At 41.5% G+C, this 288,358-nt stretch overlaps 1 protein-coding gene across 2 annotated transcripts; it reads left to right on the top strand.

The window, feature by feature from the left end:
* The first annotated feature begins 62,162 nt into the window (after window positions 1-62,162).
* Window positions 62,163-268,441, top strand: FBXL7 (F-box and leucine rich repeat protein 7). 2 transcript variants are annotated; one of them, XM_068396451.1, is made up of 4 exons: window positions 62,163-62,764; window positions 112,080-112,169; window positions 251,692-252,303; window positions 265,375-268,441. In XM_068396451.1, the coding sequence occupies exons 1-4, from the start codon at window positions 62,728-62,730 to the stop codon at window positions 266,109-266,111; spliced, it is 1,476 nt and encodes a 491-aa protein (XP_068252552.1). In that variant the 5' UTR covers window positions 62,163-62,727; the 3' UTR covers window positions 266,112-268,441. The 2 variants fall into 2 exon arrangements, with proteins under 2 accessions (XP_068252552.1, XP_068252553.1); XM_068396452.1 differs by lacking the exons at window positions 62,163-62,764; window positions 112,080-112,169 and adding an exon at window positions 120,906-120,928.
* Window positions 268,442-288,358: the final 19,917 nt, after the last annotated feature.

The raw sequence follows: 288,358 nt of genomic DNA, 5'->3' as shown, positions 1-288,358 counted from the left end.
AAGGGTCTTCCACTTCTGAAATATTTCTTCCCTATGTCCCATGCAATGCCTATGTTGCCATAAATCGGCAGTGTATGCCCTCTGTGTCTGTTGCTCTATGCACCTAGCCTCTAGGTAAAGGAGTTGGGGCTATTCTTGACAATTTTCACTATTTACCTCTTCAAGTATACTTCCAAATTGTCTCCATCTTTCTTCAAAGACATTTCTTTAATCTCACCACTTGTGATTACTTTAGCCTCTTCACCTTTTCTTTTCCTCTCTGATGATGGTCCTGCCAGTGGCCTCCAGCTGTACCCATTCAGCCCATGAAATTTCTAGTTTAGATGACAATGTGGCTCTTGAGATTGTTTTGGAAAGGGATTTATTCTCAGATGTTCAGTGTTTCCACAGTATGAATGTACATATTGTCAAGAATTAGAACAAGATTTTCTTGTGAATAATCGTATGCTTGCAAAATGCTTTCTCTCTGTATGTTTGCAATACGCCCTTTTACTTCTTCTCTTCAACCCCTGAAACCTCTGGGAACTGGATACTGAGCAAAATGACAAGGTATATGGACTGCCCTAAAGGGTACTTTCATTGTAAGCTTTTGGTGCATAGGTAAACCCATGCACTCAATTTAAGCACATACTATTTTATATAGTAGTCTAGAGTTTGGGAAATAATTCTGGCTTTGGTGATGTAATTATGAGGTCTGAAAGGGACCAGATATGGTCCTCTGGTCCTGACATGAGTTTGCACTGCTGGTGTTTCAGAAGAAAAAACTCCCTAGGTAACTCTGTTAGTGACACTCATGTTAGTCCCTTAGTTAATTACTTCTCAAAGCTGAACCACACTTAGTCATATCTTCAAAGCATAATTTATTTTGCTTTATAAAGTCTTTTCCATCATCTAGGAAAGCCAACTTGAATCTTACAACTAAGGTACTGAAATTACTTGCCTTTTGCATTTTATTTTAAAAATGACATTTCCTTTCAATGTGAACTTTCAGTTTCCTTTAACAGTGGAAACACCAGCATCTCATAAAGGTTAACGCTTGTCAGTCTGTAAATGAAATCAAGCTCCATTATTATATTATCTATAACTGTGAAAGGGAAAATAATTCACTGTGATTGTTTCTCTCATATACTACGATTACTGTGAATGTAGTCCATAAACAGTCTCCATATGGCATCAGATATTTTCACCCATGTCCTGCAGTCTGTAAGTCATTTTTCCAGGTGATGTCTATTTTAAAATTATATATAATTTTCATTATTACAGCCACAGTATAGGTACTTCTTTAAATGAACATTTTAAAAGTGAATGGACCATAACCATTTTTATAGATCCTTTTTCTAGTGGCATGTATGTTCACATTTGGACACTAAATAATAGTTTCACAGACTGACAGGGTCTTTGACATTGTGAAATATATAAAGCTACAGAGTTATGATATGAAATTTTAGGACACTAACCCAAAACAGTAGGCTGAAAGTTAAGGGGAAAATGAGCATGTAGATGCAGAAAGGTTTTTCCTCAGCTGTGACTATTACGAGTTCCTTAAGAGAGAGATCTCTTAGGCTCAAAGTAACACAGTGCTCCCCAGTCTCCTTCACGATTGAATTTTGGACTCAAGAAAAGCTAACCTTCAGATATCCTTTTTTTTGAGGCTTTTAAAAAACTACTGTTTTCTGATGTGTGCCTCAATTAAAGTTTTTTTTTTCACATTTAAAAAACATACAATGCTGTTCAATGTGAAAAGCTTGGTCCCTTAGCTTTGAAGCTTTCCAAGCTTCCCCATAATCTGCTGTAATTTAAGACCATAAAAATGGAGATTTTAAGAGGCTATTTCTCTTTTAAAATGTTTAGCTATTTCTGTTCATCCTGCTTGAATTCGAAATCACTTAAGATAAATTCCTGAGTGTTTTCAGAAATTTTAATGTCTTAAGACGAAGGCTAATCTGTATACGAAAAGCTGATGCACGCTGTGAGCTGCTGTTCTCTCACTTATCTCCCTTATGCCTTCTCCCCCTCGCAGCAGCCTCTCCGGTGCTCCTGGCAAGCTGGTGACAAGTACCTTAAGATGCTAGATTTTTAGAGCATGCTTAATTTTTCTTTCTTCTCAGGTGAATTGCTTCACATATAGGATGTTTGCTGGTATTGCAATATCATTCAGAGAAAGGAAAGAAATCAGTTAAACTAATGAAGTAAGGTTGGTCAGAGCAACAGCTCTGAAGACAAACAGTGGAAAAGAATTGCCTTTTCCAGGGTATCCTAGATGCTGAATGCGGGCTGTAGTGCTGTTGCCAAGCTTTTGACATCTTTCAAAATTGTAATGATAAGTTTAAACCCCTACTGGTATCCTTTTGGGGAAAAGCTGTCAATGAAATGTAAGCTACCAATCCAAAATAATGGTATATTTTGAACCTGGGAGTCAAGTTAAATTAATGTCACCTCTCAAAGACAAATATGATAGTCTGTGCTGTTGCTCAGTTTTTCAACTGAGGCATCTGTTGCTTAATTACATTTGACTTGTATGCATAAATAACTTTGCGAAGTTAATACATTATTTTCTAATAAGTATCTGGACACTTTCCCGTTTAACACTAGTCAGTGTTCTCATAATGCCCCTTTCCTCTCCATTCTCCCTCCTCACCTTCAACTCCCCCCTGCCATCCAAAATGCCCCAGACTATTGTTCAGTGAGGAAAGGCATCTGTGTATCCACAGGCGTCAAGATTAAGGAAATAGCTTCCAGATCTAACGCCCTGCAGGGCTGGTGCTCAGCTGACAAATAGAAAGCTGCCAGTTCAGCGTTTCAGCCCAGATTCAGAAGACATGGATGTGCCTTGTTATGGTGTTCTATTGCAAACTTTTACAGTAGTGATGGAGTTACACCAGCTAAATGGGAGGAGTACTAATTTTAAAGATGACCAGCATTTGCCATACGATCACACAACAGTTGAGGTTGGGAGGGACCAACCAGACCAACTAGTCCACCCCCCTTCTCAGAGCAGTGCCAACAAGAGTAGTCTGGACCATGTCCATGAAGTTTTGAGTATCTCCAAGGACGGAGACTCCTGCAAACAAAGCAACCTTGTATGAGCAAGTGTACTGGGTTTATGGCGAGGTTTTGGTGTGTGGGGAGTGCAGCTGGGGGGCTGCCTGGGCGGCCCCCCATGAGGAGTGGCCGGGGCTGCCCTGCGCCGGACACAGCCGGTTCCAGCCAGCTCCAGCGGCCCCAGTGCAGGGCACAGCTGAGCCCCTCAGCCTCAGGCGGGTGCCTCGGGGAAAGCCTGTGTCAGAAAGGGCAAAACGCTGCCCGGCAGCCAGGGCTGAGGGGAACAGGGTGAGAAACAGCCCTGTGAGCCCCGAGGGGAGAGCAGGAGGAGGGGAGGGGGGGCTCCGGGCACCCTAGCAGGGATGCCCCTGCGGTCCCGGGAGAAATTTCCACTCCCCACCGTGTGTTACTTTCTATATTTTGTAGAATATAGTGAAAGGATTAACTTTTTTTTCCAGGTCTGTATAAGGCCTACGTTCTTCTTAGACATGAACTCCACAGATCCTTATTTTCTCTCTTCAGTGGATATCCTGTCTAGAAAACTGAATATTTGGCCTAAATATGTCAGCGAAGGAGTAAGCTGTGCCACCTGAGTAGCTGTGGACAGTAATTCCCGACCTTGCTTTGTAACCTGCATTCCTGTGCAGAAATGCAGAGCTACCAACTTCAGTGGTTTTTGTGCTGCATGATGACGGATCAGGCCAACCACACCTTTTCTCACGGTCTCTTTAAAATGTATAAATACATTTATATCATGCTGTCTGATTTTTTGCCTTTTCTGAGAAATTAGTTGAAAGCTGAAAACAATGGTAACAGGTAACCTGTGGAGGAGAAAGGGCTTTCTGTCTAAAAACAGAAAACACGAATGCTAATTTTGACCCTAAGGTACATTTTCTGGCAAAGTAGCTGTTTAGCTCAAACGCTGTTTTGTTTTTCTTTAGTAGGAGTACCTAGACATCTTAATCCCATCCTTCATACTGTCAAAGAATACCTGGAAGAAGCCTAATAAACATGGAAATACTTCAAACATTTTATTTTTTGGAATAAGTGTGTTAATTTTAGAAAACATTTAGGCCAACTTTGGAGCAGGCACTATTGTGAAGAAATCATCACTATAAATTGTCTTCTGCAAGGGGAAAAGAGACATAAACATGAATTTTTTTTTTTCCAAATATGTGCTATGTCTGTGTCATTCCCATGTCACCTTTAACTGTTGGAGGTTTAAGAAAGAAGATAGCTGATTACTGCTAAAGTTCTGTGAGGAAAAACGACAGTTTCACAGGGCTGTATTTCCATGATTTAAGTTGGCATTTTGCACTTAAGTCTTTGTGACAACTATGCTTTCCCCACTACCCTGTCTTCTGAACTTTGAGCAACGGAAAGCCCTGTGCAAACTGAGATGAGGCTGCCCATCTGTGCAGACGTGATTGTGCCCTGTGGTGCGGGAGCTGGTCCCTTTCTCCAGCTGGTTGTGGTATGGAGCTGCAGTCAAGAGAAGCAGGCCTTGGTTGGCTCCTGAGCAATGTGCCATCTTTTCTCCTGCTTCAAGGCTCACAGATGTAGTTGGCCAGCAGGCTGATCAACTGCATCCAGCCCATGTCTTTGAGGAGCGGAAGAGAATGTATGCACCATATTTTTTGTGATGAAATATAGCAGGTAAAGAATTATTAATTATATTATTACACTGTCAGTTACTGTGATAACAAAATATTTTTGTGAACTTTTCAAACATGCTCTCATGTGTGCAGGTGTGGTTTTTTTAGTTTCTTCTTCTAGTTTTAGGTATTTGCTTACAGCACAAGGAATGCCATGTGGCTTTTGCATCAGGTGGCTGCGGTCCTAGTTGTCTCAGTCCTGGCAGAATATGAACCTATTTGAACAAACAAACCCCTCCTAGCTTGAGATCGACTTAGTTTAGGTCCTGCAGGTCCAGCCAGCTCTCTCTGTGCATCAGTGCAGGATTTATGACCAGAAGTCTATCATCTAAAACATCACATGACTTCTACCCTGGATTGTGAACTGTAACTGCCACCACCTGCTTCCCCACCCACACAGACTTAGTGAACTTGGATGTACAGTTGATGGATAGAAAACGCTTAGTTTCAAAAATATAAATCTGCATACAAATACTGAATGCAATAAAAAATTCCAAAACAAGATGTATTTCCAGCCTCCTTTGCTCGGGGTGAAGTGGATGTGTGAAGCCCTTGGCACAGAGTTGATATTTTTATCTGTCATGTCTCACACAACCTGATAGCCTCACTCATGCAGTAAGGTAGGTGTAATCTAGTAGTAGAGGTTGATTTCACTCCACACACACTCATGCTCCTGACTGGAAGTCTGAGAGAACCCACATGCCACTCGTGAGCTAAAATGCATGTCCTGCATTATTTGTTGCTCAAGGCAAGAAACCTTTACAGTCTTCCAGTTGCTTCGTGTCCAAGTCCAAACCAGCTGCTACAGTCAAAAAAATTGGTATCTGGGTAAAGTAAAGGTAAATGTGTTTCATAGTGAAAGTTGAAGAAGATTAAACGGGAAGTTCCTCACCACAATTGTTTTTTTGCCTGTTCTTCCACCTTCTTGCCTCTTTCCTCCTGCCAGCTCATTTCGGTCCTATTGTCCCATTGTTCAAACTTGGGTATTGTCCTTCTCCGTAGCCCTAACTCCAATGTCAGAACTCCCTTCAGTTCCCTTTCAACTACTGACCATGAGCCTCACATATGTAAAATGAATTAAGTCTTATCCTTTTTAGAAAAAAATAAAGGCATGTTTCTTTTTTATTAAAATAACCAATAAAAGGTAGAAAAACTGCCTGTTCTCAGACCAGACTACTTATTTCTGTTGCTGTTTCTATGATTTCCATTGCTCACCCACCACAAAGATACTGCTTTTTTCTCCCCCACCCCCCACCTTTTCCTGTGCAGAATGCCAAGCACACAGGAAGGAAGGAGAGGGAGAAATAGTAATAGTATTAACTAGGATCCAAACAGAATAAATTTCTGAGTAGTGCTGGCACCTCCCTTCCAGTATGCTTGAGCAAGTGGGGCAAATGCTTTGCAGATGACAAAAATTCAAAGAGAGTTATGTACACACAGATCTGAGTTAACCTAAATGTCTTATCATGTCTCAACTTAAACCTGTAATAAGTTGCACTAAAGTTACAGGAACTGCTCATATGCATAAAGCTTGGATAAAGTTCACTTGCTGAATTAAGGGTCCAAGTTGTCTTCCCTATTGTATAATAGTTTTTGAAGTAAAACAATAGTCTTTGTAAATGATAAAATGAAAAAACCCAAGAGGGAAACTTAGCAGGAACAATGAGTACTTTATATCTTCCGCCCTGCCCCCTTCCCCCCCGCCCCCCCCGCCTTCTCCCTTCCCTTAGATTTGGCAGGACCCTTCAGGAATGGAAAACATACCTTAACATTAACCAGCATACACGAAAGCGATTCCTCAAAATTTCTGTTGTTAGTGATCTTAGAGCCAAACTTTGAAAGGGCCTTAAACTCATGCATGCGTATGATGTTCATGGTCACTTTCCTGATGTTTATCTTTCAGTGTTTTTAATGAGCCCACAGTGCAGGCAAGATGCTGCTAGGAAAAAAAAACAGTTGTACATATAAATGACTTGGATAACCATGCAGCTGCAAAGATTATTCTTTCTTATGTGCCTTTGCTCGCGTGAAACTGAAGAACTTCAAAAATGTGACCTTGAAGGATATTTTTAAAGCAAAAGCAGCTATTCAACTTGGATCCAGTTGTATATGGATAGTTATATAGATACATGGCCTGATGGTTATCTGACGCAGGTTTTATTGCCAAGGGACACATTCCATTGTTCATAATGCACATTAGTATAAGTCTACTATGCCTACCTTTGGATTTGCTGCAGTGCTTGAGAGCCCTTGTCATGGATGAGGAGTCTGTTGTGTTAGGCTCTGCACAAATGGAGAATAAGTAGATGGTCCCTGCTCCCAAGAGCAACTCTCCACAACCTATTTGGATGCCTGACAGGGTACATTTTTTTTCTCAGCTGCACCTCAGACTCGGGAGTTTTTTTCTCAAACATCAGCTAAGTATAACGCTTTCATTTTGCATTGATGACAATACAGTGTTCAAGAGGTTTTTCATGTTGTAAACCCAAACCTTGATCTTAGTAATAAAAGTCTTTCATAATATTTTAATCTCTGACATCAAAAAAACTTGTAGGAAAATTCCATTTATGTAAAATGGTTAAGCGGTGTTGCTGTTGTTTCTGTCTGTTAGTATGTGCGACGGTGTTGAATGAAGCATGGAGTGAGTTTCTTTTGCTTTTGTGATTAGATTGTTAGAGCCTAAACTTGGTATGTTCATCAGACTTAAAATTATCAGAGGTGAGCGTATGGATAGCTAAATGGTGTCAGTGCTCATATCTACTGTACAATAAAAATGAAGTGTGAAGAGGCACTAATGACAATCTGTGGAGTACTTGAGTTAAGGAAAGAAGGAAGGTGCATACAGGGAAAATAACTTATTGCTCAAAAGCGGTGAGGTTGGTGACTTCACAACCTCTATGAGCAATCTGTTCCACTCCTTCACTGTTGTCATATGCAGTTTGCAGTTCTCTTGTTTCAGTTTATGCTCATTGCTTCCCATCCTCCCACTGTGCACCACTGTGAAGTGCCTGACTCCGTATTCTCAATGACCTCCTTGTATGTATTGCAAAATTGCTACTAGGTCCCTCCAACGCCCTTCTGTTCTCCAGGCTGAAAAAGCCCTGGTCCCTCAGCCCTCCTCACAGGACAATGTTCCAGCCCCCAAACACTGAACTCACTTCAGTTTATCAATGTCCATCCTGTATCAGGGGCCCAAAATCAGACACAGCTTTCTAAATAAAATCTTACAAATGCCGAGCAGAGGGAGACAATCCCTCCCGTTGATGTCCTGGCTGTGCCCCTGTGAACACCTCCCAGGGTGCTGTTGGCCATCCCCTGTAGGCAGGGCGCACTGCTGGCTCATGCTCAGCTTGTGTCTGCCACGGCCCCCAGGTCCCTTCCTGCAGAGCTGCTCCCAGCCAGGCACGACCAGACTGTGTCCTTGCACCAGCGCTTCCTGCGCACAGGCAGCGCTTGTCTGTCCATGTTTTAGTAACCTAACCAATAAATCAAATTTGAATAGTCTCTTAGTGCAATTTGCATGCAATTGCTGTATCATTCCTGTAACATTAGCTAATCACACCGTGATGACTGTGTGTGTATTAAAATGCTATATATGAAAGTACAGAGATTTTACAGTGTCATCCTAGCTATGTTGTGCTACTTAATTAACATTGATCAAGCCTTCAAATCCAGATCCAAAAGCTAAAAAAACCTAAGTAGGAGTCAGGAAAGTGAGACAGTGAGGTGAGACAATGTTGAAACACAGATGCAGATTTGCAGCTGTCCGTACCCAAGGTCAGCATAGACCTTGCTGACCAGACAAATGCAAGCTATGTATCTGGAAATGCAAAAGGAGGTGGGATTACATTCATGGCCCAGCTTCCCTTTTTGCTGATGCATTTTTAGCTGTTTGATCAAAGAGGATGTCTCTTGAATGCCATATATCAGTATGCATCAGTTCATTACTGTAGCCTAAGGTGCGTCAAGCCACAGAAAAGTAATGAGCAGAGATAGTGAAGTTCCGTAAAACCTGCTATAGACATGAATCTAGCTTTATCTCCTTCAAAACCTCTTCTAGGACTTTTTTTTCTTTAATCAGTCTCCAGATCCTGTTAAACAGGAACAAAAAGAGGAAGAGGAAGTACACGGTATCTGCTTTCTACAAAGCAGACTGTATTTATTTGTTTAAGTGAAGCAGAATCTCAATGTCTTCAGTCTTTCTTAAAAGCAGATTTAAGCAAATCATCCAGGCAGGCAGCCAGCCAGGCAGAGTGTTCATTTTTAGGCACTGACTCAAAGACAGTGTCAAGACATATTAAGCTGGGTGCCTAAAAATAATATAGATGAGATTAAAAAAAGAATGCTAAAAGATCATCTTGCCACAAGTTGTGGCTGATTATTTGATACAGGATGAAGAGAAATTGCATTGTAAGCCATAAAAGGGCGATGAAAAATGCTTTGAAATATTAAGCTCATACAGTATTTAGAGCTGAATGCCATCTGATTGCTACTTCTCAGACACTTCACTATCATGAGTCACCTGAATCTAGTCTACAAAGAAGCTGATTCAAACCACCACCTTACCAGAAAAAAACGTAGTTTCTTAATTATTTACTTGTATGGAAAACTTGCTTAAATGATTGTATATCTCAGTAGGAGATTGCTTTATATTACCAGGATGGAACAACTACGTTGATTTCCCCCTTTGTTTTAATATGTGTGTGCAGAAGTGCAAATTAAGCATCTCACCCACAAAATATCATTTATATGGTGAATAACTGAGTTTGTTCTTAACTTTGGACACTGCGACAGGTTTTCTTCTGCTTTGAGAAACGCAACAATCATAGGTAAAGTTTAACAGTTTTCATGGCAAGATGAAATAAGTTTTCTTTTCCTTTTTACTCAGCACGTTGTCACTAATAACATAGTACTTATACCGGCTGAATATACCTTTCATCTAACGTACTTTGCAAGGCGTACTAGGATCCACAGAGGTTAGTCTCGGTAGATGGTGCTGTTGGGTCTTAAACTACTGCCTAGGACGAGATGCAAACGCTGGCCTAGGCAGTAGAGGCACAGTAAAGGTTCTGCCTCTGGGGCGGTTACAGGTAGCGTTAAAGAGGGTTGCTTTTCGTTTGTTTGTTTTTTTTTTTTTAAATTAAGAATGGGCAGGAATGATTTGGTGAGGTTTTGTGTGGCTGTAAAACCTATACCAAAAGAAAAAAAGCTACAAAGTAGATCCTACAGTTTAAGGGCGAAACGGACTGTGCAGGATGAATTAACTGAGCTACTGAGTCAGGAAAGAAAACTTCAGGTGTCTACTGAATTATTAGTGCTTATGGCCTTTAATTGCCCGTAAAAAGATACGACTGTGTCTTATCTGATATTGCACTTTTCCTCAATGTATTTGAATGACAACTCTTGCACGGGTTACATAAAAAGGGAAGTTTCACAGAAGGGTTCTTCTATTAGGTGCATGAAAAGAGCACTGTGCTGCACAGGAGTACTCTGTTGTTGCTTCAGTATCTGACATGCAGAAATCAAACCAGCAGATTTTCTTTTAGACCTGGAAAAAAAGCCTGAAGGCATGTGTGTCTGCAAACATGAGATTATATTTTTTCCCTTAGCTTTTCTTAGAAGCATTTCCTCACTGGGATCTCTGGATTTCAATAGTGCAACAGACTAGTGTGGTACAGTCTGAGAGCAGGTCTGGTCACTTTTGTTGTTCCCCAAAGCTATTTTTGGCTTTTGCACAGTAGATAGCAATTCCTGGATCCCAGTTCTGCTGAGCCAGCTGGGCTCTTATAGCCTGTTTACAGTTGGGAGCTGTACTGCTGAGAGACTGAGGACAGTAAGAAATATAGGCTCTCTCAGGGTAGTAGGAGGTAAGGCAGCCATAAGACAGTGGTAAATAAGGGCAGCTTTAACTTACAGTCCAAGTCTGGGCCAGTCTTAGCCATGTAAGTAGCCTACATGATGGATAAACTGAGGGGATTTGATCGGTTTAATGAGCAACATCGTCTTTTTTAAACAAATCGATGTAATTAAAGTAGCAGACTGCTGCCCCAAAGCATGCTCCCAGATGGCAGCACAATCTTTAGGCAGAGTTTCCTTCTGCTTTTTGTAGGCAATCCCTGGAGCAAAAGAAGTCAAGTTACTGTGGTGACTTAATGCAGGATAGGTGAAGATCACAAACACAAAAGCATCTCTTTTGTTGAATGCCTCCTGGACACATCTCTTCCATCCTCAGGAGCTGATAAAGTCTAGCTGAGCTGAGCTGTCTTAGATACTTGTTTTATTCCTCAAGAGCATAAAATAGTTATTTTTATATCACATCTGTCTGGCTACCACACCCTGTCATGAAATCCTCTCTTTGCTATGTGCTATTAAGCACACTCAATCTCTTAAACACTTTTTTAAGGCCAGAGAAGACAGTTCTGTTACAGAGAGAACATTTCACTGAAAACTGTGGACGTAGCTGGTACCCTCAAACTGTAAGCAGAATTCTGTTGTGATGCATAAGAATTTGCACTGGAGAAGTGATGACATGAGATGATGTTTTGCTCTTATTACATAGTTAACATATCATTGACTCTTATAAAACCACAAACAAATGTATAGGTTGTGGCAGGAGAAGTATGTGGACATGCAGTCATGGTATTAACCTGAACACTTTATTTCTTAAGTAGTTTACATTTTTATGGAGAAAAGCTGCTTTACAACCCATTTAGATGAAGATTAACTTATTTAATGTTTAGCTTCATTCCCAGTAGAACAGTGACTGAAATCTATTCAGTCTGAGAGAAATGCAAGAGCATTGTAAGTGTTTTGACTTAATTTGAATATTGCTAATTATAAGGGACAGAGACTCTTGAAAATTAGTCCAAACAGTCAGCTGTTTACATAATACTTGAGTCACTTGGTTGGACTGACATCTCCTTATCTTCACATGCACAAGACGATTCCAGCCTTCTCCAAAGTGGTCTTAGGAGCCTGGATCCCAGCCTCAAAGCTCTATAAAAGACTGAGTATGCTTAATTAAGTGTCTGCTGAAATGAGACTAGCCACAAACATTACAGAATTTATAAACAGATGATTGAATCTGAGTCTGGGTGTAGCAAATCTCAAAGCCTCAAAGCAGATTCTGAGCTGTATTACATCCACAAGTCTTATAGAAAGCCCAGTGACATAAAGCACAGTTTGCAAGTAAATCAAGTTTGCAGAGTCTTAGAGCCATTGGTAAAGCTGGCAACCCTCATTTTTCTGGTCAATATATTGCTTTCTGTAAGATTCAATGCATGTCCCAAATATCTATGACTGATCACCTCAGATAGGGAACCAGACTATTCCACCTTTAAGCAAATAATCACTGTGCCCAAGAATGGCTTTCTAGATGGATGCTTTGCTCCTAAGTGTCCTTGCATGCTGTTCTGGCTCATGCCTACGCTTGTGATTGATTGCTCTGGTTGCCCCCCTCAGCCACAGACACAGAAGTTGAGTAGGACAGATGAAATCACTTGAACTAATGTAATTTTCATTTTTGTTTGCTAAATGTAGGATGACCTTCTTCCTCCATTTAAATCTCTTCAATTCTAGAGTATTTCTGCAGAGTCCTGGGGTTTTTTGATAGAAACTGCTAAGTCTCATGCTGGGAGATACTGATAAGGACCAACTCCATCAAATGTCAGATGAAGGCAACCTCATCTGCAGCAGTTACACTGCCCAGATGTTGTGACGTCCAAGAGGAAATCAGAAAGATGCAGATGTCTGCCTGCAGGAGGTTATGCCACTATTAGGAGCCACCAGCTCCTAGAGTAGGTTTCTCCTGTCAAATACCTTGTTTGCTCCACTAGAAGCCACCAGCAGTGACAGTCTGAGCTCCACTCTGAGACTTCCCACAGTATGCTTCTGTCTAATAACCCAGCCCAGCTGAAATATTTCTGAGGAGTCCCAACCATCCTGTGACAGTTCTTGTTTCTTACATAAGGAAAAAAACGCCAAGACTGGAAAACTTTATGAATTTCTGCTGAGCCAGTTGATAACTTAGGAAGCATTTCCTTGGGATGTCACCTTTTTTTGTCAGTTGTGTTCAGCATCTGTTGCGCTGTTGCTACCATGATGGCTGTGATGAGAAGACGAATGTCAGAGTTCCTTTCGTGAGTGTCCACTGTGACCACTGCAGACAACACTGGGACGAGCAACTGAACCTGTGCTTTGAGTTACCTAGGAAGATTTGTAGTATATATGATTATTTAAATGCCTAAGGAATTATTGTGTAAGGCAAGCAGCAGCACTGAGGTATTTTAACCTCAATTTACTTCTAAACCATTTAATGAATTTGGCACCCTGTCCTCTTTTTGTTTTATTGCTCGGGAGTGTTAGAGAACACGTGTTTGGTGTCCTACACTAACGAAGGGAGCCCCATAAATAGTTGAAGGCAATCCCCATTTATGCTTCTACAATGTATTTGTACAAAGATGAGCAGTGTCATCTCATTCAATGAAAGGCCACAGATCTTTGTCTATCTATCTTCCCTGCCCAAAACATTCTTTTGTCCCTGTACTGGTGTTCCTGTTAGGTCCCAGATCTGCAATTGGGTACTTGCAACTGCTCCTTTCTGCCTCTTTTCCCAGAGGAGAGATGAGTAAAAGGGGGGGAAAGAGAGGAAAAGGTATGGGTGTACCCAAGAGGTGGCTGTAATAGTACAGGCTGAGAATCTTCAGAAGTGTCCGAGACACACATATTCATTCAGTACCCTCAGGAATCACTGATGTTCATAAATCTAAATAACTATTCACTTCCTCTTTATCCTGTTCATTTTTCAAGGCTAATCTGCTGTGCTATCTATTTGTAAAAGGAGCAGCCTGGACACTACTTTATTTTGATAGCAAATCTTCCAAAAGAAATCTTTTTAACTCAAAAAAAACATAAAAAGTGGGGGGAACAAAGCTAGGTGTCTCTCTCAAGCAAGTTGAATCTGTTGAGGCAGTAGATAAAGTAATCATTTGACTTCTGTCTTCCTTTTGTGCCTACCGCAGGGAGGCAGCTGTTGAGTTTGCTTGGCCCTGCCATCCCTGTGGCATAGGCTGGCATGCTCAGGTGTGATCTCCTTAGTCCCCAGCAGGTGATTCATTCTGGTGGCTGATCTATGACAGGCTGCTGGGCAGGCGAGATGATTTAAATCCTGAGAGATTGAAGGGAAGGTATAATTCAGGCCATATGTCAGGGCTGTGTGTGTGGAAGCGGGTGGGTGAGGGATCACGGTGGAAGTGGAGAAATAAGCACTGAGTCAGCAGCAGAGATTATTGAAATTTATCCAAAACATATTGCCTAAGGTTTTGGTAGTGCCTCCAGTATTACTAATGACGAGGCTGGGAGGTTCGGAGTTCCACTGATTGGCAGTTGTGCCCTCGGAGAGGGACATGGGGAAACTTTCTCATCTGTCAGGATCTCATTATTTGCAATGGAGTCTGACAGCTCTAAGGTTACATGTGTATAAATCAGTCAGGCAGAAGAGGAAGCAGACAGTGGCACAGGGCGAGAATTGCCATCCCGGAGCCTGAGCAGCACGGCCACTGCCGCTGCCATGTGCTGAGCAAGCACATACCTCTCCCGAGACCCTTCTGTCCCTGCTCCCACTCCCTGCTGCCAGCACTGGAGAATTCCTCCTCAGAGCTGCCACCCTCCTCCTTCCTCCAACTCCTGAGAGAGGCTGAGGCAGCCAGCAGTGCTTACCTGTCCCCTTTCTGATCTGCGTGGAATTGAGATCACAGCCACATTAATTTCCTACATCATCATGTCATTGCTTCCTCTCCTCCCAGTACTGGGAATGGCTGGGCTAGAAGGTAGGAATCACACTGGCCTCTAAAGAGGGATTCTCAATGCAAGAACAAGGTAACTTTTTTAGGAACAAAAAGAATCCCAGAAAACTAGCCCAGGCAGCACTGGGAGTTGGAGCTGAGGTTACCAGGATCTCATGACAGGCTCTCCTGCCAACATCTTCACTTGGGTGTCAGCTGGACCTAAAAGCAGACTTGGTTTCTCTTATATTTGTTTAATCAGACTTGGAAGAGATAATCCAGATATGTATCAACTTCTAAATGTTTTTTCTCATTCTCAGCTTGTGAGTGATGTGGATTCAGGTTTCTTGTTTGGATTCAGATACTATAGTGAGTTAGACATGCCATAAACTGCAGGGACTTTCTGAGGTGACTGATACAGTTTACTTATCAGGCAATATATGATACTTCTGCCAGGTCTTTAACCTGGGTTTCAAAGCATCAGTTTCTAGCTACATGGAGAGCATACACAATACCTTCTCAGAAATTAGGCAGGATCTGAGATTCTTTTTTAAGGGATGAAAGTGATGTAGGGAAGCAGAAGAGATGGCAGAGGAAAACTATTTGGTATCTCCTATTACTAAGCTGGGAAAAGCTTCTCCAAAGAGATACTAAACCTCCACTTATTTAGAAAGTTTTTAAATGAATCACTGCAGAAGATGTTGGGGGAGGAGAAATAGCCATGATTTCTGAAACTTTCTGTAACATGACTTGTCGATTCCCCCTGCAGGTTGGTCTAAGGTGAGGCACAGAGCAGTGTGTCAGTTCACTTGAAATCGTATATCCACTTTGGAAGTTTCAGATTGCGATCTGTGGACAGGGCGTGTGACTCTCCCATGTGGGTAAATAAAAAAAAAAAAGCTAGAAACATTAGGTGCTATCTTCAGCAATAATACTGTAAAACACAACCTCTAGCATACACTGTGGGTAGACCTCTTAAGAAGAAAACAACTCCTCTGGATGACCACCTCAGAAGCTCTGGAAGTGCAGAAAGTATTCTGATTTTGCATAACTTTACCCAGGAAGAGAGAGCTTGGCTTTGTTATGTACTTTTCCTCTCTCTTCCCTTACCTCCCTCCTTTTCCCTTCCTCCTCCTTCTCCCCCCTCCCCCCTTTAGCAGTAACTAATCTAGGTACATTACTCATTGGGATGGTGTTCTGTTTTTTCCTGCTTATAAGCCAAAAGCATGTAACACTTGTCTTTGCCAGCCTTGGGGTTCATAAAGTGCCAGAAAAAATTAGGAGTTTAGTAGCTTCTCTTTTTTTCTTTTTTTAATGCACAAAGAGTAAGAGCTTTTGTGTCTGTGCACACCCATGTAGCTCTGTCCTATTGCTTCAGTGGACAACTACTATCTCCTTGGTATATCAGGGACTTAGCAAATGGAGATGAGACCAACAGACCTGGCATCATCTGCCCCCCACCTCTTCCCTGACATTTTTGTGCTTGCAATGCTTTTCCTTCCAAACGAGAAGCCATGGATCTGTTCAGCATCACCTCTTTTATTAGCCTCTATAAAAGAGGTTGAGAAGATTTCATTACAAGCAGGAGGGAGAGGCACTAGGGGAGGGAATGGTAAAGAGGTCTAGGCAGGAGAAGTGGAGCAGGGATGGCAGGAGCTTAGGCCTTGTGTGTTGGGTTGGGCTGGGGTTGGGACGGTGACTCTCCAGCTCCTGGCACAGGGCTGTTTTGGCTAGTTCCCCTGAGCAGGTACCATGCTCTTTGACGCCCGTGCTAAGGGCAGTCATGCAAGAATCACATGCAATGTGAATGCATTGCTTTTCTGGGAGAAACAGCCAAGTTCTCAGCTTTTCCCAATCCTCAGTATAGCTTTGACTCCTTCCACACCATTATCTAAATGTCTTTTATCCTCCTTGCCACTGTGCTGTGATCGGGCTTTCTCAGCACGTTGCTTAACTGGTCATTACTTACTTTTCCCAGCACCAGACAATGTCCACATTCTCCTCTCACTGTTTCTACTGCCCAGCATCCTGCTACGTGAAGTCATGCACATTATATATCTCACCTTCCCACTTTCGCTCCTAACTTCTCTTGTAGCTGTGGTCAAAGACCCAGATCTGTTCATACCCCTCTCTCTTCTCTGCTGTGGGGGCATTTTCCGTCTTTTCTCAGGTTTTGCGGTGAGCAGTCAAGAACACTGCTGTAGAGGACCTGGATGGCTGCAGAAAATGTTATTTGCATCAGTTTATTCTCACTGGGGAAACCTGCAAGTTGTGAAATATAGATAAGCCTGTTGGCTGAGGGCTGAAGTGAACACTTTGCCCAAATAGCAGAGGGCAAAGAAACCTAAAAAAGGAGTGTTCAGTCTCCATCTCAGGGCATGAGGAGGAGACAAGGAAGACCAGTGGGCAACACTGAAACATATTGGGGTTGCATGCACTGCTAAGTTTGAGAGGAGTTTCTGCTGAAAAGGGAGGAGAGACAGGCTGTAGCAGTATGTGGAAGTACAAGCCAATTAACCTTAAATGTGCCTGAGATAAGCCCGTCCCCTGGCGTGCAGGAGTTGCTTCCAGTGTTGGAGTGCAAAGGTTAAAATAGAGAAGAGCACGAGATGTCTTTCTGTAAGTGTTTGGCAAGCTCTGGCACAGAAAAAGCTTCTTACGAGTTTCCTGGCAGCCGAGAAACAAAAGCATCTGCTGAAGAATCACCTTAAGGGAGATTCCTGGCGGACAATATTTAGCTCTCTGTGTTATCTGCACTTTCTAAGGAGCTGAAATAACAAACTGAGCATAGCGGCAGGGAAGTTATCACTGTTGTTAGAAAGAGGGGTGGATTGATGCATGATTGGCAGAGGGAGGAACAGTTCATGGCAGGTAGCAGGACCTGCTACAGGAAAATATCATGGCTACTGATCCTCTGGGCTGACACTGGCCCTTGCTACTCATCCAGGATGGCAACTAGGTGGCTTTAGCAGTTCTCTTCAGCAGAAAAAAAAATGTAAATTGTCATTACAGTTATACTTCAGGCATTTTCCCCCTTCCCCAGAGGAGGGTCAAGCCAGTATTCTTTTAAAAACTCCTTTAAATGTAAACCATATCCTTGTTGTTTCCAGTTGCATTCTGGCAGGAAGGTCACACATGCATGTAACTTTGCAACAGTGTCCAAAGATTTCACGTGCCAAAACCCTCTCGCTGCACAAGTGAAAGGGAGGCGCTTGCACTGTGCAGTAAGTCCATAATGAGAGAGGTGTGTGTGCAGAGTGGGGGGTGTAGTTGAGGAAATTACAAAATATTTCTGAGTTAAGTATGTTTATGAAACATTTCAGTCAGGACCAGTTATACAGCAGTGATCCCCAACCACATTCAACCCTTTTCATAGCACTGCCTTCTCCTTTCTTCTGTCTCCCATCTTGACAGTAAACCCCAGAATATTGTTGCTGCCCCTGCCTTCCTCCACTGCTGTCAGTTTGAGAAAGTGCCAGTGGAAAGGCTTAGATAACCAGCCAAGCAAAGCATATTAGTTCAAGCCAGAGAGGTTATTTTCATCTGGCGTTCAAGCCAGAGAGGTTATTTTAATTGGGACCCAGTATTAGAGATAAAATTATTTTTTTCCTAGAAAGTGTGTTAAATTTGAGATCAACACTAAGACTGATTAAATTTAATCTGGACTCAGATTTAACTTTCTATCACTCAACAGTGGCTTCCACAACACAGAAGAAAAAAAATAAAGCAGACAGTGAAATGAGAGAAAAAGCCTGGTTTTAGAAGTGCTAAGTTACCCAGACAATTCCTGGTACACTTAGTTTGGACGCTAAAGCTTCCTGAACATCAGACCCATAGAGTACAGAGTACGTCTACATTACTTGCAGTATCAAATGAAAAAATCTAGAGTTCTTCTTCTCTTGCTGTTTTTTTTTTCTATTACTTCATTGTAGATGATTAAAACCTACTGACAGTATCTCCTCTCCCCCCTTTTTTATTAATTCATGATGAATTCTGTTTTCTGGCTGACATCAGTACCCTGTCATAGTTCGAAACTCTTCCAGTGCTTCGTTGGCTTGTTGCTTGCTTGCTGAAAAAAGTGTTTATATCAGGATTTTTGGAAAGCAACAAAATGTGATGTTATGGAGTGGAGGGAGTTATTTTGTTTTGTTTTGTTTCTACAGAACTTGAACTTTGAGATATTTGCATTGTCTAATATCTGACTCTTATTAGAAAGAAAAAATAATACAAATTGTTCTGGTCTGCTTTTTCTATTCGTTCTTTTGTTATACCTTTGACAGTGTAGTAATCTCAGTAGGATGTTGCATTCTGTGCACACACTGGGGTCAGATGTCTGGCAGACTTGCCAGAGGGTTCAGTCTCTTTGAGAAAACTCTCAGATATTGCCATGTTCCATTTTTGTTTCCCCACTTGAGTTTCATGCACATCTCAGTCACCTGCTGCTGCATGCAAGTCCTCTCTGATTATTATGTTTGACCTTAACTATGCCTAAGTTTGAGAATTCAAGCCTTATGTAAAAAATCTTTCTACTAGAACAAGGATGACCTCTATTTTGTGAACACCATGAAAGCATTAAAAATTAACAAATCAGCTACCTACAAAAACAGAGACCATTCTAAATCTCATCTTTCCCTACAATGACATGTTTGTTTAAAGACATCAAATGTCAAACTGGTGATGGTTTTGCATGCAGAGCAAGGGAATATAGTTATTGTCAGAGACAGATGAAAAGTTTTAAGACATGAAATGATGATTTTCACTTACATACTGCTCCCAGTGCCAAAGAGGAGGTTATTCTTTACCAAAAAAAATTAAGCAACTGCTGATTGACGGTTCCATCTGTTAAAAGATGTTCCCTCTACAGTGGTGTTTGTTTACACTAAAAAAGTGACTGTATATATCATTAACTTACACTAATCATGTACAGTCCAAGAAAATTTCCAGAAAGCCAACAAAAACTGTGGTTATGACAATCCATGACTTACTGCACCGATTTACATTTTGGTCTGTTGCACATAGTGCCTAACAAGAGTTCACTTGGAGAAAACATGTTCTGAATAACGCTGTTAATAAATCAGGGTCTTTTGCTTCATATGTCATATAAGAGTTTGGCTCCTCAAACGAAAAAGTAGGATAATGGGGAGTCCTGCCTAGTTTATAACACCTTTCTCCTTTCTGAGTATGTTGTCAAAGTTCTTGAGCATCCTAACTCCTTATGGATTTGATGTTATTTGGCACCTAACTAAAAGCAACTTGCTCACTGGATAGCCAACTTAACTTAGAATGCGTTACCTTCTGTCATATTATCTGCCACATGCTGAGGTTGGTAGTTGGCTGTATGGATAACCAGAAAATTTGGACTTTCAGGTCTTTCAAGATTCTCTTTCTGAGATGTTCTTGTAAACAGCTACTTTCATCTTTGGGTTTTCAAATGGAGGGTCACAGAATCACAGAATGGTTAAGGGTTGGAAGGGACCTCTGGAGATCATCTAGTCCAACCCCCTGCCAGAGCAGGTTCACCTAGAGCATGTTGCACAGGGTTGCACTTCACTGAATATCTATCTTCCTTTTTCTTTCTTTGCTTAACAGAATGCTATCCCTGTTTTACTGTGTCCAGCTGGCACATCCTCAGCATGCTGATTTCATTTATAAAATCACTACCCATTGTAGAAGCCAGATGTAGCTAAATAGCAGTGTTTTGCTCATCGTATCACACTGCTGGCTGAACTGTTCAAAGGGCCATTCCTGCAAACAGTGCAGTGAGTATTTCTAGACTAGGGAGAGAAGACATGAAGTGCTGCATCTGTGATGTGCTTGAGAGTGGGATTGTGCTTTGACAGGGCATCTGTCATCCCATGGCTCTAGGATTTGAGATAGTTCTTCAAACATATTGTTACTGGGGTTCACTTAAGCTGTAGCAAGTTCCAAGCCAGTAGCAAATGAACAGGCTTACAGGCAGCCTCTCTGCCCAGCCTCAAACTTGCAGGTACAAATCTGTACCTCGGGAGCAGACTTTCTTCCTGAAGGCTATGGAGAGCTTCCTTTCAAAAATTGTGGAGTAGCCATCAATGAAGATCCCCAAAAACTTATTTCATAGATTCAAACTGCGATACTAGCAACTCAGACCTGACTGATGATAGCAAAAATACATTGAGTGAAGTACCAGTTGCATTAGATACACCAATGTGATTACAAACATTGTTCATGTTGTCCTAGGACATGAAAGATGGAAGGGAAGGGTGATTGTCACTAGATTTCAGGAAACCTGACTGCTAGATTGTTGTATTTATCCCTTGCCTACCTCAGCTTTCACAAGTAGGGTTTCTGGCTATTCTTCATACTGTTATTTTATTGAGAATGAAATGAGATTATACAGACAGCAGGATGCACATAATCTAAATGAGAATAAGAATAGTTGGAAAGAAAACAACTGGTAAGTATAAAGATAAAACAGTCTCAAGTAAGTCTTCCACATGAGAAACTTTGCTTTGTGTATAAAATGACAGTCATTCATTTCTTCCATCCAGAAAGAGCCTGTCACCTAAACAGTATAGAGGAAATAATGGCTACAGGCAAGAGCATGGGATCGATTATGAAAAGGCTTGATTTTTATTCTTGGCCTTTCTGAGCTGCTTTGGACAAGTCACCTCCTCACTGTTTCAATCCCTTCACATTTTAATCATATGTAAGCATTCGAGATTGCTGCCTGTCTTCGTTAAACTTATCCTCTATATTTTGAAGGTGGTCATGTCTCTTTCTTCCCTGTCTAAACAGTCTCATGCCTTTGATCTTTTTTCATAGGTCCTACTTTCTAACTGCTGGATCATCTTTATTGCCCTTCTCTGGACTCCTCCAACCAATCCATAAAGATCTGCCACTGCAGTGGCTATAACTGGGCATGTTACACCAGCACAGGCCTTCTCCCTCTGAAGATGGACAAGTGCTTTCTACGGATGCTGAAGTGCAGCAACTAGGGAAAAAGGAAAGACTGTGAGAAGGTACTCTAAGATCCTGTGAAAGTCTTGGTGACCAGATGCTAATGTTAAATCATCAGTTGTAAGCATTGCTATCATCTCATTTGAGCCTTATTTGTCCAGCTACAAGCACCCTTCATAAACTTCCTTTTGCCTTGTTGTCATCTTAATATGATGTTCTATATTTGACTTTTTTTGGAAACACGTGCAAAAACTAAATTAATAAAACTCTTTTGGCTGTATTAGGATCTAATGAGATTGTATTACCTTATCTTGTACAGAAACAGTTCATCTTATAGTGGCCTCCCATGTGGCAGCTCCTGGAACTGTAAGGGAACAGATACCAGTGGAAATGCTAGTCAACTGTAGTGCCCATAGCAGTGCTTGGCTGCTTAAGGTGCCCCATGCATGCTGTTGCCCTCAACACTACAAGTATTACCATTCATTCTACAATTTGTTGATGTTTCTCTTTTACCAGATTGTCCTATCTCTTGTATCCCCTGTACCATATTAAACCGGCCAGGCATCAGAGTCATTGATGTTTTCTTGAATTTCATCTTTGAGATGTTACACATAGTTTTGCCCTTGCCAAAAAAAAAAAAAAGAAAAATTGATCTGAAATTTTCTATCTTGGTGCTTTGTGCTGCATTGTTTCAGGGCTAGCAAAAACTTTAATCGTATCTCAAAAAAGAAGTTATGAGAATAAACAAATTATGAAGAATAAACATTGTAGTACTTTAAAATGATGGTGAGGTTGGTTTTGTGGGTTTTTGGTTTTTATTCAGGTGGCATCTGCCACCTCTGGAAAAGCATGTAGCAGGCTTAAGCCTTGGAGAAAAATGTCTGCTTGCTCTTGGTGGAGCCTGGAGTTGTTCTGCACTGCCTTTTTGGACTGGGTGAATCTCAGCTGGATGGCAAAAGGCCACATTTTCCTCTGCTTTTAGTGTGGATCCAAGCAGCACTGCCTCGAACATGGCCAGTGGGGAGAGACAGGGAGTAGAAAGAAGTTCCTGGTGCTGGAGAAGGGAGCAGGTCTGGCTCAGCAAGCAAATGGGGAGCCAGACCTGTGGAGGGGGCATCAATAGAAACACAAGTTACAGTTCGTCTGTGGGGGCAGGATGGCAGCTGGTGAAGAAAAGGATAGGGGCTGGAGGGCAGGGAGCTCTGAGGAGGGAGAAGGAACTGAAGAAGGTTTCATTGGCTGCAGTAGGGACATAGCATTAGAAAACAGAGCACCAAGGTGCTCTTTCCTGCTCTCCTCCCTCCCTTCCCCATTTTCTTGAATTCATCACCCAAAAACTTAATTCAGCATCAGCTGGTGTGAGGTCTGGGTAAGTGGCATCCCTGCCTTTCCCTAAACTGCTTGGGCCGGTGTCCTTAACTAAGTCTGTATCCTAGTGCATTACGGGACAAATCAAGGTTATATATGAAGCTTGAACTCAGTGTGAGCTTCTTGATAAACAACAGCAAAACTTTTCATTGCTTAGCTTTAGCAAGTTTCGCATTTATCATAGAATCGTCTTGGTTGGAAAAGACCTTTAAGATCATTGAGTCTAACCCTTAAACTAGCACTGCCAAGTCCATCACTAAACCATGTCCCAAAGTGCCACATCTACATGTTTTTTTTAAATACCTCCAGGGATGGTAACTTCACCAGTTCCCTGGGCAGCCTGTGCCAATGGTTGACACCCCTTTTGGTGAAGAAATTTTTTCTGATATCCAATCTAAACCTCTGCCAGTGCAACTTAAGGCTGTTTCCTCTCGTCCTATCACTTATGACTTGGGAGAAGAGACTGACACCCACCCTGCTACAACCTCCTTTCAGGTAGTTGTAGAGAGCGATAAGGTCTCCCCTCAGCCTCCTTTTCTCCAGGCTAAACAACCCCAGTTCCCTCAGCTGCTCCTCATAAGACTTGTGCTCTAGACCCTTCACCAGCTTTGTTGCCCTTCTTTGAACATGCTCCAGCACCTCAATGTCTTTCTTGTAGTGAGGGGCCCAAAACTGAACACAGTATTCGAGGTGCAGCCTCACCAGTGCCAAGTACATGGGAACGATCACTTCCCTTGTCCTGCTGGACACACTATTTCTGATACAAGCCAGGATGCTGCTGGCCGCCTTGGCCTCCTGGGCACACTGCTGGCTCATATTCAGCTGGCTGCCAACCAGCTGGCTGAATATGAGGTATTATAAGGTATTTAAGTGCAGAGTATACATCTGGTAGAAAAATAACTATTTTCATGTTGTGAGTACTTATTTTTTTCATTTGGGATACTTTTTATATCTATCATCTGAGTAAGATACTCTAGTCTTCAGTCCTTACTGAGAGAGAGAATCCAGAATTTCACAGTGTAAAGAGGCGTCACTAACTTAAGGTTTGCATTTCAAGGTTTAGCTTTACCACAAAGTACTGTATATTCTTTTCTGGGAATCTACATTCTTGTTCATATATACAATATGCATCCTCTGTTCCTTAAAAATAAATCTTAACTAGTTATGGTCATGAGATAAACGCTAACATTTGAATCACCTGACTTTGAAAATGACTGGTAGCACATTTTATACTCGAGTACATAGGTATGAAACAACACCATTTGGAATAATGAAGTTAAATGATAGCCCAACTGAAAAATCATCATCTGTTTTTTTGACAGATTTTCTGTGTTGGGAGAATGATTAGTGAATGAAGGGAAAGGAAGGTGGCAAAGATCAAGACAAGTAATTTATCATACTGTTCTTAGTTTTCCTACCTTTTACATAAGTGCTGTACATATTCACATATCGATGATATGGAGGAGCTTCCTTCGTTAGTGACAGTCCAATACATCCACAGCTAGACAGGGACAAAACTTGGGATGCCAGTTATACTTCCTCAGGGAGAAGGAATGTAATTTCAGAGAAAGCAAGGCAGGAGGACATCAGCATATACCCCAGCAGAAAACTGATATGTTTCTGAGAACAAAACCACTTGTAACTTTTAATATTGAGGCTGCCAAATACAGTGGGATGTTAGCTGCTTTTGATGCAGCAGTCAAAGGGTCAAATTCTTTCCCCTGCTGCTCGAGTGTAGCTCTGTGGCAGTCTGCTGGGCTCCGCCAGTGAAACTGAAGAGGAGGATTTGGCTTGCGGCCTGGTTTTAATCTGCACGTATGGTATCAATTTTGGAAGCATTTTCTGGTTGTCCTTGCAGTTATAAAAGGGTAGAAAAATACATTTATTCTCTTCCTTAGTTAAAAAACAGACTTCTGTTAACTCATTTTTGTTAATTCACTACCTAAAAAGTGCAATACTTATCTTCCTCTTCAGTTTTGCCATAGGATTGGCCTTTCTATTAATGGGCTTCTCTGCTCTCTCTTCTAAGGGAAAGGCTGCTCTGGAGAAACCAGCTTGCCCCAGTGGATCCCAGTTCTCTCCTGCACCCATAGCTGGGTCCATCAGAACACTAACCCACTGATCCACCTTCTGACCATAGGCACTGGCGTCTCCTGCCCATTAGCCTTCTTCCTCATCTCGCTTTTTGTTAGCAAGTTCATCTAGTTGTTTGCTTGGAGATGAGGAGTATTATGGAGCATGGGATGCTGGCAATAACTCTGTACACTTCCAACTGGCTGCTGCAAAGGGAGTATCTCTTCACGCTCACTGAAATATTCAGCTTTTGTCATGAGCGCAGTAGCTGTCAGCCATTGATAAGTATCTGGTCCTGTTAACAAGTTCTGACCCTCTCAGAGCTCCACCTCAAGCACTGTCATACCTTTCCTAATTACTGGTTTACTATAAGACTTTCCTGAGGTGGTTTCAGGACACATTCCTTGCTTTTGGTCCCTTCTGCAATGTTTTCTGTCACCCCTTTCTTTGGCGTAGACGCTGCTTCCTCCTGCTTCTGAGAAAGACCAGCAGCTCCTGGCTGTCCCCAGGGCACAGAACTGCAAAGAAACTGCCTGTAGCAAGGATCTCAGCTTTCCTGTGTAACTGCAGACAGCATTCATATTTTCTTCAGAATCTGAGGAAACTTACACATGAGAGGCAATTAAGCTCTTCCAGTCATATTCTATCTTTTTTGCTGCTTTCTCACCTAATTTTTAGTTTTTCATTACTCCAAATTGCTTCTTCCTTTGTCTGTCTTTCCACTCCCTTTTTGCACTCTCTTTTTTTACCTCTTTCATCCAGCTTCATCCGCACTCAGCACCCAAGATCAAAATTCCCATGTGGCTGTACAGACCTATTACTTTTTGACTCTTTTAATAGGCCTAAAAAATCTTCTCTAGCATAAAATACTTTCATAAACAGCATAAGATGACCATTTAAGAAGCAACTGAACAACAGTGGCAGGCTGCATGTGATAAACTTACCTTTAGTTAGGCTACTAGGAAATAAAATGACTGGAAAACACAAAAAGTGAGAAAATTCTGAAGTAGGGAGATAAGCCAAGGTTGTTGGGTACAGAGTCATAAGGGCAGCCCTATCATACACCAGCCAGCAGATAACACTTGCCACCTTGAATTTCTGCTGACAGGTCTCCGTGTGTGCTGATACTGTTATTGTAGGCTAACAAATCATTGGAAGTTCTCATTATTTCCAGCAAAGTAGCACTGCAATTGCTTCCAGCAATTTCCTTAGACTCATTGACTGTAATACCAGTAGTTCATAATGATTAAAATAGGAAGCAAAGCGGGAAGTTCATGATGCTTTCTAGACCATGGTACTGCTCGGGTACTTTACATGGAATATGTATCATCTGTGTTGTGCTGTTTTAGATTCCTCTCTTATGAAAGACAGATCACTATCTGCTGAACTAACTGAAATTACCTTCTAATGTATCATGAAAGCAAGCTTTAAAACCTGCAGACTAGTATAGCCATGTCTATATTTCAAGAAATGAGAATGCCTGAAACAGATTCTCTTTTAATAAGAGGAAAATGTTTGACTATCCAAAATCATCAGGTGTATGATTAACATGGACTTATCTTCATTTGGCTGTTTTGAACGTTGGAGATGAGAAATGTCTTATTTTGGAAATACATTCCAAATATTCAAAGTGATTATGAAACTAACTCAGGTTCTTTACTTTTCACCTGCAATATCGGGGTTTTTTAATGACCAAGTCAGTCAGGCAACCGCTAGAATAAAGGTTTCTTTATCCATCAAATTTATTGTGGCTATCTACTACCAATCACTATGACGGTTCCAGTTCGCTTAAGTCTTGGGCTTTGTGCAGTAGTTTGGTCGTGACTGTAAGTATGGAGCTATTTCCACAGTTTTCATGTTTAAATTTGGATAGTGGTAGCAACAGTGGGAAATCCTAGCTAATCAAGCCATTGAACACAAGCATGCCAGATGCCTTCTGTGTCTGGGTTTTATCACTGCACCATAAGACAAACTCTTGCCATTGCGTGCATCGCAAATTTAGATCTGCATAATCCAATTGACAATAATTTCTGAGTAACATTGGGACAAGTTTATGATATGTCCAGAACCTCAGGCTATGTTGTACTGCACAGCACATTGTCAGTTTTAAAACTCTGATTTGCTAAGTCTCTGTATAACAACTCTTGCATCACTAGTGGGTTAACAAGGCTATTGAAAAGTTTTCCTGAGGTTTAAAGATTTTTATGCAAGGGAAATGATGACAGCATATTTAAAATTTTATCCTACAAATGACCGAGTTCCAGGGCCAACCAAAATGTAAAGAAACCCATAGAAAATAAACTTAGGTAATGCCTTCACACATTCAGGACTAGATTAATCAGGCAAAAATTATTTGAATGGATTTGTCCAATGAAAGTGACATTTCTGTACACAGTATGCTTTGACCTCATTTTCTCTTGCACCATTGAATAGATTACAAAAAAGCCCACAACTGTGCTAAACAAACATGGTTGTTTGGTTGTACCAAGTTTTTGTTCCAGCAGTGGAATTCATTAAAACAGCATGTTCTGTATATTGCCAGCAGGTGATCAGTGCTCGCTTGAGTCAGATTCCTGACCTTTATTTTCTCTCTACAAGTCTGCTAGATTGTCTCATTTTGGGGACTGTTAAGATATCTAGCATTGCTAATGTATCTAGCATTATTTTTCTCATAGTGGCGAATACCTTCACAGGAGTGCTCATTGGTCTTCTTTAGTAATTATCAACTCGTTTATTTTATATACAGTCAGATGCTTAATTGTAAATAGCTGCTGAACAGTATGAAATAAAAAGTTTTTTTCCCCTCACCTAAAGAAAACTTAAATGCTTTTTGGAAACCTCTTTAGGATTTGAGGTAAGCTTTTTTCTTTGATGGGATTGTTGGGGGGTCATCTCAAGCAGCTACTCAACTGTATATGTTCCCAGTGAATTATGTGGACTTGTAATTCTCTGGTCTGATATTCTGGTTGCTTTTATAGGTGTAACTGAGGTTAAATTATTCTACAGTGCTACCCCACCAACATCTCCAACAAAATGCCCCCCTACACTCTACTCAAGTTGGAAAATGGTAATCAGTCCACAGAGGTCCAGCTCAGCATGTCTCAAATGTCTATGCTTAAGTGCTATATTTCACCCTCTGTTTTGGTTTTGGCACTGATCATAAGCACCTCGGTTCACAAAAGTCTAAACGTCAGGCCAATTCCTATGTTAGGGTCCCTGTCTAGGATCAAGAAATTATACCTTTTTTACCTGCCTTCCTAATTTTGTAGATGTTCTTAGCACAAATCTAACCCACGCAGGTCAACAAATGCAAGTGGTTGCTGTTCTCTCAGTGCTGAGCTGGAAAGTGGAGCAAGATAGTGAGTAGAACATTTCTCCTCTCAGGAAGTGGAAAACTCTGATTCAACTCTTCTTGGCCCGAGGGGGTCTGAAATCTGCATTTCCCAAGTAATCTGCCAATTGTTTTAGCAGTCAGGAATGCTGCAGAGTGACAATTCTGACGTCTTCAGTCAACACTGAACACCAAATTATCTGAGCCGCAGAGTAAGCATGGCTAGCTGTGGATGAGATGGACATTCACCTGGATGAGGGGAGTTGTGTGTCTGGCTTCCTACTCCTGGAACCACTTGCTATTTTGTTTAATGTGCCACCTCTGCTGTTCTGCTCCTGCTAGGCACCTCCCTCAGAAGCGACCTGTGGTCAGTTCTTGGGAAGAGGCAGCCATCTACTTCTAATGCCAAGCTATCTGAGCAGCAGAGAGCAGTCCATTTGACCTCCTTCTGCTCCCCCTCTTTATTAGTTCTTTCCATAAGTACTCCTTTTATCAGGTAGTTTTAAGTGACCTCAACTCAATGTCGGATTTCAGGCAGCTTCTGACTTAGAGGCTGACTAGTTTGGTTTCCTTTGTCAGATCTTTAACTCTTGCAGTGTGCTGTAAAAGGAGCCTTAATATCCGAGTTAGATTTTGCATCCCTCCTCGAAAACCAGGCACTTACAAGTTAGGGACTGTCATGGTCAACTCTGGCATTTACATTGTTTTGGGTTTCACCTTTCCTGCCTATTCCTGTAAAGGCTTGTGGATAGTCTTGAACGCTGGGCTATCCTGTGGAAGTAAGAGCCTGTGCTGAAAGCAAATGTACTCATTCCAGGACATAAATTTAACAACCTGCCCTTCCCACCACCAGTACTCTTAGAAAGTTTTGAGGCCTTGGAAGCATAAAAGAATGTCTCCTGTTATGAGTGTGCACTGACTCCATGGAAGCCAGATAACTTACAGCAAAAAGATCTGTTCCCAGAGCTTACTGTTAATAATAACAAACTTAATCATATATTCTCAATTGATCGCCACAGTCTGCAGAAAGCGATGAAACAAACGTGTCCAAAGCCTTTGCCTGTTTGTGCTGTTTTGACCAAACAAAAATCTTGTACATAAAACAATACCCAAATATGTGTTGTTTAACCTGAACTTTTTAATGAGCCCTGTCTCCTATTGCTCAGACTTTGGCTTTCCCACAGTAGATAACTACACAAATATCCTTTATGTCCTGGATGCACCAAAACAGCTTTGCTACAATAAATAATTTTACTTAAATGATCAACAGAGTGTGAAGAAGAAAATACAGAGGGTTTTGTATGAATAAGTGAAGAAGGGGATGTATCTGTAACAAGATCTGATAGATAATTTGCAGTGTGCTTGGTATGTGTCACGTGTGTTTAGAATTCACCTAAGAAGAAAGAGCTGCTCAAATGAAAAAAATGTTCATGAGGAAAACTAGTAACTTGTTTTTGAAACATACATTAGACGTTACTGATCTCACTGTGCTTGGATGAAAATTTCTTCAAGCTGGAAAACAGTGGTACCGCAACTGAGTTACCTCGGACCTATCATCCTGGGAACAAAGAGCATTTTTTTTCCTGTTTCCAAGTTGCAAATATTTTGCAATTGATTAGAGTCAGTGAGGAGGCTACAAGAACCTCACCAACAGATAAGTCTTTTAGCTGTTCTCTTTCCTGTTCGCAGAGAAAGGTGATCCTGTCAACCTGGCAATGAAAAAGAGACAAACTTCGTGCAAAGGAATTTTGCACAAGAACAGTGAATATAAGTGAGGACCCAATGGTGAAATGCCAAGATGTATATAAGTAAGTGTGCTAACTCCACTGTTATTACGGTAAGCAGGATTTTATAGCATCTAGATCCACAGCATTGTAAATACACACCAGACTCCCCTGAACGAAAGTGTGGTATTGATTTTGGTGTACTCTGCTGCGCTGTTAGGGTCCTTAACGACATGCTGTTATTTCAAACAGCATGACAAAAACTTACTAAAAGAATCTATTTTTCCTCAGTAACAAGAGGCGAAGCAAAATTTTAGATGATCCCAAACAGTCTCTGATGAGAATCTCTCTTAATGCTTCTTTTGATCTCTAGTGCTTTTGCTCCAAAGTAAAGCATCTAGGTAAAAATAAAATCCTATTAATTGTTTCATATGAAAGTGTTTCTCTTCTAGACAAATTTTAAACATTTTGTCTCATCATTAAAAAGGACTTTGCCACTGACCATACTGAGATAGGGTTTCCTAGTAACACCTAGGGGCCTCTGGAACACTGGGTCAAGGTAAAAACCCAATTTTGGGTTTTGAAAAACGAAGGTAAGGTACCACAACAATGATGTGGCCCCATATTTCTTTCCTCCGTTCTCTCCCATCCTGCCCATTTGAGCTGGCAACAAAAGGAATATCAAGTCTGTCTGCACTGGGTGATGCAAAGATGAAGTTGGACACCTTGGACTTGTTATGAGTTTGGTATAAAGTTGTTACATGTTCACAATCCCTTTCTTCAGGGTGACCTTTCTATACAGCTCCTATGTGCATCAAAAGACTGTGTGTTACCTGTTGAGATCATCTGCTTTACAATGCCAGTAGTATTGCATGAGGTTATTTGACTATGGAGAGTGTTAGTAGTGAAATGAGTTTGGAAGTTTAATGTTGGGTAAGGGAATACAGAATGTTAAATAACAACATGTGCCTAGGAATGTAGCTATACAATTAAAGGATCTAGCTTTTTCAGGCATTTGTTGTAGCACAGTGAATGAAGTTCATTTCAATGTGATTTCAAAAGTAAATAAGCAGGTATGTGCATTACAGGAGTAACTCAAAGAAGATGGTTTGAGTTTTGAGACCATTCACCTCAGCAATGCTTCAAGAGTGCAGAATACCACTTGGTAATTTAAACTTTGCCTTGGTAAGGATCTATGACATTGGCATTTCTTAGAGACAATTGTTTTCTTTTCATAGAAGAGAAACACTTACAATACAATTAGAAGACTCGGATCTATCCATTACTGAGATCATGCTGTGTCCTTGAGACTTGTGATAGAATCATAGAATAACATAATGGTTTGGGTTGGAAGGTACCTTTAAAGGTCATCTAGTCCAACACCCCTGAAATGACCAGGTACATCTTCAACTAGATCAGGCTGCTCAAAGCCCCGTCTAACCTGACCTTGAATGTTTCCAGGGTGATACAAGTTGTGATGCAGTTCTGCAGTGCTTCTTCACTCTCCTGTGCCTTCTGCTATGTGGTGTGCATTTGTAAGCCCATGAGAGGAGTCAGGCACAGTCTCTAGCTTTTACACTTAAATTTCATAAAGATTATAGTAACTTTACTTTGAAAGAAGATGATTATGGCTGGTGCCTTCCCTTTTCCAATGCACTTTTGTTATTTTCCCCTTTCCCAGTACCACTTTCCAAATAAATCTTTTCCCTTACTTTTCATCAATCATTATGTAGAACATTGTTCTTCTATCCCTCAGGACCCATGCACTAATGTTAATCATATACAAACTATTTCACACAGCTATATTGTAAAGAGACTAAGTAGTATGCATGTCAGGAAGTGACAGACAGTGTTAATGTTCAGTTACTTGCCTATACAAGGTTATTGAATTAACCTAGAGGTGATTAATGGTACTAGTGACCTCATTAAAGGTAATTGAAGGAGAATCTGGTGTTTCAGTGTTAAAGATCTACAGAAATACAGTTTTAATAAAAGCAATTGCAACTGCAAGTAACTTTCAAATTAAAAAAAAATACGAAAGGTTATCTGTATGCAGAATTATTTGGTCAAGTTTCTTACTGGCTAAGTAATCCATCCTGCAGGTCTTTGAAAAGAAATTAAAGGAACAGCTTGATAAAAGTTTTAGGAGTGCAGTAAATACATTTTAGCGCTGGGCTCAAGACGTGTGTGGAGCTCCAGAAGAAGCCACCCATACTGACCCCTCAGAATGGCAAATGTGGGACCTATGGCCAACTGAGCCAAGGAGAGTTGTGTGCTCTGCTGGCATTAGTATAGACCTCTCATACAGCATGTCTGTGCACGTGCTCTTGCTGTGCAGGGTGAAATCTGCCATGACAAAGGCTCTGTCAGTCTGCTAAGACTTGTGTTCCTCATATGTTCTCACTGATGAGCTGTAAATATCCTCCAAGCTAGTTGTACAGTATAAGTACTATAGTTACGGTGGTCAGGTTTCTGTTAAAAGTACTGTGTAAAAGAGCTGGGAAATGTGAAACATATGAAAAAGTTGTAAAACAAAGATGAGATATAATGGCTGATCTCATGATAACTTCAGAAATTGTCAGTGCCATGAAGTGATGTGTTAGTCTATGGCTTTAGGAGAAAACACAAATGCAAAACAGGTTTTCCGTTTTTCTCTATTCAGCTAATGAGAATTTGACCAGGGTATAGGCATTTCATCTTATACTGACCTGCTATTTTCACTCATTTTGGAAAACAATTGAGACTTGGTTATTTTGTTTAATGGCTTTTGTAACCCAACACGTACATCTCATTTAGCAACTTGCTGGATCGCTGCATCCCTCATGGCAATACAGTCCCTGCTATACACTGAAGCAGGCCCCTGCTCTGTCTTGACTTGATCCAAGATTCCTGCTTTGGCCACATCTCATTCCCTCTGCCCCTGGGTCAAAATTTCCTGTGCAGCATTCCCTCCAGTGGGCTGGACGACAGTGTAATTATGTACTGCAGCTCATCTGAGATCAGCTTGTCTTTCCCTCTTCCTAAGGGTAGGAATAATGGCTGCTTTACCTAAGAGGGTGATAGGAACAGACAGTGGCTTCAGCCTCCTTGTCTTTCTCTGTGTAGCCACAGGGCAGAAAGAGGACTCTAAATCTTTCAAAGTTTTATGGGAGAACTGAAGGTCTCAAATACTTCCCTGTGCACACAAGAAGAGAACATGCAGCTAAAATGTGTGATGGTAAACCCCTTAATTCACCATGTTAATGCCATTTATTCCTAGCATTGTAATTTTCCCTTTATCTTTTTACCTTCTTCCTATCCCTCCCCCTGCCAGCTGTGAACCACAGACAATGTATTTCAGAAGTTTGACTTTATCATATTATGGAGTGTGTGCCACAACTGAAAATGCAGCTTCTCCTGAAATATCAGTTCTTGTGGCAAAGTGAGTGAAGCCTCATTAGGTCAAATGACCCATTCAAGGTATCTGGGTGCTATTTTCAGTTTTGAATGAGCCAAGATCAGTTATCATAAAATATTCTGAACAGGGACTTTTGATTTGCTTAAAAGTGGCACAGGAGTATCCAAACCAACAAGAGGGGTTGCCATGAAAGGCATGTTAAAATGGGTGGACCACTAATCAAAAGATAAATAAAATTATTAGAAAAATATGGTTTTGAAAGTGTATCACTTTCAGTAGTGCTTTTTCCCAGATCTCTATTTTCTTGTTCTGTAAGGCATAACAAGAAATAAATATCCTAAAACACAGGCCCTTCTGCAGCCTCAAGAAAGGCAACTAATGTGAAAGAACAGTAACCCCAGCTCTGGGTTTTTTTTTTTGTTGTTTAAAGCCCTACATAAATCAAGAGGAGGCACACAAAGGGAAGACTGTTTGGTTTCAGCGACTGGTCTTGATTTTCTGCTTAGGATAATCAGGATCAGGAATCCATCTCTAATTAAAGGCAAACAGAAAATATGCAGGATTTTCACATACATTCTTTTCATACTCATAGTTTAACGTGTTATGTATACAGTATTCTTTTCCTTTAATTTGACTCTCTCAAATTATGTGCAGACAGCTTCAGCTGCAGGGAAAGGTGGGAGTATTTAGGATATCTAGCATTTAACTGTTTCACTTCTACTACAGAAAGACCTGTTTCTTTATCAGAGGTATTCAGTAGAACAGTGATTCTGTGTGATTCTGTTGTGTGGGGGTTTTGGGGGGGGTGTCTGTTTTTGTTTTTTAAATGAGTAGATCCTGGTGAAGATGTTAGTCTGGCTTCTTTGAAGAAAGGCATGCTTTTAGTTTTAATAAACATAGTGCTTTTTCCTTGTCTGCTTCTGTTGTAGTTCTGGTTCTTTTTTGCAGAGATTTTCCATGGAAATGTCACTCAAGTGAATGAAATTTAAGCAGGATGTGGGTTTTGTCACTTTGATGGTGATGTAGTTTCCCAGATGTAAGTTTTTCATTAAGAAATTAATATTGGCAGATTGGGTATTACAGTAAACTGAACAAGCTTGAGTATGTGGTAGGACCACATAATTTTGCATGGTGATGTTCAAGTTCCCCTCTCTTCCCGCACAGTGAAGTCTGGGGTTGATTTACATGAATTCTTAGATTTCTAGCAGCAGCACCCCATAAGTTGAACTATTCCTCATGCTTTTGGCTCCCTTTCTGAGACATATTGCTGACACTTCCATCACTGAGTTAGTATAGCCCAATGAATCAATGTCTGATGTCTAGTTCTTAATAGAGGGAAAGGTTTCTGATGATATATGTGACTGCATTTAATTCTGTGGCAATAAGATGGATGAAGATTAAAGTTTGGCTGAGGTAGTTCCAGCCTGAGATCCTCTTCACCTAACACTTGGAGAACACTTACTCACACAACTTGACTTTGTCCATTAAACGTGCTTTGCACAATTAAAGAAACGGCATGTCGAACAGGATGCTGAGAGCCAGCACAGCCTTCTGCTAGGCCATTAGTCCATAGTGGTTTAATTTGTAAGCTCCTAGGAGAGGCAATACTGAGGTGATTTCCAATCAAGCAAAAGATTCAACATCTCCAGCAAAACAGTTTTCTGAGGAGAAAAAAAAAAAAAATCATTAAGAGCCAATATTCTTGAATAAAAGAGTGAATGCCCTTCTTCCCTGATGTAATAATAGTAATAGCTGTGTAAGGAATACTGGATCTTTTTTTTTGTAATGACTATTTATTTCTGTGGGCTGTTAATCCAGTAGTCAGAGGCTTCCTGTAAATCGTTTATATGAACGTGAGTATTTTGGGGGTATGTATTTTTTAACACGTTTATTTAAAATAATAAAAGCAAAAATGCACTGCTTACTTGGTTAGTCACCAGTGCATCGTTTGGTTCTGCTTTTTCCTTCTGTTCTGTTCACATGGACTCCACCATTTACTCCTCTGAAAAAAGTGAACAGCAAGAGAAGGCTGAAAATAGAGAGGTGGCAGCTAGGTCTAAAATAATTCATACGGACATCACTGCAGCGGGAAGTTTAGTTTCACCAAAATGCAAATAAACCACCCATTCTTCCTGCAAGGCTGTCAGATTGCATCTCATCCACAAGACCAAGTACCTTTTGCTTTCTGACTGTTCTCAGCCCTGCAGCTGTTGCAGCACGCACCCATTCTTACTCACTTACTGTGACTCTCCACGATCTGCTTTCTCTGAGGCACTGGCAGCCTGTGGGTCTTGCCTGTAGCCAGGACCTTGCTGCAAGTCCTTCTCTCATTTTGCTGCACCATAGTCTGCTTTCTTCTGGGCACGATGGACTCCCTGCAGGCTTCGGTTGGAGGCACCAACTCATGAACAGGGATGACTTCAGCTGAAGTCTGATGCTGTTCCCGCTCTGGTGTTTGCCTAACCTCACTGTATGGATGGTTTACCTTTTTGTAAGGCAGCTCCTGCATTGCCACAGATCATAACAGAATAATATTTTAGTGGCACGAGAATGACCTCATGAGTAACTCAGCCTGCATGGGTGGTGGGTGTCAGCGACCGTGCTTGCAGGGCTAGCCTACGCTGTGCTTGCTTACAGGCCAAAAACCTCATGGGTGTTCAGACTAATGGAGGTGACTAAACGTGACACTAGCTTTAGTTAGAATGAATTCTAACTTTATTTGGCTCTTTTAGGGGTGCATTTTATAGCTAGTGCTTTTTGTTATAGTACTCATCAATAAGAAATTAAATTGGCAAGTAGGTAGAATTGAGCCTCTTAAGGATTTTTACTTCTTAAAGTTTACTCTACGTTTCTGATTTACATATTTTAAAAAAAAGCCTTCTAACAATTAACATTACTTTTTTTCTTATAAGGAATCCTATTAATATCTCACTCTTCTTACAGATTTACCATAGTGGAAAAGTTTAATCCAAAAATATGTAAGAAACCTTTTTAACTGTAACTTTAAACTTGGCAGTGAACAACTACTGTAATTTTAAAGTAGCTGTTTTGTATTTTGGTAAAGTTTGTTGCAGCTTTTCCAGCTGAAGAATATTTTTACTTTTTACTTTTCCTGTTTTCAAAGAATGTAGAATATTGTGAACAGTCCATTTTTTTCTGTTTATATATTACAAGAAATATTATCTTAATTACTCAAAGAGTAATTTAAAAAACAGGCCTCGTGTTTTATATTATAACTTTTTTAAGATATCCTTATTTGGATTATTTTCTTCTTTTGGATTATTTTGCTTTCTTTTCTTTTTTTTTTTTTTGGTAGTTTTTGACTCTAAGAGTGTTCTCTGAGCTACTTAAAAACATTTCTTCCATGCTTGTTCCTACCTTCCAGACAATTGTCAAGTTTCCTAGAAATATTATCATCCCAGTGCCTTTGTTGTGTTAATTGCTGGATTTGGGAATTTAAGCTTCAAGCGTTCTTATCTAAAGTCACTTAGTATGAGATAGACCAACTTTTCTTTCCAGTCTCGAGTCTCCTTCTATTGCATGTTGCTTGATTTGTCCGATCTGCTTATGTAACTGGGATCACCATTCAGTCTTGAGTAGCTAAACTCCTCATGAAATCCAAGACTTCTGAGTATTTCCAAAGAAGAAAGAGGTAGTTATGTATGAACTGTATACTCTTGAGTGCATGCAAACTGTTTTTTTAGTATGAGCACATGTAGGGATAAGCGTTGTCCTGTACAAAGGACCCCCACTGCCTGACCTGCACTTTTACTGAAGTCCAAGAAGGAAAGAAAAGTTTGTGGAATTTACAAACCCTGTGGAGTTTCAGTCTGTTGATAAAGCAAAGAAGAAACAAAAGTGAACTGCGTCAATTTTGAGTCATCTGCTAACTGACTATAAATCTACAACAGTCTATTTATCACTTCCACCAAGGCTACAGCAATTCAAATGCCAAGAGAACACAGCTGCCTGTGCCTGTACGCATTGCCTATAGATGGGTCAAAAGCTGAACATAAATCAAAAATATCAGGCTGCTGCATAAAAGGCAAAGCCCACACTCTGAGGAAGAAATAGAGCAGTAGCTTCATGCGAAGTACCCCCCCAGCACTGCGCAGGATGATCACGTTCAGGTAAGGTTTTAAATTGGATATTGTGCCTAGTTCTGGGCACTGCGCTTAGAGATGCTTACAGACTAAGGAGAGAAAATCCAAGACCGCTTGGGAGGATGATCAGGGCTCTTAACAACATTTCTCTCAAGGAAGGATGTAGAAGTGTTTTTTTTTCATATCAGAGATGGGAAGACTGAGGGGGAGGTATGATAACTGTGCTCACATATGTGAGCACTTCATGTCTGCGGTGGGTGGAGCAAAATCTGGTGAGGTGCAGCAAGGAAGATTCAAGTTTGATATTAGGAAAAAGTTGCTCACGATAAACATATGGAAGTACTGGAGAAGTTGTCTTCATCACCAAAAGTCTTTGCAACTGGATTGGATGAGCATGGGCCAGGAACAGTTTTGTAATCCCTGTCTTTCCCCAGTGACCTGAAACTTTTACCAGCCTTGAGCTTTCTGTTGGAAGACAATCTAAGTTCCTTCTTTCCTGTACCTGAAGAATATAGGAAGTTTTTTTTCCAAAACCTTGCAGTGACATATTAAGGTGTATTAAACAATGCAATGGGATTGCCTAAAAACAATGGTACCTACTTAAGCACCCAGTCCTACTGTAATTTGTTAACTGTGCCAGGTTGCTTTTTTGTGGCACGTTCTAAATTTTACAAGAATTTTATAAATTTCTTATCTAAAGGTATACAATTACCGAAGTTTTAGCAACATCTTCTGAGAGGCTTGGAGTAGGGACAGCCACCCTTAATAAGAAGAAATGTGTCCCTGGGTGTTGGTGTAGCTTTTCAGGGCATGCCAGTCCTGAGATAGCCTGTGAGGCCAGTCACTTTGCCTCCACCAACCCATCTGAAATAATAAAGCAGTTACAGAGAGCTCTTGACTGTTGAGTCTGAGTTTTTGTATTCCCTTGTGCTTTTCTAACTGTTTGAATTCAGACTTGTTCTTTTATTTTTCAAGGCAAAAGAGCACACATACTTCAAATTAATAATGATGCAATAATAAAGCTGAGTTGCACTGTTCCAATAAACATGGGGTGCAAGAGTGCAGGGTTAGGAGTCCTGGGGTATTTGGAGAGCACTCTTTTACTAAACTGCAGGGGCCTCATTGTAGGCTGATAACTCGGGGTGCCAGGTCAGTGGTGAGATATCTTCTTTAAGTGTTAGCCAGAATTTGTTGGCAGGCAGCAGGGATGCGGATAGAGGACTCAAAGGTCAGATGTTGTTCCAAGTTTGTCACAAGTATGCACTAGGGAACAGCAGTGTGGGGGTGGACAGGGCTGAGACGTTAGATTTAAACAGGAGACTGGTGCCCAACACCACCATCATTGCAGACAGGAGTGTGGATAAAAGGACACAAAACTACAATGCTCTTTTTCTTCAGACTTCTGAAATAACGAAATAACTGTAGGGCTGCCCATAATATACCAATGTTAACCCAGCTCTTTCCAGTACAGAAAACACGATCGCATACTTCAATAGTGTCTGCTAAATGTCATGGAGATTCCTGATGATGCAGTTGCAAGCAGGACAGATTTTAACTGCCTATGAAGAAGGACATAAATTCTCTAAATGCTCTACAAAATCAGACCAACCACCTTGCCCAGTACACTTTCTCTTCAGCAGCATGAATAACTGTACTTGCTACTTAGTGAGACCATGAAAGCTTAGTCATTTCCTCTGGTCCATTCCCATTGCATTGGCCCAGATTCACCACTGTTGCATTAGGGATGTTACAGGGTGCATTCCCTCCTGTTCCCTTTCTGTTTATGGAGCTACTGTCTATAAATTTGTGTAATCCTTTCTGAATCCGCCAATGCTGTCTCCACGATCTTCTGTGGCAGCAAGTTCTACAAGACTGACATGAGGTGTAGTGTAATATTTCATGAGAGACACTCCTGAGCCTGCCTTTCTGATTTTCTTTCTAGAAAGTTTTGGTTCCTGCACCTTGGTCACTTCAAAAGTACAGCTTTGAAGCATGTGGAGCTGGGGGTGGAGTTTTCCTTCTGCCCTTCCATTTGCACATATTTGTAGACTTTCTGCTGTCTGTCAGTGGGACTGCATGGAGGCAAAAGCATCCTTTTATCCCCTTTTTTCCATGTGATGTATCCTTAAGATGGTGTCAATATCTCACCATGTAGTAACAAAACTAGCCAAAGTATTAAATAAAACTGATGCACTCCTGTCACGGTTTAAAGCTGGGCTGGCTATTAAACCTGTGGCAGATGCTGTCTGTTAACCCTCCCCCCCCCCAACCCGAGGGGAAAGGGAAAAGGGAGAGAGACTTATGGGTTGGAAAGTTAAAACAGTTTTAATAAACTATAGTAATGAAAAAGAGTATAATAACAATAATAATAGAAATAATCAAATATATACAAATATATACAAAACCAAGACTGAGAGCTTGGAAATCCTCCTCAGGCAGAGTTGCTCCCCCCAGCACGGGCAGAGGGGAAAATGCAGTAGCTCTCCCCAGCATGGGCAGAGGGGAAAATGCAGTAGCTCCACCCAGCATGGGCAGAGGGCAAAATGCAATAGCTCCCCTGCCATCACACCTGCAGGCTTTTAACTGGAGAATTGGCAAAGCTGGTACCAATCAGTGGAAGACAGGAGGGCCCCTCCCTCCTGGGCCCCACCTCCAGGAGGCAGTGGGTTAGTGATAAATAGGAAAGTGAGAATGACGTGTATGGGATGGAATACCTCGTTGGTCAATCTTGGGTCACCTGCCCTGTCTGCTCCCCCCTGCAGCTGCGACCCCCCTTTGGCTCTTCACTCGTAAGCAGTGAGGAATGTAGCAGTGACCTTGGTTTCTCTAAGACTAATTGGCCTGGTTTGGGCCAAACCAGGACATTCCACCCCTTATTCCATACCATTCACGTCATACTCAGATCACCACTACCTTTTCATTTTCAAATATATATACACATATCACTAGTTTATGATTCATCTCTATACAAAAAGTTCATTAAGTTCATTTGGTTCAGGATTGTGGGTTTCCATCTGGTTAGCAGTCTCTCAGCAGTCTCTCTGGCTAGCAGTCTCTCTTTTGTCATGGTTCGTGCCCACGGGTTGCAGGTTAAAGATGTCAGACTCGAGGAGGTTACTGGACGCCACTTGATGAAGCTCCGGTCTCATCACCACTGTCTTAACCTGAAAGACACTTATGCAGCAACAACATACAGTTCAGAATTAAGTAGTCTCACCCAGAATCAGATCACCTTCAGGGACACATCGGACTTCACCATCTTGCAACATCACCCACCAAGTACATCCAGGTCCCTGAGCAAAAGCAATCCCACGAATGGGTTTACCTTTGCCCGTTACAGGAAGAATCCAGACAGTTTTTCCCAATAGATTCCTTTCATGCACCACAGGGACTTTATCTCCTTCTACTGTATGTAGAAGGTCTGACTGAGCAGGGCCAGCTCGATTGATAGATCCCCTGGTGTTAACTAACCAGGTAGCTTGTGCCAGATGTTCATCCCAGTTTTTAAAGGTTCCACCCCCCATTGCTTTCAGGGTAGTTTTTAACAGCCCATTATACCGTTCAATTTTCCCAGAGGCTGGTGCATGATAGGGGATGTGATATACCCATTCAATGCCATGCTCTTTGGCCCAGTTGTCTATGAGACTGTTTTTGAAATGAGTCCCATTGTCCGACTCAATTCTCTCTGGCGTGCCGTGTCGCCACAAGATTTGCTTTTCGAGGCCCAGAATAGTGTTCCGGGCAGTGGCATGGGGCACAGAGTATGCTTCCAACCATCCGGTGGTCGCCTCCACCATGGTAAGCACATAGCGTTTACCCTGGCGGGTTTGAGGGAGTGTGATATAGTCAATTTGCCAGGCCTCCCCATATTTATATTTCAACCACCGCCCCCCATACCACAAAGGTTTTAACCGTTTGGCTTGCTTAATTGTGGCTCATGTTTCACAATCATGGATAACCTGTGCAATAGGGTCCATGGTTAAGTCCACCCCTCGGTCACGAGCCCATCTGTATGTTGCATCTCTCCCTTGATGACCTGAAGTGTCATGAGCCCACCGAGCTAAAAATAGTTCACCTTTATGTTCCCAGTCCAAATCTATCTGGAACACTTTAGCAGCTTGATCCGCTTGTTGGTTGTTTCGATGTTCCTCAGTTGCCCGACTTTTAGGTACGTGAGCATCTACATGACGTACCTTCACGACTAGTTTCTCTAGCCGAGCAGCAATATCTTGCCACAATTCAGCAGCCCAAATAGGTTTACCTTTGCGCTGCCAGTTGCTTCGCTTCCACTGCTTTAACCGCCCCCACAAGGCATTTGCTACCATCCATGAGTCAGTATAAAGATACAGCCTTGGCCACTTTTCTCGTTCAGCAATGCCTAAAGCCAGCTGGATGGCTTTTACCTCTACGAATTGACTTGATTCACCTTGTCCTTCTGTGGCTTCTGTGACTCGTCGTATGGGACTCCATACAGCAGCTTTCCACTTCCGATGCTTTCCTACAAGACGGCAGGATCCATCGGTGAACAGGGCATACTGCTTCTCATCCTCTGGTAGTTCATTATATGGTGGGGCTTCTTCAGCACGTGTCACCTCCTTTTCTGGTGGCATTCCGAAGTCTTTGCCTTCTGGCCGGTCCATGATCACTTCTAAGATTCCTGGGCGATTAGGGTTTCCTATTCGAGCCCTCTGTGTAATTAATGCAATCCATTTACTCCACGTCGCATCAGTTGCATGATGGGTAGTGGGAACCTTACCCTTGAACATCCAGCCTAGTACTGGTAATCGAGGTGCTAGGAGAAGTTGTGCTTCAGTACCAATTACCTCTGAAGCAGCTCTAATTCCTTCATACGCTGCCAGTATCTCTTTTTCAGTTGGAGTGTAATTGGCCTCGGAGTCCTTGTATCCTCGACTCCAAAATCCTAGGGGTCGACCTCGAGTCTCCCCTGGCACTTTCTGCCAGAGGCTCCAGGTAGGACCATTGTCCCCAGCTGAGGTGTAGAGCACATTTTTAACATCTTGTCCCGTACGGACTGGTCCAAGGGCTACTGCATGCACAATCTCTTGTTTAATCTGTTCAAAAGCCTGTCGTTGTTCAGGGCCCCACTGAAAATCATTCTTCTTTCTGGTCACTTGATAAAGAGGGCGTACAATCTGGCTGTAATCTGGAATATGCATTCTCCAGAAACCCACAACGCCTAAGAAGGCTTGTGTTTCCTTTTTGTTAGTTGGTGGGGACATAGCTGTTATTTTGTTGATCACCTCTATCGGGATCTGGCGACGCCCATCTTGCCATTTAATCCCTAAAAACTGGATCTCCCGGGCAGGTCCCTTGACCTTGCTTCTTTTTATGGCAAAACCAGCTTGCAGAAGAATTTGGATTATTTTCTCTCCTTTGTCAAAAACTTCTGCTGCTGTATCACCCCACACAATGATGTCATCAGTGTATTGCAAATGTTCTGGAGCTCCACCCTTTTCTAGTGCAGTCTGGATCAGTCCATGGCAAATAGTAGGACTGTGTTTCCACCCCTGGGGCAGTCGATTCCAGGTATACTGGATACCTCTCCAGGTAAAAGCAAACTGCGGCCTGCACTTTGGTGCCAAGGGAATAGAGAAAAATGCATTAGCAATGTCTATGGTGGCATACCACTTGGCTGCCTTTGACTCCAGTTCATATTCACAGAATCACAGAATCACAGAATCACAGAATGTCAGAATGTCAGAATGTCAGAATGTCAGAATGTCAGAATGTCAGAATGTCAGAATGTCAGAATGTCAGAATGTCAGAATGTCAGAATGTCAGAATGTCAGAATGTCAGAATGTCAGAATGTCAGAATGTCAGAATGTCAGAATGTCAGGGATTGGAAGGGACCTCGAAAGATCATCTAGTCCAATCCCCCTGCCGGGGCAGGATTGCCTAGACCATATTGAAGTTCTAGCATGTCTGGCACAGCAGCACTCAGCGGTGGCGTAACTTCATTTAGGCCACGATAGTCCACAGTTAATCTCCATTCTCCATCAGACTTTCGCACTGGCCATATAGGACTATTAAAGGGTGAGCGAGTCTTGCCAATCACTCCTTGATTTTCTAATTGTCTAATCAGTTTATGAATGGGGATCAGGGAGTCTCGATTGGTGCGATATTGTCGTCGGTGCACCATGGTAGTAGCAATTGGCACCTGTTGTTCTTCAACCTTCAGCAACCCCACAACAGAAGGATCTTCTGAGAGACCAGGCAAGGTAAACAGCTGTTTAATGTCCTCAGTCTCTACAGCTGCTATACCAAAGGCCCATCTATACCCTTTTGGGTCCTTAAAATACCCTTTCTTGAGGTAGTCTATGCCAAGGATGCACGGAGCATCTGGGCCAGTCACAATGGGGTGCTTTTTCCATTCATTTTTAGTTAGGCTCACTTCGGCCTCCAATACAGATAACACTTGAGATCCTCCTGTTACTCCTGAAATACTGATAGGTTCTGCCCCTTTATGATCCGATGGCATTAGGGTGCACTGTGCACTAGTGTCTACCAGGGCTCGATACCTTTGTGGTTTTAATGTGCCAGGCCATCGAATCCACACAGTCCAATAAATCCGGTTGTCCCTCTCCTCCACCTGGCTGGAGGCAGGGCCCCCCTAATTAAGAAATGGATTCGTGCTGCTCACAGGGACTGGACCTTCATTTCTCCTATTCACACTTGGGAAAAAGTGATTTGAGGCCCATCTCCCCTGACTGGGGTCCTGCTCACTGGTAACTGGAGCAGCCATCCTCCTAGAAAAATTCTCTCTGGTATTTCTTTTAGCTTGCAAGTCACGTACTCGTGCCTGTAGGGTACTGGTAGGTTGTCCATGCCATCTGCTCATGTCCTCCCCATAACCACGCAGGGCAAACCACAGGATACCTCGTGATGTGTTCCTTTTCCTTTGAGCTGGTCCTGTAGGAGAACGTTTTCTCTTAACAGCTGCAACGCGCGCCTGTGTAGGTAGAGAGTCAAGTTTATTCTCGATCCTGGACAGTTTGTCTGACAGTTGTTTAAATGAGTCCTTGTTTTCCTTAGTCAGTTTTTCCACAGCCGAGACACGGGCCTGCAGTGGGGAAGAAATACTATCTTCATACTGTCGCATACAGTTAGCCATTTCGCCCACAGTAGAACGTGCCATATCATCTTCTCCCCATACTAATATTGACAATGTATGGGTATATGTCGGTGGAGCATTCTTCACAACCTTCCGGAACATGGATCGGTTGCATTCCACTTCATCAGGATCTACAGGATCTACAATGTCCCGTGGGTGTCTATAAATGATCTCTTGCACAGCTAGTTCTCTAAGGTAGTTAATACCTTTTTCTATGGTGGTCCATTTGCTTAGGTGGCTCATAACATCATCTTTATAGGGATACCTGCTCTTTACAGCTGACAAGAGTCGCCTCCAGAGACTGATAGTGTTTGACTTTCTTGCGAGCGCCTTATCAATACCACCATCTCTGGACAGGGATCCCAGCTGTCTGGCTTCTCTGCCATCTAATTGCATGCTCTCTGCCCCATTATCCCAGCATCGGAGCAACCAGGTAATAATAGGTTCACCGTCATAACGGCTGAAGTCTTTCCTTATATTTCTCAGGTCCTTCAGGGATAAGGAGTGGTAGGTTATCTCTACGTCCGAGTCCTCTTGTGATAGTTCTGCTTTAGAAGGACCTTTCTTCTGTGATGGGTCTGCTTTAAAAGGATGATTGAGGAAACCCCCATCTGTGTCAGGCCCTAACTCTGCCTGAGAAGGGCCCTCACCTGGGTCATATGATGGCTCTGCCTTAGAAGGCTCTGAGTCATCATCCTTCTCTTCACGAGCTGATTTCTTTTGGTATTTCTTCCTGGTTACAGGAGCAATTGGTACAGATTCGATAGATGCTGGAGTCTGAGTAGATGCAGTGACTGTCGTGGGAGTGCTGAGAGTCTGAGTAGCTGCAGTGGCCATCTTGGGGCGTGTAGCAGCTGTGGTACAGGCTGCCAAGGTTTCAGTGGGTTTAGTGGCTGTAGCGGCAGTACACGCTGTAGGGTCTGAGGTGGCTGCATAACACCTACAACTGTCCCTGCACTGATATTTAATCTTATCCCACATCAGGAACACATTCAGGACAACCAAAAATAAAAACATACCACCTAGACAGCACCATCCTAATTTCGCAAAATCTAGTGGAATCAGCTTGGCAGAAAAGGAGAAGGTACTATTTCCCGAAGTAAAACTGGAAGTGTAATCATTAACAGAATTAGCTAAAGGACGCCTGGAGCATGCAGATGAAGTTGCTGCTACTGATTCGCGATTAAAGCTGCCCATCATTGTGTCATAGAGATAAGAGATCGGAATATTAACTGCCCAGTTCATCACAGCATAAATCAGTATCAAACCCCATACCAAAACAATACATTTCGACCAGTGCCCACTGCTAAACTACATGCAAACATTCATAAGAAGCAAGCAATAACACAGTGCCCACGGCAGGTAAGGCATCATTGCAATACTCAATTGTGAAAGAAACTCTATAAAAAGACGAGATAACACAGCATTCAAAAATGACATCACCATCTTCACTATCTGTTTTAACCTTCCAACCCCTCGTAAATCTCAAAGGAAGAAATCTGATGTTCTCTTAGCTGAGCTCTCTGGGTCTCCTCCCACCAGAGCCAGGATTCATCTTATCAGAGCAACCTGTTGGAGCTTCTCTCGAGCCCCTGTTCAGGCACCAATAAATCTGTCACAGTTTAAAGCTGGGCTGGCTATTAAACCTGTGGCAGATGCTGTCTGTTAACCCTCCCCCCCCCCCCAACCCGAGGGGAAAGGGAAAAGGGAGAGAGACTTATGGGTTGGAAAGTTAAAACAGTTTTAATAAACTATAATAATGAAAAAGAGTTTAATAACAATAATAATAGAAATAATCAAATATATACAAATATATACAAAACCAAGACTGAGAGCTTGGAAATCCTCCTCAGGCAGAGTAGCTCCACCCAGCATGGGCAGAGGGCAAAATGCAATAGCTCCCCTGCCATCACACCTGCAGGCTTTTAACTGGAGAATTGGCAAAGCTGGTACCAATCAGTGGAAGACAGGAGGGCCCCTCCCTCCTGGGCCCCACCTCCAGGAGGCAGTGGGTTAGTGATAAATAGGAAAGTGAGAATGACGTGTATGGGATGGAATACCTCGTTGGTCAATCTTGGGTCACCTGCCCTGTCTGCTCCCCCCTGCAGCTGCGACCCCCCTTTGGCTCTTCACTCGTAAGCAGTGAGGAATGTAGCAGTGACCTTGGTTTCTCTAAGACTAATTGGCCTGGTTTGGGCCAAACCAGGACAACTCCCATCTTCATCTCTTTAGATGTCTGGGTTTTAGTGTTTAAGCAACAAGTGTGTGTATAGCTAATTCAGGTCAGGATCACATCCTTCTGCAGGAAGATGGGTGGTGTAGGAGTAGCTATATAATAGGGAAGAAACCATGGAGAGTACTCCTCCTGGTATGTCTATACTTTTTGAAGAGGAAGTGTTTGATTCAGTGTTCACAACACAGGTTGAGGATTATCCTCCGTAGAGGCATACTCTTGGTCTCTCTCCCGTGAGTGAAGTCAGTCCTATGGAAACCCTGCCTCTGCCACTGCCCTGAGCATCCTCTGTCTGTGGCGGAGGAGCTACTGGTAGAGCAGCCACTGGAGCTTCCTGTGGCTCTCCCAGATCCCCCTCTCAGTAGGATTTGAGCGCACAGAGATTTCTGCTGATAAAAGGCCAGTATAGCCCACGGCTTCCAGAGTTTTCCAGGTAGCTCTTGAATGTTCACAGTATGACTTTCCATGCAAAATGTTAAGTCAGTCTTTCTTCCCCTGTAGTGCTTATTGACACAGAAATGCACTCTGCAGCCCTTCAGCAATGCTGAATTGTGTGGCGTGGGAGTGAAAGAAAAGGAAAAAGCCTTTGACCTTGTTAACTGAGAAAACTGAATTTTCTGTGGCTAGCAATATTATGACATCTTCATGTCATTTTTACAGTACTTTTCTGACTCTAACCATACTGTAAACTATGGCCAGAGGTGCATTTTCAAAGCTCAGATCTGGAGGTTCTAAACATTTACTTTATTGAATTTTAGACACTGTAGCTCACCGGGTATTACTGCAGCCAGAAAGGAGGTTAAATCTAGATGGAAATAGAATAAAACTCAACATTTGTATATTTTCTGTAATAGCCTCTATTTGACTAATCTGAACAGGTTCACACCTGGGGTCAGGGAAGCAGGCTATTCCTTTTTTTTTTCCCCCAATCATTGACAGCTCTTCAGCAGTTTTCAAGAAGCAGTTGACAAAAGAAAAAAGATATTATAATATATAATAGTAGAATATTAATTAAAAAAATTATTGCTGATCTTTCAATATGGATTTATCTTTTTTGCCTATAGATGAAAATCTCTCAGAAGCCTGGAGGGTAACAGGACCTGAGATGGAACATCTTAACTTAATTCCTTCAGGTGCAGTATCATACAATTGGGGAAAATTTTTTTAAGTATTTTTTAAAGTTTTGAAAGTTGGGGGAGGAACATACATAGCTTCAAACAGATACAGAAAAATTCTAAAAGACGTGTTTTTGTGTTTGTCATATACATACAGATATACTTATGCATATACACAAACCCACATTTCATCTAACCTTCTCATTGATAATTGCCGAAGGCCAAAAGAGTAAAATCTTCATTTCCTGCACCTCAGAAAGCAACCTCCTCCTTTCAGATGACTTTAGCAGGAGAGAGCACAGTTAGTGAAACAGAGCACTGCTGGGTTAAAAATGCTGCCAATACAGATGACAGCAGCACTTTTTCTCAGTGGAAATGCTTTGTAGCTTGAGTCATGCCTTGCCCCTTCAGACATGCTCGGTACAGCTCCCCCGTCCCCCACCTCCTTCTCACAGCCTTCCTAAAATGCCTTTCCCTCAACAGGGAGGGTTCCTATGTTGAGGGTAAACATATAGCTCCACCTATTTCCTTTTTTTTTTACTTCATTTCAGGTTTTCAATACTGTTTAAGCATAAGATACAACATATTGCAGAAATGGCAATTCATCCAACACTTCTTTAAAAGTTGAGATATTCAGAAGCAAACTTAATGCTTTCTTTTGCCCATATTCCTACTGCACAAGTCCACATAGGATGCAGTAAGTTGTAGTTGATGGCATATTGAATTATTTTAACAAAATCATTTCAGAGGATTCCTTCTCTCCACTTCTCAAATTCTTCGAACTTATCAGGAGTGTCAGAGAAAAGAAGTGTGTGATACCAGTTGCATTGCTTATTTATGGGCTCACTGTTTTTATTTTTATTTTTATTTGCTCTCTCCTAACTCCTTGCTGAAATAGCAGAAACATCTGTCTGTCTTCCTTCACTAAGGAGAATAATTTATGAGTCCCAGATTTACCAACAGTATCAGTTACATCCAGCAGACCTCGCTCTTGGTCTTATTAATTACTTTCCATCTGCTTTTCCCTCAGGCATCTTGGTTAGCAGAAAAATGCTGACAATCAACAGTAATGGCTTCTTAAGTTAGTTATTTATTAAGGCAAGCCTTTTGCAGATACAGTTTCAATAAATACATGGGTTTTGGGGTTTGTTTGTAGAAAGAGTCACCTTTGAATTTGGACCTAGTTGAAAAATAAAAATGCAACAATTCTGGAAGCTGGGGACAGTATGGGAGGGGGGAGTGGTTTGCTTTTTTAATTTTTTTATTTTCTTTTAAACTGACTGATGGTCTTAGCCTCTGCTTTAAATTTTTAAGCTGAAAGAAGCACCATTTGGATTCTGTAGTTCTGTGCTTAACTCATGGAAAAAGTAGAGCTCCAGAAGTTGCTGTTAGGAGCAGTTACTGTGGGCAGAAGGGGATGGCCCTACTAGGGCTTGGGGGTTTTGCTCCTGTCTATTTTTTTTGGTTAAGTGAACATTTTATATTCTTCTTTTCCCATGACTTTTCCCCTTTTGGCTAGGTTGCTCCCTCGGTCTCCTACTGGGAAAGCAGCACTGAACTTGCTGTGCTGAAAAGATGATTAATGACAGGCAAAACTGTATACAACATGCAGTTTATTTGGGGGGGAGGAGCATGCAGTGAAATGCTGCATTGGAGAATTCTGGGCAAATGGTGTGTGAAATTGTTGACAAATTGCCCTCATTAAGCTCACTAAATGAATTCTTTCATGAGAACATTGGCTTGATATCCCCATGTATAATGTAACTTCTACTTGAAATTGCGTGTGCTGCTATTCTTATCTTCTAAACCCTTGTAACAGCTTTAATGTCCTGATAAAGCCAACCATTGTAGCTGTCTTCACTGCTTAGTACATGGGATGTGAAGGAAAATTGCTGAGGGTGACTTCCATGAGTGGTTCCGAATTATTCATTAATTTATTTATTATAATGAACCATTCTGCACCTGGTCACCAGAGTTCATAAATGCCAAGAAATGGATTTAGAAATGCCTTAAGTTCTTCTTTAATTTGATCCCTGTCAATGAAAGGGGCAGTAAAAGGACAACAGTCACAGAGGCCTCAATTTTAGAAAATGCAACTCTGGATACTGTTTGGGGTTGTTGATGGAAGAAAACCTTCAGAAAAAAATGTCTTAAAGGTGATGGTATTTCATGATCCAGCATGTTCACTTGGCTTTCAAGTAAGGTCAGTGTGCCCCTACCAAGTTGAATTCTGGCCATTAGCCCAAATATGCCCCACTGGGCAAATAATGAAGTGTGAAGTCATCACAGGGAGAACTGTGTAGACTACTGAGACCTTCAAATATGAAGGTCAGGCCATGGCCTAGCATCAAGACTTGTGCCACACACAGTGTGTGTTTGTTACCAGGTTTTATTACAGTAAGAGGGAAAAGTATCCACGCAAAAAGCTACCAGTGTGAACTGTGTACCTTTGATTAAGCAGTTGCTTTAGCTGCTGCAAAGGAGCAGGAGATGACAGTCAATCCATACTAAAAGCTGATCCATACAATGAAAAGTTGAAAAATCCCTATCCTACACCAAAAGTGTAGCGTACACAAAATTACATGAGTATAGATGCAGGGTTGTCCTTGTGTTGAAGACTGCTGGTAATTTTGAACAGGAATCATAGGATAGGAAGAAAAATGTGGCATGAATATATTGTCAACCATTGATCCACTTAGGGTAAAACCACATGTGGCTGGTGCTTCTTCTACCTTTTACTGCAAGGAGAGCCTTGCAGTAGAGGCTGGAAAAAGATGTCATACAGGAAGAAGAGGAAAAGCACACCACGCAAACAAGAGAAAGGGAGACTGTTTTTCCCTGATCTTCCTTCTCTATGATAGAGTGTGACTTCTCAACTCATACTCTTGCACAGCCCCAGTAAGACCTTTCCTATCATTATGGCTAGGTAAGCATGGGTGCAGGAACATCTGGGAAATTTGAGAGAGATTTTTTTATTTGTAACTTGGCTTTCCAGTATGGGAAAGGTTGGGAATGACTGAATTACATCGATCTCCACTGTTGTGAGCTGCACTAGAAAACTGCAGAAGCAGCTGCAGGCAGGGAAGGGTTTGTGTGGGTGCTCTGTAGTTGGCCTCAGGCAAAGCCTGGGGTGTACCTTAGGGTACCTTTCTGGGCTGTTAAGCTCTCCTTGCTGGCTTTGAACTAAAGCATTTTGAGGAGAGCACCTATGATCCCTTTTAACAGTAACACTGAGGGTTTGAATACACCTATGGTAGGTGACTGGTACAAGCACTTGGTAACATAAACATCTGCCTACATTTTAGTTCAGATAAATAAAATAAAGCCACTTAGCTCTGCCAAGCGTCATAAAGCAGGTTATTTGGTTTATTTTCTTATTTGAGGATGAATGTGAACACATCTTCCCCACTACCACAAACTTATGCAGTCCAGTTTCCCTTATTTAGGGAAATCTCAGATGAGCTCCTAGAAACTGCTTTACATTAAGATTCTGGCTCATGTTCCTTCAACAAAGGGTTGTGGGAGTTTAATATTCCACTGTCCTTCGCCTATTTGTAATGTCCATCTGTTGCCCCAGAACCTGGTGTGAAGCAGGAGTTTTTTGCCCAGACTCCAGTCATTCCAGTGTGCTAACAGAACCTGCATTTATTTATGGTTTCAGTGAATACCTGGCACCTTGACCAGATGTGGCTGAGGAGTAGCACTCAGATTTTAAGCCATTTTTGGCTACAAAGCAGTGACTTCTGACATATGAGAACACACAACTTGAGATGGTAAAAATCGAGTACTGACAGAGTAAAATCTGCCAGACGAAATCTGTTAAAGGTTTTTAAAACTGTTCATGTCAGTTTATGTGGTGGTTGGAAGATGACAACTTTGAAAGCAGGCAGTCTTAATTTAGGCTATTAATTTTGATATTCCTTTTAATTTAAGCTATTAATTTTGATATTCCTTTAAGCAGTATAACATTAGATTTTGACATATAAAGAAAAAGCAGTGGTGTGGAAAAAAAACTTTTAAAGAGAAGGTATCCAGGGCCTTAGGGATACAAAATATTTCAATATAGGATCTAAAGTTTCATGTCACCTTCTCCTGTACTGATTGCTATCACCATCTGCTTGATCTATTTGATCTTCTGCCCAAGGGAAAGGGATGAGTTAGTTACTTGATCCCAACTCCTGTAATCTGCCAGTTAATATGAAGGCCTCCTCTTCATTTCTTTCTATCAGATCCTGAAGAAATGATCTACGCTTGTCTGTCGCACTCTTTGCACTGTCATCAAGTGTCTCTGAGCCAAGTTTCATAGTAATGAAATGGGCAGATTCCTCCTGGAGCCTTCAGTGAGGGGCATGTTGTGTGGTGAAGGGCAGAGTCTCACAGAACAGAAGTAGCAATGAAAATCAAATTGAAAAAGTAATGCTTCAGCTGTTGGCTCACTTTTTAATAAGATCCCTATAATATTTCTCTTAACTATGAAGGACATATGCAAGTGATTTAATATGTATGAGCAAAAATATTTAGAATAATTGATCTGAATGTTAGAAATGAAGCAATGACACTTTGTTTCCCAGAAGCAATTGACTGATTTAATTAAGCCAGAAACTAGCCTGTTAAATGATGGCTCATAAAATTTCTGGAAATATAAAGTACATGCTAATTGTGTTGGCTTTACACATGGACACTGTCCTTATGGCAAATTTCCAAATTAGTCATGGACATACGGGACAAGGCAGGCTGTCTGTGGCAGGTTGAAAGCTGGAGGTGACAGGGGGCCTTTTCACTGAACCTGATGCACTGCATGCTAGAGCCACTCCACCGGAACATTTGCCGTAGGCGGAGAAAACTTGCTCCATTATTACGTGAAAAACCTCTTAGCAGAGCACACAAAAAAGCCTGTCCTGTTGTGCAAGGGGAAGCATACGTGCTATTCATGGGCTGATGCTTGAACTGTTCCTTTGCATTGGGACAGCTGCCATCAGTGTCCTCTGTGGATTCACGTCTGGTGTTCACGCCTTAGCTTTGTTTCAGCAGGTAAACACTGATGTTGACATAGACGTGCTTTTCCTGCACTGTAGCACAGTAGTCCAGCTTACAGTATTGAAGTATTGAAAAAGCTTCTTGTGCATGCTTCTTCAAGCACCCATTTTTCTTGGAGTGCCACACTGTTTACAAACCAAGTTCTGATTCTTGGTTAAAAGAGTGCTGGATGTGGTGACAGAGTGGCATTAGCATTACTGACAACAGAGACGCCATTTGTTGACTTTACCTTCATAGCGCAGTGGGCTCAAGCTGCCTCAGAGGAAACCTAGTTCAGCTCCACCTGTGAGTAGGGTCACCTAGTGGCTGGGCAAGATACGATTCTGCCAGGACTGTGAGGAGATCTAGGGCCATCAAAGAGACTTTTTTTTCCCCCCGGTAAGCCTTGTGCAGAGCTATCCATGAATTCTTCACTGAAAACCTGGGGAATTCAAAGGAGGATCCAAAGGAAGTCCAGGCTGGCTGTGCGGAGAGTGACACCACCAAGGAAAAATGAAGAATTTTGGTTGCAGGCTGGACAACTCAAGTGTGATATCTCAGAAAGCTCTGAAATACAACAAAACTTTCCGATAGGCACTTGGTGAAACTCCCTTTCGTGTTGCTAAATAGTGCTACCTCTCCTTATGAAAGGAAGAAAGAACTGGGAGATGGCCCATCAGGGCTGAACAATTCAAGAGCCACTGCCTGTGAATTCGCTTAGCATGTTTTGGATTAACATCAGTCTGAGGCATAAGAATGGAACTGGTGGTGGCATAGGTGAGAAACTAGGAGAAGAAAGCAGTTGGTTCAGGGAACGCTGATAAAGACTGAATATAGAGGGAAGTTAGTGGAGATTAGTGCTGAGGAGAAAAATTTTGTGGAAATGTGAGAGGTTACTAGTTACCACCTTGGGAGGGGAGACAGTAGAGGAAGGAAGCAGGAAGGGAAGACCAGAAGGGTGGAAGGGACCTTTGTTGAGTGATGTATCTGGGATAAATGGGGCCCAAGAAGCTGAGACTACAGATAGCCAGATGTGAAGAAAGGATGTGAAATGAGGCGTCGGTGTGCATGTGGTGTGGCACTGTTTGTATGGGTAGTGGACCAAGGTCAAAGCAGAAGGAACAGCGCTTATAGAGATGTAATGGTCAGAAGAAGTTCAGCCTAATGCAGCGTCCTTCATTCATCACCCCGTGATCCCATAGCACCTGCTGCTTCTTAGGAGAAGATACACATCGCTGAAAAAATGCTTTATCTTTCCCCAGTGTTCATTCCTGGCGGCTGTTTCTAGACAGGGGTTTCCAGAGTCTGTCCACATCCCTGTTCAGGGAGTGTCCACGGTGTGAGTGTCCACTACGCGCAACCCAGGCACAAATCTCCCCCTGCTCTGTTTTTAACAGAAAGGAAACCTGGCCACACCAGCTGCACAGTGTGCTGCAGCCAGCATCCTGAGAAGAAGGACAGAATAGACACAACCACGGTGCTTGGAAAATCTTACGTTACCATCAGTGCTTCTCTTAGCTCAACTAACACCAGTCTGTTTAGCAGAGCTTAGGCTTCCAACCCTGCAAATGATCGCTATAGATGTCAATGAGATGAGGCAATGTGTCTTCTGAAGTTCATTCTTTGCTTAGTTCTTGGAGAATGCACCAGCCAACCCTGTGTTTTAAACCAAACAAAACTCTCCTACATTAAAATTGTTGGGTCAGACATAAGCTACGAAACGTCAGAATCGATTTTGCCTCTACAGCCCTACTATGTCTCAGTGTGCTTATGCATTATAATGACATAATTTACATAACCGCAAACTGCTTCTGCAAATGAAGTGGTTTTGCAGCGTTGGCTGTAGGCCCCAGCCTTGTTTGTTGTGAAAGGTGTACCACTTGGGGAGGTCCCAGTTGACTGGAAGTTAGCAAATGTGATGCCCATCTACAAGAAGAGCCAGAAGGAGGATCCAAGGAACTACAGGCCTGTCAGTCTGACCTCAGTGCTAGGGAAGGTTATGCAGCAAATAATCTTGAGAGCCATCACACGGCATGTACAGGATAACCAGGTAATTAGGCCCAGTCAACATGGGTTTCTGAAAGGCAGGTCCTGATTGACTAACCTGATGCTTCTATGACAATGTGTCCTGCTTAGTGGATGATGGAAAGGCTGTGGATGTTGTCTACCTAGACTTTAGTAAAGCCTTTGATACCATTTCCCACAGCATTCTCCTGGAGAAACTGGCTGCTCATGGCTTGGATGGGCGTATGCTTTGCTGGGTAAAAAACTGGCTGGATGGCCGGGCCCAAAGAGTTGTGGTGAATGAAGTTAAATCCAGTTGGCGGCCGGTCACAAGTGATGTTCCCCAGGGCTCAGGACTGGGGCTAGTTCTCCTTAATATCTTTATCAGTGATCTGGACAAGGGGTTGAGTGCACCCTCAGTAAGTTTACAGGCTCTGCAGAGGGATCTAGATGGCCTGGATTGATGGACCGAGGCCAATTGTATGAGATTCAACAAGGCCAAGTGTCAGGTCCTGCACTTGGGGCACAACAATCCCATGCAGCACTACAGGCTTGGGGAAGAGTGTCTGGAAAGCTGCCCAGTGGAAAAGGACCTGGGGGTGTTGGTTGATAGCTGGCTGAATATGAGCCAGCAGTGTGCCCAGGAGGCCAAGGCGGCCAGCAGCATCCTGGCTTGTATCAGAAATAGTGTGTCCAGCAGGACAAGGGAAGTGATCGTTCCCATGTACTTGGCACTGGTGAGGCTGCACCTCGAATACTGTGTTCAGTTTTGGGCCCCTCACTACAAGAAAGACATTGAGGTGCTGGAGCGAGTCCAGAGAAGGGCAACGAAGCTGGTGAAGGGTCTAGAGCACAAGTCTTATGAGGAGCAGCTGAGGGAACTGGGGTTGTTTAGCCTGGAGAAAAGGAGGCTGAGGGGAGACCTTATCGCTCTCTACAACTACCTGAAAGGAGGTTGTAGCAGGGTGGGTGTCAGTCTCTTCTCCCAAGTCACAAGTGATGAGAGGAAACAGCTTCAAGTTGCACCAAGGGAGGTTTAGATTGGATATCAGGAAAAATTTCTTCACCGAGAGGGTTGTCAAGCATGTTTCAACGCAGTCTGAGCTTTATTGCTTTTGTTGTTGGAAGAAGGGAAAAATCAGGTCCAAGTGACGATTTTTTCCTGTAAAACTGAAAAAAATCAGCAAAAATGTCTTAAAATCTCAGGTTGGTTAAAATCTGTTTGTTTAAGATTTGAATTAGCTGAACTTCTGAAAGAAGTTTCAGATAAAACTGGATCTGTATTTGATAGAACTGCCTGTACTTCATCTGTTCTGCAATCCATCAGCACCTATCGTAAGACAAACTCATTAAAGTCCAAAGTGTCCTAGAACTTGAGCACCACCTTGATTTAATGCATTTTAACCAGACCTGTTGAAGACATTGTGGGACCAGAGCCTTTGCTTGGCTGGAGCAGCCTGACCTCATGCGAGGGGATGCTATGAGAGTTCTCATCCAGCAGAACAGACTCTGCTAAAAGCTACCCCTTCAAATACAATCATCTGAGCTGTCCTTAGATCCTGCAGATTTATAGCCATGTAGATCAAGTCAATCATAATTATACTAAGGCTACTAATGATAAAATGGCACATACTATCAGGTTATACGATGATTGGCTATAACTTTTATCTATAATGAAGATAATCTACATTTTTTTTTTCCTTTAGGAGGTAGGTATTATTAACAGATCATTTTGTAGTCAATAAAACAATATGCTTTTGATAACTGCTTTAAGTTGCCAGCAACATATTAGTCAAATTTCTTTTGGATTCTTTTTCACTTTAGAATGCCCAAAAGCAGTCAACACAGATATTATCATGGAGCATTCACAAAATATATGCATCCATATGAACATGGTGATGTAAAAGCAGAATTAATTAGAAAAATATTACTTGGCTTCTGCTGTCCTTAAAAGGATACTATTTTTTTCCATCATTTTATTTAAATATAAAGTGTGAAAACAAATGCTTAAAATGACTCAAGTATGAAAAATCAAAGCTTCCTATACCAAATAGGAAACTAGTCTTAGTTCTGTTGCTGGAATTTGAAGGCCTGGGATACAAATGTCTTTTAAACTGAAGTTTGACATAAAGCTATTTGGAAGTTACTGGAAGTTTTTGATTTTTGTTTATTATTATTTCAAAGAGGAAAGCTTAGACTAAAATTAAAGGGAAAGAAACACCAAAAACAACTGTGGCAAAAATTCCACAGCTAAAATATTTAGTCTTGGAATTGCTGTGATGATGCCTTATGGAAATAGTTCAGTTGCTTTCAAATTTTTAATTTTTTTTTCTTTATCCAGAACCCTTTGTTTGGCTACTTCTTCCAAAATCACTGTGGTTTTATTCATGGAACAGAAAAATGGTGCATCATGAGACACGTAATGCACCACAGAGGGAGGCCCATAATGAATAGAGATGTATTACAAACACTCCCAGGAACTACTGTAGCGACACATCCAAATAGAAACGTTTTGGCCCATAGCTTGCTTGTTCTTCCTCAGCCCTAATCATTTCTAAGTTCCTCTCGCTAAGACAGGATATAAGTCTAAGAAAAATGCATTGATGTCTCCCCATGAAGAAGTAAATAGCAATATAGGGAGGCACGTCTCGTATAACAATGAATCTTTCCCAGTCTTGCAAAACCAGTAGTTGATAGTACTCCATCTCCTCCCCTCTTAGGTGGGTTCATACTGCTTAGATTAAGAGGCAAGAAACCTGAAAGTTATTCTTGTCCTTACAGAAAGCACTTCATCTCCTTTGGATCGTTGAAAAGACAGCAGAACTGATGTGTTTTCAGATTCTTTGTACCGTTTTGAAGACTAGGGTATCCTAAAGGGTTATTGCAAACAGTTGCACAAAGGAATTATATGATGTGGTTCAGGGAGCTTAACTCATTCACAGACAAGAGATTCCTACCAGTCCTTTGTATTTATACACAAATATACCGTATTTGTAGTTCAAGCTGAAACCTCAACAGAAGCTGCTCACATGTAAGGTACTGACCAACTGGAAGACAAGGAAGAAAAAAAGAAAAAGGCTACTACATAACTTTGCCAAGAATGGGTGAAACATCTCTGAAACTGCTAAAAGAAAATATCTTCTTTGGTCTCATCCACAGACATCGTAACGTACTAAGTCCCAAACCATATGGCTATGCATAACAGGCCTCCCAGACTCCCACAGTGAATCCCACAATGAACCAAGTGTTTGGTAAATACTGAATGGCTATACGGTGACTCAGTCCTAGTTGAGACTTGTAGGTCCTCTTTGAACTAGCATTTCCCAACTTCTCTGGTCACGTGGACACTTTTGGGTTTATGAAGCCCCAAGACTGACTGTCCTAAATGCCTTGCACAAAAGGGTTACCCATTGTCAGCACAATCGTCTGTGACAAATATGTTTCTGCTGAGAGTTTTATGTCTTTGCACCAAAATGCGTTTGGTCCTTTACTGCTTCTCCATATGCCCTCCATCTCATTCTGCTCTAGGAAGAGTGTAACAGGGGTATGCAGCAGAAATATTCAATCCTTCATCTAAAAGCTGAATTCAGACCTCCTAAACAAAGATGTTCTTTCCTCTCTGTTTTTTTTGTTTTGTTTTGGTTTGGTTTGGTTTGGTTTGTTTTTTTTTTTGTTTTGTTTTTTTTTGTTTGTTTGTTTGTTTTGTTTTGTTTTTGTTTTTTTTTGTTTGGTGAGGTTTTTTTCCTTTCCTTTTGGTTCTGGTCATGTTGGAATATTCCTGGGATTTATGCCATAAACTTGATGGAGTGGTAACTTGTCTAATATCTTTATTATTTAGAGGGCTCCCTCGACAGCTGAACTTCATGTCTCACAAAGCACCAGCCTATATACTATTCTTAAAAATGCTCCTTGATAAAGGGATTCATTTCAGTTGTGGCATGTAAAATTTTGAGTTTGGAGGGAAACTGCCATATTCCTTCTCATGTTCCTTCTGAATCCTGTAAAATTATTTACGTACAGCTCTGCACTTGGATCTATGTGAGATTATGTTTCTAATTGGTCTAAGAAATTTCTCTCTTACAAGCAAGAAAGACTGCTGCAACAAACGCACAGCCTTCTAAGAGTTAGGAGTGGGATCGCTGGCCTTCCTCGCCCTATGACCCACACAGGTCAGGAAAGCTTTCAAGTGGCTCACTGCCACGGGATGCAGAGCACACGAGGTGACATGAGGAGCTGAGAGGTTACCTAGGGAGTCATTTGCAGTGGCTACTCCCATCCCTGTATTTCAGGCTAAGATTAAGCGCAGCTGGGCTGCACGTGGAGCAGGGACACGCGTTGGTTTCAGCTCGCGTGTGCTCTCACACAGCTGGGGACAAGCACAGCCCGCAGTACCTGCTGGGGGGAGGATGGTACGGCTGGGCATAGCAGCCACAGCTGCCCATCACTGTGTCAGAGGTGAGGGCTTGAGTGACAAAGGTAGGCTGCTGTGCCATAGAAAGGCCCAGCTTTTTTCTTTAACATCCTACTTTCCAAGGTGAGTACCCAGCAAGGGTTTGGGAGTGGGTTTTTCAAACCCTACAAGCAGATTGCTTCTCCCCCACCCCCTGAACAGGTTACTCTCAAAAAGAAAATAGAGGATGTTAAAAGCAGACACTTGTGTCAAAGCCTGCCTGCCTTGGCTCAGTACAAAATTTGCTTAATATCAGTGGTTAGAAGTTAACCTTTGATTACAGAAAACTACATTTTTCAACTAATTCATATTTTCTTTCAAAAAACCTATGATGGTCATTTGATGAGTCTGACCCCAGAAGGCAATATTTTTGTAGACCTTCAGTGATTTTTGAGAATTGAAGGGTGTGTGTAGTCATCTTGAATCAGGAACAAACTTTTCACAAGGAGAAGCATTAATGACCAGTATCTGATGGGACTAGAGCCTTATTAACATTGCCCAATTATTTGTCAGTCAGCTGTGCTGCTGGTACTCATTTCAGCTTCAGACAATTAGCCCACCTCTTAATGAAAATGCACATTTTTTTCTTTTTAAGTTAACCTCCCATCCCCAAAACTTCAGGTTTTAGAAACTTTCTCTGTAGTGCTGTCGGTGTTGATGCTTTTGCCTCTGCAGTTTCATATGCCATTTGCATATGTTGACAAAGATGTAATCTGCTCAGAATTATCTGTACATGCAGTAATTGTCTAGTGTGTGGTGTGATATATTTAGGAAGACCGGCTTTTTTGTACATAAGATCATAGTGTGGTGCAGGGAAAACTGCTCAACTCATGGTTTAAATCAAATCAGGATTAAAGCAGTTTTGTCTTTCTAGTGACAACATGTAATGACCTGGCAATCAGTGAACTATGTGCTGAGGATCAGTGTCAGCAGTAACACATAAACCACAATAGTAGATACTTGCAAAATGTTAGTAAACAGCTATAAACTTCTAAAGACCCTTCTATAACTAATTCTAAGGAGTCCTAGTCTCACACACGCACGGCTGTGGGCTCATAGCTCCCCAGCCTGCGTGGGTGACAAGCACACACTCCTCTTTTGGGGTGTGTGTCCCCCTACTCACACACACCTCCTGCAGGTACTTGCGTAACCCACATTTTAGGTGTATTTACGCGTACCTGTGCTGCTCCCTACAACTGCCTCACATACATGCCATGAATACACCCGCACACCTGCAGTGTGGGTCCCTGTTTGTCACACACTGAGCTGCCACCAGGCAGAGAGCCGGTGCCATCAGGCTGAGGCAGAGGCGAGATGTCGTTGGGGTGACTTTTGGCAGTGTCAAACCAGGCTGGACTGCTGCTCTGTGCCTGCTCCAAGGCCTCTCTCCACCTATCCTGAGCTTTCATTCCCCTTTTTCACTTCTTTTCAATCTGACTCCGTTCCAAAAATCTTTTGGTAACCCCTGATTACCACTTAATCTGGGTAATAATTGTCTTGAGCAAACTTCATTGTTATTTTTATTGTTTTATTGCTAGCTCTTTGGGCGCAAGCGTCCTCTCAGGACTGTCAGTTTTGGCTGTTAACCTGTTCCCACACGCAGTGTACCCTCACACCCATTCGAGAGCATCCCTTGTTATGCAGCCCCTTTTGCTAGGCAGAGGCACTGCGAACTCTGCTGCGGTACCGAAAAATGTGATTCCCAATTCTGTGGTTAGGGTGGGCTGCCCTCGGGAAAGGCCCTTATCCCCTCAGTGCTGTCCCTTACACCGCTGAGCATACTCCACCGTTTCAGATATGTAGTTAGATGACATTGGTAATGGTGGGTGAGATCTAATTAACTTTGTATAAATAGATGTATCCCGTTCTGTGGAGGTCATGACAGCCCTCATGTTTGAGCTGAATGGGCATATATTGCTTCTGATTTCCTGGCAGTCCCTGTGGTCTGTGAGGGTTACAGAGTCTGTCTTTTGGGATGAAAGAAGCAGCAGCTGTTTTTTAAGAAAGCTGAATTGAATAGAAGCATCTCATCTCAAAGCACCAGCCCTATAGGATACGTGAAGAACTAATTTGGGGATGTTAAAGAGTTGGGTTTTTTAGTTCGATGTGGTGTCAAAGGCCAGGAGTGAGTCACTGAAGTGGAGTGTTTGTGGGAAGACTCTTGGCAAAGGGGAAAACGGCTCGAACTCCGGAGAAGCCGGGAACGACAGGTAAACAGAGCGCCTGTGTGGCTTCCTCGTACACACGGCGACTTTCTGACAACTTCTGCGGGTTGCACAGCGTTGGAGGGTGCCAGGAAGGTGCCCGAGCGGCAGGCTCTAACCTTCCAGAACAGCTTCCAGTCCCGCCGCGGCCGGTCCCCTGCGGGCCGTGCCGCACAGCCCCTCCGCAGCGCCCGCTGCCTTCACGGCGGGCTTCGGGGCTCGGCCGGGCGGCCCGGAGAGGGGCCGGCAAACCTTCCCGTCGGGGCACGGCCGGGGGCGAGCTGAGGGGGGCCGGAGGGCGGTGGGGCTGGGGCAGAGCCCTGCAAGGAGAAGGGCAGGAAAGCCGGGCTGGGCGGCCCCCGGGGCGCTCCGCTGGGGCAGCGCCGGCGGGGGCGGCCCGCGGAAGGGGGGGGAGTCGCAGGGGGAGCCCTCGGGCCGGGCGCTGTGTCTTTAAAGGCCGGGGCCGGCTCTCGGGTCCATCCTCCCTCCCTCCATCCCTCCCCCCGGCCCGGCAGTGCTGGGCGCCGGGAGGAGGCGCCTGCCTCTAACAAAAGTCTGCGGCGGCGGCGGCTCTGCCTTTCCTCCCTCCGCGGGCAACAAGTGACTGGCGGCGGCTTCCCGGGGGGAGCGGCAAGAGCGGGGCTGCGAGGAGGAGGAGGAGGAGGAGGAAGAAGAAGAAGAAGAAGAAGAAGAAGAAGAAGAAGAAGAAGAAGAAGAAGAAGAAGAAGAAGAAGAAGAAGAAGAAGAAGCAGAGTGGCGCTGAAGCACCGGAGGAGCCCCAGCGCCGGCCGCGGGGCGGTGGAGCCTGCGCCCGGGGGCCGTCCCGCCCGTCCTGCCTGTGGATTATAACTGGAGCCGCCTCCCCTGCCCTGCCACCCCAGCTGGAAACCGGGGTGGGGAAAGTGCCCCGATACATCCCTTTTTTTTTTTTTTTTTTTTTTTTTTGAGGTGGGAAGGGAGGGTGTCGGCCGCCCGAGAAGAAGCGGAGGGAGTTGCAGGGCTGCTTTGGACATGTAACGCCGTAAAAACTCCCAAGGTTCCACCCCACCGCCACCACCGCAGCCTGATTCCACTCCATCATCCGCGGCCGCTCGGCGCCCCGCGGTAGAGAGATGCTGCGCGGCGGCGTGGGGAAGCGGCGACGAGCATGAAGCCGGCAGGATGGGTGCGAACAATGGCAAGCAGTACGGCAGCGAGGGTGAGTTGGGGGGGAAAGAGGGGTGCTGGGGAAGCAGCGGGGTCCCCCCTGTCCAGGGCGCGGGGGGGTGCCCGGGCGAGAGGCGCCGCGGAGGGGAGTCCGCCGCGGCGCCTCTCGCCCGGGCACCCCCCGCCGCCGGGAACCAGGACACGACCCTCGGGCTTCCAGTGCGCTGAGACTCTTAAAATACTCTTAATTAGACTTTTTTTTTTTTTTTTTTTAAAAAAAAAAATGAGTGGGAGGTAACTGCTGTCTCAATTCGTGTTGTAGCTCAGGGGTTATGGCAGCATAACTTCGCTAAAAAACTTTTAGAGTGCTCTTTGTAATCCTTTTCTACTTGTCTTTCTATCCCAGGATCCTTATATTATGCAGTATGGTATATGACTGCTTCCTGTCTGAACAGAAAAAAAAGAATAAAAAAAAATTAACCCCAGGAAAGGAGGGGGGAGAGTTAATGTTCTCCAGCTGTTATCCAGAGATTGTACTCCTGCAATTTCGCTTCAGTGAAACTTTAGTGGGTTTGGTTTTAGATATACAGGGCCTGGTTCATTCTTGTGGAAACCTATTAGTCTCGCTGGAGTTGCATCAGGGATGAATTTCAGCTGCTTTGCTGCTGGTGTGAAGGACTACTGGAACAGTCAGCTGGTGTCAGGCAAACCAATGGCAAGTACAGAAAGTTTGTCTTCCTGCCAGCTAGTTTTAAGCTTTCTTTAACTTTTAACTGTCTTGTATATGTCTTGCCCTCGTAGTATTTAGGCAACTATATAGGATATATGTCTTCCCATGGTCTCGGGCAACTATATAGGATCACTACATTCCCTCCCCACCCTTTTTATTTGTTGAGGGTTTGTGGGTGGAGCGATGGAGATCCTACGGTCGTACGGTCCGCTCGATCCTTTGGGAGTCCAGGAGGCAACTGCCAAAGAATACACTTCTCTCGCTCCAAAATATGCATGAAGATTGTGAAAAGGATAGGGGAAAAACACCGCTTCTTGAACAGATTCTGCAGTTCCTTTCATTTATTGCCGAATGATCTCTGCTTTCGTAAGAGTTGAAGTCAGCAGCTTTAATCTAAAGATATTCTCACTGTAGTGGTGTTTAGCTTACTTGATACCATCACTAGAATGACTTATGCATAAATGATATGAACCTGCAAGTTGCAATGAAAGCCTCTTTGGATTCCTCCTGAAAGGGGAAATCCTAGTTTGTCCCCAGAGTTGAAAGGGTTGGTGTTTATAGCTCTGGTCACTTACAAAAATCACGTTGCTGAGGGGTCTGTAGCATGATGATAGGAAGGTGTGGCTGAATCCCTGAGCTGTCCTATGAGTTCAGAGGAATGCTTGCTTCAATTAATGTACAATTTTGCGGGAGGAATGTGATGGACACTGAGTCTTCTGCAGCCCTCGGTGAAGTGGAGGAGAGCTTTACTGTTCCAGAACTACCTGATAGGAACTGTGAGGAAGAGAAGGATTGGTGCAACTAGGATATTCTTAAATTAATTTACCTCTCTTCTCCATTCAGAGTGGAGGTTGGATCCTGGGAATGCAGACTACATGTGGCAAAGTAATCTTTGTAGTACACACCATTACCTGGGTTGAGAAATAGGCAGAGTACTGGTTTAAAAAAAATAAAAGAAAATAAAAAATAAAAAAAATTCCCCAAACCCCATGGCCAAAACTTTGATATTTCAGTTTAGGTAACTTGTCCCACACATCATTAGTGTGCTTATAGATGTGGGCTTCCTGGCAGCTTCATCATCAATTACTGTGAAACTTGGAGAAGCTCTTGTTTGCTACTTTCTTTCTGGGTGATACAGAGGAGAACAAATCTAAATCTGGTAACGGGAGGCCTCATTTGCATAAGCTGCTGGGGCTTTTGGTGCCGTTGGCAACTGAACTGCTTAACTGCTGTAAAAAGTTGCTTTTTAACAGGATGGGATTGTGATCCTGGGTGGAGGGGTCACACTCTGAGGAAACACCCAACTGCTGTGCGCTTTAAGAGCCACCTGAATATCTGGGTTGAAGTTCATGGAGTGGCATCTGTGGTTAGGTGTGTGCTAGGTGGCTTTCAGCATAGTGGGCTCTGTAGGCTAACGTTGTACTACGGTATGCCGTTGTAGGGTTGGAGGAAAGTACCTTTGTTAGCAACACTTCATGAATGCTGTTTTCTCATTTGCTGCTTGCTAATATCTTAGGTGAGATTTCAGAAAGACAACTACAAATGGTTTTTAAAATGGCTGTTGTATTTCACGCAGCCTTCCCATCTGCTGTGAAACTGTGGAATGTCGGGAACTTGCCGAAATTTCTTCTCATCTCAAAGCTGAAGAGAAACATTAGGGCAAGGATAACTCCTGCTCAAGATACCACTTCTAGAATGGTACCACTAGGAAATTGCATTTGGCATGGATTGTTGCATTGTTACACTTCCCAGTACTAGGGAAGGCTTTGAAATTCACATATATAGTGTGTATGTAATAATCTCGGGCAGCTGTCTAAGTGCTTGTAACTAACCACATAAACTACACTGTACTGCCTTTATTTATTTATTTATTTGTTTGTCCAAGGCTTTATTGAATAGAATTTTACTGGAAGCTACAATTGTCATATTAAGATGGACAGGAGAGTTGGATGTTTGAGGAGTCTAAATTAGTTTGTTACAGAGTCTGGTGAATAATTCCTGGCACCTTTGATAAGTATATCTGTTTTCCACAAATTTAATTTCCTAAGACAGGCTAAAACTTGCTCTAAATGAAGGTTAAATGTGAATAAAATTGCTTCTCTGAAAAATCATGTCATGCAGATGGGATATGAACACAACACTCATTTAAAAAAAAAAATTATACCAGATTTTGTCTACAGTTTACCTCTTTTTAAAAGTAAATTATTTTCTGAGTTTTTATTTGGCCTTTTAAAATGTTTCTGTAAGGGAGATAATTTCTGAAATCTTGTTTACCTAGGACAATATGGAGCTTGAGATTCCAGGCTTATCATGGTGTGGAGTAGATTCTGACTGGTGTTAAAGCTTGAAGTTAGTCTTTCTGAATGTGTTCAAGCAGTCGTATTTGAATAGTACGACTGCAGGTAATAGATCACTGGAGCAAGAAACCCATTTCATCATGGAGCAGCTCTTGTAAGGCTTGCACCTATGCAGTGAAAATGTATCATCAGTTACCTGAGCAAGAGTGCTTATTGTTGTCCTTCACTTTATTGCCCTAGGGGTAAATCATTCACACTTCTGTCATTGATATAGTTTTTGCTTGATTTTTAAATAAGAGGAGGCATGCCTACCTCATGTCTGATAGTGGAAGGAGCAGCCCGTTGTTGTAGAAGCTATCAAAAATGATTTGTGTGTTTTGGGTTTTTTGTGTTCAAGGACATTTGTTAAAATGTATTGCTGAGGAAAATTGCAGCTGACCAAGTAAGACACGATTCATCCTCACAGACGAGGAGGCTGAATTTAAGTATATTGTCCTTTAACTATTGCCGAGTTGATTAGACACCTAGGCAGTTGCTGTTCGTGCTTCGCTGCATACCATTTCTATAGCAGTTCTGCGCAGAATAACCTTATGTGTGCGTTACAAGGCTGTGCGGGGGCTGGCTATAGAGCCCGCTGCTGGAGTGGGGAGTAGCTGACGCCTACACACTTTCTTTGGGAAAAGGTGACTGAATGCAGTCCTTACCACCTGAGACACTTTTGCATTCACAAGGTCAGGACTTTAAAATTGTAGGTTTCTGTTTTATAAGGAAATTGGCTTTGTGATGTGAGCTGGAGGAGCAATCCATGTTCTTGCATATGAAAGGAAGCTGTGGCATTGAGGTGGAATGGCTGCTTTGCAAAATAACCATTACTTTTCAACACTTGTCATCTTCTCAAGTGATGACTTCATGAAATTGTGACACCTGAGAACCAGTCAAATTCAAGAGCAACTACGTAATGGTACGACATTTTGACAATACCAATGTTCAGACCTTATGAAGAGATGCCTTTTTAATGAGTCAACTGTCCAGATTGCTGCAGTTGTTGATAAAACTTCCTTTGGCTACCTCCTGCCCTTTCTCCTTTCAGAAGCTGGTCTAGAGAGTGTTAGTTACAGTGTGCAGGAGCTCTGGTTGGTCTGCTAAAAAGCATCATGGAAGATTTGCTATGACACAGAAGCCTGGTGCTGTGGAGAACAGAGGATTGCAAGGGAGAAATAGGTGAAATGGCAGCTTAGGCAAGGAAATCGACACCCTTTCAGAATCACAAGCCTTGCTCACAAAATAATCTTTTTTTCTTTTTGAATCTGAGTATTTAATTTGGGAAGATTTAAATGGAAGCTCTTTGGGAATATCTTTAATTTAATTCTGATTTTGAAAATGTTGCTTTTCCAAACTTTGATTTGTGACATTTTATGTTCACAAACCACTTGGAGGAAGAATTCCTGTAGATCCCAGTTTCCTGCTAGTGCCAGTGCAGAAACCTGCCTATATCATGGGATATAGTTGCCACGAAGCATAGGCAGCATGGCTCACAAATATGGCTTTAACTAGGGTGATGTGTGAGGTATGGTAGCTGAAGCTTTCTAGGGTTTGCCAGCTTATAGCACTGTGGTGAAACAGGTCAGTCTTTGTTAATTCTGGAATAGGTTACTCTCTTAAATCCCTTCCTTCAGCAGGGGGAAATAGTTAAGGTCTGCTTTACAGACCCAAGATTTTGTACTTGTGTCCTCTTTCTTGAAGGTGCTGTTGGACACAGTATCTCCTTGTGAATGCTGCCTTTGATTAGATCTCTGCTAATTCAGTGATGGCAAGTGTTCTGACACAAGATGTTCTGCGTGGAAATCTTTTCAATCCAAAAGGTCTGTTATTCAGGACCTATAGACTTTTGCATATAGTAGGATTTGTTTCTCCACAAGGCGTTGGTATATTAACTTCACATGCAGAGTTTGTCAGGTCTGAAAAGCAGTATAACATGGTGGTCCTGCACTAAAGAAGTGGTACTAGTGATGGGTAAGCTATTTTGTTTAGAGTCCAGTCAGAATAGTTTATCGATGGTTTATACAGGTTGTTAGAATCTGTGGAGCCTCACAGGATATTTTAATGAGTGTAAGGGAGTGGGAAAGACAGTAAATTAGCTTTTATTGAATTATTCAATTACAAAATTATGATACACAGAGGCACAGTGTACCTCTGTGCACTACATCTTCAACAGCCAGGGCTTTTTGATTCTGGTATTTTTTTCCCTGCCCCATGAGATTCCCACAATCAAGCGAAGAGTCTCATCAAGTTAGGTGCTCAATGGCTCCTGGGCTGTGCAGTTTATTCCCATTTTGTTTTGATGTCTGAGTTGTGTTTATGTGTTACTATCTGATGTGTTAAAATGAAGTTTAGCATACAGCTTTTACCAGCGCCTTGCTCACTCTTCTGATCCTTTCCCAGGAGATCTGTTGAGATAATGTATCTTGCTGTATCTTGGAGAAGTCTTTTTGTCCTGGATTGGCTAGTCTTCTCTCATACACCTCCCCAGTGCATAACAGCTGCAATTGAACCTTAACACCCTCCATAGGACCACTGTAAATATTATGGTGCTGCTCAATAGCACTTTTTGTGTTGTGCTTACTTACGCAACAGTGTTCTGCTTTCTGGTGCTTCGCCAGGGTTGGTTCTTGCATTTTACCTGTAGCTGGGTTTCACTCTGCTGTGTTCAGGGAGTTGAGACTTGCCTCTTAACAGCCAGATTTGAACAGCAAAGATGGCAACATTCAAAATGTCAATCCTTCAAGCAATGTTGATTTTGAAAGTGAATTTGCCCTCTGACAGTGGCCAACTACTGCTAACCAAAAGTAACTTTCATAAATGCTGCTTATGATGTTCTTTTTTTTAATGTAACTTTCAGCTGAGCGATGCAGAAGTATTGCGTGTGTGTGTTTACTCAGTTTGTCTCCAAAAAGTAAATTTACTCTAAGCTCAGTGCTTATATTGCTTGTTGTTCAGATCAGGAGGAGGGTTGGGCACTGCACTTAGCTGAGTTGCTGTGCTGCTTTCGGTTTCTCATAATGCAGTATTTTCTTTCTTTAAAAAAAAAATCAACCGCCTCTCTGTGTGTGTGTACACAGGCATGTGTGTTTATATATATACACACACAAAGTAACAGATTTGTGGGGGATTTAGGCTTAAAAAGTTGCTAACGTAACTTAGTGGCTCAGATGCATGTTATTTCAGAAGATGTTACTCGATTCATAAAATGCTTCTGGAGGAAGGTAAGGTCTATTTTAGTTTATTTTGTCAATAGATATAAGCTAACTAACTGTGCTCTAGGGAGTTACCTTTGGCTTGGATGGCTGCTTCAGTCTTAATGCAAAAGTAACTGGATGCTCTTTCTTTAGTACATTTTTTTTAAAAAAAAAAAAAGTTAACTGGGTGCCAGTCAAAGGCCTGAATAAACTTTGGTGCTGGTGATGCATGACATGGAAAGCTTCCAGGAGAACCCTCTCAGCTAAGGTAGTAGGAGTCTAGGACTTGCACATCCTAGTCTGTCTTTTACCCACTCCCCACAGGCAGGGAAAAAAAATGAGATTGCTTTGGTAACTGAAACTGCATTTTTGTTTTCTTCAGAGAAAGTCCTTCTACCAGACTGGACTTCATAAAATCCAAGCTGAAGTTGATACTGTATCGATACTTGTGGAAAAACATCAACATGTGTTCAGAATTGGCTATATGGTTTTAAGTCTAAATCGCTACCCCAAAAGTCTCTTCAGCAAATGTAGTTTTCTGGTGTTTTCAGTCCTTTGGCTACTTCTGGATTCCTCACTTCTGCGAACAGTTCCTAACTAGGAATTGGTTTGCTTCTTTGTGGGTCTTGTTTGTGTTAGGAAAGTGACTGGCAGAAGGCAGTGGATGACATTTGAAGGCTGAAATGCACAAGTGGTTTATTTCTGCTCTTTGTTTTGTAGTCAGCTATGCCTGTATTCTTTAATACAGGACATGTGCTTTGCTAAATTAGGGCAACTATTTCATTAAGAAGTAAAAACGTTCAAAACTTGAAAAATGGGTGATGGGTTTTTGGTAGAATCTGTTCCTTGTTCATAAGGAAAAGAAATATACAACATTTTCTAGGAATATAGATGTACAACTTGTGATTGGGTAGACAGGCTGCGGGACTCTGTTACTCAAGCAGCATTTAGGTTGAGTAGTAGTAGTGTTGTAGCTGACCTTGGGGAAAAACTGTTAGTTCTCTCTGATCATACCCCTCACTTTAGTTCCAAGTCTAGCTGTGGTGCCTTCTAGCATAGACATCACATTAAGGACAGTTTTATGTGAGACCTTCTTGGAAGAGCTGAAGCATAGAGGAGGTGCTATCATCTTGATGTTATTCTGTAGGTAATAAAGAAGTCCCCGTTATCCTAGATCACACCTCTTACATGCTTGCCACTGTGGTGTCTGTATCTGTAGATGTCTGTTCATACAGAAGGAGAATTCATCAGGGACCATGGCCATTCTTCTCAATAAATTATTAAGGTCTGTATATTGACCAAAGAAAGGGTCTTTACTCCAAGAAGCTCTAAAGCAGAGACAAACAGGACTAAATTGTACTGATCAGAGAAATGCTCTCGTATATCTTCTATCTGGAGGTGTGAAGAAGTGCTGTTGTGATTGTGTTACATAGACTGAATTGTAGGAAAGCCTGGAATATGCACAAACAGTTTCAAGGAGTGCCTTAAAGGAAAGGCTTGAGTTGGCTGCGTTTGAACAGATATTTAAGGAAAAGGCTCCGACTCTGTGGCAGTATCCAAACTCAACAAAAGTAATTTCTTGGCAAAGTAGGTCTCTTCACCCTAAACACTTTTGTGACCTCTACCTTAAACAAGTAAATAGGAAAAAAAAAAGTTGGGTGCTTTTTTTTCTTTTTTTCATGTATACATTTCCCATACCCCACCAAGTTGAAACCCGTGTTGTAAGACTACCTGTCCATGCAAATGGATGTTTAACACATGTACCTGTATTTATTTGAACTGGGTAATTACCATAGGGAGCTGCATGGCATTGGGAATCTTTTTCCTTCCTGTGCTCAACAGCACTGTTTGCTGAAAATGCAACCCCGGGTTTCATTTATGTGCATGGGCTTTCAGACAGAGGAATTTATAGTGGCATATCAGTTATTGCTCTGATTTTAGTGCATCTTTGCTCAGTGGGAAGGGTTTGTTTTCTAATGCATCTGTTTTCAGAATTGGGATATGAAATTGTGTAACAGACACAGACACTCATTCAGAAACAGGTGGCATAGTGACTCCCCTGAGCTGAAGAGCCATGTAGTTAGACTTACATTGCCATCATATCCTTGCTTTAGTAGTGTGCATGGTAGTACAGTACTTAACCTGGGGCTCTGTACTCCAGGCAGGCTGTGCTAGTAAACCCTTCCAAAGACCCTTCCTGGAGTAAAGAGCAGAACAGGAAGCTCTCTTTCATGCCCATGTTTTGAATCAGGAAATTCCTGTCTACAATACATAAATCTGTCATATCAACATCTTAAATCATGTGACACTCTTCTTTCTTGGGGATTTGTGTACAAATGTGCATAATAGCTGCAGGAATACTATTCTGAAGTCTTCTCAAAGAGCATACTAACTTGGAGGAAGGTGTTTTAATACTCTTTTCAGTGAATGTATTTTAAAAATTCTCTTCCCCAGTTTCCTTCTTTGTTCCTGTAAAAACGCTAATGAAATTTGCAGATGATGCTATAAAAGGAGCAGTTATGAGGTCGGATGTCTTCTGTTTGTTTGGATTTTTTTAAGAAAGAAAAGAAAAATGAGAAGCCAGAAACACTGCCGTAATATCAATGATAGTTAACGAGGAAGAGCTCTTTTTGATCAAGAGTTACACAGGCTTGTTTGACAGTGAAGGAGAATTTGGATCAAGTCTAGTTGTCATATTACAAGTGTAATCTTGTCAGTCCGTGGGGAGCCCAGACTTTTATTGCTTGTTTGATTGCATGCATTGTGGAGAAGCAGACCATCTATTTAAGGCTCTGATGTTACTTTGGTGCCAAATTGCACACAATCCTCTTTCTGTGTGTGACTGAGTGGGACAGAGGAACTTGGAGGGGTGGGTTTTTTTTTTTCTTAAATTGTGTAATAATTAGTTAAAGAACTAGTATTTCATTTAAACCCTATCCTTGAGAGATAGTAAAGCTATTGTGGGAACTGATGAACAGAAAGTGCATGTATTTGAGAATTTCTTATGGTGGTCGTGGCTCTTAATAATGAAATACGTTGTTGTTGTTTTGTCACTGGCACAATGATGATAGTACTTGATCTAGCTCACCACTGGAGTGCAAGACAAAAGACAACAGCTGGTCACCAACAGAAGTGCTGAACAGATAATCTTTTCTGTAGGTCCTAGTAAAACGTGTTTCTGTTCTCTGTATTCCATTTGCCTTTTCTCTGACAGTTTATAACGAAGCTGCTTGTGGCATCAACATAACTTTTTTTTTAAACTAAGATGATGGAAACAATAAGCTATTGCTGAAATATGTGGTGAAAATTGTTGATATTATACTACTACGACTCATGCTTTTAGAATTTTTGGAACTTCAGGATTTACTAAAAGAGGTATAAATAAAAGCCTCAGAGCAGAAGGATTTCAATTCTAGTTAGCCATGCTAGCATTAAGTTGAAACTAACAATATGCTCTTGTATGTCAAGAAGATCTAGTAGCTGACCTTCCTCCTTGAGTTCATGTTTGATTGTACTTTTTTGTAGCCAACAAGCTTGAAGGTCCTCATCTGTTTTTAGCATGATTTGAGAACATAGGTGCTCTAACTGCAGAGTCTTGTGCTGAGGAATTGCTCTCTTGTTCTGGAATACTAGACTGCCAGTGGAGATCAGTACAGGCAGTAAAATTACATTACGACATCTTCCAATCAAGTCCTGGCCATATCTCAGTGTCTGCTTTAGAGCCTGAAGTATACAAACTCACAGATTGGAAGTGACATCTCTGGAGATCTAATCCAACCCACTGCTCAAAACAGAGTCAACTAGAGCAGGTTGCCCAGAACAACGTGCAGTCAGATTTTTGAGCGCCTCCAAAGACGGAGACATTACAAGACCCCTGCACAGCCTGTTCCAGTGCTCAGTCACCTGTAGATTTAAAAAAAAAAAAAAAAAGCAGCTTTATTATGTTTCAGTGGAGGTGCTTGTATTTCAGTTTGTGCCCATTCCCTCTTGTCTGTTCGCTGTCTGTCACTGAGAAGAGTCTGGCTCTGCCTTCTTTACTCTCTCCTTTCCAGGTATTTATACACATTGATAAGATTCCCTCTGAGCCCTCTCTTCTTCAGGGTAAACTGTCCTAGCTCCCCAAGTCTTTCCTTGTCTGTCAGATACTCCAATCCCTTGATCAGATTTGTGTCTCTTTGCTGGATTCTCTCCAGTTTGTCCATGTCTCTCTTGTACTGAGGAGCCCAGAACTGGGCCCAGCACTCCAGATGTAGCCTCATAGTGATGAGCAGAGGGGAAGGATCAACTCTCTCAATCTGCTACCAATGCTTCCTGCCAGCGATGCAGGCTGGGATACAGTTGGCCTTCTTTGCTGCGAGAGCACATTGATGGCTCATGTTCAACTTGATGTCCACCAGAACCCTCAGATCCTTTTCTGCCAAGCTGCTTTCCAGCTGGTTATACCTCCTCAGGTGCAGGACTCTGCATTTCCTTTTCTTGAACTATCTTCCTGAGGCTCTTGTTGTCCCATTTGTCATCCTGTTGAGGTCCATCTGAATGGCAGCAACCCTTTGCTGCATCAGCCACTCCTCCCAGTTTTGTATCATCTGTGAACTTGTTGAGGGTGCACTCTGTCTCATCATCCTGGTCACCACTAGTGATGGGGGTCCAGCTGCACTTCATGCTGCTGATCACAACACTTTGAGCCCAGCAGGTTAGTTAGTTTTCAGTTTGTCTCGATGTCCGTTTAGTTAGCCTGTACTTCATCAGTTTGTCTATGAAGGTGTTATGGGAAACGGAGTTGGAAAGTCTTACTGAAGTCAGGATAAAGCACATCTGCTGTACTCCTGTCATGCACTGAGCCAGTCGTTTGAGCCATTATTGATGTCTGTCAGATTGGTCAGGTATGTCTTCCACTTATAAATCCACACTAATGAGTCCCAATCACCTTCTTGGCTTGGAAATGTTTTCCAGGAAGCTCTGTCACTTTTCTTGGATTGAGGTGAGGCTGACCAGCCTGTGGCTCCCTAAATTGTCCTCCCTGCCATTCTTGAAGATAGGAGTGATTTTTGTTTTAGTCCAGTACTCAAGAACCTCTCCTGATTGCCATGACCTTTCTAAGATAATTGTGAGTGACCCAGCTACGGTATTGGCCAGATCACTCAGCCCTCAGAAGGGCATCCCATCAGGTCTCATGGAATTATGTCTGTCCAGTTTGTTTAAATGTTCCCTAACTTGATCCTCTTGTACTTCTACTGGTTACTTATGTTTACAAAAGGTACTACCAGGCTTTCAGAAACAATAGAGTTCAACCGTAGCAAGTTCTGGCAAGTGTTAAGGCTATCGTACAGTAGCTGAGTATCTCTAAACAGTGCTCTGTAAACTCGTGTCTACAGCAGGTTTGGAGTTTTTCAGCTATAATTTATTTTTACCTTATAATATTAAGGTTAAAAAAAAAAAAAGTCTTCATTTCCACTGTATGAAGAAACTCACTCCTTCTCAATGACTAGGCTTTCTCTTGTCAGAGAACAGATAAAATAGAAGAATCCTCCTAAGAGTTGTGGTGGTGGAATCTGGCTCTAGTTGTTTTTTTTTTTTTGTTGCTGTTTCTGGCAGCACAAATGGTCTGTGCTTTTACAAAAAGTTTTTTCAATGGAGTTTTGCTTGTTTCAGAAGGAACAGCTAACCCAGGATCACATTTTTTTGTTGCTGTCCTATAAAATGAAGATTGTTGCTTTAATTAATGAAGAAGTTATATTTGTATTAATCATGGTAGGAAAGAATTTCTGCAGTTTTCAAGTTGATGTAGCTGTGACTGGTAAAAATACTTGACAGTAATCCATATTCTGCTGTTGTAAAGTTTTGCTTCTTTCCACATATTCTAGAATTGAATCAAAAAGGATTTAAATCCCCAATTTAAATTATGGTACAAGGGGTAGGTTAATATAGTATAGACTATACAGCATAGTCCAGTGTGAAGTTTTCTTTGGCACTCATTAGGCCTGAGCAGAATATTTTGCTAATGTCTTAATTTCTCTTGGGAAATGATTGCTCTTTATTCCCCTGTGGGTGTAAATTTTGTTGCACTGCATGGTTGTCTTTATGGAGAAACATGAATGCTTGTTGTGGGTACTTATTTCTCTTGCCAGGAACTGCTGGAACAAAGGTGAATGTGAGACTTCCTCTCCATCAAACAATTACTAATTTTTCCTGCTTTGACTCTAGTTTCAAGGGGCTTTGTGTGAGAGAGCTTTTCTCTTACCTGAGAAATTATCCAACTGTGAATGGGCTGAAGTTTATCAAGAGGTAGCACGGGAATTGTGAGTAAGGGGAAAGGTTAGTTTCTGTTTGATTGTCCAGGAATTTATTGATTAAAGGATTGTGTTTTGATTTAGGGCTTTGGTAATGATGTCACTTGTTCTCACTGTGAAAGTACATAGTATGTCAAGCTGTATTTCAGTCTCTGAGAACTGAACTGGAACGACTGCCCAGCATCTTAAAAATGGTACCTGTTTCTCTAGTTGTGGGTCAGGTACTGAAGTGGAATTGAACCACCCTATCACTTACCATTTTTGAGCACAGGAAGAAATGTTGGCAGCAGAAGTTGGACACAAGTGAATGTCGCAGATCTGTTCCTTTTTGGATTTCCTGCTTTCATTTTGCCAGGCCTCATTTTCTATAGAAAATAAATTCATACCTTTCTGTGGATAAGATCTCCTCCTGCCCTTCCCCCTGCTGTGTCCTTCACTGAAGTGTAGGGTTTCTTCATTAAGTCCCTACATGAGCAAAAACATTCCTAGAAAGTGAAGTTTGGCTTCCACAGGATTAGAATCTAAACCAGAACAAGTCTAGTCAGACACAGGAGCCTTTTACGCAGCAGAGTTGGCTGTTAGTGGTTGTGTGGCTTGTCTGATTGTGCTTTTTAAGCACCAATTAATCCTACCCATGTTTTCCTCAATTATCTTCCTAACTGAGGTATCGGCACTTGGCTGAAAGGAAAGTGGTAGGTAGGACACAGAGCCTGGTCTCTGTGAATTGAGTCATACTGATAACTGCCTTCTTTCTAATGCTAGCCATCCATGGTTTTGAGGTTTAAGAAAAATTGTGAAGGATTCTGAAAATTTAGGAGGTATTTTTGAGTCAAGGCCAGGTCTCTTAACTACGCACTTGAGAGAAGAACAATCTTCACACAATCTTGCTTTAACCCTATAAATGCTGGCTTATGTGTAAGAAGTGGAATGTGGACAAAATCCCTATATAATCAGTAGAACTCATTCTTCTAAGATTTTCTTTGTTAGTTTAACAAATCCTGTATTTACCAAGGGCTGAAAGTGGTGGCACTTGGCCATTGGGCAGCCCTGTGAGGAGAACCCTCAAGTCTGCTGGCTTACACCCAAAAGCTACTGTTTTGTACAAGATGAGTCCTTTATCTCACATGGTGAATTCTTCCAGTAGGTAGCATTCTCCAGAAATAATGAACACAGTCTAGTATAAAAACTCTCTGTAATGAGTAGAATAGATGAAGCTCACCTACTGGTATGTAGTAATCTAGCCCTGTAGTCTTAGGTGGCTGATGAGGAAGCCTGTTTTATGTACCCAGGTAAGGAAGGGCAGGGTGGGGAAGAGGGTGGTGTTTCTGGAATTCCTCGGTCTTTCACACAAATCCTTAACTAGGAGGCAGCATTACCGCACTTAAACTAGTGTGCTGTGTTTTATTTTCGATTCTACATGACAAATCTGCTTTTGGTCTTTTGTGTTTGTAACCTGTAGCAGTGTTGGAGGTGCAGGACGAGCAATGCGAGGGCTCAAGGGCAAACGCAAAGAATTCTCAGGGTTTTAATTGATTTCTAATCTGCTTTGATTTAGTGTACTCTCCAGAAACTACTGTATGATAACAGTGCAATGCTGCTCTGTGATACCTTTGCACTCAACTTTTTCCAGCTGTCCCTTAAGCCCTCCGCAATTCCTTCCATCTCTCTAGAGCTTTACCTTTCTGCAGGAGGAAAAAGTATACATAGTTTCTTCCTCATAGTTCTTGCAGGTACTGTACTTCACCTGGTTGGGATGTGATCTGTTTCAGGTTTCGTAATGTCCAATGAAAAGTCTTCTTGTTATGAGCCAGAACTGCTGCTCTCCCTTTTTCATCCTCATAGGTTTGGATATGTGTTGCAAATACAGATTATTGCTACTTAAATCAGTTAGGGTTGTAGGAGAATTGGGGAACTGCTCTTTAGTTGGTAGCAGTGGATGTCAGAACCAAGACTAACAAAACTGTTCCACCTCCTCTCCCCCACTTTGCAAATGACAGGTACTCTAGGTTGATTTGAAGATTAAGATTACTCTTTCCCAGCATTTCTTGCATTGTAACAACACACGCTGTTCCAATGTGAGGATTTTTGTGCAAAACCTTTTCTTTGCTGTAGACTTGACAATAGGAGGTTTCAGGAAAAAAATCAATGTAATCTCAACTACAGATTCTAGAGTCTCTTGAGTCTTACAGCTGAAAGCACAAAGAATTGGGGTTGCAGTGGAAAGGTGTGTGTATGTAGAAGATTAAGAGAAAAAACCTTTCATGGACCATACAAGAGATGTTTAGCAGGTACCCAGCAGAAACTTCTCGTAAATTAATAAAAATATCCTTTGAATGAATGCCTTACAGACAGTAGGTCAATCTGTTTCACTAGTGAACTGAAATATTCCTGGGTTTAACTGTGCGTGTGTTTGGATGATAGAAAATGGTGGAAGACTAGCAAATTACATGAAGTGTTCTTTGCTGTTCTCATCTACAGCAATATCAAAATTGAGTTTGCTTCAGTTCTGAGAAAGGGATCCTATCTGATGGTATGGCTGAGCCTATTGCCTATGGAACAAGAGCTACTGCTTTTTTAAAAAGGATTCACACTATGCAGTGTTGTTGATATTCTGGCCTTTAACAGTGTAGTGTATTTAAAAAAAAAATTGCACTCACAACTTGCTTCAAGCCCCTCTTTCTTCTTAGTGTATATGCTAAGTTAATGGAATTTCTAAAATTTTAAGCTCTAGAATTCCAGTAAGAATCCTCAAAGTAGTTTTCAATCTGATGTCAGTAAAATGGCTTTGAAGAGTTAAGGCTGAGAATATGATTTTCAGTGTTCTGTGATCAGCATTGACTATGGTGATCTAAAATGGATAGCTTATTTCTGAAATAATACTTTATTTGAGTAATGGAACTGTATTGTTATTGCATTTTTTTAATTAAAGTGCAGTATTCTGATAGGGACAGTCAAATGTGCTGAGTAGTGCCTTAAGAAAAAATGCAAACAACCCAGCACAAGTGAACCAAGAATGAAATGTGTTAAGGAGACTGGAAACCAGACTTGCTGTACTTTCCTTGAGACTGTCTAGCCCACATCAGTTACACAGGAAAGTCATTAAATCTTGGCTGTCTTCTGAAATGCATCGGCTGAGGCCTGATAATTCTAGTTGCCAGCAGACCAGAAACCAGCTAATTGCATTTTTCATAAACAGTTTACCATAATGTTTTCATAGCTTCAGCAGACAAGGGAAGGAAAAGATATGCCCTCTGACTTTTTATGTGAGACTGAGAAACAAAGAAATTGTGGCAAAATCTGTACTCTTCAACAGATGCATGCATCTTCAACTGTGATGGGTTTTATGTAGATGGTCGTCTTTTCACCACTGTTGTCTGGGGTTTGTTTTTTTTTTTTTTTTAAACAACTTTATATCCACACACCCCCTTCCCTGGTATTAAAAGCTTTAGCAGTATCTTCTTTAAAAGCAGAATGTGATTTGTATTTAAATATTGTCCTGGTTTGGCTCAAACCAGGCCAAATAGTCTTAGAGAACCCAAGGTCACTGCTTACGAGTAAAGAGCCGAAGGGGGTTGTACCTGCAGGGAGGAGTGGACGGGGCAGGTGACCCAGGATTGACCAGCAAGGTATTCCATCCCATACATGTCATTCTCACTTTCCTGTTTATCACTAACCCACTGCCTCCTGGAGGTGGGGCCCAGGAGGGAGGGGCCCTCCTGTCTCCCACTGATTGGTACCAGCTTTGCCAAATCTCCAGTTAAAAGCCTGCAGGTGTGATGGCAGTGGAGCTATTGCATTTTGCCCTCTGCCCGTGCTGGGTGGAGCTACTGCATTTTGCTCTCTGTCTGTGCTGGGGGGAGGTACTGCCTTTTCCCCTCTGCCTGTACTGGGGGGAGCAACTCTGCCTGAGGAGGATTTCCAAGCTCTTGATCTTGGTTTTGTACATATTTGTATATATTTGGTTATTTCTATTATTATTGTTATTATATTCTTTTTCATTATTCTAGTTTATTAAAACTGTTTTAACTTTCCAACCCATAAGTCTCTCTCCCTTTTCCCTTTCCCTTTCCCTTGGGGGGGGGGAGAGGGTTAACAGAGAGCATCTGCCACCTGGTTAATAGCTGGCCCAGCTTTAAACCGTGACAGATTTATTGGCGCCCAACGTGGGGCTCGAGAGAAGCTCCAACAGGTTGCTCTGATAAGTTGAATCCTGGCTCTGGTGGGAGGAGACCCAGAGAGCTCAGCTGAGAGAATATCAGATTTCTTCCTTTGAGATTTACAAGGGGTTGGAAAGTTAAAACAGATAGTGAAGATGGTGATGTCATTTTTGAATGCTGTGTTATCTCATCTATTTATGGAGTTTCTTTCACAATTGAGTATTGCAATGATGCCTTACCTGCCGTGGGCACTGTGTTATTGCTTGCTTCTTATGAATGTTTACATGCAGTTTAGCAGTGGGTGCTGGTCGAAATGTATTGTTTTGGTATGGGGTTTGATACTGATTTATGCTGTGATAAACTGGGCAGTTAATATTCCGATCTCTTATCTCTATGACACAATGATGGGCAGCTTTAATCGCGAATCAGTAGCAGCGACTTCATCTGCACGCTCCAGGCGTCCTTTAGCTGATTCTGTTAATGATTACACTTCCAGTTTTACTTTGGGAAATAGTACCTTCTCCTTTTCTGCCAAGCTGATTCCACTAGATTTTGCGAAATTAGGATGGTGCTGTCTAGGTGGCATGTTTTTATTTTTGGTTGTCCTGAATGTGTTTCTGATGTGGGATAAGATTAAATATCGGTGCAGGGACAGTTGTAAGTGTTATGCAGCCACCTCAGATCCTACAGTGTGTACTGCCGCTACAGCCTCAGATCCTACAGTGTGTACTGCCGCTACAGCCACTAAACCCACTGAAACCTCGGCAGCCTGTACCACAGCTGCTACACCCCCCAAGATGGCCACTGTAGCTACTCAGACTCTCAGCACTCCCAAGACAGCCACTGCATCTACTCAGACTCCAGCATCTATCGAATCTCTGCCAATTGCTCCTGTAACCAGGAAGAAATACCAAAAGAAATCAGCTCGTGAAGAGAAGGATGATGACTCAGAGCCTTCTAAGGCAGAGCCATCATATGACCCAGGTGAGGGCCCTTCTCAGGCAGAGTTAGGGCCTGACACAGATGGGGGTTTCCTCGATCGTCCTTTTAAAGCAGACCCATCACAGAAGAAAGGTCCTTCTAAAGCAGAACTATCACAAGAGGACTCGGACGTAGAGATAACCTACCACTCCTTATCCCTGAAGGACCTGAGAAATATAAGGAAAGACTTCAGCCGTTATGACAGTGAACCTATTATTACCTGGTTGCTCCGATGCTGGGATAATGGGGCAGACAGCATGCAATTGGATGGCAGAGAAGCCAGACAGTTGGGATCCCTGTCCAGAGATGGTGGTATTGATAAAGCGCTCGCAAGCAAGCCAAACGGTTGAAACCTTTGTGGTATGGGGGGCGGTGGTTGAAATATAAATATGGGGAGGCCTGGCAAATTGACTATATCACACTCCCTCAAACCCGCCAGGGTAAACGCTATGTGCTTACCATGGTGGAGGCGACCACCGGATGGTTGGAAACATACTCTGTGCCCCATGCCACTGCCCGGAACACTATTCTGGGCCTCGAAAAGCAAATCTTGTGGCGACACGGCACGCCAGAGAGAATTGAGTCGGACAATGGGACTCATTTCAAAAACAGTCTCATAGACAACTGGGCCAAAGAGCATGGCATTGAATGGGTATATCACATCCCCTATCATGCACCAGCCTCTGGGAAAATTGAACGGTATAATGGGCTGTTAAAAACTACCCTGAAAGCAATGGGGGGTGGAACCTTTAAAAACTGGGATAAACATCTGGCACAAGCTACCTGGTTAGTTAACACCAGGGGATCTATCAATCGAGCTGGCCCTGCTCAGTCAGACCTTCTACATACAGTAGAAGGAGATAAAGTCCTGGTGGTGCATGAAAGGAATCTATTGGGAAAAACTGTCTGGATTCTTCCTGTAACGGGCAAAGGTAAACCCATTCGTGGGATTGCTTTTGCTCAGGGACCTGGATGTACTTGGTGGGTGATGTTGCAAGATGGTGAAGTCCGATGTGTCCCTGAAGGTGATCTGATTCTGGGTGAGACTACTTAAGTCTGAACTGTATGTTGTTGCTGCATAAGTGTCTTTTAGGTTAAGACAGTGGTGATGCGACCGGAGCTAGCTTCATCAAGTGGCGTCCAGTAACCTCCTCGAGTCTGACATCTTTAACCTGCAACCCGTGGGCACGAACCATGACAAAAGAGAGACTGCTAGCCAGAAAGACTGCTGAGAGACTGCTAACCAGATGGAAACCCACAATCCTGAACCAAATGAACTTGATGGACTTTTTGCATAAAGATGAATCATAGGCTAGTGATATGTATATATATATTTGAAAATGAAAAGGTAGTGGTGATCTGAGTATGACATGAATGGTATGGAATAAGGGGTGGAATGTCCTGGTTTGGCTCAAACCAGGCCAAATAGTCTTAGAGAACCCAAGGTCACTGCTTACGAGTAAAGAGCCGAAGGGGGTTGTACCTGCAGGGAGGAGTGGACGGGGCAGGTGACCCAGGATTGACCAGCAAGGTATTCCATCCCATACATGTCATTCTCACTTTCCTGTTTATCACTAACCCACTGCCTCCTGGAGGTGGGGCCCAGGAGGGAGGGGCCCTCCTGTCTCCCACTGATTGGTACCAGCTTTGCCAAATCTCCAGTTAAAAGCCTGCAGGTGTGATGGCAGTGGAGCTATTGCATTTTGCCCTCTGCCCGTGCTGGGTGGAGCTACTGCATTTTGCTCTCTGTCTGTGCTGGGGGGAGGTACTGCCTTTTCCCCTCTGCCTGTACTGGGGGGAGCAACTCTGCCTGAGGAGGATTTCCAAGCTCTTGATCTTGGTTTTGTACATATTTGTATATATTTGGTTATTTCTATTATTATTGTTATTATATTCTTTTTCATTATTCTAGTTTATTAAAACTGTTTTAACTTTCCAACCCATAAGTCTCTCTCCCTTTTCCCTTTCCCTTTCCCTTGGGGGGGGGGAGAGGGTTAACAGAGAGCATCTGCCACCTGGTTAATAGCTGGCCCAGCTTTAAACCGTGACAAATATATACAATTTGTATTCAATATATACAAACAATGCTAACACTAATGCTTTGTGTTAATATATATTAATGTATTGCATTGCATTGACCCAGTGAAATGTGACAGCGCTAGTCTTTTTTTTTTTTTTTTTGTAGGGTTATACTCTTTGGAAAGTTGGGGAATTAAAATTCATTTATTGATGTAATGAGTTCTTAGTTTGCTGTTCTGGTGGATATGAGATGAGACACCAGATGCAATAAGCTGGGTATTCTCCTGGGACTCTTTGGTGTTCTGTGATGGAGGAGACAGGGATGCTGCATCTGAGCAGTGGCAGAGTAACTCCTATAAAGTGGAGCTGTGCAATCATAATTTTTGTGAACTTAAACAAGTTTGTTGCTGTCTTCCATTTACTAAAGGAATGACTTCTATCTTTCTCTTTCCCAATAAGTAAAAAGAACTAGAGTAGCTTAATATTATCTTTCCTGTTTGGTCATAGTCCAAGATACCTCAAGGATCTGGCACATCAGGCAGTCCTTCAGTGCTTTCTAAGTAAATTGGGAAGAGTATCATTGGTTTGATTTTTCTTGACGATTGACGCTTTACAGTAGATTTAAGAAAACTCCTCTGAAGAGATTGCATCAGTTGTAAGTGGTAAATGGTGAACTCATGTTTTGTAGTTGCTTTACCTCTTACATGAAGATTTAATCTGAAGTGTAATGGATTTATGATTTGATAACATTGTACAGATAACATCATTTAGGTGAGTGACACAAAGGCTTTCAAAAGTATTTTTAAAAAAAATTTGCTGCTTCAATTACTTCCTGTACAATCTTGCAGTGTGAACTGCTCCAAAGCTCTGCAACAATGTTGGAACAGTTAAGATTAGGTAAGAAAGATGTTCACAGTTTTCCAGGTAGGGCTTTGAATTAAGTTGAAAACAGAACAGTTAAGAAATCTATCCAGAAGCTGCCAAATAAATTTAAGTTTGTAATTTTGGTTCTGTGCTGGCTTTGGCTGGAGTAGAGTTCATTTTCTCCATAGTAGCTACTATGGGACTATATTTTCAATTTGTGCTGAAAACAGTGTTGATAATGCAGAGATGTTTTTGTTGCTCCTGAGCAGTGCTTACACAGAGTCAAGACCTTTTCTGCTTCTCACACCACCCCACCAGCGAGGAGGCTGGGGGTGCACAAGAAGCTGGGAGGGGACACAGCTGGGACAGCTGACCCCAACTGACCAAAGGGATATTCCACATCATATGATGTCATGCTCAGCATATAAAGCTGGGGGAAGAAGGAAGGGGGGAACGTTTGGAGTGATGATGTTTGTCTTTCCAAGTCACCATTACGCGTGATGGAGCCCTGCTTTCCTGGAGATGGCTGAACACCTGCCTGCCCATGGGAAGTAGCGAATGAATTCCTTGTTTTGCTTTGCTTATGTGTGTGGCTTTTGCTTTACCTATTACACTGTCTTTGTCTCAACCCACAAGTTTTCTCACTTTTACCCTTCTGATTCTCTCCCCCATCCCACCAGGCAGGAGTAAGTGAGCGGCTGTGTGGGGCTTAGTTGTCAGCTGAGGTTAAACCACGACAGTCCTTTTTGACGCCCAACGTGAAGCACAAAGGGTTGAGATAACTACAGATCTGACTTAGAGCATGTTAAAACAAATTTGTTGCACACATTATATTAGTTTAATAGTCGCTGATCACAATGTTGATTTTTTTGCTCTCAGTTCTTAGAGTTGTGTTATGCAACACCTTACTTGCCATATATATTCCCTGTGGTGCTGCTTATCATCTCTGGGAGTTGGATTAAGGTTACTGCTTTGCTATACTATGTAACACTGGTTTATGGTATGATAAAATTTCAATTGTGAGATTAATCTGGTATTTGTACTCAGCATTGCCATCATCTCTGTACTTCAGGAGCAATCTCTTGGAAACTATTAATAATTACGCTCTTTACCTTTTCTCCTTGGAGAGCCAGTCTATGGGGGAGACACCTTCCCCTTCTCCTCCAGGCTAGTTACAATAGCTCTTGAGAATTTTGAATATTCTTTGGATGTTCAAACCAGCATGTTCCTATTGCTATGTCTCCTGAATGTGTTTCAGGTGTTGTTTAGGGTTAAACCATGACGAGGTCATATCTGGTATTGCTCTTTCAAAAGCTGCCTCTCAAATTGTCTCTCTACAGCTGAAAGCAATCTTCAATCTAAGATCAGTCTGGATTCACCTTATTGTATTCTGAGACACAAACATCACTGATTGTATCTGATTCTCTGATCCGTGGATTCACTGTTAATCCAATTGCCTGCTGCCCTCTTGTAAAGTCTGACAACAGTTCCTCATATTCAATGGCTGTCTTCAAAGTAAATAAAACCTGGGAATGCTCCTATGTGGAGATGGGTGGCTGGCTGCAACTGCTGCTTGACTCTTTGCAGCTCAGGTAGTGTTTTTTTTCAGTACTGGTATAGTTCAGACTGTCCAGAAGTGTTTAACATCCTGAAGAATTTTTACTTCCTAATCTCTTTTGAGTAAATTATGAAGTGGCTAAGAAGGTATTTTTCCCTTGCTTAATGGCACAGTTGCCTCCTCAGATCAGTATCAATATTTCTCTTCTGCTGTGTGGTTTGAGAAGTGTGGGAGAGTGGGCACTGCAAGTGCTTGTGTTGTTTTGAAAATGCTTCTTGGGATTCAGACAAAAAGTAATGTCTGGAATATTTCTGTTTATTGTCTGTGAGAGGCACAGGAAATAAGAAAGGCCAACTAAATTATAGCAGCCAGCAAACTCCTCTGAAGGAAAGGAAAATTTAGGAGTGACAGAACTGGGCCTTGCTGCCCACTGGGTCTATGTTGCACATTTTTCATATATCTCGTGACAGAACTGGATCAAGGCTCCTTCATTCCAGAAAAGCAGAGGGGGAAATTAAGCCAGAGGTTCAGAGCCAGATTATCAAGTAGAAGAGGGAGAAACATCTCCTTCTCTCTCCCCAAATCTGCTGACTCTGTAGGTGAGTTCTCAAGTAGGTACCAGAGCTGCAGGAAAGTTTGTAGGCAGGATTTTCTTCCACATTCTCTTGGTAGAATAAATAGTCTTGATTTCCTCTTGCTAGTTAGAGTTGCAGATGGTAGTGGAGGATGCTAAGGACAGATAATTCTGAGTGTGAGGAAACTGGTGTAAAATAGTGGATGATCCTGTATTGGCTCAACTAATTGGGAATCTCCAGACCTGGCAAAACTTCACCTATGTTGCTGTAAAGATAATGACCTGCAAGGTTTGCAAGTCCCCTCACCTCAAGGCAAAGTTGTTTGCATTTTCTGCCTTCTGTTTCCTTGCAGCAGAACCTGTCCAATCTTTAGGTTAAACAGATGCATGAAAAAAAAATACAACATTTAAATCTCGGCATTTGGCCATAGTAAACAGACTAGAGTTGCTGCTGCTTTGAATGTTTAATAACAATAAAATAACTTGTTGCAAAATAGTTTATGCCTCATTTGTAGCAAAGTACCACTTTTATCTTAAGATGTTTGCACATGTGTGATGTTCAAGTCTAAATAGCATTTTTACATCTTTATTTTTGGTTGATACTAACCTCAAATGGTGATTGATTCCTTGGTATTCATTAGCGTGCTGTCTGCTAACCCAAAATGTGTACTTGACCTGTGAGAGTGTGCTGCTGTGGGACTACTTGCCTTCCTCTGTAACATGTGGGCATCTGAGTATTTGTCTTTCAGAGCAGTACCTTTTTGTATGGGTTTCCATCAGGGAGAGACTGCATGTTGTGCTGTTATATTTTTGTCATGGAGTTTAATACTAATTGTTTGCTCTTATCCAAAGAACTGTGCAGGTGATGCTCATCTCAAGGCTGAGAGCTCAGGGTTTGCATAGTGACTGTGTGTGTGTCCAATGATTAATGATTTAAATTAAAATCATAATGGCAGTTATCAATAGTGGCAGAAGTACGAATTGGAAGAAAAGGGCTGTATGGGCAAGATTGCTCTCTAAAGACATTCCTGGAAGTACCTTTGCACAGAGCCTGAAATACAAGTACTAGCTGAAATGGGAGAGCGCTGTGGCCTGGTGTCTAATCCTCCCCAGTAACCCTTAGTGAATCCCGAAGAAAGAATAGTTTAATGGAATTGCATGAAGAGTTATTTGACAGAATTTATAAGCTAGAATTTTTTTTAGGGGTATGACTGGTATCTGAAGCAGGAATATGAGATATGTAGGTGTTAGATCTTCACTGCTCCTTATTTGAAATGCTACAGCTACAGTAGTCAGTAGAAGTGAAAAGCTGCAGTCATATTTTGTGTTTAAAAATAAAATCCTGCAAACTGTGATCATGTATCACCACAGTTATCTGACGATGTTTGTTTCTGACGCCTTGTGGTTGAGCCCCAGAGCAGCAGCAATATGAGAAATTTCATTACAAAGAGTGAGTCTGTTTTTTTTCCTTGCTCTATAATGCTGCTTTTCTAGCTCTAGTCCAAAAATACAGCCTTGTTGTGTGACACTATTAACCTAGTTGTGTGAACTACTCCTCTCAAGATGAGGAAATTAATTGAAGCTCCATGAATTTGCATTGAACTATGAAGGACCCTTCTCGGGTTCTGGAAATTCAATTTTGTCACATGTATAGCGCATCCCTAACTATCGGATTTATGGACCATAAGAAATAAACCTTCCTTTTTCCAAGCTTTTTATTTTTCCTGCATAAGCATTTTTATTGTTCATCTGTTTTCAATAGCTTTCAATAAGGGATGGGTTTTATAAAACATTTTTGCAGTAAAATCTTTGAAGCATATCATTGCTTGAGTTCATCTTACCCTGAAATAGCTTTTTCTCAAATACTTTGCTCATATCATATGGGACTTCTGTAGCTTCAAGCCCTGGCTTGGACCTGGTGGGTCTGATTGGGGCAACTTTCCCTGAGAGTGACTCTGTCTGCAAGTCTAAGCCTCTGATTGCATGCAGAAGGTATGCTTGTTCTGGAAGTCTCTACTTCTGAGCAAGTGAGACTACCTTTAAAACTGAGGGTGAACATATAGTGAGAGCTAATCTACCAGCTAGATACAGCTATAAGCCCTCTTGGTTTTAGTTTGGCTTATACTGGGGAAAGGGCATTTTCAAATGTAGTCTACGATGGTTTCCTCAGATCAGTCAAAGTACCATTGGAGAATCCATTTATTGCTGGTATAAATGTATTAACTGAGACCCTCATCCATATAGCAGCTTTCAATCGGAAGAAATGTCGTTGCTCATGGACATCACTACTTCAGCTCAAGTTTCTGAAGTTGATCTGGACTATGAATTTCAAATAACTTGTGCAAAATTCCTTTTTGGACTTGAAGCCATGCCAGGGGTTTAAGACGAATAGGATTGCAGGGTCTATGTTTCCTCCTTGGTAAGGATAGAAGACAGGCAAATGGACACATTTACTATCTGTGATTATTGGCTGAATCCTGCAAAAAGCAGATTTTGTAGCTTGATAACAGCTCTGACTCAAAGCTGCATAACTTGCATGCCTTTCTGTTTGTAATTATCTAATCCTGCTTAGGCTTGCTTTTCCTCAATACTGGTTTTTGTATGGTGAGCATTTCCTGTAATACAGGGCTAAAAATCGTTTTGGAGAGGTTCTTTCGAATCACGAGGTGGGATGCTCCATATCTAAACAAAGGTCTGGTTGTAATGACTTAATTTTTTCTGACTTATTCTGTAGGTTATATTTCTATTTAGACCTAATGAGGACTGTTCCTCTCTACTGGACTATACTCTTAAAAGAAGAATGCTAAGTACTCTAAATCCTTTAGGTACTTTACTAAAGGCTGAATACTGTCAGCATCTGCTGCTCTTCTCCAAGGAGTGCTCTTGTTACTGGCCCATTTGTTCATGTTTTGTGTCTACTGGCAGTGACAGCTCCTGGTAGCTGGATGTCAACATGGCTCTGCTTTCCATGTTGGGGATTCTGTGTTAATGCTCTGGATTAAACTGAGCAACTGGGACTTGGAAACGCGGACTGTTCTGCATGCCATGGGCTTCCCCATCTTAAATTAGCAAATAGCTGTAATAGGTGATTCAAACTGGGGGAAACTCACTTCAGGGAAACTTCTTCTGCAGAAGTGTAAGCAGAGAGGAAACTTTGGCCTGAGGAGCTTTTTGATCTACAGGTGTTGGAAATTTAGGTACACTGTTAATAGTGTAATTCTGGAAATACAGAAGTAATCCAACTACTTTTTAGTTAAATGTCAGGGCTTTATTATAAGCTAAACTATTTCCATGATTTACCAGTCATTGATTAATTTGAAAAATAATAATAAAGTGCTAATAAAAACCCCCATGGGAATTGTCAAGAGAAGTGCCAAAAACTTAGTAGTAAGATGTGGTTCTCACTTCATACTTAAACAAAAAATAGTTAAGAAACGTATGGAAAATGACAGCCTAAGTAGATATAACAGTGTGATCCCCGTGTGGCTAGGTCTTTAGAAATTTTTCCAAGCAGGCGTTTAGACTTCCTGCCATGAGAAAATCAAGGTAAATATTTTCCTTGTTTTTAACAGCAAATCATACAAATTCTTTTTTTTTTTTTCTGCTTAGTTATGCCTTCTGTTAGAGGGCCTATGTGTTGAGGACTGCTTTTATCATGAGTTTTCTGTTTCTGTTCATATTCTTGTTCAAATAATCTGCAGCAGGCACAGGACTCAGCCTGGACAGGCTGCTTAAGCTTCTGCTTAAGCTCACTGCTGTTTAAGCTAACAGCAGTCTGTGTTAAACCATGATAATAAATTGTTGTTATTCCCAGGGATTTGCTTATTCAGTTGCACAGTTGACCATCACATCAAATATTGACTAGTAATCATGGTTGCCTCTCTTTTTTAATACAGTTTTGCCTGAAGATCAGGATGGTGATACGGGTAGCTACATGGACCCCAGTATTTACAAATATGATAGAGAGCTCTAATTTATTAGTACATTTTTCTGAAGCGTTTTTCTGTCCTTTAATGAAACTATTGGAACCTTTGACATGAAAGAAAAATAAGCATATAGATTCTTTATTTTAAAAATAAAATATGACAATGGAATGCAAAGAGCCATTGTGATTGCTTCTGAGTGAGTTTGGACTTACCGGGTGGGGAATGCCTGACATTAAGCATATACTGTAACCCTTTACAAAGTTAGACTGTAGTTAGAACTTTAAATGTTTCTTTAAGAATTCTGACTCTAATGTAATATAGCTATATTGCGAGATACCCAACCAGTATCATATGTACAGTAGCAGTACATGTGTAGTTACATCCTTTTTTGATGAAAGGAGACTGAGAGGAGGAACTTTCTGAGATGAGATTTGACACCTCTCCCTTGCTGGCCCTAAGTGCCGTAAGTTTTTGTATAAGCAAATGTGTTTCTCTGTTTTAATTCAGCTGTGCTTTGGCTTGCCTGCCTGACACAGTACTTCTCTCTACTCTGGACATAGCAAGTTAGTAGTGGTCTTTGGTGGAAACACATTCCAGAAGCCTCTTCTAAAATGTGGGTGTACAGAAACAGCTGTTTGCTCAAGGTCATCAGGTCTCCTATTGCCTTTTGCTTAGGTAGAATGGAAATTGCTGGCCTAGTCATAGCCAAGACCCAGGAAATACAGTTAGGATTCATTTCAAACAGATGGAGAAAAATAATCTGCTGTTATTAATCTTGACAATAGAAATTGTGTTCACAATGCATACCAGCTTTCAAGGTGTCTTTAATTGTGTTTTTAAATCACTTCAGTCACATGAATTTTGACAGCCTTTAGGTAGCTGGATTTTTGTGGAGAATTTTAGCCTCCATTTTTTTTTTTTTTAAATGTCTCTCTCTTCAGAGTTAAAATGACTATGCATATCAGAACTTAAAATCTGATATGTTATATGGGATTAAATCTGAAATGTAGTGTTTGCTACTGTGTCCTTTAGAAATACAATCTTGGCATGAAAACAACTTATAATACCATACCACAGTTATTGTATACAGCAGAGAAACTGTTAAAAGGTTCCCAATTCCCATAAATTTTTGTTTGAACATGCGAAGTGCTTTTAAAGACACTTCAGCTTCACATCTTCCCTGTAAGGCCTGGAAACTACTCAATTTAATGAGTTCTGGTGGCCAAATATACAAAGGTTTTCATACATTTGGAGCACTACAGTGTTTGTATACCAAGATCAGGTATTCTTAAAAACGTGGGTTAGACTTAAAGCAAGTAGCTTGACTTTCATAGGATTTCAATTATTTTAGCTGCAGGTATTATTGCTGTTATTGGTTTGTTTGTGGGGTTTTTTGGGTTTTTTTGTTTGTCTTTGTGGGTGCTTAGCTTTTTTTTTTTTTAACGTGTAGAAGTATGACTCTTAATTGACTAACTTAAAAGTTCAAGTTAATTTTTATGGGGTTTGGCCATAAATCAGTCCTATGAATCTTCACTTGACCTTGTGTTCTTGGTGGGAACTGTTACACTTTATTTTTTTTCTTTTTAGATTGAATTGAAAGAAGTTTGGTAAAGGCAGAGAAGACCTTTGAATGGATCTGTCACATATTCGGTGTCTTACTCTTCCTTTTCTCTCCAAATGCCATCAAAGAAAGCTTAATGATTGACAGTTCACGGATAGGAAGCTGTAAGGCTTTTATAATGCTTGTGGTAATGGTTGTTATTATGTTGAACATGATGCTGCTGGTTTATATTTTCAAACTTTTCTTTTTATCAAGCTGAATTTTAGTGTAAAATTATATCAAAACCAAACCTACATCAGTTTTAGTTCCTTAATGAAAAGTAGCTCTGCCTTAGGTTGGTTGTTTAACGCTTACTTTGGAAAGGGAGTGTGTCTTCCAAAGGACAGTGTCTGTTCCACTGGCCAGTACCTGCAGGGTCACTGCAGCTTTTTGCTGCCTCATCTCCTTTTCCCCTACCACCAGCAGCCCTTGCAAACCTGGTTTCTGGGACGAGGCATTAGCCTCTCAGCATGCAAGTGCTACTGCTGTGGTAGTCTGAATTTTCTCAAGTAGTGAGGCCACGCTGTGCAGATCCTGCCTGTCACAGGGGCTTAATGAAACAAAATTCACACACAGTTTGTCTGTGTAATGCTTCAGTCCTCTTTCAGAATCCCCTTCCTGCCTGGGCTGGTAATCCTCTGTTGTAGAGGCCCAAAGATCTCTTTGCTATAGGGTAACAACCAGCAAAGAAAACAAAACTGTTCAGCAGCAGTTTTCTGGTAGCCTGTCAGGTTGAGAAACAGATGGTGATTTGAGTGGAGAAGGGAGAAATTAAATACTTAGTGGGAAGTAGTTGATTCAGGTAGTTGGCCTGATTTTAATCTTCTCCAGTTCTTGCATTTTTGAAAGTGAGAGGATCAAGCACAAGAGTTAAATATGAACTCAGACAGATGCTATCTTGGGAAAGGTGGATTGTTTCTAGTTGAAATGTAAGACAATTGATTACATCTACTTGCATTAGCCTTGCCTACGTAGATTTAATTGAATTCTCTGATACAGATTTCTGCTGGGGAAAAAAATGGGGATTGAAATCAGACTTGTCTTGAAGTGAACAAAAGCTTGGCTGATGTGAAGAGTATAAGTTGTTTTCAAGAGGGAGTTATCACAATGGAGATGTTACTAGTGGTGTTCCCTCAGAGGTCTGTCTTGACTAACATTTTCATTATTGACTTTGAAGTAGATGAGCTCCAGCAATTTGTGAATTACAATGGAAAACATCCCTACTGCAAAAGGACTGTCCCATAACTACAGTGAAAGAACCTCGTGGAGTGGAAAAGTGACATGAACTCAGTGGTGCAAAATGCTGAGTAGTGCAGGGAGAAGACCATTACACTAAAATTTTTAGTGGGCATCTCATTGATTTGAGGCAGCTAAGAAGAGAGATCAAGAGTGTATTGTGTGAGTCTAAACTGACCATGGATTTTCAGCATGGCATAGTATACAGCTGGAGGCAGGGGAAAGGCTACTGTACCTCAGGGAAAGTATTTTTGATAAACGAATGCTAGAACCTGTGTAAAAGATCCTATTTAGAGGGTCAGAATGGCAATGTTGATTTAAACCACAACATCTGTAGGAAATTGCTATTAGAGTACTTGGAGAAAGTGGGAACTCTACCTTCCATGTAGACTTCCTTTAAGACTGTTATGTTCAGGACTGTGAAACTAGAAACGGGTCTTGTTTCCCAGAGGTAGAACAGATGTTCTGGGTGGACGTGCTTACTGTGTGTGCTTTTGGGGAGTCATCCTTGGTTCCTCTACAAATGTTCAGAGGGATATAAATCAGTCATGGGAAAAAAAGGCTGAAACTAGAAGTTGTAATGCCTGATCACAGGAATGATGTTTTAAAGTTATCTTCCAGACCTGGCAACAGGGGTAGGGATTCTGTGTTAAACCAAGAGGTCTTTAAACTGTTACAATGGTGCTGGCCTTTCTCTGTAATCTGGGGACAAAGTCACTTTCTAGGTGAAAATGCCTAAAAAATTCCTACCTTCATGCTTGCTATTTTGTTATCTTCCTGTTGGGCTGTACATTTGTAAGTGTCTACGGAAATGTGGCGGCAAGGCTACTCTGTGGACCTTTTCTCACAGGAGAAGGCAATTGTGAAGGACCCAGACCATCTTTTCCTAATACTGGCTATATAGCTTTCATTTGCCTGAAGTCAAGAGTCAACTACGGTTTTCCCAGCTCTTGGAAAATGTGAGTGGCTTTTGTACTCCTGGGTGTAGACCACCTCTTTTAGCCTGATTTTAGGCACCCAGTGATCTGGGTGCCTGTTACATTCCTGGTAGAACAGGAGTGCTCACAAAGTCAGTAGAGCCATAGAGAAAGAGCTGTTACCAGGCACATCATCAGGTCTCAGTGTCTGCCCTACTGTGGCTTTGCTTCAAAAACCGGCTGTTTAATTAAATGCCAGGACTGTTGCCAAATTCCAGCATGATGTAACTAAAACATTCTCCACAGGCAAACTCTGACTGAGCAGTCAGGGTTGATGAGAAACCTGATGCACCCTGGGGATCATGCTCTCCCGCGGGTGTTCTTCCAGTTCGAATAGAGGCTGAAAGAGGGTGAACAGATGGGGAGTAAACAAGCTCATCTGCAGTTTTGTGAAGTTTTCAGTGAACTGAATCTCTTCCCCCTGCCTCTGCAGGAGAAGTAGTAAGTAGCCATTTGCAAGCACACAGCTCAGTCATCTGATACTTCTGTGGATTTTGACAATGTTGTCATGAAAGTCAGTCTATAGAGTTCAGTGCACTGTATCAGTGCAGACTTGTTAGATGAGAGTGACATGACCACCTACTTTATCCCCTGATTTTTACTTTTGTTTTTTTTAAAGGAATAAATCATTGTGGAAGATAGTGTGTATCATGACCCTGAATTCCTTTGCTGGGATTCTGTTATATGTCACTTGGCAGTTTGTTTTACCCACTGTGGTGGGTACTTGATGAACTTGCAGAAAGGTTTTTATTCCCTGCTGCTCTTTTCAGTGAAAATTAGAAGACTGACTGCTTTCCCTTGCCAGCAAAAGGAGAGAAAGCTTTCCCTGGGCTCTTCCAGGACTGAAACATTGGTTGAGTTTGTTGGTTCGTGCTGCTGGACTGCAGGAACAGAATAAAATTCCAGTCCTCCAGATTGTGTTGTGTTGAATGAGTCAGATGGATATAGAAAGACAGGTTTAAGCAAACAAATAGCATTTAATACTACTTGGCTTGATAGGTATTTGCCTGCCTACTGGCAAACTGCTTAAGTCACGGACAACTTCAGCTGAGACACTCAAAGGGGAAGGTAGCTTTGCAAAGATTTCATGAGCTTGAAGGGCACCTTGGGAAAGTGCCATGACTTGTGGACACTAGGGAGTAGCTAGAGTTGAAGACTGTGAAGAAAGAGCCTTTTGGTTGGTTTGTTTCAGTGGACCAAAAGGCAGCATGGGTACAGTAAACCATGAATGACTCTGATTCAACCAGTTGTACCTCCATTGTGTGAGGTAGTGCCTGGGGATAGTTTTCATTGTGTTGATTTTTAAAAAGAACAGTGCAAGCAATGTGAGTTCTTGCTGTAAGATGATTTTTATCAGTGGTGCCTATTTTGGAAAGGGAGACTGCCAAAATGCTTAAGGAAGGGTTAGTCTGCACTATTGTAAGCCAGTGGAGTGGGGTAATGAAAGCTGAGGCTGAAATTTACCCTCTGAAATAGGGATAATTTTACATAGTGAAAGGTCACCCTGGTGGCAGATCAAGGTTTACATAATGGATTCCTCAAAAAAGGTTGCTTTTCAAACAGATATTTACTAATAGCTGTTATGTGGCTTTAAGGTAAGAGAAAATGACAAGGGTGTGATAGTAGTCCTTTCTGAGAGAGGTGTGCTTTTCTTCAGAGTCAGATATCATAACTGTGCCAAAAAGGCATCTGCTGTCTGTCATTGTCAGCCAGAGCTCGAGGACGGATCAACCTTTCTGTCTGACCCAGTCTAGGGGATGCATGCTCAGTATCCATCTATTCCTTTGTGTGCCAAAACCATTTTGGCAAAGGATCTTAAGTAGTTGTGTATGTTTTAAAATGCTTTTGATATTAAAAATGTATTTGGTCAGTTGTGAGTGGACTTACTTACCAAAGACGTTTGTCATTAACAGATGCCTGTCTCTACAGCTTCAGGTTTTATGGTGATGCTTTCTGAAGCTGGATTTTACTACTGTGGCTCAAATTTGAAGTGAAAAACAGTCTAAAAGTGTGCAGTATTACAAAGGAAAAGGTCAAGGTGCATCGCACTGTAAGAAGTAAACAGCCAGAAAGCTTGCTGTGAGGTGTTCGCTGACATCTGAAATACAAATCATGAATTTCAAAGAAGTAATACTGGTGCAGTTGTTGCATTGTACGACTTCCGTTTCTGAAGTGGTCTTAAAAATGGAAACGCTATTACATTTCTCCTTGATTGTATGCATCTGTGTGTGTGCGTTTATATGCAGAAATAAAGTCCCTTGCTGAGTTTTCAAGTCAGTACGGATGTTCAAATAGCATTTATTCTTTGGTTTAACTATGAATTACTAGATGTGCCACACTGATGTCTTGTGTGCTGTACCTAGTAAAACGGTTGCAGAGGGAATCTCTCTAGAAAAGAAACAGTGGTGGTGTTACTGTCTAAGACTCCTCAGTTATTTTCCTACAGCGACTTAGTTTTGGTAGATTTTGATTTATTTCAGAAGTGTAGTATGATCATTCCATTAGTACAAACCTCTGTTCTGCACTGTTGTAAGCACAGGGTTGTTTGTTTTTTTTTTCTTAGAAAATATTGTTTATGTCGCCTCACCTCTGCTACCCAGCATTTTACATGTATTGCTACTTGTTTTCTGATGTAGGTGTAGGATAAGTTTCTCTTGTATTCTTCACTTCCCCTTCCTTCCCCTACAGACTGTCACTGCTTATGTTTTGAGCAAGTAACATCTAATAAAACTTGTCATCACCTTTGTCAAAAAAAGCAGCAGACAATGAAAAAACAGGTGTGGGTGATTTTAAGTATTCTGCATTCTCTCAGGTCCTCTGGTAGTGCATTTAAGATGAACATGCAATTATTGGCTCAAGTGGAAAAATAATTTGGTTTAAAATGCCACTGGAGCTGGCAGGAGCTAACGTAGCAGATTTTTTTGCACTGAGGCGCATACTGTGCAAGAATGTGATCTGCTCCATTTGTGTTCGCAAGTATTGCTTACCACTGCTGCAGCTGAGCTGAAGGCAGGGTAATACTAACATGGACTGCTGCTGTGCTGGGACCTGGTCTGGGTACTCATTGTGCTCCCTGGACCGAGTTAGTGGGACTGGTTGTTCCAGGCTGGTGTAGGACTGTGATCATCTTCCTGCTACTGTAGGGCTTGTACCTATGTTTAGAAAAACATTAGCCTTAGATTTCCTTTAATAAAGGTAAGGAGTACCCGAGGAAATACTTTGATAATGTTTAAGTGAGAAATTGCTGCTTCAGTATGTTGTACAGTTCTGGAGAAGTCACCTTTAGTAAATGGGTGCTTGTGTTTTGGTATAAATACATATCCCATTGGCAATTTTTCCCGATACATGGAATTATTTTTGCGTTTCAATTCAACTATATTTTGCACCATGTACTAAGCACTGGTAGAAGAGTATCTTGAAACCTTCTGAAGGCCCTTTCTGTGTTAGAGCAGTGGTTTAGCTCATAGACTGTTCACCGAAAGTAGCACTGAATAGCATGGTGGAGAATGAGATAAACCAGCAAAACTTCTAAGTGGGCTGGACAAGCAGTATTGCTCCTTGTTGTCACAGTACAGATGGTTTCTGAAGACTAAATTTTAAGAGGAGTAAGTCAGGTTCTTGGCATGGCATACAGCATTTCTCAAACTGTAATTTTTATAGTGGCATTTAGTTAAAACATATGTTAGAAAAAAAATCATATGAGCAGTTACCAGCTCTCCTAAGTGTAGTTAGCAAAGGATAAGCTGTCCTTTTAAAAGGATATTGTGGAAATGAACACTGGAGCAAGCTTCCTGCACCTGTGTCTCTTTGACATCAGCTATGTTTTGATCTGATATGCAGCCATGGGCACACTAAGACCAGAGAGGTGCAGGTGTTTCCCTCTGGCTCATGTAAACTATATGCTTCCGTGAAAATTAAATGCAGCTTACTATTACCTACAACAACAAAAGCAGATGCTCACTAGTTAAGGAAGTGCTTAGGTATGAAAGGTGCCAAATGGCACTAGACAAGATTTTTCAAAAAGGGGGGAGTGGGAGGACATGCACAACTGTCGTCAATTCCCAGCACATAAGGTCTCTGCTCCATGCTCTACCTTTTGCATACAAAAGTCCAGACTTGCTCTGTCTCCTAGCAAAAACTTACTAACATGACTGAATTTTGTTCAACTTAGTTGCCAGAAATCATCAGACAGGTTGGAGTAAATGCAGAAAGGTGCAAAATACATTCCAAATGGCTAAATTGTCAGACATCTCTACTCCACGCTCAAAAGTCGCATTGAGCATGTTTCTTGTCAGACAGTTTGTGGTCAAGGAGTTGGAGTAGTTCTCACAGAAGTGAGTTAACAGTGATGACTGCTTTCAGCAAAATGAAGCTAACCAGAGAGACTGAAAGAACTGGAAAAAGTTGAGTTGTATTTTGTTCAATGACAAAAGTATTCACTTTTGCTTGGATACTCTGGCCTAGCAGGTCTGCCATAAAGGCTGCTGTTCTGGAGTCTGTTTAATTTCATTTTGTTCATCAGGTCGCGTCTTTCAAAGTCACAAGGAATAAGGTGCTAACTCTTGAATAGAGCCAATTGGGCCATCTCCCTTCATTGCACTACATAGGTAGTGTAGTCAGTTTCAGAATGATGCAAAAACTATTAAAATGAATAATTGAGTGGAAGTTTATGCAAGGAGAGAACCAGAAGGAGCTTGTAGATAGTGTGCTTGGACCTTAGCCTGTTGACCACAGAGTCTGGTCTGTGTTTTCCATTAGCCTCAGACCAGTTGACAGCCCCATTTGGATTTCTAGTTTCATTCCCATTTTGCTAACCCTTCAATTCTTGACAGCATTTTTTTGAGATAATGAATTGTTTCTCCTATACGGATTGCTGTTACATTGCTATACGCAATTGTACCACTTTATGTGCCCTCCCTGAACTTTTACAACTCCCTCAGTTATTACAAAGCTTAACAATGTTTTTTGTTGGATCATTTTAGAGAATATTTTTTTCATATTTCTTTGGTGTAGCTTTTGTTAGTTTTTACCAGTACTGCGTAATTAAACCATACGTGTTAAAGTGGGATCAAGAAGCAGAGATGATTTGCTGAGGTTACACTTGAGTGTTTCAGGGTGCTCACATGGCATTGCAGTAAGTGTGGTGAAGATCCAGTGTCAAATCACAGGACATCAATACAAGCATCGTGTCTTCCCCTGTCCCCCCTTCTGTACAGATGATGAGTTGGGGCAGAGAAAGAAACTTAGCATTAACAAATGAACATGGCAAGAATCAGTGTGGCACACAGCAGGGCAGTAGGGAGCTGGAGACCAGCCCTGCTGTGGCATCACTGGGGCAGGGACTGATGGCCCTGGGGGGTTGAAATGGAGTCCTGGGCTGTGGGCGGGTGGGAGGAGGCCCAAGGAGAGGGGGACAGGCATGAACAGACAGGGCTAACAGTGCCTTCCAGGCCATAATGGTAGTAACTTTCTCCTAGTATGATTTTTGGTTCCCAGAAACCATCTAGACAAGAACATCCTGAGCTAGAGATTGTTTGGACTGTCCTGTGTCATGGTCACAAACACACCCACTGTATATAAATGTGGCTAACTCCTTTGGCTTCCAGTGTCCTGGCAACTCTACACCTTTGCCAAAGGCTCCTGTGATTTTGCAGACCTAATCTACTTCTCATTATCTTTTCTGGTTTTGTCTTAAGTGCAAGAAGTCTAGGCTGGTTAAAGTTGAACTGTGTGAGCTGCTGTGGCTGGGCTAAACTAAGGTTAAGCAGTTGTTGTCCTTACCGCTCTTCCAGCTGCTTATCTTGGCTCTGGCTATTAGTGGCTGTCCTGTTGTTTCTTCTCACTTTACTTCTGCTGCAGATATACCCTAGTTTCAATATTTTTTTCCCCTAATGAGGTGCTAATACTGAATACTACAATTATGACTTATCATACCCAAGAACAGAATTATTTCTTGTCTCTACTGCAGGAAAGAAGGAGGACTGCAGCATGTCTTTTCACAAAGATATTGGATAAAATGCTTGTGAAGGCAGTGCCATTCTGAAATTCTTACAGAATTGCTCAGTTCAATCTGAGCTTCACAGATATGCTTCAGAAGGGATTTTTTTAATCCTTAAACTATAACCAAACAATCTTTATGCCTGTGGCATATATACTACTAAATAGCGAGAACTGAAAAATTTTCAATGGACAAAATTAATTATTGATTAATCAACAGCCTAGATATTAGCTACCTTCATTTTTGTGTTAATGTGCCCTTCCCCTGCTGAATGTCTGTATGATTTATAAATAACAGTGCCCTGGTGAAGGCAGTAGGGAAGGCTAAAAAGCGTCCTTTGTCTTTTTGTTGCTAGTCTGTTGGGATACCTTGGAGTATGCTATGCGTAAAATAGATGAGGAAATTCTAATGTCTTGTGGCTGGTGCATTTATATTTAACTCTTCTGAGAGTTTCTATGCCATGCTTTCGTGTTCTCTGAGAGGAAGGTTTATGCAGAAGACAGTTGAAATGTAGATGGTGCTACAGAAGAAACAAAAATGCTGAACTGGCACTGAAAGACACGTAATTTCTATGGAGAATTACTATCCTGGTCGTATTCTGGGGCTATGTGAGCCTCTGTGTTGTTTTGGTTAAGCATCTTATTCCCAGTGTTCAGACAGTGACTGCAGCAGCGAATTGTACTGTGCACAGTCTCTGTAGGGAGTTAAGACCAGAAGATGACTAAATTATGCAACTGAAACTACAGAGTTTTCAATAGGAATAATGGGATTATTTCTATTATAATGAAATGATCTGCTAAAACTGTATTTAAAAAAAAACAGGCAGGTATTGGTCTGTTTTGTTTTGTTTTTTAATTTTGCTTGCTAACATTGCCAGACATTCTGTGGTTAGTGCAGCATCAGAGCTTCTTTAGATTTCTTCCTTCTTTTCATCTGAATTCTGTGAAATTCAAAGTTGATTGTCAAATGTACAGTGTGAAGCCTTAGTTTGATTCAATTTTATTTTGTAAGCACAGCTTCTTTCATACTCTTATTTGTTTTTAATTTGGTTATGTGTGCTGATGAGTTTGGTTTCTGAACCTGCTAGTACATGGCTTGTAACTTTGCCAAACTTGATGGTCAATAGAAAAATATAGAAATATTTCTCAAGTGTGCAGATTACCTCCTTTTAATTGCCTTTAAGATACCACTTTGTATCACTGTACGCCTTTTTCACAAATCTTTTTTATTTAGTTTTCATAATCCCATAATTTTTCAAAGTCTTCTTTTACTTGCATCCTTGAGTCAGCCACTTCCCTTTCCCCCTCTCCGCCTCCCTGTATCCATCAGTGAAGAAAAGCAGGAGGTGACTGTGCTTATCTAAAGGAGTAAAGTGATCCTTGTCTGTTTTTCCTTAGCTGTCAAATTCCTTTGTTCTTCTTCACTTAAAGTTGTGTTAGGCTTTCAGATCTGTATTGTCATGTGAAAGATTTTTCACATTGCTTTTCACAGCGTACCTTGATACCAGAGTACTTTGTTTCTATGCTTTCTTGATAAAGGTGTTTCACTTCCTCACCTCTTTACTGTTGACTCTGAATTAACCAGCTGTCAACATTCAAACTGAAAATTTGGGAGGCTATTGTGAGGTTGGTTATTTTGCTGTTACTATGTACTGTGCCAAAAGAGCTGTTCCCCAAGCACTGCTGCAAGCAGCCACATCCAGCTGTGGGTTCCTTCTGCTTCCAGTGTACCTGGTTTAGCAGTCATGCAGCTATAGGAAGTTATAGGAAGAATCTGTTTAGCTTTCTGATCCAGCTCAGGACTAAGATAGTGGAAAAAGGATTACTTTAATTACTTTAATTGCTTTTTTTAATCCAGTCTGCAATCTGTGCTGTACCTTGTTGTGCCGATTCTGTATCAGACCAGGAAGGTAAAACACCTTTGGCAGAAACTTCTGTGTGAATATTTGCAGTGTGATACCCAAACTTTTGTTAGATTTCAGATAACAGCATCAGAAGTATGCTGTGGGAATACCGATACCATGGGAGAAGTAGCGGAGATCTATTACCTGACATAAGCACATGCGGAAGCTCCCATTTGGTTAGAAAGACTTCTCTCAAAATCTAGACTTCAGTCAAACTTGACAGATGTCATACCAATTGCCTTCATGCTCTGTGCTGCTGCCACTGTGCTTGTTTTGGTAAGTTGGAGAATTTGCCTTTACTTGTCAACCTCTCCCAGGTGGTGTTCTGCAAACTAGTCGTGCTAAGAACTGAGTCCACAAGGGAGGCTAAGAGCAGGGACCAGTGAAAGCTTAGCCAGCCAGGGAAAGGTCTGGTGAAGTTAATGAACAGTAGTGTGCAGTAAGATTTCAGTAGATGAAATAAAAGTCAGCTATTGAAAAGGGATTGAGAGCTGGGAAGTGAATTGGGACCTCAACTTGCTTTGTATCCTCCTCATGTATCCAAAGTGATCCACAGAGCAAGTGGAGATGTGCAGCCAGACTGACTGGGTAACTTTGCTTTTAGACTTCCTTTTGGATGGAGAGATAACACATGACTGAGGACTAAACACAGTAGTCAAGAAAAGGTTCTGCATGTCATGTAGTTACATCCTTAAGTGCTGATTAAAACTCCATCTGTGAGATAGATGATGTCTTATAAGCTGTAAGCAGGATAGCTGGGCCTTGATGCCAGAACATTCACGACTACTTTTGACTGTGAACATAGGACGTCTGTTCGTGCAGCACTTTGCGTTTTAGTGCATGTATTGGATACAGTTCTAATAAATGAATGAAAATTATCATTGAGAATGTTGTAGCTTTTGTGCTTTAAGTGAAGTGAGCAGTAAAATCAATAATGCAAGTTTAATATTATCTTTTGTGTTCAAATGCTGGGACTAGTTGTTTGTGAAAATCTAAATACAGATTTTAAGCGTTAATAGTATTGTGGAAGACAAACATATATTTGGCAGTTTTAACTTTGGACTTCTGAACAGTATGTTATTATCTAATGAAATTCAAACCTGTACCAAATGCCTGATGCGTTCCAACAGTAGGTTCTGCAGCCACTTCAGAACCTATACTGGAGTTTATAGTCTCAAGCTTACCTACACTCACCAGCATGTCTCCTATGGTAACATGCAGATGAAGGCTCTACTGCTTTATGTTTGGTATTGAACTGGATATCCATTGCCTTTTCTGAATATAAAGGATTAGAATTTTGTTTAAATTTCAGTGGAGTTGGGGGGGGGGGAAATTTGAAGCAGCCATTAGTGGAGAACTTGGCAATGAAGTGACATTCTCAGAGATAGTATAAAGCCAAAAAAAGGATTTTGTTTTGTTCTGACTCAATTGTGTTGATTAATTTATTGTGTTGGTTTAATTATTTTCGGCTGTTGGTTTAAAACAGTAGAGTTAAGGTTAGGTAGAATAAACTAAGGAGGCATTGTTTATAACTAAACTTCAGAACAGCATATCTTGAGCAAATACCCCAATTAAAACGTGTTGGTGGCTGGAAGACAGTTTGTAATGAAAAGCTCAATATTGAATGAATATAACAGTTCATAAGAAAATTCTGTGATTGGTATGAAGGGCAAAGTTTTATTTCTCTGTTTCTGCAGCAAAGTAGAAGGCTATGGAGTAGGAGCCACTTATGGCTAAGCCATTTCAGTGAAAGGTAGTATTTTAAGACTCAGTCATAAGACCTGCTAGTCCTGTTAGGTAATAAAAAGAGGATGTTACAGATTTCTCATCTTGTTTTCTCACTTTGAGTTCAAGTAAGAAACGTACTTGCATTCTTTCCTTCTCAGGCAGCATTACTTAAATAATGTTTACCTCCTAGACTAAATTGTTCATGGGCTTTTAACGATGTTTGAAATGTAGAGCCAAACACTTGGAGTGGGTGCAAAGTTTGGCTTCAAATTAGCATTGCCTTCTAGTGTGCAGGCTGCTTAGAAGGCTTCAAAGAGAGGCCTTGTACCAGAGTAGCTCATGACACGTTATTAATTCTTTATAAAATCAGCAGTGGCATGTGCTGTTCATCACTGTGTGTTGTGAAATGCTTTTATAAGCAGAGACGTTATGTTCAAAAATGATGGTGGCTTTAGTAGTCTCGTTTAGCGGTTCTTGGTTAGCAAACCTCATCAGTGAGTGTTGAAACTCCGTAGAAAAGGGAGCAATATCATCAGCTGTTACATGGGGGAGGCAAAGGTGCCAGAAGTGAGACAGGTTACTTGAGAAAACTAAAATACATGCCCTGCCCCTTTTTAACCATCAAATTAGATGAGTCCACTTGAAGGCTTCATTAAATGAAGTCTTTAGGCATTCTGAAATCATAGTGAGTTATTTGGCACCAAGATGCGAGTTAAGGATGTCACAACTACAACCCCAGTACACCAAATCTGCTTCCAGCACGGCACAGCAAGTGGAATCTGTGTCTATATGAAGACTCGTACTTGAGTTTTATGTTTGTAATCCAGCCTTTCTGAATAGGCTTGCCTTGCTAGCAATAAACACCATTCTGCTAAACAGTTCTGAAAAATTCAATCCCACACATGCGTTTTTACTTAAGTTTTTGAAGCATTTCACAGTGTAGTGGATAAACTATCGTGTCTTATGAGCTGCAGAACTTCCACAGTCGTATTTGCATCAGAATTAAACCAATTCTTACTGCCCTCGGTGTTACAGCTTCGCCTGGCAAGTGGCTTGTTGAATCTTGTTGACCACTGATTAAAAAGGCTGTGTCTCACAGAATCAACCAGGTTGGAAGAGACCTCTGGGATCATCGAGTCCAACCATTGCCCTGACACCACCATGTCAACTAGACCATGGCACTAAGTGCCATGTCCAGTCTTTTTTTTAAACACATCCAGAGATGGTGACTCCACCACCTCCCTGGGCAGTCCATTCCAATGTCTAATAACCCTTTCTGAGAAGAAATTCTTCCTAAGGTCCAACCTGAACCTCCCCTGGCAAAGCTTGAGGCTATGTCCTCTTGTCCTATCGCTAGTTGCCCGGGAGAAGAGGCCGACTCCCACTTCACTACAACCTCCCTTCAGGTAGTTGTAGACTGCAATAAGGTCACCTCTGAGCCTCCTCTTCTCCGAGGCGCCCGCCTCTGGTACGAATTCCTAAAAGATACTAAAAATGAGTAAGGCGGCTGACTCCCTACAAGAGACGCTCTAGTATACTAGTTATGTTCTGTTAATGTTTGCAGGAGATTTTGTAGCGTGCTGTGGTACTTGAAAGATGAGGAAGGCAGTGACTGGAAGAACGGCCAAATTGGCCTATGTGGCCCAAGTTGAAATTTAGCTTAAAGCTTACAGAAATGCTGCAGAACTAAGTGTACTATTTCATAGCTAAGTTATGCCGAATTTCACAGCCAAATTAACTCCAACTTCCAGGATCACTTATGATTTAAAAATAAAAAATTACGTAAAAGCGCTTGTAGAGATTGTACACTTGAAGGTTTCAAGACATATTGTCCCGAAGTGCCAGTGCTGCCACATATCTGCAAACTCTTCCATCTTTAGTACGCTTCCTGTGAAACATTCAGCTTATTTCCTTTCCTCAGGGTTGGAGTTTGTGCAGGTTACTGTTTGTTTTATCACTTCCTGTCAAATGCTGGATGGAATGGAATTTGTAGCCCGTGTGTGTGCTATGTTGGCACATGTTCTAATTTGATTTGGAAAAAAAAAAACACTTGAGGACCCTACCCCTAAGATTCTAGGGCAGAAGAACAACATGGGTTTGTAAATTAGCATATAACCCATCCTGAAAGCAGTTCAGTGAGTGACAACGCTTGTAGGTAGGTAACTTCAGTGTTAAAACACTGGTAGTTTGCTCTCCAGTTAAGAGTTAATAAATTAAAACCAGTTTTATGACATATAACTTCCATTGGTAGAAATGTAAAGTCCAAGGAGAATGATTGACCAAAGTGTGTAGTCCAACTTTGCTTTTACTTTGGATAAATGAATTGATACATTGTATCTTTAAAGGATGCCATATATCCTCATAGCTTAAGTATTGCTGTGGGCTGCTGATTTCCATGGGGATACTTAGAAACATACTAGGAATCTGTGGTCTCTGGAGGTGCAGATTGTAAAAAGATACCTTTGAGGTTTTGGAGACTTGGACCAGCATAATGTGTGTCCTGGAAATGGGAGAAGGAAAAGACATTTTTCTTTCCTCTTGCATGATCTCTGATATTTTGGGCTTTGGATTGTTTTTTTTCTGGATCTCTTCTTGATGTAGTTGGCATATATTGGTTAAAAAATCTTGTCTGAAGATATAAAAGAGAAAGTAATAATCGTCTGGTAAAAAAGCCATATGCGTATGCCCTTTCATATTGAGAAGCTGAATTTGACTAATGTCATTTGTATAAGAATTGATGGATTAAGTAAATATATTTTTCAGACTTCTTTACGTCAAAGTCATTGCAATATAATGCTTTTGGACAATTAAAGATTAATGGCTCTTATTACTCTGGACTTGACTGCTTTTTGCTCTTTTTTCTGTATTATTATTTTGGTTTTCTGTTCTGTCATTTTGTCTAATGTTTCACTTTAGCATGGCAAACAGCAGATTTGGCCCTGCTATCCATTTAAACTCCTGAGGTAACTGTTGCTGCCTGCTGAAGGCAGGCATCATTGGTTTAAAACTTGATGTCAAGAGTAATACTGCTGTTGTTTTCCAGGGTGGCATGTAAGAAGTCAGCCTGTTTGTATGAGATCTTAGAAGGGCATGTAAAATGCAGCACAAAACCACCCATACATCAGAATCCAAGAGAAATGTGCTGTAACAAAACTAAGTAAAACTATTCTAGAGCAGAGTGAAAGGGACTCTCTGCCGGGACGCACCTTTATATATCACATAGATCAGTGAGCTTCGTATATCTTATGACTGCATCACATAATTCACACAGCCTGTCTTTGTGCTGGCTGGATATGCAGTAACAATGAGCAAAATAACAAAATGCAACAGAAAAGGTGACAGTCATGCAGTAGAAACACTGTCCATAATAGGACAGGCTTTGCATATGTGCTTCTGAAAAAGGTTTTTCAGTGTTGGACAGTTATAGACTGTATTTTTATGGGTAAGCTTAAATTGCATTGCTTCTGTCCTGACTTGTGATGTATTTGACATTTTTCTGTGGTGAGTGTGACTGGCAGAATCCAAAGTTTGCTTTTCACTGGTTCACACTGTTTCCTTTCAAGTGTTTATCAAATGCTTCCATTTGGCTAAGATGCCTTGTGTGTGTTTAGTTTTACTTCTGTCCTGCAAGTTTTTGACAGCCTAAAATACATTGACAGAGGTGTTTGGAGCTCTAATCAGTATGCTTTTGAAAAAAAAGATTATAACTAGTTATACAAGCAGCAGGAAAAAGCTATTGCTTTTTTGCTGCTATATTGAAATATGGAGAAAGACCACCCAGTTCTATGCACAACCTTCTAGTAGTGTTTCACTGGATAGTCTGTAGCATCTCTTTTATTAATATAGGTATTTATTCTGTTCTGATAGCAAAACTGAAGATGCAAACAGTATAGCCATCTGTGATAAAAAGAAAATGGAACACATTATTTTATAATAATCATGACTCAAAAAGAGACCAGGTAGATTTAATAGGGCTTTAGGACTATGGAGCACAAAGACATCTATGATTAAAAAAAATTCCTTGGGCTACAAAGAGCTGGAGACAAAGACAGTGTTCAAGGGAAGTATCTGTTATATGCTTACCTTATTTTAATTTTCTTTCCAGCAGGGTCAAAATAAAATGTGTAGGAACAAGATTCCAGCCATCTAACCTAGTATGCTAGTTCATATGACTGTTGTAAGACTTTGGCACTAGTAGATGGAAAAAAATATCCATATTCTTGCTTCTTGAGAAGCAGGTCAGAGATGTGATTTGAACTGCAACTGTGTAGCTGTGTGATTCTTTGCAGGTGTAGTGAAGTCCATGGTGGACTTCACTGGGACTTTACTCCTGGTGTGAATTACGTTGTATTGTAGGAAAATTGCTTTCTTCCACCATATCTACCTACTACCACAGTGTAGTTTGCTTTCTTTTGGATTGCAGCTTCTGGCTTTGAAATAAAAAACTGTTGAATGTATGAAGAAAACTCTGGACAATAGCAAGTCATGCTAGGGAAGCATTTGGCAGGCCTTTAATTTGTTTAAGCAGAGGATCAAATACAGTCATTACTTCTGTAGTCTTTGCAATATTGCACTCTGTTTGGTCCTCCTAGTTGTCATTGTGTTAGAACCTGTCAGGTTATATTTACTTGCTATGGCTTTCTCAGTGCACTTTTTAAATTGAAGAGATGAACTGATCTCTGAAGACCAGTGTTATGCTACACCTTAAGTTTTCCTGTGGCATTAGGGAAATAGGCAGGTTTTGGTTTTACATGGCGTATTAGGCAGATAATGCCCTGAGAAAAGTACTGCAGAAGAACCCTGCCTCAGATGAGCTCAGGTAAGTGTGAGGCCTGGGAATTCATGCTACTTGCTGCATGTTTGGCAGCACCAGTCCCATATACTAAATCATAATTTGCCTCTTTGCTTTGCCTTGCAACACATTTCCTGAAAGTAGTATGTGGGCATCAAATACGGCGTGGCAAAAGGCGTCTCTGTTGAGTCAGGTGTTTTCTGACTTGAGACCTAGGTAGTGTCTCCTCTAACGCAGAACTTCCACTTAAAAAATTTTTTTTTAAAAGTTCCCTAGTGTTACAGACCCTTCTTGATATGGTTTTCAGAGAATGAACCTGGGATGATAGGCCTACTTTCTTTCATGTCTGTTTAGTTTTGGATGTTTAACTTAGTGTATGTTAAGGATGATAGAAGGTGGCTACTACTTTTGCTGTTATTCATTACTAGTGCAGCTGCCTGCAGATCTTTCTTAAAGAGGTAGATTAAGATAAGCGAAGGGAAAAAAAGCGCGACATCTTTGGGAGCTATTTTTGCAGCTATTTTGAGTATATATTTGTTGGATATATGTTTGTAGTGAGTTGTGTAGTAAGATCTGGTACTTCATTAAGTTGCTACTATTAAAGGTAAAAAGTGAAGATGTGGTAAAAACTGATATAGTCAGTTGGAAAGACATTCGTATAATGAATTTTTCATGGAAGCTCTGGGATCACGAGATGATTAACACAGTTTACTGGTCTACAAAGTGCTGTCCTCACAGAGTTACCCAAATTATAAAAATTACAGAATTGTTGAAGTGGGAAGGACCTCTGGATTATTTGGTTCAACCTCAGTACTCAAAGCACAGTCAACCAAAACAGGCTTCTCATGGCCATGTCCATTGGGGTTTTGAGTATCTCCAAGGATGGAGACTCCACAGCCTCTCTGTGCAACCTGTTCCAGTGTTTGACCATCATCACAGTAAAATAAATAAATAAGTAAATAAATCTTACGTTTAAATGTAGTTTCTTATATTTTGATTGGTGCCCATTGCCTCTTGTCCTGTCACTGGGCACCGCTGAAAAGAGCCTGTCTCCCTCTTCTTCACACCCTTCCTTCAGGTACTTGTATAAATTGGTAAGATTCCCCCCAAGCCTTCTCTTCTCCAGGCTGAATGGTCCCAGCTCTCTCAGCCTTTCCTCTTAGAGAGATGCTGCAGCCCCTTCATCTTCATGGCCCTAGTCTGGAATCTGTTCAGTGTGTCCCTACCTATCCTGTACTGGGGAGCCCAGAACAGGGCCCGGCACTCCAGATGTGTCTTGCCAGAAAAGCCATATGCATCTGACCTTTCATGTTGAGAAGTTGAATTTGACTAATGTCACTTGTATAAGAATTGGTGGCTTAAGTAAACATAGCTGAGTGGAGGTGGTGAAGGTTCGCCTCCCTCAACCTGCTGGCTACCTTGCTCCTAATGCAGCTCACAGTGCTGTTGGCCCTCTTTGCCACAAGGGCCCATGGCCTGCTCATGTTCAACTTGGTGTCCACCTGGATAGCCAGGTCTTTCTCTGTCAAGACACCTTCCAGCTGGTCAGTCCTCAGCATGCACTGGTGCATGGGGTTATTCCTCCCCAGATGCAGGACTTTGCATTTCCTTCTGTTGAACTAACTTCCTGAGATTCTTGTCAGCTCCTTTTTCTCAGCCTGTTGAGGTCCCTCTGAATGGCAGCAGCCTCTTGTCGTATCAACCATTCCTCCATGTTTTGTATCATGTGGGAACTTGTTGAGGGTGCACTATCTCCCATTATCAAATCCAAGTTGTTTGGAGAATACTTAGATACTTCTACGTGTTAGCTCTTGCATGTGTACATGAGTCTGCAGTAGCCAAAACTTGCCTCTTAGAAGTGAATGGCTTTGTTTTGCACTAAAAGAATATATGTAGTGTCTGCTAGTCTATTTAAAACATGTTGAAAAGTTACTAGAAAGTATCTCCTGCTTCCCAGCACTCCCCCCTGACCCCGCTGAATGGAGAGTTTCAGAGTAGACAGTGCAGAAGGCGGCTTGTTTCAGGGCTGTATACAGTAAGAAAAGACTCTAACAGTATCATAAAATATTAAAAGTATAATTGCAGGAAGAACTGGTATCCAACCAAAGCAGTAACCACTATGGATTCTTTTTTCTTTAACTCTTTATAAGAAGTTAAAGCTAGAAATTAAGTGTTTTAAAGTTCAAGTAGATTTAAACAGTAAATATCTAGACTTATACCTGTCATTTCACAGTTTCTACTGAAGTGTGCAATTGTAAATAATATGTTGCTATTGGATGCACTAGCAATCAGCACCCTACAGTGGGTAAAATATTTCTGTTGTGCTCTTGGAGGCTTGCTTGTATGTGGTGTAAATAGAAATATTATTGATGTTAATGGGAGAGGAATGTAGCTGCAGGTAGTGTTGACTTTGTGAAAACCACCTGTGCCACAGATGACCAGCTAGCAACTCTGCTGTTGTTTGCTATCATTGACTTCCTTTTCCCCAAAAAAGATTTTTTTTTTTTTTTTTTTAAGAGGAAATCCTGTTTATTTGCTTTGAGGAAATAATTTTTTCCAGTTGGTCTTTTTTTGGTTTGGTTGGTTTTTTCTTTCTATTAATCTGTTAAGGAGTGCTGATACTCCTTAGAAGTTTGTTTTCTGCCTCTGCAGTTGCAGTGCTTGGTACATGAGGAGTTGCTGGTAGTGGCAATACCATCTAAATACCTTTCTTGTCTTTAATGATTTGATTATCAGCTATTGCAGGTGTTTTGAGTTCTCTGGCCTCTTCCTGGGAAGGAGCATTTTACGTTTATCCTTCTCTTTTCTCATCTGCCTTTCTTCTACCACAACCCTAGTTACCTTAGCTGGAGAGCTATTTTGGGGAGGTCATTTCTATAAAGACCACAGTCCATTACTCCAACTCATGTCACAGCTTGAGAGCAATTGAAGTGATATTTTAGAGGCACTGCTTCTTGGGTTTGCTTGACTTCTTAAAGGAATGTAAAAAAGCAGTTAATGAATCACTGAAAATGTACTTTTTTTTCCTCTTCACCCCACCCAATTACTAGCCTTAGCCATTTATTTTTTACTTCCTTCTGGCCTTTTTAATATCCTTTCACTCCACAATCATGTCTCAAATCTGAGCATGTTAACTTAAGCAACTTTATGTGGCGAATGATTCTCTAGGGCTGGCTGATGGATTAAGTGGCAGTACCTTGGTTGTGAAGCAACCTACGTTTGCACATTCTCCAGTCGTTTCCCATTAAAACTTAAATCCTTGTTCTGTTGTGGCACCTTTAAAAAGCAGACCTCCTCTTTACATCTAGATGTTATGAAAACCAGGCATACTGTAACCCAGAACCCCAAGGAATGCTTGATTGAAATAACAGATCAGAAAAGTCTCTTGCTAACGTTCCTGTGATTATAGGTTTACTCAAGTGACAGAAACATGGTGTCAGCTAGCTTTCTGCATACAGCCTAATTTTGGTCCAAAACCTAACATAGCTGTTAAAGGCTTCACTGATGCAGTGTTTGTGGGGACAGGTAACTTCTTAAAATGTAGCAGTATTCATTACCTTTCCTCTCTCTAGAATTATCTCACGTATTGCTGATTAGGTGGTTGGTCTGGTTCCTGCTGCAGTGCAGAATATATTCGCTGTTAGTAGTTCCTGAGACTGAGGAGAATGAGTGAAGGGAAACAGAAGTGACTTATTCTTAGATCCTCACAGGTAAACAAAAAGACAACTTTGTTTTATCCCCTTCTGCTCTTCTGTGGTAGCTATCTATCTCAGTTAATTTTTTCTTTGTTTTTGGATTTCTTCTGTTGGTAACTTGTACCTGGTTTGACTTCCTGTATATGTCTGAGGGCATTGATGTAGGAAATGCAGAAAAAAAGTCTTAAGAAAGAAAATAAGAGAAGAAACATCCATTGGTTCTGGTTTACAGTTAAAAAACGAAAGGTGAAAAACAGCAACTGTAGAAGTTAGTTTTAAAATTGTGTATTACATGAAGCAGTGAGCATGGTGTAGGAGGAAACAGCAGATACCTCGCTTTTATTTTCACATGACCAAGTGACATGAAAACATGATGTGAACACATAGAAATCTAAACTCATTTAACACATTTTTAATTTAACCCTTCATGCTGATGAGGGTCAGTGTCCATTTGTCCTGATCTATTAGAGATATTTGAATGAAAAAAATCATCATGAAAGCTTTCCTAATGTTGTTAATCACAAACTTTTCATTTGCAATGGAGCTTAGCAAATATGAAACGAGAGCCCCTGTGACACAGGAGGCTGTTTGCAGCCTTAGTACACGTAAAGATGCACATGCTGTAAGTTATAATGCAGGTAACTCCTACCTCAGCGTGTACAAAATGAACATCAGCTACTTTAAACTTAGTTTAAAGCTTTCTAGAATTGTTCCAGGTTCTGATACGGAAGGTTTTTCTGTTCCACTGTTGATAATCATGTTTGTTCTCTCTCCCCCACTCTCTTCACCTCTTTCTCTCTTTTCAGGCAAAGGCAGCTCAAGCATCTCATCCGACGTGAGTTCAAGTACAGATCACACATCCACCAAAGCCCAGAAGAATGCAGCTACCAGTGAAGGTAGGCAGCTGGTACTCATTACTCCAGTCAGGCCCCCCAACATAATCCAAGCAATTTTTAGAAAAGGAACCCCTCCTTCTCATACCTTCTGTGTACAGTACCATTGGCGTACTAGAAATTAAAAAACAGTTCTCCCTGTATACAGTTTCCACTCCTACCTGCTGCAGTTTCTGATTTAAGCTTGTGACAAAGACTTAAGATACTCCTGCAGAACAAAAATGTAGAGAGTTTCGAGTAATTTTGCATGTTACTTTTTCAGCAAAGGCTTTTATATTTAAGACTTGATGCGATCCGATTTTGAACTTATTTTTGAAGAACATACTTAATGGAAGGATTTTGGCATACGTTCTAGGTTAAATCTCAGCCTGCTATTTTCATACTATGAGTACCAGGAAAATGTGAGTTGTTTGTGCCAAACTTTCAAAAGTGTATATATGGACATGAAATGCTGACAATGATTTAGATTGACACACCTCACCTACAGTTACTGGACTGTGTGATCATCTGGAACTAAATTTTTTAATGTCTAGGGGAAGGAGATGTCTTATGTGTCAGTATTAATACAATCTTGTACTAGCTGTCCTATGAACAGAGAAATGATGATCTTTTCCTGCTGCCTTCTAGTATGTGAGTAGGTGTTCTCTGTTAAATGAAAATATATTGGCCCTAGTTTCCATAAGAGTGTCTTCGAAGGCTGAGAGGAAATCATTAAATCTATATATAGTTTAGTGATGTAAGCTGAAAGGATTTTTTTAAATGATAAATTTATGTGCCTTAACTAGCATTTCTGCTCAGCTCTCTCATAAGTTGGTTGTACTTGGTAATTATCAAATAATAATTCTGTTTTCTTACACCTCTGTCATTACAAATTAAGTTACAAGCTCTGATTGCTCTCAGTCTGGCTTTATTATGCTTAAAAGAAATCATAGACTTTGAATAGTTCTAGTTTGGCAAGTCTGACTATGACTGTAGAATCTGTACAGTAAAAGCAGATCATGTAAGTAATAAATGACCATGTAAATCACAAGAGTTTATTGTTAGGCATGCGTAATCCCATATCAAGAATGAAGATCTGGCACCTGTGAATCATGAGAGATACTGGTATAGAATCTCTGCTTTTTAGTCTGGGCAATAAATTTAACAATAAATGAATAAATGGTTAATAAAGTTAAGCTGAATAGATTTCATGTTTCTCTAAGCCTTAGATTCAAAAGTTTTGAGGTACCTGAAGGTGAATTGCCAAGACATGAAATAAATTTAGGAAATGTATAAAAGCATTTTAACTTCTCTGTATGACAGCCAGGGGAAAAAAAAGAAACCACAAAGGAATAGTGGAAACTCTGAAGTCAGTACTTAACAATTGCTTTAAATTTCTGTTTTACTTCAGCCAGTAAAGCATGTTTTTTTTCTTACTTTCAAATCAGATAATGCAAAATAATCATTTACTAATCTCCAAGATTTATGTTGGTCATCTAGCTCATTGTAGAGCCAGTGAATACCAATGTTGACCCTGAAATCTTCACCATGGATTTGCAGCTGATTAATTCATTAGTGAGGGAGGCTTAAATGCAGGCCAGGAGATGCTGTAGTAAAGATTATTTTTATGAGTTCTCATGCAGATTCAGAAAGAGCAGTGAAGTTGTGTATTCTATATTTGGAGGCAATTTCAGATGTGAGCCTAGTTTTTCTGTGCCTTAGAAGAGTGTGATTGGACAAACACTTTGACAACAGCAGCAGTAGTTTCTTCCTCAGCCTGTGCTACTACTACTTTCCTACCAAGTTTCTCTGCTGAGGAGTTACTAATGGGGATCAGTTTAATATAAATTGCCTTAATGGGGATCAGTTTAATATAAATTGCCTTAATGTGGATTGCTGTATAATCTGGCAGATATTTTGAATGTCATAACCAGGGAGCATAAGAGTTCAATGAAGGCAAGTGAGAGCAGAAACATGGAAGTGATGTTGGGGAAAACCAGGGACTGTTGAAAGCAGTGCTGTTACTGGAAGACACATTTATCAACTGGTATGTGTCTGGATTTTTTTACTAATGCTGCCTCTTTTCCACATTACAGTAGACTTAGGCTGTAGGAGGATTCATCTGAACAGAAAGACTCATACCTTTTGCAAGACGAGTAGAGTTCTGTGCTTACAAGACTGAATGCTTTTATACTGTTCAGTTGTAGAGTAGTGTCTAGGGACCAGCTAAGAACAGGAGCCTGATTGTGTTAGATGCTGTACAAGCAGTGGCAGTTATGTCTTTTCATTGGGGTGTTTACATAATATTTTATAACTGTTAGTTAAATTTACCTTTATAGCTCTCTGTGCTCTAGTATTTGCTTGCCATGATACAGTAGCACCTGCCCACCCCACAGACTGGTAAATGTATCTTGCTCTTCACCATGACACTGGTTTATCACAGGGACAGAACGCTCCAGTCCTGCCCTTTGCATTAGCCCTGTGTTGTAAATTCACAGCACTGTATGCTGTCCTGTGAATCAGCTATGCGTTGTGTGTGGTGAGATGTATGCGCCCTAGGTATGGAGTGGGAAGGACTAGGAGACATCGCGGGTGAACTCTTCTTCACCTTTGTTGGCATGTGAAATGATCTTAATTGAACAAGTTGCAGGCAGCTTCTTTGCATCCCTCGAATTTCTATTGGCAGCTGAATTCCTGAGTGCCCAGCTCTGTGGAGATCATAGAGATCATAGAATTTGTGTTTGAGGCTGAAGCCTCATGGCTCCTGCTTTCCAGCTTTGCAAACAGATCTAATTCTTTCCAGTTCTGCACAGCAGGTCTCTTCTGTTTCTGTAAGACAGTTGACACAACACTTGTTGAAGTTGAATCAATGAAATGCTTGGAACAACTAGAAAGGAAATCTGTGGGACTGATTCATACAAGCTCTGTGGTACTCTACAGCAGAGAAGCAGTCATGTAAAGTACTTCTTAGGCAGGTATCGATTCCCAAGGACTGCAAAAAGGTGTCAAGCAGGACTCTTGCTTGAAAGAGCAAGCCAGCTCAGGAAGTATCTGACAGCAGGTGTTATCATGCCATCAGTCTGAAAATCAAATGAACCACACTTTTCATCTTGTCTACTGCAACCATTGTATTTGTCAAGTTTCAGTGCCATGATGTTTCTCTATAGGATGGGTCCAAGAAGGTGGGTAACAAGCTGTTTGAAATGGCTGATGTGATGTTCCAGTCCAGATATGCTGTTAAGGCAACATCAGTTCAATCTCTTGATGGAAATGGGAGATGCAGTTATGGCCAAAATATGGTACCCTCCCTCACTTTGTGGGTTATGAGCATCAGTAGAGTTGTGAAAGGAGATTTTTATGTTTCAAACAGACAAAATGCTTGTCAAGCTATTAAATGTGCATGGGTGAACTGCATATCCTCTACCAGTGAAGAGCAAACAGTATGTGTTAGTATCCTTAGCCAAACCAGCTTCATTCAGTGAAGCATTGGAGAGGTAACGACTACCCTGTTTCTATTGCGTAGAGGAATGCAGACAGTAGCTGGCAGACCACGCAACTTCCTAAATTCAGACTTGTAATACCAATGATGCACTTGAGAGGGGTGCAAAGGTGAGACTATACTGGTGCAGAAACTGAAGTCCAGTAGTTCTCATTGTGGCGTTCACTTTCTGTACTTCAGTGAAGGGCAGGTGGCAAAAAATAGATGTCTGGTCCTCTCTGTAAATCACAGAGTATACTGTAGGGACTGTTTGTTTGGCTACAGCTTGGCTCAGAAAGACGCATGGTAGGCTGTGGATATGCATGCACACTGATGCTTCCACACTGTCTCCTCTTCTGAGGATATAATTTTCCTTAGCTTTGAATATACACTGCCTTTTACTTCTTTTCCAGTCTTAGACATTGTCTGCAATTCTTTACCCCATCAATCAATTACAGTTAGAAACTTGAGAACGCATGAGTTTTTGCTACCCCCCATTGCTCTTCTGGCAAGTGAAAGACTAAATGGATTTTTGTGGGCCATTTAAATGCAATTTGCTAGACACTGTCTCAGCTGGAATATTATTGTCTAAAACTTGATTTAGAAGATTAGATTGAATGTTTTTGTATGGGCTTACCTTGATCAGGGAGCTTTCTTCTAACACTTAACTGCAGAGCGTGGAATGTTATGTTCAGGCTGGATGCTTCATATTAACTTGACTGTTTTTAAAATAAAAAATCAATACTGTTTGCACTTCATGTATATAGCTGTTAAGTGGTAATCCAGAGGCAGCTTTAAAATGAGAGCTCATGTATGAGATCCATGTATGAGTTCAAATTTATTTCTCAGTTTCTATAAAATTAAATTGAAGGATTAGGCCTGAAGCAAAACACTGTTTTAGCAGAGGGGCTCAGTGCTGAAATACCCCCGAATATATTCTGTTAAATGTTTATATTTTGAATTTTGTGGAAATACAGTGAAGTTAGCTGTTGTATTCTGCAGAAGTTCAAATTTTATCTGCTTTTAGTGATGTTGACTTTTAGGGACCTTCAAAAAGTAAGTATTCAACTTTTGTTTGTTTGTTTTTCTTTCTGCAGTGCTCTGAGAATTCTAGATCTGTCTTCCTTGTATGATGTTCACATACCTTAAATATACTTTAAAAAGACCATGTTTGGAAAACAGATGAATTAAGAGAATGCAGCTTTTTCACCATTAGCACTGTGATGTATGTTTAGCGTGGAGATCAAATACATTTGTTTTGGTGGTACCTGTTTGTATGCATCTCAACAGAAAAGGCATTTCTTCTGAGGTTTAGGTGTGTACCATTCTCATAGTTGTATCCTTCTTTTTTATTTGGGCTTTTTAGAGGTTCTGGTGGACTTGGTAGTGTTAGGTTAATGGTTGGACTTGATCTTAAGGGTCTTTTCCAACCTAGACGATTCTATGATTCTGGGAGAAGCAGGCCCTATAGCCCGGCTGGAATAATTATGTTCATTAGTAACCATTCTCTCCATTAAATCATGTTTGAGGGCAACCATGTGAAAAGGTAACATTTTGCAAATATGTCATGCTTTAATTACTCATGTAAGAGTGTTACTTTATACCCTGTGCAAGATGATACCTGGCTAAAGTTGATCAGGCTGTGTTGCTGTGGTCCTCAGCATCCTTTTATGGTGGGTCCCTGCCACTGAAGCTTCTTCAAGTGGATGGTATATTAGTGAGTGCTGATCTATGCTATGGAATTTCTGCTGTCTGTCATCGTCCCCTGGCACATGACAACTAGCCTTCTCTCAACACCGGTTTTCATTCTGCTGAAGTCCTTGAAAAATAAAATAAAAAAAAAAAATAAAAAAAACCCAAACCACCACCACCAACAACAAAAAAAACAATCCAAAACACAAACAAGAAACAAAACCAAACCAACACAATAAAACAAAACCAACCAAAACCAAACAAACCAATCCACCAAAAAACAGAGGAAAAACAAACACCACCCTCCCCAACCTCCTGAAAACCAAACACCTCACGCCCCCAGAAAAACCCAAGAAACCTGGAGCTAAGTTACAGCTGGTGGCAAGTTTTACAAATTTAAGAGCTCTCAGTAGGACTTCTGCTATTCTGAATATAGAAGTACAGGTATTCACTCAAGTTTTTTTAAATTATAGCAATACCAGCTACTCAAGTAGCTGAAAATGGATTTATATCCAGTTTTACATGAAAAAAGCAGAGTTAGATAAGCTTTTCTAAGAGAAATTAGCCTCTGTTTGTGTAATAATAGCAAAAGTCCTTCATGCATTTGCTGTACTCTTCTAATAATTTCTTAAGAAAATAACTTTCAAGTGACTTTCAAAACCACTGGAATTTGACTGCTACTCCTGCGTCGCTTTATTCTATATAAATTGTAAGTGGATTGGTGTGTAATTAATATCTAATTGAGGAAAGTAGGAGCAGAGAGTGTTCAGCCATACCATCCTTACTATGACACTTAAGATATTAAAGTCAACTTAAAAGACTACACTGAATAATGGATCAAGCAGCTGCTTTTGAAACATTTTTTATCAACTGTGGAAAGACAGCTTGAGCTTTATCAATATGTGAAATCTCTCAAAACAGTTATTTTGCACTCTTATTTTCTGTGTCTAAGAATGATAGACACTTTTGTCCCTGGCTTTCACACTCAGGAGTATAGAAAATTAGTGATATATTGGCTCTCTCTATATAAAAATTTATTTTCCAGAAAAATTTGAGGTTTATAGCAGAAAACATTTATCACTGCTCTACATGTGAATATATTAAGTGACATATCTTGAACACCAGAAGATTTATTTGGGTTGTGTGCCTTTCATTTCACCTTACAAGTGAGGGAACAAAGTACACATTATAAGATATTTTCAGGGAGAATGTCATTCTGTTAGTTTCTCTTGGCTTCCTAATAACATTCTTTCAAAAGGCTGGATGTCTTTTGGATCTCCGAGTAATTCTTAATTTATTCAATGAATTTAAGAGGAGGGGTCCTTGCATTATGCACAATGGTGGACACTATGAAAAATTTTGAAAGATGGAACAGGTCCTTTGCTACTGAATCCTTTTGGTATTTAAAATGGTTCCTGATGGAGAATCAGCTCATCTGAGATTCAGGTGAGTGCAATCCTGATATTATTTCAGAGGGAGATAAAAATCTCAGAGAACCAGTTTGCAAATAGGCAACCCTTCTGTGCATTATGGTTCACATAATAAGATAGGTAGCTATGTTAATATACTGGAGTTTCCATTGAAACTTTGAGTGATTCATGTATCCTCTCAGGACAATGAGGTAACTAAGTGTTGTGGCAAAAGACTGTTGCTGAAAAGAGATGCTGTTTTCCACCCAGTTTTTCTTGACGATCCTTTTGGCAGAAAGAGCTCTTTTGATCCCTTCCTACATCTGATACCTTTTAAGAAATATTTTCCCACTTCAGTTCTTTAATATTTTTCCTTTCATTTTCTCTAACATTAGAAGCTTACTAACCCGGTATCAGAAATGAAAACTTATATATGTTCTTTCTGGATGCATGCAAACATATACATAATTCCTAATTCTTTTGATGGCAGTTTTCTTCCTGTTTATCTCTGTCCTCGTGTCTTTGCAGCATCTCTTACTGGGAATTTGGGCTCTTGGTTCTGCTGTTGAAGTAATGTCTAAGCAGACATTCTGTGCACCAAACCATGTCTGAATTTGATATGAATGCCTGAATTTGCCCCTGCTTATTTGGAACTGGGCTGAGATTCAGTTGGCTTTGAGTGAACTGTGGCTATTTTGAGTTGGTAGTGAAACTGGAGACCAGGTAAGTTTCCTAGGTTTTTGTGTTACTTTTCTAGCAGTAGAGTTTTCTAGAAAAGTAAGATGTTGCATTACTGAATGTGCCAAAACAGAATCATTTTGAGCCAGAAAATTGGGGAAGAATAAGAGGGGGGTGAGAGGCATGACAGTTAATAAATCCAAAACTATAAACACTTTGGCAGAATAAACAGAGCTCACTATTTAAATTCCTTTAACCAACATATCTGAATGCATATGCAAATATAATCACCTCAAGCAGTATGTGGAGGTACAAAATAGTATAGAGGTTGTTCTTAGGCATTATTTTTTGTGTTTAACCACATCTTGTTATGCTTTTGCTATCTAATAGGCAGTGTTCCTGCAAAGCTGTTCTGCTAATTATAACAATACCATTGCAATCAGCATTTAAATCAGAGTTCAAATACAAGGCAAAAGTAGTTGGGACATTGGCAAGGTTAAAACTGCAAATTGAAACCTTACGTTATTCTGGCTAATTTGTACTGAAATGCTATAGCCAAATGTTTAAAACTTGCCCAAACAATACTGGGAACAAATTGGAAAGGTACATAAAACTGCAGTCTTACTTGATCTGCTGCCTGAAATGTGAGACCTACCAGAGCAAATGCACTTACAGTACAGTTAAAGAGAAATGATCCCAATTTAAAAGCCTGGCATTAGCTTTTCCAGAGTAAGGTCTGATGCTTGTTAGGAGTGATTATGGTTTATTCAATTACCTGTAAATCTGATTTTAAGGAATCCAAGTTCACAAATGTAATTCTTTCTGTAAAATGATGTACCAAACTACTTAAATACTGTTATCACAGGGACGTTCTTTGTTGTTGTCTATGCTAGCTATTTGAAGTAGTTTCCTTCTCTGAAAAGTAGAGAGTCATCTTGAAGTATTTCATGATTGCCCAATATTTGCTGGTCTAAAAACCATCTTTCTTGAATGCTAGACTGTCTCCTAAGACTGCTTGAAGAATATGTACAACCTGATAATGCATATTTAAATATGTCGGGCTTATCCATTTTCCAGAATTTATGAACTGACACTAGCAAGTTCCTCCAGATTAATTCTAGTAGTTGATTGAAATAATAAAATAAAATTGAAACAGCAAGTGTTTGCCTTTAACTTGACAATCCCTGTTAAGATGCTGTAGTCTAAATTTATTGCACAAAATATCCTGCCTTATTTTCCTGTATATTATCTTTTTATGTCAGCTTGTGAAATGACTGTATAATTTTTAAGACTGATACTGCCAACAGTGCCAAAACTTGCAGCATGCTTGAGAAATATCCGCTTAGAGTTGCTGACTCATTCCGTTCTTCTCTTCTGGCTATTGTAGCATGGTGCCTGCTACTGTGGTTTTTCTCAAGTTACTGAAGTTTGGCCTCTCCTTGTTTCTGCCAGCATTCCTCAGATTTCCCTTGAGAAGTATGTACTGAGATTGGCTGATGAAAATGGCAGTTCAAGAATGGATAATGGTAATTCTTATGTTCTTGTTAATTCTGACTGCTGCATCATCATCGGTGTAGGCAGTTACAGTAGACTAGGCTGGAATTATAAGCAGAAGTTATGAGCATGAGTATAACCTGGTGATTAGCTGTCTACACATTCCTCTAGCCTTAATCAGCCACACTTGAACATAGAACTTGTGGTGTAGTGTTGTACCTGCTGCATATTCAGCAACTGTCCATTGTGATATTTCCTGTCATATTTAAGGCTAGTTTTCATCTTGAACTGTGATGATGGATCAGAAGTTTGTATCTCTTGAGCCTCAAAGTATAATTGCTGTTTTAATGGTTTAAAGAAAAAAATTTATTTTTTTTTTTTCTGATACAGGAAAACAAGTTCCCATAGCAGCCTATCAGCTATACTGAGCTAGGAGATTTCTACTCACCTGCTCTGGCCTCTTGTGTGTACATAGGCTTGCCAGAAGGCAGGCAGGATTTCTTTAGAGATGCATTGTAAATGCTTGTTTGTAAGATTTGGTAGTTGACTTAGATCAGCTAGTTTGAGTTACCCTCCAACAAAGTGAAGTACGGAGACTTTTCAACAGCATGTAGCCTACCTGTGATGTGTTCATGTGGCCTTACAGATGTGAATGCATGAGTGGGAAGAAGCTTGATGGCTTTACTGGATGACTGTAACCTGTCAAGCCGCTTGCAATGACTTGAATGTATCATAAATGTCCATTGTAAATTATTATCAGAGTCATGATAGTGAAATTTCAGTTTGTACCAGTGCCTAATCTAACCTATAGTGCTTTTGTTTTTCCCCAACATGAAGTCCATTTCCATCTTCTGTATCCAAGAGAGGGAACTTTCCCAGCACAACAGGTATTCATTGTTTGTAGGAAGTCTTTTACTTATTCATTATAGGTAAATAGTGCTTGGTGGGAATCTCTGAAAGACAAACATTAGTGTTAAGAGATCTCAGGGATGTGGGTAGTAGGAACAAATTCTTATTCCCAGCTGTGAAGTCTGTGATTTGCTTAATCTGAAGATATTTATATATTTATGTAGACATATGTAAATGCAGATTTTCCCCCACCCCTTAAACACCCCCATCACATCCCCCTGGCAAGATAAACATTTGTAAGCCTTGCCAGGTAGGTCTTTAGTTCCCATTTGAGCAATAAAAACTTTGTGTGGCACCTGAAACCTCAAAACTGCACTGTGCAGAGCCGTTGTTTACCTTGCATAAGGAAGGACTTTTACATTAGTTTTCCTTATAGAACAGAAACAAATGTAGTCTAAATGATAAAATCATAACTAGACTGTCTTCAATACGCTTTAGCTTGGGAGACTATGGTTACTTGGTCCTTCTTTATTGTGGGTTGAGATAAACCATTAGCTTGAACTCTGCTTTGTGAAAACATCATGTTCTTTGATCCTTTTGCTTTTCTTTTGCTTTTGAAAGATTTTAGTAACTTCTTGTAATCTGAAGCAAAATTACAGTCCACTGTGATTTTAGCTGTGAGTGTATTTTTTCTTTGCTGTTCCAGTAGAGTTAACTTTCTCAAATTTCTTTTAATGCCCTTGTACTTCAGACTCAGTTGTACTACACATTTTCTGCCCAGCCTTGCATTTGTGTTTGGAAGGCTTTTGCAATGTTAAGCATGTGAAACTGACCAAGAAGCTGATGTGCCTGGTTTTAATGGGAGATTATTCTGGATCTGGCTAAAATTCACAATATTCTGAATCTGCTTTGGCTACTCTCAGTAGAAAGAACTAACATCAGTAGGTGTCAACGGATGCTGTTATTTGTCAGACTACTTGATAAACATATATTTGTGGAGAAAATTCTTGAGAAACACTTGTTTTTCTTCTGCTGTTGTCGCATTGGATGAATGACGAATCTGCGTGTATCCTTCAATATTTAGTAAAGATCACTTCTGTCCGTGTCTAATTAAGATGGATTCCCATAGCACTTAATGAAATCTGAGTATTTTGCTGGACTATGCTAAGAATGTCACCCCCAATGAAACTGTATCCAAATCAAAATAATAGCACTACCATTCAGATTTTACCAATCATATTAAATACCTTGTGATGAAGGAGAATTGGTCTCTTCTTAGCTTGATGTGTTAACACTTTCACATACTTTTAATTTTGTAAATGATCAATGATTTTTGTTTAGAATGTGCATTTGTATATGGCCAAAAAAAAGAAATGAACCCAAAACACACAGGAAATACTCCCCACCCCTGTCTAATATTTTCTGTGCTACTGTGATGATACCAGGTTTTTTTTAAATATTACTCATAAGGAGTAGACTAGGAGGCTTCAAAAACAAACATGAGATTCTGTCATGAGAAACTATTTGTCATGATTATCCTTAGACGTCCATTTTGAATTAGACAGCAGACAAATGCTGATGTGTCACGGTTTAAAGCTGGGCCGGCTATTAAACCTGTGGCAGACGTTCTCTGTTAACCCTTCCCCCCTTCCCCCCCCCCCCCCCCCCCCCCCCCCCCCCCCCCCCCCCCCCCCCCACAAAGGGAAAGGGAAAAGGGAGAGAGACTTATAGATTGGAAAGTTAAAACAGTTTTAATAAACTATAATAATGAAAAAGAGTATAGTGATAATAATAGAAATAATAAAATATATACAAATATATACAAAACCAAGATCGAGCTCCCCCTATGTCGGCCATGTCACCACCGGCACTGCAGGGCAGGCTCCGGGAAGGCCCAGGCTGGGCCCAGCGACGGTCGAGAGCTGGATTCAGGGATGCACAGATCGGGCTCAGGGGCAGCAGGAAAACGGACAGAGTCCTCTTCGGACACTGGCCATAGCAGAAAGAGAGCGAGACCCTCGTGATCCCCCCACTTTATACTGAGAATGACGTGTATGGGATGGAATACCTTCGTTGGTCAATTTTGGGTCACCTGCCCTGTCCGCTCCTCCCTGCAGGTGCGACCCCCCTTCGGCTCTTCACTTGTAAGTCACTCTGGTCTCCACTGATGTCCTGACACGTTTCTCTATAGCAAGAAAACGATGTGTATTTTAGGTGCTAGGGTGCTATTTATCTGTTGGGGTTTTTAATTATTTGCGTTTGCATTCATTTGCTTATGTCCAGGAAAATAAATTAAAGATTTGGATCAGCTTCAACTCTTCCCGTCTGTGTATCTATTGGAATTTTCAAGAAACTTGGCATGGAAAGAATACTCAACTGAAAACATGTCTACAGTCCTCACCTCTTTACACACTGTATTGCAGTAGTTTGTGGTGTGTGTGTTTACTTACTAGAAAAGCTGGAAAGGTTTTGTTGCTTTGGTTGCTTCTTGAAAATTAAACAAGTATTTTTAAATGCTAATGCAATTCAAATATCAACTGAAAGAATTTTTTTATCCTTGGACAATAATCTTTTCAATTCTGACCTAGTTTTGTGGGCACTCTTCTTGTGGTCTGTGAATGACTTGCTCAGCTCAGAATTGGATCTTCTACTGGGCTTGGAAGTTTTTAGGCTTGTGTGCTGTTTTATTGACATACTAGCTTAACTTCCTCATTTGTACATCATGTCTATGTTAATTTGATCCAAATGAAAGATACTCCTGCCCCCAGTTTGTTGAGGCATCCCGTGCAGAACTCTGAAAGTGTGACATGATGCCATTGCTCACCAAGTCAGATGCATTTAGGATGATTCATCTTAATGCGGATGTACAGATTAGCTGAAGCTTTTGAAGCTTCAGGTATCCTGATCAGAGCCATTGCTATTTAACATCTGGAAGTAGTAGAAAAATCAGCATTTTCTCTTTTTCCTCAAGGACAGAACTGTAGGCTGACAGAACAAGGCCAGGGAAAACCAGGTGTTTAACTGTGTTGCACAGTCTTGTAAATGCTGTCTTGTGCAGAGTATGATAGCCTTCAGATACAAGTATTCAAACCACGAATCACTTGATGGCAAAGGTTTAAAAGAAAAAAAAGTTTATATATAGGTGTTGAAATATATGGTCTTATTCTCAGTGTTTGAACATTGTGTGTTGTATCTTGGGCCTGGGTAAAATACTGTGGAGGAAAATTAAACACTGGTTTGTAATGGTTTTTATTTTTTTCCCTCTCTTTTGTTTTTTGGTTTGGTTTTTTTTTGTTGTTGTTGTTGTTTTTTAAGGGTGAACTTTTGGCTGTGGAGTTGAATCTGATAATTCCTATTCTTTTGTGTGCGATTTTTGAACTTGAATGGAACAGTCATACTTAGGTCTGGTATTGATCTTGTGACTGATGAGTCTGAATGGACTAAGATTTTTTTGCCATTTCTGCCTCAAGTTAGTTTGGTTCCATATCATGGAAGTACTAAACTGAATTTTATTTTTGGGAGGGAACAGGCTACTCAAAACTAAAGGCACTGATTTTAGCTGGGAAAACGAAGCAGTGATGACAAAAGATAGCAAAGACAGTAAACCTTAAGTTAGAAAATAAAGCTCTGTGCTGTATAATGCTAAAAAGGTAGATGTAGTTCCAAGTTTCATATATAGGGGTAACACACTGCTAAGCAGTGATAACAGACATTAAGGCAGACGTAGGCCGTTGCGTTCCAGTGCTCGTGCCCCTTTACAGAAAGCTTCTGGTGGAAGCAACAACATAATCTTGATAAACTAATATAGAGGTCTAATAAAAGGAACCTTGCCAATTCTAGGTGAATGAAAACCTGGAAATGATAGAAGACTAGTGCACCATTGAAACAGTAATAGCTTGTGATGTTGGATAATTTTGAGTTTGTACTCGCTGAAGAATCCTTGTGTTGGACAATCCTTCAAACAAGGTCTGTGTCAGGATGATTGGATTGTTTTGCTCCAGGCAATAATGGCCTTCTTCATGCACTGGTTGGAGTTTATGACTGTAGGTATGTACCACTGAACTCAGCTGAGCAAATGCATTTCAGCTATGAAAAACGGCATGAATGAGCTAAAAAGAGAGTCCTTGTGTTTACTTGGCATGCAGTAGAAGCTGCTTTCTGTTGTGCATAGAACATTACTGGTTCAGTATTATAATCATAGAATTATGATTTTGTGATTACATAGAACAGAATATTATATACACAGAATAGCATATTACATGTGCTTTTAACTACTTCATGAAGGACAGCTGGTGGAATAAAAGTTGAGACTGAAATTTGTAATGTTTAACTGAAGTTTACATTGGAAATGGTACAGTTCAGAGTTTAATTCCTATTTCTCTCATTGGAAAATCTTATAGAAAATACCTAATATTTTCTTTAATCCAGTATGATGCTCAAACTTGCAAGGCAGACCAGCAAAACCCTTTTATTTCTGTCTGCTTTCCTGGGGCAACAACACCTCTTTGCATGGCCCTGGTTTTACCATTGCTGTGGCAAGCTTTGGAAGATAACAGTAACCAATATACTAGCAACGTCTTGGATGATGGAAAGGCCATGAGTTTAAAGGCCTGTATGCCTGCTGCCACCTCCTCTGTCATGATCAAAACTTGTTTTGCTGGGCACAGTGTTCCCTTGGTCACACGGATTATATCGGACTCCATCCCTCTTAAATTCAGCTCCTGGAAATGTCTTGTCGTTCTTTATTCCTACACCAGTCTTCCACTCTCTGAATGTGAGATGAAGCTGTCCTCACTGCCACCTTGTTGTTTTCCTGAATGTGCTGGCCAGGCTGAAATGATGTACATCGTATTACAGGCTGCTTGCTGCCAAATTTTAGTCATATATATATTGCTCAAGCTGCAAACCTCCAAAGCAAATACAGAGAGGAAATCAGAATTAAATTAATCCTCTCCAAGGATGTATAAAGTATGGCTGCACTGAGGTTTACAAGTTGAGGATGAGAGGGACCACTGGTTGTGTGGGAGTCAGAAGACACTGGTATGCACAACCCCTTTCTATTGCATTGCTTGTCTGGGCTGGAGTTGCTTAGGTTTTTTTTAGACCTTTTTAAAGACCTTAAGGTTTTTTTTTAATGATAGCTGAACAAATAACACTGCAAAACCATGGTTAGCTATAGAACCATAGGGCATTCTTGGCAGTTTGTATTCACAGGATTAAAGACAAATGAGTCACCAGTTTCTCTGGAGCCCTTAGAACTCTGCATTTGCTTCATGTAATGTAGTCAAAGCACCTTACCTGAGACTGAACAAAGCTCTGGAGTCTTCACTTTTGGACATGGTATGAAGGTTAGGTTGGAGACCTACTTTCTGTTGTTCTTGGTTGAGCGGACTGGTTTAGGGACAGTGCTTAGTTCTGTTGCACTGCTGCTTTCCTTCTTAATGCTGGATTTGGGCTGGCCAGCAGGAGAAATCAGTGTCTCTCTAAGGCTTTCACGCCAGCTGTCTCTCAGCTGGCATGAGGAGTGGAGGAATGCCGTAGTGGCTGATGGCTTTCTTGAAACACCTAATGGCTATACCTAGTCCATTTTCATGTGGAAAACATGGATGAAAGGAGTGAATACTGCCTGCAGGAGATGAAAATTAAATGGAATTACTTGGGAGAATTTTGTGTAATTGCAAAGTAGACTTGAATGCTATTTCATCCAGAAAAAATGTTTTTCTTTTTTTTTTCCCCCCTTTTATTTTTTTTTCTGGATTTTGATAATCTCACCTGAAACGAAATGATATCCCATATTGTATAGTTATTCAGAAAAAAAGGCCTTAACAAGCAATGGCAGTCATAATGTAATTAATCTACTTCCACAAGCAGAAAAATAGGCTTGATTGCTAAAGTGACAATCATGAATATTCTTCACCAAATATTGTCCACAGGAACAAGGAAATAAAAACCTTGCCTGTTTTTTCTATAAGCTTAAAAGGCCTTCAGGGTGTAAAACTAATATAGAATGTCATCAGTGATCACCATGATCTACCTGCTGCTTTCTGTGAAGTTTATTAAATCATTATGAGCAGTTAAACTGTTGTATTGGATAATTTAAATGTCTGGTTAAATTGTTTGAGAAGTAAAACTCTGAGTAGCTTAATCTTGAGTTGTTCTGGGGGAAAAACATTGAAAATTAACATACCTGAAGTAGATGAGTTCAGGGATTGAAAATGTGTCATGTTTATACAGCTAATACAGAGGAAAACATGTGCTTGCAGTCTTGCAATATTATCTGTTACTGAGACTTTGCTGCTCCTCCCTGTTGTTAAAGATGAGACTTGCAGAGAATAGTAAAGCTTTTCCAGAAGAGCTCCAGTGGTGGGAAGTTACTGGTGTGTTGTCCTGCTGCAAATTATCTGGCCCATCTTTTATAAGTTTAATTTTTGTACAAGTCCTGTGTGATTAATTTCTATGGACAGGCAAACAACTTTCCATGGCTTTCCTGCTAGGTATGTTGATTTAGGTTACTGGTGAAACTCAGATGTCATTAATGAGGCACATAGTGTGGACCTGGAAGGGAGAGTGTAAGAATTTATTGTCTGTACTTCTTGATGACTGTAAAAGGGCTGACCGCTTGCCAAAATGGTTAACAGAGTTAAAGTAATGTACTGTGAATGTCACCTTGTTGATCTGCAGACCTCAAAACTTTTCCATGGGGTACAGAGTGCAATTGTGAACTTAAGCTTGCTGACAGTAGGCTTGCTTTTTTTTTTTTTTTTTTTTTTTTATCACTGATAGTAAAAGTTCTGAACCCTCAGGTTGAAACTTCTGATGTAATGAGATGTCAGCTGAAAAAGGAGCTGTTCTGGGGAGAATCAAGGAACTTGCATGTCTTAGAACCTGTACCTTGAAGCTGTCATTTATCATTTCAATCCATTTCCTCACTCATGAATGAAGCAGGGCAGCTGTCTGTTTTCAAAGGCAAACTTTAACAAGATGTAAAAAGGTGGGTTTTTTTCTTTCTGTTTTTGTTTTTTTTTTTTTTTAAATGGTGAATGTTAAGTTATAATCTTAATGACTCATTTAACTATACTTTCTTTTGTCCTATTGTAATAAACTTGTTTCTAATTTGAATAAACAGCTATTAAGTATCCGTAAGTTTGCTACTCAATGACTCTGAATCAAGTTAAGGGTCTGACTTAATCTGTATTTTCTAGCAAAAGACTGACTTAGAGCATGTGCTCTACTTGATAGTTAGCTGTGTAGCACAGCAGAAAATAGAGTAGGGAGGGTGGCATGTATCTTGCAGTAGTACTTAAAGATGCTCAACAGATTTGGCAAAGTTGCTTTGGGAATGGCATGATCATAAGAATACGGTTTCTTCCTTAAAGGTCTGTAAACGACACCATTAAAATTATTGCAAGATATGTTCACTAATGGAGAAAATTTTTGAGATGAAAAATGTCATGCCAGTGGGCAATGCTTTGTCATTGCTTTTGTATTCTTGCTTTTGCCATGTTGTAGATATGAGTGTCTACCAAACTAGACTGGTTTGTAGAAGTCAGGCCCTAGTAAAAAGGAATTGTATAATTTTAGGTAGTTTATTTTTCATAATCCATTAACTTAATTAGAACTGATCATAACTTGGATGTGGTTTACTGAAATATCTCAGAACAAAATGGAAGCTGAATTTTGCCAAAGTTAAATTCTAAAATAGAATAAGGATTTTGCTTTGATTTTTCAAGTTCACTGAATGACAGTGGTTAACCAATTAATATTTAATTTTTTTCTTTTTCCTCTAAGCTGTTACAAACATTCTGCAGTTGGAAAGCTCTTGTTATATAAATAGATACTCAAGTGTGCATATTTGTTAATGGATTCCTGGTAGTATCTAAAGCAAACATTGGTATTGTAAAAAAGAAGGTTCCCTTAAAAGATGATGTAAAGTGAAGTGCAGCTTTTTGATCACTGTAGCTTTTGCTTGAAACACAGAGTAATTTTACATTCCCATTAGTGGATATATACTGGATACATGGTATATATTTACTTATAGCATATATATATTTATAGCCATTTTATTAATATATAAATAATAATGTACATGACTAGAAGCTCTTCAGTCTTACAAGAAGTGCTAGCAAATATCTGTTTGACAGTTGTAGTAAAGCTCTTAACTATGTAAAATAAGCATATTTCCATTTTCTAGCTTAACTGAAAATTACTCAGAGATATTTTTGTATGATGACTTTTTTCACAAAAATAGGTTTTCATATTTAGCTAACATTGTCCTGTGTCAAGTAGCATGGCTTGAAAAGTAGTCTTTTGAGTCTTCAGATTTCAATTTTTTTTTTCCCCCCTCTAGCTTCTGCTTTTGTCCTGCATACATAAAACTATAGTGAGAAAATTGTTAACAGTATTGAATTGCATTACTTTTTCCTCTTTTTCTCCCTGTCTTATTTTAGAGGCAAACTTAATGCTCCATCTAGGTAGAAGTGATAGGTGGAATTGTTCCAAGTCTTGTGTGTGAAAACAAGGCAAGGATAGACTAGAGAGTTGAAAATCTGCCAAAACAAACTTGAGTGAAATACCGTAGTTCGTCCAGTGCTGCACTTTCTAACACAGTGAAGCTTTTTAAAGGTATTTCGGTTCTCAGATATATGTGGTCCATCGGGTGTCATGAGAGGCAAGCCCCTTTGTAATGAATGAAGTCCATGTCCTGCAGCACTTAGGTGGGATTTCAGTCATCTTGGTAAGGAAGAAGGGACTGAGCTAGGCCCAGGCATACTGTTTGACACCATAGAAGCTTGTGGTATTTAAAGTAAAAACTGCTATTATGTATATAGGTGGCAACAAGTACTACAGGCTCTTAAGAAGGCAAGCTAATATAAATGAAGTTATTTTAGAGTTCTTTCACATTGGCATTTCAAATGCCTTCCTTCAGCTTGCAAAGCACTAAAGTAAGAATATACGAGCTTCTCTCTGGATTGAATTTAAAGTACTTTGCATTTTAAGCTGCATGTTTACTTTTAAGAAGCATCTTGGTAGTTGATTTTGAGGGTTTATGAGTGTATTTCATTAGAATTGTAATGATTAGAGTAAATTCAAGGGAAAACAAGAATGAAGTCCATAAAACCTGACCTACAAGGGAGATCACTGAAAGATCTGTATTTCTGTAGTCTAGGACAAGGTTGGGAAGGGAAGAGGAAATAAGTGCATCTGGATACAGAAAAAATTACTGCAAAGAAGAAAGGATTAAGATCTTGTACACGCTTGCTATGGATGAGAGAATTAGATTTTAATATTAGATCAAACTTTCCTATGTGTGTTGAAATAGACTGGGAAGTTCTGGTGTCTCTGACATGTGAAGGAAAGAAAGAATGGCCTAGGTATTTGTAGGACTTATACTAACAGCTAGCTCTGCTGTGAAATAGAAGAACTAAAGATGAAAAGGGACTATTGATGACCTTTGCAGACTCTACCCCTGCTGTCATGGTGGACTTGTTCACATTTCCTTATGACAGTACTAGTTTTAACCTGTAAATTGGAAATGTATTGTCATTTATGAATTAAGAGTGTATTCGCACTGTGGACAGACTCCACCTGCCTAGGTGAAAGACAACATCCTTCCAGTTTTACTACAACATTCTGGATTTTCCCTTTAGAGAATGCTAGGGTAAAGAAAACAGGAATTTGAATTGCCTCACAGGCTGGAAAAGCATCACTGACAACGTAACTGCCAAGAAAAAGGTAGTTTTCTTGGAAATGGCGGAGAGGTTTTGTAAAAGGTCTTCAGGAATCCTTCAGTACTTTTGCTACCTGTTCTGTTGTTGGATCAGCTTTTATAGGCATTAAAACTATAGTGAAATCTAGCAGAAGGGCACATAAGGAAAAAAATTATTTGGCCTTTCTCTTCATAGAAACATGTGAGATAAAACAGAACTTAAACATTCTCCTGTGTATGGGAAGGAGTGAAGTATACAAAAACATGTTTAGGGAGTTCATTGAAAGTATGATGCACGGTAAATGAATAAATTATTTTGCTAGAGCAAATACGTGTAAATAAAAGGGATCACTATTTGCTATAGATATGAAAGTCAGGAGGCACCCTGTTATAGTCTTCACTTCAGGTAATAAAATGTGCTTAGTTGCTGTATCAAAGCTTGTAGGCTTTGACTAAAATAGAGTATGTCTCAGGACATTAACCTCACTGTAAATTTTGATAGAGTTAGAATTCACTTCCAAATTCTAGATGCTGAATGTGATAATTTCTTTCTCTATTACATTAAAGTCCTTACTTAAACCTTAGAATGAGAGGATAATCGATGTAGGAAGGGAAAACAGGAGATTGCCTGTAGTTTCCTATACAATTCTTTTGGCTTTTTTTTTGATGATGATTGCTATCTTGTAGTAGCTTTTTTTAAAACATGTCAGTTTTCTTGGTGAACTGATAAGACAGTAGGCTTACAGTATTTTCCAGATGTGGAATCTCCCTCCCACTTCCCTCTCCAGCTTGGACATAACATGTACATGTGCAGGTTCACACTGATCACAGAATGGTTGGGGTTGGAAGGGACCTCTAGAGATGATCGAGTCCAACCCCCTGCCAAAGCCGGTTCCCCTAGAGCACATTGCACAGGGTTGTGTCCAGGTGGGTTTTGAATATCTCCAGAGAAGGAGACTCCACAGCCTCCCCGGGCAGCCTGTTCCAGTGTTCTGTCACCCTCAAAGTAAAGAAGTTTTTCCTCATATTCAGATGGAACTTCCCATGTTTCAGTTTGTGCCCATTGCCCCTTGTCCTGTCACTGGGTACCACTGAGAAGAGTCTGGCCCCATCCTCTTGACACCTGCCCTTAAGGTATTTGTAAGTCTTGATAAGATCCCCCCTCAGTCTTCTCTTCTCCAGACTAAACAGACCCAGCTCCCTCAGCCTCTCTTCATAAGAGAGATGCTCCAGTCCTTTGATCATCTTTGTAGCCCTCTGCTGGACTCTCTTCAGTAGTTCCTTGTCTTTCTTGAACTGGGGGGCCCAGAACTGGACACAGTACTCTAGGTGTGGCCTCACTAGGGCTGTGTAAAGGGGGATGCTATATGCAAGTGACAGTGAGCATGATTACCAGGAAGAGCTGAAAATTTTCTTTCCCGAGAGTGAGATCAGTCAGTACTGCAGAGTATGAATAGTAAATATGGAAGATACCTGAAGGTAAACAGAGTAAGCTTACTTTGAGGAGAAAAATAGATAATAAAATACATGAGGAGAAGTCCTTCTGTTTTTTCAGTCTAGAGAAATGTTTAACAATTTTAGTAAGGTTACTGCTGGAAAAAGTATAGCTCTGTTGTTTAATTTTGAAACTGCTAGGCCTGCTAGAAACCAAGAGGCTGGATACGAAAAGTAAAATAATAGATGACATTAAACTTTATTTTCTTACAGAAAGCACTAAGCGTTTTTGAAATATTTCAGGTACGAAATTATATTGTGCTGTTCAAAAAACCCATTTTTAAAGATGGGGTGATCATATAATGAGATGAAACATAATTCATTTTAGCAAATCATTTTGGACCTTTTAAGAGGAACAGATAAGTTTCTTACTGTTTGAAGCAGTGCTCTTTAATGTGTATGTTGAAGGTGTTCAACCGTTAAGATAACGTGCACACCACTATACAAAAGGATGACAGAAGTTAAATTACATCACTTCTTGGTGTGTGTCTGTGGTATGTGCTGTTGATCTTTAACTTTTTTTTAGCCTTTTTCATTGCAGAAGGTTAACTATTTCTGTGAAGGTTAATTGGGAAAAATATTTTGTAATCATACTATGGTGTTTACTGGAGTTCTATTGTTTATTTCTCTAGCTGTGGAATAGAGAGCTGTGGAATAGAGGTTTGAATTAGGGTAGTGTTTGTCAGAAGCATGTAACCTTGGGGTGCCTGATCCAAATTATGTTGAGTTTACAAACCCTGGAACACTCAGTTTGGCTGTGTTTAATGAGACTTGTTAAGAGTTTAGCCTTTAAAACCTTAGATGTCACCATGAACATGACTTAGGATCATTTGCAGAGGTACTAAAGCTGATCAGAAAACTGCTTCCTAATTCCCCAGTGTCATCCCTTTACTGTTTGCACAGGTGCTGTGGTTTGAATTGTAAAAGTGGACAAAGAAGTGAGGGTGAACAATTCGTGAAGAAGAAGGAAAAAAAAAAAAAAAAACCAACCCAAAATCCCACCCTCCCCCCATTCACACCTGAAATCTCCAAACCCTAGAAATTGAAGGCAGGCACTGAATGAGGAAGTGTTTCTGTTTTACAGCCATCTGTGAAAAGGAGGCTGGACAGGTATCTGAAAGGGGAAGGAATATGAACCTAAAAGTCTGAATGGTAGAGTCCTTGTCTGGTCAGGAAGAGTGGGACAGGGTAGGAAACCTCCAAAGCAGATGGTAGGGGAGCTACTTAATGTCTTCCGTTTGTAAATGCCTATGAAAGCCATTGGTCACCTCTCTACTGCCTTCCACCATGGTATATGACAACTGCTATTTTTTAACTCTCTGCTTGTTTGATTAGCAGAGGTTTGTGTAGTGGATCAGAAGGTGATCAACAGTTGTTGAAACAAGCAGGTTTCAATGCAAGACCATAATGTAAAATTTTATTTTAGGTTGGATTTTTCTAAATAAACTTAGAAGTGGTATATGACCTAAGTTCAAACAGTAGTGACAGCTTTGAACTCAAGCACTCTATAATTAGGAAATTCTGTTTAACTTTGTCATGCTTATGAATTCTAACAATCTGCATTTCGGAGCTGTTCTGCCTCAATTGATATTAAGACCAGAGGGTGCTCGTTCAAGCAGCTACTGGGTTTTTTTTGTTTGTTTTTTTTGGGTTTTTTTTTGTGGTCACTCTAACTGTGATACCAGTATTTCAGGTGTAGTCCTCACAGCCTATTTTAGATAGAATGGTATTTTCCTACGTTTCTGATGTATCAATAAAGCTTTGGGTGGGTTGCATGTAAGCACTCTTCAGTTGCCCAAGAGTTCTTGGGAGTGCAGTGATGACCTGTCTAACAACTAAGTCATTTTGGCATTGTCAAGTGTTCTACATTTTAACCATAAGTTTTACCTTATATGCAAGAATATGTGAAAGCACGTTCCAGGTGTGCAAAATGGTGGCCCACAGCTTTAGAGACTTTGTTAGGGGATATCTAAACTCTTGGTATTGGAATACTGAGCATCACAACAGCAAACTCCTGTTGTGGATTTCCCTGTGAATAAACTAGCCCATTAATAATCTCACCACACAGTTCTCTTCAGGCAGTGTGCCTCATGCATGTCATGTGTGAACTCCTCTCTTGAATGAAGAATGAAAAATAATTATTTTGTCTTGTAAATGACTACTGTATAGTATAGTCCCACACAGTAGAAAAGGAGAAAAACTAATAGGGCACGCACTTACGTTTATTTTCCAGCTCTGGAGTGCTTGACTTTACAACCTTACTAGTATTTTTAAATACAAAAAAGAAAAAGTGTACAATTCTAGTATTGCTCAGTCCAGTTGCGCAGGCAACTGAATGGAAGAGGTAAACTCAAACTTCTTGGAAAAGGGACCTGGGGGTCCTAGTGGACAACAGGATGACCATGAGCCAGCAGTGTGCCCTTGTGGCCAAGAAGGCCAATGGCATCCTGGGGTGTATTAGAAGGGGTGTGGTCAGCAGGTCAAGAGAGGTTCTCCTCCCTCTCTACTCTGCCCTGGTGAGGCCGCATCTGGAGTATTGTGTCCAGTTCTGGGCCCCTCAGTTCAAGAAGGACAGGGAACTGCTAGAGAGAGTCCAGCGCAGAGCCACGAAGACGATTAAGGGAGTGGAACATCTCCCTTATGAGGAGAGGCTGAGGGAGCTGGGTCTCTTTAGCTTAGAGAAGAGGAGACTGAGGGGTGACCTCATTAATGTTTATAAATATGTAAAGGGCAAGTGTCAAGAGGATGGAGCCAGGCTCTTCTCAGTGACATCCCTTGACAGGACAAGGGGCAATGGGTGCAAGCTGGAGCACAGGAGGTTCCACTTAAATTTGAGGAAAAACTTCTTTACTGTAAGGGTGACTGAACACTGGAACAGGCTGCCCAGAGAGGTTGTGGAGTCTCCTTCTCTGGAGACATTCAAAACCCGCCTGGACGCGTTCCTGTGTGATATGGTCTAGGCAATCCTGCTCCGGCAGGGGGATTGGACTAGATGATCTTTCGAGGTCCCTTCCAATCCCTAACATTCTGTGATTCTGTGATTCTGTGATTCTTGCATCTGGATTCAGCTGAGAGCTTTGCTTCAGACTAATTCATGTTGCCTTATTTCTGCAACTCTTCCCAGTTTTCACGTGGCTATAGGCTTAGAGTTTTGAACTAACTCTTAATGTACTTTTAAAAAATATACATATTCTTGGTTTCTTAAATGCCACATTTAGAAATTTTTTGGCTGTAAATCATACGAGCTCCTATGACCATCAGATGCTAGTGTGTGTGAATGCATTCTTATGCTCCTGTGAACGAATAGGAAACAAAGTGTATCTGTAAGCTTCATAGCCATTTTCCTTCTAGTTAGCTATGATTTCCGTAAACCTAGGATCCCATTTGCTGTGACCTCTCCAGGTAAGAGAAAGGGAATGGGCTTGTAGTTTGCCTTACTACTGAACTCAGGCCAAATAGTGACTAATGAACGTAGCAGATGTTTCTACTTTTGAAGGCTTTTTTTTTTTTTGGAAAGAACTTTATTAACCAATTTATCCTTCCTCCCAGGAGATAACAGGACAGCAGTGTAGCTGAGATCTGACAATTCATTATATAAGAGAAGAAAATATTAATGTTGACCCTTGCTATGTTGACAGTAGGATTTGAATCTAACCTTCTGCTCTTTTTGCTCAGAAAAACACATCTAAGTAGCATTTTCTTCAAATCTTTCAGCTACTGTGCTATGTTGTGGTGTCAGCCACATTTCTAGTGATTTGGAATATAACGAGCCAGATTTTGTGTGCAAATCCAGGGTAGCTCCATTGACTTTATAGTGTTACTCCAGATATTTATTCATCTTGCTGTGAGATCATAATCTGACCTCTGTTTTTGATGAACAAATAACCCATGTTTGATTCGGTTTGCCATTGGGATAGGAGGGCTGTGGAGTTGAAAGGTTATAGCAAGTTCCTTCTCCCCCTTTGTCGATAAACTCTCAAAGGCATTAATCTGTAGTTAATTATGTTAAGCATGAGAAAAGGGCTGTGTTGAAGTTTCTTACCAGAAAGTGGAAGGAACTTTTTGCAGGCAACCTCATTTCTAAAGTTCTTTTTGTGCTTCAGTGGATGTTCTCCTACCTTCTCTTCCTGGCAGGAAGGTAAAGGTGGCAGCTGTTAGGACCACTGTGTCAGATAGCCAGTGAGCAGGAGATGGTTGTAATTGCTTTAGTCATTATAATAGTCATGTAAGTTATGCAAGAAGATCATGAAGAAGAGAATACAAGCATGGAGTCTTCATTCTTTGCAGCTTTTCCCCAGGGACTCTCTTGCTGGGTGAAAGGGAAACTCCAGTCCTTGGTACCTTGTCCTGCTGGGCCCAGGGGAGTGAATGGCAGCTTCTGCAGACAGAGCAGGGTTTTGCGTGGCTCCTCTCCCTCCCTTTCTCTCATGATGTGCAACCATTCCCCTAATGGCCAGCACCCATCTCTTGCTCCAAACACCTCAGTTCCCTCATTTTGCACCCAAGAGTTCAAGATGCAAAGGTATTTTGAGCGCCTCATGCAAGTGGTCTGTGTGAAGAACTTATGACCTTGAAAATTGGTTTCCTTTGATCACCCTCTGTTCCATTGTTCAGGAAATATGCTTAACTACAAGGGGTGAAGTCAGGAATGATGTAATCATCATGGAGCCATGAATCAGTACAGTCACTGTGCTTTTCCAGGTGGAAAATACTAACAACAGTTAGTTACGCTCACATCTGTATAGAATATGTACAATAAATTATGCACAAAATCAAACATCTTTGAAGTGAGCAGCATTATTAAGGGCATGCTTCCAGAAATCAGAAAAACCAAACCCACTTGATAAGCAGGTAGTTGCATCATTTCTACTGATTGCTTGCAGATTTCTGCTGAGGCAAAAGACTGGAGCCATGTGAGTTCACAAACCAGTTTGTAATCTTGAGCAACCCAGTTAATGTGAGAATAGTCTCCTTAGAAAGCCTTTTTCTGTGCGTGTGTACATCATGATCTCTCTAGCTTGTTCGTTTCACCTATAAGATTCAGGAGATGTTAAGCTTAAAGGTCAGTAACTTTTCAGTGCTGATTTCTTAGTTTCGGCAAATCCTGTGCTGAGATGAATGTAGGAATTTAAGCGTAGCTCACTCGCACATTTGATTTCTTTTGAACATCACATTTAAACAATAGGCTGACACTTGTAAAGGGTCATTTTAGACCAAAAAGACACTGTTCTTGATGTTCAGATAAATCAGATTTGGTCTATACAATCTATCCATATCTTTGTGAAGCAGTGTAGATTTCAAGTCAGTTGGAAAAAGCACTAGAGCACTTAAAATTCATTTCTAAGCAGCAAGGGTTGCTTTGCTTTTGTAACTGGACCTGCGTTCTCCTCTAGTAACATCCCTGTAATGATTTGTGTGTGTGTGCTGACTGCTGCTGTACACAATGTGGGCTTGAGTCCGTTCTAGGTGAAAATTCAGGACTTTCCAGTGTACATCACTGGTCTTCCATGCAACATAGAAGCTTCTTACAGACTTGTGCTGATATGTGCCCTGTGCAGGGTTGTGGAAGGGCAGAGACAGTCCTTTTAGTCTTCTGTTTTTGTGGCAGGATGCTCCGGCTTGGAGCTGGAGAGCGGAAGAACAGAACCAGTCTTGGCAAAAACTGAATCTGGTGTTTCAGTCTGTGGTCATTGTAAATAGAGGCTGTTTCAGTTTAATACCGTATGTGCCAGGAGGGTGCATGCAGTTGGACAGCATATCTAAAAGTGGTATTTTTTTCCCCTCACTTTTAAGCTTGCTTTGTTCCAGAATGTGGTGGCTGCTTATAGGTGGTCTAATAGTAAGATTTAACTGTGTTGCTTCTTTCTTCTTGCTCGTACATTGGACTGAGTGTTTATATCAGAGTGTTAAACTGTGATTCTGAGCTCGTCCAGTCTGATCTAGGCCTTATTTTATGAGCTAATATATGTATGGGCCACATAGTGATAACAGTGTGAAGAGCTTTTGAGCTGCTGCTGTTTTTGTGTGGCTTTGGTTTGTTTCATGTGACTTAAGGTGGGAAGGAGGCTCTTGACCTAAATACTGTATTAATCTTTCACTTGTCTTCTTGTTAGATGTTTTCATGAGGTTGTAAGTGTACTGGAAGACAAGAAGAAGCTTAAAGATGAGTTCTGAAGTTGTTAAGCTGAACTTGGAATATCTTTCTTGGAGAAAGAGAGAGAAGGAAAGAATAGTGGGGAAAAAAAGCAGCAACTGAAGAGGGGAAAAAGCTGGATGGGTTTTACAACCATAAATGGTAAAAGTAACCTTGCTCTGCTGCCAGCAAGCAGAACGATGGAATAAGGTTTTGATTTACAAGAACAGCTCAGCAAGGTCCTTGTAGAGTGCTTCACGCCTGCCATAAAAATGTGATTAGCTATAAAATGGGAGAGATTTAACAAGAGAATTTAAGCATCAGCAGCAGTACTGTTTCACGCAGAATGTGGAGGCCTGCGTTTAGAGTTCTGGGAACACAAGCTAGTTTGGAAAACATGAAGTTTTCCAAGAGAGAATGTGGATTATTTGGCTTATTACCTGAACATGTTAAACTTTGGTTCTTTGTCCATTCATCATGAGGTCTCTAAAATTAAGCAACACATATCCTTGTAATTATTTCTTCAGATAATTGTCTCCCAGGAGCTAGGCTTACAGTAACCTACCTAAGGACATACAGGTAGGTATAAGATGCTTTACCTTAATCACAGTATTGTGTCTTGTTATACGAACTGTATGGTCTCTCCCTGTCTGTATATTACAGCTTTATTCAAGAAGGTAAATTTGTCAGCTTTAAGCTCATGTGATCAGTTGACTAGTAAAACTTCACAGTTGGGGACAGCAAACACCTCTCCCCATTTCGCTATTCCCTAGCCTCCAGCCCTGGAGTGACGGAAGCTCAATGCTTAAGTTTTCTTAACAGAAAGCTCGTGAGCAAATGACTTATCACCAAATGTGCCAAGCAGTGTCTGGGGATTGGAGCAGGGAGAACAGTAGCATGTTTGGATGGCCAGTATCATTCCTAGTGAGGACTCTGCTGGAGGGGAGAGGAAGAGAGGAAATGGGAATTTCTTTCTGAAAAGTGAAGCATCCAGTTGACTGTGAAGAATTAGCTGTCCCTGTTAAAATCTGAGGCTAAATGTTTCCTTTAAAGGACTTGCTCTTAGCCAAAGACAGGAGAAGGGAGGACTTGGTTGCATTACCACTGTATGACTTAAACTGAAACTGAATGCTGAGATTATCTGTCACTCTTAATTAAGCCAGGTTAAGCCTTCTTCACTTGTTTTAATTGCATCTCCATAATATTACTGCTATTTCAGGTAGTTCAGAAACAACTGGTTTAAGAATACACACATCCCTGAAAGTGCAAGAAGCAGGATTAAATTATTAATGCCAATTATTTTCTTTACATTAAGTTGGGAAGCAACTCAAAGATTGTGGGACACCAGAGTAATAGAATGTATAGTTGCCTGTAAACTTGTGGGTATCTTAAGATATTAGTTTTGTTTCTTTTTAAATCTAACAGAAGCTTTCTTAACCTCTAATGAAAAACAAAAGATGTTTTTGTATTGGTTGGTTGTATGGCTTGTCTGAAGACTGTTCATATGAATGTCCTATCTTGATAGGAATTTAAAAGATGATTTGAAGTTTCATTTTTGTTTGGAAGTATCAAAATTACAGAGCTGAAAAACTGGATTTAATCTACCATGCATAAACTTAAAATAGCAGTATGCTTTCAAAGTCTGTATAACTGAAAACTAATAAATACACTAATTTATACTTAAACGTACAGTTTGTGCAACTATTGATATTGTTCTGCTAGTATTTAAATTTTATACTCTTCATTTTAAGGTTTTGAAACTCTGCAGAGTGGTAAAACTGTGTTCCAAACTGTCTGTAGGACATTATCCTCAAGAGGTCAGGGATAAAAGCCCAGTATGAGAAGCATTTACTTTTTTTTTTTTTACTTTTTTTTTTAAGTTTTGCATCATGCACAAAAAAATAAATGCAGAGATTCTGAACGTGATTGTAGAATCATTTAGGTTGTAAAAGAACTTTAAGATCATGAAGTCCAACCGTTAACCTAGCACTGCCAAGTCCACCACTAAACCATGTCCCTAGGCACCACATCTACATGTATTTTAAATACCTCCAGGGATGGTGACTCCGCCACTTCCCTGGGCAGCCTGTTGCGCAATGTTTGACCACCCTTTTGGTAAACAAATTTTTCCTGAAATCCAATCTAAACCTCCCCAGGCGCAACTTGAGGCCATTTCCTCTTGTCCTATCACTTATGACTTGGGAGAAGAGGCCGACCCCCACCCTGCTACAACCTCCTTTCAGGTAGTTGTAGAGAGTGATAAGGTCTCCCCTCAGCCTCCTTTTCTCCAGACTAAACCACCCCAGTTCTCTCAGCCGCTTCTCATAAGATTTGTGCTCTAGACCCTTTACCAGCTTTGTTGCCCTTCTTTGGACTCACTCCAGCACCTCAGTGTCTTTCTTGTAGTGAGGGGCCCAAAACTGAACACAGTATTCGAGGTGCAGCCTCACCAGTGCCGAGTACAGGGGACAATCACTTCCCTAGTCCTGCTGGCCACACTATTCCTGATAGTGTGATATTGCACCTTCTACTAATTTGACTTGAAGGCTATTTGCTTAATAAAAATAAAATGGTTTAAAACTTACTTTTCAAAATCTTTTCACTATAGGATCAATAAGCAACATTTTTTTCAATCCACTAAGTAATAAATTTCCTTAACTGAAAAGACTGAGAAGATCCATGTAATGAAAGTATTGATTTTCTGTAGTATTGTAGTTAACGTACAATCGCTTTGGGAAAAAGGATTGCTAAAATCTCTCAAAGAAAAAAAGTTTTCTTTTTTTCTCCACTGCAGTTACTGTTATTCATTAGTATCATGATATGCTGAGAAACTATTGCACTGTAACAATTTTATGGCTCTCTAAGTATGCTTACATCAGGGTCAGCGTTATGATACAGATGCAGAACGTAGAGTTGAATTTGGAATAACTCTTCTTTGGCAAAAACCTAAGTGTAGCTTTCCTCCCTGTGCGATGTACTCTTTCAATACTGAAGGCTTAAAAAAGTTAAAATTAAGCCCAAAGATGCAAAATTGGTTGCGGAGTATTTCTTTAATATTAAAAAGCCATTTTGCATAGGGTCTGAATACAATTCTGGTTTTAACCAGGAAAATGTCGTGATTGATTACAGTGCATTTGTTTTTTTTCCCCCCACTGATCATTAAGTTGTGGTGGCAAAATTATACTTTTCATTTTGCCTTTAAATGGAGAGCTACCTTGAAAAGGATACTCATACTGTCACTATGTGTTACACTAAGGGACTCCTTGCTATTTTGTGGATGTCTTGTATGCAACCGTGAGTTTGATCTGCCATGTTGTTGTTCTGATCTCTCACTTCCCCAGCTGGAATGTGAAAACCTCTTCCACAAGGTAAGCAGCATATCTAGTTACTTGGCAGTGATTTCAAAGTGATTACTTTGGCCCCTGTCAAGCTACAGACCTTAGGTGGCAGCAGGTCAGAGTTCAGGGTAGGGAGGTAGCTGCTGAAAAACCTTGCCCTTATCCAAATTCAGAGGTTTACTGAGGTGCAAAACAGAAAACGCAATTCCTGAACTGTGACGAAATCTCCTTGCCTTAATTCTTTTTTCTTTTGCCAAGAAATTAAAAGCTGCTAAGCAATTCAAAGATTGCCACCTCTACTTCAGATGTACTAGTGCTCTGAGTTAGCTTTGTGCATGTTGGTCTCCAGGGCTGGCTGAGAAACATACGGTCATACTATGGTAAAAGCTGTTTTTTCTGTGGTATTCGTGGTGTAGGGTCTAAAGATGATTTGCCTCTGTAGAGTAAAAAGATTTTGTATCTTCTCAGTTGTATCTGTGTCTCTGTAAGTAAATGGTTTTCCCCTGATCCTCGCTTAGTGAAATGGACGTGCAGTCATTAATCTTGCCGTGGTGATAATTAGTTGAGATTGTAAGCCATGTCAGAACCTACTAAACACTGGTGCAGGTTTTTCTTTTCATAAGTGTATGGTTGAATCTCAATCCTGCTTTATACAGAAGAAATGTTGCAATAATAATGATTACCCGATCACCTTTAAGATGGATGGTGACTTGCAGGAAAGGAGGTGCTCCTGCATGTTCTGATTAGCTGGTCTTACCAAGTTTAAAGCATGATTTATCCTATTCCCCAATGTTAGTTGTTAGTTGAACTTGTCTTACTCTTTGCACCTTTGCAGGTGTATTGTCAAATGTTTTGGGACTGCTTTTTCAGTTGTAAATTGATGTCTTAAATGTATTGTTGTGACTAATCCTTGTCAACCTGAGTATCTACACAGAACTGCTGGTTCAGAGTTCAGAATAGTTCTATTGCAGTGAAGTTTTAGATAATACTGACTTCCCCATAGACTATGTTCATTACTTACGTAGACAAAAATAATTAGACGTTTCTTGCATAGGCAAAAATATCTGTTTGGCATAGCAGTGCTGCTTAGGATTTAATTAATGATTTTTGTTTCACTGATACAAGCATTAATCCCTATATTTTATGTGTATATTAAGTAACCTGCCTAATAGTAACGTGAATTAATGTAAAAGACAAAAATTATATTTGTAAGCTTTTGTTAGAAAATCTTAAATGTAATATTTTTATTTGGACAATGGAAAATGCCATTGCCACACCAAGGTAGCACAGCAAAAATATCCAGTGTTAGGACTTAGTGCTTTTTTTAAATGAATTTTCCTCAATTTTTTCATGTATTTAGCACTGTGGATTGAGGTTTTTGCTCTGAACATAGCGTACTGCTTCACAGGGCAACATACTAAAATATTTTAAAAGCTTTGTGAGCAATACCACATGCTTGATATTTCATATAAATTACTGAAATGCACTAGGGGAATGGGTAGCACTAATTAATCACTTCTCATTTTTTCTCAGGGGTTAAAAAAGAGCATCTCCTGCTGTGCTAAAAAGGGGAGAGAGCTTAATGCTTCCTTTGCTTCCTTTCCTTCTTATCTGACAAAGACAACTCCTCACCAGTGGAACCCTGAATAATTGCAACCTCTTATTTGAACAGACAAACCTATTGACCGAAGCAGGACTTCATTATTCAGCAGTGCAATAAAACCTGAACAGAGATGTTTAGCTGTGTTGTTCCAGTTTCATCATTTTTCCAGTGTTGGCTGTGTACTATCTTATACAGTAACTTTGGAGTTCCTGTGTATTCTTATTTTGATGCCATTAGGTTCTGAAGAAACTGTCTGAAGATGGCTTTGTGTATGAGAGAGAGTGGGGGGTAGGTGGGGGTGTGTCTACACATATACATCTGTGTGGTCTCTACACATTTTCCAGTCTGAAGGAGGTCCCGTTGGTAGTAGTGGGTAAGTAGTAAGTAGTAGTGGGTCAGTGCCTCATTTACAGCTAAGGAACTTGCCCACCTTGAGAACATGCTCTTTACTTTCCTACATGGGCTTATGAGGAAGTGGAAAAGGCACTGGTATCAACTAATTTACAGGTACAGGACTCTTGGCTCAGTGTGAAGTATGGAATTGCTGTCATAGGTTTGATCAAACCTTGTCAGTGATACGAGGGTCAACTGTTCTGTAGGAATATCCCATTCTATGGTTACGTCTCAGGGTGGGGCGTAGTCCATCAGTACTCTTGTCTACTGAAAGGTGTTTCTCTGCTGGTGTGTGTGTAAGCGTACCACTATAATTGTGCCACAAAATGCATGGCTATGTACCCACCAGCAAACCTGTTTGCCCGTTTAGTATGCAGGGGAAAAAAAGGAGTGATGATCACTTTCAGGACTCAGGAATATGAAGCTGAAGGGAATGGAGCTGCTTCTGCTGAGCTCCAAAACCCTACAGAGGATTTGTTATAGGACAGAGTGGAGGAGACTTACTTGTAATTCTTGCAAAGTCCAGCTTTTATCCTAACCCAGTTAGGATGTGTCCTCTGGCTAGTAACCTGCTTGTAAATATGTTGGAATTAATTCCACTGGAACCTGCACAGAGTACTTAGGGTGGGGAAGACTGTTACTAACTGTGTAAAAACTACTGAGTGGTTCCACATGTTGAATTTCCTTCCCCTTGTCGTTCACATCACCACCAAACATTCTCTCTGGCAAGCACAGCCCTGCTTTCAGGTATTTAGGCTTGGCGTTGAGAAATAGAATGTAACATTCTTTTCTCTGTCTTCATGTCCTTGCCTGTATTTTTCCTTCCCTTAAATCGCATCTGCTTGCTGTACTTAGCTGTGCCCTTTTGGATCCTTAAAACTCCAAACTTTATTTATTCTTGTCTGCATTCCATTTTATACCCATAGAAATTAATTTAATTTCCTGTGCATACCTACACCCCCCTCTTTTTTTTTTTTGCTTCCCCCAATCTGCAACTTTGTGCTGTTTCTCATTATCCTTTGCTGTGAGGCTTTGAGAAAATTTGCAAAGTAGAGGGAGCTTAATCCCTGTAACTATTACTCTCCACCACCCAACCCCCTCTACACCTAAAAACCAACCCTTCTTTAACAGACACTTAAACAGTTAACTGTGATCTAACATACAAGGACAAAGATTGCTTTTTAACCTTTAAAATCAATGGTTAGTTACTGCTAGTGCTTGAGCAGAGGGAGCCTCACCTCTGGCGTTCCTGCTCCTTGCCTCTCTTAATCCATTTTTCTTTTTGTGCAGGAATTTATGAAGCTATGTAGAGCCAGATTTCTTGGCAAAAGGACAAGCATAGTGTTACCTCACCACCATGGTTCTACTTGGATTCTTTTGGAGGTGACATTTCTGTAGGATTGTATGGGGTACCTCTGGGTAAAACTGCTCTCTCAGTAGTGCTGGTTCTACAGTATAACTTGATTTTTGGTTTCTTCTCTTAATCTTCCTGGTAGAGTTAAGCATCCTTCACATAAACGCATACCACATTCATGGCCACAAAGAATTGAATGTGTGTAGTTGTTCTGCCTCCAGCAGTGACATATCTTTGTGCCAACTGTGGAGACAATTCACATCCAGTGTGAATGTATTCCTTTTCTTTGGGACCACTTGTCATGGGTATGATTTTGAAATGGGTGTAATTCAGAATGGAGAGTCACCAGGCTTTTCTTAGTAATAGTGAGGGATACTGAGAAGAAGTGGTTGTGGTTAAGCTTTTGAAATACCCTCTTTTGTCTGTAGAACTAAATCCATGAGCCTAGTTAATGGCCTGGAAGTGTGTGTCAGTGTCTTAAGAATCCACTTTGTGAAATTTTGTTCTTGGTAGATTTGTTTTGGGTAAAGTCAAGAAATGAGACTTGCTCGGGAATAGCAATGGTTGAGTTGTTGTCAACTCTGGTTACACATGCTGCTCTTCTGACATTTTCCTCTGTGAAGGCTGCACTTTCAGCAGTAATTCTGATCCAATAAGGAGTGTACTGTAGCTCTTAGTCCTGAGACATTACTCTTCCTACTGTTAACCCAAAATAATACATACTCTTGAACAGTAACCATTTTATAGCAATCGGGAGAAAGGGATAAAAACAGTAGAGGACTTTAGCCAGGCACAACTCGTAGATGGTATTATTACCCATAAAACTGAGCTGACGGGAAAAAGTGTGCTACATTTTCTGTTACTGCATTTTTCTTAGTCATGGTCAGTTCTGCTGCTTTTGAGGAGATGATTACCTCTCGGACGTAGACACAAGGACTTAGTCCACTAGCTTTCCATGGTGTTTTCTGATGGAGGAATCCTTTAACTCTTTCCATCAATTGCTCCTAGAAAGGAAGGAGTAACAGCCTATCCTGGTTTTCTAGCTGGCTGCACCTGGAAAGTTGTGCCTGAAACATCTTTTGTGAAAATGGGATTATGTTCTTACCTGACATCTAGTGGAAAAGCAACACTTTATGATTATGTAGGCTGTTAGCTGAATTCAGTTTGCTATCATTGTGTTCAATTCAGGAAAATCTAATTTAAGTCCTACTAGCAGTTGAAAAAGCAGTCATGCATTGTGGTGAAATGCCAAGCAGAGAAGAGAGCTGTAGTTAATGTAACCTCCTGGTTATTTTCTGGAGAGCTGCATATATTCTGCTTTTCCCACGATATTAACTGATCTATATTTTATGACCTTCTGTACTTAACCAAACATATTTCCATTGTTCAAGTCTTTCCCTCTGATACCTGTTGTCCAAGTTATTCAATCTTTTCAATATTAGACTAGTGCAGGAATCCTTTGCAATTGCTCTGATATGAATGGGGTTCAGAATACTTACATCTGTGAAGGCACAAGACTTGTGAACAGAGATTTGGTTTATTCTGGGTCATCTTTGACTGTATGTTTGCTGCTTGGTGGTTGCTTAAGAACGGCTTCGGGACCAGCAGTGGAGAAGAGCATGTATAAAACCAGCACTACTCTTTTCAGTTACTAGAATTCAGCCTTTAAGAACATTTAGGGGAAAGATTGTTCTTGCAGAAACTAGCCTCTGATTTGTGACTTTTATTATGAACAGTATGATTGTCACTATTACTCGATAGATAAGACTTCGAAAGATGTTCCTGTTCCTCTCTCATGTGCTAGGAGAAAAGTGCTTTTCCTGTCCTAGGCATAGAAGAGCACGCTTGCAGTGCCAAATGTGAACTGTGTTAATGGAGCTTTTTGGACAAACCATAAATGCTCTGAGGAGCTACTTTCCTGTAAATGTGTGCCCTTACAGACACTTAAATGTCACCCTCTTTGCAGATGGTGGTTTGTGGGGGAGGGGAACAAACAAAACCCAAACGGAATAACAATTGAGCATCTTGGAGATAATCAGAAGTTTCTCTTTTGGAAATGTTTTCTCATTTAGAAATTATTGCTTTCAGCTGTGAAAATAACAGGCTTTTCCTGCAAAGAAAAAGACAAGGGAGGATGCATTTAAGTATTTAAAATAAACATCAATTCTATTTTGCAAATATGGAAAATTAATGACCTTGTTTTAAGATCGCACAGGGATTCCATAAATTTTGCTTGCATTTGTGGATGAGTTATTTCGTTAGGTCAGGTCAGAGAAGCCCTGCTTGAAAACGGAGCTCTTACTGTTAATGCTGAAGCTGTGCTGATGCCCTTTTTGAGCAACCTCTTCAAAAAGAAAGTACCTTAGGGGCTGTATGTAAACAGAAGCCTCAAATAAAGTTATTTTATTGGTTGCACTGACATAATCTAGCAGCAATAATTATCTCACGACTGGCTAACTGCAGAGTGCCTGGAGAGATTTGCTGTGTTTGAATGAGAGCTGCCACTCTATCAGGAGATAGGATGTTTCAAAACCCTGGCAATCAGGTTCATTTCATACCTCCCACTTTTCCTAAAGCCTGACATTTATTCATGGTACCTTCTCTCTGTGACAAGAACAACTGCTGTTCAGGCTTTTTTCCAAGTATAGTTAAATATTTTACAGAAACATATTGTGACTCAACTGTGACTTGGTAATCGGAGTGGAAGCCTCCAGCGAGCGTGTGGCATCGGATGGCTGGACAGTAAAATTTCTTGCTGGCGCATTGCTTTCTCTGATCGTTCAAGCGTTACTGAAGGAGAAAACCAAAGTTTTGTGTAAAGGGGCTACATGTGCCACCCAGTGAGAGCTTCAGGCCCCCGTGGGTTTTTTGTATTTTCTTTAAGAGCAAAGGTCAGAGTACCATTTGCCCAGTTCCTTCAAATTCCCCCACCCCCACAGAAATGGGTTCAATTCAGTCTGAGACCTCCACCGAATGTCCTGCTCCAAAAGCAGGGTTACCCGCTGATCACTTCCACTGCAGCGTGGAAATCTGCTGTCCCACATGGAAAGATGGGCTTTGAGTGAGAAGGTCGAGTGTTACATCAGTTTTGTGATCATTTCAGGCAACAAGGATGGAAACGATTTGATGTAGGGGCTGTTTTGAAACAGAACAGGTAGGTATTATGCCATGTGCCTCTGGTGGGTGGTGTTGGTAGTGGCTTTGCTTTAAAGAAAGATGACAGTGTTTGTTTGTTCAAAAATAATGTAAGTCTGATGCCAAAGTATAGCTCAGTGAAGGTATTGTATGAAAGATGCTTTAATCAGGGTTTTTTTTTTTATTATACTAGTCAAAGGAAGACTTTTCAGCAGAAATGTATTTAATAGGTAGCCAGTGACTATGGCTTTCAAAGGAGTTGCAGAAGTACTACTTGGAGCATAATGTTAGCTTGCTCGGCCTTTCCTGAAGGTGATGTACAATAAAAACCAAATGCAGTTTCATGTTCAGACAGGTTTAGTTTGCAGAGTTGACTGTTTGAAAAGCTTAAACCTATGTGTGTGATAAGAGAATGGAGAATTACTCAGCATGGTTTCTTTTTTCAGAAACTTGAATAAAATGTTAAATGAGAATGGTTCTATAAATGGCAGCACTTCAAAAGAATAGTGCTGCAAGTAATGTCCTCCACATTCTGGGAGGAGAGAGGAATAAGCAAGACACATGCATAGTGTGGTCCTGCACATTAAAGCATAAAGAGTCCAGTTTTAATTTTGGGGCTTACATGCCTTGTTAACATGAATTGAAGAAATGGGGGAAAATACTGCCTTTTTTTTTTTTTTCTTTCTTTCTTCCCCCCCCTAACCCTCCCCCCCCCCTCCCCGGATCTTTCTTTAAAACAACAGCTCAAACTTAGCCCAGACTGCTATTGGCCAAAAATGGTGAGCAGCTGTAGTGTGTTCTTCCTGAAGCATCTAGCATGAAAGAATTGTATTCCCATTTGGCCTGGGTTCAGTCTCAGCAGGCAGCGGTGGTAGGATGGAGTTTCTCTTTCAGGATGGACCTGAAGGTACTGTTCCCCGATGTGTTCTACTGTGGTCAAAGACTTGTAGGAGACCAGTAGTGACTGTTAACATACTTAGGTTGTCTAGGAATAAACTTCCTATTAGTTTTAAAGGGTATACTTCTATGGTTGCTAAAGCTTTACCAGACCAGCATTGCCACAGAGTACGATGGCGGGGAGGGGAGCTAATCTGAAAGTTCTTTTAACTTTTGACGAATTCTGTGGCACTGGTTGGTATTACTAGAAAAATATCTTTTGATCATTATCCTGTTTGTGTTATTGCACTGTTTTCCATGCTCTGGCTCGTGAGACACAATCAGTTGCTTTCGGTTTTCCTCTGATTTCTTTTGGACTAGTTTGTTTTGGAAGGTGAGTAGGCTGCAATAATTAAGCAATTACATTGTCAGTTTGAGTTGTGCTTCCTATTCAGATTAGATTCAGATCCCTGAGTGTAACTAGGGAGGAAACATGCATGCCAGGAAAAGTAAAAACTTTGAGCAGCTCTGACATGGAACAATAAGCTATTTTGCTCTTGCGTCTTTCCTAGAGGAGACTAAGAGATTTGACAGAACAGTAGGTTCTTGGGAGTCAAGTGCTTTGTGGTCTGGAAGCCATCAGTTCTCTCTCAAATATCTCTCCAGATAATATTCTTCATGAAAATGATGAGACTCTCTTGTGGTGGATTATCAGCTAAAACCTGCAGTTAGCCTCTGGGGTTTTAGCTCAAGCTGGAGTCTGAAATTTAAGACTTTTTTTTTTTTAATTCTTTGGAGAATCTAATTTTTTCATTAGTGGAGGTTTCTAATGGACATTGCTCATGCAAAGTGGGGCTGTTATTTTCTGATTAAGGAGTCTTGTTTTAAGGTATCTTTGAAATACTGGAGTAATGTGTCATTATTTGGGTGCAGATTTAAATGATAATGATAGTTGACGGCTGTAGTTCTTGAACCACTGAAAACCGGCATGTCTCACTAGAAACTGTGACAAAGTGTAATGGCAATGCTCATACACATCAGATTGAACACAACTGTCAATGAGTGTAGGGTGTAAAAACAAAGAATTCCAATGATACAAAATTACTTTGCAAAAATGTCTTACATGACAAATTTTATTCATGAGCACTCATCTACATGCTAGGTTTCAAAACAGGCCTTGTACATGAAGACTCCCAACTCAGACTCAGGGCTTTATATATCAGTTTTGAAGTCATGTCTTAGTTGTACAAATAGAAAATTGTTTTGGTTTAAATTAACAATATTGTTTTAATAGATTAAATACTGTATGTAAAATGTTTGTGTGGCTTAGCTTGAAACCTATCTGTCCTTCATGGTGTGAAGTTTGGCATTATGTGTTTTCTAAAAGCACAGCAGCAATGTGCAAGTGTCAAAGAAATGCTTTTTGGATTATCATTGATGCTTTTCTCCTATGGTGCACAGCGCAATGGATGGTTTTTCTGCATATGACAACAGATACCAGTGCAGTATCAGCTTGAAAAGTAATGAAATCTGCATGTATTTTAAGCAGAAGAAATAGTTGAAAATCTTGTGTATTTATAAGCTAAACTCTTACGTTGGATAAAAATTGAAACAATTTAAATGCAATATTGTCTTTAAACAAATTTTCTGCCAAACATGACATGTTATAATGTCAAAAAATTTGCTTGTCTGATTTCTAGCTCTTGGTGTAACACAAAATTTGTTTGAAGCTGTTCAAAATATCGGTCCATGGATTTGGGGGGAGGTCTGTCAACACAATTGAGGCAAAAGGCAGTATCTTAAGTTATCCTTCACTGTAAATGTGGAAGTTTAGAAAAAGGAAACATTCTTAAATGATTTGGATTATTTTGGCAGGATTAGCTGTTGTGGGAACATGAAAGAAAAATTTAGTGACTTTGGCTGTTGGTTTTTCTCCGAGATCATCTAAAAGTTGTGAACTCCTTTCTCACCCGCTGCTTGCAGAGGATTGTTCAATATTTTATAGAAATTGCTGTATAAGATGCTAACCCCATGAAGACCTGTCATGTAGGGTTCAATCCTACTTGGAATGAACTGTGCCTGTAAATTGATTGGTTTTGGTCGGTGTTGCTTCTAACAAAAACTCTTTTTGTCTTAATGTGGAGACCTATGTTACTAAACGTGCATCAGCCAGGTAATGCTCTCTGACCGTATATAGTCTGCCTGAGAAAATGTGCTTTAGTGAAAGTAGCATAGAAGCTATCTAAACATAATCCTCTGGCTTCAAGAGTCTAGGTTCTTCATGTTGAGAGTGCATACATGCTCAAAAATTGGCAGATAACTTACTTTTTTCCAGTAGCACAGCTGGCAGACTATTGGCTGATCGCCAATATATGAAGTTATTTGGTTCAGTTTTGTTCATATTATCTTAGTTTAACTTGGGGCTTCCAAGGCATTGCTTTGATGTGAGAGCAAAATTTGACCCTTACCCTCAGGGTGATGGTGCTCACTCTGCAAGAATTAAGATGTATCTAAACATTGGCTATGAATTTTGTAACTGTATGAGGTAAATATTAGATGGGAACCATGAGTGATAAATACAGTAGTGCAGAAGAAAAGTACTGTTAGGCAGAGAAATTTATTCTTTCTAGTACATGACATTTTTGTTTGTTATGCAGGAGAATTATATTACTCAGTAATGAGCTGTGATTTATTTAACAATGATACATAACTTATTCTCAGAGGCATCACAGTCAATGGGTGGCCATGAGAGGAGGAGTCTGTGTGCATTACTTTGTTAATCCAGGAATTTCCCAATGAGATGTTGGTTTATTGGTCTCTTACAGCCATCCGATACCTAAAAGAATGTACAGTATATTTTGGTTTTGGACACTGATAAGTGTTAGCCTTTTTTAATGTAGTAGATCTGATATTCCAAGTCAAGTACTGCTTTCTGTGTACAGTAATATTAGTCTGTGTTCATCAGCTGATGCAGTTGGTTTTGTTGTGTTTTGAAGTGGCTGAGCAGTGCATTGCTAGCATATTTCTGTATATGTAAGCTATGTAGTGACTGATGGGCCTGATCTCACTCACACATACACACCTTTTATTTGATAGTTATCTGCATTTATACAAAGTGGATATAATGTAATGATGTAGGATACTCATTTCTAGTCACTTTCTGGAGATACCGAAATAATGGAAAAAATAGTGTATAATGTTTTTGAGGAGGTTGGGCAGGGGGGGTGGTTTGGTTTTTTTTTTTTGAGACTTGAATATTGCCTGAACTTGAAGTAGTTTAAAGTTAGAGAGGATTGTTGTTATGGTTAACTTTCTAGGAGCTACTAAGAGACTTCAGAGAGAACCACACTGACAAACTGAGGAGTAAAACAAGTAAATCTCTTCAGTAATGTGAATGGCATGAATATTATGGGTATTGTTGGGAAAAAATAGTGTAATTCACATGTAAGTGTTATGCTGCATTGCTGTATGATCAGATGAGCAACACATATGTGAGAAGCAAAAGCTGCTCCATTTATTTAAAGGCTAACCACATATTTTGCTTAGACGGAGAAAAAAACATATGGGGAGTCATATATTCAAGCAAATTGAGTGGATATGTTAACACTGCAGCTCTCTCCGTGTCTAGGAGTGCTAAGATGGCACTAATCTGTATTTGTATTTCCAGATGTTACTGTACATTGTGTGGTCATTCCAATCATGTAAAATTTAAGAGGGATCATTAACCCTTTCGGAGTATTGGTGGATCAGTGGATTTTTATAATCATAGCTCAAATCAATATATCATATGTTCAAGTGATGAAGTGTATGTGCAAGCCTGAGTATTACTTATATTAATAACATGCATCTTAAATTTCTCTTACACTATATATAATTGAAACTTAAGTGTGAGAAAACAGGTAATCAAAATTATAGCAATTTTAAAAAGTTAATTTAAAAGCAACTGTTGCAACCGCAGCATGTCTTTAACAAACTAAAAGGTAGTGACTCTGCTGCAAACTAACACGTGAATTTAAAACAATAGTTAGATATTCTGGATGCATTTGAATAACTATTTATAGGCAACAGTATAAAAAGTTTAGAGGGAAAAAAAGAATTATGATTTTAGCAGGTTTATTCTTTGTCTCCCTATAGAACCTGTGATGTACATGCAAACATTTAGGTCACCCTCTTTCAGATTGGTCAGTTGTGATAGCCAGTTAACACAACAGTATCACGGAATCCCATTTCAGTGCTATTTTGAAGGTGGTAATATTTCTGGTTGTATTTATTGAGAAATATTACTGAGAGCAGTCTTTCTGGCTCATGGAGGCTAGTTTCTCACAGACTTGGAGAGCGATACTTGGACTTCTTAAGTGCCTTTGTAGATGCCTTGCCTCTGTACTGGGAAGAATGGATAGTTCTTTAGTGTTGACATGGATGCAATTAACATATTCTAAATTAGTCTCTCGCAGCTTGAGAGCGTGATTTGTTTCCAAGTTCTTCGTGACCCCAGGAGGAGTGGATTTTGCAAGGCTGCCTTAAGCCAGGAGATACTTCGCATAAGTCCGGAGGAAATGTGAAGGAAGATAGTGGTATAACCACTTCTGGTATTGTTCAATTGATGTGGGATTTCAAGGAGACTAAATGCTTGAGGACTGCAGGACTAAGCATGGCTAAAGGTTGGAATCTCCAAACAAGTCTTAAAGTGGCTCCTGGGAGGATAAAACCAGATGCCCAGTTGGTGACAGCATGCACTCTGGCAAGTTGCCTTATACATATAATACAAACCTCAGTTTTGGGGTAAAAGAGTTACTGGTCAAAACTCGCTTGCCATTTGAAAATGAGTCAGTGATAGGAATGCTGAGTGGGCACTATAAAATCACAACATTCATGGAATATTTAATGGATGATCTGGAAGTGGTTGAGATGGAGAAGTTTAAGAATTCTCAGAACTGAGCCTTGAAAGAGAAAATAAAACTATAAATCGTCTAAGGAGAAAAGCATTCAAAATGGGCATAAGCAAAGTAGATCATAATTCTCAGCAAGTATGTTTGCTCTATATACAGTATTAAAACCCAGTGCTTAGTGTTGATTTAGAACAGGCTTGTTGCAGTTTAATCAGATTTTTATGACCTAACAAATAATATGGTCAACGGTTTCCTTACAGTGAAATATTTCTCTGCAGTATTGGCAACTCAGCCAGAAGTGCAGGTGAATGAAGTCCAAAGTCCAGACCCTTTCTTCTATGACATAGAAGCAGCAGCAAAAAAGTAAATGAACTCTTACAGTGCCAGTATATTTCCATTTGAATACATTTAGATTGGTCAGCTGTTAGCCTTGACATTGAGTTTTGAAGTACTTGTTCAGTTAGCTATGCCAAAAGTTAAGTCCTTGACATGTATTTGTAAACACAAGCATCACTTAAAATTTTTTGCCCTTGTTAGTTAAGTGTTATGAAAACACCTTTACAAGCATTAAGCTTGCAATTAGTCTGCTTAAAGATTTGATGATGACTATAATTCACCTGAGGGCTTGTTTTATTACCAAATTTGGCTATTTAATGACTTTAGATTGCTTTGAAAATTCTGACTTAATTGTGCTGCTCCTGTGTGGAATTAACTCACGTTTTAAAAAGTACCTACTGTTCTCAAACATGGAAATATGGTTCGTTCCAACCCCCAGTACACCCATTTTTATTGATCCTAGAAAAACTTTTCTCTGAGTTTTAACTCATCAAAAGCTAACCCTATCTGTTACATCTAGGCAGAGCATCCTAGAAGTATGGAAGGTGAACTGGAAGGAAGGATTCCCACTCATATTTTTGACCCCCATGGTCTTTAAGGAGTGTGTTTGATTTCTGTGTGAGGTGCTCTGGTTCTGTTGCCTGTAATTTTAAATCTAGCTCAGGTGAGGCCAGTCTACTTCTGCAGCTGGTAAACACTGCTCTTCTACAGCACTGTAGTTGTAACAAAATCTTCTCAAGTTTCCTATTAATGTTGCTGTACATGATCGGGGTGGAGCTGTGGGACAGGATGGATGAAACTGAAATAAATTCCATGTGTCTGTCTCACACAAAAGGTGTGATAGATGAGTTTTGTCCCTGATAGACCTCAGCTTTTTACTTGTCTTATACTTCAGGAGGTTTCAGGAAGGCTCTCTGTAAGTATGTTGCTGCTAGTTAAAATTCAGTGCTGTGTTCTGTGTTGCAGAGCTGTTGAATGTAGCGAGGGAAAGGGGGAAGAAGAAAGAGCTGAATTTGTTTAATTGGCAATGGCTTTTTCTGGCACACTAGCAAGCTCTTGAAGATGCTATTTATGGATGTCCATTGCCAGAAATAACATTCATGTCAAATTACGCTTCATGGTTGACAAAAAATTATCTCTCCACCATGTTACCGTATTTAAGCCATTTGTTCACTCTCCGCTATTTGTTGTTTTAAACCCCTTTGGTGAATCTTTTCAAATCTTTTGCCTGTTCTGTATTTTCCTTCACTACTTAGAAAAAAATAGTAGGTCTGTAATTCAATATTGGAAAGTTGGTTCTGGCAAATGTAAAATAAGAAGTCTTACAGTAATTTTGCAGCTGTTTTGTTTTCTATATCTAAACTACTTTCTCTTTCTCAGACATCAGTAACTGTAACTCTCGCACTAGTCAGCTACTGTTCCTCTTGTTATATGTGAACATTTTTTTCTGACTAGTAGCAAGTGTTTTTTGTGGAAAGAAGAGAGTTCTTTGTTGTCCAAAACAAATGCAGATTTCAAGTCTTAAAGCACAGATTTATATCTGAATTCCCAAGTTTCTTGTTTGGTGGCAGTATTCAGCTGGCACCTGTGTCGAGCAGCACGTTCGTCTGTGCTGTTTGAGTGGCCAATATCTAGTCCCAAGATGCTATGAATTACACGTAATTATCAGTTTTTCATTCAAGTCTTCTAGTTGAATTTTGATGGGGACTCCATGTTTCATTCTAAAAATGAGCACCTGTTACAGATAAGCTGAATTCTGATGAAATTTTGTTTTTAAAGAGAATTAAGATCCCTATGTGCCTTTCCAGATGTCTTCCTGGGGATATCTACTGCAACTATGTAAGTTTGTAAGGAAAACTAGTTTTCTAACAGTCAACACTACCAACTGCAAGCAGCTGTCTCGTTTTTTCCATGTCTGCAGCTGCCTGTCTTGGGTAACCAGGTGATTTTGTATTCTCACCTGTTGTTTGTGCATTTAAAAGTTCTGTCCGCCATGCTAACTCCAGCCTTCTTTTTCCCTCAGGCTTTGGCCATATGTGGTCATCAAATCACAGTGGTCAGCTGCTAAGACCGATTAAGTCATTTAGCTGTTTAGGTCTGAAATAAATTAAGCAGCATGAAGTAAGGCCAATCTCCCCTACACACAGTTGTCAGACTTGCATCTCTTTCCAGAAGACAGACATGTTATTTGCTTACATAGTACATCAAATGGCAAATACGCTTGGGTTTTTGTGCTTGCCTTGGAACAGCTGCAGTCTTGGAAGGGCTGGAAGAACAGTGGGAGCCAAGTGAATTACCCAGAACTCCATGGGACTCATTTTTGCAATTCATCTAGGAACTGGAATTCAGATCTGCAAGGCAAGAGAAACTTTCATTGCAAGACAAGACTCTTGAGGAACAATGCTATGCCATGGCAATAAAGCTACCTGTAGCATTTTTTACTTAAAATATGAATTTGTTTCTTAACAGTTTAGTTTTGGTTTGATTTGTGGTTTGTTTGTTTCTTTGTGTGTGTGTGTTTGGTTTTGTTTGTTTTTTTTTTTTTAGAGTAATAGGAGACATAATCCCAGTTCCTTAGGATATACAGATATAGGTACTCTGTGCAAGATTACCCCAATCTAGCCAAAAACATATTAATAGAAAAGCCTTCGTATCCTGAGGCAGACTGCCTGTTTGAACCAGAACAGCTGTTTGGAAATGTGCAACTCATTGAAATCTGAAGTGAGGGAAAGATTCTTTTTGTTTCACTGAATGCCAGACCCTTTGTATTTATTTCCTTTTTTTTTATTTTTTTTTTTAGGTAAGATGAGGAGCTCCTTCTAAACTTTACTCTTGTTTATTCAGTGTTTGTGGGGGTTTTTACTAAGGACAGTTTTGTATCATGTTTCCAGAAATATGCCATTGTCTATACTGTAGTATTGTGTTACCCTTTGCTCCTTTCTACAGAGGAAAAACTAGCATATTCATACATTGAACCACCAGCAATAATTCCGTCCAGTGATATACCACTGTGAACTGAAGGGCAGGTCAAATGATCATAAGAACATAGAAATATATGCCAGAAAGATACCTTGTGTGTCACAGGAAATTCGGTCAAGAACATACCAAGATATTTGTGTCTTTCTAAATTGTTTTTGTGTGAGGAAAAAACCTGAAGATAAATAGTTTAATGTTAAATCATTTGTAGGGTAGTTAACATCTCACAAGCATATAATATTTACCCATCATGACAATGTAACTTGCAGGGATAAAATAATAAAATAATATGGTTGGAGATGTGGTGGAATTGAAATACATGGCTGTATTTAACTCCCTTTCAAACTTGCTGTTAGTATTTCCTATTGCCCTCTCATTTGTGGCAGCAACATTTTAAATAAGCAGCATGCTGTTACTGATACCTGTACCTTCTTAGTGGCAATTGCTTAAAGATTAGCATTATTTACTATCCAACTTCATTTAACATGCAAGTGGAACAATGGCGGCTCCACAAATGTGATGATAAAATATTATAGGAAAGTAGACTGGGTTATAAGTGGAGAAATGAAGGACTTAAATTTGCTAAACAGTTTGCAGATGCTAGAAGCACAGGGGATTAAAATGAGAACAGCAAACTTAAGACTAACAAGTATGCACAATGTGGGCCAAGTTTGCAGAGGCCTCTACTTGGCATCTTACATGCTATTTGGTTACTTCCACCCACAATTGACTTGTTGAAGCAAAATTGGAGCCACAAAAAACAAAATGTGTCGTCCCCCTACCATAATGTGCAGAGGCAAACAGTGCCTGTACCCATAAATCAGGTGTTTAACTATCTGCAGTAACTTGAATCTGCAAATGATTGAAAGCTTCCCTCTCCTTCCCATGTGATGGAAGTAATGCTTTTTGAATGTTTTTATGCATAGAGCAGGCAGCTCTGAAATAAAGGCACCTTGTCACCTTACAGAATAGCTATATGTTATTTCAGAACTGCAGCTATGCAGTATTAAGCTCAAATGCAGACATGGCAAAAAAAAAAAAACAAATGGGTTTTGCCATTCACACCTGCACTTAGAAGTGCAATTCAAGTCCTTTTATAGAATAAAAAACTGGAAACTGGCTTTCAGAACGCTGATTCCAAAAGTACTGTTGGGGTTCTAGGAACTACCAGTGGGGATGTGCTCACGGTAATGCTGAGCAGTGTCAGCTGTTTGAATTTCCACAAATTCATATTGTCAGGTATGGTAAGTAGAAGCCTTCTCAAAAATTGAGATATACTGATTTCTTGAGCCAAGGGACAAAGTGCATTTATATTAGCAGTATCTTGAGACTTGCAATAAAACTGAATTACTAATGTGAGGTTTTCTGGCTGCAGATATCAGACTCTTGCTAAAGTGTTTTCATTTGTTCAGACATCTTTCTGGGAGATCAGTGACAGCTGGAATATTCCAAAAGTGAGTCATTTATCTAGATAGTTTCCAAGCTGTAGTGGTTAGTCAAGGATTGCAAATGATGGAAGTGGAAAATCTGTGGATTTAGGAACCTTTTAGAAGTCCTTGATCTGGATCTTCTTCCCTCCCCCAATTTCCAGTAAAAGTAAAACCTTGTTGTGTCCCTAAAAGGCAACACTCTCAGTGTGAGAGTAAAATATGGTTTTCTACATTTATTTTCTTTTTAGGATAGCACAATATATCAACAGATGCTATAGTATAGGTCTGTTGCTAAAGGTTGTAAGAATCAAAGACGCATACAGTAGTACAGTCAGATGATACCTGGAAATAAATGCTACAGCCTATTTTAGTCTCTTCCAGACTCATTTGGTCAACTTCCTTATGTGTTCCAGAATGTAGACTTCTCCTTAGTGACTTCGTGCTTAATCATATGTGCCATAGGCACCTTTAATTCATGGATGTTGTAACACTTGTAGTATGAAGCTTGTTACAGAGAGTATCTTGTGGGACCAAGACCTCAATATTCAATAGTTGGTAGAGTGAAGTACTAAGTAGAGTCCAGTGCTGCATGTGTGAGGTGGTAATTGCCTGGCCTTGACGTTCTTGTTAATAAAAGGAGACAGGAGGGAGATCTCTTAATACTTCTGCTGATAGGAAGCCTTTGGACAGAGCTTCTACTGTAATGCAGCATAAAGGGTGGAATCCAGTGGGCTGGACACAACAGACCTCAGTCCTGGTTTTTGATCTACAGTATGATTGGGATGGTTTGTTCTTTTCGTATGAAAATTATTTCATAATTGCCCCCATACTTTTTATATGGGGCAATAGTATGATTTAATGCCATGAGGTACTCTTGTGTTTTAGTTCTAGATCCTTCTGGGAAATTTAAGTGGTGTGTTTTTCATTGGATTGGATATAGGTTGTCCATGCTGGGAAGAGCTGCTTTGGAAAAGTTTGTGTACGTATAGCTAATGTAGGTCTGTGCTAGCAAATCTGTCGTATCTTTGAGTATATCATCCTACAGTGATGTTTTCCTATAAAAATAAATAATATTTTCCAAATTTGTAGAATAATTCAGGTTGGAAGACAACTTCAGTGGACAAGTCCACCTGCCTGCTCAGAGCAGGGTCAGCCATGTCACACCAGGTTCCCAGGTCTTTATTCAATTGGGTTTTGTAAACCTGCAAGGACAGTGGCTGCACAAGCTCTGAGCATCCTGTTCCACTGCTTGACTTTCCTCAGAGTGAAAAAGGCTTTCCCTTTTATAGCATCTGAACTCTTCGTTTCAACTTATGCTTATTGCTTCTTGATTATTATTCTGCTGCAGTTTCTCATACCAAGGACTTTGCCATGTAAAGATTTTTCATATGCATCCACAGAGCTGAAAACTCGGTGAGTTTTTCTGCTTCCTGTAGCTAATGCAGTTTAACAGCACAGTAGGATTGAATACTGAACAGGCAAATTGTTTTGACACAAAGAATCACTCCAATACCAGACCCCAGGCTGACTGAAGCATTCAGTGGAGTGTCACATTAGAAGATGCTTTGTGCAGTGCAAGAAATGATCTTTTGATGATCTTTCAAAACAACTATTGAATTGGCTGGTGGTTTTGTAACTGCTAAGTAGGTGTTAAATATCTGGCAGAGATGTTCCTACTGCCTTTCAGGAGGCATGAAGAATTTCCTCAGCAATCACTCCGTTGCTATCACTTATAGTCAGTGCTTGGCTTTCTCAGCTTTGTTCACCCCTTCTGTGTCTAGCCCCACCACTTGCTTGCATGGAGGCTGCTTTCCTGCAAAGGCATTCAGGCTCACCGCAGCTTCTGCCAAGACCTTTCTCAATGCTCCCCTGTGGCTTTGTTCCAGCAGTACTAGAAAGGGGCACTATTCACCCTCCTCCTCTGTTGGTATCCTTGTGTTTTAAATGCAGCATAAGGTCCTGGAAACAATAGATTTTGGCTGCTCAGAAGCTCCTTCCTCACAGTCCCTCTCCCCAGTTGCCTGTACACCAACTTCATGCACTCATAGGGGTGTCATGCCCATTCAGCTGTGGCACCTGGCAGCCCTCCAAGCAAGGCTGTCCCACAAAGCCGATGCCCTCGAAGTCCACACCAGCTTTCCTGCCTCTTCTTCGTCTGCTCTGTCAATCGGGACTCTGAGGCTGATGCCAGTTTTCACCATGATGCTTTTGTGCCCAAAGTGGGACTTAGTACTTCCAGCAGAGATGAGTGATTTACTTAATTTGACTCCTCTACAGGCTCTGTAAAGTCTGTTGTTTTTTCAAAACATACAAGCAAGAGAAGACAGAATTCTTTTTTTTAATGCTTTTGATTGCTGTTGGCTGGGTATATGCAGCTGCCTAGACACTGCAGTTTTAACAATTTTTGCTGTGGTTTATACAGATTGACGTATCCTGGTAAGGAATGTAAGCCACAGAAAGCTGAAGATGAAACCAAGCAGGGACTATTAAACTGGTAGCAGTGAACAACTGAGTTGCAGTTTAGAATAGTATTTAGTTTATGGAGGCTTCAGTTACATTGTTCCATTTCTCACTTGACACCTCAGCAGCTGAAAAGCAGCCCTTCACAGACATGCTGCAAATCCCTAGACCCAGCTCTTCCTGCCGCTAAACTTGCATCATAACTACGTATGCCTTGTAGCATTTTTGCTGCAATAGAAAAAATGGTACATTCCTGAAGACTTACTCCATTTCTGCTTTTCTAAATTCTGTATTCAGTTGACTAATTTAAGTCTGTATTTAATTGACTGAGAGTCAAGTTTCTTTACTTGTGGGGGTGAGGTCTTCTCCTTGTTCAATTTATATTCTCATTCTAATACATCTAGTAAACTTCTCTAAAAGCAAACTTCTGCCTTAACCTTTTACCAAGGGATGAGAGATAAGACGAGTTTAGAAAAATGTGGGGTTTTATACAGTCTAGGAATATAGATAATAGAGAGAGCGGTCAAAATTTGCTGTAAAGATAGTTTATAGTATAAGACTACTCCAAACAGGAAAAACTTTTAATTTGATTGTCAGAATTTTCAGTTGTTTCCTGTCAGTTGAAACTTTATTTCTATCTTGACTTTTAATACTGTTTTCCTAATACTTGATGCAAGAGAAAGCATTAATTTCACAATTAAAAAAGTGACATTTATTTCTGAAAATCTTCAACTATTGTCCTGACTTCTTCCTAAAATTGGGCAAATGATTGGCCATTATACCACTCTTCTGAAAGACTCTCATTTGAGGAGAAGCACATCTCACCAAAGTACTTCCACTGAAGCTTTTCCAGACATTTTTCTGTAAAAGTGAGTTAACATTGACACATGTTAACAATTTGTGCCCTGAGCATGTCTCAGAATTGGGACTAATGTCATTATGGATGGAGGAAATGCTTTTCAGTTTCTTTTCTCTTGTAATTTGGGATTTTAGCAACCTTGATTTACTCCCATAGAGATCAACCAATTTTTGGAGATGGATTAATTCTATGTGGAGAAGAAAAGGCTATGTAGAACAATGCTTCAAGGCGTTTGTTCTTTAGCACTAACACTCATTATTTCTTCAGCTGGATTTTTTTTTTTTCACGTAGTGATGAAATTACACTTATAAGGTCAAAAAAGGTTTGCAAATCATTACAGTGTGCGACTGTCATACTGACTATTGTAATAAAGGTGGCCAAGGATTTTACTGGCTTTTTCTGGAGGAGAACAAAGAATTTGAAGGGATGTCTTGGGACACTGGGACCAACTGCTCTGCTGTTGGAGCAACCACCTCATGCAATCCCTTTCATTAACTTGTTGAGCCCTTCTTGAAAGCACTTTGTCCCCTCCCCTCCATTTCTGTGGGAGATTATTTCGAAGCTTTATTTCTCTGAGGATCCAGAATATTTCTTTCATTCAAAGACATTTGTTCAGGGCCAAACTGCCCATTTGTTCTTAAGCAACACCCTTTAGTTAAAACGGCTCTTCTCCTACTGTTTTATCTTAGTTATCAGGCTGCTCCTAAACCATCTTCATCTGCAGTTCTTTCTGAATAGCATCTCTACTACTCACCTTTAGGGTTTTTTTTCCCTTTTTTTTTTTATTATAGCTGAAGAACTTCTTACTAGATGTTTTAATCTTTCAAGGTCTAATTAAACTTGATTTTTGGCAGTTCCTGCCTTATCCCTGTGCTTCTTGATTGTGACCAGTGCTTCCTCTGGTGTTTTCCTATTCCCTAACAGCACCCTCCTGTATTCCAAGCAGATGGCTATATGTCATCTTTCAAGGAGAAGTGGTCCCTTCTTATAGACTTCCTTCCCTCCAGAGTACTGCTCACATGGGATAACTTCCTGAGTTCGAGCACTTCTGAATGTGAGCTAGCCCTCCTTCTGCTCTGTTAGCGGTCTCTAAGTAGTTCTCTGTTTGTGCCTTTTCAAACTGAGCACTCTCCTTCCAGGTCGACGCATGGCATGTCATTTTTTCTTAGGAGGCTGTAGGAGCTTGTTGACTCTAGTGTAGATGGAGTATAGCTTTCCCAGGGACCTATACTGTCAGAGAGCTTTGGGAGCTGGTGCAGATCCACTGGGATTTTCAGCAGAGTCCTACCATAGACAGGGCATAAATTTGAGGGCATCAGATGTTTCGGACAACACACTTTGAGCTCAACAAATGCTCATTTCCAGTGATGCTGAGTTTATCAGAAAAAAAATAGACTAACTGGAGTTGTGAAGTTCATTCTGGATTTATTGCATTCCCAGCTGCAAGTTCTGAGTCTTCAGCATTGAGTTCAAGCCTAGTCTTGCCCTTTCAGGTGTCTCAAGAAACTTGTGACAGACAGAATGGTGTGTGTCATAAGTATAAAGATATGGCAGCTTTTAACTACTTTAAACTAACCAGGGTCTATTGCCTGTCTTTAAAGAGCAGTGTTTAACTTTCATTAGAGTTCATCTCAAAAGGCCTTTCTTTTCAGTTTTATATTTGCCAAACTGAGAACGCTTTTTCCTGCTAGTTTTTGTGGATATTGTGCTGTTGGGCTTATGATTTTACTACTCTAAAGCTTAACTGTTAGGGTACTGCCAAAACCATTAGATTAATCCTATTAAAGATAACTTTTTGAAAAGCCATGTTTTGAGCTTGGACTAGATGATCTCCAGAGGTCCCTTCCAACCTCAGTCATCCTGTGACTCTGTGATCTGAGTGTGAGTAAATAATATCCATTTTATTTTTCTGCCTGTGTCTGTTGATTGTTAGAATGAGTTCTCAAATGCATTGCTTCTAATTGATAATTCAGATGTCAAAATGGCATCCCTTGCATTTCTTTACAAATTATTCCTATGATCAAATTAGCTATCCTCATCTAGTTTTAAAATTTAATCAATGATTTTCTGGTATACTGTTCATGGATTTGTACCTTTCCAGTTTTATCCATTCTGTAAAAGCTACTCTTAAGTAAAGGTTGTTCTCCTAGTATCCTCTGAAATGAAAGCCAAGGACAAGAGACATGTTTCAGAGGACCAGGTTGTTCAAACTGCTAAAGACAATGATTGTATGATATTTTTTTTGGGGGGGGGGAGGGGGTGGGGGAGAATATATTTGTCCTTTTTTGGCAGAAGGTGTCATTTTAGCAAAAATCAAGCAGTAACTTAAGTTGCAAGTGACCTGCAGATCATGCAGTCCTCCATCCTGCTCAAAGCAAGTTCAACTAGATCAGCTTACTTCAAAGATGAAGATTTCACAGCCAGTCCAATGTCTGACCACCCTCATGGTGGAAAAAAATATTTATTTTTCTATTTGAAATTTTGTGGTTTGCTGCTTGAGCTCATCACATCTCTTCCTGTCTCTGTGCACCTCTGAAGAGAGTCCATCTGCATCTGCCACGTGTGTCAGCCACCTCTTGTAGGTCCTGTGCTCCATCCACCTCTCATCGGGGGGTCCTCCTGAGTGCTCATTGCAGCTTGGTCATGTCCTTGTCATGGGGAGCCCCGAAGTGGACCCAGCCCTGCCAGTGGGCTCTGACAAGAGCTGGGCAGAAGGGAAAAGTGGTTTTCCCCACTGTGCCAACTCTATTGTGGCTCAAACAGCATGATCTGTGGGTAACCACCTTTGCTGCAAGGGTGCACCTCTGACTGGTGTTGAACTGGTGGTGCATTGAGCTGCCCAGGTCTTCTGCAAAGCTGCTGCCCTGGCCATGTGTGATATCATCCCCATGGGTTTTGCATTGGCCCTTTTTTTTTTTTTTTTTTTTTTTTTTTTTTTTCCAACCTGTCAAGATCCTTCCGCATACTAGTCCTACACTCAGCATGTTGACTACTCACCCTGACCTGGTACAGTCCAGAGACTTGCAGAAAGTGTACTTGCTCCCATCATCCAAGTCCTTAGCGAAGACTGTAAGGTATTAATATCAGTATTGACCTGAGCTTTAATCTTAAATTATTTAACTGATTTAGGATTAGGAATCAATATGCTCCATGTAAGTACTGGTAAAGCAGAAGATGAATATAAATCGAGTTATTAAACTGCATGATGCCATCAGAGCCAGCTAGTTGCCGAAATATTATCACATTTTCAGTGACACTGCAGCAATAAGTGTTTATAGGGAGTGAACAAAAGATATTTCCTGCCTATGCAAGGCTTAAAGGAATCACTTAAACTGTTGCAGGTGCTGGTTTATATTTGCTGTTCCATCAGATGAATTGTGATGTTTCCTTGTAGCTTACTAGGAAAGTATGAAATTGGATTTGATAGGGTGCTGTGTGCTTGAGGTTGTTCTTCACTGTTTGCTGCCTTCTGGGGAAATGAAAGAAACTGTTCATCCCCACCCTGCCCAGCCATTTTTCTTTCTCTTGGAAAGAACACAGGCACACGCACATACAGTCCTTTCAAATGTTAGGCAACAACTTGTTGCCTAAGATACCAGGCCTAGTTGTTCAAAGTTGCTTAGGGGGTTGAAATGGCACTGTTCTGCATTAAAAAAAAAAAAAAAAAAAAGTGAGCTTTTAAAATGCAATTGTTTTAAGCAAGTAATGTACTCTTGTTCTCTGTAAAATTGTCTAATAGAAAATCCCTCCGCCCATTTCCATGAATTATTTATACAAGCTTCAAGATTGATATTTAGCTTTACACAGAAACGGAGCTGAGATTGTTCTCACAACTTCAGCTCTAGAGATGCTTCTGGTTTAACCCTCTCCAGGCTTGGACCTCAGGGCCAATTTCACCTATATGAACAATCACTCCTGCAAAAATCCTAGTGAAACCTAGGCAATTTTGTTGTTATTTGAGGTAAACTTAACAAGTTCACGGATCATTTGTGTCCTATCTAAGGTTATGGTATGTTGTCTCCAGGTGATTTGCTTTGTTTTCCTTTTTTGAAGCAAATTAGTATTGGATGCCCCCAAACAACCCCATGCTGAGTAAACTTTGTAGCATCACCACCACCACTAGTCATGACTTCAGGAGCCCAAGAGGGAATAACCACCCGTTTACCCACACTTGTGAGCAAGTTTTACCACCAACAAGGCAAATGTATCTGAAACTGAGAGTTAAGTTTTAAATGACAAATTTTCCTCAGCCTGATCATGTAGAGGGTTTTTTGTTTTGTTCTCTGTTCTCCCCACTGTGGTGAGAAAATACTAATTTGTCCCTTTAGCTTAGTAGAAGACCAGGATGAATGTATGGGATGCTTAAACTGTCATAGGCTCGCCAGTAAAGAATGAATCAAGGTGGCAGCAAATCAAGGAAAAAATTAAAAGCAAAGAAATTGACAGAGGTCCTGCAGATGCAGGTACCTAATAATGGCTGTTTTTCTCCACCAATATATTGAACTTTTAACATTCTGCTCTGAGACTATTGAACTGTAAAAGCTAATCTGTATACAGTTATGGAGGGCAAAGGTTTCTTTTATCCAGATGGAAATACTAAATGCTGAGTAGAACTGTGGGTAGATTTTTCTTGTGTGTATTCAAGGTTGTTTAGGTGTGTGGTTCAAGACAGTAATTTGAGGAGTGTTAAGATGTGTCATAGGTAGGTAGCCATATCTCACTGGGAATATGCCTGTACTCATACTGTCAGAAACAGTTCTGTGCAAGCTGCTCTCAGTCTGGTTTGATATGCCCACAGTACTACCAGGCAGTATATACCTATGGCACAATTGCAGTGAGATTTTTTTTTTTTCATTCCACCTCAGCCACAATTTCATGTGATAAAAAAAGCTTATTTAAAGTTTAGATGGTTGAATAATTACATCAGTTGGTGTAAGAGAAATGCAATGGTAGGTATCTGAAATTACATTTGAGCTGGTAATACATGGTATTCAGTTCTCTTCATGTGCATTGCCTCAGCAATAGCTGTGTTTGTTAGAAAGCCTAAATTGTCCTGATTTTTGTCAGGCTGGATTACATCACTGCTCTGAGTGGCAATTGTATAGGGCTTGGAATGTGTGGGGTATGTCAGCAATACATTTTAGAAACAAATAAACATAATATGTAGCACTCTTCAGTAAACTTTAGTTCTGTTGTATAAATGTAATACACCTCAACCCACTGGAGTTAGAAACAAATGGCTTCTAGCACCTAGAAAGGGGTGGGCTGTCAAACTTCATGGCAGTTTAAAAGCAGCCCTCATGATTTGGTAGACCCGATGAATCAGAAACAACCTTCAATAAACTGTAGAGTTTAGTGTTTAAAAACTGCATGTATTGATTTAATTCCTCTATTAACTTGTTTAGGACATATTTGCTAAAAACATCTCATTTACCTGTTACAAGATGTTTAAGAATATTAACTGTGTATTAAGCAATAGACAAGAATTAATGGCTTGTCTGGGAAGATGGAGAAGATGTGCCAAGTAGTCTCAAATCCTACTCCAGAGCTAGCATCGTCCAAAGAGCTGCTTATTTTTGGCTTAATAAGCAGCTACCTGGACAAACTGAACTTTTTCCTTTCTGTTGCTTGTTCCCCATTCATTTTTTCAAAGGAAGCCGGGAGATGTGCAGAGATGTTACGAGAAAACGTAAAGTGTACAAGTGCAGATCATACAAGCAGGGAAATAGGGTCAGCTTGTATGTGATCACATATCTCTCCTTCAAACTGTTGGAACTGAAAATTGTCCTACTTTGCTCAGTGTTTTGGGCAGGTACAGCAGAAGGTGCACATGGAGGGAATAAGATGTTATGAGAGGTAATGTATTGTGTTGATACTGGAAGGAACATCATTCTTCAATTTCCTCTCCTTTGTTCCAGTGCACTGCTGAGTGCACAGCATTAGTTTTTTAAGTAGGTAATTTAATTTTCTCTCCTTTTAAAAATAATCGTAGCAGACTGTGCACCAAAAATATTTCTGCTTTCTGTCTAGGGTTGAGATGGAAAATGGCAATGACATACCACAGCAGTCCAGCACGGTGGCAGCAAGAATTACTCCTGTTGTTTGTAAACGGGACTTGGGTTATATAGGAACTGTTTTCTACATTAGAAATAGCTCAAATTGTCTGGAACGTGCATGCAAACATTAATTTTTCTAGACAGTGAACCCAGTTGACTTTGTAGTAAATCAGTAGCCTACTCCAGGTTGTATCTAGGTATGACTTTTGCCCACTGCCTAAGAGCCTTGGAACACTTCAATTTGTGTGCGCTGAGCAGTACAAGTTCCTGTTATTTCTCTCATCTGTATGAGGCTGCACAGAGCTTCATGAAATCATGTTGCCTTGCTCAGAAGCAAGCTTACAGGCTATTAAAAGTAATTTCAAGTAGGGAATCAGTCTATATTGGTCTACTCTTCTGCAAGTATCATGCATTTTTCATATCTGTTTAAAGAAAATGGATATTTTTCTTAATTCTATTGAAATTCCAAGTAGTTTTCCTCATGTTAATGAGAACTAGGAAACTTGTCCTTCAGACACATTTTTCATCTGCTACTAATTTTCCTAAGCATGGAGGGAGAATATTTGCAGACTTGAAGGAATATTATAGTGGGTTTTAAAAATGAATAATTAGGTGTTTTATTTGGGGTTTTGTTTTCAGCTTTTTTTATACCAAATAGCGTGCAATATGAAGACAAGAACTCCAGTTGTTAAGAACCTGGGTTCCCAGCACACTGGGGAAATTAGGACAAGTGATCAAGAAACTGATGAAAATAAGGGCTCTTTTGTAGCACTGTCATAAAAGATGAACTCTTGTCTGGTCACACATAATGTATTTAGTTGGTGAATAAAAGAAGCCTTTTGTAATTTTGAAAGTCGTCTCTGTCTTGAAATTTGGTGAATCCTTTTACTAACATGAGAGGTAAGCATGCAGGCCTCTGTAGATGTTAATTTAAATTATTTTTGTTCCCCCCAACCACTTTCTACATTTCTTCATCCAAAGGCCATATGAGTAAGCCTCTCCCAAATCAAGAGTGGCTGAAGGGCTGAGGTAGCAGATTATAATGTTCTTGCAAATACCTTTGTTTATGCATGGTTTTGTGCTCTTATGGGTTCTAAAGGGTGATTTTTAAAAAAAAAAAATATTTTTGGTCTTCCCTGTGCTCCCAGAACAGCAGAAGAAAAACAAAAACTGGGACTAAAGGATTTCCTACCAAGTTAGTGTAAGCATTTGCAATATACCTTTTGTGTGAACTTTCTGCTAGCCAGATGCATCTAGAGGATACTTCTTTCTGCTTTCAGGGCAATTGTCTTGTGCATCTCTTAGGCATGCAGGAGTAACTGTAGCTTAAGGGAGGTGAACTGGTGTTCATCTAAGTAGGAGGTTCGCAGAAAAACTACCAAATACCTGTGTCACTTTATTTTTAAATGTAGTGGAGAAACTTTGTCGTGTGGGAGGAAGTATCAGTTACAGTTTACAGGAAAACTTGTCCTGACAGCACTCTAATTCTGGGTGGCTTATCAACTGTGATCATGTGTCAAATTTCACTGTCTTCTTTAAGAGAATTATTTGGAAAAGGTGGAGTAGGATGAGGGTGAAGAATAAGCTCCTGATGCCAAGGCAACAGCTGGCATCTGGCCACCTTATTTAATGTTTTATTTCCTTCATGACCTATTGTTGTCTGCCTTGACCTCTGTTTGAGCTTTTAGGCCCTGGCACCAGTGAGATCAGATTAGGTTAACTACTGTATTGTTTAAAAATCTCTAGACTGATAAGTACAGCAGTCTTCAGAGTAGCTTTCTAACAAGATTTTCAGCCAAAACCCAGCCTGGCAGATGGTCTTGAACAAAAATATTTCATTGTTTCAGTCTTCACTGCTACAATAGCACAAAACTTTCAGTGGATTTCAGATTTGTACTTCCAGGTTAAAAATCCCTGATTTGTCCTAAGCACCACTTGTTAATGTCAAGGGTTTAATAAATTCTGTCTATCCCATTGATTGCTGGAAACTAATACGTTCCTTTTTAAAAACGTATGGTGTAGATATTGTTCATCTTACCACAAATTACTAACTTGCATGTAATATAAGTGTAATTCTTCTGCATTAATCCCCCCAAAATATATTGACAAATTCTGCTTTGTTACTCCAGAGCAGTTACAGGGCTCCATTGCCTTGACATAGCTGAGAGCAAACCTGGGTAGCAGCAGCTGCTGGCAATTCCCTGGATTTCCAGCAGCACTTCTTTTTATGATACATTTTGGAAATTTTAGTCATCAATCTGGGGGGAAGAAGTTAGTAAACTTAGTTACAAGAGACAAGTGTGTATTAATGAGAACTGCATTTTAGAGTTTGGGAGAAATTTTTAACAAGTGTTAGTGCCTTCAATATCGCTAAAATCAGAGAAGAATGTTTGAAGACTAATTTAAAAAATAAACAAATAAAACCTATTACCAGGTTCTGTGACCAGGACTTGGAAATGCTAACGGCCTATCATTAGAGGCCTGATGCTGCTATTATGACTCCAGTCTTCTAGTAAGCGCAGGTTGGCAAAGCTGTTGAGCGCACCTAGCCTCACCCTAAAAAATTCAGCAAAACAGATGTCTTCAATAATGATGCATTAAGTCCACTTCCCTTTTCCCCCCTCCCCCCTCTTCAATTTTGCTGTATGCTTCTGAACTGATTTTTTCCCCCATGTGGTCCCTCTTCCTGCTATGGGTTATGTGGTAAGGGAATGCTGTAATTTAATTAAATTAAGTCTTGAATGCAGTTTCCTTTCAGCCGAGGCTGCTGTGACATTCCTTCACGAGTAGGCAGTGCCTTTTAATTGATTCACATTAGACTCAGGATCTGAAGTGCTGGAAATTCCGTTGCTGACTCTCTCATTCAACATGGGCTAAGGTGCTGGGCTGGGTGCTAAGACCCAATGACCTGACGTTGTTGGGATGTAGGTTTTTTCCTAATTCATAGATTTAATTTTTTTTTCAGTATCAATGACTGGACATACCTAAACTAAGCCTAACTTGTGTGGATTGATAACTCCTTAACAGATTGGACAAAATAAATGTTTTCCCCTGCAAGACCCAGGCATTGTGTGAAGTACACCCGCCCCATCTTGTACTCCCTTGCTGGGGTATTGGCACCTTGTGTTTTCTCAGTGTTGTGCTGCAGCTTCTCGGTGGTCGTCACTAGAGCGTACACAACCAGCTCCAGTTGGAGGTTGAATGTAGTAAGCTTTCCTGACAATTTGCAAAACCCACTTAAGTATGCAAAACAAATACCAATTAAAGAGCTAATCTATGCAATCTTATTAAGGAATGGTGTACAGTCTGGGTGCACTGGCATTCTCTGCTCCTCCACTTTGAATGCTGTACTGTGCCAGGAAATCTCCCTTCTGAGATGATGCTAAGTGCACTGGCTGTCAAAGTAAATGGTTGCAGACAGAGAAGTTGCAAGAGAATCTTATCTTGTATTATAGAGAATATGATCAGACACAGACTGTATCAGGCCACCAGCGCAGGCACTTGGGGCCTGCAGAGATTTAATGTGAAAAACAGCACAATGCTTGCTGTTTCAGTCAAGGCCATGCCTGCAGGATCACGGCTGGTTACATGGTAACTTGGCAGTGTCAGTAGGGTCCTGATTTGCCCTGTGCTGTTAAACTGTTAAAGGCTGTACAGTTTCTCATTGGTAAGAGCTTTTCCCATTGTATTATTATTATTCCCCATGCTTTTTGTTTTCTCATGGTGCGCCTCGTTTTTATAGTTCTTTAATGGAGAGGTACTGTGTCTCCTAGTCTGTGTCCATAGAAACACCCAATTAGAAGAGTAATTTGAAGAGGTTGAGACACAGCTGCCAATACTCCTAAAGAGAGAGGAGGAGGGGTGGGGAAAAGGGGAGAAGATTTGGGCTGGCAAAATGGAAACAGCATTGCCTATCTTCTGCCAGCTATTTCCTAACACTCGTCTGTAAACTCATATCTGACCGTACATCTTGCACCGATTTGGTTTGAGCTACATCTGTAATGCATTTTAAAACTATAATTGAGTCTGGTGCTCAGCATATGTGATGTTAATGCTTGGAATGTGAGAACTTTTTGTTGTTGCATTGCTTCTTTCATATGTTTTTTATCAGGCAGCGGCCAAGGCATTGAGACCAAAAGGGGAGGGGAGAAGAATTGAGGCATCTCTCTCTTGCCAATGCCTCATGTACATACACGTGTTGAAAAAGACATTTTTCTGTCCTTGCTTTGATGCAGAACAGGCTAACTCAGGTACCTGTGATTCAATGGATCTCAAACAATTTATAAAGGGAAAAAAAAAAAACCAAACCGAAAACCAAACATGTTCCACTGAGTGAGTTTTCTGGTAGTCAAATGATTAGGTGATCTGCCTGTCTTCTTTTGGCCAGCTGGAGGCAATCAGGAATAGAATAATACTAGAAGAGGAGAACGAAAAGCAAAATGAATGAAGCAAAACCAGAGTATTAGGTGTATCTTTTCCCATAGGGGCAAAATCTATTGTTTGCATATATAAAAACATAAGCCTGCCCCAAGAATCATCTCCATATTTGAAAGTGCAACTTTGCTACTGCCTTTCACATAAGAAAGAGGATGAAAATTTAAATCTGTCATGGCATGTTAGGCTCTGCTTATACGTGTAGAAATCTGTACTTTACTGTGATCACAGCTTGCAACCACCACTTTAATTTCTGTTTTCTCATACAGTGATGGGGCTCTTTCAGTATTTTCTTTACTAAGTGTCATCTAGACTGACTGGAAAACTCCTTCCTTTTCTTCCTGACTATAGGTCTGCCTTTTAAGACTCAGAGCAAACAAACAGCAAACCAACTAAAACCCAAAACACACTGCCCCCCACCTCCCCCCCCGCCCCCCCCCAAAAAAAAACAAACCAAAAAACCACAAACAATAAAACCCCCCATAAAGCCCATCCTCAAATCCCCACTTTTGTCAGAGATGCTTTGGCACAGGAACATGTTAGAAACCTGGCCTTCCTTAGGGAAGGCAATTGCATAAGCCAGCTAATATTCATGGTTGACTCCTACTCAGATCTTTAGCAAGATAACTGGGACAGACACCCTCCAAGCCTCTTGGCTGCAGATTTCCAGCCTCCTCTGGAGGCAGCAGCTGCTTCAGGTACATTCCCATTTGCTCTGCCTCTGCTGCCCTTTGTGTTGCTAAGGGTTTAGGTCAGCGTGGTCTAGCAGCTTTCCTTTTTCTGGTTGTGTCTAACAAGCTGTGTACAGCTTGATTGTCAAAAGTTTGCACAGTGATCAATACATGACCTTCGCTGTGGAAATGGATTTGGGAGTCCCTGACAGGGGGATCCCAGCCCAAATAGCCAGCATAGATACCACCAACTGATTCCACAAGTCTTCCTGTCAACCTTTAATGAAGGGTTGTATAGTCAGGTTAAAAGGGGGTGGTTTGCATTCCCTCTGTGCTGTCCAGGTACCTGCTCAGTGGGGTTGCACTTGAAGCATACAGGTTGGAAGTCAATTAATAACAGCACCCTTAGATGTGTAAGGAGGAGAACGAGAGCTTCATGACCGATATGTTGGAGTGTCTCAACCAACTTGTGCGTTCTTAGATGCTTTCCTCATCCGGCCTCTAAACTTTCATGAGAATGAGGTGATTTGAGCAATATTTTTAAAACTTTAGAAACTTTAAAAAATTCTTTCTGACTGTTCAGGGATTCTGAGGCTCATGAGGGAGAAAGGCTTTGGGGAAGGAGACAGTTGGTTTTATAGTCCTTTTTACCACTGTTATTGAGTTAGTACATGTTAAAGAATTTATTTGCAATTTGTTTTGTTCAGCTGGTGGGGAATCAGGATGGTTACTGGGCTAAAATGGAGTAGGGAGAAGAATATAGAAACCTCAGTGGAAAAGTGACTGTGTTTTGTGCTTGTGTCCTTAAGCAATCTAGTGCCCATTTTGCTGTAAGAACATCACCTTCCCATGGCATCATGAGGTATACTTAGAACCTTAGGACGTAGCAGAGGAACTGCTGCAGTGCCTTCTTAGACATGTTGTTACTCACTTTGCCACACTGTCAAACTGCAGAGTTCGTGAATATTTTGGATCTGACAGGTATCTCGTAACTGATAAAGCTGCAGTATTTTGGGCCTTCAGGACATGATTTGTGACTGGAAAGACCAAAACTTCCCAGACGCTTTCATTACAGAAAGTAAAGGCAGTATAGTTTAACATTTGAAATTCAGTTAATTGAAATGGAAATCTTGTAGGAATCTCCTGTGACTACCTTTTGCCAACCAGGTACATGTTACTTTTAACCTCAGGGGAAGCAAGGATGGTCTATGAGCTTATGCAGTGTAGTATTGCAAGAAAGCAAATACTTTGTGTTGCCGAATGAAGATTAGATTAGAAAACTGTCATTCAGGTTGAGAAACAGGCAATTTGTGATTAAGGTGTTGCTGCCTTTTTGTAGAAAAGATGGGACATCAGTCTTTTTCTGTTTAGGTTGTCATGCAAATTTTTGACAGAACAGAGTTTCTCAACTTTATCTTGGTGGAACGAACAGTCTTAAAAAATGAAGCAAACAACCACCCCATAAGAAACAAACCCAACCCCCATAAAAAAATATAAAAAACACTCATTCAAAAACATCTGCAAGAAACATGGAGTAAACTGACAAACTTAAAATCTTCTCTTAAAGGAGACTGACAGTATGGTGTTTAACACCACATGTTTGTATAAATGTGGATATGTATGCCTATAGGCCCTTATTAGCCAGCAGCTCTGATTAATATTGAGCACTTGAGTGAAGTGTTGACTAGTGTGTGTAGTTAATTAGATGTAAGCATCTAATGGACCCCTGTCAACAGTTGCTTCCTATTAAATGGTTATCTCTATTACAGAAGCATGTTGCTGCAGTTTTCTTTCAATGCTAGAGTCAGAATATATGTATTAAAACTCTATTTGTTGAGTAAATTTCAGGTGTACTTTTCTAAGTGCTACCTGTTTTGAGAGAAGTTGATGGTATAAAGTTTGTTTTAGTTGCCTCCAGTAGTAACTATAGCTAATGCCACTGGTATTTTTGGCAAATGGTCCTGATTTTCTTAATGCCTCGAAGTCTAGACTGGACATGAAGAGACTGAAGTGCTACTAGCCTTCAGTAGCAAGTAACTCTGCCTTTCACAATGTTTCTTTTTAATATCCCTACATTTAGTATGGACGACTGATGTAGCTTGGCATTAGAAAAGCTTTTTAAAGGAATTACCTTGTTTATACTCAGCTTTTTTTGTGGTGCTCTTTAAATACTTCTAAGTTTACAAGAAAAATATAGTTTCCAGTCTTGATGCCGCACCTGTAGCGAAGCAGGAACTGTGAAGTAGTTTCTTATAGTTCAACCAGCCAAAATTTGCAAAAACACACATCTTCCACAGAAACAACCAATTAAATCAGAAAAAGCAAAGTACCTGTTATGACCACACCTTTCTATAAATGCTGCTGTTCTGTTTGTTTGATATATCTTGTTGATAGCAAGTACTCATTTTTCTGCTTGTAGATCTTTAAGTCTTTGCATACTTATGGCTTAAGCCATATCGCATGAGCTGCCTGCTTCCTGCTCCTTCCTTTTTATCAGCAAGGGTTGTGCCGGTGTCAGTCTTCCAAGTTTGCTTTTTCCCTTCCTGGTATTCTGATTAACTACAGCTCTGCTGGGTTTTTTTACAGCATTTATTACTGATGTTTTCATAATGGAAAGTTTATGGTTTAAAATTAATTGTTAGATGATTTTATTTGGTAGCAGTGATTTTCTGCAAACTTCCCATGCAATTTTGGTAGGCCCCAAAAAAAATTTATTGTGCTTTATTCATTAACTCTTTCTCTGCTTGTGTGGCTGCAGCATTCTTTTATGGGTTCTTTGTTATGAAATAATAAAGTGTTCTTTGTTATGAAATTAGGTTTTTTTTGGTTTTTTTTTGTAATAACATTGTATTTAAACAAAAAGCCTGCTATATGTAATGTAACAATTTTTTTAGTCCTCACTTCTAAGGACAAGTGAGGAAAGCAGCAGGAGCCAGACTCTGAGTTCTAACTTTGAACTCGTTTTCAGCATCTGGTTTTAGGATTTGATCCCAGTGAAATTTCATTATGTCCTGCTTCCAAGGCTGCCCTTCGCATACACCTTGTGCCGGTTCTCCTCCATTCCCATTGACATGACTGAGAATACCCTTAAGCCTTCTCTGAATCCTGCGTAGTATGAGGAAATAAATTATGAACGGGACTTGTAGGACAGGAGTCTTAAGCTTGTTGCAGCCATTTTTACACCGTGTACACACCCAGTTTATCTCTAGGGTGATCTTATCTAGCACGTGCCTGCTGTTTGCTTACTGTGGAAAAATGTAGAAATAGTGAAATGTGTTGTAAGTAATTGGCAGATACAGTCCTACACACCAACAATAAACCAGAATTATAATAGTGAAAAGTAGGAAGTTTAAGACAGCCTAGAATGGCTTTTTGAAGGGAAGTTTGTAGATTGTCAGTTCTTGAAGTCTATTTTTTGTTCTCAAAGCATTTTTTGCAGGTGCTGGAAAAGACATTGAGTTTATCCGATGAGTGACGGTTGTTATTTAAAAAAGTCACGTGTTAGAAAAGCAGGCGCCACTAAACAAGAAGACTTGACAGTTCCATCTGTAATGTTTTTGCTGGCAAAGTAGATCAGATATCCTTCCAAGGTCTGTACAATGCATGCTGCAAACCTCTAACACTGGAAAGAACTTGAGAGTTTAATGCGTTCTGGCTTCATGTTACATAAACAGGGGTCCCCATGGTCCTATATTGATTGGGCTTGTGTTCCACCACTGTTTTTGTGGGTATATGCTAGCCCATAAAATCACATTTTTGTTTTTGCCTGCCAACTCTCTTCTTTTGCTTTGTCTATTAGGCTGCAGTGGTAAGTGCTACAGCTGGTGTGCTGAGGGATCTAATGCAGAACACTCAGACCACTAAATTTCAGGCTGATGAGCCTGGGAGAAACCCTTGCAATTTGATAGTAAAATTAAATGTATGTCATGAATTGTTAGAATTACTTTATGCTATTTTGAGGATGACTGCGTATCCCCTGATATAAACACAGGCAAACATCACAAGCGCACTACAAATACTTCGCAGCACATCTCTAGCAGCCATAGCCTAATAAAACAACTACTGTTTGTAACCCAGGTGTAGTCAGATGGGGAGAAGGCCCTGAAGTGAAAGATCACATGCTTAGTATACTCCAGTTATTTCATCTGTTCACTCTCTTAGTCTTCAACTTCTGGTTTTTAGTAAAACTTTTCATCATCCTTGCATGTGAGTATGGAACAGGAAGTTTTAGTGAAATCGGAAAGCCTTCCTAGCTTTCTTGACTGGTTGACATTTGACTACACAGTAGGATTTAGGAAGTTGTCAAACTTCTAGGAATTTAATTTTTTTCTTTAGCAGACAGCAGTTAAACTGACCTAATAACCCTTGTGCAAAGGAGACTGCAGCTTCCATTGTCAGCTTATACAGTTATGTGGTGTGTTTAGACTTCACTAAAACACTGACTTAAAATAAGGATGTCTGACACCTGTGTGGTGAAGGACTCTGCAAACTTGGCATCCTTAGACTCTGTCACGGTTTAAAGCTGGGCTGGCTATTAAACCTGTGGCAGACGCTCTCTGTTAACCCTCCCCCCCACCTGAAGGGAAAGGGAAAAGGGAGAGAGACTTAGGGGTTGGAAAGTTAAAGCAGTTTTAATAAACTATAATAATGAAAAAGAGTATAATAATAATATTGGAATAAACAAATATATACAAAACCAAGATCGAGCTCCCCCGATGTCGGCCACGTCACCACCGGCACTGCAGGGCAGGCTCCGGGAAGGCCCAGGCTGGGCCCAGCGACGGTCGAGAGCTGGATTCAGAGATGCACAGATCGGGATCGGGAGCAGCAGAAAAACGGACAGAGTCCTCCTTGGACACTGGCCAAAGGCTCAAGCCGCAGAAGCAGCCTGAAGCAGTAGAAACACCCAAACACAGCAGAAGAAGCAAGGGAAGGGGGCAGCAGGAAAGAGGAAGGGCGAGACCCTCGTGATCCCCCCCGCTTTATACTGAGAATGACGTGTATGGGATGGAATACCTTCGTTGGTCAATTTTGGGTCACCTGCCCTGTCCGCTCCTCCCTGCAGGTGCAACCCCCCTTCGGCTCTTCACTCGTAAGCAGGGAGGAATTTAGCAGTGACCTTGGTTTCTCTAAGACTAAGTACAGCAAGAGCCTTTCTACATAACATCCCTACCAGTGCCTCAGTGATAACTACAGACTTTGAGCGTTATCAGTCCTGGAAGCAGACACTGTCTGCAAAACACGCAGTTACTTTCAGAAAGTGCAGTTACTTAGAAGAGACTTAGCTGAAAGTAAAAATCACTGAAAGGAAAATTGGCCTGGTTTGGGCCGAACCAGGACAGACTCAAGATTCAATTTACGTGGCCTTCTGCTGGGGACAGACATTTAGCAGGGCCTGTAGCGGTAAGACAAAGGGTGTAATGTTTTTAAACTAAAACAGAGTATATTTAGACTAGATATAAGGACAGATATAGATATAATTTTTTACAATGAGGGTGCTGAAACACAAACAGGTTGCCCAGAGAGGTTGTAGATGCCCCACCCCTGGAAACATTCAAGACCAGGTTGGATGGGGCTCTGAGAAACCTGATCTGATTGAAGATGTCACTGCTTATTGCAAGGGTGTGGACTAGATGACCTTCAAAGGCCCCTTCCAATCTAAATATTCTATGATCTTTAGAAGAGCAGTGCAAAACCTTTGCTTAGTTTTGCACTGGCTTGCAATGCATCTTTGAGACACATACTTAGTTGTATTTTCTTCCCTTTTCCCTTTTGGACGCTTCAGCTGCGTAACTTCCTGTGATGTGCCACACCTTAGCTATGTCTTAGGCAGTTTCCACTAGCTTGTGTCCACCTGCATAGTCAGTTTGATGGTAAGGATCAGGCTACACTTATATAGTGGGATTTAAATTTAGTAGGCGGTGACAGAGCAAAGAACAAGAATGTCTTCTTATTAAACTTTCTTGACTGTCACCAGTGTCCATGTGAGCAAGGTACTGATAACTCTAGTTTTACTGCCAAGGAGTGAATGACAATAAGCTTTTGTCTTAAGTGATGAAGTCATCCTTTCATCTTCAACTGTTGTTGATATATAAGTTCTTATGGCTAGCATACTTATTTCTCTGTGCCAGTATCATTAAGACTTTATCACAAAATAATCCATTCTCTGCTTTCTCTTTGTGAATGGGAAAAATGCACCGGTCAGTGAATAAGATTTTTTCTTGTCTGCAGCTTCTGTCCTTATGATCCCTTCCCTTTCATCTGTTTTCATAATGTTCCCATGTACTCTGCCATGTGGAGGTAATGATTATTTGACAGAATTGGACAAAATTCAGCACGCTGTTCTGCCACAAGTTAAGCAAAGATTTACCAGGGCTGTTTGTGTGGAAGTTATGAACAGCACATCTTAGCACTGTGTAGTGTACCATTCCATGAGGTCAAATCTTTCTTAAACATCTACTGCCTTCTAAGGAAAGGGGGTTTTATTGACTTCACTGTGGAGTTAGTGCAACCATACTAGAGTGAAATGATGCCCATGCAAAACTGAACCAAGAAAATGTTATCTGAGTGTAAGAGGCAGCTGCTGACTCTTGGGGCCTATTGGTAAAACAGTTGCATATGCAAACTGTAGAAACACAAATATCGGAATAATTTAAAATTAAACTAGAGGGAGTGTTTCCAACATATTTGTGCACTCTCGACTTCTAGTAGGATGATCCTGCAATAAAAAGCCTTTAACTCAGTGGCTGTCATGAGTGTTCTGACAGCAAATAGTTGAGAGGATGAGAACTAGCATGCATTTGGTCATGAATTCTTTGAATTATGATAATTGCTTTTATTTTGCATATAGCTTTCAGGTGTACTTACTTATAACTGAACTTCATAAAATTAAAGTCTGTGCAAATTCGCATTGCAATATTAATTCATTCAGAGTGGGCTGATGGAGGAAGCTATGTAGATGTTTCCTAGGTCATCTACTGCATCTAGTATTTGTAAAGATGCTGTTTGCTCTCTGGTTACATTTTGTGTCAAGGACTGCATTACAAAAGTCATCACTCTCAGGAAAAAGGCACTTTAATAGTATTTGAGAATAAGGAACTCAAAACACCGAAACATAATTTTCTGGTGAGACAAATAAGATCCCTGTAACGATTGCTCTAGTTAATAAATGATGTCTTGTGTCACTGAGGGATCGCACTGTGTAAGGAACAACTAACCATTACCAGGTTAGCTTTCAGTTGTCTAAGGCAACAAATGCTTTTGCTCACCCATTTCTTACTGCGGCACTTACTGTCACTGGATCAGAAAGTGGCAAATATACTGGGGTCCCTATTGTGGTAAGTGCTATGTAATATCACAGAATCACAGAATGTTAGGGATTGGAAGGGACCTCGAAAGATCATCTAGTCCAATCCCCCTGCCGGGGCAGGATTACCTAGACCATATCACACAGGAACGCGTCCAGGCGGGTTTTGAATGTCTCCAGAGAAGGAGACTCCACAACCTCTCTGGGCAGCCTGTTCCAGTGTTCAGTCACCCTCACCGTAAAGAAGTTTTTCCTCAAATTTAAGTGGAACCTCCTGTGCTCCAGCTTGCGCCCATTGCCCCTTGTCCTGTCAAGGGATGTCACTGAGAAGAGCCTGGCTCCATCCTCTTGACACTTGCCCTTTACATATTTATAAACATTAATGAGGTCACCCCTCAGTCTCCTCCAAGCTAAAGAGACCCAGCTCCCTCAGCCTCTCCTCATAAGGGAGATGTTCCACTCCCTTAATCATCTTCATGGCTCTGCGCTGGACTCTCTCTAGCAGTTCCCTGTCCTTCTTGAACTGAGGGGCCCAGAACTGGACACAATACTCCAGATGCGGCCTCACCAGGGCAGAGTAGAGGGGGAGGAGAACCTCTCTCGACCTGCTGACCACACCCCTTCTAATACACCCCAGGATGCCATTGGCCTTCTTGGCCACAAGGGCACACTGCTGGCTCATGGTCATCCTGTTGTCCACTAGGACCCCCAGGTCCCTTTCCCCTACGCTGCTCTCCAACAGCTCTGTCCCCAACTTGTACTGGTACATGGGGTTGTTCTTGCCCAGATGCAGGACTCTACACTTGCCCTTGTTATATTTCATTAAATTTCTCCCCGCCCAACTCTCCAGCCTGTCCAGGTCTCTCTGAATGGCTGCGCAGCCTTCCGGCACATCAGCCACTCCTCCCAGTTTTGTGTCATCAGCGAACTTGCTGACAGCGCACTCTAATCCCTCATCCAAGTCATTAATGAATATATTGAATAGAACTGGTCCCAGAACCGACCCTTGCGGAACTCCGCTAGACACAGACCTCCAACTGGACTCTGTCCCGCTGACCACTACTCTCTGGCTTCTTTCCTTCAGCCAGTTCACAATCCACCTCACTACCCGATCATCCAGACCACACTTCCTCAGTTTAGCTGTGAGGATGCTGTGGGAGACCGTGTCAAACGCTTTACTGAAATCGAGATAGACCACATCCACAGCTTTACCATCATCTATCCGCCGGGTAACATCCTCATAAAAGGCTATCAAGTTGGTTGAGCAAGACTTCCCGTTGATGAAGCCATGCTGAGTGCCCCTAATGATCCCCCTATCCTTGATGTGCCTAGAGACAGCACCAAGAACCAGTTGCTCCATCACCTTTCCGGGGATGGAGGTGAGGCTGACCGGTCTATAGTTACCCGGGTCCTCCTTCCTGCCCTTTTTGAAGACTGGAGTGACATTCGCTTTCCTCCAGTCCTCAGGCACCTCTCCCGTTGCCCACGACTTAGCAAAGATGATGGAGAGTGGCCTAGCAATGACTTCCGCCAGCTCCCTCAGCACCCGCGGGTGCATCCCATCAGGGCCCATGGATTTATGGACGTCCAGGTTGCTTAATTGGTCCCTGACCCAGCCCTCATCAACCAAGACAGATTCCTCCTCTATCCTGACTTCTTCTGAGGCCTCAGGGGTCCGGGGCTCCTCAGGACAGCCTCCAGCAGTATAGACAGAGGCAAAGGCGGCATTCAGTAACTCCGCCTTCTTTTTATCCTCTGTCTCCAGGACCCCCACCTCATTCATCAGTGGGCCTACATTGCCTCTAGTGTTGGCTTTACCTGCAATGTATTTGAAGAAGCCCTTTCTGTTGTCCTTGACCTCTCTTGCAAGGTTTAATTCCAAGGAGGCCTTAGCTTTCCTAATTGCCTCCCTACATCCTCTGACAACAGACTTATATTCCTCCCAAGTGGCCAGCCCCTCCTTCCATGATCTGTACACCCTCTTCTTCCACTTGAGTATGCCCAGCAGTTCCCTGTTCAACCATGCAGGTCTCCTGGTACCCTTCCTTGACTTCCTACCTGTTGGGATGCTCTGATCTTGAGCTCGGAAGAAGCAGTCCTTGAATGCTAACCAACTATCTTGGGCCCCCTTACCTTCTAGTACCCTGTCCCATGGGATTTCCCCTAGCAGTTGCTTGAAAAGGCCAAAGTTGGCCCTCCTGAAGTCCAGGGTTGTGATTCTGCTAGCTATTCTGTTCCTGCCACATGAGATCCTGAACTCTACCATCTCATGGTCACTACAACCAAGGCTGCCCTCAACCTTCACCTCTTCAACCAGACCCTCCTTGTTAGTGAGGATCAGATCCAGCAGCGCTCCTCTCCTAGTTGGCTCATCCACCATTTGCATCAGAAAGTTATCATCAACACACTGGAGGAACCTCCTGGACTGGGGATGGCTGGCTGAGTAGGCCTCCCAGCAAATATCAGGGTAGTTGAAATCCCCCACAACAACCAGGCCCTGTAATTGCGAGACTGCTCTCAGCTGCCTGTAGAAGGCCTCATCACCCTCCTCATCCTGATCTGGTGGCCTGTAATAGACACCCACAACAGTATCACCCCTGCCAGCCTGCCCCTTAATTCGCACCCACAAACTCTCAACTCGCTCCTGATCCGCCTCTGGACAGAACTCAATACATTCTAGCTGCTCACTCACATAAAGAGCAACTCCACCACCTCTCCTTAGCGGCCTGTCTTTCCTGAACAGGACATAGCCATCCATGACCACATTCCAGTCATGCGAGGCGTCCCACCAAGTCTCTGTAATTGCCACTAGATCATAGCCCCCCGACCGAACACGGATTTCTAACTCCTCCTGTTTCTTCCCCATGCTGCGTGCATTGGTGTACAGGCATTTCAGGGAGCGAGCTGGGCACACCGATTTCATCCCAGATTCACCCCCTGATTTCACCCCAGGGGGATGGGGGGCCTCCTGGTCTACCTCAACACTAGAGCGTTGCCCCAGTGGTGCAAGCCCAGCTACCACCCCATCCCCCTTCGAATCTAGTTTAAAGCTCTCCGAATGAGCCCTGCTAATTCCTGTCCCAGAACCCTTTTGCCCCTACGACATAAACCTTTCCCATGTATCACTGTCACGCCTGTTGTCTTATAAAACCAGCCATTATCAAAGAACCCAAAGCCCTGCCTGTAGCACCAGTCTCATAGCCAGGCATTAATAGAGAGAATCCTACTATTCCAAACAACGTCATCACCTGAAAATGGAAGGAGGGAGGAGAAAACAACTTGTGCCCCAGACTCTTTCACCAACCGCCCTAGGGCCTTGTAGTCTTTCTTCATCCCCCTCAGACTATGGGATGCAGCTTCTTCCCCACCTGTCTGGAAGATCAGCAGGGGGTAGTAGTCTGTGGCCTTCACCAGGTTGGGGAGTTGCCTGGTGATATCCCTGATTCGGGCTCCAGGCAGGCTGCAGACCTCCCTGTGATGGGGGTCAGCTCTGCATATTGAGCCCTCAGATCCCTTTAGGAAGGAGTCTCCAACCACTAAAACTCTCCTCTTCTTCCTTGTGGAGGAGGTAGCTATACGCCCGTCAGGTTTTTCTGACTGTGGTGGGACCTCTGATATAGGTTGCCTCTCCACCACATCCCCATTGGACCGGCTGTATTCCACTAGGGCTTCATATCTATTGCTCAGAGGCACCTGTGGAGGCAAGGTAGGCAAGGAGGGCACTCGCCTTTTGCCACGGCCATATAATATAAGTGAGAGTGTTCCCCCAAACAGTTTTTAATTCATATGGGAAAGGTAAAGCTGAGGCAGGGAAACTAAAATATCCACAGTTAAACCTCCATTGCATATAGTTTTCTTAATGATTAACACAGCTTCTGTAAAGATCCTGTCTTCTGGTTGTCAATTTCCTTGTAGTGACCTCCTGCTGCTTCCTGCCGTTATTATCTTGGATGGGTTTGCACGTGATAGCACGGAGATGCCGAACAAGACAGGTCTCCAGGTGAAACACGCAGTCTAAAAATCTGGGACATGTTTAGTCCTGGGGGATTTGAAGTGTCTTATTTCTGTTTTCAGCTTCCATAACTTGGGCAGATCAAATCTCTCCTGAAATACTGTGAAAGAATTTTTAACACATAATTCTACTGAAATATAACTTTACACTGTTTTAAGAGCTGTGTCATTTTTGGACACTTCATTCACCTGAAATTCTCTTTGGACTTATCATTTTGCATATAGTCTTTTGTTTTTCACATGCATCCTATAGCTGATATCTAAGGTGTGATAGCTAACATCTATCATAATGTGAATTTCTTATGTGTATGTTGCCTAGAAAATAACTGGATGTTAAATTTAAAAATTAAAGTATTTTACAATTTCCTTAATTATCATCCTGAGATATCATTATATTATCATAATATTGATTATTGTAACACATGAAAATACATTTTTATGCAGTATTATATAATAACTTGAAGTACTTTATTATATAAAAATATTTTTCTTTAACAATATTTGGGGGTTTCTCTGCTGTTGTTTCAGTTAGTTTTGCCAGGTGGGTTAAGTGTATTTTTAGTTGAGTAAATGCATAACAGGACAAGTTTTATAATTTTATCATGATCTGAAGCAAGTCAAGGGGCTCCTCCTGAATATAGAGTGTTTATTTTTACCTCTGTGCTTGGAAGGAGATTTTTGTCGTAAGAACAGAGGTGTGTTAGGCCTGCTTTAAATACATTTATGGTATGTGTTTTGTATATCAGATCAGTAGCATATTTTATATGAGATATAATTTAATAACTGAACATCAACAATACAAGAGGTGAATGTTCCACCAGTGTCTTGCAGGGCAGGAGTACTGCAATAGAAAGAAGTGAGACATGAAGAAAATACTGGCCTGTTCTCCTTCCTTTTTTTTATTTTTTTTTTTTTTAAGGGAAGGGGAGACACACCACCCCACCCTCACCCCTCCAAATACAATGAATACAGTGTGGAGTTCAAAGAAGGACAGTCAAACTGAGGTTGAGTGATATCTATGTTAGAACTGTACTGAGTTTAGGATGAATCTTCTCTTCCCCAGCATAGGAGTCAGAGACTACTTTGGATCACAAGCACCTGAACTATCAAGTTAGAGCAGTGTGAGTTGAAGCAAGCCTCTTGTTTTCACAGCATATTTGGGTTTCTCGCTGGCCATTTAATCTGTATGGCTTTGCTGAATGGAATATACGGTGTTTAGCATGATTGGTCACCATGTGCAAAACAGACCATGCCTGAAATGATCATCGCTTCATCTGTGGTGAAGAGTTTCACTGCTAAGCTTGGTGTGTAGTTTACTTTTGTGAAGTGAGGGAGTAGGGCTTCTAGCAGCACTTTGCAGCCCTGCTGCTACATTTGGTCAATTAGTTGCAGCATAGTGGTGGTAGCAAAGAGGTGTCTAAGGGGGCATCATCTAGTTCTCCCTTTATTTTTTTCAAAGTGGGACAACATGCTCTTACGAATGAACACCATAAAAATTTCCTACTTGCTTGTGGGACTCTGGCCCACTCCAAACACAAACCACAAGCGCAGCATATTATCATTATATCTGCTGGTGTGGCTGAGTGAAGCAGCTAACTGAAATCCTTTGATGCTACAGAGAACAGGCACAGCTGTAAACGAGCTGAAAATCTGCACAGCAGCTACTGCTGCTGCACACTCAGAAGGCTCTAGTTATATCGTAACCAGCCAAAAACACTTCTAGAAAAGTCTCTCCATTTCTGGAATGATACTTCTGCCCTGACTTGTAGAGCAGTTTCGTTAGGTGGGTGTCCTCCACAGGGACTACATGATCTGGAGCCTGGCCCTTGTAAGCTACACCTACCTTGGAGATGCTGAGCAGGGCAAGATCGTGGGTTTTGGAGCTTAGGGAGTAAACTGCTCAGACCCTCCTTCATGTTCAAGGACTAAAGTTATTATTCCAAATAAGTGTTCCAGCTCTAGGTCAGTGTTCTCATTTCTCCTAATAATATTTGTGGTCAGAATAATTAATCATTTAAGCAGTCAAAACTGACAGCAGTTATTTGACGGAGGAAATTGCACAAGGAAAGAAAAATTGGCAAGAGATTGTGGGAATACTGAAGTGGCCTTCTGCATTGTTGGAAGTGACAATTTTGTTCATTGTTTCCCTAGGACCGTCCTTTATCTTCTCCTTAGTCAGCTGGATAGCTTTGTGCCTGCCATGTTTCAGAAAGGTTGGGACACAGGACTGCATGATGATCACACAATTGTGCACAGAACTTCGGCTCCTGTATTCTTGCCATAGAACAAAAAGGCTATTGTTTCCAGCCTAATAATAAACCAGGAAAAAAATCACAAAGGTCTTTCCTCTAGATAGAAGGCTGGCTTAATAACAGGCGGGAGAGAGCTAGCAAGGAGTTTATCTGCTAGAAATGGCTTCTCCAGTTTGCATTTTTGTTTCATCTTGTTTTACTGATGGCTGGAGAAGATACTTAATAACACAACTGCAAAATCAGGTAGGGTAGATTTCTGACTGTGAGCTGATGGTATGAGTAGTCTAGCACTGGAAACGGGGGTTGCTTCCAGGCTGTGTTACAATTCAGTTTTTAGAACCATTAAATCCTAGTGGAGGAGCAGCCGTGCCTTTGTGTATGTGCATTCCTCTGTCAGGTTGAGGGGGCTTTAGACACTTGTTAGGAGCAGCATACATCAATAAGAAAATACTTAAGGACTTGCCAAAGTAGAATAAATAGTACACATTAGTGCTTTCTGGGAGGCAGGTTCTGCTGATGTAAACTAGTATATGAAGACTCTTCTAGGAAAATCTACTCCTGAAAGGTATCAATGGAACAAAATACCTCAAATGTGAAATCTAATTTTTATGGGTCATCATGACTCTGAAAAGCATGGCTGGATCCAATTTTTTTTCCATTTAATGTCAGACTTAGCATACTCTCCCTCACTCCCATCTCAGTTCAAAGGGGCTATGTGGCAGGCTTGAATAGTGCTACATGTGGAGAGAGGTAATTTGTGGTGTGGTAACTTCTAGAATCACTTTCAGGCAGTGGGATTGCGACTTCATTATTGATCCACGTGTTGGAGGAAGCAGTTATAGAAACTACCTTCCTCCATCTGACCTCCTGCCATTGCCAGTTTGGATTCTTACTACGCCTTTTTGTGCTGCCAGTAGAGTTGTCTGGTGTTGATCCAGTGCTTGTATTAGCAAAATGTAAATCTGTGTTACTGTTAATATAAATACATTGATAGATACACGCACACACATTTATATAAAATATTATATAAATAATGAAATAATTATTCTATAATTTCTTGTACAAACACTTGTGTGTTTGCATGTAGACATTTCCCTTTCTAGATGAGATCACTTGTGGCTTTAATCAGCTGACCAACAGGTAATACGATCTTCAGAAGTGCCTATATTTAACAGCTGTTAACAGTCTGCCTTCTGGCACAAACTAGATTTTCTTGAATGGCTTGCACTAACATGGTAGGAGGTGACTTGTTCCTAGAGATGTACAATATTGAAAGCATAAGAAAAATACTACTTCATGGGGAGTAATAACAGCTTTATAGGGAGTCTGCAGTCATCAGTGATTTCTTAGTGAAACTGAACTTCACTGCTTCCAGAGTGAGAAAAATTAGGAGTATTTAATTCTCAGGTAGAAAATATTGGTTGGCAGGTTTAGGAAATAAGGGTGAGTTTGTTTTTTTTAAATGCTATGGAACATACAGAATACTGCAAATGGTCTTGCATTGCCAAGTAAACTAGAAACATGTTAGTTTTTCCCTTGTTGATTTCTCTAACAGAAGAAAAATAGAAAATATTCATTTTGATACTAGGTAAATGAGCATTATATCTACAAGGCTCAGAAATGCTACTTAAATGCAGTCAATGTTACAATGGCACAATTATGAAGAAGTTTTAATTTCTAGAGGAAAACCTGGAAAATGGATATGCCCCATTATACACAATGATGGTGGTGATAATACTTCATTAGAAGCACTTAAATTAAGACCATCAATAACTTGGCCTATTGTACGTAACAAAGTTTTACCAACACACTTTGTTCAAGTATCGCAAACAGTTCCTGCCAGTGCAAAGGGAGAAAGTCTTTGGCTATTCAAACAGTACCTACAGACTGCCTTTGGCAGCACTGCTTTGTAGGAGCTGCAGCTGATCAATGCTATGCCTTGAAATAGAGTAATATTATTTGAAATACCCGCTGCACTAAAAATTTGTTAGCTTTTTTTAATGCGAAATCTTTCAGAACAATTTTTCCAGTGTTCCAATTCCCCCAACTTCCTTTTTCTCTCTTCCCCCCCATATAAATTTAGGTAATGAAGCTCTTCCTAGGTTTTGGAGGAGTGGGTTTGGACTCCCTAATCTCTACATGCTGCCTTACCCGAATATTCGTGCCAAATGCAGTAGAGCTGGGTTTTTTTTAGGTAATTGGTGGCATGCTCCAGAAGAAGGAAACAAAGTAGCCAAGACAGGGAGAAAGTTTATGCTGAAATTTATAGTCAAACACTGTAAACAGAAAAGTTGGACCCATTCTAGGAAGCAGTCTGAAAAAAAACATTTGCAAAAGGAATTCAAGGTAGAGATTCACAAATCTACCCTTGAGATAGTGAAATGAGAAAAGGAAAGGTCTTCTGAAATAGAAAGTGTATCAGAAGGAAGAGTAGGCTTTTTTGTCTGGAAGGAACCAAGATTGCTTCTCAGCTTGCTGAGATGCCATGTCCAGCCCAGCCAGAAAGCAACAAGCACTCTGCAGACAAATGGAGGGTGCTGTGGCTGGCTTACTGCAACGTGCTGCCTGGGCTGCCAGAGAGTCCTAGTCTGTCCCTCTTGGGATGTGATAAGCCAAGTGATGGTGGATACCTGTTGGTGCTGTTTTCTGGAAGTCATGAGGTATTGATTTACTTCCCTTCATAAGCCAAGTTGTCTCTTATCTTCATATGGCTACTGTTGCTTCGTTGGACCTCTGGAGAGGTTTAGCTAGATGGAGTAGCGAGTTCTGGTGTCACTTCCACCCTTACCTGTAGAGTGACTGGTCTATGCCATCAGCCCTGCTGACTCTTCAGGAGAGGCAAATAAAGTCAGTTTATGGACAGATTTTCTGGCAGTTCCCCTATGGACCGAGGGGGACAACAAGATGGCGTTCCCTTTGTCCTGCTCTGTTACTGTGGGGTGAGCCTGGGCAAACTTTCAGCAGTGCTGAATTCATATTTAAAACAGAGACAAAAAGTGCTGCATAGGGACAGCAAAACATTAGAATGTCTGCCTATTCACTTCCTTCCAGCAAGAAATTATATCTTCCTATTTTTCTTGTGTTTTTTGCAGCCATTGAATGTATCAGACTGGCAAAGGGATAGCAGCACGAACAGGGCACATGATGTATTGTCCGAAGAATCATGAAATGGTTTGGGCTGGAAGGGACCTTAAAGATCATCTAGTTCCAACCCCCCTGCCATGGGCACCTTCCACTAGACCAGGTTGCTCAAATCCCCATCCAACCTGGCCTTGAACACTTCCAGGGAGGGGACACCCACAAGTTCTCTGGGCAACCTATTCCAGTGTCTCACCACCCTCACAGTAAAGAATTTCTTCCTAATATCTAATCTCAATCTACCCTCTTTCAGTTTAAAACTGTTACCCCTCATCCTATCACTACACTGCCTGATGATGAGTCCCTCCCCATCTTTCCTGTAGGCCCCCTTGAAGTATCGAAAGGCTCCTGTAAGGTCTCCCCAGAGCCTTCTCTTCTCCAGGCTGAACAACCGCAACCCTCTCAGCCTGTCTTCATAGGAGTGCTGCTCCAGCCCTCTGATCATCTTCATGGCCCTCCTCTGGATCTGCTCGAGCAGGTCTATGTCTTTCTTATGTTGGAGGCCCCAGAGCTGAACACAGTACTCCAGGTGTGGTCTCACAAGAGTGGAGTAGAGGAGGAGAATCATCTCCCTTGACCTGCTGGCCACACTTCTTTTCATGCATCCCAGTATGCGATTGGCTTTCTGGGCTGCGAGCGCACATTGCTGGCCGATATTCAGTTTTTAATCCACTAATATCCCCCAAGTCCTTTTCCTCAGGGTTGCTCTCGATCCACTCATCACACAGCCTGTATCCATGTTTGGGATTGTCCTGGCCCAGGACCTTGCACTTGGCCTTGTTAAACTTCATGAGGTTTGCATGGGACCACCTATCTAGCCTGTCAAGGTCCCCCTGGATGGCATCCCTTCCCTCTAGAGTATGAATCACACCACTCAGCTTGGCTTCATTTGCAAACTCGCTGAGGGTACACTCAATCCCACTGTCCATGTCCCCAGCAAAGATGCTAAATAATACTGGTCCCAATATGGACCCCTGAGGTACACTGCTCATCACTGGTCTCCACTTGTGCATCAAGCTGTTGACCACAACCCTTTGAACATGACCATCCAGCCGATTCCTTATCCACTGAGTGGTCTACCCGTCAAATCCATGTCTCTCGATTTTAGACACAAGGATGTCGTGTGGGACAGTATCAAATGCTTTCAAAGAAGCAGTTGTAATATGGGATGATGCAGAAAGTACCTAACTCAGTGATTCTTGACTGTTAAGAAATGCTGTTAAAGGTGCCATTTTAAAAAACAGTGGCAATGTAGAGGATTTAAGTTGTTCTTTATGCATGGAGTTAACCCAGGAGTTCTGAAATTTTGTTCAAGCTTAAGCTGTGGAAATCAACAAAACACATAAGGATCAACATGCCACTTGTGATGCCTGATGGGTAGTGTTCCATCTCTGTTTGAAAGAAGGGAAGGTAGGAACTGAGCTAACTTTCCTTTGTCACAACCAGGTTAATGAGAGAAAGTATTTTGAATGAAATGGGGTATACCTCAGTGTAGTGGATTGAATAATCGAGCTATGACCCTAATTCTGTTATGAGGGGTAAAAATGGAAGTATGATGGGTTACCTGGAGAAGAAATGGCCAAAGGATGCATCAGGTTTAGCAAGCAAAGAGTTTAGATAATGCTAGCAATTTAACTTTGGAATTTATTTAAATGCTAGTAGTGTGTTCCAATTATTAATTAACTTACTTGTTTCACTTGTTCGTTTTACTTTGTATGATATAGCTTGACTGGGCTGTGGAATAGTTAATACAGCATGTTGAAAGATCAGGATGAGATCATCCACATTTTTCTAAATTATCAGGATTTGGTTTAGACTATAGGAGTGCCCCTAAAAGACAGTTTGCCCCTATTGTGTTCTTATGCCAGTAGGGTTTTAACAAGGTTTTAACATGGTTTAGCTGACTAAAGAAGGCACCTGTCTTTCTGCTTTTGTGTGGCTTAATGGAAAACTTCATCTGCTTTCACTTGAATTTTGATATAGTCATGGACAGGTACAGGGTGGTATTTTGTTCTTAAGCTAACAGTAACTCCAGACATTTTTATCTTTCATCGTCTTTGAGTATTTTTAACCGATCCTGTGCGGGTTGACCACACAGAAACAAACAGACTATTTAAACTAAGAGTTCATGGCTTGTAAAATGATTATCAAAGCAAGCCAATGAACTTGAAGAGCTGCTAGATTTGAAACTTCCTTTTTAACATGCTTTGAGTATTGCTGTGGAAATCTCTTCTCCAGTTTTGGGTTGGTTAGTATTATGTTGTGAGAAACCATAGCATTTTCTTTCTACTGTTCACACAGTAACTGTGTGAATGATTGTGTGTTTAAAGGCCCTGGAGTTGAATACTAATGGCTGAAACCTTGTGGGTTTTCTGTGTGCATATAACAAACATATTTATCAGTATATAGTTTTCAATAGCTAGGCAGGCAGTTGTTCCACAGTGAGAAAGTGAAGAAAGCAGTTGAACAAAAGCCCTGCTGTCATTTGGCAATGATATTGTGAGCAAAACCTGTAGTTATGTTAGAGACCACTAATGTTTGGTATGTTGTTGGCAAACTGCTCATTTTATTTGTGATGGCAGATCCCCAAATGTCTGTATGCTGCAGCACACAGCAGTAGATGTAGCCAGAATTCACATACACACAATTCTGCCTTAAAGCACTTTCTCTCTTTTCATAGAGGGACAGTTTAGGATAGGAGCTCATTGGTTTATGCTTTTTTTCATCCTGTCATATTCCCTTCCTAGCTCAGTTTATAATTCTCTGCCCTTTTGTGTGCAGATAACTGACATTGAAATCTCTGCATTGTTTTAGTGTTAAGTACTGTTGTTTTTATTTTGGGTTTGTTATTTTAAAATGTTTTCCCAGTGTCTCTGCTTTTCTGGAAGGTTTTAAGAGCCATTAGTGACCTGTGATAACAGTGGTTCTGTAAAATGCTGACTGCAATTTTTTTTTTTTTTTTTTTTTTTTATTTCTAAGGTCGTTGAAATTTTGAAGGTCACACAACAGCACTGAAAGTTCACAGGTGTTAAAACAGAAATACTATAATTACCTTTGTCCTTAGATGGTAGAAAATAAAATCTGGTTTAAAAAAAAAAAAAAAAAGCTTTTTCAATTTGTAGCTTTATTTTGTAAGCTATAAGCACCAAAGACCCAAATTCTGCTGAACTTACTTAAATTCATTAGTACTGGGGGTTTTGGTTTCTCCTTGCAATTGAAAGGAACTGCATACAGGGGAATGAATGCAAACATCAGTCTGGTCTCTAATCTTAACCTGAAACTTGGTCTGGGGACAGAAAATCCCCATTTCTCCAAAATGATTTTCCAAGATACGGGCCTCAGTCAAGCTCTGAGAAATTAGGTGACTAGTTCAATTTCCACCTTAACCATACAAGCTTGTGCATTTTCACATCTTTGTGACTCTTAAGTCGAACAAAACTAGGCATTTCTGGCTGCTGCTTTTGTGTTGTAATGCAGGTCAGAAAGCAACGAAATGCTGGGAGTGGCAAGCCTGTGAAGATACATGCTGCCAAGTTTCTCACAGCCTTGATTTGAGCTGCATATGTACACTGGTGATTGAGATAAGTACAAGCTGTCCTGGGATGCTCATAGGAGAGGAGAAAGTCGCTGCTTTGTGCATGTAACATTTTGTAGTTGTGAGATTCTTTTTTCATGACTTTTTGCATTACAAGTTCTGCTCTAGAAGAGATGGGAAGACAAACATAATCAGAAACCTGTGTTATAGGAAGGGATCAAAACAACCTGATTTTCAATAACCATATGTTGAAGATCATGAAAAACAACTGCACGTAAAAATCCTTCCTTAGGCACTGCACTGAAGTTGTATTTAATCCATTTTCTTGACAGTTCATGGAAACTTAGGATGCAGCTTTGCGTGGCACTGATTTAGCTGCATAGCTGTGTTCAAGCTAGGATTTTGCCTTTGTTTGGATCCACAAAGTCAAATCATCCTAATCGACCTAAGTAATGTAAATTGTCCATTTCTCATCCGTGGCATACCCAAACTGTCTATGTTCATCTATTCAATCTAGAGTATCACAATATGTTGTGTAAAGCAGGATCCTTCTAAAAATTCTTTGCCAGTCTTCCCATGTGTCTATTGAAGCACTTTACACCATTTCATAACCATATAGCTTCATTGTCACGTTCGTTCCCAGTTATTCTTCCCCATCTTGTTTCATTGCATCTTGGCTAAAATAAGAGGATAAATTCTCTGGGCCAGAGCCTGTGTTTACCTACTGCACTAAGAAGAGGTGCTATAAAATAATATAAATACCTGAATCAGGAGGGTAGGTATGGATGGATAGCTTACAGGACAAAGGAGACTTTCAGTAAAGGTATGTTTTTAATTGCTTGCTTTCTTTTAGTGGGATCAGAACAAGTTAGGAGCTCTTCTGAAAAAATGTGTGAGCTTAATAAAGGTATATCTTGATTTCTCTAGTTAGCTAGTCACTTTTTGTTTGGGAGGCTGAAACTGCTGCAGATGGTCATTAGTGACTGTAAGAAAAAGTTAGTCCTCTGAAAAGATTTGAAAATTTGAAAATTGCTCAGCTGAACTTACAGCATGTCAAGGACTACTGCAGGCTCGCTGGCACTGGAGAGGGACACCCTGACAAATGAGAAGGTTTCCAACAGCTAAGATCTATAGCTTTAACTTGGGTAGCAGAAAATGGTGCTCAAGTAGCTTAGCAATGCTTTACATAGCCTTATCTTTCATCAGTCCAGGAGAGGCTTGTTGCCATATTAATAAATTCTTTTAGGGCACTATTTTGTTATTTAACACAAGCTAGGCAGAGCATCAGACAAAACAGTTCTCCTGTTCTCCCTGAGCTATTGTTCTTTCCCTCTGATCCTCCCCAAAGTCTGTTACAGGATCCCACTTCTCTTCTGCAAGTTCTATCAATTGTTTCTCAAAAAAACCCCTCAACAACCCAAACCAAAATAGAACCAAAAGACCCTGACCCCTAGCCTGCCACATCTCGTAATTGTGTGGGCATGGTGCTCTGTTCCAGTGCTGCATTCCTTGAGATGGAGTCACCTCTGAATATGCATGTGGTTTAGTCATCTACTTTATTTCATGACTATTTGATCTTAGATAGCAATACAAGTGTATATTTTATGTGGCTATAATTTGCACACTTATGTGGAAAAGCTATGTGTAGTTTGTCACTGCAACATCTTTCTGCTAGTTGTTCTGAATGTGCCCTTTCCATTCCTAGACCTTCACAGGGTCTTTTCCCCACCTCTCGTGGTTGGAGTCAACACCTTGTCCTCCTTGGCATTCAGTACTGATGCAGCTACTTAATGTCATTGTGTGAATGAACAGAAATGGATGTGAGATGACCCTTAGAGGCAAGAAGACATTAATTAACAGCACTGAGCAGTTTTCAGATAAGGAATAACTTTGTTTGCTCCATGGAAACAGCATTCCTCACTAACTCCATTATATATGCAAACTCGTTAAGCTATTTAAAAGGCTCAAGCCTGTGAGATGCCTGATTCTGTGCATTGCAATGGGAGTCACAGGGAGTTACAGCAGGTGGTGTTGCTTGCAGGAGGTGTTAAGGATCCTAGTAGATGACGGAAGGAGGCACTGATGTATTTATTAAATCAGTTAACAATGTTCATGTGACTATTGCATGTTAAATGCATATTTTAAGCAAAGCAGGAGATGGATTATTCTCTCCTTAATTAGAAATCTGGTATGTGAGGGAGGGAGGAAAAGGGTTCTTCTGATGAGTAGCAGCAAGTCATGCTGTTAGCATAACTTACCATAGAAACCTCGTAGTTAAATCTCCCAGGTCATAAAAGTGACAGTTGAGGCCACAGAAGCAGTTGGGAGACTTATTACAGATCCTGTATTTTCCTCTGAGTGCAGAAATATGGTCATATCTCTTTCCAAGCTGTACAAAGAGCTTTCTAACTTCCGTTAGCTAAGTATACAGCAAATGAGTCTATTGACTTAGTATATTTTAAGTGGCAGCTGCCAGCAGGTAGGATGGAAATAAATGAAGAAATAAAACGTGTTTGTGGTGAAGGATATGAACTTCATGTAGTGTTAGGTGAGCATGAGAATGTTTGCCTTTAAGATAGCCATCAGGGGGAAGAGAAAGCAGAGCTAGATCTAAAACTGATCCTTTCATGCTTAGCTCCTTTCCCAGCATTTTAGGCACTGCTGGTGAGGTCTGCAGGGATTGCCTAGCCTTCTCTCAGGCATCACAAAGTATGTAATGCATCTGCTCCGAAGTCTGAAGGTGTCCAGTGTGCTTAAAACTTGTGTTCTCTGGGAAGTTTGGGCTGGTGTTTGTGCTCGGCCCAGGTCTTCCTATAGTGCTGCTGGTGTGGGGGCTTTTTTGTTTTTAACTTTTATTTTCTTTTTTTCCTAAGTCCTGAGCAAGAAGACTTCTCTGTCAATCAGTACTTTCATGGACGTCAGGTGATTGCCACAGATCTTCTGTTTATAGCAGACAGAGAGCTAAGCTGCTTGCAAATAGTGTTTCCATTGGCCTCTGCGTGTCTGCCATGGCACAGACTGACAGAGCTAATGAATTCAAAGGCTTCTGTATAATCCAGTTTCACATTGCTTGAATCCATGCCCTTTAAAAACATCGTGTATTTTAATTCCTCTCTTCCTGTTTTTTCCAAGGATTTTTTAAACTGTGTGTATACACGTATGTATATTTAAAATAAAAACTACATGCATACATGTTGTATAAGTTTAATTGCCTTTGCTATCAAAATTCATCAGTAAGATTTGTCAGTAATATACTGTGGAACTGGAGATGGGAGAGAGCAGATGGTTCACACTGAAATTCCTCTTGCCTTCTGGATGGGCTTAACAATACAAGATTTGGATGCAAAGTTATGGTACTTAATCCTAGGGCTTAACTCAAAGGCATGGCTGGAGATAAAGCCAAGCATCTCGATTCGGAGAGAGTGTGTCTGTGTTGCTGGACCAGGCTCTTGTTTTCCCATTCCCTTTAATCATTTGAAATTTAATAAGGGAAGATAAAGCACTTAAGTAGCCTAATATTTTCAGAGATGGATGTCAAAGGCACTATTCTGCTTATTGACAATGAGAATGTTTCTGATAAGAGAATTTTTTGCCTTTGGAAAACGCTGACTTGTTGGAATCAAAACTTTTTAATAGGAATACATGTGTCTGGGGAAGCAGAGGTGCTGCCTGTTTTTGAAATGGCCAGAAGTTCAGTTACTAAGGGTATTTGCCTGAGACATGGGAGACGTGCACCCAAATCCAGTCTCTTCTTGAGTAAGGCAAATCCCAGTTTTCAGGAAAACATCTTTGAAGAGACATGTTTTCATCCTAGTGTGAAGTAGAAGAATATTCTGTTGATTAAATAGTTTCCTGTGACTACTCAGTATCCAGGGCAGAAAGAGCACCTTGCAGGAAAACAGACACTGCTAAATGCCTTAGCAGAGCCATGTGGTGCATGTTTGACATTCAGAGGTTTTTCGGCAAGGCTGCAGCTGCAGTGGAGCCATGCCACCACGCTCTGCAGTGCCCAGGAGGGGCAGCACTGCACAGTAAAGCTTAGCCATGATCTATTTCAGTGCTGCCATGAGCTGTAGGGATGCCCATACCCATTTCACAGCTCAAAAGATCGGTCGCTGACTGCTCAAAGGCGACCAGGACTCTCCAGGGAAAGCTGTCTTCCTTGCAGCTTCCTTCTGCTGTTTCATAGCCCGCAGAACCACAAAGACAAATACCTTTCGTGTGCTCCTGCTGCTGAAGGCACAGGCCTCTGCAGACTTTGCATTTTGAAGTAGTGTTTGCTAATAGCACAGGTTCTCAAACTAATGTTGTTTGTACATGGTAGAAGTATATTTCTATAGAAACATCCACTACAGGTGATAATCAAAGTTAATAGCTTTTCATCCCATCAAGAAACTTAAGCAGGATAAGTATATGAGGGACTAGATTAGGAAAATTTAGTTTAATGCTGAAGTGGAATGGCTTTGCATTCTAACCAGGTAATTCATAAGCTTCCCCTACCCCCTGCAGGCATGGTCTGTCAATTTTTGAAGATTAAAAACTTCAACATTATTAAATTAGTTTCTTCTCAGTAAAAACCTCTCATACTTGACATAAAATACGGGTCTCCCAAGCAATGTTCAGTGGCAAATGGAAATGAGTGGGAGTAGGATTTTTGGAACTGAGAGCAGAAGTTCTTCACGTGCAGCGTCCTGCTTGTGGAGAAAAAGCAAACTTCAGTTGTGGGTCTGGACAGTCAGGATCCTTGTTGTGCATACTCCACTGATTTTGGGGGATGACTGTGAAGCTGTACATCTTTCTGTGGTAATCTTGACAGACTATCCTAGAGGCTGCACTTCTGTCAAAGCAACTCTAAGTAGCTCTCGGTGTAAGTCATTCCCTGAGGTGTGGCATCGCTGAGAGTATGTGGTGCTTCCTGGTTAACTTACAGCCACACAAAGTCCTGAACTTGTGCCACGTGGGCTTATAGTTGAAGGAAACAAGCTTTTGCTAGGACAGACACTGGGAGGCATTTTCATAAGAAAGGTTTTTAATAAACTCTTTTTTTTAAATTATTTTTCACATGATAAAATGCATTTCAGAAGCGAGATTATTGGTTACAATATGAATCAACAGGTGATCATCTGCACAAAGTTCAGCTAGCACCTAGTCACCAGTGGTATCCCTTGGGGAATGATACTGGGGCCAAAACTGTTTAATATCCAAGTTAATAATCTAGATGATGGTATGGAGTGTGTTCTCAGCAAGTTTGTGGACAATACCAAACTAAGTGGAGCGATTGATACACTTGAGGGCAGGGGGAACCTCAACCGACTGGAAAAATGGTCTGAGCAGGACCTCACAGCATTTAGCAAAGACAAATGCTGCATCCTGCACCTGGGAAGGAATAACCTTGTGCAACAGTATAGGCCAGAGGCCAACTGACTAAAAAGCAGCTTTGCAGAAAAACATTGGAGGGGGACCTTGTAGACACCAAATTGAATGTAAGGCAGCAGTGTGCCCTTGCACTGAAGAAACCCAACAGCATCTTGAGCTGTATTAGCAAAAGTGTGGCCAACAAACTGAGGGAAGTAGCTCTTTCTCCTCACTTGGCACCTGTGGAGCCACACCTGCTATACTATGGTTTGAGCTCCCCAGTCCAGGAAAGACGTTGGCCTAATGGAATCAGTCAAGTGAAGCACCATCAAAGGTGGTCAAGGGCCAGAGCACTTACCTGTAAGCAAAGGCTGAGGGAACAGGGCTTGTTTTGCTTGCAGAACAGACAGTCTTGGGGAGATCTTATTCCTGCCTACAACTGCTTAATGGAAGAGTAAAGAAGACATGGAGCCAGACTCTTCTGGCCATGCTAAGTAAGGTGGGTTAACCTCAATTTGTGCCGTTGCGCTGGCTGTCACATGAGCATACTTGGCTCTGCTGTTGTTTCCTCAGCAGCAGAAGTTAAATCCTACTGCCCAACTTTCCGTCACTATTTCCAATACTTGTGTAATATTGACTACCCCAGAAGTGGCTATAGTAAGAGGTATCTTCAGTGACATAGTCATAAAAATAGCAGCTATGTAACATCTTCTGATATTGTCATGCTATTCAAATGGATTTTGCAAATTCAGTGGATGGTCTAGATAGTTCCTAGGAAGCTTTTAACTCTTTGAACTTGAGTGGAAAAAAATCTATTACACTTGTATATTTGTGGCATAAAAAGAGAGCTCTAATGTAAAATCTTGATTAGAAACAGGAGTCCTCTGAAAACACTGAAATAAGTTGTAATTGATCAGTCCTTATTCAGGTTAGGTTAGATTTAATGGATAGAGGAAAGTAATTAGGCTATTTGCATACAGCTTGCATTCTTGTCGCTAAGTGTGCTGAAGCCAGCACATTTGCTGAGACACAAAGTGATACCATTTTGTTAACGAAGGGGGAATAGAAGGCCTTATCCAGCAATACACTGAGTGTACAGAGACTATTCAGGAAAAATCTGATGTCCTTCATTACTTCTTGGAAGGGATTTGGCACCTCATTGCTTGTGCTGTTCAATGAGCTCAGTGGCCATGAAATTTGCAGGCTTTGAATCTCTGGTAGCGATAGTATGACCCAAGTATTTGTATATCAGGCTCTACAACATTAGAAGATACAGAGAGAAGGGTTCTGGCTAAAATTTCACACAAAAACTAGCTTGTTTCTGCTGTTGTTCAGATCCATAATTTCCTTGTGAAATACCTATCATAATTATTGACCTTTTTTTTGGCGCTAATTTGGATTCATTCTGGAGTTTTGCCAAAGAGTTTCTGTCACTGAGAGCTTATGTCCTTTGATTCTGATTCCGTATTCATTATAGTAACTATCTGGATGGGTTTCAGGGCGAGGGGTGTGTCTGTGTGAAGTTTTTGGGGTTTTTTTGTGTGTGTTTTTGTCTGGTTTTATAGTTATGCAAGGAAAGAAGAGAATGAAGGAGATTTGAGGGAAAAAACAACATCTAAACATAAATATTTGGAGGACCTTCAAGCGAGACAGCTTTTAGCCAACCCTTGGTAAAACTACAGAATTGTAGAGGAGAATCAAATGCTAAAGGAGCAGCAGGAGTAGGGCTGGAAGCAGTATTAATAGCAGACTCATAATTCAGTTCCCAAGAAGAAGAATCTTGCTATCCAAGGCTCTCCAAGCAACACACAACTATCAACTTCTTTTTCAGTCACAGTGATACTACTGAATGTTATTAAATCTGCCAAGTAAATTGATTGCATGTACTCAGTTAAACAGTAATTGCTTCGGGTACGAACAACACTTGAGGCAGGAAACTTGGAGTCAGGTCTGGACTTCCTCTTCCAGGTGAGGAAGATGAGTGTGAACAATCGTGTGGGTAGGGTCATTTCTAATATTTTGGAAATTGTTTAATTTTAAACCTGTTTACATTTGAGCTATTAGGCTGAAGACATTCTTTCTTCATTAGTCTTGGCTTGAGAAGGTAAGTTTCTCTGTTTAGAGATTAAATGAACTGGAATAAATGAGACCAAATTGCTTTTTCCAAATGTTTATAGACTGTAATAGTGCATGCTGTTATCTAGAGAACATCACCTGCACTTTTCTTTAGTTGGAGTTTACTTTCTCTTAAGGGTTTATTACTGTCTTGAAAGTGATGGTTTTGTTCTTGTTTTGAATGTTTTATTTTAAGTGCCAGGCTCTAAGCAACATTTTTCAATAGCATTCTGCTTCCAGTAGTCCTGTAATACTCTTTCTAATTTTAATCTTTTTTTTTTCCTTCATCTCTGAAAAGCCTTGTGAAAGTTCTGGCAATTTTGAATTAATTTGTTTGATCAGTTCTTCTGTCTTAACACTTTTCCCCTTTCCTGTCTCTTCTGATACCCATCCACTTCGTAGTATTTCTGTTGCTTCACAACTGGAAGGCCTCTTTTGTTATCAGTCGTCTCAAATTCTTTGGAGTTCCCACCATACAAGTCCTGGGGGAAAAAAAAAGGGTAATTTTCTGGTTTAAGTTATGCTCCCAATATTTTTCTTCTAGCTAGGGGAGAGAGGCATTATTTTGAAGCATGTGTGTGGTGGAAATTTCATGGTCACTCTGCCTGTGGAAGGTCCTTCCCAGACTGCTGCTGTTGCTCTTTTTAAAACTAATCAATTGGGCAGGAAGCAGATGCTGTAGAAGCATTGATGAAACGTTGAGCCTTTGCCTTTAGGTTACAAGCTCATGTTCACAACTTTTGTTACAACCAGAGAGTGAGGACTAGTGTCACATGTGCTGCCTACTATATTTGTCTCTCCTGTCTGATTTCTGGTGGAAAGATGGCCAGAGTGTGGAGAAAGACTGAGGAATATTTTGCTTGCCTGGCAAAGTGGCATGAAAACTATGGGAACAGAGATCTAATGTTTGTTGGATGACTCAACAATGAGCTTATGCCAGAAATACCACCGAGGAATTACACATTAAACTGTTGTAAGCTGTCCTCTGATTCCTTGCTAAGTCAGATTGCCTGAGGTCATGGTTGCTTTACAGAGGCTTCTTGACTGATTTCTTCTTAAAAGTTCTTGAGTAATTGTTAGTATACACAGTTTAGAAAGATATCTCAGGAGAGCTCTCCAGTATTTTCCACTTCAGTAAGAAATCCTGTCACTCCTTCTGCTGATTGGAAACCTAATGGCCCTTTCATTCACCTTACACCTTAGCATCTCCTCTAGTCTTACATGCAACTAGAGCAGGTAACAAGGAAGTAAAACATGTGTTTGAACATGCATTTTCTATTATGAATTGTCTGAAGTTTAACATGCATTAATTAGCTGCTTCATGTAATGCTAATTCTTTCTAAGCTTACTTATTTGAAGTGCTGAACATCACCTGTAAATGACTGGACACCTTGAATCCCCACTTAAGGACTAACACTTGCAAAGTTAATCCCTCTCGCTGTGTGTATGTTTTCTAGATAACTTCCAAGCCTTCATAGATGCATTATGCAACGCACCAATCACGTTTTGGCTGGGAGTTGTTTTCATCTGAGATACCTACAATTGGTGCATTTTGCTGCATTTAATTATTGTCCTTTGCTGATAGTCATTAAGGTTGTATACATGGGTGGCCTGCAGTGAGCCATAAAAGAAATTAAGAGGACGTGACTCATCTGCCAAGCTGCACAAGCAGCATGAAGGAATAGAAAGAGGTTTGGGTTGAGTAACCTGTACTGACTTGGGGAAAACATAGCTTGCTTCTGGCTGTCTCTTTGGTTTTCAGAGTGTTGCAAAAGCCTTGCCAAGGTTGTTTTGCTTGTTCTGTTCCAGACCAACATTGTGTGACTGACTTTCTCTTGCCACCGTTATCCAAGTTCAGTTATTGTAGTAGAGGAACATTAGCCATAGAATCGTAAAGCCAGTTGCGAACTCCCTAAAGTTCAGATATCTCGACTGGGCTTTTGGTTCAGGTCTGCTAATTTGTTAAGGTCTACTTTTGTTTTAGGAAAAAGATTCCCAGAACATATGAAAACACATTACTCTAGGAAATAATGGCAGGAATAAGACTTTTCCACTCGCAAATGAGCATGTTGGCTACTCTTGTCATACACATGGATTTAAATGCAAAACGGTTTTAAGTTGCACTAATTCTCTATATATGAAGTATAATGAAACTTAAGTGAAAACAAAACCCTGCTGCTGTTTGTTTTGTTTGGATACTGGCAAAGTTCGAAGCATGCTTTTTCTTCCTCCTTTCATAACTATTTCAATAAAGTGCAGACAATTAACTAAGAATTACTCTGTCCCCATTCATAAGTGAAAACAGGCATCTCTGAATGCTCTGTCTATTGTTAAGGTATGCACAGTATAGTGCATAATATAGAATATTTTGGTCCTGCTGTGGAACTAATTTTTGCAACCTCATTTTTGAGGAGTTGAACATGGAAGAGTGATTTTAGGTTTTTCTTCAGGGGAAAGAATTTTGCTTTAGAAAGAACAATTAAAGTAAGTGCAAAAAGGCCTTGAAGGTAACATATGCATGGTCTGATGACTGAAGAGCTCCAAACTAAGAGTGTTTTATCAGCATCATCCACTTTTTTTTTTTCCACCCTCCTTCTATTCTACTGCATCCTTACCTGAAATCACTGTTCTGACCAAAGGGCAAAAGTCAGTCTACACTACATACTGACAGAACCTGAAAACCTATCAAGCAAAGTATGAAAAAACTTCAGGTGTTGAAAATACTTGCTCCGTTGTTTAGCCTGTGGCATGGTGTCTTCACAATAGTTTTCATTTGCCTTCATACTACCAGTGTCTAGTTACTCTGAGCCCTCTGAGCCAGGCCCTTTCAAATTTAACAGCATGTTAAAAGTGCTGCTTTGCATTACCAGTACCTCAGATAAGTTTCTTTTAGCTTCTTCCAGAGCGATAGATTGGCAGTTGAAGTATGTCATTGCTTAAACTTTTTGAGGATGAAGCTCTCAGTTAAATGAGAAGCCATTACCTTGAGCCTTACTTTAATGGGGTATCTTCATATGTGTCTCAAGGTGGTGAGTCATCTCACAAGCTTGAAGATGCTGCCTTTTAAACTGTAGACTCTTGTTACACTACTTCTGATAGCTTTTGAATTTCCAGTGTTATTTTTGTCTGACTTTTCTTTTAGTATTTTATTGCTTTACTCATCACCCTTACGTCTGTCACCTTATACTTTTGATTCTTTTGAAGTTGCGAGTAATTTTTTCCACAAATGTTTTATTTTCATTATTGTAGTGAGTAAGAGGATATAAAAACAAGGTACGTTCACTGCAACCGCAGGAGCTAGTCTTAAACCAGATGCTGTGCTGGAATGAGTGCAGTGGAGGATCAGGCCCAAAATAATGATTGATTTTAATTTATTGTAAACATGGGATTTTTTTTCCAAGCAGCAATTTTTTTGGATGAAAAGTACCCAGAATGTCTGAATTGACTCTAACATTACAGCCATCCAAAACATTCATAATAAAATCCAAACCAGCTCAAACGTACTTGGGTTTTAGTGTTTCATTATAAACTCTTAACTCAGCCAAGGTTAGCAACCCTCTGAAAACCTGGCCAGAACCGTGAGGGAATCTAAGAATGAGAGAATCTAGGTCAGTTTATTCTTTGTGGATGGAAACATGTAAAACTTGACGGTTTTACGTGGTTTCAGCTTTTTAGCCAGGCAAATATTCAAAGTTGCATTAAGCTCCAAGGGAGCAGTACAGCTAAAATGAGTGGCCTGCTGCCTACGTTGTGCCTACATGGTCCTCTCTCCTTGCCTGAGCTGATTCAGGTTCCAGTGCCTTATATTGGGTCTGTGAAGACGAGGACGATGCTCATCGCTAATCTTCTGTGTGGCACAAGACATCTGTAATTGTAGTCTTTATTTGGCCTTTTGGGGCATTATTTCAGAGCACAGGGCAAATGGGAAAGAGAACTAAGGGCAGATTTTCCAGGAGAGTGACAAAGGGTTGACCCTCTCACTGGCAGTGCTGTCTGTTGCAGTATGTGTCCTCCAGCATCACAGGACATGGGAGGAGAACACTTCTTGGAGCCATAGCTCTGACTATATAAGCAGAGTGCACTAGCTTAGGCACATGAGAAAAAGGATTCGCTGTCTCCAGCACAGAGTGCTTGTTTATCCCCAGCCTTGGACTGTTTCTGGTGGGTCTGAGGAGGAGGGGAAGAATGTGCCCAGTATGTACGCTTAGCTGTGATCTGGGGAAAAGGCTGTTCCTAGCTGAGCTAGTGGAACATTTGATGTCATCAAGCATAAGATTTGGTAGTGTTTCTTGTAGTCTTCATCTTCAAATGTTAGGAATGCGTTAATGGGTAGGTAAGTTTATTCCTAGAAGGACTGAACTCCGGTGATATAGGGCCCCTTTAGTGCTGACAGCCTCTTGCTGGTTCAAAGGCTGATCAAAGCTGAAACAAGCCTAGTGTGGAAAATACAGGTGAAAAGACTGCTGCCACATCTTGCCTCCTACTTGTTTGGTCCTCTCCTGTGTGAACAGGATGTCAGAATTTCTAAATGCAATGGTTGCTCCTATGTGAGTACCCAACAGTTCTCTTCACTGGCCTCCTAGCCACGTTATGGGCTATGTTGTGTGGCCTTCTGTGCAGGGAGAAGACGTTTTGTGGCAACTTCTTAATAACAACTGATAAATCTTTACTTTTTAATAGCTTCTATTGTAGCTGCACTGTAGCTGGGAGAACTTAGCAAGTTTCACAACAACAACAGTCATGATTATGAAAGCAGTCTTTCACTGGGATCTGGACTTAAAACCATCCTGTATCATAAATTGCCAGGCTGGTAGACAATTCAAAGTACCAATTGTGTCCAGAATTATTTTGAGTGATGTGAAATTATTAGTGCTAAAATTGCTCTATTGCCTCAGCCAGCAGAAACTCTCAACAGATTTTTTTGTTTGTTTTGTGTGTTTGAGGGGGTGTTTGGGTTCTTTGTTTGTTTGGTTTTTTTTGGTATGTTTGAAGCAAACTTGTCTTCAGTGCTAGTGTCAGTAGTAGTCGTTTGGAGACTCATAGGACAAAATGAACATCTGGATAGAAATGTAGAACGTGAAAATGAAGTGTGATTACAAGACATCTTGGGAAAGTAGCTTGTTTTATCAGATGAATATAAATATTCTTAATAATTAGAATGGTGGTTTTACCCTTCTCACAAATATAGTGGAGGAGAGAGAGTATTAGAAAAGCAAAGTTTAAGAAATGAAAAGTCATTGAAACAGCGGTTGGTATTTCTGATCTGGTTCTCAGTATTTTAGGAGCTCCTGTGTAACTAACTGTAGGAATGGAGGTTAAATAGCCAAGTACTCCTGTCCTGACCTTACCTTCAGAAAAAGGAACAGAGCTGATTTTCATTCACACCTTTCAATTAATTTTATTTTCATTTCTTCTAAGAGGTCGCTATTTTATAGAGGTGGATGGCAGATCTATAGCTCGTAGTCAGCCTCCAGTTTGCTGAGGCTGTGAAGGTGTGGACAGAGAGTGAACTGTAAAGTCTTCTGAGGTGTCCCAGCCTGCCTCTTACAGAGACCCCCTGCTCTTCGTGCAACTCAAAACGCTGAGTTTCCTCTTGTGCCAGAGGAGCCTGGTAAGCGTGCCTGCTGATCCCCTGTTTGGGGGCCTGCTCATGCCCTGTCAAGAATGCACAGCTCTGACATCGCAGGGGACTGAGCAAAAGCGCGTTACTTCTGTGCCAGGTACACGGCATTGCGTGGGACAGGGGACTGGCTGTTGTGCGGACAAGTCCTGAGAGTTGCTGGAAGAGGCTGGGTGTGGGCTGAAGGTTGGGTAATTCAGCCTGAACATCAAACTGGTAGTACCACTGCTGAAGGCTGTGAGTGTGGGACGGTGCCCCGAAGTGAATGAAACTTCGCTGCAAGTTCTTTTTGTGCTGTCTGGATCATTATGTTACGCATTATAAACACGCTTTTCACCTTCAAATTCACATATGAAGGAGTAAATATGCATTCACATATGAAGAAACTGAAGCTTTCCGTTTACACTTTAGCAAGTGATCATAATTTTCCTGAAATGCGTATAAAAAAGATCTCACCGGGAACCTGAGAATGTGTTTTGTTTAAAAACTGCCGGTTTTCGCTCCATGTCTTGTGTTTGGTGGGGGAAGGGGGTGGTGGTGGCATTCAGGTACTTTTGGCTCCCTCTTGCGGCTAACTTAAAAAAAAGTAAATAAAAATACATCCGTGTTAGTTCTAGTGTTGGGGTAATTTTACTGTGCCTATTATAGATAGTGATTTTCGGTATCTAAAGCCTTTCTAAATGCTTCCCCTGTATGTCCTGTAGATGTTTAACATGGAGACGGGAGGCAGAATGTAATAAAAGGCTACAATTAAGTGGTAACGGTTTATGTCAGGTACAGGTGTTCACTTGTGTTTAGGCCGGTTTCAATGCAGGAGACTAGTCTTCTGGGGAATGCTGGCTCTTTGCAAGCAAATAGTCCTTACCCCTGCTCCGTCATGTAAATATTTCTGCATTTCAGTGTTTTCACATTTACCATATATGTGGCAGGGGGGTTGGAACTAGATGATCTTTAAGGTCCCTTCCAACCCAAACTATTCTATGATTCTGTTCTGTGATTCTGTATAAATATATATGTGTGTGTGTACAGTTACATGAGGTTGCTGCTTACATTTCTGATCATGTTTTTAGTACATCACCAAAATTTTCACTTCCACAGTAACTCAACTGATGAAGCTGCAGCTGCAGTAGAAAGTATAGCTGCGTGGTCAGCGATTAGAAGATTTCCGTCAGATTTTTCTAGTGAAATAGCACCTTCCCCTATGGTTCGGTGGCCTATATTTACTTTGTTTTTTTTCCTCACTTTTTTTACTATCCAAATATTAGCATTTGAAGTGTTACATCATACAGAGTTGCAGAATAGAGCCTGTAGATACCACTCTGTGTATGAGGCTAGCAATAACTTTTTTTTCTTATATCCCCTGTTTTCATTCACTTCAGTTAACACTAAATTGGAGGGAAAGGTCTCTGAGATTACTGTGCATTTATGATGTCTCTTTTCCTTGTCTGAATTTTTCTCTTTTTTTTCTCTCTAGCAACTTATCACAAATATTTATATTGCTAATGTGGATTCTGTAATTTAGGATATTCTGCCATCTGATCTCTGTTGTTAAAGGCTTAATTTTTGCAAGTGCCTCTTAGTGGCCTGGCATGGTTTTTTATTCCATCAGAGCAACATGGGAATCTTTGCTCTTGCTAGCACATGTTCCCCAGGCTGTTCCAAGGCACTTTTTTCACATGTCATTAAACTACATCATCAGATATTTAATGAATAGATTACACTGCCTTTGTTCTTAAAATGAAGGATTAAAACCACTTTGTTCATCTGCTTTTAGAAACAGTTGTCCCCATGACTAAAGAATTTGTGTGCTTAAAGGAAGTTGTTAAATGAAAAGTTATATTGGTTGTTACAGGGCTTTTAACTTTTTTCTGTATGCCAGTTAAGATGTATTTAATGTTAAGTATAGAAGAACAGTTTTTTTCCTGTTGTCTTCGTGACTTGTTTAAAATATAGAAGACACAAAATATTTAGTAGAACTCTTAACTGGAGTCACTTCGTAGTTTAACTGCAGCCTTGATCATGGAAACACTGAACTGGAAACATGGAGGTCTTGGTCCCCATTCATCTATGATCCGGTGATCAACAGACGTACAGATCTTTCATAGGGCCACCCATTATTTTAGTTTTAGTCTGGAGCCTGCCCGCTGAAGTGCCCTTGTTTTGTTCCATTGGAGTGCCTCTTCTCTTAAGCACTGAGCACAGGTTCCTGCTTACATTTCATCCAGTCGGTATCTGACTAGTTCTGAAACTTGTTTGAAACACCTGGTCTCCTGAAACACATCGAAAGGTGGTTGGAGCTGCAGAGGAAAGGGAAGCAAGGAGCAGACATTTACTCCTCTCTCATAGTTTGGTATACCGCTGTTCTGTATCAAATGCACCATACCACTACATGGCTTGGACAGCCCCTGGAACATGTCTGTAGATACCAACATAAAAAACTGTACAGCTTAGGTAGCAGGGCACCCAAATGCAGTAAAAGCTTTTAATCAGCTTTTACTTTGATTTTTTTTTTTGTAACTCAGTAGTAGCACCAAGAAAAGAACATCACCTCAGTTGCTTTAACACTTCAGGTTTTGCCTCCCTGTCAGCTGAAATAGGGATCCAGATGAAAATCTTCCATCTCGTTCCAGCTGGCCAGCATCCGCCTGGAGTAGAACCGCAGGTCTGTCGATTGACTGATTTCAGAAACTATTGATTCTCCAGGGGCTGTAGGGAGACAACTGCTTGATGATTTTAAAGGATTTGGGATATGCATTTATTTGCAAAGGGCCTAGTTGTTTAACCTCTAGAAGCCATAGTCAGACATATTTCAGCTTCTGATAATGCACAGACGTACGGTGTAAGTGTGAGTAGACGCATTGAGATGAGTAGCAGTACTTACTACTGCTGCTTAATGAGCCGTGAGGCCTCCTCATCCTGGCAGGGAGCAAACCACATGTTCCTCTAAAGTGCTGCTCCTACCGATAGAGCCATTCTCTGTCGGAGAACACTGCTCCCTTTGAAATCAAGGTGCAGCACGAGGTGCTGATGAACCCCCACTTCTCACTTTGATTTGGGAGGCGAAGGAAAATAAGTTTCTAACACCACTGGAAAATGTACTTTTAACCATATTTGTCACCCACAAAATAGTTTTTGTTTTGAAATACCTTTGTGGCTTTTGTTTTTCTATGCTCTATTACCAAAATGGGAATTAAGCCTATAAAAAAACCTCTTCAGACACCTTTCTTTAGAGAATATTTTTACATTTTGCTAAAATACAAAATGAAGCTGAAGTTCAAACCCTTAAAAACTTGTCTTTGTTTTGTCACATATTTTTCAGAGACATGGAATTTCTGCATTTTTACAGTATTTGAGAAGTCACTGGGATTGAAAAATTAGTACCATTATATCTTCAAAGGATGGGTCTTTATGCCTGGCTTCTAAGGAAAATCTAGATATATGTATATATGAAGTAAATTCTGACTCATCACCCAGGCTTTTGATAGTGTAATGCTAGACAAGCCACTTAAATGCCAAGCCAAGTTACAAAGTGGGCTTTGTCAGATCTGGGATTAGAATGAATGTTTCTGGCTTTTTGCTGATTATACTGAGCGAAGTAAATTCTGAAGCCTTTGACCTTGGTTAATAATTTTCTTTTGTCAGTAAGTTCTTAGTGTAGCAGTCTGTTGGGCAATAATAGGGAACATCTATTGTGCTTTCCATATTTTTGGTTTTCATGGCACAATGTTTTTTTTCTCGCATGGCTCAACAGTATCACATACTGTCTCACACTTTGGCACATGTAAATGCTGTGGTAAAGGAACAGTCTAGGTTTTAACAGCATGTATATTTTTATATTACGAGCTGCAATGCACATGTCTTAATTTCATGAATCAGGCTGTGGTGTTTTTTCTTTTTTCTTGCTCCTTTATAAAACTCTTACATCATTCTGAAAGTGGTCAATTAAAGAACCGCTCTCCCTTTTGCAAACAGGCTTGTGCTGTACAGATTTGTTTGATACGGAACGCAGCTTTTGGAACTATTAGACATATAATCAGCAGGGATATGTTTCCCCCAGCTCTTTCCTGAGCAGAAACTTGCCAGATTATTTCATAGTCTTTATTTTTTTTTTCAGTTTGTATTCTTCAAACTGTCCATTGGATTCTGAATAGGTGAAGTAATTTCCACATACAGATGGTTCATGCCTTCATACATGGGTCTGCTTTTCCCTTCTGGATTCCTACAAGTAAATTAACAAATGAAGCTGTAAGCCAGTAACTAGCCAGCAGCATGCTCAGCCTCTCTGATCTCTTCCAGACTCCTCCTGCTTTGCTCTGTCAGTGGCATCGGGCTGTGCTCCACGTTGTGCTGGCAGGGAGCTGGCTTCACAGGGCTCCTTCTGGCTTTGCGTGACACCGGTGGAGTCTCCTTTTAGCGTTTATTACTGTGCATGTCTTCAAAGACAGCCAGGCCTCACCGAATGATGGTATCCCTTCTTGTACTTGAGCAAAGCAGCTCTCGAGATTGGAAAGGGCTGCCAAGCTGGGTACTTTCCCCAGGTGTCAGGATGATTGCAGACAGCAGCTACCTCTGGGCTGTCTCATCAGCACAGTTCCTGCCCTGGGTGGACGCTGAGTCTCAGGGGAAGGTAGCCGGAGCCTGCAGCCTGTCTGAGAATGTGCGTGCGGCAAAGCAGCGCCTTCGTCATCTTCACTTTTCTTTCCCATTCTCCTTTCTGTTATGAATAGATTTCAAAATTTTCATTGGGTTAGCCTGATGTCTTGGGTACTGTTATTAATAAATTTGTTGCTGTAAAAGAAGTTCACTGATTAGACGTCGTGGACCTTTGCAGAGCTCTGTCAGGGGTAATGTCCTCTGTTCACTCTGTGAACACAGACAGCTCTACAGCGTGTCGGTGACCTCTCTGATTTTTGCCAGTATATGCTGTTAAGATCTAACGAGAGACTGGTGAAGTATTGTATGACAACAGCTTCATTGCAGCGGTTGCTGGCCATAGGCGTGGGAGTCTCTGCATTAGCTCTGAGACTTATTTTCCCATTGAGCTTGAAACAGGTTTCAGCTGTTGATAGCGCCTCTGAGCCATCTATTATACCTGTGAGTATAATGCTCGGCAGTTTCCCCTCCAGTGAGGACATGTTTGAGGCAGGGAGTGCTTTTGGTGTGCCAAGGGGCTGGGGGAGGCCAGCGCTGTGGCTGTGGCAGCAGGCTGCCTCTCAGGAGCCACTGGCTCACAGCTAGCCAGTCCCTAGGCACGTCTTTTCGCAGCAGTGTGGTTGCCTTCCCTGCCAGAGGCCGTGGTAAGGTGTCTCATGGGCCGCTGCACGCATGCTGTAGCATCTCAGGCCGTGGACGAGGGAGGCCTGTTGGCAAGCTGCGGTGTGGTTGAAGGAGAAGATCAAACCAGAAGAGCAGGCTCCTTTTCTGTGGGTTAGTCACCATATGGTGATGTTCCATGGCACTGGGCGAGTGCAGGGTATGTGAGCAGCCAAAGCTCTTAGGATACTCCAGACAGCAACTTTGCACTCACAGAGAGGAAGGCAGCGCTCTGCAAGAGCAGATGAGAGGATGCGTGCCGGTTGCAGAGCATCTGTGTTGGGGATGTTTTGGTTCCTGGAACCAAAGGGTCCAGGTATTACTGAACTATAATGTGAACTAAATGACACTCATTCCTTTTTTGGAAAAGTTAGCAAATTAAGTGATTTAATGATACGGGAGAAGCTCTCCTTGTATACTAGCTCTTGCATTAGGCAGTTGAATAATAAAGTAATATATTGCTTTTTTTCCCTCTCCATCATTCCTCTTTCATTCTTTGTAGTTACTCAGGGATATTGCTTAAGTGGTTGCAAAGATGGTGGCAGAATAATTTTTCTTAAAAAGTTGAAACCAAATTCCAGCGTAATGGTAATTCTTTCCAGACCTAACTGGTGGTGGTTCTAAAAGAATAATCTCTTTGAAGATGTTGCAAAATATCTTTCGAGTTTCTTTGAATTTAGTAATTTCTCACACCAGAAGGGACTGTCATGACTGCATTTTACCTCCTGCATGGACAGGGGTCATAGGCCTTTCTTTCCTTATATGACAGTAAGTCTTTTTTAGAACTCTAAAAATCAGCTAAACAATGGGTAGAGAGAATCCATCTCATAAGTTGTTCCAGAACTTCATTGGACTTGATGTTTAAAAAAAAAAAAATCTTATTTCCAATAAGAATGTCTACTGCAATTTTCAAATGTTATCCATAATTACATGTTTTATATCCAAAGTTGAGTGGTCTTCTGTCAAATCTGCCTTTTCCTACTGGCACTTACAGTTATCCTGGACCATCTCTGTAAGAAAAATATCTTGAGCTGCTTGAATTTCCTAGTCTGGTGAAATATGTTTTAGTCATTCTTGTGGCTCTTATTGATCTCTCTCCAATTTTTCGATACTATTTGTGTTGTGGACAGCAGAGCAGTGTGGTATGCTAGCAGAGGTTATGTTAGTGCCAACAGAGACAGTGTTATCTTCCTGTTTGTTATTTCCTTATCTGCATACCAAACCACAACTCTGTTGTGGTTACTCATGGAAGATGATAATATTGGATTATATACTTTTTCCACAGAACAAGGGGATAAAAATCTAGTACCTTTGCAATTGCCTTCTGGTTGTACAGCAGATCCCCTGAATCGGAGTCTGTAAAAGATGCTTATCTGGTATGTATCATGTAAGGATGTTTGTAGAGCTTCCTTACCAGGTTGTAGTCCATGGGCATCCCAAGAGGGTATTGGGATATATGAGAGGCAATGTAGCTTGAATTCTTATGAGGACCACTTGCAATAGTTTCTGCCTTGTCTGATGACAGAGACTGGGAACTTTCAGAATAAAAATGAGTATTTTTCCTGCACTGAAGAGACAGACTCTGAGACGAGCCATGGAGATTCTGTGTGGAGTTGGGGGGTGCGGAAATGTAGAGAGTTTAAAAAAAACAAACACCACCACCCCCCCCCCAAACACCCCACAACAATAACAAAGAAAACTGATTGCTTCCTGTCTGGCATGTCAGAAGGTTTGCTGGTGTGTGTGATGCTTCCATTTCCTGTCTGAAGGCAGCTGCAGGCAGCACTTAATTTCCCTTATGCCTTTTAGAAACGTTGTTGGTTTTGATCAACTGGAACAGACAGTGTCTTGGTACTCACTTGTATCTGTACTGCAAGGACTCCAGAACAGAGGTGAACCTGACAGCAGAGCAAAGGTGCTTGAGGTAGCTCAGTGGCAGCACCTTGGCAATATCTCACTTGGGCCCAGAAGGACCTGCAGCAGCTTAGAAACGGGTTATATCAGCTTTGCCAGGTGGGAACTGCCTCTCTTGCTGCCACAGTACAATCCACTCTCTTCTGGGGTATGTGGATACTACCTCAGTGCATAGACATCTAAAAATGTAGAAATTCTGTGCTTAATTGTTAACAAGCCAAATAGATACTTAGAGCACAATAGAACGAGAAAATAGATGACTGAGGGAGAGAGAATTGGGCAGAATATGTCAATTTTTCTTTCTTTAAACCATCAAGTTGATTTTTTTAAAAGGTTGAATGAAACCAAGCAACCACATAATAAATTTTTAAAAAATAAAAAAAAAAAAATATTTATTGCATTTTTTGGATAAGCCGTGTCTCCCTAAGGGATTTAAAATCTTTCTTACCACAGACTTATTTGACAGTTCAGTCACAGTTTAGCCACAGTCTGATCAATACGGTTAGCCAAGAGCATCACAAACCTGGAGGACATTGTTGATATTTGATGCCTTAATAAACAGTCTGGGGGCTGTGAAAGGAAATATAAACAATAGAGAAGTTTTTAGTGTAAATACAAGTACAGAAAATAACCCACATTCCTTAGAGACCTTGTGCAGGATGAATCACTAGCATGGCTTAAGTAAATCACATGGAGTTGAGGAGGGCCTGCCTGGCAGTGTTAAGTGGTTAGGGATGAAAAACAATTAGAAATGACTGTTAGCAGATGAAGGTAAGGATGCTGCTGGCTTGGAGGGCAACACTGAGCTGTGTCTTACTGATGCAGCTTTGGCAGCACCCCACTTTGCCGTGGGCAGTGTGCTTCAAGTTTCACAGGTGGGATTTGTGAGGAGAGGTAATTTATTTTTTGGACCAAATCATATAATATTAATGGGTGAGGGGGAATACAAGTTTTTGGACGCACAAGCTGTTCCGTAGATCCAAAATAGCTGCAGCAGCCTTCACAGCTCATTAACAGTTTAACAACTGTTTGGAGTGTAGATAGACTGCCTTGGTCCAGCCACCTGACAGCAGAAGTGATGGGTGACTATAAAGCAGGAGGAAAGGTGGACAAATGCTGGGCTCTTATGGAAAACAGCATGACCTGGAACTTACACTGCCTGTGGATTGTGGAGAGGCTGTCTGGGAGGAGGGAGGGGAGTTGGAAATACCTTAAGACCAGTGTTCCTGTTGAGTCTATAGCTTTGTTTATTTTATGTTTTGGTGTCCAGTAGAACCTATATGAATTTTTGTTTCCAGATTCTCTTCCGAAGGGATCTTATACATTTCTTTAAAGGATCCAGACTGAGCAAACACAGGGTTGGCTTTTTTTTCCTCTGGTAACTGGATATTTCTGGCCTTTATCAACTATGAGTTCATTCAGGCATCTACTGGCTGCGGTTTCTTACCCACACAGTTTCCCGGAGGGCATTTTGTCCACCAGATGACACGTATTGCTTATTGGGAGGCACAAACCTCTGCTCCCATCATGTTACTGATTGTGTTGCAAGAGGGATTTACCGCCACGGTTGTAGAAATGTATTGGAAAAACACGTTAGCCCAAGCATGGTTTAGTTCTTTTTGGCACACATAATTTAAAAGCATTAATACATTTCTGGTTTGGTATGAATTTAGCAAATTGAAGGCTTGTTTAAAAGTGTAATTAGAGGTGGGGGGAAGGGCTCTAGGGAAACCTTTCTTTGAGGCCGGTATAGGTTGTGGTTGCAGTTCAACTTAGCTGAAGCAAACTGGTGGTACATCACCACTTTGCCAGTCAGGGGTGAAATGTTCAATCTGCTTCTTCTCAGCCATCACCTCCTTTGAGTTATCCAGCAGACTGTGCAGGGGCTGTACCTGTACTTTGGCTAGCAAAACATGTAAACTCTATCCTTATTCTCTCATGTTATGTTCACGTGAATATGACCAGAAACTTGTCCGTGTTGTATTTTTTTTTAATAAGGTGAGCTCCAAACATTTGTCTTACGAACAAAGTCTTCCATCTCTCCTCATTTGTGAGGTCTTCATTTTCTTAAGATGTAAATGGGTGTCTTGTGAACTAACTTGACTGATACAATGTTATCAGTTGAAAAACAAAGCCAGCAATCCCACCTCTGTGCTATAGACAGATTATTATTATAAGTTGTATTATTAAATTATATTATTTAGTAAATTATGTTTTCTTCTGTATTCTATTCAGTTCTCTGTAGACAAGTTACAGAGGAGCTTCATCCAGCTATTGCCAACTGAGGAGCTCCCTGCTATGATATCTTTTACTCCTCTAGCAGTTGATTGCCATTTCAGCCGGTGACTATAGAAGTGTGAATATAAAATGCGCAAGGAGCAGAAGTCGGTGGTGTCAGAGTCTTGTGGTACCTTGGTGTAATGCTACATGCATGGCTGCACCCTGACATCCTGTGGGAAGAACAGTAATGATTGCTTGAGCATTTCCTATTGCCACAGAACTACCGTAGGGGTTGTACTTCAGGTATTTTTTTCTGTGTCAGAAGGAAATAAACATGCATCAACTTATTAAAAGGCTTTTGTTTTCAAGTGTTTGGGAAGGTGATACATGAAATGAATGTTGCTGAATGAGATACTTACAGCCATCCTCTAACTAGTACGAGTGTGACTGACACACAGACCAAACCCCCAAACTAGGCCAAGTAGGCCATAAAAAAAATAGCAAGTGCTACATAGTCCCTTTTCTTCCTTCTTCTGGGGAACAGGAAGGTAAATTATCACTATTTGTGATAAGCAGGCAAGCTAGGACCTTTGTTTTATGAAGTACCATTTCAGATATCCGCTAATGGTGATCAAGCGTATGACTTACCTCTTATAAAGAGTAGGAGCTACTATGGCCCAGGTGGGTTGTGCCTAGTACTCTAGGCAAAAGAGTAATAGAGCACTTGGATGACAGGGTTGTAGCCCCCAGATTTGCACAGGAGTAGTTCACTTTTTTGATGGAGTTGAGGGTGGCCCATACACTTTTTGCCTCCTTCTTTTTCACCTGATCGTGCTGTACATCAAGTCAGTTGGTTGTATTGACCAAGAGAAATTTTGCAAGGAGAACGGATGCAACAGAGCCTTCTTCACAACATCAAACAAGAAAGCGTAACTGCTTACGAAGGGTACTGCTTTATTCTACAACATCTTTAAGAAAGGCTGGTGAGGTACCCAGTCAGTAGCAGGATTAAAATGTGATTTGCTGTTTTAAAGCCCCCCTCAGAGTTGGACGAGTTTGTGATAAGATGTAGTTTGGTACGTCCTGTGCCTTGGGGCATGGGAGCCTTCAGGTTGAGTTTCCTGGGGCTCCCAACATTTTGCCTCATTTTCTCATTACATTGACCAAGGCATTTGGCAATCCTTGGTCTTGGGGTAAGTTTTGTATTGAACATGTGCCTGTTTTCCGTTACAGCATTAAGTAAACCTGTCTGTGTTACCTGCTTATGTGTCCAATCCAAAAAGTTCATACAATGGACCCATTTATAGGGCAGTAAAGATTATTTGGAAATAATGTGAAGCTTCATTCTGGAGCCCATCCAGAAGTGTAGAACATGTGCTTGCTAAATAAGACTGGATTTAAGCATTTTGTGCTTAGCTTTTTATGCATGTTTTCTCTTTTAATTCTGCTGAAGCAATTGGGATTTTATATACCATGTTTCAAAAAACAGAATTTTAAAATTATGAAAATAACTTGAATTCTGTTGTAAACCATGTAATTTTCTTTGTAGTCACATTCAACGTAGTAGTGTATTTTGTACTAAAATGAGGATGCATGAGGGGAGAAGACTTTATAAAGATTAAAAAAAGGCAGCAGAAATAGTTCCTTCTAACAGTCATCTAAACTCACTAAACAATTGAATTCATCTGTGAGTAGCAAGGATAGCGTCTGGAGTAGTTATAGGGCAACAGCATGAGTACTTAGGCATTTCTCCCTGTGGATAGTTTGCAGTGGTTCTATACTATTCATTTAAAAGACTTGCTTGGGAACAAAAGTGTATTATTTCATATATTTTACAATCCTGCAGAGGCTGAGAGTGGTTCAGAACCTATACCTTCATCTTTTTTCCAATGTCTGGATATTCTGTTTTTGAAAGCAAAGGTTAAGCACTGGAAATCCTTTGCCAGGTGTCTATAAGTACCTTCATGTTACAGTTTCTTTGTCATGAAGTTAGCTTTCCATACATCTCCTCAATTAGTTGATTTGTGGGTGTGGTCTTGTATCCTTTTTCATCCTCGCTGCATGTATCCCAACTGCAACATGCCTCACTAGTGATGAAGGTGCAACGGCTGTAGTACCTTGCTTGAGCTCGTGATAGCGGAGTTACAAGATCATGTCTCGCTGCAGCAAACCCTGGGTTTCATTGTGACCCCTGGCAGAAAACTCTCCAGTATGTGAGATGATGGGGAGCATTACATCTATTGACACTTCAAAGGGCTGCTTTTGGCCTCTTAAAACTGGCCTCATTTTGGCTGCTGCCCAGTACATACCACCTGGGGTTCACTGATCCATTTCTTCTGGCATGTGAGGGAAGAGACTGTGGTGCTGCCTTCCCAAAACGTGAGCTAGAGCCAAACTTCTGAGCGGCAGGACTCAGCTGTGCAAGTCATGCAGTGCTGTGACACAATAGGATGCTCTTACAATTAGAGCATTTCGGCAATTCAGTGAATCATGCGGCTCCACGTGGAGTCTCATCAACCCAGTTGACATGGTGGAACCTCCTGCGTCTGGCTTGGTACTGAAGAAAATATGTCTTGTAACTCCGTCCTGTGGCGTGACAGGTTTGCAGTATCCAGAAGAGCAGAAAGAAGCTGTTAATCAAGGGCAGCTGCTGTTCTGGTCCTTGAACTGTGAATAGTGAGAAATCCCCTGGAACATTTCACCTTGTCTGTCCCTCAGAGCTTGTGTTAAATTCTGTAGAGTTGCGTTCTGTAAGAATAATTGCTTTCTGTTCCTTAATGTTCCTGATTTTGAAGACCCTTTCTATCCCCACGTGTGCCAAAGTAATGCCATTGTAGTTCCTTCGGAGTGGCATATAGTTTCTCTAGTCTGAGTAATCTTAAGAGAATGCAGAAACCTGTGAGCCTGTTAAATTATTGGAAGCACTGGAAATGTATGTCTAAGTCGTCCAGAATCTCAGGTAATGGAGTGGAGGCATTTCTCAAGAAATGGTCATGTTTTTCTTTCCAGAGGGCATGAAAGGGTTGGTTTGTGGCCATGGATGATGTAGTATACTTCAGAGATAATCCCATCAATACATTATTTTGTGTGCAACTTTTGTCTGCTTTTAGAACTACAGTAGCTTTCAGAGAAGGAGGATGCAGTTGTTTTGCATTTTTCCCCTTTAGAGGTACAATATTCACTATGAGTAATTAAAAAATTTTCAATAGCTGCTATAGCTGGCTAAAATATACATGAAAGGATAATTTTACGACATTACAAAAATGTACATATTTATAGCCACCATACATCTTTGCAAATAAATTAAATTAGAATTTCCATAGATAGATACTGAATTTAGGGCAGGCTCTTGGGTGCAGCTACACCAATGTCAGTCTGTAGGATTCTTTTTCAACATTATCAGAACTGGTGGTGAGACAATAGTGCAGAAGATTCAGTAATAACAAAGTTATGTTCCCAGGAACTTTCTTGCCCTTCATTATTTCATGACAATCCATAGGACTGCAAAGATTAAGCTTGCATGCTACAGCTTTTATTTCCCTTCAAATATTTCTGTATTTTGGCAAAATCTGAACCATACAGAACGCAAGCAGCTCTTTTCTTGTGCTGTATATGCAGTGCTTATGTTCAACCTGGGCTCTGTAGGGGCAGGGGTGTTCTTTTTGCTTGTACAGCAAAGTTGACTTCAAACTGCACTTGTCAACCACAAATTGGTGTTTTTCTTGACACTCTTCAGCCACACGAAGTTGCAGTTGAAAGTCAAGATTTTTTTTTTTCATGGTCTGGTGGAAATGTTACAATGGTAGAGCAGATTATGCTTGCATCTTGCATCTTCTTTCTCTTGCCTATGCCCTATTGCAGAAGCTCAAGCAACTGTTTATGACAAGTCTGGGTGTAGTCACTCAAACTGAGCATTCAGAACTGGTGGCTCCCAAAAACCTGAATGCTTGCACTAAGTATGGAAAGCTTGGCTCCACGCAGAATTTCCAAATGGGCAAGAGCTCTTCCATGTGTTCTTGGGAAAGAGATGTAAATAGCATCCCTGAAAAAGTTAATGATGCACTAACCTAGCCTATAAAGTTTGTGGAATTGCCTTTAAATATGCTAAAGACGTTATGGCTTGAGAAAGAAATTAGTGTCTGGCAAATTATATGTTTGCCTGTAAAGAACAATAGTGTCTTAAAACAGAAAGAAGACTTATGGGAAAATCCAGGCTGTGCACATTTGTGTCCTGCAAATGCTGTGATGAGGGCAGAGTGAAAATGCCCTAGAGCATTTCTGGAAACTTCAAATGGAAAGATTAGGAATAAGTGTAGAGGATGATAGTGCGTAGGAGTACAGTGTAGAGTATTATAGAGACTTAAACCAAACAACCAAATATAGAAACCTATGATCAGCTTGTATCACAATTATTTTCTTGTTGTCATTAGGCAGAGTTGGGGCCAAATTATCATCTTGGAGTAGTGTGATTCTGAAATTGCTGCTAACCCAAGTTTCAGAATGGCTTTCTGTAGAAATTCTAGTCGTTCACCTCTTACGTTAGTATCGCTGCTTCTCAGATATAGAATCTTGCAGTAACCAAAGAGGAATGCTTTTCTTGGTCAAGAAAAATTTTCCTGGAACCAAGGAGAGTGAAGGCATCAGTCCAGTTTCCAGCAGAACCTGACATTTTCATTGGCATTTTTTATCTTATTTAGGGCATGAAATATTCCAAGAAGCAGTTGGACAAACTGATTAAAAATTGAAAATGAAACACCTGATTTTGGTGCTAGGATCTGATTAAGAATTATTGGTCTTATAATAAAGTTTACTGTTTGAGAGATGCTGTTAAAGGTAAAATTGAATTTTCACCATAAAGTTTATATGATCGTGTTTATTAACGTTGCTTTCCCTAGAGTCACTTACATTTTGTTTAAGTAAAATACATAAAAAATTAAATACTGGTCTGGCTGGGTTAAGGCAGTTATATGTTAGGGTCCTTTCCTTTCCTCATTACGTTTTTATGAAGATGAAAAGTTTCTGTATTGGACTGAAGGCCTACGTTCAGGAAAACTTTGTAGTCACATCAAATCAGAGTGAAAATGGAATAGTTTTGCCACTCTTTAACACAAGCAATGCTTCCAGAATGCTCTGCAGTATGAATGTAAACTTAAGAAATTTGGAATAAGTTGCAAGTATAAATATTGAGATCCAGATTAAAACGTGTTTTGCATTGGCATTGAGTGGGTCTTATGCAAATATACAAAATAAAATAAAAAAAAACACTTTAAATATTTCTAAGTAATTCTAGGCTATCACATAAAGATTGAGTCTGAATTCTTTGAAAATAAATCACATAAACCAACACAATAATGTCTAAATTCTGAGCTGTTGATAAGTTTGTGAGCTTCTCTTTCTAAGTCCCTGATTTTTGTATTTAAAAAAAGGAACAAATTCAGTTTTAAATTCTTTGCTCTCCTCAGCCTTAAACTCTTGATTCTTTTATATTTACAGTTTTTAATATAATATGACTTGGTAAACAAAACATCTTTTATTTTCCTGGAGACAGGATCAAATAAACTTTGACATTGCATTGCGCTTTCCCTCCAGCTACACAGAAGAGGCTTGTGTGCAGTGAATGCTGAACTTCTGTAGGCAAAGTGAAGCTTCTGATGCTGAAAACTAAAACTCTAAGCATGCGTCTTTAAAGGCGTATTTTAATAAAAAGCGTGCTGACTAAAACTGCTGTACACCAGCATTTCTTCCTGCTAAGAGGCACACGGGAGAGTCAAACTCCAAGAGCTCGCATGGTGTTGTGGGGAGTGTTTTGGTTAGATGCAGCTATTTGACTTTGAATCCAGCACTTTAGACCACACACCTTTTGGCTTTGTTTTCCTCGTCTTTGTTTCTGACAAGGAAAATTTTTCTACACTGAGGATGTTTTAGGGGGGCTTTTTTTCGCTTTTTAATTTTTTCTTTTTTTTTTTTAATTTTGAAACTAGTTTGTAATTTGACTCAATGCGTTCCAGGGTTTGTAGAGCTGTTAACATTTACTGCATAAGCTGGGATAGCGTCTGCTTTTTTTCTTTAGTAATTTTGTTTCTCCAGTCAGTTCTGTACTGTTTCCTTCCTGAATGTGCAAAGCTGATGTAGGCTATAAAAAGCCTGTTAGAGTGTAAAGAAGCAGGAATATAAAAGCGATACAGATCTCCTTTGGAGCTTTGTTACCTGAGGAGTTTCTAAGATGGAGAGTAACAAGTTTCCCTTAAGCTGCAAACTGGTTAGTCTCTATGAACTAGACCTGGGTTAAGAGAATAATTAAAATTACAAATGCTGAAAAGAAGACAGGATTTTGCATGAGCTAGGAGAAACTGCTGAGGGAGCGCGTGAGGCCAGCTTGATGATCTAACTGCTGCACAATCGAGAAGACTGAGTCCCTGGGCGAGAGAGGGCTGCTTTTTCGTGCTAGAAAGTCAGCTGGGGCGGAGACCAACTGCAAAAGGGCTGTGGGCTTTAGGGAACACAAAGTGGTAGGTAACACACATACAGCTTTTTATCCCTTGTTCTGGGTGACTTACACTATTTGAAGACATGAATTTGGAGGGGGGTGGGGGAGGTGAGGAGGTCACTGGCTGCTAGCTATACTCCAAAGCCATTTGGATCTACTGAGGATCATAGAGGCTGTCCTGCAGTGTGTAAACTAAGTCTTGGGCTGTAATTAAGTAATGCCAGGTAAACTTGTGAATTTCTTCTCTGAGGCATGCTATATGCCTTTGTGCTTATTCTTTTGGCGTGTTGGCGGTGATCTCTGCTCTCGCGTGTGGGACTGCATGGGTTATAGCTACCCTTGTCAAGTGAGCAGGGCTAATCTCCAGGCTGGGGCTGGCCAGGTTCTGCCTGCTCCACCAGGCAGCTGGATGCCTTGGGTGGCTGGCCGCCACAGCTCTCAAAAACACGGTGGTGAGGCTTTTCTTCTGAAGGTTTGCATGAGAAAAGATGAGGATTCAAGAAATCTGCCTTTATTTTTTCTGCAGAGAAGTCAATGAATAATATTTTGATGCTCAATATACCTTTCTTGGCAGCAATATAGGTTTTCTCCCAATTTACAGCTGGGTTTTGTGTGTTGATAATACTGCAGTTCCCAGCCCAACCATGGTGATTTGCTTCACTGATAATGTATCATATAAGGGATATCATTAAAGGGAGTGTTTTTTTTCATGTTATGGCAATGTGCCTCCTCACCACAGGTACCATATTTCTAGTGATTCAGCCTGAGCATCCAAACATATTTGTAATTCTTTTTCTGATGCTAAGTCACAAATGTCTTTGTTCCTGCTTAGTTCACTTCCCTTTTTCTTAACGCTCTTACTGTTCCCTACAGATGTTTAGTATACTTAAAAAGCTGTCATAAAGTTGTCAGATGATACCTGTCCCTTTTCAAATAGCCTAAAGGGAACTTAGCTCATTTATTTATTTATGTGGCTCCTCATTGTTTCTGGAGCACAGCAGACCATTTCAGAAACAGCAATAGTGTTGAAAAAAATGTATAAAATGTATGAAAACTGAACTCCAGTGAACTCTGTGCATTATGTGTTTTGTTTTGCTGCTTTTGCATTAAATTGCTTTCTTACCTTCCTCCTCTAACCAAACCCTTTAAAAACACCTTGGTGGAGTTTCCTTGTTTTATCAATTACAGACCCGCTGTGTTCTCGGCACTACTGTTAAAATAATGTTTTTGATAGAGTTGCTCGTTATTGCAAAAGTGACCTTTCTGCACTGGTAAAATTAGGGCAGTCTCGAAGGTCAGCCTGAACAGTTAACTGAAGCAGCTTCACTTCAAGCTGACTTCTCCCTTCCTGGGATTAAACCACTGGACAGGCGTGCGCTTCCCTGGCTCTCGGCACATCATCTGCTTCATAATACTTCTTTAGCAGCAATCAGCTCTGCTCCAAAGCAGTACTCACAGCTGTAAGGCACCAAAAGTTGCTTGCTGCTGCACTGGGGCATGTGACTAAGAGGACACTGTAACATAAGTACACTCAAGGAGGATTAGTCATGCGTTGTCCGGGCAGTATTTGGTGTGTGCAATACAGGTAACTGCAAGCCACGGTACTGCCTGTGAGCCTTTCTGTAGTATTCTGGGCCCTGGAGGGGGGGTGTCTGTGGTCACTGCAGAAGCTCAGGCATCTGTGTGAGTGCAGAGATGCTGAAGGGGGAAAAACATCTTCTGGGAAAGTGACACTTCACAGTTATTCTGTAAATTGTGCAGAAACACCACACTGTGCTTAGGCTGCCTGATAACTCTGTCTGCAGTCCTGGAGCAGATGTGATAACTAGAGGATCATTCTTCCTTCCTACACCAGTGCCCTTTTCCCTTTCCGCAGGTGACAACAACAGCTTTTGCTTCTTCATTCACTGGAAATGAATTGCTTTATCCATGTCAGGCATTCCCAGGTTGGGGCTTCTGTATGTGAGCTGCTTGTGTGAACCTGTTCCTCAGCTTCTGTTGCCTCTCATGCCCTGAAGAGGGGAGCTGTTTCTTCTGTACTACATTTTTTTCTCTGATAATAACAAGCAATAACTTTTAGATTCTGTTAGTATTAAACCTAGTCTTCCCTTGCAATATACCTACTACAGTTCTGTTTACTCATCTTGAGATTTGGATAGCTGGGAAAATATTCTCCTTTCTTCCTTGACGATATTTTAATAAAAGTAGTGTCAAGTACCAACCATTTTCTGGATGCTTTTGTCTTGCAGGACCTTCTGGGGAAATAAAATTTCCCTTGTTTCCACCAGGGTTCTTGAATAACACTGCAGGTGGTCAGACATGGATCACAACTCTCCTGTATGACTTTTACAGATGGTCTTTGGCTGAAATTTTTAAAAATCTGACAAGAAAACTCTGTCAACTTTGCAGAACTCAAAATTCAGTTGGAGTAATGCTAGCTTTAGCCGTTGGCCAGTATATAGGTCCTGGGGAAATTGTTTCGAATGATTAGTCTAAGAATTATTCTCCTGGTTCTCTGAACTTGAGGAAGGCCCTAATGCAGTTATGGTACTAGCAAGCAGAGGAACTTACTTACACACTACACACACCAGTCTTCTGGGTTAAATCACTGGTTCCCACGCATGTTACCTAGGTCTACCTTGCCTTTGTGCTGTTGTCAGAAAATGTCCATCTCCTGCTGTGTTTTTTCTTTCACTTACCTTCAGATATGTTTATTAGGAAGCTTAATATTTACACGCTTAACCAATTGACTGCACATTAATTTTTTTAGTTCTAAATGCCAGATTGCCTGTTTACAACTTAACCTTTTCTTGACCCGGTTCACAGCTTACTTTCTTGACTTATGGCCCTCACCAGTTTTTCACCACCATTTGGCTCCAGCTGTTCTTATAAAAAGAGACATTTAATTGCACCTTCCAGTTGGCCTTAGGGCTTGAGAACACTCATCAGTTTTAATCATGTTTGCAATACTCTATAGAAGCTCTGAACACTTTGCAGTATAATGTGTTTTCAGTCCTATATTTATTGGAAGTGTTTATATGGCATTCTTACAGGATTTTAAAAAACACGTGGGAGAGGAAGGAGTGAGATTTAAAACAGTGGTGGAGCTGAGCAAGAAGTATAAGCATTACGAATAGGATAGGAGGAGAGGTGATAGGTCTTGTTCTGCAAATGCTGCCATCCTCAAACTAGAGATCGTTACCATCTTGCGTCCGTTTGTTTTGAGCCTGTCAGTGGTTAGTTTGATTCATCTCCTCTGTTCTCTAGTGCAAGAGAATAAGTGGGGTATAGCTTTTTAGTGCCACTTGTGACTGTACAGATTTTCATCATATTCTTTTTCAATTGTCTCTTTTTCTGACTGAAGAATGTTTAGTTCTTTTTCATGCAGAAGCTGTTCCTTGTTTCCCTTGTCTTCAGCGTCCTCCTGGACCGCTTCTGCTTATACTAAAGTTTTTTGAGAGGAGAGGACCAAGACTGCACACAGTACTTGAGTTGTATTTTTGCTCTGTGATGATGATTGCTTTTTCCTGTTCTTTATTCCTGTGTGAAAGTTTTGCTTTGGGTTTTTTTGTTTGTTTGTTTGAGATAAGTAGTTGGAACTATGGTGTGTAACTGTCTGTTGCAGTCCGAAGATCTTACTCCCTAATAGTAATGGTCAGCTCAAACTCCTTCACTTTGTATGGAAAATTGTATATTTATGTGTGCTTGCCTGAAAGTTTATCCAAATGAGTTTCATTCGTATCTACATTAAATTATTTGACAATGTAATGTCCAATAAAAGAGTGTGATTAAGACTTTTCTGCAGTTCTTCAGAGTAAGCCCTCATCTTTATCTCCTTGAACAGTTTAATGGACCAACAGTCATATTCATTGTTTTTCTATTAATCACATTTTCTAGATTACTTATGAGCATATTGAACTGTCTGGATCCTTTCTTTAATGGCAAGAAGCAACTGATAACTCTTACTTCAAATAAATAAAGAGTTTGTCTTTGAGATCTTTCCACTTCTCCTTTTGGCTGCCCAGTTTCCTTCAAGACCTTCCAGGTAGACTTAATTGAGCATCTTCTGGAAACTCAAGTGGACTGTATCCACCAGATCATTCTCTGTGCTTTTAGTACTTTCATTTGGTTGAGGCTGCTGCCCGCAAAGGTTTTGTTTGCCAGCTTACAAGTAACCCTAGATTTTCCATATTTTGTCTCTGTATTCAGAGCGTTCAATGCTCATCTGTGCGACAGGGATGAGAAGCTTTCTGTCTGAAAGGCCAGTTTATACAGCTCGGTAATTGGGCTGTTTCTCTTCTTTGTCCGTAGCTGGTAGAATTTGGGTAAATTCCCCTTTCCAGGTGGATAGCTTAAGACCTGCAGAAGGAGATGCTGGTATCTGCACTCTGCAGTCCAGCAGGATTGTTTAAAGCAGTATCAGTGGGAACAGTTCCAGGTTAGTCTCTGCAGCACAAAAGACCTACTGTGAGCCAGATCTGTGTCCAAGATGTATTCACATTATGCAAGTATTTCCTGTTCAAAATGACTATTAATCAAACCAGACAACTCTTTTACAGCAAAAGCTTTCTATAAAATTCATATTTAGGACATGGCGTAAAGTTACTCCATAAAAAGAGTTGCTGATAGTTTAAAAAAAAAATTTAAAAAAGAGGATTGGGGAGTAAAAAGACTGCTTCTGGAAATTAGAACGGCAGTTAGCTCTTGTATGATCTCATCTTTATGCGTTTCATGATTAATACTTCATATTTCTACCAAAAAATGACTGTATTTATTTAACCTTGAAAGCAGGTTGTACAATAAGGGGAACTTATGATTTTGTTTCAGAAATGCCTTGTTGAGAGTGTAATGCATCCTGCAGCATGAAAGATAAGCTCCTTTATTATAACTTGACAAGTGTCATGAGGTCCCATTACAAGATCTCTGCTAATAATATTTGGACATGGAAACTGTATTAGGAAGTGTCAGTGACTTTGGCTTATAAAGAGCAAAATTTACTTTCAGTCTGCAAGTGACTGGTGCTTTCTTCTTTCTGCACTGAAACATCACCGTAGGTGATGGGTGACTGCTACATAGAGAGCAAGACAACCACTGAACTTTACTCAAAGGCATGAGTTTTCCCTGTCATATAATTAAGAACCCCCTAACTTAGAAAATGCATTTCACTTCTGAAGTATCTTCTCATCAGGCTTTGTTGAACGAAACATCTGCCATTTTCCTGGAAGTCTTTTTCCGTGCTGCATTTCTGTTCTGTGATGCAGTGGCTGGTGGTTGTGCAATGACTCTGCCCACCGAGCAGCTTTCCCTGCACCCTGGACCAGCCCTGTGTTCCCTTCTGTTGACACAGTTCTGCAGCGCTTGTTTTAAAAATACCTTTTTTTTTTTTTTCCCCCCTTCCAAGATGAAGCTCAGCTACCCTAGATCTGTCCCGTCCTCCTCTCTCAGAAGGACCTCTATGGAGTTTCACACTTGACAGTATGATGGAGGGGTTCCCCTGCCCAGGGCATCTCATATTAAAGCACAGTTTAAATCGTTACTGACAGTGAGGAGGTGTGTGGATGAGGAAAGCAGGAGCTACATCACCTTTCTGTTTCTTTTCCTTGCTGCTGCTGTGGCTTTCCAGGCAACTAAACTTTTTTTTCATTAAGCAGATGATTTCAAAGGCTCAGTCTGGGTGTTGCCTTGTGTAGCAGAGGGCACGTGATGCAAATTCTGGAGCGGAAGGAAGAACAGTGGTCCTCAGGCTCAATAGCCAGTTGGCTGCAGGCCACAGGGCTGTTCAGGTCTTAAAGTCTTGTTGGAGCTACAGGAATGACAGAGCTGATATGTAGGATCATTTTTCTGAAACCGCTAAAGGAAATCCATCTATGCTCGGTACTTGACAACTCGCTGGGAAGCACAGTCAGACAGCCAAGTGCGCTCGCTTGCAGACCTCAAATGTGTTTTATGTTGGCAGTATTAATTCTGAATAGAGCAGTGTTACAAAGATATATTTTATTCTTTTGGAAGTTGTAGTTTTATCCGTTCTCTAGGGATAACATGGTCTTTTTAAAACCCCAGCAGTGAGTTTTTTCTTTCCATCTCATCTGAACAGACTGCAGAGGGCCAGTCAAATGTTCAAACCCTACCTTGCCCTAGTGCACAGCGACAGTGAGGTACTTCTTAATTGATGTGTACTATGATTTTTAAATTTTTTCAAAGCAAAACTAGCCCAACTTTATAATAAATTTTATAGAGGTGTAAAAGCAAAAACTTTATCTATTCCTTCAAACAATTCCCTTGCTCAGCTTTCATTTGAACTGGAGCAAGGCTTGATCTTTTCCTCCCGCTCCTCCCCCATCCAATGGTTGTAGCAGAGATTTCCTCTCATTAAGTGAGCTTCAGATGGAGCCCACCCTCAAATAAAAATCCAAACATTTTGCTTTGTTTTGGGCAAAGGAGGCAGGGAGGCATTTAAAAGACAGGAGAAAGACAAATAGCCTTTCTAAACAAACAAAGGATAATTGCTCTCATAAATGTGGGTCCTCATAATTTAAGAGCAATAGTTTATATACTTGGTAAGCCTTATAAACAGAGAGGGGAGTCAAGGGCCAGAGTTGTGTTCAATAAAAGGTCCAACTCAACAAGGCCCTTGATTGTCAAGTTGTGTATTTTGTCAGCCTCCGCCAAGTTTACTCGCTCGCAGCACTGTGTTGTGTGTGCGGATAGCGGCACGAAGGAGCAGGCTCGGGGAGCTTCTCTGCAGAGTCGCAGGAGGTGGAGAGTGCTGCGACTGAGAGAAGTTAGAGGCGCAGACAAACCGTCCTGTGGGTGGCAAGTCTCTGTTGTGGTGTGCAATGTGATATTTTGGGCTTTGCAGGTGGAAAGCTCATATACAAAGCTTAAATCTACTATGTGTTTATAGTACAGTATGTAGAAAACTAAAATGTGTCATGTATTGGCCAGATGGTAGAAACCAGTGGTAAAAGCTTTAACTTCACCTTTGCCACGGCCTCTGACAGTAGGTAACTCCATGTTCTAAGGAAGGCTGGTTTATTTACCTGTTTTGATTTTTTCTTTTTAAAGTGACATCAAGTCCTTCTTCATAAGATTTCAAAACAGTTAAAAGAGTGAATGTTAAACAGTCTTCCTCTTGAACATACTTTCTTCTGATTATTGATTTACTAGCAGAATCCTCATAGCATGTCTCAGCTTCGATATGTTCTGTCATCTTGAACTGAAAACTGAAACGATTTCAAATAATGAACCTTAGGGTTGCCAGGTTTTTCAGAGTTGCTTGCAAGATGCTGGTGATTCCAAACTGCATAGTACAGTGGTGTGTCCAGAGAGTTGTATTTCAAGTCTGCTAGCATGTCTAACTTGAGGTGTTTGAGAAGTTGGTGTTGTATTATGCATTAGCTTCTATCCTAAGCACCTGCAATCCTCTTACTTTTGCTTTTCCTCTTTTTTTCTTTAAACTAGAACACTTTGTATCTGCATATTCAGATTTTGTCTGCTGCAACTACTGCCTGTGATGGTGAACAAGTTATGCCTGGCTCTGGCTGCATGGTTTTTACTACTAGTGCTGGGAAACAACAGATTGCATTTCAGCAGCCGTATCAGAATGCTAAGAGTAGTAGAGGGACCTCAGGACAGAGAAAGATGCATGGCATGATGAGCACAGCTATTACATGTGCTGCTTACTGTGGTTTCCAGTATGTCATATTCTGCATCATCTTCATGGGATATCTAACACGGTCAGGTTGGTGGCACCATGTGGTCATGACAACCTATAATACTCCTATGAGGAAAGAAATCTTCCTGCGGCTCTGTGAACCTCACTTGCCGTTAATGCTCCAGTACTGGAATGTGCAATCGCAAGGAAACAGACCTCTTTTGCGACCAGGCTGCGCTTGCCATCTGAGAGCTGCTTCTCAGGCTGCTAAATGATTATTGGTGACTAATAAGGTGTAACAGAAGTAAGCTGCCAATGCTGTGGTGGGGAATACAGGGGGCAGTTAATACTGTGGCACACTCGCAGATGATTGATGCAATTTAGATGCCTGTTAGTTGCTTTGAGAGCATGGGTGTCTCAAAGTGCCCTGGGTCTCCTTCATTCCTTCCGTGTTACCAGGAACACGTAAGTGCCAGCTGCAGAGGAGGCCACTCAGCCCTGCTGCGTGCTGTGGCTGTCTGCGTGCTGAAGCTGGAGAATGCCGATGCCAGTGTACTGATGGGGAGCATGAAGCCAAGTGGCTGAGATGTCCTGTTCAGCTGTCAAAAGAAGACAGGCAACTTATTTTCTCCAAGTGGTGAATCTGTCAGATGCAGCAGCATCAGATCTGTTGCTTAAGCTTGTCAACCACCTCGACTCATAAAATTTGCCCAAGCACATGCTGGGGAAAGTCTTAACAATATATTTGATGCAGTGTTTCTTTTGGATACAGCCTTCTGAAAGAAGCAGAATATGAATTTACATCAAGCTTGCCAAGACATCCAACAGCATCTGAATTCCTTGTAGGTTACTGCAATAGTTACAATGGCGTGTTTTAAAGTATGCAATTAAGTATAAACTGAATTTCCTAATCCAGTTTATATTGGTTAAAACATACGAATAAACTTCTGGCTTCATCCTCTGCCTCCACTTGTCATTATCTGTATGACATTTTTGACATCATATTGTGCAGTAGAGTTGTGGATTTTAATAGAGGGCATGCAAAAGGGAAATGAGTGAAGTGGCAGCACTTTTATCATAGAATCATAGAATGGTTTGGGTTGGAAGGGACCTTAAAGATCATCTAGTTCCAACCCCCCTGCCACAGGCAGGGACACCTTTCCACTAGACCAGGTTGCTCAAAGCCCCATCCAACATGGCCTTGAACACTGCCAGGGAGGGGGGCATCCACAACTTATCTGTGCAACCTGTTCCAGTGTCTCACCACCCTCACAGGAAAGAATTTCTTCCTAATATCTAGTAGTCTCAATCTACCCTCTTTCAGTTTAAAACTGTTCCCCCTCGTCCTATCACTACTTGCCCTTGTAAAAAGCCCCTCTCCCGCCCTCGTGTAGGCCCCCTTCAGGTACTGGAAGGCTGCTATGAGGTCTCCCTGGAGCCTTCTCTTCTCCAGGCTGAAGAGCCACAACTCTCTCAGCCTGTCTTCATAGGAGAGGTGCTCCAGCCCTCTGATCATCTTCGTGGCCCTCCTCTGGACTCGTTCCAACAGCTCCATGTCCTTCTTATGTTGGGGCCCCCAGAGCTGGATGCAGTACTCCAGGTGGGGTCTCATGAGAGCGGGGTAGAGGGGCAGAATCACCTCCCTCGACCTGCTGGCCACGCTTCTTTTCATGCAGCCCAGGATATGATTTGCCTTCTGGGCTGCAAGTGCACATTGCTGGCTCATGTTAAGCTTCTCATCAACCATCACCCCCAAGTCCTTCTCCTCAGGGCTGCTCTCAATCCATTCTCTGCCCAGCCTGTATTTGTGCTTAGGATTGCCCAAGCCAAGATTTACACTGTCATACTGAAGCCAGCTCAGTGCATGTGGTACCCTCTGAAGCCACTGTGCTTCCCATAATTTGGGAAAGTGTCCCATTCTGGTCCTGCATTAGTGTGTCCTCAGGCTGCATTGCCCTGCTGGCTGCACTGGAGTTCACCTAAGGACCAGATACAACTCAAAATCATTCTTGGGGCTTATCGTGTCTGTGCTTGTGCCACTCTACTGAATGGGGAGATGTGTTTAATAAGGGAGAATTCAGTTAAAACATGGGTAGGAACCTGGTAAAGACTGTAGTGTAGTCGTGCCTTTCATAGGTTAGTACAACTCTAAGTAGCATTACTCCCAGGAAAGTGAGAAGGGCCATTGCCTGGCTGAGTTACAAGGATGCAGTGGACACACACTGGAAGCTTTTTCCTTGTGGTGTAAATTTACAGTTACAATATTTCGATAGATTGGAATCTCTTGAAGTTTTACAGCTCGTATCTGTCTGTTTACTGAGCAGTGCTATCACACAGTGTCTCAGTTTTAAACATAGCAGATGAAACCTGTGTAAGTGCCCCTTATTGTAAAGGTATATCAAATACTTGTCAGAAAAATATTCTGTGGCTTAACTAATTTTAGCGTAACAGGCTAAATTTAAATCAGCTTAAAAAACAGTCATTACTAGTGTGCCTCTGGTTCTTTTTTTTTAATGCATATAATTCTGCAAAGAAACTCATGTATTCTAGCATGCCAACTCCTGATCTTAAATATTTTAAGACAAAAAATAAGAAAGAGAGAAAGTTAATAGGGTAAAATCTTTCTGTTTTAGTTGTGTGATTGGAATATCCTCATAAGGCATTTAACACCTTTCTCTAGAAAAATGTTTTAAATAATTTATCTAATTGTCTTTAATTTGGTTTCCTAATTATATTAGGTGTATATTATTAAGTTTTCCCTGGCACACACTTTTATAAATGAAAGGTAAGCTTTTCATTCAGTCATAGCACTTCTGTGGTTTCCAGCACTTTCCATACTTAGTAAGAAAATTCAGAGCTGCTGTTTCATTTCTGGCCATCTGTAATTATAGTAATCTGCCTATAGATAGAGCCAAATATAGCTATATACGGAAATAATGTATGTATATGTATGGAGGGATAATTAGATTATACCAAGGTTGTGATTCCCTGCTGGAGAACCAGAGTCTGAATCAGCTGGAGTCCTTGCCAAGGCAGAACATGATCCCTCACTGCAGGTGTTTGGCGTCTCCGTGTTGCTCCACTACGCAGCGCTACTGGTGCTCCACAAATTCACGGTGAGATCTAGGTTGCTTTTGGAGCTTGTCCACACCTTTTCTAAGCAATGGCTTGTTGCAGCTGATTAAACAACACTCTTTAATCCCTAGCTTTATTTTGAGACTCTTGTTGACACCTGCTATAAATCAGTTTTCTCATCCTTAAGAATATAACAGAAACAAACAGCAGTGAGTGATCAATCACAGCCATGTGCTGCAGTGGAGTACAATTCAGCTCACGCAGTTTAAACCAAGATTAGGATCAAAGCAGTTTAATAATGACATGAAATTAATCAGTAGTCAATGAACTGCACATTGGGATCAGTACCAGTAATGTTGCAGATAAATCACAACACTGAACACTGAATAAATGTTAATAAACACCTACAGATAAACAGCTTTAGCTAATCCCCAAAAGTTCTAGTGTCTCTTTCATAGGTACACGCACACACATACACACTCTACCAGCTCGTGTGGGTTACAGTCTCCCCCGGGCTCCATCTGGGGGTGCACCCACGTCCTGCAGGAGATGTGGGTGGGTGCTCTCACCTTATGGGGCCCCATGCTGCTCCTTGCAGCTGGTGAGGCAGCAGCCACGAGCTCACATGCACCCTGTGAAGTGTGGGTCTCTGCCTGCAGCAGCCTGCCTGAAAGCAGGCAGCTCGTGGCCTCTGACTGGGAGGCTGCTCTATCTGGCTGATGATTTTCTTCCTCTTTAAGATGACTGGTTGGAGGGTGATGATTTTCTTCCCTTTTAACATTATCAGTTTTGGGAAAGCACCCTCTGGTTTCGTGCATTTTTTACACATACACACCACAAATGGTTCACTCGCATTCCTATCTTAAAAGGTGGTGTTGCCCAGACCATTTGCCAAGGTTGAGCCATGCCATCATCATGTGTTCCTAGATCTCATTCTGATATCAGCAGTCATCTCATGCTGCAAGGGCAGGGTGTAGAAGCACACCCTCCGTCCGTACCATCGTGTACTGCAAGGCTGCTAAATGCAGTTCAAGTGTGATGAGATTGCTTCGTATTCTTGACATTTTGGAGTTTTTTCTGTAAACAAAAATCTAAATTCCCTTCAGGGATCAAATAGCTGTTCACAGAAAGGCTGGTGATCTTGCTGCAATGTACTGCAGGCAGATGAAGCTTTGTTGTGTTACAAGGACTTAAGCGATTTGCCAAAGGAGCGGGCTCTGCCAGCTGTAGTGTTAGCTAAAATAACTTACTCTGCCTGAATTGTTCCCCAGATACGGCTGCACTTGCATGAAAGTCATTAGACTCAGTAAAGAAGACTCAGTAGCATCACTGGCGAGGGCTGTAGATAATAAAAGTAATGAAGAGAAGTGACAGATTGGCTGGGGTATGCAGGAACCATGGCTCAGTCCCAAGTCAGGCATCCCACCTTTGTATCAGAGGAAGAAAAAGCTGATGTCCATGCTTAATGCTCAGCCCTCGTGGGTGGAGGCACTGTGCGCCTCTCTGAAGCCTTTTCTTATTGTGTGGTTTTTCAAATGGCTTCTGGCTGTTTTATAACACATCAGATCACTTGGGAATATAGGCCTGTCTCCTTCCAGAGTTTATGAAATACAGGTTTCTAAATCAACAGAAGCCATTCAACATAAAAGCCTTGTGACTCAAATATCACTTCAGCAATGTATATGTTTGTTACCTTATTTCAGTAAACTCAAAGCCTTATACAGTGTTTTCCTTAAAAAGGCAGGATGGTCAAGACCAGGTTTTGTTCATTAAGGGGTAATGCTCCATATGAACTGTGCAGTCTGTCCATCAACCTTGCACGCTGCTAATGCAGAGCCTGGGAACAGACACCTTTCTGTAAGGTATGAGCTACTTTTGTGCTGGGGTTTTATGCAGTTAAATCACAGCCTGATGCTGTAGTGGCAGAATTCAAATACTGCAAAAGCCATGTGCGAAGAAGCCTGGTGGAGAGACAGATCGTTGATAGTTTGTTTTCCATCTCCAGGCTGATGTACAGACATCCCATTTCAGCAGGTGATGAACAAAAGACCCATTTCATGTGGTATGAAGATGCTCCTAGGGGGAATTTAACTCCCGAGGTTCAAATGGAAGAACTTCAATGCTCTAGTACTAGAGAGACCTCTGTAAGACACAAGCTGCCATGTGCACTCCTATCATTGAAAGTGTCCTGCCTCAGAAGGAGCAATGCTTTTGTCACCTCCGTTTCCTTCTATGCCCCACGTCAAAACAGTCAATCCAAACTGAACAAAAGGGATGCCTTGTGATGCACCTATGCCCACAAACTAGAGGGTAATCAGGAATTGGCAACAGATTTCACTGTCTTCCAAACTGTATGAGACATTAAATAGTGAAATCTTCAACATTTTGTACTAGTTCTTGAATCACCCTAAGGGCTACAAATATATTTTCCTGAATTGTGTGTAATACCAGTATTATCACTGCCTTGCACATGGCTCACATGTTCTGTAAATGGAATTAAAATGAAGGAACAAGTAAGTGTCACTGTAACTGCATTATAGTAGCTTAGTGGCCCAATGTTTGAAATCTCATCTCACTTCTTAATTCAGCCTTTCTCATACTGACACTTTTGCAGTGTCATGTTACTATACAAGGTACATGCTATAGTCACCAATCCAGCAAGAGTGGAGTGTAGCTCAGTATAACGAAATGAGGGGAATACTTTCCAGTCTATTACTGATGTTAGAAAAGTCTCTTTGCCACAAATAGAACAGAAAGACTGAACCAACCCGGCAGTGTTTCAGATTTAGCGCAGGGTGAGGGGAATTGTGATCCTGTGAGATGCTGACTGCTCTGAACTTACAGTAGCCACTGGTACTCTGCACATCCCAGGAAGTACTTGGCATGCAGATACTGCAGCATCAGCCTCTTCGCTTGTAAATCCAGTGAGCTGGAAAATGTGAAGTCACCGTGGGTCTCTAAAACATTTCCTAATATAAATTCTTTTTACCTCCTCATTAGAAGTTTTAAAACGTGACTTTGTGATCTCTCTTTATTGGCTGTGCTCCATGTTTCCAAATTATACTGAAAAATGCTAGAAATACATTTTTGTAGATTTCTTTTTTTTTTGTGTTAATCTTTTGCTTGAAGTCTTGTGCAATTAAGATGAAGTCATTACTATAATTTGTCCATCTGAAACTTCAGTACCTAGTGGAACTGTAACACAGCGTTAAATGCCTTTTCTAGAACCCAAGGCTCATTACATGTACCTTAATTTACATCACACATCCTGTAAACACAACCTTGTCATCACTTTGCTGCTTAAATATAATAGTAGTACACCAGCTGGACACTGCTTTGCTCTCTCTGCAGCTTAACAGAGCGTATCTTACACCTGTGCTTCGTGTAAATCAGTCTAACTTCTGAAGTTGGCCTTATAAGGAAAAGTGTCATTTGAACTGAAGCTAGTCTGACTGGCACTTCAGTGCCAATTTAGTTGTTCAGGTAGTTCTTGTCCACAAGCTTAACATGCTGCACCCCACCAAGAAATCTGTAGTCTCAACTCTGCAGAGAAGGAGAACGCATGCTACTTTTTCTGCACCGAGGAGGAAGACTAGTGATGGAGTATAGACTACAGAGACGGAGAACGCATGCTACTTTTTCTGCACCGAGGAAGAAGACTAGTGATGGAGTATGCCGCTCAGGAGACCCAGAACTGAGGCCAGCAAATGCTGTCTTTCAAACTCAAGTTATAAGTTACAATGATCTTCAGTATAGTCATTGTATTATAGGGAAAAAAAAGAGAGCATCTTGAGGAATTTTCACTAGAGCGTAGTGATCTTGTCAGGCCACATGAGCAGGGTATAATATGCTTCTGTGGATCATGTACATTGCAGCGAACTTCATCCGCTTTTCTCCTAAAATGGAGAATGATGTGCATATTATGAATCAGGAGTACAAAATCTGTAAAAGTGTGTACTGAAACAACCTTGAAAAAGTTGTAGCAAGGGCATTGCTTCTCAGCACAAAGTGACTATCTGTGCCAACCTGACGAACAGAGTGGCACAGCTTCGCTGATGAAAATAAGCATCAATTACTCACTGTTATTCTGTCCTTCATTTTTCATGCACCCTGACAAATTCTTTCAGTAAGACTTTTACTTCTCTGTTTTAGAAAGGCAAGGATGGCTGACAAATCAGGGCTGGCTGATGATAAAGGGTGGAAAAGTTCTTGGGCCACCTTGTCTAAACAGCAGCTTAAAGCAGAATTTTTTTCCATAGATTAATTCCTTTATTGCTGTGTTTTGTTTTTTTTTTTAATCTCACTGCTTCCTAGAAAGCTCTAGTTGTCAATCCCAACTCAGCAGCCTATGCCTTGACCTATCTGTGTACTATATGTATGTTAATCACAGAATAGTTGAGATTAGAAGGGACCTCTGGAGATTGTCCAGTCCAACCCCTTGCTCAAAGCAGGTTCAAGTACAGCACATTGCCCGGGACACTGTCCTGTCCAGTTTTGAGTATCTCCACACCTCTCTGGGCAACCTGATCCTGTGCTTGACAGCTCTCATCATGAAAAACTTGATTTAAATGAGAATTTCCTGTATTTTAGTTTGTACCTACTGTCTCTTGTCCCTTCACTGGATACCACTGAGAAGAGCCTGGCTCTGTTTTCGTTGCATCCTCCCTTCAGGCATTTTTACACATTGATAAGATCCCCCTGAATCTTCTCCAGTACAACCAATCCCAGCTCTCTCTGCCTTTCCTCATATGTCAGATGCTCCAATTCCTTGAACATCTCTGTGGCCCTTCACTGGGTTGTCTCCAGTATGTCAATGTCTCTTTCGTACTGGGAAGCCCAGAACTGGGAACAGTGCTCCAGGTGTGACCTCACCAGTGCTGAGCAGAGGGGAAGCATCACCTCCTTCAACCTGCTGGCAACACACCTAATGCAGCCTAGGATGCTGTTGGCCTTCTTTGCAGCGAGGGCACATTGCCAGCTCATGTTTAACTTGGTGTCCACTAGGACCTCTTCTACCAAGCTGCTTTCTAGCCCGTCACCCCCCAGGCTGTAAGGTTGCTTGCTCTCCAAGTGTGGGATTTTTCATTTTTCTTTGTTGAACTTCATGAGGGCCCTCTCAGCCCATTTCTCCAGCCTGTCAAAGTCCTGCTGGATGGCAGCACGACCCTCTGGCACATCAGCCACTGCTCCCAGTTTTGTGTCTGCAAACTTGCTCAGGGTGCACTCTGTCCCGTTATCCAGGTCGTGAATGAAGAGGTTAAATGGTCTCGGCCCCAGTACACCAGTAGCACCAGTAGTAACTGGCGTCGAGTGGGACTTTATGTCATTGATGACAACCCTTTGAGCCCAGCAGTTCAGTCAGCTTTAAGTGCACCTCACTGTCCACTTATCTAGTCTGTACTTCACCAGTTTGTTGATAAGGAAGTTACAGGAGACAATGCCTATGTAACGTAATAGTTTAAGAGGATTTTTTTACCCACAGATCACTAACCTTATGTTCAGGTGTTGAGGTAGGCTATTTTTTTCAGTGAATTCTGGCAAAAAGTGCCCATCCTTTCTACCGGTACCAAGAGCCAGGGTTGAGCTAAAGGGAATTCTCTGGACTGGGGGCAAACCACAGAACAAGTATCCCTAAAGCCAGTTCTCAGTAATGGCTCTGTTACCAGGTGACAATATTTGCCTGCTTGAGCTGTAACATATACCGATGAAGGTGATCATTTATTGTCTCAGTCACAAATGGTATTTTTGAACAAGAGGATCAGGCGCAGTTGAGATGGAGCTTGAGTTGGTGTAATGAAAAAAATTTTGCAAGACTCCTGTGATGGGAGATCAGATTCAAAGATGCCTGGAACAATAGTGCAAAGGTTCATACATTACCTGTTTTAAAGCGGGACCTAAACTTCCTATGCTCTTTGTAGGAAGCGTTTTAGAGTTATTTCACAGAATCACAGAATGGCTGAGGTTGGCAGGGATCTCTGGTCCAACCCTGCCTTCCTCAAACAGGACCATCTGTAGCCAGTTGACCAGGACCATCTCCAGATGGCTTTTGAATATCTCCGAGGAGGGAGACTCCACAATTTCTGTCAGCAACCTGTGCCAGTGCTTGGTCACCCTCATAGTAAGAAAGTGTTTCTTGATGTTCAGAGGAAACCTCCTGTGTTTCAGTTTGTGTCCATCACCTCTGGTTCTGTCACTGGGCACCACTGAAAAGAGCCTTTCTCCCTCCTCTTTGCACTCTCCCTTCTGGTATTTATGTACATTGCTGAGATCACCCTGCCGGGTTCACTTTTTTCTTCGTCTTTGTCAAGAAAAGATCGTTTCTCTTTTGTTAAGATGCCAAATATTTCTTGATTCCAAATGCTGCTGCTTCTGCTCTGTCTTTAACTCTGTTCCCTAAGATATCTCCATAAGCGGGTGATACTAAATCTGAGGATAAATGTGAAATTGCATATAGAGCTGGAGATCAGTGAAGGTGTTTGACACAATTAGGTTAGGTTAATGTGTAAAACAAGAGGCTGAAGGATTTAGATAATGCCAGAGTTCGTGCTTTGAATAATAACTTTTTCAACGATTGTGTAGATGTAAACATCACATTTCCTTTTTCTGCATATTGATTTTGATTTAATGAAATCAAAACAACATAAAAACAATCAGTGAATAGTTCTGTTTATCTTAGTTCAGTAAACTGAAATCACAATGAATGGAAAAGGAATAATTGCAGTCAGTTAATATTTTATGCAAAATGAGGCAATTATTTATCATGGCTTTCAGTAGACTGGGAAGTTATTGAAGTTGCCATAAATACAGAGTGCTGAATTCTTGATTTACTTGCATGTGTGTACATCCGATACTCCTCAAATGTCAGAGTACCATATGCTATTGCGTATAAATAGCAATCTGCAATTTATACATCACAAGTCACAGACACAGCAAGTGGGACCTCAGACGGCAGGGCTGGGTTTTAGAGGATGGCTAATGCACTGCTTTTGCAGTATTAAGTACCATCTGTTATGACACAGTCTGGGACTGCTTCACACTGGTGGTCAGGAATCCACGTAACTTAGTGCGCTTGGGCTTGAGCCAGTTACATTTTTTAGTAGGAGAAAGCAGGCAGTGACCGTGTCTCTTTCCCAGCTTAACTTCTGAATTTCCCATAAACAAAATTTTAATCCTTGTGATTCTGAATAAGCATTATGGGCTTGCTCAGTGCATCGCTGTATGAATATTGTGTATGTTTGTAACAGAAGAAGGGACTGCTGACTGTCACTCCAGGGCTCTTATAAAGTGAAGTGTTTATTATGAAAAATCCTCGGCTTATGTGTCTTTGTTAGAGAGGTGTTGGATAAGTTAGATTGTGCTGGTGTCCTGGGTTTCTGCTTTGGAGACCTACATTTCTTTTCTTGCATCCCCTCCAGAATGTTCCTCTCACCCAGGTCCTAAAGATGATTCTTTGGGGAATTGGCTTTGGCCACCTCTTTGCTGAACTTATTCCTTTGTCTGTAAGTGTAGTGGTAGCATTGTGGATTCGTAAGAAATGTAAAACTGCAGATTAAGTGAAGTTTTCTATCATTCCTTCAAAAAGCCCTGGAGACCAGCTTTGCTTAGTCAGTTTGGCCACATGTCAAAAGAGAGGAGGGATGCAACCCTAGAAAAGAGGTATTTGCCCATAAAATGAGAGAATGCTTACCAGGATGCTAGCGGGTGCTTCTGAAGGAATCACATTCCTGGGAAAGAAAATAAACTTCAGAAACTGAAGTGTAAATGGATCTGAGCAGGTGTCGCAGGTCGACCTTCAGTTACGCTTAGCACAGTTCTGCTGATTTTGTGTAATCCATGGCCATCCTGCAGACCCAAATCTTGATGGAATTCCTTTCAGTCTGCAAAAGCATTAGTCTGGGAGTAAACACTTTGCTGATTTGTAACAGCCTGGAAAACTCTTACCACTTCAGCGTAATTCTCCTACGGGATTGGCGAGAGCTCACCTCGCTCACCCTGGAGTGAGCAATGATATAGTAACTAATCGAGCAGTTTTTACAGAAGAGGGTTGTGTTCTTTTTTCCGTTAGCAGCAATTTATTGTTTTATTATCACTCCTTTACTGATAACTTAGCTGGTAGAGGGATACGGCATATGCAGGTGGAGTGGAAGAGAGGAGATGACCCTGTTCATTCCATTGCACCGGGGGCCTGAGGCTTCATCTGCTCTGGCATACAACTCCTCAGCTGCGACACTGGGTGGGCACTTGCAGGTGTCTCACAGGACAATGCAGAAGGAGCTGGGCTGAACCAAGCCAAGTTGGGATTGGCTTTACTTTTCCCATCTGTTTTGGGGTGGGTTTTTTTTAACCTAGAGGCCTCTTCTTGTGCTGTGTACAACTCTGTCCCATAATTTGGAGGGTTGTCTCTTCCCAGATTGTCAGCAAAGCCTATGTTTACAAAATCTGAATTCATTTTAGGGAGGATATTTGGACTACATATATTTGGACTAAATTACATTGCTTTAATGAATCTTTAGCATCTAAACTTGAGTGTTAAGAGAGGAGCACAACTTCGTGGTTTTAAATCTCTTGCTACTGTTCCCACTTCTGTTTAGCCTCTTGCTTACTATTTATTTCTCCAATTGTGGAAGTCAGATCCTGGATCCCCTGTTGATTTGAGTTGCAATCATTTCTGAGAGTTGTGCACTTTTAAAATGCCAGTATTTGATTATGAAAAACAATGATGTTCTTTTACATGAATAATTCACTTTGGTGAATATGCTGGAAACAGTAATTCTTGAGGGAATTATATGTCTGCTCTAGCGTTTGCTACCAACTGGATGCACGTCATCTTGATTACCCAACAAAGTGATTATATTGTCAGCTTTCCCCAGAGGCAAGGATTCCACTGCTTTGCATATTATTTTCTGTTTAGAGCAACACACATCTACCAAAACTACATTTTAGGGTTCTGCAGGTCCTCTTGGTTTTGATCCACGTGAGCAACTGGAGATGTTGAGAATGTTTCCCTCCCATAAATTTATGTCCAACAACTTGGCTTGAAGTTGTTCTATAATAATGCAAACTGATCCCTCTTTTATTCCAAATTCTCCTATTTTTGAGAGGTGAAATAGTGGAACAGCTACAGCTGACTGAAGCAGCTGACTGGATTTCTGCGTTTTGAAGCTGGGAGCCATTAGGCATTTGTACTAGTTTTCTATATAAATTGCAAAGATCCATTTGCATCAACACAAACTTTATGTCAGCGTATCATTCAAAGACAGAGTAGGATCTGTTTGCCCCAGCTCAGGTTCACTCTAAGCAACTGATTCTGGCCACATATGTATAGCTTGAGAGCCAATATTGAGCAATGTGCACTCATCTTACCTATATTTATGTAAAGTGGATTTTAAATGAAAAATGAAGATCAATACATAAAAAAGGTGGAACACGGAACTAGTTGCCTAGTCTAGCAGGAAAGTGTTTTACCTGACAACATGTTGACCTTGGAGTATGTCAGAGTAACTCAAAGAAAAGGCAAAACGTAGCTGTAAGCCTGTTTCACAGAACCAAGTCATTCTCTGGATGAATTGGAAATTTTTGTATTCACCAGGTTGGAGTTCCTGAGCTAAATAAGATTTTCTAACAGCTTGTCAGGGGGAGAGAGAGAGAGGATGGCAGGCTTTTTAGTATGACTTTGAAATTAAGCAAACTTGCTATCTTTTTGTTGTCTTATTTACCTTAAACCTTTATATAGAAGTATATAGAAGATGCTTATATATAAGCATCTTGTAAATGCTTATTTATATTTGAACCACAATTGGTTTGCACATTTCAAAGCTATGCATTGAACAGCAATGAACTGGATCCCCATAGGTGTGATAATCCTGAAAATGGGGGACAATGAAATGCAGCATGTCCGGTCCATTGATAATGCAGTCCTGAGAACCCCACAGGGCACAGGATACCTCTCCTCTAGGTACTACGCGTTAGGTTGGGATAGGTACGGGTAAGTCAGGATTTGGAGGAGGTGGGCAGGGAGTTCTTCGCTGACCAGTGGGTTCATCTACATTAGCATTTTTGTTCAGGTCCAAAGCTCACTTTTGAAACTACTTTCCCCTTAGTCCCTGCTTACCATGTTTTATTTACCACCACAAGGTATATGAACCCAGTTACTCTCAGGTGAAGCTAAAGCAAAAAATATATTCTGGCAGGACACTTGAAGCACCAAAGGCAACCCCTACTGAAGATTCATATTCAGGGATGTAATTAGACATTGTCCGAAAACTAACACCCACTTCCCAGACCTGCGGATGTTGGTAAGAGTTTTGGTCCACGGAGCTCCTCTGTCTGGGCTGCACTCCTTGTTAATGTAGATATAAACTAGCTCAGCTGGATGAGCTCCTGGCATACTGCAAGGAGTTGGGAGAGGATCTGACCTGAAGAGCTTGTACTTAAGCATGTATGGAATTCAGTTTGGGGTTAGATATTTACTGAACATGGAAAAAATGCACCATCCCATCTACTTCTATATAATTTCCCAGCAATGGTGCACTGACAAACCCTTTTCTCAAAACTGATGTGCTAGTATCATCAGTGGTACCGAAAGCAAAATTAAGATGCTTTGGCTTCATAAATTAATAGGTGGATTACTTTTTTCTTTTTTTTTCCCTCAGTCTTCATATTTTTAGCTCTGTTCAGAAATATGGGGAGAAAATTAATTCTTGCCAAGTGGTAGGGGACGAAGTCAGTAGGGAGGAAATTAGTTCCAGCTTTTGACAAATACATTGTAAGGAAGAATTATTTGCTTAATAAAACTGTAACGATTACTTCACTTGCAGTGCTGTGTGACTTTAAGCATCTAGTGTGAATATGCCAGGAATGCAAGATCAGGTCTCCAAATGTACGTGGAGAGGTTTATAGACTAAAGAAAACTGGAGCTCGACATCACAGGGAAGTTACACCAGTATAATCCAAGGTGTAAAATGTCACACAGAAACTACTATGAAATGGCTTCAAATTTAAGTTAACATATCCCTCTTCCACATGGTCTTGTAACAATGCCTCTGGTCTTGTACAATAGGTACGGTTTCTTATTACCTTCTATGGGAGGTTTTTAAAAACTATAAAAGGTTATTTTAAGTTCTGTGGAACTGTTCCTTCCAGGAGCATGTGGATGCGATTACTTCATGAGCTTCAAGGCTGCTCATTCTTACACTGAAAAATCAAGCTTTGTCGCAGGTCTTTGCTCTCAAAAAGAGAGTTGCACGATCTACAAGATCTCACAGTATAAGAAATAAATTTTCATCTTTGCCAAAGTTTTTTTGTTCCTTTGACCTTACTTTTCAATCTAATTTTCTGTGTTGGTAAGAATAAATTTTCTGTTGAGGGAAAGAGTAGCTGTAGCCTATCATCTCAGGTTATTTAGATTTTTGCATGTCTGTGTCGGAAACAAGCCGGTGAAATACGGACTAAATGAAGTCATCATAAGGTGGCTACTGAAGAAGAATAGTATATTGTGTAGTTATCACTATTTGTCAACTGTGATGATGTTTCAAGAAGGACCCTTTAGGGATCTGCCATGCTATACCTTACAGTATTCATTAATAGGTTGATAGACTTTCCATCCCTCTCCAGAAGCCATGTGTTTGAATTGAATTGATGTACAAAACTACCAATATACAGAGGAATGGGTTAAAATTTATGACACTGGACCTGCAGTATATTTGGAAAACTGAAAATGAGCACAATTTGAGAAGGTTGCTCAGTACTCAAAATAATTTTGAAAAAATAGAAGATTAAGGAGAGAGAAAACATACCACTCTCCAAGGAGACAGGTGTGGGGAAGATGAATAGATTATATAAACATGGATGAAGAAAATAAATGGCCAGGCAGCTGTATGGCACATGGGAATCCGGGCAATATGTCGAATCACATCCTGAATGCATCATCCTTTTGAGACTGTTGAAATCTGAAAGGTTGTCAATGTGGTTTCCATGAAATATAGGTGGGAAGGACTCCACTTTAGCTGCTGCTGGTGAGGTGCGGTGGTATGCGGTGCTCAGTTTGGAGCATTATGCTTTAAGAGAAATACAGATTGGAGAAAATGTAAAGGAAAAACTAGGCGAAACGGTGAATATTAGTAATGTGACTAGGAAGAAAGGGCTGGAGTTTGAGTAAATGCATGTGAGAAATCCTTGAAGGAAGAGTAGAGACCTCTCGTTCTTCACAATCACTAGGAGAGGGGCAAGAAACAGCTTCTTGTATGAGTTGGGTAAGAGGAAAAACTTAGAAACTTGATATGGTGACAACACTGGAACAGGCACCTCAGTGAGCTGAGTAATAGCTGTCCCTGGAAAGAATAGGGCAGACATGCACATGGGATATGGTTTAAGTGTACTTGGAGAGAGACGAGAGAGTTCATCCAACTTCGTTTCTCGTTTTGTACGTTCTTGATTGTAAAAGGTTGCAAAATCATGTAGGTATCTCCACTGAGCAACCCTTTCCCTCTGGCATACTTGACACTGCAGCCCCACGCAAGTTTGTGTGGTCAGTTTTGTTCCAGCTGCCCCTTCACTATCACGGGCTCTCCAATTCCTTCCAGCTTCCTGGAGCTGGGAGGAACCAAGGTCAGTAGGGTAACTTAGCCTGAGAGAAACGCCTGAGGATGTTTGCGATGTGGAAGAAGCTCTTTTATAGCTATCACTTTTTCTGGGACTTTGTCCATGCCCAGGACCTTAGAAAGCAAATGGCCCTGTTGTAGCCTGCTGTCCTAGCTAACTCCTTTTCCTACCCTCGTCTTAAGGGCACAGAGCCATATTTGACATCTGTCTGTCAAATTCACTAGTCTGTCCTTGAATTAGCCCACAATGTTCCCCCTGTAGAAGCCTCTCAGCTGCTTCTGTTACCCTTTGCACCACAGGCAGTGGCTGCTACAACCATTAAGCTCCCACTTTCCGCAGTGTCTGTAAAAGGAGTACTTCCTTGGCATGCACAAAGTTGATGGTATCGTGGTAAAAATGTGAAGTCTATACCCACATTGCACTTAGTAAAATATGTAATATCTATGCAACACTGTTATTGAAGAGATGCTAAGTAAGTGACATTTCTGTACTATGCGTAAATGCTTCTTGCACACATTATTTTGCATCTAACGTTTTGACAAAAATGCCAGTTGCTTTTTGTTTTTCCCGGTTACACTGACTTTTTGGAGCCTGAAATAGTTTGGTTTAATTCTTGCCCTAGTTTTGCTGAAAATCTCAGTGATGACAGCAGATCAACACGAAGGATCCTTTTTAGTTGTCAGATAAGAATCTGAAGTTTGATATTTACCAAAATTTTCATTTCAATTTCGTTAACTTGAGGAGCTCGGTATAGGATTCGCTTTAAAAAAGGCACACCGGCAATACTACAGTGGAAGGTGTAGTGGAATGGAGTCACACTTTAAGCATGGAAAATGCTTCAATCTTAAAAAGTCCAAGCTGGGGTTCAGACATCAAGTGTCCCGTGTTAGTGTGCATCTCTGGACTAATGAAAATACAACATTGTTTTCTCTCTCTGGTTCTGAAATCAGAGACTGCGTATTGTTGTCAATGCCAGAAGGAAGAGAGACTAGATCTTGGTTTAAATCATATATATTTAAAGGCTCTTTTTCCGCAGATGTATGTATTAATTGGGAAACAAACTGGGGAAAAAAAAAAGAGTCCTTTGAAATAAACCAGATTCCTAATGGAATAAGAAAACTCCCTCCAGTGAATTTTCTCCCTCTGTGTCAGCTTTTATAGCTCTGTTTCTGGCACGCATCTTTTGAGATTTCTTTAAAGATTGTTAAGAAAGTCTCTCTTACATCAACAAACAATTTTCAAAGCCTGAGCAAAGCTTTAATAAAAAGCATCTTACCCAGAAGAGTGGTAATCAGGGAAGGAAAGGGGCAAAAGAGGTTGTAGGCAGGGAAGCACAGGGCTGCTTTGTAATTTATTTTTTACTTTCTAGGATCACCAAAATGTAAAGCTGCATTTCAGGCTTGTAAGCAATTGTTTTTTTCAGGAAAAGAAATGCTCGTACAGGGCATGTGTGTGTGAAGATGTGCATTGAGAACTGCAGTCAGTAACTTCATTTGCACTTGCAGGGTTGCGTTTATTAATGTCACACTGTCATTAAGTTGCCCTGTCTCAGACTGGCTCAGCCTGTTAGCTAGCACTGAGTAAAGGTGAAGAACAAAATTTGAAGGAAACCCTTAGAGATTCAGATAGTGCTATACGAAGCCTCTCCCAACCACACTTGAAAAGCCTGGAAAATGTACAGTAGACCAAGTGTTTTGCTGAAGCTTTAAATGCTAGCAAAAAGCGTTCCAAGTTTTTACTGGCAAACAGCTCCTGGACTCACCTGCTATTTTTTCTTTTCCCCTTAGGGGTGTACAACGAACAGTAAGTGGGAATACCTCTGTACAGAGTTCGGCTGAGCTACCAGCAAAATTCCTGTCTGAGAGCATATTGCATTACGGGCTCAGCAGACCAGTAATGCTTTCTTGACTCTCTTGTTTAAACATAATGACAACACTACAGTCTTTTTCCAAAATACTTTGGGGTGGGGAGACAGGGTGCATGAGTGTGTATGTGTATGTGTCTGTCTGGAAGTCCATGCCCTGAAGGTGGAGGGAGCAAGTTTCACATGATGCACCTTCAGGATTGAAGGTAAAAGAAATACAGGATGCACGTCTGGAACTGCTATACTAATGAGAGAATTAAGAGAGCATGAAGCAAGGCACAGAGCATACCCATAAAACAGAAGGTCAAACCTCTTTTAGTTCTAGGTCTAAGTTAAAAACCACATTCTGGTAATTCATTACTCACCCAGAATGTCTAAGGTATTGATTATTCACAGAGTGCCCAGGAGTGATGAAGGAATGCCACTCTTGGAGTGGAGATTAGCAGTATTAGCTTGGTGCTTTGATCACCAGGGGAGCAGTGGAGAATCATGGAGTATTAAATGCTTTTTTATACTGAAGTAGGGAAGGAGAGTAGGGAAGAATGTAACCCTGCAGAGATTTTTAGGTGTTTTCAACAACAACTAACTAAAAATGTATGTTTTCAAAATATGCTGGGAGTCTGTCTTGCAGGAGGTAATAATTCCCACAGTACTAAAAATTGTTTATAGCAGATATTAAAAAAATGAAATTTTTTGCTTTTGATTTTAGTTCCATCTATTTTGCGGTGTAGAAACAAGTGTTTGTTCTGTGGGTTTTATTTATATCATTTTGTATTCCCTTTTTGTGCTGGCTTGTATAAAAAACAAACAACAACCAACCAAACAAAAAGCCCAAAGTAAATGAAAAAGTAAAAGGAACAGAGAGGAATTCACAATACCAAATATATGCAGTAGTGGAAGATACATCCAGCACTTGAAAAAAATGTGTATTCTTTTATATTAGAAGCATCCTTGTCTTAAAATCTCAAGAAAAGAGCAAAAAGTAAAGGCTCCATGTCTGCCACATCTTCTGCACATGTTTAATTTCAGGCACTGTCATTGGTTTTGGTGGTAATGTGAGGGAGGTCAAACATATGGTAAGTCCTTGCAAAAATTAATCTAGGGGACTGTTGCCTAAGTGGTCTGTGGAGTCAGTGCTTGTCTGCAGGAGCCTGGCTGCTGCTGGTGGTTTTTTTTTCCTCTCCAGCTGTAAATCTCATTTTTAAAATACCAGAGTATACCAGACGCTTTCCAAATAACACTCCTCGATGCAATTATTTGCAATAGCTGCCAGGGGGTTATTAGGAGGTCTCAAAGGGGAGCAGAGTGTCTGCAAAACCCACTCTGCGTTAAGATACAGTTCTTGCTTAAAAGTACACAAATCCCTGTGTTAGGTCCACGCAGCCATAGCATAGATTCAGAAGCCTTGAAGAAAATGTTCTTCCTGTCACTTGCTGAAATACCGAGTTTCTGTTTAAGTAAAACAAGATACAGAAGAGGAAGAGGGAAGGAGCTGGGTAGTGTACGTTTTTCCTTCACAGTGTGAGATGATGATTTTGATCTCTCTGCAACTGAACTAGGTGATCTTGGGCAAGCTGCTGGACTTTGTGTCTTGGGTTCTTCAGCTAAATAGCTGTGCCTCTCTTCCTCGCAGACATGCTGTGAAAATGCAGGCCTGTGGTTGCGACTGTTGTAGCTGGTGAGATCACAGCATGCCTGTTCTGGGCTAAGTAAAGCCCTGATGGGGGAATTCATGTGTGATACACTGATCAAATTCATCTAAAATGTGCTTAATGTAAAAACTCTGCCTAAACCCAGATCCGGGCAGGTTTGTTGACTGCATTTCTGGCTCTACCCTGCTTAGCCCATATTTATGCTGTGACAGTCACATAGCTGTAGAGTCAGTGTTACTTAAGGAGATGGCTTTGCACGCTTCCCTGAAATGTCTGAACAGTGAAATCATAGCAGAAGATGTGACGTGGAGGAAAGCTTGGTGCTCTAAAACCACTGTTCTTACTCTGTTTGTGATATTTGTTATTCTACTGGACACTAAATTGTGGTTCCTGTATTTGTCTCTGGATAGTGCTTTCCTTCACAAATTTCTGTTGAGATCAGTACTGAGAGGTTGGAGATGGAAGGAGTGTGCTCAGCAGCAGCATTTGTCTCTCATACACTGGTTGCATCTTGAGTAGTGTACTGCTGAAATATCTCAGGATCTCTAAATGTGTTGCCCATGGCATTTGCTTGAGTATCAAAATTATATGCTAGTTGTCTTCCAGTCTTTTACTTGCTTTGCTTGGAGAACTGGGAGCAGGAATGGAAAGGACTCATAGGCAGCAATGTCAGCACAGAGGGAAAACAGTTGAAATAATCTTACAGCAAAGGCAACCTTTCTTAGTAGCAGAGGTCCTTTATTTTTGTGCCTGCTTTTTGCCAGTAAAGTGTAATAAAGAAGGTAAAGAAGTAGCAATTTTTTTTTGTGTGGGGTTTTTTGGGTTGACTGCTTCCAGTGTGACAATTAACCGTAGCAAAATGAGTGTGTAAATGTTGTGCAACAGCTCTGTAACAAGTTGCCAGGCATACTGTTTCTTCACCACTTACTTTTCTGGGCTTGTGTTTTTCAAATCCCACTGAGGTTCACTTTAGTCCGTTGGAAAAGAGTACTTTCTGCATGCACATGAAGAGGTACAGCCAACCACCCTTCAAGAACTAGCCACTTGGCTCTTGGTTGAACTGCTGAGTCCCAATTTTCATGAATGAGAAATGAACTTCTTTAATAACACAAAGAAAAGAAGTTGTGCTTTTCCCATCTGCCCAGGTCTGGTGAAGGAAATAGCATTTGACTTGTGATCTCTTCTTTGGCCTCCCACTGAACGGCTGAAGGAGCTGAGAGGCGAAGGACCACAGTATTCCCCCCCTAGCAGCTCACTGCTGCCTAGGTAGTGCCAAGGTTACAGGCAGTTACTCTCTGTTGAAAAAGCCTGCAACTCAAATGTGCTAATTTCTTGCAGTGTTTAGTTGAGAGTATAAAGAATTAAAACCCCTGGACTTCCACTGCTGTCTCCTCGTTTTTACAGGGCTCAGACCCACAGCCTCTCCTTTGCTAGCATGGCTTTGGCAGCACAGCTAGGGGTGCACCTCTGTCATGTACCCAACACTAAGGTGAACCGTGTTTCCAGAGTATACTCTAAGATAGATTTTAAAATATGTTTCCTCACTCTTACTTGTAAAATTGGCTGCTTGATCCCCCACAAACCCCGAAGCCCATCATGCTTTATTAACAAACGGGCTAGCGGGGTGCTGTGCTGCACAGAGCACTCTGCGTCTGCCCACCGCTCACTGAATTTGTGTGTTTTGTCTTCCAGACTCCGACCTGAGCATGCGGACACTCAGCACACCCAGTCCAGCATTAATATTTCCACCGAATTCCCCCGGTTTCCAGAATGGCAGAGGGTCGTCGACATCTTCATCCTCAGTCACTGGGGAAACTGTTGCCATGGTCCACTCGCCACCTCCAACCCGTCTCACTCATCCTCTCATTCGGCTGGCATCCAAGCACCAGAAGGAACAGGCCAACATAGACCGGCTGCCCGACCACTCCATGATCCAGATATTCTCCTTCCTGCCCACCAACCAGCTGTGCCGCTGTGCCCGTGTGTGCCGCCGCTGGTATAACCTTGCCTGGGACCCCCGGCTTTGGAGGACTATTCGCCTGACCGGCGAGACAATCAACGTAGACAGGGCTCTTAAAGTGCTGACCCGGAGGCTTTGTCAGGATACACCCAACGTATGTCTCATGTTGGAGACGGTAATTGTTAGTGGCTGCAGGCGGCTCACAGACAGAGGACTCTACACCATTGCCCAGTGCTGTCCAGAACTGAGGAGGCTGGAGGTGTCTGGCTGTTACAACATCTCCAATGAGGCAGTCTTTGATGTCGTGTCACTGTGCCCAAACCTGGAACACCTGGATGTGTCAGGTAACAGGAAGTACTTAAATATGTGTGCCTCTGAGTCTAAAAGCCTTATGCTTATCAAACCCCTGGCCCCTGTCGTGGTTTAACCCAGCTGGCAGCTGAGCACCACACAGCTGCTTGCTCACTTCCCCACAGTGGGATGGGAGAGAGAATGGGAAGAGTAAAATTGAGAAACCCGTGGGCTGAGATAACGAGAGTTTAATAGGTAAAGCGAAACAAGGAATTCATTCACTACTTCCCATGGGCAGGCAGGTGTTTAGCCATCTCCAGGAAAGTAGGGCTCCATCATGTGTAACAGTTTCTTGGGAAGACAAACACCATCACTCCAAACATACCCGCCTTCCTTCTCCTTCCCCCAGCTTTATATGCTGAGCATGACGTCATGTGGTGTGGAATATTCCTTTGGTCAGTTGGGGTCAGCTGTCCCAGCTGTGTCCCCTCCCAGCTTCTTGTGTACCCCCAGCCTCCTCGCTGGTGGGGTGGTGTGAGAAGCAGAAAAGGCCTTGACTCTGTGTAAGCACTGCTCAGCAGTAACAAAAACATCCCTGTGTTATCAGCACTGTTTCCAGCACAAATCCAAACCACAGCCCCATGCGAGCTGCTATGGAGAAAATAACTCTAGCTTGGACTTATCCACAGACTGCAGTCCGTTAGGGATGTATCTGCTCTGTGGAGCCTTATCTGTGAGCCACAGGCTCTCCAGGGGTATACCTGCTGCGGCATAGACTTATCCACAGCCACAGTCGCTTTGAGGTGCACCTGTTTCAGCGTGGCCTTCTCTATGGGCCACAATGACTTCAGAGATATACCTACTCCAGCATGGCTTTACCCACAGCCACAGTGCCTTCAGAAGTAAACCTGCTCCAGCATGTCCTTACCCACAGCTGCAGTCCCTCCAGGGGTGTACCTGCACACCTTCCCTTTCTGTATTGTCTTTCGCAGTAGCAATGACAGTCTCCTAACACGGTACTAGTGAGACAGGCACTGCTAGAATCTCAACACCCCAACTGCCAGCAGCACCTCTTGAGTGGCCAGGCCTCCTCTGATGGAGACAAGCTAGCACAGATGGCCCATTCAAATAGCACAAGGAATATTTAGAGATTCTTGCCCTTACAAGGGCCTATGTTACAGTCAGTGGTATATCATATCATGAAGGCTAGTTAGCAAAGCAAAATTTGTTTTATCTTTTACATTTATATCATTTACATGTAGATGATACATAAATAATGTATAGATCTGTAATTTTATGAGTGACTTGAGGAGGAGATCAGAATCAGTGCTAGGCTTTTGTCTGGGTATGAATATCAATTGTCATCCCTAGCTAAACTTCAAGGTCCCCTTGTTTCCATTGCTATTTTAACCAGAGTTAGCTAGCTTTGACTTTTTTTAATAGTGTATGTATTTGCTTAGTGGCTTTCTGCTTTTCATTTCACCCAGTTACACTGTATCACTGCAGCTGTTTAGATCAGCAGAATTGTTGTAGACAATTTTCCTCAGACCTGCTCTGGGGAAACAAGATGTTTTTTCCCAAGGTCAGCCACACAGAATTTTCTCTCTGCAAACAGGCTGACGCTGAATTAAAGGGATGCAGCCAAGCAAAGCACCGAAGTAAATTTGATGTTCAATACTTATTTTGTGATCCCACCTTGTTATCAGTCTAATGTTGATATTAATCAGCTGGACCAGGTTTGCCATTGTAGAGGTACTGATGGCTACACAACAAGCAAGACAAAGTGGGGATAGGAAGCAATGCTCTTGAGTCACTGGTACCCAGATAAACTGATTTTTCCAAGGCTGCCTATCTGGTGTACACTGATTTGCCTTTTTTTTCCCCTGCCTTTTATTTTTTTTAACTGATTTATCCAATCTTTCTTTCACCTAGTATTTCCTAGTATGGCAGAATGTCATGGATGGCATCAAAACAAATAGCAACAAATCAGAATTGCTCACTTTCGTGATCACTGTCTGAAACCTTCAGATTATATGAGTCTCTGCAGGATTCCATGGGAGTCCTGTTCCATGGAGTCTATTCACAATGACCTTGCACATGAATGAATTATTGTCAGTACATACTGACATTAGCTCTGGATTGCTAACCACACATTCAGGTTGAACCATCTCCAGCACCAGGAGAAAATGTATGTGACTCTGATTTAGTCCTAGAGCTACATATCACTTTGAAGGCTGGCTGTATCCCAGGCATATCTATGCTTTTCTTACTGCATCCTTCAGGGTGATATGGAGAGTTGAGTGGCTCGAGTATCCTGGGCCTGGAGAGAGAGGAGAAGTAGAACTGCTGAGCTGAGGGTGAACTGCCTTGGCACACGAGTCTGTTAGCTGACACACTGAGTGTACTTGGGGACTTTCCTTGTAGGTGGCTGAAAACACTTTGGTCCACAGCTTCTACTGATAGATATGATACAGACTAAAGGTGACTTTTTCAAAAGCAGGGAAAATGAAAAGATGGTACCAGGTCTTGAAATATGTTCTTTTGAGGTCTGTCTTCATTTGTGTTTTCCCCAAGCCTATTACTTGCAGACCTAGAAGCCGGTGTCTGTCCTTACAAGCTCATCAGTGGGTAATTTTGGAGGATGTTTCGGAAGCAGGATTCCATTTTACTCTCCTTCTGTCTGTCTGAAATAAAATACATAAAAATATTCTTTTCTTCTTTTTTGTTGGACCCTCTTTTTTTGAAGGGTTGCTGTGCAGTGTGTCAGGATGTGTAATGATCATCTCTGAGTAACTTTATTGTTCATGTATTTCACACACAATGCTGTACTTGGTGGCATGTGCAGAAGGAGGGGAAATGAATCCATCTAAGCAAATTGAATGCTATCTGCTAGGGCTAGAAGTGACCTCAGTTGTAGCAAAGCCCACAATGGTGAATACACCACAGCAAACTCCTCAAATGAAGAGTGAGTCTGATCCATCTTCATAGTATGTGTGCCAAGGGTTGCGTTCACCTCACACGATTTGGCTCCTATGGAGGCGACTGCTTGTGTAATGCAGACCTCATCCTTTAAAAAAAATCATCCACAGGAACTAGTTTAATCCTGCTAGTTCTGTCCCATTCATTTCTTCCTTGCTGGAAGGGTAGGACACTCCCTCTTTAAACACATCAGTCTTCAGTGAAGAACAGCTTCTCTTGGAGTCTTACCAAAGAGGCATCTCTGCTCAGTAACAAATTGCAGAATTGGCAGGGAAGGGGCATCTTACAGCACCAGGAAAAGGCAGTTCCAGCAAGTAATCTGTGAAGAGAGGAAACAGATTTCAGGGAAGAGAAAGTATAATTGGTTCGGTGGACAACACCACAAGGACTGGGGCAAGAGAAAAACTTGGTTGAGCAAATGGTGATGCTGTTGGGCAGATTCAAACTGTTTCTTAAAGCATCACTTTGTCCATCTCTGTGGATGTTTCCTGTAGAAGTGAATTTTTTTGCTCTCACTCTTTCTCTCCTCTCTCCATTTTCTCAGACAAAAGTGGTGATTCCTGGGCTTACAAACTAAACACGAGAAGTAGTCCATACATCTGTAGCTGTAAGTCTTCCTCTTCAAAGGGCAGGAGCACAGATTTTCACCAGTCTGCATTGTGGTATGGAGGCAAGTGCTGAAAGTACTTGCTGAGCCCTGGTTCAGACTGTGCCACGAGTACTTATACAGCTCGCTCTCTCTTACTGCCCTTTGGGTACTAAATGTTTAAACAGAAGATAAGGCAGGGGAGGCCAGAAAGAAAAAAACAACACAACTTATTTTCATATCTGAGTGTCTTATGAAAAGAATTCCAGGAATAAGATTTCAAACAGCAATTTTTGTTGCTGTACAGACTCTCCCTGGACTTGTCTGAAATAAGGCTGTGCTCTAGGTCCTTGGACAAGTTCTGGGCTAAATTGAGGAGGTCTTAAATGAGAAGATCTTCTCTGTAATAAAGTCCGAAGAGCAGTTAGGAGGACAAAACTCAATCAATTTGCAGGACTGAAGTAGTTCTCTGGTTTGGTTTTATACTGAGCAAGGAAAGTTGGGTACACGTGCTGGCTGATAACACTGTACTTGTAGCTAGTTAATTAAGACACAGTTCACAGTTGTACATCTAGTTAAATCCCTCTCCCTCTTGGATGGTTACTTGGCAGCAGTAACATACCAAAACCTTTAATGTCAAAAACAGACATTCATATTAACTTTCAGAGTTTTCCACAATATAAGTTCTGTCACTCTCAGCATCCACTTTGGGGGCAGATCTGAGATATCTCTGGAAGTTTGTTGAGCTTGACTGCAAGTTATTATCTAACACGCTAGCCAACATTTTTTTTTAATCTGTTTGGAAGTTTCTCTTCCCTTTTAAAAATCAGTTACACTTACTTTATGGAAAATCCTGCTACAAGAGCTTTGTTTTTACGTTTTTTATTATTTAGGACAGAAAAATTGTTACAGACCCAGGAACCTGTCATTTTGACTAAAAATCAGGCAGTTCTATATCAACATGGACTCTTCTGGTGAAACCGTTTTGAATACCCTTCCCATGAAATGTTTTACAATGTAGCTAAAGTAACTAGACAATATGATGCTTAGCTTGTCAAAACAGTGATCACACACTGATGTACAGCGACTCTAACCCTGCTGTGAGATTTCTGACCTATTCACTTTCTAATTGTGGTCATTAAAGCATTCCCCCTTCTTGGATCCTCAGCAGACAGAACGTTTTCCTTGGCCTTGTCAACCCTTCATTCTCACTTAGCCAGATTTTAAAATTGAATTCTGGTCAGCATGTAAAATATCCAGACTGATTCCTTAATCCAGCAACCTCCTCAGGCAAGTGCAACAACGACAGCTACATCATGTCCAGCAGAACTCTGTCTAGGTGCCAGCTTCTTCTGGGGAAACCCAGCTCAAGGATGGGGACTTCTGCGGTGCGTTTTGTATCCCCTATTCCAAAGAACATACTAGAGGTGAAATTTTTACACCATTAGTATTGTACTGCTTCCCTTTAGAAAAATCACTTTGCATTATTGAGCATGTATGTAGTTGTCTTCATTTAGCCCACACCCAGAGCCTCTGCATGACCTGTGGACAATTTGCTCATTTCATTGTGTGAGGCCTGAGGTAAAATTTGCATCTGTTCAAATAAATAGAAGGAAGACTAGGGAAAATGTGGGCCCTCTCCAGAAGGAAACGGGAGACCTGGTTACCCAGGATACGGAGAAGGCTGAGGTACTCAGTGACTTTTTTGCTCAGTCTTCACCGGCAAGTGCTCTAGCCTCACCACCCAAGTCACAGAAGGCAGAGGCAGGGACTGGAAGGATGAAGAACCGCCCACTGTAGGAGAAGATTAGGTTTGAGACCATCTAAGGAACCTGAAGGTGCACAAGTCACAGAATCACAGAATCAACCAGGTTGGAAGAGACCTCAGGGATCATCGAGTCCAACCGTTGCCCTGACACCACCATGTCAACTAGACCATGGCACTAAGTGCCATGTCCAGTCTTTTCTTAAACACATCCAGAGATGGTGACTCCACCACCTCCCTGGGCAGCCCATTCCAATGTCTAATAACCCTTTCTGTAAAGAAATTCTTCCTAATGTCCAACCTGAACCTCCCCTGGCGAAGCTTGAGGCTGTGCCCTCTTGTCCTATCGCTAGTTGCCCGGGAGAAGAGGCCAACTCCCACTTCACTACAAGCTCCCTTCAGGTAGTTGTAGACTGCAATAAGGTCACCTCTGAGCCTCCTCTTCTCCAGGCTAAACAACCCCAGCTCCCTCAGCTGTTCCTCGTAGGACAGACCCTCCAGACCCTTCACCAGCTTGGTCGCCCTCCTCTGGACTCTCTCCAACACCTCAACATCTTTCTTGAAGTGCGGGGCCCAGAACTGGACACAGTACTCAAGATGCGGCCTCACCAGTGCCGAGTAGAGAGGGACAATCACTTCCCTAGACTGGCTGGCTACACTATTCCTAATAGAGGCCAGGATGCCATTGGCCTTCTTGGCCACCTGGGCACACTGCTGGCTCATGTTTAGCCGGCTGTTGATCAGCACCCCCAGGTCTCTTTCCACTGGGCCGCTTTCTAACCACTCTTCCCCCAGCCTGTAGCGCTGCATGGGGTTGTTGTGGACGAAGTGTAAGATCCGGCACTTGTTCTTGTTGAACCTCATGCCGTTGGTCTCGGCCCATCTATCTAACCTGTCCAGATCCCTCTGTAGGGCCTTCCTACCCTCCAGCAGATCGACACTCCCACCCAGCTTGGTGTCATCTGCAAATTTGCTGAGGGTGCACTCAATCCCTACGTCTAGATCATCTATAAAGATATTGAACAGCACCGGCCCCAGAACTGAGCCCTGGGGAACACCGCTAGTGACCGGCCGCCAGTTGGACTTTGCCCCATTCACCACCACTCTCTGGGCTCAGCCATCCAGCCAGTTTTTAACCCATTTAAAAGTCCACCCGTCCAAGCCCCGGGCAGCCAGTTTGTCTAGGAGGATGCTGTGGGAGACAGTGTCGAATGCCTTGCTGAAGTCTAGATAGACTACATCCACAGCCCTGCCCTCATCTACTAAGCGGGTCACTTGGTCATAGAAGGAGACCAGGTTGGTCGAGCAGGACCTGCCTTTCATGAATCCATGTTGGCTGGCCCCGATGCCCCGATTGTCCTGCATGTGCCGTGTAATGGCACTCAGGATGATCTGTTCCATCACCTTGCCTGGCACCGAGGTCAGGCTGACAGGCCTGTAGTTCCCTGGATCGTCCTTCCGACCCTTCTTGTAGATGAGCGTTACATTTGCTAATTTCCAGTCAGCTGGAACTTCTCCAGTTAACCAGGACTGCCGGTAGATAATAGAGAGTGGTTTGGCAAGTTCGTTTGCCAGTTCCTTCATTACTCTGGGGTGAATCCCATCCGGGCCCATAGCCTTGTGGGTGTCCAACTGGCACAGCAGGTCACTAACCGACTCCTCCTGGATTACGGGAGGTTCACACAGCCCCCCCGTCCCTAACTTCAGGCTCTGGGGGCCGAGTCTCCTGAGGACAACTGGTCTTGACATTATAGACCGAGGCAAAGAAGGCATTGAGCACCTCTGCCTTTTCCTCATCCCCTGACACTACACTACCCTCCTCATTCAGCAAGTGGTGGAGGCTCTCCTTGACCCTCCTTTTGCTGTTGATGTATTTGTAAAAGCTTTTTTTTGTTATCTTTGACTGTAGCAGACAAATAGAGCTCTAATTGAGCTTTGGCCCTTCTAATCTTCTCCCTACACGACCTGGCCACGTCCCTATAGACCTCCCAAGTTACCCGACCCTTCTTCCAGAGCAAGTAGGTTCTCTTTTTTTCCTTAAGTTCTAGCCTAAGTTCTCTGTTTAACCAGGCTGGTCTTTTTCCCCGACGGCTTGTCTTCCTACAGACTGGGACAGCCTGCTCCTGAATATTTAGCAAGTCCCTTTTGAAGCATGTCCAGCCTTCCTGGACTCCTTTGCCCTTCAGGACCGACTCCCAAGGGACTCGGTCCACCAGCCTCTTAAACAGGCTAAAGTCAGCCCGCCGGAAATCTAAGGCAGAAGTTCTACTCTTGCGCTTCCTTACATCCCCCACTATCGAAAACTCTAACATTTCGTGGTCGCTACTCCCAAGACGGCCACCGACCCTCACATCTCCCACTAGTCCTTCTCTGTTCACAAACAACAGGTCAAGCAGGGCCCCTCCTCTAGTGGGCTCATTTACCACTTGCATGAGGAAGTTGTCCTCCACACATTCTAGGAACCTCCTAGATTGCTTCCTCTCTGCCATGTTGTATTTCCAGCAGACATTCGGCAAGTTGAAGTCGCCCACGAGTACAAGGGCCGGCGACTGGGCGGCTTCTGACAGCCGCTTGTAAAACGCCTTGTCCACCTGCTCATCCTGGTTGGGTGGTCTATAACAGACTCCCACCGTAATATCCGCCCTGCCGACCTTCCCCCTGATCTTCACCCATAAACATTCAACCTTGTCATCCTCACCATCTTCCTCAATTTCAACACAGTCCAAGCACTCCCTAACATACAGCGCTACCCCACCGCCTCTCCTGCTTCGCCTGTCCCTCTTAAAGAGCTTATAGCCATCCATAGCTGCACTCCAGTCATGAGAGTCATCCCACCACGTTTCTGTGATGGCAACCACATCATAACCTTCCTGCTGTACAGTGGCCTCTAGCTCTTCCTGTTTGTTGCCCATACTGTGTGCATTGGTGTAAACACACTTCAGCTGGGCTAGCGGCCTTGCCCCCGACACAGGCCTGTCACCCCTAGGTTCGTTTGTGGCTGCCCTGGTCTTATCCCCCTCCCCCATCGAACCTAGTTTAAAGACTCTTGATCAGCCCTGCCAACTTCTGGGCCATAACCCTTTTCCCCTTCTGACTCAGCTGTTCCCCATCCGGCATAAGCAGGCCTGGTGCCATGAAAGCCACCCCGTGGTCAACAAACCCAAAATCCCACCTACGGAACCAGTCTCTTAGCCGCATATTAACCTGTTGTACTTTCATAGTCTTTTTCCTATTTTCACCAAACACCGAAGGAATTGAAGAGAATATCACCTGCACACCTACCCCCTTTACCAAACGCCCCAGGGCCCTGAAGTCCCTTTTGATAGCCCTGGGACTTCTCTCTTCAATCTCATCCCTACCCACCTGGAATACTAATAGTGGGTAGTAGTCAGAGGGCCTCACCAGTTGAGGAATCCTCCTGGCAACATCCCTTACCCAAGCCCCAGGGAGGCAGCAGACTTCCCTGTGAGTCGGGTCTGGCCTGCATATGGGGCCCTCCGTTCCCCTTAGCAGGGAGTCGCCTATAACAATTACTTTTCTTTTCTCCTTTTTGGAGCTGGTTGCAACCCTCTTACTTGGTTGCTTCTGTTTACGTAGCCCCATAGAGGGTCTTTCACCTAGATTCGTGTCTTCCTGACACTCAGGAAGACGCTCAGGCTCCAGCGCCTCATACCTGTTCTGCAGGGGGACGTGGGGAGGGGAGGAAGGTCGGGATGGGATTCGCCTGCCACCCCGAGCAGGGACCTGCCTCCATTCCCCCCCATCCCCTAGGTCTCCTCCTGCTCCTTGTGGAGGAGGAAGAGGATCCTCCACTACCCGGGGAGCATTAGGCCCGTCCGTTTTCCCCAGGACAGGCAGGGAAGAGCACTGCCCGCCATCCTCTTCCTGGGATGCTCTTGTACTCCTTAACCTTTCCACCTCCTCCTTGAGTTGGGCCACCAAGGAGATCAGGTCGTCGACCTGTTCGCACCTCACACAGGTGAGGTCTCTGTTACCCTCGAGTGCCAGGGCCAGGCTCTGGCACTCCCTGCAGCCTGACACCTGCACCTCCGCATGCTTCCGCAGCAGGTCCGTTTGGGTTGCCATGTCTTTTCTGGCACCCGCAAGGGACTTAGGGCCCCGCCGAGTGGAAACCATACCTGCCTGCCCTGCTCGCCCGCCCTGCCTGCGAGAACTGCTGCGCAAACTGCCACGCCCCTGTTTGCGCGCTCCGGGTCACTCGCGCTCCCCAGGGGCTCTTCAAATCTCCCACGGTGTCTCCGGCTACACCCCCTCCTCTCCTGGGACAGGACTCAGGGGCTGCTGCTGCTTGGGTGGCCCTGAGTACAGAACCTGCCCGGTGCAGCCCGATCTCACCCTCGTCCACACTCACCTCAGTCACTATCGCTGCCACTGCTGCTGTCGAATGACAGCAGAAGATTCACAGCTCCTTGGCGCCTTCCTCTCCTTGTGCACTGGGAGGGAGTCAGCGCCCTGCCCAAAGAGGTGCAAACGGCTGTGCCCTCCCCAGCCCCGGGACACCCACAGTCACTGCTGACTCACCCTCTCCCCTCTGGGCAGGGACTAGTCTCTGCCCACCCAGAGGCTCTTTATCACCCGATCACGGGGGGTGGTGCTATGCCCCCTCCTTTCCTGATTCGTTGCCAGGAACTTCCGTGTCTCGGGGCTGCTGCTCGGGGCGGGGGCAGAGCACGGAAACCGCCGCTACAGCCCGATCTCGCCCCCACTCACCTCAGTCGCTGCCGCCGCTGCCGCTGCTGCCACTGTTGCCAGCTGACAAGTCCATGGGACCTGATGAGGTGCATCCACGAGTCCTGATGGAACTGGTGGATTAAGTTGCTAAGCCGCTATCCATCATTTTTGAGAAGTCATGGCAGTCTGGTGAAGTTCCCACTTACTGGAAAAGGGAAACATAACCCCCATCTTCAAGAAGGGAAAAAAAGAAGACACGAGGAACTACAGGCCAGTCAGTCTCACCTTGGTGCCTGGCAAGATCATGGAGCAGATCCTCCTGGAAACTATACTGAGGCACATGGAAATCAAGGAGGTGATTGGTGACAGCCAACATGGCTACACTAAGGGCAAATCGTGCCTGACAAATTTGGTGGCCTTCTACAACGGGGTTACAGCGCTGGTGGATAGGGGAAGAGCAACTGATGTCATCTACCTGGACTTGTGCAAAGCATTTGACACTGTCCCGTACGACATCCTTGTCTCTAAATTGGAGAGACATGGACTTGATGGATGGACCACTCGGTGGATAAGGAATTGTCTGAATGGTGGCACTCAAAGAATTGCAGTCAACAGCTCGATGTCCAAGTGGAGACCAGTGATGAGTGGTGTTCCTGAGAGGTCGGTATTGGGACTGGTCCTGTTTAACACTTTTGTCAGCGACATGGACAGTGGGATTGAGTGCGCCCTCAGCAAGTTTGCCAACGACACCAAGCTATGTGGTGCGGTCAACACGCTGGAGGGAAGGGATGCCATGTAGAGCATCTTGACAGGCTTGAGAGCTGCGCCTGTGCGAACCGCATGAAGTTCAACAAGGCCAAGTGCAAGGTCCTGCATGTGGGTCGGGGCAATCCCAAGCACAAATACAGGCTGGGTGGAGAATGGATTGAGAGCAGCCCTGAGGAGAAGGACTTGCGGGTGATGGTTGACGAGAAGCTCAGCGTGAGCCGGCAATGTGCACTTGCAGCCCAGAAGGCAAATCATATCCCGGGCTGCATCAAAAGCAGCGTGGCCAGCAGGTCGAGGGAGGTGATTCTGCCCCTCTACTCTGCTCTCCTGAGACCCCACCTGGAGTACTGCATCCAGCTCTGGGGCCCCCAACATAAGAAGGACATGGAGCTGTTGGAACGAGTCCAGAGGAGGGCCACGAAGATGATCAGAGGGCTGGAGCACCTCTCCTATGAAGACAGGCTGAGAGAGTTGTGGCTCTTCAGCCTGGAGAAGAGAAGGCTCCAGGAATACCTCATAGCAGCCTTCCAGTACCTGAAGGGGGCCTACAGGAAAGATGGAGAGGGGCTTTTTACAAGGGCATGTAATGACAGGATGAGGGGGAACAGTTTTAAACTGCAAGAGGGTAGATTTAGATTAGATATTAGGAAGAAATTCTTTCCTGTGAGGGTGGTGAGACACTGGAACAGGTTGCCCAAAGAAGTTGTGGCTGCCCCCTCCCTGGCAGTGTTCAAGGCCAGACTGGATGGGGTTTTGAGCAACCTGGTCTAGTGGGAAGGTGTCCCTGCCTGTGGCAGGGGCTATGATCTTTAAGGTCCCTTCCAAGCCAAAGCATTCTATGATTCTATGAAATTTGAAGCCTAAATTAAAAATCCAGCTGCAGATTCAAATGATGAATGTAGAAATCTAATTGCAGGTAGCAAACTGTTTCAAGTCCATATCTCATGCTTCTTACAGCATTAGCATGAGCCCACTGGATTTTCTTAAGGGATTTTTTTTTTCCTTTTTGTTTTTAAGAACTGAAGCATATTCATACCTTCCAGTAAGCCTCTGAATGAGAACCTGTTGTATCAAGTGGTATGGGTTTGGGTCATTCAAGAAATTGTGGTGGTCTCTACATTCTCATGCTCTTTACTTCTGGACTACAGGATTTGTGCATCATTTCTGATACATGGAGCTCCAAGGTCGTCATCCTAACTTTTCTGGCTTTTTATGGGTCACTTCATCCTCCTTGGCCAGTGTTTCAGCAATATAGAAAAGCTCCTTTTATCCCTACCTGAGGGCACCTCTTCAGGCATGAGCTGCAGAATCTGAGTAGACATTTACGGCTAAAACTGCTGGGCCTTGATCACTAACAGGTAGACTCTCCTTTCTTCCTTGCAGCTGTTTCTAGCTATGCTAATGCAATGTGCCTGGCTGAACTTGGCACAGATAAGAATTTCCCTTCAGGAGCCCAAGACTACCAGTTTGCAGTGCAGCAGAAACAGCACTTGCCAAAAGCAGCTTTCATTCCCCACCATGCACAGAGTGGAGGTTAAAGATGGGAGAAGTCTGTGAGAGGGTTTTTCCCTTTAATGTAGCTCTTTGTCTTTCCTTGCAAGATCTGGTGCTTCTCCTCTAGTCTAGTTACTTCCGTTCATGGCCAGGCTTTCTCACTTGAAACAGTCCCTTTCTGGATCTGTCCATGTCCTCCCATGCCCTTACCAGTCTGTTGGCTTTTGCTGACTCTCCCCGTTCTCCTTAGTTTACCCAAATCTCCACCCTTCTGCAAGCACAGAGTCTTGCCATAGTTTTGCATCCTTCCCACATTGCAGGCTTGGGGCTGGATTCACATCTGTTCCCCAAATGCTTTTTGAAGAGTGGGTGGGGTGTGTCTTTTTTATAATGGGGTTGGACGGTGAAAGAGCCTCTGATGTTTGTTTGCAAACTCAGCCAGTCAGCAATGAGACTGCCTCTGATGAAAAAGTTGCATTGGTTGTCATGTTGTACCATTTTCTCAACTTGTCACTGGGTTTGTATTGCAGTAACAGATCATAGACTATCCCTAGATAAACCTAGGATCATCATTTTACATTCGGGATATGGACAAAATTGCTCTGTTGCTTTGCTGGTGCTCAAAATCCCAAAGCAACCTCACTGACTACAGTGGAGTTTATTATTTCCTCTGGTGTAATGACACATCACAGTGAATTCAGGCTAGTTAGGAAGATTATGCTCTTGTAACGTGAAGATATCTTCATTATATCCAGCACGCAATTTCATGCCCACATTGCTGGTCTTGCTGTGTGATTTGTTTTTAGTGCTTGCTTAAATTCACTGTGTTTTTCCACTTAGGCTGCTCCAAAGTAACATGCATCAGTTTGACTCGTGAAGCCTCCATCAAGCTCTCTCCCTTACACGGGAAACAAATCTCCATTCGCTACTTGGACATGACAGACTGCTTCGTCCTGGAGGACGAAGGACTGCACACCATTGCCGCTCACTGCACTCAACTGACCCACCTGTACCTGCGCCGCTGTGTCCGCATCACCGACGAGGGTCTCCGCTACCTGATGATTTACTGCACGTCCATTAAGGAACTGAGCGTGAGCGACTGTCGCTTTGTCAGTGACTTTGGCATGCGGGAGATTGCCAAGCTGGAGTCGCGCCTCCGATACCTTAGCATCGCTCACTGCGGCCGCATCACAGACGTGGGCATCCGTTACATAGCCAAATACTGCAGCAAGCTGCGCTACCTCAACGCGCGGGGCTGCGAGGGCATCACGGACCACGGTGTGGAGTACCTCGCCAAAAATTGCACAAAACTCAAATCGCTAGATATTGGCAAGTGCCCTCTGGTCTCAGACACCGGCCTGGAGTTTCTAGCCCTCAACTGCTTCAACCTGAAGCGCCTGAGCCTGAAATCATGTGAGAGCATCACTGGGCAGGGTCTGCAGATTGTAGCTGCCAACTGTTTTGACCTGCAGATGTTGAATGTGCAGGACTGTGATGTCTCTGTGGATGCTCTGCGATTTGTTAAACGACATTGCAAGCGCTGTATTATAGAGCACACCAACCCTGCCTTCTTCTGAAAGGACACCCCACACCTGTCGTTACAACGCAGTATTAAAAACACTGATGTGTAAACACACGCTCCCATATTCAGTAATGCTGTCTTTTCTATAGCTCATGGGAGTCAGCTTTTCTTGTATGTTGTAGGTGAGGGGGGATTTCTAGAGGACTATTTTGTTTGCTTTTTGTATGATCACTTTTTAAGGTGCAGTGGGTCTCCGTGGAGAGGCTGCCTTAATGCAAAAGCAATGAGTGCTCAGCATCCCCAGTGGGATGCTATTTCCATAACAGCCATGATTTTGTCCCAGGTTACAGTAGCTACCTCCAAAGGAAATAGCACATAATCCCTCCTTTGGAAATGCTACTAAGCTGTGTCAAATACATCTGAATTCCATCTGTGCTCATGAAGCTGACTAGGCAATGTGTGTCTGTGTTCCCCAACTTCTTCCAATATGGCTGATAAAGCATCCCCTTGTCTCCAAGTAGTTTCTCTTTGGTAGTCATCCGTTGTAATCCCTCAGGAAATACTGGGTAATGTTCTTAAACATACTTGACTGAAGCAGAATAAGACCTGCTGGCCATTGCTGAGCACTCTGCTGAGTGAATCTGGAGATTGTGCCCATGCATGGATTCTCTTGGAAAGCCCACCTCCAGGTCACTCGTGAATCATCACTACTTGCCTTAATTTCTAAATCCACCCTCTGCTGCATGTGTATTACCACCCTCTGGTAGCAGATGGGGTCTTCTGGGTCTGATAAGCAGTGACATATTCACCTAAGTGAAGGAAAACAGATGAGATATTGGTGGCTTGGCAAAGGGAAAAGCCAGCAAATCAGCCTGGGAAGCTGCTGTAGTTCTGCAACAAGCTGAGATAGCACTGTAGTACACCGGGGACTCTGAGGTGTTGTGGAGCGGCTTGCATGGGGAAGTCCCAATCGCTGTGCTGCACTGCTGTCACCAAAAAGTCTGCCTTTGTTCCTTCACTATATTTCTTCTGCAGCCGTGGCACCACTGCAGTTGACACTCCCTGAGCAAACCAGGCACGTGCATTGAGGTAAATTCAGTATGTGCCTTAATACACATAGAAACACGACCCTTTCCTGTGGCCTTCCAGTTCAAAGGATAGATGGCTGATCTCGAGACTTCAAAGACATTACCCTGATGTTAGATAACACCCTTGGGGACAGAGGGGCTTAGAGTGTTATTCACATTAGATTTAGATTTTGTGAAACCTTGTCTGTGTGTGTTCCCTTAAGCTGGAGAAACAGCTGCTGTTCAACAAGGAATTAAAACACCAGCATTGCCCTGTGACACTGGGAGCCCGTTGTATTCTCATGGTCACTCTTGCTCATGGAGGTTCCCCATCTCATTGCCTTCTTCCCCAGAGCGTGGGGTCGCTTCATGGTTGCTTTCTTCACAATTTTCTGGCAGCCGTTTCTCTGCATTTTCACAGGTAATGCTCAGATCTGAAAGCCAGACACGTTAGGGGTGATGATATTTTCAGGCAGGCCCCCTGCGCCTGACTGACAGGTGAATTCATACGTTCAGCTCAAATGCTATAAATGTCTCAGTAGAGAACATAAGAAGGGAAGCACCGTGTCTGGTTTTCATAAGCAGTAGTTCCATCATCTCCAGACAACACTAATAAAATCATTGATATGAAGTGAAAATCCATATGCTCGAGAAAAATACATAACTGCTGAGGAAATACTTGTAGCAATGCGTTCTTAAATTACAAAAAAGCAATGGTTTGGACATGTCCCTGCAGAGGGAACTTGTCCTACTGCTGCAAAAATTCCTCTAACTTATGTATGTTCCTCCAATTTTGAGTTTCTTAACATACAGGATGTCATCAGCTCTGAATTATAAATCAGATCGTACTAAAGCAAACAGGGCCATGGAAAATGAATTTGTCATTGCTACTATTACTGGTCAGTGACTAATAGGGGGTGATACCATCCTTTGGCCAGTTAATATCACTTTGGTTTTCCTTTCTGTATTCTTAAAATTAGAGATTCTTCTCCAGCAAGTAGTACAGTATATTTTATCCGAGCCAGCTATACTCTCTGTTTATCCTTTGTCTCAAAATGGCCCCAAGGACAGTTAAATGTTAAGCCCATTCCTGAGGACGGTGGGATTTTGAGCCATTTGCACTCATGAAATATAAGGCCTCATTAGTAACATTTAACTGTTTATTAAAAAAAAAAGAGCTACTTTTCTGGCTATGCTAAATTGAGTGAATAGTGCTACATGGTTTTTAAGGTTTCTGATGTTTAAATTGGCCTGTACTGTACAAATCTCACTATAAAGCCTTAATTTGCTACCAAGAAATAAAGCAATATATTGGTAACTGATGAGCATGCATCGTCATTTGCACTAAATTATTAACTTCTGGTGAAAAAGAAAATACTAAATACGGTAGGTAGGTAAAATAAGGTAGGTAGGTAAATGAGCACGTCAGCACATCAGGTAGGCGGATGACTATATTAAAAAAAGAAAAAAAATATTTGCTACAGATTATGACCTTGCCTATCTGTCTCTTTAAAATTTTATTTTCCTCATGTGGTTCTTCTTGACTTTGAAACATAATCAGTAACTGGAAGTGTAAGTAAAAAAAAAAAACAGTATATAAAAAGCACATGTATAAAAATTTCAGGAGGGCCTCTGCATTGGTTTAAAAGCAAGTTAACGTATTTGATGTGAAAAGTAGAATGGAATGACTGAAAGGGTAGAGCACTTACTAGTGCAGTGTTGTCTTTTGAATGCTCTAAAAAACCCACTCTGGGGGGGCAGTGGTGGAAAATGAATAAAGGTAACTTCTCTAAGCCAAACATTTTTAAGTATATAGTCTTACATGATCTGAGTTGGCACTCTGAGACTGCTACTTATTTCAAGAAAATTTGAATTTAACTTATTGATACAGCTTGCCTGTTTTGACTTTTAACCTTTTTCCTATGTGTACTTGCAAAATGACATGACCAGAAAAGAAGCTGAAATAGCGCATGTGGAGCTGAGTTTGCTGAAAGGTTGCAACATGTGAGTGATGTGTCTTTGTTCCAGTTTGGGGTTGGCGAAGACTATAAATTTCCTGAGTGAAAACATTGTTGATTCTTGAACCATAAAATTCGGGCTCAGGCACTGAGGCTTCTTCTGCTCTGCAATAGCATGTGGTGATCTCATCAAAGAAAGCAGAGATGAATCACATCAGTCAGACTGGCATGTTGTTTATGTCTTTGGAATAACTTGTGTCCTGTAGAGAGGTCTCTTAGAAAAGGCACATCTAAACTACCATCCACTGAGATTATAGCCAAAGCTCTGTATCTAGGTATTCATCCTTCTCATTGCCTTGGCTTTTGTAAGAAGTGGAACTGTATTTTCCCCATTAGCAGCATGAGGGTGATGTGATGTGCAACGCTTTTGCCTTTTTGAGCTATGCTCATCTGGCTTCCTACAAAATGCAAACCAGCTTCTGTTGGATGTCTTGGACTCAGAACCATGGTCCAGACTGTAACCTTCAGTAGTGGTTTACATGGTTTCTGAACACTTCTAGCCTTTGAACTGGAAAATTAAAAAGCTAGTAACAGACCTAATTTTAGCACTAGGCTTGAAGCAGGTCCAAACTCTCATTAAAAAGAAATATAGTGACCATTTGGACTGCAGACTGGCTGCCCCACAGCTGCCAGTGTTATCTTAAAGGGGAAAACTTCTCTGACAGAGTTGGTGCATGGCTCCTCTTCCCTCAGCGTTCCCCAGAAAAGTAACCTGTCCTCGTTTTTTTATAATTTTGTCAATTTAGCTGTTCGTGCTGAAACTTCTCATGCTGGGCTTTGAAAATGTTAGTTGAAATGCTTCATCTGGTTCTGTAAATAAAGCTAGGAGGAAATGTCATTTTGTTCGTGTTAAACTCCTGGTGACCTCTCCTTTGAAAACGGTTCATTGCTCTTCATCTCCTTTAAGGCCTTCGGAGTGAAAGCATGAGCCTTGCCAGGAGGTCAGCTTTGGGACAAGGATGTGTCTTACTGATCTCCCAGTCAAAATTCTCCCAAATTTAGCTACATTACATGTCTTTGAACATCTCCGACTCCATGACCAGGGAAAAAAGGGGCATGCTCAGATCTTTCGGAGCTTGTAGTCTGGCAACGCTGAGATTTGGCAAAGCTAAGAGGCGTTTATCACTCTGGCAGTGTGAAGGAGGAAATGACCTGAATTATATGGAAGCTGCCTGGAAAGTCAGGGCAGGGTTGAAAGATGGGGTTTTAAGAACTAGGACAAGAAGAAGGATGAAGGAAATTTCCTGGGCAAGGAGGAGTGGGACTGAGATAAGAAGAGATTGGATGATTTTCAGCAAAGAAACTGGGGCTGGGGTTAAGAGAGGTGGGTTTGTATGACTTGTTGAGCAGGGAGAGTTGGGCCAGAGAAAGTGTAAGGTCTGAAGAATGAAGTTTGGGGCAGGAGCAGAAACATGAAGAAAATAGACTGATCATCATATAAATACAGTACACTCCCTCAGCAAAGGCTCTGAGAAAGGCTGACAAACTGCTTCAGTGAGGACGCCTCAAATTTTAAACAGCCATTCAAAAATGAAATAGTAATTTTGCATTTAATGCATCCAATATCTACCCTTTTTTTTATTTTGTGAAGCCAGAAAATCTTTACAGGCAGAACTTCTGCCTTTACCAGCAAATGCATGCAGAGGCCTGAGACATTGTCAACCTCAGTGTCTTGTTCCTGCCTTCACACCTTTGCGCGAGGTAGTCTGTTGAGAAGAACAAGGCCAAGGCAGGTTTGTAACATCTGTTCTTCCTTTTGCATTGTATTTCAGCAACACCGGCTGTTCTGCTTTGCTAAGGTGCAGGCGTCTGTGTGGAGCCAAATTCGTGCCCTTTTGATGATTGTTAAAGGATATAATCATGATGGGTTCAAGTTACTGCCAGGCAGTAGACATCAGAATTCAAACTTAGCTTAACAAAAATACATTTAACTGAGCAGCATTACTGCATGCTATTAAACAGATTAAATACATTTTCTCCATAAAATAGCTGAGGGATGTTTATTTTCACGCACCCCTGCTGTACAGATTCATGCTGCAGAGCAGGTTTTTCCTCTGTTTTTGTCTTCTGTGAAAACTGGACAGAAATGTCAGGTCGTTTTTCCCTTGTCCTCTGGATGATCATAGAGGTGCGTCTGAGATTTAAACTAGTTAATGGAAATCTTTTCCAAGTAGGCTCTGCTAATACAAATTTAAAAAAATATTATGAGTGCAACAATCCAGTTGGCCATAGATATGTCAAATTAAGCCATTATAAATATAAAAGTTACTAAACAGGCACCAGAGAGAGAACCAGAGGGACCAGAAGGAGGGATCTTTTTAAAAAATAGAAAACCATGAGCTTTTATAAATGACCCTGATACTTTTAATGCAGAACAGAAATCTTAACCATTCCTTCTAGCACTAAAGATACTGTGTTCTTTGGGTTAGAATAGATTTGTTTTCCTTTGTTTTTTAAAGAAACATTGCATGCTGTAGCCTCAAGCTCACATAAATGGTAGAGATGGAAAAAGTCATCTTAAAAAGATGAGAGAGAATGGAAGGAGGGATTTGTGCCAAAAGAAATGAATATTTTTAACAGTTTCATGTTGCATTGTCTGTCTTTGATGGCTCCTAAAATATTTTTTTTTAAATAAAGTAAATGGCTATTCTTGAGAAGTTTCCGTTACTTCTTGAATATACTCCATTCACAGGATTGCCTCAGCAGATAGACATCAGAGCTGTAGAAAAACTGAATTTCTAGCTATAAAAAATAAGTGCAGCTAATTTATCATTTAGAATTTGCCTTATCAAGTGTTTTCAGATCTTTATCATTGGTCATTTAAAGGATATATCCTAAGCCTTTATCAGGACAACTGGAAAGATATTTCTACGTATTTATTAATAACAAATTATATTTTTCTGACACCAAAATTTTGTGCTAGTTGTCTGTTCCTGGTCCATTGTATTCTGTGAAAAAACTTGGAAGAATAGAGCTTATTTCTGGACTTGGATTACGCTGTATTTGATTACGGTCATGTATCTCGTGTGGTATTAGAGTTGCTGATATGTCTCTTGTGACATGACACCACAGAGTGGCTACCTGCACTTCAGAATGGAAATAGAATTGCCTAACCCATGGCATATCTGACACCTAACGGTTGTCAGAGCTGAGATCTCATGTGCGACTGGCTGCTCTGGGTCTGAAAACACCCATCCACAGTAGTGTCAGTACTTTTGTAGTTATTCATTCCTTAACTGCATGAGCATCTTCCATTTTATCGGGCATAAATTATAGGAACAAACTCTAACTTCAACACCTGCTTTGCTGAAGGTAGCAGAGCTGTGACCTTTTCTCCATACAATCCTTTACTTTCCTCTTCTGACCTCAGAGAGCTACCCAAGCTCCCGCGAGAGTTGAGGTATTCTGCCTACGTAGTCTGTCTTTGTTTGACATGTGTTAAAGCCTTGGACTCTTGCCACAGGGTGTTGCAGATCCTAAATGTTCACATTGGCTAAAAAGAGAGTGGACATGTTTGTGGAGGAGAAGTCTGTGTGTAGCTATTAAATACAACAGACAACCTCTGGCTCGGGAAATGCCTGAGGCACAAAGTGTTGGAGGCTGGCAGGCTGTGCTGGGAAAATACGCTTGCTCTGTTCTTCTGCTTCTCTCTGGGCATCTGGGTTTTGGCTACTGTCAGGCAGACTGTTCAGCTACACGGACCTTTTGTCAGCAGCTGTTTTCATATTTTGATACTTGCCTCAGCCGATTCCTGACACAGGGCATACCCTCACTTCTTGCTTGCGATGCCGTTAGTCAGAGTTGCTCAACATCCTCCAAATTAAATAATTTTTGGCACCCTCTTTTCTAAAATCCTTATGCTCCAGAGTGCAAAACCCGATCTTGTCAGCAGCTAACATCCTCATCGACTGACTCTCATGGGAGTAGGCACTTGAAATTTTGCTAGGGGCTTGGTAGCCTGAGTATTTAGGCTCTATTGCTGCAGGTCTGTGACAAGAAGCATCTCTGTATTTGGAAGAGAGACTAGGGGAAGGAAGCATTTTGTGCTCCCTCTAACTCCTGCAAGTAGGGAAGCTGGTCATAAGACATGCTGCTTTTTCAGGTCTCTCTCACTCCTCTCATCTACAGTGAGACTTTGGGAAACCAAGAAACCTCTTGATTTAAGACAGCTGTGCCGCATCTTCGTAATCAACACCAGAACTTGTCTGTAGCCTCTGCTCAGCCAAAGAAGTTTAAGCATCTCTGCTTCCCTTTATCAATTTTTTAAAAGGGCCTGCCAGTTGTGATAATTTCAGATGCAAGAGGCTGTATAAGGGCAGTTGACTGCTCAGTCAGGTATTTCGCAGGCTTCAAACAACTAGCCCTGATGCTTGACATCAAAAATTTAATCTCCTTTAGATGCCTGGAAGCCAGAGCATGAGCAGTGAACACAGACTTGGTACAAACTATACAGTCACTAAGCAGCAGTTCATGGGGGTGTGATTCCCAGGCTCATCTAGGAGGCAGAAATGGTGTCCAAATGGGCAACGCAAAGTCCCTTCTCTGCTTCTGCAAACCCTTTGCCTACTGCTGGCCCTGGGCCCACATAAATACCCAAACACAGTGAGGAATATAAACTTGCAAGGGTCTCAGCTTTCATAATATGACTAAGTTGTTTTGATTTAAGAGTGCTTGTCTTGCCAAGATTGGAAAAAATGAGTCCATTCTCTTCATGGCTGGATGTCAAAGTACACCCAGGTTTTCAGACAAATGCCCCAAATGCTCTCAAACTTAAATGAATGACTGGACCAAGACTTGAGTGTTGGAGAGCTTAACTCTTTCTTTAATGTTTTTAGGGAAACCTGGGGAAAAATAGGAAAAGCAAGACCATTATTAACCTAAGGTAAAAACAGAGCTAAGAAGATGGGGAATCATGTCTTTTTTTCCTCATCATTCACTTCTGAGGCCAGCAGATACGTTTGGTTGTTCGGGTTGCTGTTCTGCAGGGCACAGAGCATCGGCAACACCTGGAAGCAAAGGGGGAGGAGGGAACTATGGCACTATGAGAGGGACAAGTCTTTGCTCTGCGCATGTCTGAAGTCACCTACTTTAAACCAAAAAAATGGGGAAAAAAGGTGTGTACAGAATTACTGTGCTGACCTTAGAGTACTGAGACACTATTTGAAATGCTCCTGGACTTCACTTAATTTTCTCCACAAAATTTGCCTACAGTGCTGCAATACTTCATGTTTTAAGAGCTTTGCTCAGTTTGCCCCTTAATGCACAGTGCATGGGTAAAAGGTAGAAACAACACTGCTGATGTTCAAACATATTCTGAGTCTTCTCTAGGGTCATCAGTAGCTAATCCTTGCTGCGTAATATCAGGCTGCCTTTTTTTTTTAATAAGGTGTTCTTCCGGTAATGCTGTTACAGATTAATGCAAATGTAGATTCATATTGGGGAAAATCATAGCGGTATAGAGCAACAGTTTGCAGGGAGACTTGTCACTGCGAAGGAATACACACATTTGTGAATTCCTGACACATTTGCAGGCCTACATTTATTCCTTATTAGAGCCAGAGTTTCAGGAAAAGTGTTAGACCAAAGGCTCAATTCAGTTGTCAAAACACAGGTATTGGATGCCATTAGAGATGCACCAGTGTATCTGAGTCATCCACAGAAGGCTGGCAGGGATGAGACAGTCCCCAAGGAAGACTTGTGCCCTTTTACATCAGCAGAGGGAGGGCAGGCAGATGCCATCAGGCATCTCAAATGCCTTTAGTTGTCCCTAGGCAAAGATGCTTCCGAAAGTTATAGGGAAGATGTTTGTGGTTAAGGTCAGACAGGCTGTTCACTGGGCTACAAACACACAAAAAATAAACCACAAATGATTGACTATGCAGGCGAGTATAGAAATGACTGTCATGTGAGGGTATGATCGTTTTGTAATGCTGGCTGCTGCAATTTTTGTGCAAATATTTACTCTAGGAGAAAGGACAGTTTGGGCTTCCTTTTCAAAACCAAAATGTTTCTGATGTTTTAAAAAAAAGAAAAAAAGTCAGACATCTTAGCTCTTACTGCCCATGCTTTGCTGAAGGTCTCTAGGCCCCTCTCTGGGATTTGAAGGACGAAATCATCTCAAACTGCAGCACTGGCTCCATCCCCGGCTGAAGGGCAGGGGATGTTGAGTCACAGTGTAGGAATCGCTGAGGACATCCTAACACCTAAAACAGCTGTGAGGATGCAGCCCTGCTTTGCTTTCAGTTCTGCCATTTAGCTGCTGAAGAAGCAGCACCTCGTGTTAGGTCCTGGGGTCATGGGAAGAAATGTGGAGCTGGTTGCACTTTGCAGGTACGTTCGGGCTCCTCTGCAGCCCCACACAGGGGACGGTGCATCGCTCAGCGTGCCTTGCTGTCCTGGTTTGGACTAGGACAGACTTTCCAGTTAAGTTTCCTTCAAGTGACTTTACTTCCTGAAGTGGACTGCACGGTCTGTTGCCGCGGGAACTAGGGTCCCTGTTGGGTCTGTCTGTCCCACAGAGGAAGGGGCCGTAGAGTGCCGCACCTGTGGGGAGGGGCGGACAGGAGAGCTGACCCAAACTGACCAACGGGGTATTCCATCCCACCCACAGCATCCTCAGTATAAAGCTGGGGGACCACGAGGGTCGCGCTCTCTTCCCCTATGGCCGACATCCTGGGAGGACCCTGCCCGCGCTCCTGCCGTCGATCCTGAACCTGGTTCCCGCCTGCTGCCGCGTGTGCTCCGGGACTGCCCAGCCCGGCCCTGCAGTGTCAGCGGTGACGTGGTCATCATCAGGGTGAGCTCAGTAGCGGTTTTGGTATAGTTCATTATTTATTATACTCTTTCTTTTCCTTGTTACTGTTCATTAAAACTGTTTTAACTTTCCAACCCGTAAGTCTCTCTCCCTTTTCTCTTTTCCTATTCCCCTCTGGGGAAGGAGAAGGTTAACAGAGAGCATCTGCTGTCCCTTTAACCGCCCACCCAGCCTTAAATGGTGACACTTGCCAAGGGCACTGTGAGGGATGGGATGTCAAGCAAGACCTGCAGGGCTTATCTGACTTCTGGTCTTGACCCAGAGCCTCATGCAGGAGAGTCCTAACTCGTCCCCTAACTGGGGACCTCCACATGGAGAACTCCAGGAGAGCTCAGTGTCCCCTTCTTCCTCCCTTTCCTCCTCCGCACATCCCAGCAGAGGCAGGGAGGGATGACGACCTGGACCCCAGACGAGTTTTTGGAGCAGGGTCCGTGGCGCAGGCTGCAGTGCTGAGGTGCCTTTGCTGCCAGCGGCCACGTCACACCTGTTTGCAGCGTGCCCGGACACTTTAAGGTGTTGCAAGTGTTGTCCTGGATTTCTTTTCCTGCATTACGTTCTACAAGGTAATGACAATTGGCACTACTGCCCATTTTTCAGCACTAAATAATTTGCCATTAAATAGTCTCTTTGTTCTGTCTGTCTGTTTGTTCCCTAGGTATTTTTTCTTCCCCCCCCCCCCCCCCACCTCTCATCTTCCCTGCTGCCGCAGTGGCTTTCACATGCTACCTGCTTCATTTTGATTTAAAATCAGCACATTTTCTCTTCCACCTAGCTCTGAAGGTCTCTCAGAAATCCTTTTTTTTTTCTTTTCCCTCAGAAGGTCAAACTAGAAAGATTTTACCATAAACCATTAACTGCATGTATAAAAGATGAGCTAGAGCCTTGCTTTGCATGATTTCAGACTATTAAATGCTGAAAGCTATACCCCAAATGTTTTTGTGTTTTTTTTTTTTTTCCAGTAGCTACAACAGTTGATAGATCCTTTGCAAGTAAAGGCTGGTTTCTGTGGAAAAATCTGGCAGCTGATGACAGCATGAAATTAATTGACTTTTGTTTTGTGTGTGAATGTTTTCCTGTAAAAGAGTCATCCTGGATCATTACCCAAGGTGGACAATTCATGTGAAAATGATAAATGTTTATGTGAAATCGCAGTGTTTGTGATACTCATTGAAGGCAGTATCAGCTCTCATTGCTAAGCAACAGTGCCTATTTAAATAAAAACGTAAAGATGCCTTTTCTATCCTCATAACATGCAGAAAGATTCTCCTGGTTTATTTTGTGAGAAGGAAGTGTTAAAGGGTTTATTCTGCAGAGAAAATTCCCTCTCTCTCCTTCTTCATCCTTTCTAATAAGATTAAATTCTCTTAATGAACAAGGTGATCAAATTTCTGTTTCACTTAAGTAGCAGAAATTACCCTAAATAAAGCCACGTATTTTCACAACAGTGTTAGATTAAAAGCTATGGCTCCTATAACAGTCCATTCATATTGGGCAGTTTAAATCACTAGGAAAAATCATGCCACCCATGACAAGATATTTAAAATACCAAAGAGAATAAATATAGGAAGTACTCTGGTTGCATGGCTCCTCAGTGTTCATGTGAATTTTGAAAAGTAGATACTACTGTTTACATTTCTTTCATCTTGCAAAGTTGGTCTGAGGACTTTCTGCTGCCTGCGTCTTGCTGAGTAAGACAGCACCTCTGAGAGAAAGGGAGGCTTCTTCCAAAGACCTGCTGTCTGGAGACAGTGGTCCTTGAGCAGATCCTTGCAGTTTGAACAAACTTTCCTCTGCTGAAGATTTGTTGGCATGTGGCGATTCATTTGAATCCTTTGTTTCTTGAAGAAAAGGAGTACCTGGGTTTTGTCAGATTCACTCAAGATGAGGTTCAGGTGAGAACCTGGGACGTTCAGTTCCAAATCAATGGCAAGCTCATGGTTCTGTACCATAAATAATTACATATTTTTGTAGTATCACACAAAGCTTCATAATTGTGGGGGCTCCGACTTCATTGCTCACCCAGTGTAAAAGCAGTATATTCAGTACATGCATTTATCTTCATCATATTTTCTGAGTAGTGACACTAGTTAATGTCACAGCTCTTGATTTTCCTGGAATGCTGTTGTATTTCCTCACAGCCTGACCAGATTCAAAATACAGGGGACTCTCTCGTACTGAGACATGTAGTTATTTCTTGGCCTGCTGTTATTGGTAACATCTGTCTCAGTATTATAAACTAGTTCTCTGCTGCACTGGCAGCCAAGAAATGTGGTGCTTCACGATCAAAAATATTGCTGGGTTTGTTCTTGAAAAAAAATTTTTTTTAGATGAAACTATTTAATTCTCCTTGAATTATGAAATGAGATCAGTTTCACTGACACAGAACCAAAATATTTTCAAAACAATTTAAAAACTTATTTTAAATGCTGGGCTTTTTGTTTGGGGTTGGATAAAACCTGTGTTACATTCCTGTCCTTCCCAGTCTGACCTGCCTCCTGACCAACCTGACCAGCCTCCCTCCAAAAATGTCTCTGTTCACTGTTTGAGTGAAAACACTTAAAAACAATTCCGTGAAATGATAGCAGCTTCCAAATAAAACATTTGGAGTTCATCAACATGTATCATTTTACTGGGTTTAGCATGATTCATTTGGATGTATAGCTCTACTCTGCAAACACTTTTAAAATGGTTTTCTCCTAGTTCAGGATAAAACAAAATTTGAAACCTGCAGTGTTTTAGGGGAAAATGGCATTTGCAGGTTTGTGTTGGCTCTTTCCAGGAGACATGGCTTGCCGTGCTCAACCACTCACCGTGCCTCTTGTATGGACGGCAAAGTATAACACACGCCTCACCTTTGCAAGCACAGCGTGACTCAGGAATGCGTCCTACAGAAAGGTCAGCCACGCGTCGGCCTGGTTAGTCACAAGCAGTGATAGGAAATGGGATCAAAACGCTGTAAGATTTTACAGGTTCCTGTGGAATGGGATCTTTTCTGGGCAAAAAACCCCACGGTTACTTGACAACTCTGCTTATGTACTTTTAATATCTTTTGAAGTCCCTCTATGATCCTGATCCCCTGTTAGGCCAGCAGCGAGCTGCCGGCCCCACTCCACGCTTCCCCGCGATCCTGGCTTCTCCTGGAATTTGCTAATAAAACCCAGCTCATTTAATATATATCTCCCAGAATGGAAAAAAAAAGAAAATCACAATCTGATAAGACCAAGAGAACGAGCAGCTGAAACCCAACTCTGGAGCAGACGGGCTTTCCCCTGCCTGGGGTTCAGCCAACGCGCAGGCCGGCTGCGCTGCCGCTGGCTTGAGCAAGGGCTCCATCTGCGGGAAAAGGACCAGCCTCCTTGCCCAGGAGATGTTACAGTTTTGTAAGAAGAAGAGGGGAAAAACCTCCAGGTTTCTCCTTCTCCAAATGCATTGTGAATTACCATTTTACTAAAATGCATTACCTGCAAACCGGCACCGAAAAATTGACTCTCTGAATCCATGTTCCAGTAGCAAGCAAAGCAAAGCAAGCCACACGCTGCTGAAGTGGTGATGCTGATGGGTACAGATTTGCTCTTTCTGATGTTAAGTCGCTGCAGCTTTAGGGCTTGCCTGGAACCAGTACCAGTACAGGTTGTCTGAGCTTTTTACGTGAGAGAGCAAACTGGGAATGCTCCCGTAAGTGGCTCTGTGTGTGTGTGTTCGCATGTGCACGCTGCTCCCTCTCCATCTGCATTCCCACTCTTTTGGGTTTTTTTTAGGCTTGTTGTTGCCACGCATGCAAAGCATGGGCATTTGGTGTTGTACCTGTCAGAAGGAACACATCTTTTCTGCATGTCCCCTTGCCATGGCTGAGTCTGTTCAACGTCACTTGGCGGCAGCAGCAGCTAGCGTTCCTAGATAGTTTTACGGTGGGAGAGCAGCTGAATGTTGATGCTCCTGGAAATGCCTAGCAGGGTGAACATTTTCTCACAGATCTTGCTCATGACAATCCAGCAGGCAGTTCCCTATTACTTTTTTTATTACCTCATGTAATTTGTCTGTGAGCTGTCATCTTCTGAGTTTATACGTGGCTAAGTGCAATCCCTCTGTTCAGCAAGGGAGAAATGTGGCTCACTGATCTCTGAGGTCTCTTCTGCCATTATGAAAACGATGGTGTTTTATTTCTGAGGGCACAGACCTCCACTCAATAGCTGTCATCTGTTATTTCTGTCATCAACTAGTGAAGGGTCCCATGCCTTACCATGCTGGATGGTCTTAATGGGGCTTATTTTTTTTTCTTTAGGAGGTCCAAGCTCAATTGCTTGTTAATAATCGGGAGAGGAAGTTTTGTTCAAGGTCCCCACACAAGGACCTTCATTTTGCAGTCTGAGCTTTGCAGGATACCCACCTGGCTTGTGAAAATGATTCCTTTGGGCCTTAGAGGCTACGAATCCATATCAGTGATCTCTTCACTTGAGAATCTTCCTATAGCTTGGCAAATGGCTTAGCGTGAGCCCAAGGTCCAGTGACACCAGGTGAAACATGAAACTGCTGTAAATTTGCTCTGTCTCAGTCTGTGTACTTTTTGTGCAGAAAAACAATAAACCTATTAAGCAAATAAATGTCCTTACACCCACAGGCAGCAAAATCCAGAGCTAGCACGACTGAATACAGGCAGGTTGTTCAGTTTTCAAAACACATCCTCTCCTACCCAGGGCTGTGCCAGCTGAGTGGAGCCAGCCGTTAAAAGCCCAGGCGGACTCCCTGCCCCTGCCCCTTTCCTAGGAGGCTGTGCTGCTCCTCTTCCTCACTCAGCTCTTCGCTGGCCATCCTGGTGATGCTACACGTGGCCTCCTGCCAGCCGCTGGTCGGTCGCGGAGCGGGATCCCACGAATACGCAGAGGGGCCGAGCCCATGTTTGGCTTTGGGGTGTATGTGAAGGGCTGCAGCATGTGCTGCATTTCCATCCAGATATTTCTCTGAGTGTATTCGTGACTTGCACAGGAGCTGGATATTGAACCGAGGCTTCTTGGACCTTTGTTTCAAGAGGATTTTTCTTCCTTTAAGTAGACAGTGTATTTCTACCCAAAAATTAAACTAAAAATCTGGTAAGTAGCCATGGTTAAGGCATAAAAGTGGTAGCTTTTAATCTGAAGTATTAGCTGGAAGCTCTTGTGCTTTAACAGCAATCCTTTTAACTCCATCAATTATTCCAGCTGACCAAAAGGTGTCTCCTAATTATTAGCCATATCCAAATCCCTCTGACTTTAACAAGAAAAGGTCTTTCCTTGCTGCAGTATGTCAGTTTCTGAACTATACCATGTGTTCTTTTCTGGTTTAAGTTTTCTTATGAGACTCATCACAGAAGAGGTAGGAAATATTTTTACTGCCGTCCTCCTGTATAGATAACTGCTTGCTTACGTTGTAAAACATCAAGGCTATAACCATTAGCAGCGTCACTGCACCATTTCCCTCCTAGTGTTACCAAAGTAAACATTTCCATAATAGGTATCACGAAAGCTCCCTAGGGAAGAAAAGTATGTGTTGTCATGCAGGACGGTTTCCTTTGCTTGCTTTCGGCACTGTTAACACCATGTCCTTGCCGTGCTCTGATTAATTGCCCTGCTTTTATCGTGATTAGCACATTTACCATTAGGCTGGCCAGCTGTCAAGCTAAGTTCAGTCACAGTAGACAAGCGCAAACTGCCTTTGTGATTTTACATTTCTAACTGATCATCCCAAGAAGATATAAGGCCCAAATCACTGAACCCTGCTTATTCTGGGCAGAAAGAAACTCCTTCCTGCACAACTAATGGTATTGGCTTAATTAACCTAACTCGAATAGGGCATTGCACAACAGGAGAATTGCATCAATTTTCTTTTTTTTTCTTTGAAGAACAAATTGTATGCAATTTAGATAGTGGAATTGCTTATGCACCCAATATTCAATTACATCTGTCTCTAGAGGAGAAAACACTTATCAGACAAATTTGGTATCACTTTGCCTACTTCTGAAACTTGCACATCGATGCTGATGCACAACAGGAAGCTGGGATGCAGGGGAGAGGGAGAGAGGAGCTGGTTTTCTTACGGGTCTTTGCATCACTGCTTACCGCTGCACTCTTACAGTGGAGAGAGCAGACACAGCTGTCATCCAGGAGCATCATTTGAAAAACAAGCAAAAAACCCAAACATCCTCCTCTTTTTTTTTGTGGTGGGGAATGAATTCTGTGTCTTAACTGAGACAATCCTGCTGTGATTTGAGAAAGTCTAAATCTACGTTAGGTTCCAGCCCTGTATTGTGCAGCAGCTTGGCACACATATGCTTTCTTTCACTTTATGGACCAGCTCACCTGGTGCTGCTTCACTGTGTTGTTCCTATGACTTTTCTCACTGCCTGTAGTGACCTAATGCGTCTCTTCAGGCAAAATGACTGGGGAACGCATAGGATACTGTGGTTTATTGAGGTTAGATTTTTTTTCAGATTTCAGGGATAAACAGATGCATGAAGGTGCACTGGGAGCCCAGTCTGCATTTTGTGAGGAACCCCTTGGTCATCAAGTGACCTGTTCTACTTGCAGACTGCAAAGCCTGAACTTTGATTTAGAAATAATATCAATGAAGGGAGCTCCTTTGTGGAAAATTGCCCATTCCCCTATCGTCCATCTGTAGTGATGCTCATATCTACACTACCTAGCGTTCAAATGTCTATTTACAACAGCTGGTTTATGGGGGCAGGGGAGGAAGGCTGCAGCACATCTACTCCTACAACAATGTCATCTCTTGCTATCTACTAGTTTCTCTCTTCCCCTACTAAAACTCAAGCTCTGTAGGGATAAAATGGTCTCCGACCACTGTGTATGAAAGAATAGACTTTCAATGCCAGAAGAGCAATTACAGTTTGGGTCTAATCATTTTGACTTCTAGAGAACTAATATATGTAGGTTGAAACAGCCTAAAAAGTATAGTGTACTTGATGTAGCACAAGTATTTCACTGTCCCAAAGTAGCTGGTATTCAGGTGGCTGGATTTTTACAATAGTTGCTTGGTAAAAGTTGTTAAGACCTGAGCTCATTGCAAAGGTACAACTGATGCTTTCCCTGACACTTAGAGATGGCTGACATGATTTTTACCAGGTAAGGCAGACGGGAGCATTTTCTGGGTTAAATAAGCCAAAGTTGTGCCCTGCTTGTCCCCACCAAAAGTCACTTTTTTCCTTTTTGGTACACACCACCACTATGATCTTCTAGATGCGGGTATTTTAATCCTTTAGCTTCCTCCAAAACCAATAGCCAACCATTACTGGTGGATTTGCAGTGTGCACATGGAAACTTGTATGACATGCTTCCGTTCTTTTCTCATGGTCAGAGTCAGTCTGGGTCTGAGCTGAAGTTCCCACAGGTGGATTACTGTATTACGTGGTCTTCTTTAAATAAAACTTGCATTTAAATATAGTGTGATTGCATAAAGGCTCTCCTGAAAAATCTAATCTCTCCTCTGTAATATTTCTCTCTTCTGCCCTAATTTCTCCTTTAAACAGCAGTACGTAATTCACTGGCGTTAATCTGTGGACTTTACACTGCAGAAGAGGACAAAAGAAGTGACAGCTCACAAACAAATATAGTTAATCCCTTTTCCAGATACCATCAAGGCTAATTCACCTAACTTGCAAATGAGCCAAGGCAAGGTTAGATTGTAAGTGAGAACAGGTTCTCCTTCATACAAGTGGGAAAAAAAATATTTAATCATAGCATGCTTCTGCTCTGTGAGTTGTAGCCTTCTCAGTGCGCTGGGTTAAAATAGCATTATTGCTTGCTTTTGTACAACAGCAGCATCCCTGGCTTTAGAAACTTCTACATCACTGTCCATGCTGAGACAGTACGTACAGCAGAAGTCTAAAACTAACAGCCCAGAGCAAGCGTGACTGCAGGGAAACAACATACTGAAGTAGAGGAGGAAAGGTTGCATAGAGGAGCCAAAGTGCTAATGTTTGTATGATTAATAATCACCTACTGCCTGTTCTACTTTACCAAATGCTGCTGAAAATAATAATGTACCTTCAGCATAATGAATTTCCCCCAGCTCATCTGAAAATCTCTTTATCTGGGTATTTTGGCTGTCCTTCACTTTGGCTGAGTAGAACTGTTTCGTCATTGTGAAACCACTTGAGAATTTGAGTCGAACAGGATGAAAGGAAAAAACAAAAATCTGAAAGAGCAAATGGCAGCTCGGTTCGAAAGAGACTTCATGTAAGCAGAGAGGCCCAGGCTGGCAAAAGCTAAAATGCTACAGGGTCTTAAGTTTCTTTGAACAATCTGGATGACATTTTTTCAGAAATACGCCTTTTCTTTTATAAAGAAAGGCTCTATACAAATGCTGGGAGTTTTCTCCATACCAAATCTGGCTTAAAAATCTTAATGATTGGCTTTGAATTTTCTTTTTAAAACTTCCTATACAGCTACAGCTACAGTTTATATAGCAGGGAAATATATTCAAACCTAAAACCATACTAAGATGAATTAAGGTTTTGGGTTGACTCTAGCAACCTGGAAACTTGTGATTCTAGCCAAAGCTCCATCCTCATCTCATCCTATTCTGCTCAAGCACCTGGCTTGTATGGTTTTGCACCACCATTTCTCTGCCTTCATTTCTGAGAGAAACGAAGGAGAGAGGTCATACGCTTTCACATAGGTTGGAGCTCTCACGCTGTGCCTGGCCAGGCTCTGGTGGGCACTGGGGCCTCACTGGTGGTGGGCTGCCTGCCTGGCGGCTTTGGTATACACACACACACCCCCCTCTATGAATATCCCCCTCGATCAAAATGATGGTGTTTGCGTGCAGCAGAATCAGAGTTTTGATACTCCCATGTATTTCTGTAAATATTTTCCTGGAAACAGTTAGTCTATGTTACTGAATCTACATATGTTTTTCTACACTGTATCTTTACTTATAGAATTAATTTAATTCAAGCCAGCATCAAATACTGGATTCATATTTAGTACAAGTTTAATATTATCCTGGAGATTTAGAGTGAGGATGCTGTTATATTACAGTACATTATATTTAAGTAGGCTTTAAAAGGCTACTACACACCACGCAGTTAGTACACGTTTCTCAGTTGCATACAAAATGCAGTTGACGAGATCATCAGACAACAGAAACTAAGTTACAGCTGGACTTGAAGATGAATCATCCTGTCTTCCAAAGGATTAATTTTGTCATACATGAAGAGGAAACAAAGAAAATGGGAAAGGAAAAAAAAGGCGATACAGAAATACAAAATGCAAATATAAAAGGACTAGGAACCTTTCAAGTTTGTAAGCTCACATATTTGGGCTGCCTTATACCCTACTCAAAAAAGTGTATGTTCTGCTGATACGAAAAATTCTGCATTTTTTCAGCTAGCTCTGTATTTTAATACATACTACAGATTGGAGGGCTAGGGCCACACAATAAATCAGGTTTGTAACTTGGTAGTTCTCAGAAAATCTCACTTCAAAATCAATTTTCATGTGTGTAAAGGGATGCAATTTGGTAGCTTGCATCTCTTTCCCATGGAAAAATCTTTTTATAATGGAATGCCTAACAAATCTTCATTTCCTTGCTGAGAACACACTCAAAACTAGACAAGCAAGGGTTTTCTACAGTGTTAAGGTAGCAATGAATTGGAGAATCCATAGAAAACAATTCTTTAAATGTCTGAATTAGTTTTGCAATAAATTGTTGTTCAAAAGGTTTGTCAAGACATTGGGGGTTTTTTGTGGCTGAATACTCAGATGGGTGCACTAGTTGCGCACATCCTTTTCACGGCCTTCCAGGGCAAAAAGAGAAAGCTTTGCAGCATGTTCAAAACTTCTCAGCAAAAGAAGGAATTGAATCTCAGCCTCCTATGGCATGGAGGAGTCAACTAATGACGGAGCTGCCGGGTGTCTCATCCTTTACTGGATTTTCCATCATGCTCAATCTGGCAGAGAGACTTAAAGAGCATCTACTTCATTCAGCCCTACATGTGAGGGAGGGAGGGAGAGGAACAGCAACCTGCAGTTTGTGGTGGGAATTATGGATAAGCTTTACTGTGTTGCTGTTGGTAAGTGATTTGGGCAGCTCTCAGTGTGTAAAGGGACCTCCCTGGCAGCAACCAAGTGGCTCACAACCTTTGTATGATGGCTGAACAGAGACATTTTAGACTTTTATTAAAACAACAAGAAGGACTTAGCTACTGCGACAGTATTTAGGCACCTGAGATAATTAGTAGACTCTCTCAAAGCTCATTGAGTAAATCAGGTTACCTTCACCATAGATGAGGCTCAAGATTTATTACTAGGACTAGGGACTCTCCTACAAACCCGGACAGCCCAACAGGCAGACTCGCTGTGGGGGCACACTGTGCCCTGGCCCAGGCAGCCACCAAGTCTGGGATGAATCTGAAAAATCAAAAGGTTCTCATATGGCATGGGGAAAGCAGGCTTGCGCTGGCTGTTAGGAAGTTGCTTGTGAGTAGTAGTGGAGAAGTTAGAAGAGGAAACCCATAAGAACGATATACTGGAAAGAGAAAAAGAAACAGTTATAAAACTGCAGTGTCAGACCCCAGCCAATTCTCACATGTGTAGGGATCATTTACTGTGGTCTACTCAAATAGACCCTGTTAAAGTGTTGGCTGCTATGTACATAGAGGACAACGAATGGTCAGGAATTGTCTGGCTTGATCCCAATTCTCCTGATCCTCCTCATGTTGTTGATTCATATGATCCAGGACATCAGGAGGCCACTGTGATGGCCACATGCATGGACCACCCCTGGGAGGCCCCACGGACTCAACTGTGCCACTTCTGCTCTGGTGTAAAGCCAATTGCCACCTTCAAGGTCAGGAAGGAAATTTCCCCAGGTCACAGTGGCTGGGACAAGGCAGGTTTTTCACCATCCATTTCAGCACGGAGCACCAGCTGCCTGCCACCATCACTTGAGTCCACCTTCTTCAAGTCGTCTCTCGTGTACGTGGGCTCCTCATGCCCTGATCCCATCTCGCCTCTCCACACCTCACACTGCCATCTACCTGGGAGGAGATTTTTCTCTTTTTTTTATATTGTATTTTTATCCCAATAAAAATCGGTTTAACTTTGATTTGAACTGTATCAGTTAAGAGTTTGTTTCATTCTAAGAGGTTTGCACCATCAATATAAAACAGTGTCAGAGCTTAGACATAAGAATCCAGCTCGTAGTGCCAAAATGTCATATGTCCTTGCCAGCATTACCACCGCAGGTGGGGAAAGCTGCTGAAGCTTTCCCTCAGTTAAGGAAAGAGCTACTGTGAATGTCAGGAGAATTAATTTCTTGCACTCTGATGCCAGAAGAGGAGGATGGGAGCACCATAAACCCATGTGCCGTAAGGGTAGCAGCATGGAGCTCCTCAGGAGAGCCTCTCCGGCCTCACTGCGGGTAGGGAGGGAGCTGAGCCCAAGGTTAGGAGGTTGGGTGTCAAGCAGGGCTGTCTGCTAGGTTAATCAGGGTCCGCCTCATTCAGCCCTTTTCCTGGCAATCAAGAGGCCTCAAACAATGGGAGAATTCATGTCCTCCCACGGATCACTGGCAGAGGCTTGTTCCTGCCTTCTTACACATTTTCCTTTCAATAAAGGAGTGGAAGATAAATCAAGTTTCCCATTTTAGACAGCTGGAGGATGTCTTTTAAAGGAAGCAATTCTGTATTCAAGATCAACACCTTGCACGTAGCAATGACTTTTGCTCTTGCCAGGATTATCTCCACAAGGTAAAATTTCCCTTGACCTTGAGGAGGGAAATGGTCAGTGAACAACAAAAGAACCTAGTGGCATGGCTATGCTGAATACTTAGAGGCATCTCAATCTGATGACTGGCAGCTCCACAGGTTTCAGCATTTCTGAGCCCTCAAAACTGGCATGCCAATGGGGCATTGGAGGGAGAAAGAAGTGTAAGAGGGATTAACAGGCACAGTGTTGGGGACAGACACTGTGCCAGCAGTGAGCTATAGCTTAGACATGATGCCAGGCCTATATTCCCACATTATACTGAACATATGGTATGTCCTATAGCGAATGCTGGCCGTTGCTTTCCCCACCCAGAAGTGAAGGGAAGGGCAGGCAGCATCCAAGACCCACAAATGTAGGTACCCAGGAGATGGCTGTGATGCTTTGCAAAGAGATTCAAGGAGAACAGCTGGTCAATGCCATTTCGCTGCCTGTTTCTGCTTGGGATGAATCCCAATCTACTGCAGCTTTGTCTGAAGTGACATCAGATAGGATTATTTCATGTCCCTCCTGCTGTCCCCCTCCCTCTGCCTGCCCAGACATGGCCTCTCCTTCTCTGCATGTAGACTTGCTTCCAGATGGGAGTTTGGTAAGTGCCACTTGTGTTTTCCTGAAAGCTGCAATAGAAGAAGATGCGAAGCTCT

The sequence above is a fragment of the Nyctibius grandis genome, chromosome 3 (genome assembly GCF_013368605.1).
Source record: "Nyctibius grandis isolate bNycGra1 chromosome 3, bNycGra1.pri, whole genome shotgun sequence".
NCBI lineage: Eukaryota > Metazoa > Chordata > Aves > Nyctibiiformes > Nyctibiidae > Nyctibius > Nyctibius grandis.
The sequence above is the reverse complement of the archived record's forward strand: the minus strand, read 5'-3'. Positions and strand labels throughout refer to the sequence as shown.

Excerpts from the sequence above, each read along its gene's own strand:
- FBXL7 (XM_068396451.1), top strand. The coding sequence starts at position 62,728 with ATGGGTGCGAACAATGGCAAGCAGTACGGCAGCGAGG. Across the intron at positions 112,170-251,691 it reads GAATGCAGCTACCAGTGAAG|ACTCCGACCTGAGCATGCGG; the intron begins GTAGGCAGCTGG and ends TTTGTCTTCCAG. Across the intron at positions 252,304-265,374 it reads GGAACACCTGGATGTGTCAG|GCTGCTCCAAAGTAACATGC; the intron begins GTAACAGGAAGT and ends TTTTCCACTTAG.